We start from the raw sequence: 288358 nt of genomic DNA on the forward strand, positions 1-288358 counted from the left end.
GTGGACATGTACTAAGTGAGGGTAGGTCTACACTTACCCGGTAGTTCGGCGGCAAGCAAATCGAACTTCTGGGTTCGACTTATCGCGTCTTGTCTGGACGCAATAAGTCGAACCCGGAAGTGCTTGCCGTCGACTGCAGTACTCCAGCTCGGCGAGAGGAGTACGCGAAGTCGACGGGGGAGCCTGCCTGCCTGCCGCGTCTGGACTGAGGTAAGTTCGAACTAAGGTACTTCGAACTTCAGCTACGTTATTCACGTAGCTGAAGTTGCGTACCTTAGTTCGAATTGGGGGGTTAGTGTAGACCTGCCCTCAGAATGGAAACCCATCTCTATGCATATAACCCTAAGGCCCCAATGCTGCAAGCACTTACATGCTTTACTTTATTAGTGTGAATAGTCCCACTGAAACAAATGAGACTATTTACGGTATCATTGTTTGCAGGATCAGGAGGGAGAAAGGGAGAGGATACTTGAGTGTGCACACACTTTCAATTATTTTGAGGACTAATGTGACTGCAATAACTGCTTTCCCAATGCCAGGCTAATGCCCTGATAACATCTGATAACTACCTTAAAAACAAAACAAAACAAAACAAAAGCTTTCAGGGAGAACAACAGGGAGAACAACCTTTTAACTCCAATACTGGACTATGAGAGAAATTTGGAGGTACTGAGCTATTTTCAGGTTGTGAGGACAACTAGAAGGGAGAGGATTAAACACAATCCTGCTACTGAAACATTTTAAATAGTAATACTTTGCACTAATATGCACTTTTTATAGAGGATAACAGAGTGCTTTACATAAAGTATTGTATCTACTCTATTTTATATTATTATTTTATTGCTGTATAAGTGCAAAGTATTACAATTTGAAGTGTTCCTAAAGGAGGACTATTTTAAACCTATATATTATTATTTAATCCCAGGGCAAACTGAGGCACAGAAAAGGTTATGGGACTGATTCTCAGAAGTGCTGAAATCCACAAGTTAGGCACTGCAAATCCTCAGCACCTATGATAATCAGCCTCTAAATGACCCAATGTACAAAAGTAAATTAGTGGAGGGAGGGGGGGAAACAGGGGTCCCAACTCCCATTTCTTCCCCAATATTGTATACTATTTCCTTAGGAGTAACTTCTCCGTAAGTAACTCATAGTAAAATACTCCACTCTTAAAGACAGAAAATACAAAATAGTGTTATAATTCATCACCAAGAGACAGGTAGGGTTTCGGGGGAGGGGGGATGAAGTGGGGTGGCACATCACACCACTTCCCAGTGAATGAAACTGGGGCAGATGTCTTAATTTGCTTAACAAATAGCATCTCCTAAACAGGGGTCAGAGTCAGACCTTCCCCTCCCGACACAGTATAGGGAGCCTCCCTCTCCCGTCCCCACAAATCCCCTGTACAACAGCCCCCATATGGCAGCTCTCTCAAGTCTCAATAAAACAGGTGCTGACTCCTGCTCTCTTCCATCTCCTTCATAACAACCCCCCATATGGCAGTACCCCTCCCTGCTACCCCAAACCCCTACGTGCCAGGCTTGTCCCCACTGTCCCCAGATGGCAGGGCCCCTTCCCCCCACTCCCCGTGGCAGCCCTGCCCCTTCCTCCCACGCCCACATGGCTGCCCCTCCCCATAGGGCAGCTTCCCCCTCCCAAAAGGCAGGTGTCCCCCCAGGGCAGCCCCCCGCCGTCACCTGTAGGGGTTGGAGTCGGTCACCTCCGGGCTCATCCTCTCGATGCGAGCCCGCTGGCCCTGCCCGCCGCCCCGCTCCCTGGCCAGCGCCTCCTCCAGCTCCCGCACGCGGAGCTGCAGCTTCTCCACCAGACTGGCCGAGGCCATGCCAGCGGCTCGCGACAGCCGCACGCTCTGCCCGGCCGCGCAGAGACACGTCCCCACTCCCGGGAGGCTTCCGGCCGGGAGCCCCACAAGCAGGGTCCTCCCCGCTGCAACCCAGCCCGCGAGGAGAGTTCCGGGCACAAAAGAGCCCGAGCTGCAGGAGAGAATAGGGTGCGGGGGGCGAGTCTACTGCTGTCTGTGGTGTGTGCACGACGGATTATCATAATAATAACGATCAATAAATAGAAAATAAATGCTAGTGACTGCCCCGGTGAAGTCAGAGCCCAAAACTTTGCATCTGATAATAACAATGTGTAGAGACACTGCCTTAGAGGAACAGAGATACATTGCTCTGTACAGGAGACATACATAAGGCCATTCACGGTATTATAGACGATATATGCACTCCACTGTACAGGAGGCACAGACACTGCTTTTTACTTAGAAGATAGACACCTTATGGGGAATACACGGTTATTATAAACATTTATGGTCCATCTGTGGCATGTTTTGATTCAAAATATCCTGCATTACCAACCCTAAGCATTCAAAAAATCTTGAGTCAAGCCCCTAAAAATCAGGAACTTAGCTGAAAAATAAAGAGATTTTACAAAATAATACATTTTGGGTTCTTTATATTTGTCTTCTGGTTTTTGAGACTTTAAGGTTCAAATTTTCAATGCTTTCAGACCAACCATGAGGGCTAGAAACTTCCATTTTTAAGTGAAGGCCACAATTCCTATGCAACCACTTGACTCCGGAATTTGGAAGTTTAAGGAAAAACCCAAATATAGCAAGATTTGTGATAAAAATCAGGATAATGTCACAACATCATTTTCATTTAAACATCACACAGCAGGCTTAAAAGCTGATGTTTCAACATGGTTTTCACTCACTATTGTGAGATGGTTGTAGGTTAAACATCACAACATGATTGCTGTGATGCAGCTGTGAGTTAAAAGTCACCTTGTGGTTGTCTGTGATACATTGCAACCAGGTTGTCAATGTGATTGCACGTGAAATGCTCTGGCCAGAGCTAGGGTTGGAATTTTCTAAACCTGAATGAAAACAAACAAAAAGACCGACGTGTTCACATTTTATACTAAATCGTCACTTCTTCTTTTTTTTTTCTCCAAATCAGCTCTACAGTTGGTCGGAAAACTTGCAAATGTGGCTGTGACAACATTTGGCTGTGACATACACATAGGTGCCAGCACCTGTGTCTGCCTGTGTGTCTGTCAGCCACACTCCTGGCATCTCTGAGAAGTGGTGAAGGAGCTAATTTTGCTCTCACTGCCGCTTGCCGACCTACTCCCTCGCACTGCAGAACTGGCCAGACCCCTTCACCCTGCATCGCCGAACTTCAAGCAATTTACTCGAGCCTTGCCCACTGGGGAGGGTCCTCCAGGCAAGGGGACTGTCTACGCCAATAGCGTACGCCGGGCGAGGGGTGCCGCCTGGCGTAGGTCAGGGGAAGGGGGTGTGGTTACGCTGCTAGCGTACATGCGCTGGCTGGGCTTGGCAGCAGCGCTGAGAGGGACTGAAGATGGCAGCTGAGTCTGGCACTACCGCGGTGAGGGAGCAGCACAGGTTTGACCAGGGAGCCCTGGAGAAATACCTCTCCCGCCATTTGGCCGGGTTTCCTGTGCAGCTCCCCGAAGCGCTGACAGCCAGGCAGTACAGGTAACCCTGCAGGCGGGGACGGTCTCCCCACTACCGTGCTGCGGCTGCCTCTCCCCATTGCTCGCCCAGGACAAATCACAGCGGTCGCTGCTGGCCTGACGCTGGGGCAGCGAGTCATGACACCAGAACAGGGACAGTGAGAGCTGCCAAGGGAGCCTTGCTTGCACAATCTCTTCGAGAAAATTAGCCCTGGAAACCTGGGATGGGCAGGAGAGCTGGGCCGCCTGCCCCTAGATTGTGGCGTCTTCTGGTGGCACAAATGTCTGCGTCTCAGCGGTTGCCCGTGTAAGATTGCGAGGGCACCGCCACTGTGTGAAGCGAGCTATCATTTAGGTCAGTGGTTCTCAACCCTGGGGGTACTCAGAGGTCTTCCAGGGGGTACATCAACTTATCTAGGTATCTGCCTGGTTTTACAACAGGCTACATAAAAAGAACTAGCGAAGTCAGTACAAACTAACATTTCATACAGACAAATGAGAAAGTAAGCGATTTTTTCAGTAATAATTTTTGTATTTTTATGTCTGATATTTTAAGCAAGTAGTTTTTAAGTGAGGTGAAACTTGGGGTATGCAAGACAAATCAGACTCCTGAAAGGGGTACAGTAGTCTGGAAGGGTTGAGAACTACTGATTTAGGTAGCCCTAAGAATGACTTTGGCAGCCGTGAATGTTGTTTGTGGTAGATAGGGTCATCCTTCAAAAGATGCAATAAAGATAAAAATAATAATTATCCTAGAAATGCTGGGAAGGATGATCACCCGTAAAGAAGGCAAAGTGCCTAGTTTTTGGTATCTTACCTGTTTTTAGTGCATCCATCACCTTAGTGTCTATGATAGGCAGATTACAGATGTTGTCAAAGTTTATCAGTTAAATACATGTATTGAACAGAGCCAGAGGTGTGTGTTGTACTGCACTGAGCTCATTGTGCAGTTAAAGAGGGACAACAAGGAAAACCATGACTACATGTTACGGTAATGCAGAAACAAAATACTGTAACTTCTGTTATCAATGTGAAAGTTCACCAGTTACAAAACATGTTATTGAGTTCAAAGTTTATTTACTGTAAAACAGCAACCTATCCTGTTGGGCACAAGTTCAATGTGAATAAACAGTATTTGCTTTAAGGACAAATTCTTTGATGAACTCTTTTATGATTAACTTTATTGCTGTGTGTGTTAAAAGTAGACAAGGAACAGTGCATAGGCCCTTAACAATTCTGAGTGATGGGGCCTTTGGGGTTCTCTCATGTTCTATGGCTTGAAGAAAGGGACCAGATAAATTAGCACGTGTGATCTAAAACAAAATACTTGTAAAAAGTGAGTTAAGTCTTCTTAATTGGATCTCAAAAAAGTGAGAGGTGACAATATACCAAAAAATTGGAAATACTGGTAATCTCATTATAAAACCGCTAGTGGCTTTTTCCTCCCCAAGAACATGACATCACAAGACCATAAGTCTAAGAATGTGACATTAAAATATAATTTTTTATAATACTGAAGACTGTATGATTACATCTACCATAGCAGAATAGACAAAATAGATTTATGTCCTTTGTAAATTTAAATGTCTTGCATCAACCTAACTCTGTAGTGTAGACCAGACCGTAGACACTTAGGAGAATAAATGTAATTGACTTGCAATGAGATGCAGTTTTCTAAGCACCTAAGTCATTTCTAAAAATGGAACAAGGGCTCCTAAGTCAATTAGGCACTTTTGAAAATGTTACTGTGACAGAATGCACCCCTGTGTTCACACCCCACACACTATTATAATAATCTTTGTACAAAATATGCCTTGTAAGGTATCATTTGAAAACTAATAACTTGCTGGTCAATAATATTATGGTGAAATGTGTGTAGCAACATTATATGTAAAGTTATGAGTATAAGATGAAATCATGACTGAAGTATGTTTGCCAGACAAGTCTGGTATGTGAGTAAGCCTGTTTTCCCAAGACAAAGGCAAGTTGAGGCCCCTAGTCAGGTGTCATCAAAGCTGATGGGCCATCACCTATCAGATGGCCATTATTTGGCAAGGGAAGAGGGCAGGAACAAAGAGATCTACATTTTCGCCAACAACAGCATACACAAGTGAAAAGAAACAGCATGAAGCCTCCTTCCTCCATCAGACTCCATGTCTCCATGCTCTCAGCGAGAAAGAATTTTAACTAGGGGTCACACTCAGGAAAGTGCTTTTCAAAGGGTGACTCAACTATAAAAGTGAGGGGCAAAACCACCCCAAGTTATCTTTTCCTGTCCCTCGGTCTCTTGCATCTAAGAGGACCTTGGGAGCAGATTCTTACCTGAAACTTTGTCAGCAATGCCACTGAAAACCTGTGGTAAGAATGTCACCTTGAATAAAGTCTAGTTTGTTAAGTTTAGTACTAGAAAACATAATATCTTTATTTTTCTTGTAAACATTTTTTATTTGATGCCTTAATACTTGTACTCACTTAACACCTATCTCTTTGTAATTAAATAAACTTTTTATTGTTTAATCAAAACTAATCCAGTGTTGTGAACTGTGTGGACAATTCCATTGAAAGTGGCAAACTGTTGTATATTGACTCCTTAGAAAGGCAATGGACCTAATATATCTGGACTATGCATTAGAGGGCTTGACAGTGCAGAGCAGACAGGTTTTGGGAAAATCTGGGAGTGGGTTGGGGTAATTCTGCATATGGTAACCAAGGCTGGTGGAAGCCAGAGTGTAACTGGTGTGTACTGACAGGTTGTAGGTGTCAGAGCTGCTGAACCAAGGCAGTAGCTGTAGACAAAACTCCAGGTGTGATCTGCTTGCTGGCAGGCTGTTTCTGAGTGACCCCAGTTGGAAGCTACCTCCGCAAAGCATTATGAGACACCCATGGTTGCAGGGCAGTGGTGAAACAGCCCCTCAATAGTACTGGATTGCAACCCGGAATGTCATAGTTACCCATGACATAATAAAGAGGGTAGCAAGATAGTAGGCGGAGGGTTTAGGGAAGAAGAAGAAGGGTAACCAGAATGATGACATGGTTATTTGGCAAGCATAGCATGGAGGAGCAAATATATTTATTTTAAACAAAATAAATGGATGTTTTAGTCATCTAATATCTCATAGAGGTTGGTGCAGAGTGAATCTTAAGGAGGAACTTGAATGAGGAGAAGGTAGTGGATCAATCCAGGGCATTGAAGGTGAGGACTAGAAGTTGGAACCTGATATGGTGGAGAAAGAGGAGTCCCTGAAGGGATTTAAAGAGGGAGGGACCCTCTGGTTACATTGCTTGGTAATAAATATGATATTAAGATTGGAGGTGTGACTTAATAGCATACTTCCCAATTTCAATATTCATCTTTAAAAAACTCTCCAGTTGCCTCAGGCAGTGCCTTAGGGGACAGATCATGCACTGGATGAGTATGAGCAGACCTTTGTGCCCATATAGAGCAACATGGGCTTCACTGGGGCTCAGTGCTAATGCAAAAGTCCACCTGCTTGTATTCCATCACAGGACTGGGGCCTTGATTAGAGAACTATCTCAATGTGTGCTGTATTCAAGATATGACCTATTGTCACAGATGTACAGGATCTGTGCTGTGTCTTGGCCTTTAGGCAGTCTTCTGGGAGTATCCCTTTATATGCCAGATTGCCAATGGATCACACTTTTCCACAAGGGTTGGTCACTTGGCCTCAACTCCTCTGATACCTGGCCTCTGGGCTCTAACACTTCTCTTTCTCATCATGAGCACTGAACAGTGAGTCCCAACTGAGGGAGATTCCTGTTCAGAAACTTTTACCCCTAAATATACATCTGCAGCAAGACTAGGCAGCCTTTTCAAAACAGAGTAGGGTTTATTAATCAACTGGAATATAGCATCGGGAACTCCTTAGGTTAGTGTAGAGAAGCAAAGGTTAAGATGGTTCAGACTGGCCACAGTTAGGGCTTGTACACACTAGCGCTTACTTTGAAACAGTTTGTCGCTCAGGGTTGTGAAAAAGCTGCCCCTCTGAGCAACATAAGTTACACTGACCTAAGCACTGATGTGGACAGCGCTATGTCCGTGGGAGACGCTCTCCCACTGACATAACTACTGCCACTCAGGGAGGTGGAGTAATTATGCTGATGGGAGAGCTCTCTCTGGTCGGCATAAAGCGTCTGCACTAGCAGCGCTACAGCAGTACAGCCGCACCACTGTAGTGATTGTAGTGTAGACTAGCCCTTAAAATTCCACCAAGCCAGGTTGCTCTAGTGCCCATCTTGGCTTTCTCTGTCTATCAATCCCAAGTGAGAATTGCGGTGTCTCTGTCAGCCCAGTTTTTACTGCAGATTCCTGTCACCTCCAGGACTTCCACTTGAAAACCATGCTGAGTTTCCATGTCCAGCCTGCCTGAGCATCCTGCTGTTAAGTGTCAATCATTTAGTCACTGGGGTTCCCATTGTTTTTTGTGGATCTTCCATTGATATGTGTTGATTCCAGCCAGCACTTGATGGCTCATTCAAATCACCCCAGACAGTTATCTGGCACCAGGGCCGTCCCTAGCTATTATGGGGCCCTATGCTGCCCCCCTGTGGGGGGGGAGCAGGCTTCTGTGGGGGGGGGGCTGGCTTGGGGGCAGGGGGGAACCACCCCCCAGCACTCACCGGCAGCATAGCTGGGGCCGGGTCCCTGCACTTCCCGCTGCCGGTGAGTGCAGGCCCGGCCCTGCTGCAGTCCTCAGGGGTGGGAAGAGGTGGGGCGGTGGCGGAGCAGGGCGGGGGCTTTGGGGAAGGGGTGGAATGGGGGCGGGGCTGGGGCACAGCAGGGGTGGGAAACGCAGGGGTGGGGGGCCTGGGGAAGAGGTGGGGTAGGGGCTGGAGCAGTACACAGCTGCGCAGGGCACCAGGAAATTTGGTGCCCCAAGTTTCCTGGTGCCTTACGCAGCTGCGTACTTTGCGTATGGGTAAGGACGGCCCTGCCTGGCACAAATATCTTATACCTTTTCTCTGTTCCAAGGGAAGCATTTTACCCCTTCTGCACCCACAAAGTAACAATACTAAGCCAAAGGGTCAACTGCCATAAGTATCATTCATAAAGTGTTACAGAAAATTCCCATTTCTGTCACATCTATTGTAAGTCAAAGGAAGTTTATGCACTACTGTAAAAAATATTAATCTATTTTTCTTAATCCAGATTGGTAAATTTTCAAGGCTACTACTTTTTATCCAAGAATCTAAGTGAGCTTTGAAAACATTAACTGATCTTCACAACATCTTTGTGGGTGTTACCTCCTTTCTACAGAAGAGCAAACAGAGGCATAGAATAACTGTGACTTTTCCAAAGTCAAACAGGAAACATGTGGCAGAGTTGGGAATAGAGCCCATGACTACCGACTTTCTGAACTGTCCTCTGCTGATTTGTAAGATTGTATGTTTAAAAGAACACCCTTGAGATGAATTCCCTAATTGTACCTGGACATCCTCTTCAGCCCAAACAATGATGTGCACTTTTCCAATTTGGAGTTGCTGTTATTCTTGCTATTAAATGTTTGCAACTTTGTTTCTTAGTAATTCATTTCTTGTTTCTCTGTAGCTCAGGCCAGTCCAATCCAACCTTTTACTTGCAGAAGGGTTTTAAGACATATGTGCTTAGAAAGAAGCCTCATGGCGCTCTTCTGCCTAGAGCTCACAAGGTGAGTAACAAATTCCTTGGCAAACTATAAATGCATTTCATAGTTCATGTGCTAAAATTACATAACTGTGAGGAACAAATGTTTTAATTTAAGGACAGAGCCAAATGGCTCACAAATACCTTGGCTAAATTATCTTCATTCTAAAGGTTTCTGACCCAGTTGCAAATATGAAAGAAAAACTGGCTTTGTATACTTTTTATGGATTTTATTACACATTAATAAATAAGCAAATTTAAAGTTAATCAAACTTATCACCAAGCTAACTACTATAAACTACTATAAACACTTACTATACTAAGAATTAGACAGTACAATTATCAAATCAAGCTCACAATTAGAATTAATAATGATACGAACTGAGTCACCAATTAATCAAGTCATCAAAGTAATACAATAATCAAATCATAAGTAAGGCTCAGATTTTGTCAGGGATATTTTTAGTAAAAATCAGGGACAGGTCATGGGCAACAAACAAAAATTCACGAACACCCATCACCTGTCCCTGATTTTTACTAAAAATATCCCTGACAAAATGCGGAGGGAGGAGGGTCTAGCACCTACAGCAGCTGGGGGCTCTGGGGTCCCCTTGCCCCCCACAGCAGCTGGGGGCTCTGGGGTCCCCCCTGCCACAGCTGAGCCCATGTGGGGTCCCCTTGCTGCCCACTGTGGCTGGGCAGCCTCGAGGTTTTCCCCCCACTGCAGTTGGGTAGCTACTGGGGGCCCACTGCCAGCCGTGGCTGAGAGCTGCGGGCAGAAAATGTCACGGAGGTCTCTGGAAGTCACAGATTCTGTGACCTCCATGACATAATCGTAACCTTAATCATAAAACTACTACAGCACATGATCAATTTTTACAAATACAGAAACTTGAGGAGGCAGCCACCTGCTTAGCTCTGACCACCAGTTACGGGGTCTTGCTCATGGCAAGGTAATCTATTGAACTGGTTGAATGTTTCAGAATCAGAACCAAACTTGTTTACCTCTCAGCCCTTGAAGCAATGTTTAGACTCCTTCCAAAGTTCCTGTGTGCTTAGTGACTATACTGATCACTCCCTCTCTGGTTTAATTACCCAGTCTTTGATACAACAGCAGTTGACAGCTCTTACTTCTCCTGTAGAGTAGCGTGGTGTTGCTGACACCCCTCACTATTCAGGGCAACAGTCTAAGTTTAAAGCAGGACTGCCTAGAACTTGAATTAGGAAATGATTAATGTTGCTTACTACAAATGAACTCACATATGCATGCAATCATTTAAACACACATGTGCACACCTCAAAAGTGTTAGAGAATAATAATAATGGGGGCATCACCACCCAATAACAACACAAGAAAAAGGGGGAAATACTTAAGGAAAAAGATGCATTCTTCGGCTTGTGTGGTCTTTGGCGTCACATTGCATCAGTCAGGACTGCAGATCAGGGGATTGGGTGATGTCATGTCTGGTCAGTAACTCGGTGCTGGCAAAGTCTTCTGGGCACTTAGGCCAGCATACTCTGTAGTGGTCTTTGTCTTTAGTTGGCTGGTACAGATGGCACCAATTCATTAGAAGGCCTTGATATGTTGATGGCTATAACTTCCCTTGCCCACACTTATACATCTCACACATCTCCATATTTCCTCTTTTCGCATTTCTTAAAACAAATGTATAGGCCGCTTTGCAACTGTCACATGACCCCTATACTGACAAGGAACTGGGGAACTAACAGTTAGTTGCTTTAACTGGCTGAAGGGTTGTCTTGCTCTTAGCAACTTTAACCCAGAGACAGAGCTGCTCTAGATGTTGTTAATATAAATCTGATTTAAGATAAAGAAAATTAAAGGTTATACCAGGCCCAACTCTCAAGTGGGCTATTTCCCTCGCGTAACTATTGGCATAAAAGTTTAAGTGACTGTTGAATGTTAGAAATGTTAGAAAATGCAATTAATTATTCAAATGCACACACCAGTAGCAGTGTTCTGTACTGCATACATAATCCAGCGCTTGGTGTTTAGTAGGGCAAAGTGTTATATTCTGTATATATGTACAATAAATTTAATTAAATGTGTTTGAAGAATTTGAACATTATTCTGTACCTACCATACTATATCCTTCTTAGGTTGATAGAGAATATCATGTGCAGAAAGCATTATTTGCAGCTGGATTTCCAGTCCCTGAGCCCCTACTGTATTGCAGTGATGTTTCTGTGATTGGAACTGAATTTTATGTGATGGAACATGTACAGGTTAGTCAATACCTGTTGTAGTTTTTTGTTTTGTTTTCTTTTTGGTTTTATTTCCATTGCAAGCTGCTTTAAAATAGCTAACATTTGCTATGTTGAAATAAGAACCTTGATAAAATTTTTCAATCTTGGGTGCCTAGAATAGGACTCCTAAGCCCCGTTTTAGGCACCTAAATAAAAATGCTTGGTTTTTTTCAGAGGTGCTGATCACCAATAGCCCCAATTTACTTCAGTTTTTTTAGGACTTATTCCTCGCTCGCAGGGTCATGTGTTTGGCTCACCATTCAACATGATCTTCTCAGGTTGGTTGTCAGGCAGGATCACTGGTGTGAAAACCCTAGACTTATTAGGGGGAGCTGGTCCGGCTTTAAGGTTGGGTAACTGTTCTCCATCCCAGGCCCTCGAAGTTTCTGGGTCCACAGTGTTTTTTTGAAAGAACTGATGAAGGCATTAGCCAACTGTTTTTCAAAAGCTAACAGAGTTCTAGTTCAGGCAGCAATTATAGGAATATAGGGCCGGTCTATGGACCACCTCTCGATAGGTCACAGAGGTGCCTCTTATTTACTCTGGGGACTCCTCAGATTCAGAACACTAATGTCTGTGAAGGAAACCTCCAAACCACGTGCTTCCAGTGTTCTATATTTTATTAACTAATCTAAATAAGCAAAAGCATAAACTATCTGTAAACAAATAAAATGACAAGAAAGTGGGTTAATATCAAATCATCAGGTTGTGTGTTCAGTTTAGGAGACAGATGAGTTGGGTGTTTGTTTGTTTTGTTAACCATGTTCTAATACTGCTTCCAACTAGATTAACTTTGAAAAACTTACTTCCATCTTTGCTTTGGCACATTTATAAAGTTGGAATTTTCTCTGTCTTGTCTCGAGCAAGAAGTTTCTTTTTAATAAATCTAGTTCCCTTAGCACAGGGGTCGGCAATGTTCGGCACGCGGCTCGCCAGGGTAAGCACCCTGGCGGGCCGGGCCAGTTTTATTTACCTGCTGACGCGGCAGGTTCGGCCGATCGCGGCCCCCACTGGCCGCGGTTTGCCGTCCCGGGCCAATGGGGGCGGCGAGAAGCGGCGCGGGCGAGCGATGTGCTGGCCGCGGCTTCTCGCCGCCCCCATTGGCCCGGGACGGTGAACCACGGCCAGTGGGGGCCGCGATCGGCCGAACCTGCCGCGTCAGCAGGTAAACAAAACTGGCGCGGCCCGCCAGGGTGCTTGCCCGGCCCGCCAGGGTGCTTACCCTGGCGAGCCGCGTGCCGAACGTTGCCGACCCCTGCCTTAGCATTTATTTTTTCCCCAAGCATGTAAGTTCACACTTGACTAAATTGGATAGCTCAGTTGCTTTTCTTTTTTTTTTTTCTCATTACTACAGTCCAAGGTTTTAGAAAGTAGAACAGAACTTGATGAAACATGTATGTTGACTAAACTGTATCATGTAATGCTGCAATAAATTCTATTCTTTCACAATTAATTGGCAAAAATTAACCTAGTCAGTGCATTAGCTGTGTACATTTATTTAAACCATAAACTAGCTGGAAGTGAGTGGGTTTAGAGGAAAAATTTGTCTAGTCTTTCCTTTTTCCCACATCAAACGGTCCACAACAGAGGCAAATGATAGCCCCTCCTTCTCTCCCCCCCCCCCCAAAAGTAAGTGGATTACTTTAAACTGTTTTTGAAATGTGAAAAATCCTTATTAAACTAGAGCTTATCATTTCGTTTTTCAATTTATACACTGAATTATTTTGATTCAGAATATTTGAGATGGACCCAAGAATAACAATCTGGATTTCACACACCTCAGAGTTTGAGGGTGTCTAGTTCTGGAGTTCTAGTTCAGGATCTACAAGATATATATATATATATATATATATATATATATATATATATATATATATATATTAAATTCACTGCTCAGGGAGATCCTGTGAGATTGGTAGTTTTTGGATTTCAGTGAGCAAGAGTGCCTTGACCGTCCTGGACAAGAAACAAATGGGCGAGGAAGAGATTACTGACGCAGTGACTGTTAATACGTCATACGCATCTTGTGCTGTTGAGCTGTGTGACCTTTCCCTCCCCTCCTCCTTCCATCCAACCAAATATCTGATTTATGATGTCTTTAGGGTCGCATATTCCGAGACCTCACACTACCTGAAGTCAGTCCAGCAGAGCGATCTGCTTTGTATGTTGCTATGATAGAAACCCTGGCCCGGTTGCACTCATTCAGTTTGCATTCATTGGGTCTCCAAGGATATGGCAGAGGACCAGGATACTGTAGGAGGCAGGTAATGGTCTCAAAAGCCACTTACTTTGTAATACCCTTGAATGTTTCATTTGTATTCATTTGGTTACAACACTTTATATCAATGTCTTTAAAAATAACGAACATCTTTAAACTATTCAAGATTTTGGCTTTACCTAGTATCTTATAATTAGTTCAATTACTCTATATGTTATTGTGTTGATAAACACATTGATAAAGTCTATGGTCCTATTATCATACTGTAGTATCCATTCACCTGTGTCACATCTCCAGATTTGGAATTACACGTGCAGTGGGATTTATATTTGAAATACAACAAAGATCAGGTCTATCTTTCAGTGTCCTTTCCCCTTCCCAGAGATATTTAGTACAGATTTAAAGCTAATGAGCTACTAAGGGTATAACAACACTGTCAAAATCCAGAAGCAGGAATAGCACTCCCAAGATTAATTTTCATGAATTTGAATCACCTGTGCCAGTTGATATAGGGACTTGCTTTGTCCCTTTTAGAACAAGCTGGAAAGGATCTTAATCATGTATTCCCAGTGGGTCAGAATCTGATATGTTACACCAGTATAAATCAAGAATAACTTCAGGGGAGTTGCTGCAGATCTATAGTGGTGCAGCCTAGGTCAGAATCTGGTCCTAAGTTGTTTTTTAGAGAAAGTGTCCTGAGCTTCAGAAATTGAATCTGTATGTCACTATTTCTTTTTGTTTTAGTGTGAAGATGTGGAAGTATTAAAGCTTATTCAACAGTATTTCTGAGGAGTTGATCCATGGTGTTTGATTTTCTGTTGTGCTTACTTTTGTAGCATATAGCAAGGTTATGAAACAAAATATGCACTCAGCCTTCCACTGGTGATAGAAACAAAGGCCAGAGATTGAGAGGTGCAATTTTCTGCTATTTATTAAACCTTCTTGAATTCTCTTCTGTACCTTATTGGATCTCTAAGATAATCTAAAGGCCAAGAGCAATGAACAGAGATCAAAATAGCTTAGCTGGTATCAGAGGGGTTAAGGAAGCAGAAGTCCTTTGGGTGGCTGTAATCAGAGTGAGTCATTGGAAGTGACTGAGCTCCGAGGGCTTGAAAAAACAGAGACCCACGAGCAAAGGTGAAATAGAAGCTTAGAGCAGCTAAGCAACAGACAGAAAAGTGCAGTGGGATGTGGTTTGTTAACTAAGAGCAAGTGATGCATTGGTGCAGGTGCACTGATGCAGCTGTGCCACTCTAGCGCTTTAATGAAGACACTCTAAGCCAACAGGAGAGAGCTCTCCCATCGGCATAGTTAATCCACCTCCCTGAGAGGCAGTACCTATGTCGGTAGGAAAAGCTCTTCAGCCTACATAGCACTATCTACATAGAGGATTAGGTCGGTATAACTACGTTGCTCAAGGGTGTGGATTTTTCACACCCCTGAGCGATGTAGTTATACCAATATAGGTCTGTAGTGTAGACCAGGCCTAAAACCATAACAGTGGACATTCAAAAGGGAACATAGAGGGCAGACTGAATGGGCTGGAGCAGCTGACCATAGTGGGCTGAAGAGCTAGAGAAAACATGATAGGAATGCATATGTACAAATTATAGTAAGTGCAAATCCTTTAGATCTAGCCAGTATTTGTCTTCATTTATGGCATTTTAAATGCAATAGGGCAATAACAGAATCAAGCATATTCCTGCCAGTTACATTTCTTCACCTTAGAGTTCTAATTCCCAGGCCCACAACTAGCTGCATGTGAGTGTGTCCCTACACCTGTGCATAGTTATGACTGGAACATAATGTATTATTGTCTTTTAAATAAAATCAATTGGCTGTGTCAGCCTAGAGTTCCAAGAAGAGACAGAGGAAAAAAATGAGTGCCAAGAAGTTTACTGGTGAATAGAAAATCTCAACAATGGCCTTTGTCTCTATTTCCAGTGGAAAAATTGACTGTGCATCATGTTTCATAACCATCTTAGCTACATATTCATAGCCATAATTATAAAAGTGAAGAGTAAGACCATCACAGAAAAGGGATGGTATATGGTGACAAATATTTTTTTCAACACTTTTGAATTATAACAAGTAAAAAGGAAGTTTGAATGGCTCGCTCCCTCAACTGTATAATGTTCTGCTTTAAAATAGCTGATGTTTGATTTCCCAGTTGTTTTACTTGTTCTTTATATTTTCAGGTTACAACTTGGAAAAAACAGTATGATGCATCTGCTCATGTAGACATTCCTGCTATGAACCAGCTGGCTGAGTGGTTAATGAACAACTTGCCAGCTGGTGATAATGAAGAAAATCTGATTCATGGAGATTTTAGAATAGATAACATCATTTTCCATCCAAGAGAGGTACCCCAAACATATACATACATATTTAATCATACTTCTTAGTTCTTGTTGTACTGTTTCTCTACCTTCCTACCTTCATAATAGACATTGACAGGTGTTGCAGAGCACAATTTTCTTGAGATAAATTTAAGGACTGCTTAAAACAAATTCACTAACCTAACTCTGATTCATTAGACCTTCTTTTCCCTCTTCCCATTTTCACATCCCCCAGTGCAAACAATCCTGCTCCATTATTGTACTTGGAATATACAGCTCAAAAAGGGAACCATAAAATACACTTAAGAGTCAAGCATGTGCTCAAGTATCATTGATTTGCTCAAGTGCCTGATCCAAAGCCTGCTGAAGTCAATGGAAAGACTTCCACATTAACTTCAGGTGGTTTGGGATCAGGACCTATTATTAGTATTATCATAGGGCCTGGTAGTCCTCCTCATAGACTCTGTGCAAACACAGAGCTAAAAGGTCTAAATATATAATATGCAATCTCAGTAAAAACAAGGGAGAAGAAGAAAAAAAAACTGTGAAAGTAAGGCAGGCCCATTGACAGCAATTCCAGGCCCCAGGGCAGAACAGTCAGTGGGCCCCCGCTGGTGCCCAGCGAACTGCTGGGTGTGCTCTTCAGGCATGGCCAGGGCTTGCACATGCCTGCCTGGTCAGTGCCTTTGCTGCCGCTGGTACCACCCAGCATGCGCCTAGGAGCATAGGTGCCGACTTCCAGATTTCCCAGGAGATGCTCGACCCCCCACTCCATCCTAGGCCCCTTCCCCTAATGCTCCATCCCCGCCCCACCTCTTCCCACCCCTGTTCCGCCCCCTCCCCCGAGGGTGCCCCATATACAACTGGTGCCTCCCCATAGTAGGGGGGCACGCTCCAAAGGGCAGGTCACGTGTCTTCTAAATGGGAAGGCATGTGTGGATGTAGTTAATTTAACTTGCTTGCCTTTATCATTCATCTGATAATTTTTTTTATTTATTTAGGCTCGTGTTGTGGCAGTCCTGGACTGGGAACTTTCAACCACTGGGCATCCTTTAGCAGATTTAGCTTATACTGCTGCATTTTACTTCTGGCCTAACACAATTAAACAGTTAGGCCAAGGGGGTACCTTGAGTTTTAGAGATACTGTAGGTAATTGTAATTTTGTTGAAATTAGTTTTTTAAAAATTGATTTCTATTTAGTTTTTTATCTTTATAAACAGTTGATAGACAACTATTAACCATACCATACTAAACTTGTAAATAACTTCCATAGTTTACTAACAACATGTTTATTACATTCTAGAAAACTATAGATAGGAAATGTATATTTCAATATACTTATGTGGTTATTAATAGTATTCCTTTAAGTGAAAAGATATTTTGAATGCTATTTTTCTTAGAGACACTGCCAGAAAACTTAAGCCTAAAATTTAATCTTCATGTTAAAAGACAAGACAACAATATTATTTTTTTTACTGACCCAAAAAATGTTCTGTTTATATTTGGTTGAAATATGAACAGTCCCCATTTGTGTTTGGCTCCCAAATATAACAGCATTATATTAGTGCATGAGAACCAGTATGTGACACTTACTAGTTTATTTTTTTGTATTTGTAAATTGAATATAGTTTGTAAGACTAAACAAGCAGCATAACTGGTAAAACATTAATTAGAATTTAAAAACCAAGAAAGAGAAAAGTTTTGGACATGCTAAATATTCTGTATGGTTTTCCTAGGAATTCCATCACTTGAAGAATTGATTTCAGTTTACTGCCGCTGCAGGGGTATTAGCACAGATTTACCCAACTTGAATTTCTTTCTTGCTCTTTCATATTTTAAAATAGCTGGAATATGCCAGGTAACGTTTTCATTGATACCTAATATATGTTCTTATAGTTTTATTACGAATATTTGTAGTTTGGTAATGTAGATTTAAAATGTAAATATTGAAATGTTATAAAGTTGAAAAGCTTTTGTAATTTTATTTATTCTTTTAAAAGCTGTCGTGCGTTTTCTGCCTGTCACTAGTAGCTGTTTGGGCTATTGTTCCCTTTATAAAACTACTGATCAGATGATGGCTAACTTGAGAATTTTTAAAACAGACATTAGCCTTCTTTAGATTTGTTCATTTTGGATATGATCACCATGGATGCTAGATGATGGGGGGGGCCCTCAGGAAAAATCACATACACTGTCCTTTAAACTCTGAGCATTGTGGGCCCCATCCAGTGCCTATTGAAATCAACAGATGGGAATCCATTGACATCAGCCGGCACTAGATCAGGCCCCACATGAACTTGTTTTTAAACTTTTATAATTATGTATATGACATTTGCACAGTAAATACTTGTCACTTGTGCTGTTGATTTTGTTGGTTGTCCTTCGGACTTGGACCATTAGTCTGTCTACAATGGAGTGAGTATTTTCTTTTTGTGTCTCAGTATCACTACTGATTGGAAAAGGATCAATGGCAATAGTAATGTATTCAAGTAAAATGCGACCAACTTTTATATTGGAACACTGACTACTTCTTTTTATTGGGAATATATGCATTTAATTTTGCCCACCACTTCACACAGATTATCTGTCATATGGGACTCCAGTTTTAAGCAGATAATTAAATCATACATGTCTATTTCATTTGGTTTTAGGGTGTATATGCTAGATATCTCCTTGGAAATTCTTCTGCAGAGAATAGTTATGAGTTCGCTGAGATGGTGAAACCCTTGGCAGAAACGGGATTACTGCTCTCAAAAAGGTAAGAGCACTTGTTGGATATGTCTATGCAGAAATAAAAATAAAACCCAGCTGGCCTGGGTCAACTGATTTGGGCTCACAGAGCTCGGGCTCCGTAGCCGAAAAATTGCTGTGTAGACATTTGTGCTCAGGCTGTAGTCCAAGCTGTGGGACCCTCAATCCTTGCAACCCGAATGACTACATAGCAGTTTTTCAGCCCTACAGCCCAAGCCCTACGAGCCTGAGTCAGCTGACCTGGGTCTTTTATCCCTGTGTTGATATGTCCTAAAAGGCTTGGCTAACTCAGGTCAAACCTTTCACAGCTTTCTTATATATTTCTTTACATAGTTATATATTCGTGTAAGGAAGTTTGTATTAACATCAGGAGAACCTGACCTTATTTATTTATTTTAATTTTGTTCCCTAGAACTTCTTTCACCAGTGATGCACAACCCAGCGGTACAGGAGAGCTGTTCCAGCAGACTAAAAAAGGCCAGGAGGTTCTGCTGAAGGTGAAGCGGTTCATGAAGCAGCACGTGTTTCCAGCTGAAAAGGTAGAAGCTTTTTCTTCAGGAAGTAGAGTGTGTTTGTGCAGAAATGCAGAGCTTACTTCACAGCTCACATCTTCACTTTGTTTAGGAACAGAGACAGAGCTTAATTTTGTCCAGTCAGTGATGATTGCAGATTATGACTCATTATAAATCAGTATAGCCTTGGCAACAAAATCTATCCAAAGTACAGTCTATGAATTAGTGAATGCTAAAGGAAGAATATTGAATGGAGGAAAATACTAATAACACATACAATAGTATCTTTCACAGTAGAAAAAAGACAGAACTCTGTTGTAGTGAGTGAGTGCAAAGGGGGTTCCTGATGTTGGAATAGATAAGCACTATTGCGCTCTGACTAGCTCACAAACTGGAAGATGTTGACGGTCCACACAGTGTTACCATACAGGGTCTGCCTGAATCCTGGCCCAGATTGTTTCTCCTTTAGCTTTTTGAGGTTCATGGTTCTTCAGTTCCAAGGGAGTGTTGAAAGCAGGAGATTAGGGTTGATACTTGAGTTCCCAATGTTGCTGCTGACTTAAGTGTGATCCTAGGGATGTTGCTCAGCCTCACTCTGTATCTATTTTTTTTTCTCTTCTTACAAAGTTGTTTATGATAATTAATTGTTTGTAAAGTGCTTTGAGATCCTTAGCTGAAGGTAACTATGGTATAATCATTGCCAACTATCCTTGTTTAATGTGTTGTCATGACTAATCATTGCATTACAGTATGCACTGTGACTAACTCCCTTACAACATCTCTGACCCTCAGGACAATCTGCTTGTTGGGATTAAGTCTGAAGATCCAAGCCTTCTGAAAGAAGCAGTTTTTTGACTAATACTCTACTTGAATATGCATTTTGTCCCTGTGATTGTTCTTTGCCTGCATCGCTAGGTTGTTTACTTTCTCTAGACTGGTCTCTTGTTTGGTGTGTGGGAGGTAACATGCCTTGCAACCAGGTTAATTTGATAAAAACTTTGGTGTCCTGCTTTAGTGATATTGTTAGAAGTTAATATAATATTCAGTAAAGTATTTGACTGTAAGTTCCCAGGACTATAGGATGTTGCTTCTTGAGGAGTCATAATATGCTGCTATGAATGCTAGAGGCTTGATTGTGTCCCAGAGGGAAGAATTGCATTGGAGGATTGTTTGTCATCCAGGAAGAAGGCTGCTGTTCTTACCCCCCCATCCTGGGTGGAATGTTAACCTTGCCCTTGTTAGAAAGGGCTATGGGAAAGGTAAAGTGCTGTTTATATCTGATATTAAGTACACTTCTGTAATATATCAACATGCCCTCAGTTCCTAGATGTGTCTGACATTAATGTAGGCTTGAAAGCTGATAGTGGAAATGGCCAGAGAGGTCCATAATTATGAAAAACAAGATGATTTCTTAATGTACCTGCTCCAGATGAAAGATACCTCTTGTTTCTGAAAGATTTTGTCAAAGGTCAAGCAGCCATCTTTTGGTCACAACTAGTTTTGTTTCTCTTCAGGAAAAAACATGTTCTAAGGAATGTGTGTTTAACTAACAAAAAACAATATTGAAAGTTTCCTACATAATCCTTTAAAGGAAATGTATGTTTGTTTTTGATTGTTTGCTACAGCTGGGGTTGGGAAGTCAGGACTCCTGAATTCTGTTCCTGAACCTGATTCACTGTGTGGCTTTAGATAGGCCATTTAACCTTTCAGTATAATGAGTCATTTAACCTCCCAAAAGTTGTTTGAAAAGTGCTTTGAGATCCCTGAATAAAAAGCACTAAAAACTGTGGAATATAATCAGTGCATAAAAAAATTAGTCTTCAAAATGTCCCCTAGAGAGCAACTTTTAGCATTAGGATTGCTATGAAGGGCACAGCCGTATACAGTGCTAATATCTAGTGCTCCAGATGACTGAGTACACAATGAAAAGATCATCTGTTATTTAGAGAAACAGCTGTATTCTTCATGTTTCCACTTGTTGCATACTAAAATTGGATAACTAGCTTGCATGTTGCAATATTGCACTGTTAGTACTGTATGTGCTGTGTCATCATACATCAAGTTTTATATAGTAGTGATTATTTCATCATGGTGTCATTAATTTCATATACAATTACCCTTCAAGAATACTAGTCATGACAGGTGCTTACTCATATCTTCAGAAAATGTTGAACTTCAAACACCGTCAGGTAAGTGTTTTAAATAGTATTGAGTCACTTTTATATCTGAAGTGAGGTGCTGTTTTGGCTAAATTTCATGAGGAGTCTTAAACCTGTTTCATATGTGTGAGACATAATCAGATTGCAATTAGGGTTTTAATTTTTTTGTTTTTAATTATTTAACATATGCTCTTGTACAATAAAGATGCACTTCTAGTATTTAATAGGAATTCATTGTGGTTTGTGGAGACTGGGAAAGAGGTAGTAGAAGACACCATATATTATTACTTTTTATTGTGTGTTTGTTTGTTTGTTTTTAAGGAAGTGGTTGAGTACTATGCCAGGGATGAAAATTCACTGGACAGATGGACGAAACCTTCAGTGATTGAGAAACTGAAGGTACTACAAAGTGAATGTTTGCCTGAGTATTGCAGTGATGATGGAAATGAGGGAGTTGCTGCAATTGCCTAAGCAAATATTACCTAGAGTAGTTTACCTTTTAGATAATCATGTTTCTCTTATGCATATAAAATACAATAAGCTTTTAAAAAGGAAATGCAGTTTAAAAATACACGTGGTAATACAGTATTTCCCAAGCTTTTGAAAGCTCAGGAAAATAAAACCATTTGTGCCCCCTTACAATCCTGCCATATGGTGATGCTGTGATAATTGGGCCTACAGATTTACCCTAATTGTGAACTCAACTCCAAGAAGTGAGCATAATTTCATAAGATGTCACAATAACCCATAACAACAAATGCTGATGGGGAAAGATGCAAAAGCGAGACAGATTGAATTAGTCCAAACAAAAAAGCCTACTGATATAACTCAAGGACTGACATCAAGAGATGAGGGGAACCAGAAATCATTGAACCAAAATGATGTGTCAGAAAATAGGCCTAATTGGTGAACAAAATGAGAGGTCAGGCTGTTCCACCCATCACTCCTTTTTGGAAGAGACTTTGGGAGGAAAATTTGGCTGCTGAAGTGAGATTCACCATCATAGCTGTCACCCCCGCCGTCTCATGGGTCCCTGGACCCTCTTCATCCTAATCCCTGAGAAATGTCCTAACCAGAGCAGGCCAGAGAGAGGGAGTCAGATGACATTGCCATCTCCGCTGGCTCTAGCTAAATCCCATTCGTCACTTGCAGTGTGAGACTTTGTCTTGCCCCATCCCCCCCAAGTCCTTTTCCTTCCTTGCCTTATTTCATCTCTTTCTTAACTCTCTCCTTTTTCCTTCTGTCTGATAAGAGTCTGGCTTAGCTGGCCAAGACTGCATATTTGCCATACGTCTGAAAGCCTGTGACAGTGGCTGATAACACTGTGTGCTGTACCTGTATTTTTCCAGCAGTGAGGTTGCAAGTGACTCAACATCAGAGACAGAAGATGCATTTTCTATCTTTGCTATTTCTTTTCTATGTGTCTGGCTTGTTTAACTTCTTAGGAAATGGGATCAGACTTTAATAACCGCAATGCCAGCTCCAGCTTGTCTCAACTAACTTCTCTTTTCCACAAAAAAGAAGAGTTATTACTATCTTAAAAACGGTCAAACAAAGGTTATTTTTTCTTTTAAAGACACTCTCCAGCGAAAGAGAAAGGGAATAAGGATTGTTCTTGAAATGAAAGCCTTACTTTACATTCCAAATGCTTTAACTGTTTGTCCTGCTTTTCTATATCTTTTTAATAAAAGCTTAAAAGGATTTTAATGGTGTGTTTGCCAGGGTACTAAGCAGGCTGAGGTCTCTGTATATCTAACCCTAAACCTTGTTTAAGGTTTGTTTAGCCCAGGTACTCCATCTAGACTTTTTTACAGTATGAGCGGAGTCTCAGAGCAGATTGTCTTCATATTGGTTCTTCATCTCCTTTCTTACATGCTTTGAGCAGTGAAATAGTTAACAACACTGACATTTAAAGTGTGATCATTTCAGAAGTTAGCACATACCGAAATGAATGGGGATGTTCACACCTCTCAGAGCTGCTATTTCAGGCTCTCTGCAGTCTCAGGCAGATGTGATTACATCAGTTACAGCTGGGTCACATTTTCAAGTCTTTATTCATAACCAGAGCAGCTAGAAACTTTAAAAAAGAGAAGTGAGACTGGAGAAAAAGTGGGAGACCTGTCTGAGGGCTTGTCTACACTGCAAAGTTGACAAAACTTTTGTCTTTCACGGGTACTTAAAGCCCCCCCCCCCCAACCCCCCCCCAAGACAAAAGTTTTGCGGATGCAAGTGGCAGTGTGAACGCGGCTTTGTCCGCAGGAATGCTCTGCTGCCCGCGGGGCTGGAAATATTTTGTCGGCAAAAGTGCCGACAAAGTACCGAAAAAGAGCATTTACACACTCTGACTTTTAGCGACAAGGCTGTGTCGACACAGCCTTGTCGCTAAAAGCTGCATAGTGTTGACAAGCCCTTAGCCTTTCCCTTCCTTCCTTCCCTCTCCCACCCCAGCACATATGCAGGCACGAGCGTGTGCGCGCGCACACACACACACACACACACTTTAGAAAATGCTGTGCTTATACTTGAAACTGTTTTAATTGTTATGTTGACATGAATAGAATTCACCTCACACATTGCTAATCTATATTCCAATTCTCTATTTTTAATAAAGCTTAAATAAAGTATTCACAGTGTCTTTAGGGGGCACCCTGATCCCATGATAAGGGAGGCCCTGCAGCACTGTGGAGAGAGAGGGAGAGCTCCTTTCTTTCCTTGTCCTGGGATTGGAGCATACCATCACAAAACAGCATAGTCTTGTACAGGGGTGATGTGTGCCGAAACAGTTAGCCATCTCCTCATTCAAATAGCATAGATTCCAAAAGCACAATAGGAAAACAATATACTGCCACGCAAACCAGAACACATGCATGCATGTGCACACAGTGAGTTATCGCCATTCTAGCCAGAATACTTCATGGAGCAGGCAGATTTTTTAACAGTTGTTCTTTTGAAGGAGCGTGTGGAAGCTTGGCATATGCCACCTGGGTGGTTATTCTGGGCTTATGTGGCTATGTGGTAGAAGCCCTGGAGTTCAGGAGTAGGTGAAGGAAACAAAGAAAGGGAGAGAGTGTGTGAGAGAGGTTGAGAGAGATGTATACATGGAAAAAGTTAGGGAGAGCTTGAGTGTGAGGCGGAAGCCTCAACGTTATGCCAAAAAATGGAATATAGAGACTCAGGAAAGGAGAACTGTAGTTGGGACAGCAAGATTGACTGGAGGGAGGTGAGATGGTTACTGAATCAGAATGTAATCTCAGAATAAAGATTCATTGTGTGTTGGTCTTATGTCTTCTGACAGGAAATGGCCAAAGCAGAGGGTCTGTGGAACCTTTTCCTGCCAGCCATCAGTGGTCTGAGTCAGGTTGACTATGCATTAATTGCAGAGGAGACAGGAAAATGCTTCTTTGCCCCAGAAATTTTCAATTGTCATGCACCAGGTTAGCAAACCTTCCCCGCATCCCATTCCTTAGCCACCATTTTGTGAACATTTTATGCTGTATGAACTATGTATTGCAAAAAGAAACATTCTGATTTCTCCAAGATACTGGAAACATGGAGGTCCTGCATTTGTATGGGTCTGAAGAGCAAAAGAAACAGTGGCTTGAGCCTCTTCTTCAAGGGAAAATTAGTTCTTGCTTCTGCATGACAGGTAAATGTTTCTGCAGTTGAAAACTGCCTCCCCCCCCCCCCCCCCCCGTTGCATGTTTCACATCAGTGCAGAGAGGTGCAGAAACACAAGCTATTATGTGTTAATACCTTTTGCAATCCACCATTGCTTTGAACCTCTCTATGTGCTATCGACAGCCAGAGGGTCTAATTCTGCAAGATGCTAAGATCCTTAGTCCCCATAGTCACAGTAGTTGCCATTTCCCGTAGTTAAGATTAATAATAATCTATTTGCTATAAGAATATCTTCACTCTTGCTTTTTTATTAATAGCCAAACAAAATTACTATGCAAACAGGACATACAGTAAACTTACCCTCCTTTGTAAAGTGCGTTGAGATCACTGATGAAACACACTGTAAATATGCTAAATATGATACCACTTTAGCAGCTAATAATGCTTATGTAATATTTCAAATATCAATGACAGTCCATCTGCAAATCTTTCATATGTTTGTGAAGTGTAATCTAGAAAATCACCACCATAACATGATGCACTTCCTGTATAGCAATTGCTTATCATTCCTTTTGGGTTTACATTGTCCATTATGGCCAAAATTTTCAAACCCGGGTGCCTGAAATTATCCTCTCAGTGAAAATTGCTGGTGGTCAGCACACCTCTGGAAAAACTGGCACTTTTGATATAGGAGAGTATCTTTAGGCACCCAAGTTTGAAAATTTTGGTCCACAGGTTTAGGGCCAAATCCTGAAAAGTGTTAAGTGCCTCCTGCAAGTCAGCAGGAGTTTAGATAACAGGATAGGATATAATCCCTCTTATTGCTGAGTTCCCAAAGGAGAAGAGGTGTTTTCACCTAAGATTTGGAAGGAAATAGAATATTGATGAAGCAAACTGAAGGGAGGTTGTTTCAAACAGCAGGAGCTGCAAAGGAAAGGCTGTCACTCTATCAGTGATAACATTCTGTGAAGATCTCCAAGGTCACTAGCTTTAGGAGGATGTAGAGAACGAGAAGGACCCAGATTTTCTCCCCTGCTCTGCTCTCTTGTAGTGCAAAGGGTACAGAAAGAATCTGTCTCACCAGGTGAGAATTCCTTTGTCATGAGGGTGTTCTCAGATGGCATAGAGTTTATACAATCCCGCCCTGTCCTAAAATAGGGTTTGCCTGTATCTGGCACTTACCAATTAATCCTGGGACCAGCTTGAGAATTAAGGCACCTTAACTGGCTCCCTGACTGTACCCTGCCTCCAGCAATGACTGGGATGAGCAGAAAACCTGAGCCAAGGTCTGTGAGATAAACCAGAACAAGTCCACGCAGGGTTTTAAAAACAACAAATTTGACTGGCTCTTGAAATTAATAATTATTTATCCAGGGCCCTTACAATTTATCCAGTCTTACAATTAAATAGACAAATGTTATAATTAAAGCTCTAATAACTTTTTAACCCATATTTTCATAGTGAACATTACAATTGTGTTGTTTTCAAAGCAAACAGTAGCTTTCCAATGAAGACACAACAGTTTCCACATGGCCCTAATTATGACTGCATTTTGAAATGCTTGGTCCAGAAGTGTTGAGAGGTTATTAGAGAGCATAGTGTCCGTGTTTTCTGCTTTAGCCTTGAATTACACTTTTTATCCCCACCTCTTTTACCTTCGCTCCAGTTTTTTATTGTATGACGTTTGTATAAGCAAAGCCAAAAGTAATTGTAATCCCCTCCCATAATATATGAATAATGGATCTAACTGCAAAACCATTGTACATGCTCATAAATGTGTTTTGTACAGAGCCTGATGTTGCTTCGAGTGATGCCACCAACATGGAATGCAGCATTCAGCGAGATGGAGATAGCTATATAATCAATGGCAAGAAATGGTGGAGCAGTGGTAAGTACAGAACAATGAATTTATGCTTGAATTCCTTCTGAACATGGTGAAACAAAAATAATTTGCATTCCAGTTCTGAGAAGTTCAAGTGTCTCTTCAGTGACCAGGGTGCTGGATTGTAAAATACACCTCTACCCTGATATAACGCGACCCGATATAACACGAATTCTGATATAACGCGGTAAAGAAGTGCTCCGGGGGGGCAGGGCTGCGCACTCCGGCGGATCAAAGCGAGTTCAATATAACGCGGTTTCACCAATAACGCGGTAAGATTTTTTGGCTCCCGAGGACAGCGTTATATCGAGGTAGAGGTGTAGTGGGGAAAGTGATATTCAGGCTTGGTTTTAATACATGAAGCCCAAACCTTAATTCTGTTAAGGATGTGTGCTGTTGTCTGTACCATTTTACTCTTTTAAACCCTTCCAGAAGCTACTTAGCTGACACATTGAGCTGCACTGTACTCCTCTAATGTATCTTTCCATCAGATGACCCATGTATTTTAAGCTTTGTCCTGAGGCTTTCTTCATATTTGGCAGCTCGTGCGTGGAATGGGGGTACTATGGAGAGCTATATGGGTTCTTATTTTAAGTCATGCTTCCCTGGCTGTTTCTTTAGACTAGGCTTTGGTGCTGATGCATTAGCCCTGGTCTGAATGCTTCCTGTCTCACTTCCTAGCTAGTTTTATAAGCTGGTGCATAAATGGTGAATATCCTTGAAGCTACAGTGCAAAAACTTTTTACCAAAGCATTTAAATGAGTAACAGACTATGAATCCCAGCCTTGAGTTTTGTTCCTGCCCCCAAGTATACAATATATATGAGCATCATTTGTTGCTGTATGTATTCCCTTAGAAAACAAGATATGGTAGTTAAATGTACCAGGATATAACACATTAATTCAACTACACTTTCAACATCACTGCAAAGGTCTCGAAACCAAGGCTTACTTTGAGCCCTCGCTCTTCCTGGAGGTAGAACAAGCTGGTTCTGCCTCCCTGGACCATGTACTCCAGGCCCTGTGCCCTGCAGCTATAACATGGATATTCTTATCTTGAGTCTCTCTATTCAGTGTTATGGGGCACAACTGCTTTCCTAGATCCTACCCTCTGAGCATCTGTATCTCCACTGGCTGGTCTGGAAGCAGTTAATTGGTGTGATTTTAAAATATTGTACGGGGGATCACAAGGTGAACCACACAGTGACAAAAATTATTCCTGTCCTTGATAGCTGGGGAGGGATAGAGGAATTCTGCTGTCCCTGCATTAGTCTTTCTAGCTTTAAATCAGCATAGACAACGTAATGTACTATAAGAACATTTTAACTCTCCCATTCAAAAAAAAAAAAAAAAAAAAACATGAATGTAAAATGTATCCCAAATTACTGCAAAGTAACTGAAGCAATGACAGTGCTATGATTTACTATGATTTAAAGTAGCAGTTCCAAGCTCATAGGGAAAAAAAGATCATTTTCTTTTTGCAGACTTTCCAGAAATACATATGCTAAATACTATATTCTAATATAGCGTAATGCAATTCTAGTTTACATAAATCATTTATATTGTAGGCTTCACTGTTGTATTTTGTAAAGTTAGCATCTAATCCCAGGAGATTCTGATAATGAATTCCCAATAAAATCAACTAAATTGCATTTAAATAACTGTTACTATATTTCTAGAAAATCTGCAAACAGAAAACCATCAGTCGATGGGACCTGAGGGCACTCAGCATCTTCCAGGGCAGGGCCACAAATATAGTGTAGTGAGATCTATACTAACACTAATTGGAATGGAGCTTGAGTGTTACCTACGTGTGTGTGTGTGGGGGAGCTACATAGTGAGATGCATCCACAGAGTTTGCAAATAGCTCTAATAATTTACTAATACAGTTTGACCTGCAATATCTAGAATCACCAGTAGATGGAGGGCTCTGTGTAGGCCTAATACTTCAGGGACTGAAGTGGAAAGGAAGCTTGGCATATTTGTCACCTTCCAAAATGGGAGTATCGCTAGTTGATAGCTGCTGTTATCTCAACATAAAGAAGAAGCTTGTCTCTTGTCTTCTATTTAATCTTACACAGGTTTCTTACAGTCCATAAGCTTAAACCTACAAAGCATGCCTGATGATTTCTTGTATACCTATTGTTAGTCTGAACATGTAACTTGCACTTCTCAAAATAGAGAGACCGGGTGGGGGAGGTAATATCTTTAACTGGACCAACTTCTCTTGGTGAGAGAGACAGACAAGCTTTCACAGAGCTCTTCTTCAGGTCAAAATAGAGTGCATTTGGGGCCTATCCAAAGCCCATTGTAATCAATGGAAAGACTCCCATTAACTTCAGTGGGCTTTAAATGAGGCCCTATATTGGAGCCCAGTGATTACTTGAAGTGTTCGTTTTTGGAACACCTTTTGAAATGCAGGTTGCTTGAAAGTTTAATTTTTCAACTGATCACAAATACAAAAAGTGTGGCAGACATTTTTACTTCTCTATATATAATAAATCTAATAAAAAGCAAGGATATAATTAAAACCAGAAGTGAATACATCGGGGCCACCATTTTACAGTATCACCGTATTTATTTATTTATAGGTAGTAATTACCATAGCATCTACTTCACGTGAACATGCCAGGCCCCTTGTGTGGAGGTTGCCTTAGAGCGCTTTCTTCTGTATAGACTTAAATTCTTGTTAATATATCTATTACACTGCTTTTAAAATACACAGGGCCAGATCCTCTGTAAATCATGGAGGTATGCCAGTATACGCCAGTCGAGAGTCTAGCCCACAATACATGCATATTACAGATGAAGAACAATAGATATATCAATGCCTGTTAGTTTCACTAGAGTGAGGCTTTATCAGTATAAATAAAGGTTGTTTTATTTATATATTTTAAAAAAACTCTCAACATTAGCTACTGGGCACAACACTGATTAATTTCATAATACCAACACTTCCGTTTTAGCATATCACCAGTAAAACTGACTGGCAAAACTGTCTTGCAGCAGCACAGGCAATGATCTGTTGAATAATGGTTTAGTTTCCCTACACTGGGGGCCACAAAGCCGGCCTTTCATCTTTCGCCTATGTACATATCTATCTTCCTCCTCTCGTGAGCCCAATCTGTTTCCTGCTCTAGCCTCCTCATTTTTTGTGTTTTCCCTTCTTCCTAGGACAGGGAGCTTATGTTGTAACCAAATGACCACCTACCTTGCCCTGTGCTCACAGGGATGAAGTCACAGGATTTGCTGACTGATTAGCCACCTTCCTTAATTCAGTGGGCCTGCATTCATTACCTTATTTTCTGCATCAAATACATATGAATGTCTTGAGACTGTTGTAATGTGGGGTGTGTAGCCAATTAGATCCACCTTTGTTACCAAAATCTTCCTCGCAGTGAAACTCATGTAAACAGATTGCAGAGAGTAGAAGGAAACTGAGTATTCTTTAAACACTTAAATGTAACAATTACACTGGTCTACAATTTTTGAGAAGTCGTCTGCTTCAGAGATAAAATGTGCTATTTATTATGTATTTTGATGTGCTGAATTCAAATATGACAATTAAAACAACTGATTGGCTACTGTTTCTAAGATATTTAAGTTTTTACATTTTATGTCTGTGTATATTGTGTAGATAGTAGAGTTTTAATCATAAATTGTAAACCTAGGTCTTTTCATGTGTTTATGGTTGCTTTACATGATAATATTTCACCTGTCCTGTTTATGTAACACTTTAAAAATCAGCAAAAGGGTTATATAAATAAAATTTATTATGAAACAAAAGGCAAAAAACTATTATGTACATAGTTTAGTCCTATTCAGTGTCTACTCGGCGCTTCTTGGCTTGTCTCTTGTATTCATTAAATGGAGCATCTCTTGTCACTGTCCAGCAATAGTCTGCAAGCATTGATGGGCTCCATTTGCCCTGATAGCGTTTCTCCATTGTTGCAATGTCCTGGTGAAATCGCTCGCCATGCTCGTCGCTCACTGCTCCGCAGTTCGGTGGGAAAAAATCTAGATGAGAGTGCAAAAAATGTATCTTTAGTGACATGTTGCAACCAAGGCTTTTGTATGCCTTGAGGAGGTTTTCCACCAACAACCTGTAGTTGTCTGCCTTGTTGTTTCCGAGAAAATTTATTGCCACTAACTGGAAGGCTTTCCATGCCGTCTTTTCCTTGCCACGCAGTGCATGGTCAAATGCATCATCTCGAAGAAGTTCACGAATCTGAGGACCAACAAAGACACCTTCCTTTATCTTAGCTTCACTTAACCTTGGAAATTTTCCACTGAGGTACTTGAAAGCTGCTTGTGTTTTGTCAATGGCCTTGACAAAGTTCTTCATCAGACCCAGCTTGATGTGTAAGGGTGGTAACAAAATCTTCCTTGATTCAACAAGTCGTGGATGCTGAACACTTTTCCTCCCAGGCTCCAATGACTGTCGGAGTGGCCAATCTTTCTTGATGTAGTGGGAATCTCTTGCACGACTATCCCATTCGCAGAGAAAACAGCAGTACTTTGTGTATCCAATCTGCAGACCAAGCAAGAGAGCAACAACCTTCAAATCGCCACAAAGCTACCACTGATGTTGGTCATAGTTTATGCACCTCAAAAGTTGTTTCATGTTGTCATAGGTTTCCTTCCTATGGACTGCATGACCAACTGGAATTGATGGCAAAACATTGCCATTATGCAGTAAAACAGCTTTAAGACTCGTCTTCGATGAATCAATGAACAGTCTCCACTCATCTGGATCGTGAACGATGTTGAGGGCTGCCATCACACCATCGATGTTGTTGCAGGCTACAAGATCACCTTCCATGAAGAAGAATGGGACAAGATCCTTTTGACGGTCACGGAACATGGACATCCTAACATCACCTGCCAGGAGATTCCACTGCTGTAGTCTGGAGCCCAACAGCTCTGCCTTACTCTTGGGTAGTTCCAAATCCCTGACAAGGTCATTCAGTTCACCTTGTGTTATGAGGTGTGGTTCAGAGGAGGAGGATGGGAGAAAATGTGGGTCCTTTGACATTGATGGTTCAGGACCAGAAGTTTCATCCTCTTCCTCTTCCTCGTCTGACTCAAGTGAGAATGATTCTGGTGCATGAGGAACCGGCAGTCCTTCTCCGTGGGGTACTGGGCGTATAGCTGATGGAATGTTTGGATAATGCACAGTCCACTTTTTCTTCTTTGACACACCTTTCCCAACTGGAGGCACCATGCAGAAGTAACAATTGCTGGTATGATCTGTTGGCTCTCTCCAAATCATTGGCACTGCAAAAGGCATAGATTTCCTTTTCCTGTTCAACCACTGGCGAAGATTTGTTGCACAAGTGTTGCAGCATATGTGTGGGGCCCACCTCTTGTCCTGATCTCCAATTTTGCAGCCAAAATAAAGGTGATAGGCTTTCTTAACCATAGTGGTTATACTGCGCTTTTGTGATGCAAAAGTCACTTCACCACAAACATAGCAGAAGTTATCTGCACTGTTCACACAAGTACGAGGCATCTCTGCTCACTTTGGCTAAACAGAAATGTGTCCCTTTACAAAATCAAACACTGACAAATAAGAGAGCGCGACACTCTATGATTTCTAGAGCTGATATAGGGCAATTTGTTCAGCAGAGTGATGTAAGCTTCGTTATGATTGCATCATCCATGACTTCTAGGAATAACATGATGCAATTCATATCATGTATGACGCAATACCAGCTTCAGATTGCATCATTCATTGTTTTGCCTAAAAAGCAAGTACTGTCCAAACCCAGTCATAGATTTATTCATAGATCCAGTCAAAGATGTATTTTAGTCATTTCTGGTTTAAATTGAGATCCCTTCCCTTTATAACTCACTTATCCTCCGCCATTCCCAAGTCAAGGGTCGTATATACTGACCCAATAGCATATCTTGAAAACTAGAGCCAATCAACAATTTTAAGCATCATTTTCGTTCTCAGTGACCCAGAATTAGTAAAGTTTGACTACATTTATTTCAGAAGCATTTTGGCTGTAGAGCAGTGTTATATGGACAATTAAAAAAATTGTCTACCTTCTAGCTATCACAGGCCAGTACTTTTAATCTCACTAATTCCTTCCTTAAGGACCATGACTGTATCCACTCATGAACTATTGAGTATAAATATGCTCTCTTGCTTCAGCCAGTTATTTATATTCTGTGTGCTAAAGCTACAGAGATTGGTGCCTGAAGTGCACCTGCAAAATATCCATAAAGGCATACAATACATTTACAAATCAAAGCTAATTTTCTATAACACAGTATAGGGCTACATGTTCAAAATTAGGTCATAAGTGTCATCTGCAAAATGTAAGACATTTTCATTGCTGGTTGTTACATCAGTTCCCAAAGCATTTTATAGAGGTCACAGGAAATGTGAATTGCCTTCCAGGAAACGACCAAAATGAGGCTCTGAGTAATCTCATATGAATATGGATTTAAAACCAAAGATTTGGCATGTGCCTATAATAGGAAATAGGTCTCATTGCAATCTAGTGCAAGCAGAATATAATTAAAAGGCATTCTGTGTTGTTACAGAAAAGGAACTCTTTTAAACATGCCACATATATTTGGAATCATAAAACACTGGACCATAGCTTGCTGTTTACTGCTGCCTCTGTGAAATACCAGAGATGAACTATTTCCTCAGCTCAAGCCTCACAGGCCATTTGTGAAGTGAAAGCTGAGGAAAAACGGAGTTGCAATTTCAGACAAATATTTTAAATCAATAGGAAGACCTGAAACAGTTTTGAGAAGCAACTCTGGAGTGTTACATTTTAAAGGACTGAAGATTATTAACTCTGGGGTACAAAATTCAGTGCCATCATATTTTTTTTTCCTTTTTACATATTAAGTATATATTTGTTGTGATTAGCATACCGGTATGTAGTCCATTCACTCTTCGTCTAATTAATGGCGTAGCACTGTGACCCTTTAAATCCCACTTTTTTCAAGCGTTCAAGCTGAACTCTGTTTCTGTTGTTTCCATTACCTTTAGTATATGGTTTTTGGTCTTATTCCATTTTGAACTGCTTTGCAACATCTTGGCTGGTTCATGTGTCAGAACATCACTTCAGATTTGATTTGCAGAGTAACATGGATGTTTAAGTTTAATCAAGGAGGAAATAGCTCTCAGATGCATTATAATTGTTCCCTTCTGGTTACACTGGTTAGAGAGGGTGCTACAGCTGCTATATAGTAAAGCTACTTATTTCTTCTGTGTGGCCGTCACAATTCATAGAAATCTCTTCGGTTGGTATATTGCGACTTCTCCTCCAATATCCAAAATTTTTGGCTATTTTCGTAATGTGCATTTTAAAAGAGTCTCCCATAAAGACGTACAAGATTGGGTTCAGGCAGCTGTGAAACAAGGCTATACTCTTAGTTATTTGGAGGGCAACATCTATGGTTTTACTCATGTCACAGTCTGTAATCAGCAAGTAGATGACGTCTATGGCTCGCCAGAACTTGACAATATTGTAGGGCAGCTGAGTGATAATGAAAACAGCCACTACTGTCAGCAGAACTTTGAGGGGCCTAGATTTTTGAACGTTTGGAGACCTAACGAGTGCTCTGGCAATAGCTGAGTAGCAGGTCAGCATGACGAGGAAGGGTAACACAAACACTAGCGTAACTTCCAGGATTTGAATGGTTGCTTTAAGGAGTGTTCCCAGGTCCATTGGAAATACAGGAAAGCATCCATACCGGTCACTGTTTTTCTTGACTGTGTTAAAAATCAGTTCAGGAATGCTCAACAAAATGGCAGCCAACCAGACACAGATACAAGTTACGCTGCATTGCTTTCCACCTCTTTGGTGACTTTGGGGTTTGGAAATGGCGTTATATCTATCCACACTGATACAAGCCAGAAACTGCATGCTAGAGCTGAAGTTCATGGTGTATAAAGCAGAAGTGACCTTGCACATGATGTTTCCAAGCCCCCATCCATGGACTGCATTTGCAGCCCAGAAAGGGAGGGTGAATAGCAGTAACAGATCAGCAATTGCCAAATTGATGATATAAACATCTGTCTTAGTCTTTAGTTTCTTGCAGTAGGCATAGATTGCCACCACTAATGAATTTCCTGCAATTCCCACAATGAAAGCCAGTGAATAAAACACAGGTAGGAACAATTTAGTGAAATTTCTCACCTCCTCTTTTTCACAAAGCATTTCAAACTGAGTGTAGTCAAAAGTGAAGTTTGATTCACTGTTGTCTTCATAATAGTCCATTGAGGTATTTTCACCCCACCCCATGGCAAAAGCTACAAGACAAAAAACAAATCTAAGTTGATTGCATGTTTAAAGATTGTCAGTGGGCCCTAGAACACATGTTAGGGTTTGTATAAAGATCTAAGCTAAATACAAATAAAAATTAATACTATGTATACATTTGAGAATAGTAAGATACTACCCCAAACAAACAATACATCTACAGCTCCTTGGGGGAGGGGACTGTGTCTTCCTATCTGTTTATACAGCACCTAGTACATCTGAGCAAAACAATCCTGGCTGGAGATTTAGGGTGCTACCACAATACATACACTGAGAAGGAGAGCTAACTGTTTGAAACTGAGAGGCAGACATTGCTAAGGGGTGCCTGCAGTTGTATATTTCAGCAGGGTGTGTGTGTGTGAGATTTGTCAGATGCAAGTCAGCTGCTTATGGGAGGCGTCTGCTTAAAAACAATAGAGCAGAATTGGCCCCAGTTCTGGCCATACTGAGTTCACTGGTGCTCTGCATGAGTGCAGGGTCCACCTACATGGATCTGTTTGCAGGATTGATAGTCTGGGAATGTCTCCACAGCAAAAGCTACCCTACCTAAGCTAGCTTGAATCCAGCTAATGCACATAACAATAACAGTGAGGACAGTGCAATGCAGGCTTCAGAACTGGCTCGCAAACAGAGTACATATGCCGGGCTGCACTGTCTTTACTACTCTCGTTACCTGCGCCTGATGTATTCAAGGTTGCTTGGGTAGGCTAGCCGTTGCACAGCTTTTGCTGTGGAGACATACCCTCTGAGGCAGTCTCAGTCCTGAGGGAAGAAAGGAAGCCACCTATTAGTTTTCCCAGTATACTATGCACAGACAATTTTGTGTCTAGTGAGAATTTTTAAAGGTCAGCGAAATAGTTCAAAACCAAAAACTTCAGTAATTTCCAAGAGTTATGCTGACAGATTTTCTTAATGATTAAGTACAAGTACATGTTATAAATAGTCTCATCATGAGACTTTTATTGCCCTTTAATCCTGAAGTTTAGGAGATCCCATCTCCAGTCTGCATCTTGTAGACAAATCACTTATTACAGTACACTTTTCCCTGTATCCTATTCCCAGTTCCTATAACTATGTAGAATTACTCATTTGCTGAAATTCCATCTAATGTAAAAAGAGACTGCGAGATCCTGTAATGGCCTATTATCTGGAAATAAATTGGACTAATGCTAGCCAAGAGCAGAAATCTGCTGAATAGAGAAAACACATTTTCTCTGTTACAATGTTTCAGAATATTACTGTGTTAAAGTTATTGAAAACAGATGCTAAACTGATATCTGGCACTGCCAGTGGGCTTTTTGAAACTTGAAAAAACACATACAACTTTGGCTGTCTTTAAAGAAAACATCTGCCAAAACCTTACTCAGAATATTTATCTGAAAATCTTTTTAAAATGGCTTTTTTCTACAAATAAAAGTTAAATTGTTATTAATGTCATGTGCAAGGTATGAGTGTGTGGTTAATCAAGTTGGAAACTTGAATTTTAAAAAAATTGAGACACGTTAACATTTTCATTTGATACTTGTATCCAAAAATTGTTTCCTCGCCTGGTCATGAAACTGCTCTCAAATTAATAAATGCTGGTTATTTAATATTGATGTTTTGGTTAGTTGGTTTTGTTTTTAATCCTTAACCTCTGTGGAATTTTTCAACCAACATTTAAACGGATATCCTATTCTGGACTTTACATGATAATTAGTTTTTCTTCATATAAGTCTGACATCTGGTATTACTGCATAGTGAAGTATACAGTATAGAAGATAAAGGGATTCTATTCATTTTTATTTTGTTTGGCAAGGGATACTTTGGGATACTACTATATATATTCTACCACTGGTAGTTTCTATCAATCAGCTGTTTCAACAACAATAATATTTTTGCAGTTACATAGCGCGTTCATTGGAAGAATTCAAAGGTAGGAATTAGTATTCCCATTTTACCAAAAAGGAAATGGAGGTCCAGGAGATTAAGGCACTTGCCTAAGATTAGACAGCAAATTAGAAATATAATCTAGGTCTCCTGACTAAGTGCTCTAAACATTAGAGCTCATCTGGAAATGATTAATCTAAGAGAATTATTAGCAGATTTTCTTAAGGGCTAATAAAAAGGGAATTTAAACAGTTCCAGGAAAACTAACTCTGACATTTTTGTTAATGCATCATAAAGCAGGGAAGCTTGTAGGGTGAGGCATGTTCAGATAGCTGATATAGTTTCGGCTGAGCTGAATTCTGTATTAAATAATTGCCTGATGCTGCACAGTGGCTATTTGTCCCTAAAACTAATATTTCTTATTCTTGAGCAACATTTTTATTCATAGACATGCATTGTATCTAGTATGAATATTAATATACATATTTACACATCTTATAAAAATGATTACAGAATTTTGGTATGAATTCAATATTACTCTGCGTGTGTGGGTAGGCAGCATGTGTGAACACCACTACGATTAAATATGCATAGTGAGAAATGTACAGATTTTTTCCTTCCCCTTCTCCCCCCGGATTTGACTTTACTGTACCACATGAGCACAAATCTATCACTAATTAATTAATTAATTAATTAACGTGACTTTCAGAATTGGAAGTGATTACTTGGTTCAATGAAATCCTTAACTCTGTAAAACAAACTTCAATAACATTCACAAAGAGCAAAATCTCCAGTCCTTCTAGCTACAAAGAGGCTCAGTATTACACTTAGTGTACAGCTAAGTAAATAATAAAATTTTAAAAAGAGAGAACTGACCTGTTTTTTTGTCAGCAGTCTGGTAGCAGAAGCTGATGTTTGGAACTTCCACAGTGGAATGTTCAGTTCTTGTGTGACTCACCCTAATCTTCGTCCTCTTTCCTGCACCACGCCCTTAAAGTGAACCCAACTGTACTTTCATTTTAATTTTCCTGTAAAAATCCTGCTTTCCTGGAAGTCAGTTATCACTTGTGCGCTTGAGTCACAGGTTTGCTACTTATGTGCGTGTTTAAACCAGAACAGCGGAGTTCACTGGAAAATCAGCTAGTAGCATTCAACTTGTTTAGGTATGATTATCTAAAAGGGATAGGTAAACATTTGAATCTTTACTACAATACACTAGAATAGCAATTTTATTTTTGAAGCATCCCCTCTGTGATGCATTGTGTACAAAATTAAAAACAAACGTAACAACTCACCTCTTAAAATATGAAAGAAATAAAAACGGGTTCGTAACAGGGGGAACCTTTTGGGGAGGTTAACAGTGGCGGTGCTGCACCTTTTTCGGCTGTCTACAATATTTGACATACAAAGGTGAATGTTTCCAGTGGGTCCCCACTTCTACAATTTATTAAGGGATAGTAGGGGATGCTTTATTGGTTCTTTCAGTTTGGCCATGTGCAAGATCTAATAAAGCCAGAAGGCTGGTATGCAAATACAGGGGAGTCGCATCTTACGCGGGGGTTAGGTTCTGAAGTCAGCGTGTAAGGTGAAAATCGCGTATAGTCAAACGCTCATTGAGTGGAATGGCGGGCGGAATCGCCTGCACTACAGTTACAGTGTTTAAATTGTTATTTTTCTCTTTTTTGTTTTGCCGATCGCGTATAGTTAAAATCGCGCAAGTTAAATGCGCCTGTGATGCGACTCCACTGTAGTGGAAAAGCCAGTGATATGTTATCTGCCAGGACTGAGGATCAGATCTAATGCCCAAAGGAAGAATTCTCAGGCCCTGATGGGCAATGGATGAGGCCCTGAATGAGGCTGGAGCATTATTATTATTTAATTATTTCTACAGGATCTGAGATGACGTGGCACTTTCCAGAAACATAAGCTGACAATGTCCTTGCCCAGAAATGTTTATAATCTAATTTAATCATGACCCCACAAATAATGTATCAGTTAACAATAGTGAGAAAGACAGATATATTCAGCTAGGAGGTCGTGTGCAGTGTTTTGATTGTCGTCATTATGGCAGATTGTGTATTCTGAAGAGTTTACAAAACAAGAGGGTCTTGCCCAGATTAGTTTATCTGGCCAACCTCACGACAGTGACGCTGCTCTTCTGTGTATATACAACATCAGCAGCTTCTCACACACTTTTTGACCGATTTTATTCTGCCCTGTCATTTTGTATCCTGTAGCTGTTCAGTATTTTACAGTAAATGGCATACAGGATGCCAGACAGAGAAAGCAATAAGCAGGCCAGGGCTTTGCTTTTTGGTACAATGGATAATTAGTAGCACCTGCCATGTTCTGCCTGTGCTGAAATCAGTGTAATGTGTATAGGTTCCATTTTGCAAAATGGAAGGCTAGAGCCAGGTGTACCAAACACTGTTTCAAGTCCTTTTGGTCTGATTTGTATAGCATAGAAAGAAAAATAGGAGGGGAGTGGAATTTCCAACTTTCAGAGAGAGTCCTGCTATAACAACATGTTGCTTATCTATAGCGCCTTTCACCTGAGACATCAAAGCACTTGACTCACATTGTCTAAGAAGGAGGAGATTTTTTTAAAGGCACTTATGTGCCTAACTCCAGTTGACTTTCAGCACAAACACTTCAGACAAGGAATGCCGTTGCTTAAGGGCCTGATCCAAATCCCCTTGAAATCACTGGGAGTTTCTTGGATCAGAGCCTAAGGCCTGCTCTACACTACGATTTTAGGTCGAATTTAGCAGCATTACCTCGATTTAACCCTGGACCCATCCACACGACGAGCCCTTTTTTTTACTTAAAGGGCTCTTAAAATTGATTTCTTTACTCCACCTCCGACGAGGGGATTAGCACTGAAATCAGCCTTGCCAGGTCGAATTTGGGGTAGTGTGGACGCAATTGGACAGTATTGGCCTCCGTGAGCTATTCCAGAGTGCTCCATTGTGACCGCTCTGGACAGCGCTCTCAACTCAGATGCACTGGCCAGGTAGACAGGAAAAGGCCCGCAAACTTTTGAATTTCATTTCCTGTTTGGCCAGCATTGTGAGCTGATCAGCACAGGTGACCGTGCAGAGCTCATCAGTAGAGGTGACCATGGAGACCCAGAATTGCAAAAGAGCTCCAGCATGGACCGAACAGGAGGTACGGGATCTGATCGCTGTATGGGGAGACGAATCCGTGCTAGCTGAACTCCGTTCCAGTAAACGAAATGCCAAAACATTTGAAAAAATCTCCAAGGGCATGAAGGACAGAGGCTATAACAGGGACTCGCGGCAGTGCCGCGTGAAAATTAAGGAGCTCAGGCAAGCCTATCAAAAAAACAGAGAGGCAAATGGCTGCTCCGGGTCACAGCCCCAAACATGCCGCTTCTATGATGAGCAGCATGCCATTCTAGGGGGTGCAGCCACCAGTACCCCAACCCTGTGCTTTGACTCCGTTAATGGAGTAGGACTCAACACGGAAGTGGGTTTTGGGGACAAGGAAGATAGCTCACAGCAAGGAAGTGGAGAAACCGGTTTCCCCAACAGCCAGGATCTGTTTCTCACCCTGGACCTGGAGCCAGTAACCCCTGAACCCACCCAAGGTGGGCTCCTGGACCCTGAAGGAGGAGAAGGGACCTCTGGTGAGTGTACCTTTTGTAAATATTAGACATGGTTTAAAAGCAAGCGTGTTTAATGATTAATTTGCCCTGGCATTCGCGGCCAGTACAGCTACTGGAAAAGTCTGTTAACATGTCTGGGGATGGAGCGGAAATCCTCCAGGGACATCTCCATAAAGCTCTCCTGGATGTACTCCCAAAGCCTTTGCAAAAGGTTTCTGGGGAGGGCAGCCTTATTCCATCCTCCATGCTAGGACACTTTACCACGCTAAGCCAGTAGCACGTAGTCTGGAATCATTGCATAACACAGCGTATGGTCCTGGTGTTTGCTGGCATTCAAACAACATCCGTTCCTTATCTCTCTGTGTCATCCTCAGGAGAGTGATATCATTCATGGTCACCTGGTTGAAATAGGGTGATTTTATTAAGGGGACATTCAGAGGTGCCCGTTCCTGCTGGGCTGTTTGCCTGTGGCTGAACAGAAATGTTCCCCGCTGTTAGCCACGCGCTGGGGGGAGGGGTGAAGCGACCATCCCAGAGAATTGTGTGTGTGTGGGGGGGGTTAATTGGGTTTGTGTTGCACGCTAACCCAGTTCCAGTCCTCCTCCTATATTGGCAATATCTCCCAACTTTTGGTCATCCTCAAATTTTATTAGCACATTCCCACTTCTTGTGCCAAGCTCATTAATGGAAATGTTAAATAAGATTGGTCCCAAGACTGGTCCTTGTGGAGCTGCCTTAATAACCTCCCTCTAACCTGACAGTTCACCTTTCAGTATGACCGTTGTAGTTTCCTCTTTAACCAGTTCCTTACCCACCTTTCAATTCTCATATTAATCCCCAGCTTCTCCAATTTAACTAATAATTTCCCATGTGGAACTGTATCAAATGCCTTACTGAAATCCAGATAGATTAGATCTAATTGCCTTTCCTTTGTCTAGAAAACCAGTTATCTTCTCAAAGGAGAACAGATTGGTCTGCCACCATCTACTTTTTGTAAAACCATGTTGTATTTTATCCCAAATACCATTTACCTCTATGTCCGTAACTACTTTCTCTTTCAAAATGTGTTCCAAGACCCTGCACAAACTTGAGGTCAAATGAACCTGTAGTTTCCCGGATCACTTTATTTCCCTTTCTGAAAAATACGTACTATATTAGTAATGCACAATACCACTAGACAACCAGTTTAGGACTGGGAAAGAAAACTGCCATGTCCAGATGGCAATGAGAGTTGACATTTAGCTAAAATGGTGTTGTTAGCAATGTTACTGGCCAGTAGGCAGACTCTGGAAAAATCTTAATTTGACAAACTATGCGTCTGACTTCCCAAAAGGTGGAAGCTGGAGTTCCACCGTGCTTAAACTCTTCAGACTCAGCTTTGGAAGACGTGGGGTAGGGCCCCTTTCCCAGACAGGGGAGGGAAAGTATAATACAACCTTTAGGGTTTAAAAAGCAGTAGGGCACTTGAAATAAATAAGAGGGGGGGGGCTTTTAAGGAGTGGAGTAAACTTTAAAATGATACTGAACTTTGTTTAGCTTAGCGAGTGTGACAGGATGTTTTTGACTCAGTATCATTTATTCATGTTTCAAGATACATAAGCAGTGCCCACGCAGAGCTCTTGTTGCCTTTGCTAAAATGCTGAATGTGCAGCTACATCAAAAATAAAGCCAGCAGCCACTCCTTGCCTCCAAAACATAACCAACCACAATAAATCAAGCCCAATCGGCGCTTCATCCCCCATATATGCTAGCCCTTGTTATGCTCCATGCTTCCTAAAAACCTGGGGAAATAGTTCAGCCTTGCAGCATGACCTAAAGATTAACAAATTTGGGCTATTTTGAAGCAGAGGTGAGAGGAGCAGGTTCCAGCGTTCAGGACCCCTCAATGAGAACAACTTGAGAACAGCTCGCTCTCTTACTCTGACAGGCCTGCAGCTCAGATGCCTCCGCTGACTCCTCACAGCAGGGTGGCACAGGGAAGGAGGTACTCTCTCAAACATGCCAATCACACGGCAGGATAAATCAAAACCAACACCTTAAGTCTACCTGAAAATCAGTAGACAGCCAGGGCAGTTCACAGAGCACTGATGGCATCTGTTTGGGGCAGCAAACTCTGTTTAATAACGGAGCTGCCCCATTCTGCACCAATTTCAGTTTCGGGGCTGAATTCAGCCATGCCAAACCCGTGGAAAAAAATGCAGAAATTGGGCTTGTTTTTGGCTTAATTGGCTTGTGAGTTGCTTTTTGGCTTTTAGTTTGTTGCTTGTTGTATCTTGTTGCCTTTTTTTTTTTTTTTTTTTTTGATCGGCTCCTGGCAAGCAGGGGTAAGGGTGGGGGAGAGAGTCAGGGCTGCACAGGAGGCCCATCACAGTCCCACCACACCGGGTGGAATCTAATCACATAGAGTGTTGGGGTTCTTAAGGATTGGCTTGTTTTGGCCTTGTTTTGAAATGGGATTAGGTTGATTTTTGGCTTATTGTGAAAGTCGGGGTGCTTATTTACTGCATGAAAGTTGGCAACTGTGGTTGAATTACAGCTGATCCAAGTTTTTTTTACCCTAACACTGGGGTAGTGCACCACTTTTTTGTTTGTTTTCTTTATGATAGAAGAAGATAACACCACCTCCTCTCTGGGGCTTTTCTGTTGTTAATTTTATCCCTCTTGATTTACTTTACCTTCAGAAAGATCAGAAATGCCTGCTCTCTCCTGGTTTTGCTGGGGGGCCACTGGGACATGTTTAGTGTGAGCTCTATCACCTTAACAGTGTGGGGAAAAAAACCAAGTAGGTTGTTCTTTTGTTAGTTTAAAAAAAAAACCAAACATTCTGGCCTTCTTTATATATCATGAAGAAGCAAAAGAAGGCACAAGCCCAATGTGTTTGTTCCTTTGCAGACCTCCCACAAAAGGTAGGACCAGATCCAGTATATTGCAATAATCTACTCTTGAGATGATGTAGGCACAGATCACAGTAGCAAGGCCCATAACTGAAGGAAACTATCACAAATTCATAGCCAGATCAGGGGGAAGGGGTGGAACCTTTCCTGAAACTAACAGCACTTGGGGCTCCACCACCTCCCAGATTGTGAGCTCTAGCTACATATAATTGGCAACCACCCTCAGGAACAACAGAATAATTCTCACTGTGACTTCTGATTGCTTCTCTTTCACACACCCCCACGCTCCTCCCCCCCATACAACCTATTCAGCATTACCTTGTACTTATCTGGATTGAGCTTCAAGCGGTTAGCTCTCATCCATGCTCCAATCTCCCCCAAACACTGAATAAGGCATTCATCAGCAGTGCCTGGGTGGGATGAGATAAAAATATAGAGTTGGGTGTCAACAACATATCGAAAGCACCATGCTTCCTGACTCACCCTCTTAGTCGCCGGTCCTGGGTACATATTGAACAAGAGGGGACATAGGATGGAACCCAGTGGAACTCCACATGACAGCACTTTTAGGAGAAAGAGCTATCGCTCAACACCACCCTCTCAGCCTGTTACCCAAAAGCAGCTCTGCCCACTGTAGCTACTGCCTACAGGACTGTCAATAACACCTTCTCATCAATGGCCTTGAAGGTAGCCAATCGATCAATAGATATCAGCATGGACACACAATCTTTGTTAGCAGGAGAAGGTAATCTAGGAAGTCCACAGTGCAGTCTGTGGCATATTCGGGTCTGTACCCAGAGCAACAGGGGTCAAGGATATTCTGGGCATCTAAGTACTCAGAGTTGGCTTGCCATGACCTTCTCTATAATCTGAACCCAGAAGGAAAAAGTAGATGCTGGACAATACATAACCAGATTGTAAGTATCAAGCTTTGGCTTCTTGAGCAAGGATCTCACAGCTGCTTCCTTAAGAGAAGCTGACACATACCCTCTCTTAAGGGAAGAGTTGATACTCTTCATCAGAAATGGACTCATTTTATCTCTGTTTTAACTGCAATTGAGTAAAAGTAGGTAATTATGAACATGCATTTCTTTAGTCTGGAACCACACACAGGGAATTGAGCGTAGGATCACAGAAAACATAGGGTTGACCATGATCAGCTACCTTTTTTTTATACCTTTTTTTAAAATGTTTTTAAATACCTTTAGCTCTGTTCTACATAAGGTGCCACATAGTGTTTAAAAACATGTTTGTTAACATGTGGCTAACCACACCTCATTTTCCAAGTCTAGACAGAGTTATAGTCTAAACATTCTGGCCAACTTCTGAAGAAATAAAAATAAGGACAGCTAATTAGAATTTGGCCAATATACATATTGAAATGTACTTGCAGTCAGCATTGAAAGTCTGCTGTTCCCATTTGTTGAAAATTGGGTTTCCTGCACTCTTATTATTAATTCCTGCCAAAATGGCAATCCCAGCTTCTTTGAGTCTGTTTTTGTTTAATAAAATGTAATAAATACCAAATTGGCTTGTAAACAAGATTGAATTCCGGACTTGCAGAAGCACAGGAGTCTTCTTTTAATCTCACCCTGGAGCAGAGATCTCTCTCTTATTCTCACAGTTCTTTTCTAGGATGGAAAAAATCATATGGTTATCAGATCTTCGGACTTTTGAGGGTGGGGAAAAAATGGGAAGCAGTTTTCCCCTCTTTCCATGAGGAATGGAAAACTCTGCTTATGTTGAAAACTCTGGCTTCCTGTGCACCGCAGGCCACAGAACCTCACCCACCCACTCCTGTGATAAACACACAATCTCTGGCTGAGTAACTGAAGTCCTCAAATCATGATTTACAGACTTCAAAAGTTAAAGAAAATCCACTATTTATTCTAGTTCAAGCCAGCAAGTGATCCATGCCCCATGCTGCAGAGGAAAGTGAAAAAGGCCCAGGGTCTCTGCCAGTCTGACCTGGGCTAAAGTTCCATCCTGACCCCAAATACGGTGATCAGTTAGACCCTGAGCCTATCAGCAAGATTCCTCAGCCAGACATGTGATAAAGAATTCACTGTAGTAACTCAGAGCTCTCCCCATCTAGTGTCCCATCACCGGCCACTGGAGATATTTTCTACAAGCTGTTGCAGATGGGCCACATGCCACTGTAGGCAATCCCTTCATACTGTCCCCTCCATAAATTTACCAAGCTCAATCTTGAAGCCAGTTAGGTTTTTTGCCCCCATTGCTCCCCTTGGAAGGCTGTTCCAGAACTTCACTCCTGTGATGGTTAGAAACGTTTGTTTAATTTCATGCCTAAATTTGTTGATGGCCAGTTTATAGCCATTTGTTCTTGTGCCACCATTGGCTCTTAACTTAAATGACTCCTCTCCCTTCTCATAGACCTCCTGTGATTGACCAATACACTCAGGTCTTTCTCCTACTCAGTTGCTTCCAACTGATATGTCCCTAGCTTACAGCAAAGATTCTTGTCCCTAAGTGAAAATAACACTTTGCAATATTTAATTTCATGCCATTTCTATTGCTCTAGGTTTCAAGGTCATCCAAATCTTCTTGTATGATGTTCCAGTCCTCCTCCTATATTGGCAATATCTCCCAACTTTTGGTCATCCTCAAATTTTATTAGCACATTCCCACTTCTTGTGCAAAGCTCATTAATGGAAATGTTAAATAAGACTGGTCCCAAGACTGGTCCTTGAAGAGCTGCCTTAATAACCTCCCTCTAGCCTGACAGTTCACCTTTCAGTATGACCTGTTGTAGTTTCCTCTTTAACCAGTTCCTTACCCACCTTTCAATTCTCATATTAATTCCCATCTTCTCCAATTTAACTAATAATTTCCCATGTGGAACTGTATCAAATGCCTTACTGAAATCCAGATAGATTAGATCTATTGCATTTCCTTTGTCTAGAAAACCAGTTATCTTCTCAAAGAAGGAGAACAGATTGGTCTGCCACCATCTACTTTTTGTAAAACCATGTTGTATTTTATCCCAAATACCATTTACCTCTATGTCCGTAACTACTTTCTCTTTCAAAATGTGTTCCAAGACCCTGCACACAATTGAGGTCAAATGAACCTGTAGTTTCCCAGATTACTTTATTTCCCTTTCTGAAAAATACGTACTATATTAGTAATTCTCCAGTCATAGGATATGACCACCGAGTTTACGGATTCATTAAAAATCCTTGCTGATGGGCTTGCAACTTCATGTGCCAGTTCCTTTAATATTCTTGGATGGCGAATATCTGCCCCACCTCACTCCCCCCGAGTTGGTCCCATTAAACTGTTTGAGTTTGATTTCCACTTCGGATGTGGTAATTTCTGCTTCCAAATCCGCATTTCCATTAACCACCCTGCCACTACCCCTAAGCTCCTCATTACGCTTATTTAAAACTGAGGCAAAGTATTTGTTTAGGTGCTGGGCCATGCCTAGATAACCTTTAATCTCCACCCCATCCTCAGTGTTTAACAGTCACACTTCTTCTTTTCTTTACGTTTATATGGCTAAAGAATCTTTTACTATTGGTTTTAATTTCCTATTCCTAGGTCTAAGTCTGCTTGGCTTTTGGCACTTCTCAATTTATCCTTACACTTTCTGACCTCCAAGAAGTAGCTTTCCTTGCTGATCCATCCCATCTTCTATTCTTTGTAAGCTTTCTGATTTCTCTTAATAACCTGTTTGAGATGCTTGTTCACCCAGTTTGGTCTGCAACCCTTCCCTATGAATTTCCCCCCCTTGCTTGGGATGCAGGCTCCAGATAATTTCTGCAACTTTGACTTAAACTAATTCCAAGCCTCCTCCACATTCAGATTCTTGAGTTCTTCAGTCTAGTCCACTTTTCCAGCTACTTCTCTTAATTTTTTAAAGTTTGCCCTTTTGAAATCAAGGACCTTAGTTGCCGACCAATTTTTGTCTATCCTTCTATTTAGTTTAAACTGAATTAGCTCATGATCACCCAAACCAAGGCTGCCCTCTACAACCAGTTCTTCTATGAGGTCCTTGGTACTTACCAATACTAAATCTAAAATGGCGTCGTATTTTGTTGGTTCGGTTGACCATTTGGTGAAGAAATCTGTCAGCTTTCACATCTAGGAATATAGTAGCACTTGTCCTGCGGTCTATATCTGGGAAATTAAAGTTTTCCATAATTACACAATTCCTGGTAGTATTGATTTCTTAAAAAATATGAAATAGGTCTCTCTCCATGTTCAGATCAGATTCTGGGGGGGTCTGTAGCATACTCCAAGCACTATCCTCATAGAGCCTCTTTCTTCTCCAAAGTGATTTTGACCCAAACAGATTGTTTTATCTGTTCTATCACTTTTAATTTCTTTACAGTCTATCTTGTCATTAATATACAATGCTACTCCACTACCTTTATCTTTATTTCTGTCTATCTTTAGCAGCACATACCCTTCAATACCTGTACTCTAGTCATGATAATTATTCCACCATGTTTCTGTTATTGCTATAATATCTGTTTTCACTTCCTGCACCGGTAATTCTAGTTTCTCCATTTTGTTATCCAGAGTTCTTACATTGGTGTACATATATCTTAGTTGTTGTTGCTTGGCTTTGCCCAGATTCCTCTCCCTATTAGGTATGGTCATTCTACTGCCAGTATTGCCTACTTGACTGTTAGTGCCAATACCAGTGACTTTCCTCTTGATGTCTTCAACCCTCTATTGTTCCATTCTCCATTGCTGTATTCTCTCTTACTTGATTTTCCTCCTGCTCAGCATTAGAATCAGGCATGGAGATTACATGAGCATCTCCCAACTCTCTACCCCGAATTCCTAGTTGAAAGCTGTTTTAATCAGTTGTGCCAACCTCCATCCCAGCAGTCTATTTCCCTCTCTATTCAAGAGGAGTCCATCCCATGAAAACAGTCCTCTATTTGTGAATTCCGCCCAGTGGTCAAACACCCCAAAGCCCTTCTTATAGCTCCATTGCCTGAGCCATCTGTTGATCATCATAATCTTGTCTCACCTTCACTCTCCTCCTCTAAGGACAGAGAGAATACCACTAAAGGTCACCTGAACCTCCATTTCTTTAAATGTCTTCCCCAGCCAGGCATAGTCTCCCTTGATGCATTCCAGTGAGAATCCAGCAGTATCATTGTCTTTCATGGGGGAACAAATCAGTGGGTTCTTTCCTCATCCCATTAGGATCCTTTTAAGTCTCAGGTTCACATCCTATATCTTAGCTCCTGGCAAACAGCATACTCATCCGTTTGCTGGATCAGCTCTGGTGACAGGCCTGTCTGTTCCTCTTAGTAGGGCGTCCCCAGTCACGTAGACCTGCCTCTTCCCGGAGAATGCACGCAAGCATTCTCCCCTTACAATCTCTCACCTCAGACTTCCCCGTTTTCAGCACTGTTTGCTGGCTCCTGTGCGCTGCGCCCGAGATTGAGATATTTCCTTTTCTCCATGCCATTGTTTGTGCTATTGATTTATAAGATCTGACCGGATGTCTTGTCTCAGTGCTGAACTATGCACTAACTTAAAAATGAAATGTTTTTCTAGTTGTTGGACTATATGATTATTCAGTCATGGAAACTTTTTTCCTGGGTTTTTTTTATGTGACAGTTTAAAATGATTTTCAGTTGTTTAAATAATAATTCCAGAAGGTCACATTTGTCCTGAGACAGGTTTTATGATGAAAACTGCATTACTCAAGGGTTAGGAAAATAACACCAGTACTCATGGATTACAAACTACAACTATAAGCTAAACATTGTTGAGTGGAAGGGGTGATATATTTTTCCTGGGTATCTCTGTAGCACTGACAGTCTGATACTGTGATTGTTTTCATCTGCACCCTTTACTTTACACATGCTAAATTAAAATAGCTTTAGATAAATACTCCCCAGTGCACTATACAGTGCTATTCCCCATATCTGTTACTAGTTATATCACCTCTATTCATGACCAATTCCCAGAGTCTATAGACCATGAGTCCTTAGGGGCATGAGACACAGGCGATCACATTAGCTGTTCCTCCACAAAAATGCTACCTAGAAACCTACCCCATGGATGTGCTGGAGACGGGGGAGGGGAGAAGAGACTCCCACCCCTCTCCTCAGTACATTGTAATGTACAAACTTGATCTGTTTTACAGCTGAGTGGGACATCTGTATTTTACTTTGGGAACACTTTGCTGTATAATCTAGACTAATCCAGAATTTTGTGAATTGTTCCAGACTTTTTTCAGAGATTTTTCTATCAATATGGTATTTCAGTTTGCAAACTTTACATCTCCAGCTTATGTTTCACAAAGTGCTGCTAATTCCGCTCCTAAAGAAAAGCTAATGTTGTGTCAAGAAAGAGGGAAGTAAACAGCCAGCACTCTTGCCCTCCAAGCAAAAACAGCCTTTAGCAGAAGAAAGTAAATATCTCTCCCACCCTTGTCACTCTTAGGACATGCAACTATAGATTGCTCCTGTGTCAAGGTGGCTGTGCTCTTGTGGTGGTAGCTCTCTTCAAAGGCAGGCTGGTTATGCTCCCCAGGCCGTAGTTATCTTCAAGGCTCCTATGGCAGCTTGACTCTGGTCATCGTCACTCCATTTCCAGCTACTTCCCCATACAGTAGAGACCCCCCCAAGCACTGCTGGGGCAGCATTTTCACATGTTTTCAAAGCTGCTATTCAAACGAGAATGGTTTAAATGTCAGTTGATATCAAATGGGCACCGTTGTACTGAATTAGTGAAAAACGGCTTGGTGTATGGAAAAGATGTTCCATTAGCGTGAGGTACTACCCTGAAGTGTGACTTGAAAAGTGTCATCGTGGGGTTACCGTGTTATTGTGTCTCAGTGATCTCCGTATAACCACTTCACTTTACACCATAAACAGGATGGATTTACTAACTACCAGCTCAGCAAACTCAAGGCTATGTCTACACTACCGCGGGATCGACGCTGCTGCGATCGATGCACCAGGGGTCGATTTAGCGGGTCTAGTGAAGACCCACTAAATCGATGGCAGAGCGCTCACCGGTGGACTCCGGTACTCCACCGGGAACGAGAGGAGTAAAGTAAGTTGACGGGAGAGCATCTCCCGTCGACCCAGCGCAGTGTAAACACCGCAGTAAATCGATCTAAGCTATGTTGACTACAGCTATGTTACTCACAGAGCTGGAGTAGCGTAATTTAGGTCAATTTACCACGGTAATGTAGACATAGCCTCAGCTTGGGATCTGACAGTCAAATTGTGCTTCTGGTTCATTACCACCAGTAATAAAGATCCTGCAGGTCAAATCCTGTCCTCAGTGACACGATCTGTGTACATGTGATGTCTTCATTTGGCGTTGCCGTGGCAATTTAACAATTCCGCTGATAGTTGTGCAAGGTTAAATAGAATCCAGCTCACTCTCCTATAGCTATGGTGTTCCTGTAGGATGTAAAAAGGACCAATGCTATGTGATGGTACTAAAGCAAGGAGATGGGTCTCTGAATAGATCATAGTGGGGGAGCAGATCTGTTGACAAGTCATGTTTTAGTCTCTATTGTAATCTAGATCCATATAATCCATCCTAGAATAATCTTTTGGATTATCCATTAAATTTTTGGTTTTCTGTCACACAAACATATATCAGATAATGCTGTGGCTGGTTCAAAAGACTACTTATGTATTTTCAGATAAGAATTCCTATTGAGTTTATTTTTGTCTTGAAACCAGAACAAAGCACTTCGAATGGGAAAAAAGAATGCTTAAAAAACTGGCTGTACTTGAAGAGGGCAGCATCTGGCTTGAGTGAGGGAGTGCTTGCCTTTGTTATTTGCTCAGCTGCAAGGGTGATGGAATTAATTTAGACCCCCTCTTCAAGCACCTTGTTTGATCTTTTTCCTAGGAAAATAAAAATGAATGATGGAACTGGATCCAGGGCATTTTCTGTTTGATTTTTTTTTCTCATGTTAAATAGGTGGTTGTACTTCCTTTTCTACTCAATAGCCCAGAAACAGCATAGATAATAGATTACTCACCTTTGCCATGGTTACACTAAAGAAACATTGTAAGAAGTTGTTCTGTGAAACTTCATTAAATTACTTCCCTAGAGAGATTTTTATGTGAAAAGCGATTTCTTGTGTTTTTAGGGGCTGGGAATACAAATTGCAAAGTCGCAATTGTGATGGCCAAAAATAAAAATCTTTCTGCATCCAGGTAAGAATTAAATGGTCACTGAGACATTTGTTCAGGATCCAAGCAATGAGACCCAATCAAAACCCCATTTATTGAACCACCCATTGCTCACAAAACCTTTACATGGAACAATTGTAATTGCATGGTCAGTTAGAGTTGAGTATGGTTTAGAAATGGAACCTTAGGCCATGTACGTACCCTCAGAAATCTAACTGACCAAACTTCAGAATTTCTCCGATAGAGTCCAAGTCATAAGGTACTCTTGATCTGTGTGGGTTGGATCAAGGACAACATATGGCCTTAATGTCTTTAGTTCTCCCTTAAGCCTTTTGAAAATGTATCCTTTAAAATCAACATCACAAATACTCACTTTTCTAAAACTAAAATCTACCACCAGACCTGGTTTACATTTTTAATTCATTAAGTGTGTTATTAAAGCATAACTAGAGGAGGGAATGGTTCTATGAATATTAATAAAGGCAAAACTATACAGTTTGCCAGATCAGAAAAAGTAAGTGCAAGAATCAAATCAAAGGCCTGAATCCTGCTCCTACTGAAGTTAATGCCAAAACTCCCATGAACTTAAATGGGGCAAGATCGCAATGCCAGTATATATGGAAAAGTTAATTGGATCAGGGGGTCTAACAGTTCGTTCATACTACACGTTCTGAAAACAGGGACCTTAGTATTTCCTCAGTCTTCTCAACCCAACTATTCCTGACATGATGTATTGTATTTACACATACATCAAGCAGAGAGAAAAATATGAAGGCATCTATTTTGATGCTTACTATAAAACCTTAGGCTCACACTCAGGGCGCACACCTTCTATCTGGCACCCCTCTCTAAGTGTTGGAACCCGATGTCCAGCTGCCCAGCCCTCCGGGCGCAGAATTTTACCTTCATTTCTCCCCCGTCACCCCATTCTTAAACACATCTCTCTCCTACATCTCCACCCACATGTGTAGCACAGGAGAGTACAGATCATACAAAACTTTTTAAAAGTTGTACTTTAAAAAAAAAATCTAAAATAGCTATTGAGATTTCTCCTGTTACTTTTGTCTTGATCAGGTACAGACAGCACAGTATGATCATAGTTCCACTGGACATACCAGGCTTGAAGCTTATAAGACCTCTTTCCGTGTTTGGCTACCTGGGTAAGGAGGAAATCGTAATTATCAGCCACGTTTGCATTTGTATTAGCCTACTCGGGATCTCAGGAGTAATAATTATACTATAAACATAAAGTACTAAAGACACTCTTCGAATGCATATCTAATAGGCACATCAGTACTGAGCACCTGTAATTTGTGAGTGAATATTGGATAGAACCAATTTTATACATGGATATTTTGCTTTTTCTTTGTGTAATTAGATCAGCCCCACGGTGGACATTTTGAAATACATTTTAATGAAGTGCGAGTACCTGCCTCCAATTTAATACTAGGTGAGCTTCACTGTTAACTGTTCTTTGAAAGTCACTGCAATGACACTAACTTAAAGTAATTATGTCCTTTTAAAATCTGATGAAAGCTCTGATGAATAACCTTACTATGTAAGGAATATGCCATTAAGCTTTTGTTCTTCCTTTATATGTTTAGATGTAAAGACAGTTTTTCCAGGAGCTGCCTCTTGGAGAGAGGAGTTCATTCTTGACAGTAGTGTCAACAGGGGTTGAATTGGGCCAGCACACAGTCCCTTAGCTGTACTTTTCTGCCTCCAAACATTTCTTACTAGTCTGCAGCATCTGAGTTGTCTCCTCTTCATAGCAGAAAAGTATCCACTAATTGTGCTTAATCTGTTTCCAACCTATTGACCTTTTGCTCAGCCAGGAAAAGGGTTTGGAATGTTATCTTTCCCCCCTCCTCCAATAACCTAACACTGCAGAATACTCTGTTTTTATCTTTTTGGTTTTTAAGTAGATATGGTTGCTGCACCAGCAGTGCCAAAATTCCTCCTGCACTGTGGCAGGCCAAAGCAAAAGCTATGGAGTTCTTATCCAAGAACAAACAAACCTCTTAGAGGCTTCCCTTCCTTCCTGATTCCTTCTGAATACAGCCCAGGCCTCTCAACAGACAGGTCTGCCTCAAAGTCTTTCAAAACAGAATTCTGATGTTGCCTACGGCTATACTATCCTGAACAAGCCTGATCTCGTCAGAATTCTGCATAGGCAACAATAGGTATTACTTGCCCCTTCTTGTAGGAGGAACGTTTTGACCTCTCTGACTTACGCCAAGTCTCATCTGGGGAGAAGCTAGGATTTATATAGCTTCTTTGCCCACCATGTAAGTGCTTTGCTGAATCAGAGTTTTATTGAATCACCCTTGGAACTGATCTTTCAGTTGGACATTCATCAGTTACGCTCTGGAAACCACAAATTAAAAGACCTCAAATCCCATAAAGTTGATAAAAATGTAAGAAATAATTAGGTAATTCAAACCCAACTGGAAACCAGAATAATAACCCCTTAGGCACAAATACTATTGACAGAACCTGAACAGAGAGTGGGAGTTAGTGTGTGTTGCTTTATGTGAATACATATAGGTATTAAACAATTAAAATGGCTACAGTGCTGCAAAATAATCTTTGTAAAGAAGCTCCTCTCTAGGATAGCATCAGACAATGCCTGCAGTATGGCCACTGATTTTCTTCAGAGCAGAGGTGCGCGGTTATTTGAAGCATTGAAATGAGTTCCACGTGGCCATTTTGTTTCCCACCTCTCTTTTTTTGTTCCCCACCACACAGGTGAAGGAAGGGGTTTTGAGATCGCTCAAGGTCGGCTTGGGCCAGGCCGTATTCACCACTGCATGAGATCCATAGGTGCAGCTGAATCTGCTCTACAGATAATGTGTGAGCGTGCAGCTCAGAGGGTGACCTTTGGGAAGAAACTGTACCAGCATGTAAGCACACTACCTCTTTGCCTAGTTTGCTATGAATACCCCTTTGCTTAGCTCATGTGGAAGCTTGGGATTCTAACATCCACAGTAACAATCACTCTAGAAAAGGTTGAGATGTCAGGCAGCATTACACATAATCGCCAATTCCCATCAACTCTGGAGATACTGTAGGTTAAATATCTGTCTCAGATAGGAAAGAAAATACTAAGGCTGGGAGAGTCTCAGTTTTGATTGTGCCAAGATCTGCAATCTGAGTGAATTCCTATAGTTGTTTTCCTAACAAGTACTAAAGCCCCATTCACTGTATTTAAATACACATTTTGTAGCAGAGTTTTGGCTGGTTTTCTCTGATCAGCATGGACCAGGACTCCAGAGGCAGGGCTGGTCTGCAAACCCTGGACTTGTTTCCGCAGGCACAATTTGCATTCACCATTATTGGGCACTTGGCTGTCTAGCCTTGACTTGTGGGCCCAGTCAGAGACTGGGCACTGTGTGATCATAGCCAGAAAATAACTTCATTTTTGCCAGTGCAAATCAATGTTAAGGCCAGGCTGAGTATTTGGCCTGATCTGCCAGGCATTCCTTCCTGACAGCATTTGCCTGTTTTGCTATGTCTGTAAATTGATGTGCTGAAGACTTCCTTTGGTTGGCAGACATCAAGTATTTCTGGGTCTCGGCCAAGCAGACACAAATGTTTGTTTGTCTTTTTTCCACAAAGTAAAGGCTTGGGAAGAAGGAAGTGATTGCAGCAGATTCTAGAAAATGGTTATACAGAACTGATATCATTAGAAATAGCTGTATAAGCGTCTCAGCACATCACATGGAACAATTAAACACAAAACTAAAGTACTACCGTTAGCATGTCCAACAGTGGAATCACCAAGTGCACACGTGGTCAGAGTCCCTTTCAAATAAACAAAGGAAGTTAGGCTTTGTCTCCAGTGGCAAGTGACGACGGTGTGAACAGCGCGTTGGTATCAGGAGCGCTCTCCTGCCCACAACACTAACATAGGCTTAGAAACAAGAATGTGGGGTAAAATTATTGGGCCAGATCCTCAGCTACATTGACTTACACTAACTGAGGCTGTGGCCGGCTGTGTTCACAAAAGGTGCAAAATGGAATTTTTATCATTTGTGAATAGCCCAGATGCTGTTCCCCCTGAAGGGCAGCCTCAGACAGGAAAGACTTAGCACAGAAGGGCTGTTATCAAGGTCTTAAATTACTGCAAACAAGCTGAGCTTGTGCAATTGACTATAGTGGGACTAGTAATACATTGGCAAAAATAGTAAAGGGCAAATGCACTAAGAACCACAGCACAACTGTTTCCCTAGGTTGCCCTCCCCCCCCAGATTTGGACATTTGCGATAACTAATTGAACTTAGTCCCTGACACTTTTTTTTTGGCGTGTCATGGAAGGACTTTGCAGGGAGGTGGGTTTGAACAGGTAGTAATAGCAACGAGAGGAGGTGCAAGTAGGGGAGAAGTAGGCAACACTACTAGAGCATGAGGGGAGTGGGGAGTCTGAGTAGCAAGCAGGCAGGTGCACAGAGCCAGAGCAATGGGAAGAGCCAAACAAGTGAGGAGGGGCAGTTGGGTGGTTCTTTTCTCTAGGGTTACCATATTTCAGCAAGCAAAAAAGAGGACGGGAGGAGCCCTGCCCTAGCCCCGCCCCTGCCCCTCCCACTTCCCGCCCCCCTCAGAACCCCCAACCCTCCCCCCGTTCCTTGTCCCCTGACTGCCCCCTCCTGGGACCCCTGCCCCTAACTGCCCCCCAGGACTCCACCCCCTACCTAAGCCTCCCTGCCTCTTGTCCCCTGACTGCCCCCTCCTGAGACCCTCCCCCCATCCTAACTGGCCCCCTAGGACCCTACCCCCTACCTGTACCCTGATTGCCCCAACCCTTATCCACACCCCCACCCCCAGACAGACCCCCGGGACTCCCACGCCCCATCCAACCACTCCCCACGCCCTGACAGCCCCCCCCAGAACTCCCGACCCATCTAAACCCCTCTGCTCCCTGTCCCCTGACTGCTCCGATCCCTCTCCCCACCCCTGCCCCCTGACAGCCCCCTCCGCTCCTTGTCCCCTGACTACCCCTCCTGGGACCCCTGCTCCTAACTGCCCTCCAGAACCCCACCCCCTACCTAAGCCTCCCTGTTCCTTGTCCCCTAACTGCCCCCTCCTAAGACTCTCCCCCACCCTAACTGCCCCCCAGGACCCTACCCCCTACCTGTACCCTGACTGCCCAAAACCTTCTCCACCCCCCCCAAAAGCCCCCCCCGAACTCCCGACCCCCCCCCCCGTCTCTTGACTGCCTCCTCCAAAATCTCCCTGCCCCTTCTCCTGCCCCCTGGCCCCCTTACCCTGCCGCTCAGAACATGGTGTTGGGCTCTGTGCGGAGCCGGACACGTGGCTGCGCTCCCCAGCGCAACACACAACCCGGTCCCTGCCCCCGCACAGTGCTGCCGGAGCGGGGGAGAAGGAGAAGTGGGGGGAGGAGGAGCTGCCGAGGCCCGATGCAAACGGCCCGGCCGGCCGGCCGGCTCAGAGTGCGGGGGCGGGGAGGAGGAGCTCTACAGCTGCTCCGGAGTCCAGCCCGGCAAGCTGCGGGGGAAGGGCTCTGGCTGCCAGAGCCCCATGCGAGCGGCTGACTTTCCTGGAGCCCTCCCAGCCGCGCCTCGCTCTGCCTGGGGGGGAAAATCCCAGACATTTTTAGTGATTTGCAAATTCCCCCCCATGCTATTTTTAACACAAAAAGGAGGACATGTCCGGGTAAATCCAGATGAATGGTAACCCTATTTTCTCTCTCTTTTTAGATTCTAGTGTAAGAGCAGAACCACAGCAACTCTGAGGCTGGATATTGCCCGTCACATCCACGAAGACACACTGCCATCTCTCTGTCCACTTAGGCCTTGGGCTTAAGGGGTCGGTAGTTGGATGAGAAAAGCTTTTATTAGTTGACTGTGTGTCTAGTTAGTTTTAATTTATGGTTCTCTCATATGTAGAAGAAGTGGGCTGATTTTCAGAAGTGCTGAGTACACATGATCAGCCCGCTTCTATCCAGGAGCCTTATTTAAACATCCAGCATTGAAAACTTTGCAAGTGTATAGCTAAGAGAGGCAAAGGGTTGTTCTGGAAACCCGGATGATGTTGGTCTGTTTCATGCCCCCAGTTTTCTCTTTATGTCTCTACAGGAGGTTGTTGCCCATTGGATTGCTGAAAGCCGCATTGCTATTGAGCAGGCCCGATTGCTTACACTGAAAGCAGCCAGCAGCATTGATACCAAGGGCAGTGCACAAGCAAGGAAAGAGGTAAGCAGGGTTGGGGTTGGTTTTTTTTTTGGTCATTGAGGGGAAAAAATTAAAGTAATAAAGGACCCACTTTCAGGATTCGCTCCTATCTTAATAGAGCTGGTGGAAATTTTTTGACAAACCCCAGCCTGTTTATGGAAGAGCACACTTTCACAGAAAATTCAATTTTCCATTTATTTTTTAACAAGATATTTTTTCCAGTTGTCAAAAAAAAATGGCGAACTTGCTGTGTTTTGAAAAATAGAACTTGGGTGTTTTGTTTTTTAATTTCCTGGCACCTCCTTGCCCTTTTCCAATCAGTTCTGCTTAATAGATTTATCCCAGTGAATCCAGCAAAAGAAATACCAGGGGAAATTCTGAAATCAGAGTCACTTCATTGTCTTAAATCTGTGCTCTCTTGCCCCTCCTGTGCAAAAGCTTGATATTTTTGGTCACTACTGTTTATTAGCCACTTAGAACAGGTTAAAGATGCCCAGTCATTGATGGATATTGGTAATCTTTTACCGGATATATTTATTTATGTTCCAGGTGAAATCATTACTTGTTACTCTAAGCCTAAAGGTGTAAATGGGGTGGAGTGCATTTGGATGGCCTAGAGGATAGGTACAGAACCTTACTCTCTAATGGCACAATCCTGCATGGTGCGAAGTACCCCACCTTTCTTTGGGAGCTAGCACCTTGCAACAATTATTTGAATATAGCCCAAATTTGATATGACATGTTAGTCCAATTTCTAGAAGTGTCCCCATCATAGGACAAAGCAGTTGGCAGTCTTTGAGAGACCAAGAATTGAGTGTGTCCAAAGACTGAATAACCTTTTGTAGCCACTCAGGTCATTCCTGAAGGTCAGGGTATAGTCACATTAAAGGTGGAGTGGAAGCTTGCAATCCCAAATCCTTGAGTTGTGGCAAATGCACAGCTTGTTGCAATCCAGCTCTTGGAACTGGGCCTGTGGAAAAAACAGGACCAGAGCTGTGTGAAATTCCCATTTCCTACACCCCTTATGGTGGAAAACTCCTACATTCAGGTTTGTTTGTTTTGTTAAAATACAGATAGCTATGATCAAGGTGGTTGCACCCAGAGCTGTCCTTAAAGTGGTGGACTATGCAATCCAAGTTTGTGGAGGAGCTGGAGTTTCTCAGGATTTTCCTTTGGCTCGTATGTGAGTAGGAGGGATATCTATCCCATGTTTCTCAAACACTAGCAGTATTTCCCCTTTCTTGTCAAACTGGTTAAAAGGCTCTGCATTTCAGGTCGGATTGAGCCAAATTCTGCTGGGACTGGAGCTGGGCAGTTTCTTTTTGGCAAGTAATTTGATTTAAAAAAAAAATGCAGTTTCAACAGACCCAAAACTATGTGACTTTTCATCAAGTTTGTCAGATAGTTTTGACTACCCCAAAATACTCTAAATGGTTTAGTAATTTCAAAAACATGAAATTTTGACCCAACCTCAAAATTTTGTTTCAACCTCAGGCATTTTCAGAAAAGCAAATGACTAGATTTTTAAAGGTTGAGGAGTGGGGGAGATAGCCAGCTCCCTGATCACCTTTAGCCCAGGGGTTAGGACAATCTCATGGGATATCGGAGACCCAAGTTCAATTCCTCCCTCTGCCTACTGAGGGATTTGAACTTTAGTCTCACATTGCAGCAGCATGTCTTAGCCACTGGGCTCTGGGTCATTCTGTCAAAACTGTTTCACTTATTTATAAACAGTAACTAGAGTAGGGACTTGAATGTGGGTCTCCAATATCCTAGGTAAGCCCTAAATTCAAGTCCCTACTCTAGTTACTGTTTATAAATAAGTGAAACAGTTTTGACAGAATGACCCAGAGCCCAGTGGCTAAGACATGCTGCTGCTCTTTTGATTTTTGACAAACTTAGGCTTGGTCTACACTCACCCCCCAAATCGAACTAAGGTACGCAACTTCAGCTACGTGAATAACGTAGCTGAAGTTCGAAGTACCTTAGTTCGATCTTACCTCCGTCCACACGCGGCAGGCAGGCTCCCCCGTCGACTCCGCGGTACTCCTCTCGTCTAGCTGGAGTACCGCAGTCGACGGCGAGCACTTCCTGGTTCGACTTATCGCGTCTTGTCTGGACGCGATAAGTCGAACCCAGAACTTCGATTGCCAGCCGCCGAACTAGCGGCTGGGTGTAGACATACCCTTAGAATTCCATTTTCAGTTTGATCCAAAATGATTTTTTTTTTTTTTTGGTGCAACTGCCAGTGAATGGAACAATCCATTATCTGCCCAGCTCTAACCCTGCTGTACTCTTGCACCTCCATTGAAATCAGTGGGGCTGCATCTGAAAGCAGAATTTTGTCTCCTGTACTCAAAGGCATTATGCCACTTCAGAGTAGAGGTGAAATACAAAATAAAATTTATTCAGTTAAGACAGAAGGGACTATTGTAATCTACTCGCACTTCCTGCATAATATGCACTGGAATTTCACCCAGTGATTCTTGCATTGATCTCTATAACTTGGGGTTGAACTAGTGTGTCTTACCAAGACTGGATCTTCTGATGACTCAGTGATGGAGAATCTACATTTTACACAATATTTTTCTAAAACCAACTCCAGCTAATCTGTCACGTGAGGGGGCTCAGTCCAGAAGAGGAGCTTTGAAGAGAGTGATATATTCATCCTTTCCCCCTTACAAAGTTAATCTATCAATCTGAGCAGAATCTGCCCTAGAGCTAGAGTAAAGTTTACTTCCAAAGCTGGGTCTTCAGGGTCAGTTCAGAGTGCTTTTGCCAACCTTATTTAAGGACTTAACATGTAACCCTTTGTCTCTGCAATAGAGCACCGTACTGTTGACAATGAAAATATCCCTTATACCTGCTGCACTTATGATCCCAGCAGCTAAGTAGAAGTTTGAAAAATAGATAGTGTGTCCTGAAGCTTGTCAGTACCAGGTTCTGTTATCAGAGCACTAAGTCACAGTTTAGAGGCCAGCAATAGCTGCCAAGGCAGCTATACCATGCCATCCTTTGGCAATCAAGGAGCAGTGATGGACTCACTCCACTACAAGACATGGGCACAGGCTACTCCTGTTTCAATATTGCTTCTCTCATAGCTGGCTTAGATGTGTCAGTTTGCTCTCATCTATGGGCCAAAATACAATTCTGATTTCAGAGGCACACACGCCCTACTGATGGCAATAGCACATTGTTTGAGAATAGACCAGTGCAATGGAATGGGGATTCCTGGTTCACGTCCCAGCTTTCCCTGTGATCTTGGGCAAGGCACTTTGTTTCCACTCTCATCCTCTTAATAAGACAGCACCTGCTTCAAGACCTGTTTGTATAATACCCATCACCATGGGAGGGAGCCTAGTCCCCATGGGTCATCCAGGTAGTACTGTAATATAACAGTGCATTTCCAGAGTTAGAAGTGAGACTTAAGTGTAGTTCTCCCCCTCTAGGGGCCAGACATGAGGTTGCATGGCCAGAGTGTGATGTACTCTGCACTGCAATTAGGGGGGCCCATCCCAGCTGGCTTCCACTAAGGGGCTGTTTAACTACAGTGTAAGATGCTGGAGGGTCCCAGACCACAGGCTGCAGCCCAAGCCTGAACAGCTACACTGCAGTCAAATAGCCCCTTAGCCTGAGTCCAAGTCAGCTGACAGGGGCCAGCCCACAGTGGTTAATGGCAATGTACACATACACACCTTTCACCTTGGTGCTGGTTCCATCCCCCTAAAGGTTACTACTTCCCCCCCCCAAAAAAACCACCCATGATTGAGGACCTCTCTCTGACAACATAACATCTACTGCTTGCGGTGAAAGGACAGATCCAGTTGCTCAGAGGCAGTAGCAGACAAGTCTATAGCTGACCTACATGGGGACTAAAAACAGCAGCTAGCATGACTACAGTTGATACCCAAGGGAACTGTAGCAGCTTGGGTGTAGTGAAAAGGAAATGGTACTTAAGAGTTGTAGAAGGATAAATGGCTCTATTCCCAACATAGCACCAGTTAACTTGTGGTGGGAGGGATAGTTCAGTGGTTTGAGCATTGGCCTGCTAAACCCAGGGTTGTAAATTCAATCCTTGAGGGGGCCATTTGGGGATTGGTCCTGCTTTGAGTAGGGGGTTGGAATAGATGACATCCTAAGGTCCCTTCCAACCCTGATATTCTAACTTCAGGGCTCTGTGTATCTGAAATCTCTAAACAGGCTGCTTACATTACAGTAAAAACTGATTCATCATCTGGCAGTGCAAATAGGATAGGCTCTTCCCCCAGGCAATTGCCAGCAGACGTGGAAGGGCTTGCTTCCTAAATCAGTTTGACGCTGGCTTTTCCAAGTGCTCCGATCCTGTAAATGCATAAAAAAAGCTCCTGGCTTCCTAGCTGGATTTAGTCTTGAAGAATTTCCAGCTTGGATTGACTCCTGTTTCTTCTAGGCTACTGCTACTCATTAAGAGTGGCTCCTTCCCTATAACCAGTTCTGTTCAAACAATTCTAGCAACACAAGTTTCTTTATTTCATGTATTAAGGAAACAGCCTACTTTAGGTTTTTACTGAGAAGACATGTAACTATAAAAGAAAATCTTGGGGTGCATTTTTTTGCTGTCACATACCAAGCCACACTATTAGGTGCTGGCACTGCAGGCTCTAAAATACACACTAATTTCAGAACATCATCTTACACAGGTTTGCCTTTATTCGGACCCTACGAATAGCTGATGGGCCTGATGAAGTTCACCTCTCAGCAATTGCAAAACTGGAACTACGGGACAAAGCCAAGCAACTGACCTCAAAAATGTAATAAAGTTTAGTCGAGTTGTACAATAGCATTACTTCTGTTTTATAAGGAATATCTCCGAATGATTTAGAGGGGGGGCAACACTGAGGGTATTTGAACTAAAATTACCTATATTTTTAATATTTACCAAAATGTTAATTTTCTACATTCTACACTGATAAGTTTAATAGTTCAAGGGTAACTTGAATTTGTTTTGCTTAGAGGTACCTGAGTCCTAAGCTGCTAAATAACATTTTTCCAGTTAATCTTCCAGCTAGTGACCTGAAAGGTTACTTTATCAAGCCCTTAGTTGTTCTTATGTTGTACTGATGTTCTCTCAATCAAGGCCTCTATGAAGCTGTCTGTCGAATGTTATGTTTGTGAAATGGTTTCACTTAAGGCACTGCATCCAGCTAAAGCTTGCAGTTTACGGTTTGAGATTTAAAGTGTCACTAATGCATTGAATAAGTCTGAATAAAAGATTTCTCCCACAACAGTCCAATGCTGCTGCTTTGCTCAAGGATCAACAACAGTGTTTAGGGAGACTCCATTTCTTTTAGTATCAGAGGGGTAGCTGTGTTAGTCTGGATCTGTAAAAGCAGCAAAGAGTCCTGTGGCACCTTCTAGACTAACAGAAGTATAGGAACATGAGCTTTCGTGGGTGAATGCCCACTTCTTCGGATGCACTCACGAAAGCTCATGCTCCTATACGTCTGTTAGTCTAGAAGGTGCCACAGGACTCTTTGCTGCTTTTACATTTCTTTTAGGTCATTCCTAAAGGCAAAAATCTTAGATAAGGGTTGCTCGTAGCACAAGCCAAAAATGCCTTAAATCTACCGAACGATCCAGCCTACCACTGACAAGTAATAACGGTCTATACCTTGTGTAAAGTCAAGTCTGTAGGAGTTGGGGAGGGGGAGGGGGGGGGAGAGAGAGAGAGAGAGAGAGAATTAAGGAAACAAGAGAAAGCTCTTGCTTGCTCTCAGATTCTAGCCTTGTTCTGGCTGGTTGTAAAGAAACACTTTCTGCAGCTCTTCAGCAGTGTAGTGACAGACAGGCATCATATAGGACATTGAATATTGATTTTACTATGCATCACTTATTAACATATCAAGTTTTAGAAGGAACTATTAGTTAGGGAGCAAGTGTTGCAGGCCACACAAACTCAGTCCAGAATGTGGGTATTCATTCAGCAAAGCCTCCATTGCTGCTACTCATGCTATTAAGTGTACACTGCTACTTATACTCTGCTAGCTTGATGAGAGTCTATACACAGGCAGAGGGATCATACTCAAGCTTGTAGCGTAGAGGTAGCCATCCCCTATGCCAATGGCATGTGTTCAGTAGACCAGACTGTGACCTCAGCAAAACCATACCACTGAATATTAAAGGACAGATTCTTTCCTCATGTGCACATATTTACAGACAAAGGTAAAATTTCATCCATTTTTTAGTTATGGCCATAATAATGGCACTTTACCCAGCTGAACTTAACAATGAATATGGAAGGTCAATGTTGCTAACATTGCTAATAACTGAGGTTATGCATAGTTTTTAGCTGTGTATTGGACTGCATCTCCACAGCTCCAGGCTGTGGTGACCCAGTACTTTTTTGTATAATTAAAAGATCAAAGGGGCAATATAATTTTGACTTGTGCTGCATTTATCCGAATTGCTCTAATAGACACCTGCTTAATATTTTCTGGACTCTTTCCTTGGGGATTGGCTGATTATTGCATTCCACCAGCACCCACTAGAAATATTTGTTCTGTTAAATACCAGAAATGGAAGAATATGGTCAGTTTTTACACCTCTACCTGCATTTATAAGTTAGAGTATGTTACTATCTGAGTTTTTACACATTACTCTGGAATTTGCTCTAGTTTTAGTGTCCAGGGTATAGGACTTTCTCCTTTGTCAGACATTTTCTGGGTGATAAAATACTTAGAATACACAAATTCCTTCAATACATTTTTTCCAGTCACTCAAGAACAACCCTCTCTCAGAAGTACGGTCTAGCTGGCTGCTCTAGAATTCTAACCATTTCCAAGAAGGAAGAAACATTCCATTAATAGAAAAGCTTTGTCTCATTAACAAGGCTCAATTCCCTTTATTTTTAAAATTTTATGTACATATGAGTGATCTGTATAATGTACATTCAATATAGAAAGCTTTTATATATTGGATAATGTATAGAACATTTCACAATTACACTAGGTTCTTACATACCAGGTTGACTTTTTTTTTTTTTTTTTTTTGCTGAAGTGTTTTCAATTTGGTAAAGCCAGTTATACATACAAGTGTCTAATGTGGTTTGATCTCAGGAAGATAATGTTAATGATTAAGGACATCAGTGAACCGGTGCAGGGACAAACCTCTAGTAAGTCATTGTTCAATGAGAATGATCATGTCAGGACTTGGAGCAGAGGAGGAAAATGCCCTGTTAGTGGGGATGGTGGGGGTCAAGTGACTTAGTCCAATTCTTCTAGACTGTAGTTCAACTCCAGTCATGCTAATTCATAAAATATAAAAACTAGGAAAAAGTTGTTTGATTCACAGTCTTGTAAACAAATAGAAAGGAACAAAATGTGCTTACGTACAACAAGAAAAAAAATTCTTGTGTACCCATTTGGGCTGATCCTTAGAGTGCTTTCTTATGTTACAATGTGACAGACTCACTGACTTTTTTCCCCTAAAAAAAATATATTCATAGAAAAAGGAATAACACTGTCAGGAAACAATTGGAAAGGCAGTAAGAGTTCATTTCAAAGCATCAGACGGAGGAAAGTGCTGTTCCTCATCACTGGCCAGTCTGCCTTTAAAAGTCTTTCATGGGTATTTCAAATCCCTTAGCTGGTATCTCCCAATTCATTGTCTACAGGGGGTGGTACACTGGGCATTACAGAGGATGTCGTTCCTGCAGTAAGGTAGCCAGCAACTCCAGGGCCTGGGGGGGAGGAGAGGAAAGAGAGAAAGAAAAAAATATTGATAATTAGTTTTAATATAATGAAATGGCTGTTCTCTATACTTATTACTCAGAATCACCCTTGTTAAAATTGTCATCTTTGAAAATACTGAGACACACAGTTTGATTGACCTTATAGTTTTGTTAACCTTAATAAGGAGGCCATCTGTTTTATGGTTTTTATTTTTAAGCCTTGCCATTAGGAATGGAGGATAAATCTCATTTATAGCTGTAGTCTGAGAGCCTAGGAAATTCCTAGGATTTGTGCTTAAGGAAACAGAGATGGCATGTTCATATATTTGAGAGTCTGAAGTTTAATAAATCTAATGCGCTAAGTACCACTAGACAACAAGGAACAAACCAAAAAAACCCAGAAAAATCAATTCCAGCCAAATGGAAGAGAAACTGACAAAATAAAGTGACCTAATGATAACTATCAGAGGGGTAGTCGTGTTAGTCCTGTGGCATCCAACGAAGTGGGTATTCACCCACGAAAGCTTATGCTCCAATACGTCTGTTAGTCTATAAGGTGCCACAGGAGTCTTTGCTGCTAATGATAACTAGTATTCAGATATTTTATAACCCGGGGTCGGCAACCTTTCAGAAGTGGTGTGCCGAGTCTTCATTTATTCACTCTAATTTAAGGTTTCGCGTGCCAGTAATACATTTTAACGTTTTTAGAAGGTCTCTATGTCTATATTAAAGAACTAAACTATTGTTGTATGTAAAGTAAACAAGGTTTTTAAAATGTTTCAGAAGCTTCATTTAAAATTAAATTAAAATGCAGATCTTATCAGTTTAGTGCAGTGGTTCTTAACCTGGGGTGCACACCCCCCTTAGGGGTGCGAGATGCCCTTTCTGGGGGTGCGAGACATGCAAGATTTTTTTAGAAGGTAAATCATCGAAAACACAAATTAAGCACAGGCACATAAGTACAACTACTTTGTTTCATCAAGACTATGTATTTATTAACATTATACATTTTTTAACCATTACTGTAATATACAAAGTTTTTAAGCTAACTGTAGTGTAATTTTTGAGAAGTGCTGCAGAGCGCTGGGACCAGGCCAGGAGCAGAGCCCTGGGCTGACTGCCGGTATCCCAGGAGGGCTGAGCAGGGCCGGAGGCCTGGACCCCGGCTGGCAGGGAGACGGGCAGCTGGAACCCCAGACCAGCAGCGAGGTGAGTGGGTCCGGCGACTGGTATCCCACACCAGCAGCAGGCTGAGCGGGGCCGATGGCTGGGACCCCAGACTGGCAGCAGGCTGAGCGGCTCAGCCCACTGCTGGTCTGGGGTTCCGTCCCCCGGCTCCTGCCAACTGGGGTCCTGGCTGCCTGCCCTGCTCAGCCTGCTGCCGGCCAGGGGTTCTGTTCACCCAGGCTGCCAGTGGGCTGAGCGGGGCAGGCGGCCGGGACCCCAGCTGGCAGCAGCATGCCAGTAAAAATCGGCACGCGTGCCGCAGGTTGCCAACCCCTGTTATAACCAGATACCCTCACTCTGGCGTTTATGCTTTCAGATACGACTAGCAGGAACTTCCATTCTTTGGAGGGATAAAGCCATTAAACTGTCTCACTAGCTGGCAATATTTCTATCCCTGTTGAGATGGCATAGCACAACTCCTAGTGCTTCTTTTTCACTTAAAAGGCAGAAAGCATTCAGAATACAAAACAGCACTGCCAAGCCTGAAGAAAGTGAATATTAATGTTCCATCTCCTCAGAAGAAAAGGAAGGTCCCTGTAATTCTTGTTTGGATCAGAGTTTAACAGATCTGCACTCCCTTCCCTTTTAAACAGTAACCTTAGTCTACAGTGGATTTGTCACTAGAGCTTGAAGCTAAAGTCACTGCCACAAAGACTAAATTTTTCCATATGAGAAACCTGGACTCATAGATAGGATCTGGGTGACTCAAGAACAGTAGCCAAGTAAGGACATTACATTTTTATGACACCTCTTGTGTCTTGAGATGATCCAAATGCATCACACCCTTCATGAATCTTGTGAGTAAACAGAGGTAGAAAGTAGTCCACTTTCATGTTCATGAAAAGTTGATATAAAAGCAAAATCAACTGGAGGATGAAGTGTGCAGAGCACAGATTGGTGAAAAGAAGCTGGTTGAGGGCAGGGGAAGTGCAAGGATCCATAGGGCTTTTTCAAAACAAAAAAATCCTACAAAACCCCTTTGTTTTAGAAGTTATAGGGCTTTTTGTTACCCTATATTCAAGGAGTTAGAACTTGTCACACTTAAATCATCAATGAATGTATCCATTTAATTTCCCATCACCTACATAAATACTGAAATCTAAAGTTCTATTCTCAAAACGCAATAGTGTTTCCTTACAGCACACTGACAGCCATGCTGTTTTACATTTCAGAAGAAAAAGGCAAACGTGTGCCATGAGGAAACCAAAATGCACACCACCTTTCAAGAAGAGCCATGAAAAAACCACTTGGCCGTGAAGAAAAGTAAATTTTTGGCAACCTGCTACTTAGGGATTTCTGAATAAAGCTTAACTCCATTACTGTATATATGCAAGGTATACTTGTTTCACAAACCAATTGGTGGATATATACCTTAGCCTACTGGCATAAAAGCAGTGGACTGGACTCAAAATCATGTGTGAACCCTAACAGATTCAACATACTAATCCAATTCACTTGTTCCACAAATCTTTTCCCCCAGAAAGAATATTCCAATAAATTCCTTCAGGAATGGTTTAGTCTATAGGTTTACATCATCATTCAGCAAGGTACCTTCTAGGAGGAGCAAGTTACTGTTCCAAAAGTTGTAAGTACAACTGCAGCAGTTTAATAGTCTGTATAGTATTTTGCACCCCTGTGCAATATTTTGAGGAGACTACACGCTTGCTTCTATTGTATAGCATGCATCTAAAAGAGCGTATAAGTCAGTTACTAGGAATGCAGTGAATGGAACATGCATTTAGCAAAATGATATCTACCTGCATTAGAGAGCTACACAGACGTTAGCAAGCTGCCTGGCAGAGCACATCTAAAGCCCACTTCTGAGGTGAAGGGGACTGCTACCAGTTAGAAGGGAAGGAGAAGAGACACCTGAGAGAAAAAGAAATAAGCAAGGGAAGTTGTAAGGGAAGGGCAGACAGCGAAGCAGTTTGAAGCAAAGATAGGGCAGAATACTGTCAGCCCTGGTCTACACTACAGATTTACAGGACTGTAACTACGTCGCTCAGAGGTGTGGAAAATCCACACCTGTGAGCAATGCAGTTAATCTGACCAAGCTCCCAGTGTAGACGATGCTATGTCGACGGGAGGGTTTCTCCTGTCGACATAGTTACTGCCTCTTGGAGAGGTGGAGTATCTATACCAATGGGAGCAGCTCTCCCGTGTCAGCATAGGTAGCATCTTCACAAAGTGCTACAGCAATCTAAGTGTAGACAAGCGCTGAGTATAGAGAAATGCTCAGAGTTTATGGTTAGATTATCATTTCTACAGCGTCTTCCCTCCTATGATCAGAAAGCACTTTACAAGCATAAGGAATTTAGCCTCACCCCTGTCATTTAAGAATCGCCCAATGCTACAAACAAGAAACGCATAGAGAGGTTACTTGACTTGTCCAGAAAGAATATAAATTGTTTGGGTCCCTCCCTCACCCCCCACCCCCCACCCCCAAAACAGCTGAAGTCAGCTAACACTTTTACTATAGGATTTCTTTGGTATAAAATACTATAGGACTCTATTCAGCAAAAATTAGCAAAAGAGCAATGAATCCATCAGCAGGAAGTCTACCAATGCATGGAACGAACCACATTGGCTCTGATGTCTCGCTGATAGCCGAAAGAAAGCAGAGACTATTTACCAAAAGAAATGGAGTAGGAAACAACTAGACCAGAGGTGGGCAAACTACGGCCCGCAGGCCCATCCTGTCCGGCCCCATAGCTCCTGGCCCGGGAGGCTAGCCCCCAGCCCTTCCCCCGCAGCCTCAGCTCACTGTGCTGCCGGCACAATGCTCTGGGCAGTGGAGGAGCGAGCTCCTGGGGCAGCGCAGCTGCAGAGCCGGGGCCTGACCCGGTGCTCTCTGCTGCGCGGCGCAGCTGCCCGTCCTGGTGCAGCCACACCGCCAGCCACCAGTGCTCTAGGCAGAGCCGTAAGGGAGCAGGGGGTGGTTGGATAGAGGGCAGGGGAGTCTGGGGAGTGGTCAGGGGCCGGGGGTGTGGATAGGGGTCGGGGCGGTCAGAGGGTGGGGGCAGTCAAGGAGGAGAGGAGGGTTTGGATGGGACGGGGGGAGATGATTGGGGGAGGTCCGGGGGCAGTCAGGGAGAAGGGGTGGTTGGATGGGGCAGGGGGCCTGGGGGCTGGCAGGGGACAGAGAGCAGGGGGGGTGGATGGGACAGGGGTCCCGGGGGGGCTGTCAGGGAACGGGGAGGTTGGATGGGGCAGGAGTCCCATGGGGGGGGCCATCAGGAGGCGAGAAGCAGGCGGGGGGGTCGGATAGGGGCAGGGGCCGGGCCACGCCTGGCTGTTTGGGGAGGTACAGCCTCCCCGAACCGGCTCTCCATACAATTTCAGAAACCTGATGCGGCCCTCAGGCCAAAAAAAGTTTGCCCACCCCTGAGCTAGACAGTCTTGAACATCCCGTGTGACTAAGAAGTGCTTTGCCCTTTTCACGTAGGGCAAACAAACCACAAATTAGTGTTCTCCTGTTCAAATAATGGTATACTCCTACAGCCCAACAAATGCTAAGAATCTGCTCCTAGGCCAGTGGCTCTCAAACCTTTTTTTACTGGTGACCCTTTCACATAGCAAACCTCTGAGTGCGACCCCCCCCCCCCTTATAAATTAAGAACACTTTTTAATATATTTTACACCATTATAAATGCTGGAGGCAAAGTGGGGCTTGGGGTGGAGGTTGACAGCTCGTGACCCCCATGTAATAACCTCGTGACCCCCTGAGGGGTCCTGACCCCCAGTTTGAGAACCCCTGTCCTAGGCCGTAACATTCTGAACCTCAATTAGCCAAAAGGGCTCAGTGAGATTTATCTGGAAATATAATCAGAAATATCAGAGCCTTTCCTTTCTATGCATTTGTCTTAATGTGTGAATAATCTAGTCAGTATTAATTCACAAGTGAGGGTTGATGACCACATGCAGGTAGAGAGAAGGTGTGACTAAATCTGTGCTTATTTGGGGAGAGGCATGCAAGTTCCCTGGACTGTGAGGAAAAGCTTAGTCATATTTGACTTAAGGAGAAAAGGCTTAATGAAGTCCTTCAAAATCAGAAGTCTTAAAAATTAAAATCTCACATCAACCCTTTGGCCTTTCCCTCAGTTTTGAATAATTTATTTTAGTGGAGAAATTCCATAACAGTGTTCTAGGTTGCTTTTATCAGCAATCAAAGAGAAGAGAAGAAACCTGTTCCAGCTTGTGGACAGTTTGTAGGTTATGTAGAAATGTTAAACATCAACTAAAACTGAACTAACTCATTGTTTGTTAAATAAAATAAGTTTAGCTTTGGACTCCATGAAGGAAACCACAGTATAATACAGTATGCCTTATCAAAATGAAAAATCTAGCCATGCAAGTTTCTCAAAGTTTGAACTCTTCCTACCACAAAGTTACAGGTCTCAGAATACAAGTATGCTGCTTCAGTATAATTTTGAGCTTTCAGGAGTCAATAAATTAATCAAATATTTGCACAGTGTGAACAGGTAACATTGTGCTTCTTGATAAATCCAAGTCACAAAAAGGCGAAATTTGCTTTTGAACAAAAATTATGCCATTTGAAAAATGGAGACTAGAACCCACACAACTAGAAGTGATGAAGCCATAATGAACTATGCTCTTAGGCACTTATGAGAACTTTGCCTGTGATATTTAAGTACAACAGCCAGCGGGAGCTGGAACAACTTTAGCTGTATCACCACAGAGCACTGTGAGGACTATTTGCTATGAAAATCTGCAAGCATAAGAAGTCTTACAAAGCCCAGTACACTTTTATTTTTAAACACTAAAAACCATAGTAATAGATTCCTCAGAAATATATGTTCAGGTATGCGCCAGCCATGGGCTAACAACAACAGATATGGCCTACCCATGTTAGCAGAAGAGATCAAACAGTATAAAATGAAAAACAACAGTACTTCATAGTGTTAGCATAGTGCAACGAAATGGCCACACGATGGCAGCAAAACTTTGGAGGATAGAGGATGTACCCACCACACCCTTAAACAATGAGTCAAGTATCTCAGCTCTATTCAGGCATACTTCAAGGTTCATTTGAAACAGTAGCAGTGAAGTGAAGGTTACAACTCTGATCTGAAATAAGTGTTGCTGACCTGTGAGGTATCCTACTGTTTGTGTCTCAGAAATGAACAAGTCATGTTTCTGATCTTTGAAGGCACTCCACACAGAGGAACGAGACAGGATTTCATTTACCTATAACATAAAGAGCTGGTAAGTGTCTACATTTAACAACTGCTTACAATAGCTGGATGGAAACATTCTACTCTTTACTAATGGTGGTAAGGTCAGTTTTTAGAAATTGACTAGATCTATACAAATGAACACTTAAGTATCCAAATAGGCATACACAATCCTAACCCAAAACCACAACTATTACACAGGGTAAACAGTTGGTCGCCGTTCGGGTGGGGGTTGAATATACAAGCATGGATATCCCAAGAAGATTTAGTGCTATTGAACAGCTTGAATTTCTCCCTAGTGCTTCTCTTCCCTCACCCATTCAGTTGGTCAACAAGGAGAGCAGAAGCAATGGTAGCAGCCTCCTGCCTCATATGCCAGATAGCCTGAGAAGCAGAACTGTTGCCTTGCGGCAGAATCAGGACATCAATCTGAATAGTACTTGACAGTCTTGAACGAGGATGGAAGAAGGACCCAGGACTAACTGAACCAGAGGGATGTATGAACAAGATTCTGATTTTAGTATTGCTGTGGGAGTGGGAACGTACACACTGTCTCAACTGGTCAGAGGAATCTGTGTTACTTGGACAATTTATTTTTTAGGTCTCAACTCTAAAGCATGCTCTGTGCAGAGGAATTTTCAAGAATCCAATTTCAAGCTGAAGTTCTCCAGATACTTTACTCTTTACCCACTGCAGTACAGGCTCCGAGAACACCTGTGCATCAGTCTTGCCTATCTACTTTCAGATGTCATCAGCCTTCCCTGGCACTCTAGGCCTCAGACGCTATTTCTATAGCTTTGTCTGGTGGCCTACAAATCTCATCCTCTGCTCCTGATCTTCCCTTCATAGGAAGATATGGATTGACTGACTCATTAAAAGCTGTGAATCTGGGATACTCTGCCACTTAACATAGACCACTAGTTGACACAGCTTAAGCACGTCAATAAAGGTTAGGCTGGGAGACATGCTCTCAGGTGTACTGGCTCAAAACTGTATCTGTGTATATAACGATTAAGCTTTCTCAAGCCCAGCGATTCAGAACATTGTTAGTTAGGGCGACCAGACAGCAAGTGGGAAAAATCGGGATGGGGGTGAGGGGTTATTAGGTGCCTATATAAGAAAAAGCCCCAAAAATCGGGACTGTCCCTATAAAATTGGGACATCTGGTCACCCTATTGTTAGTAAGTACTTACCTGTTCTCCATACTGTAGGCTGCGAGTCATAGACTTCAAGGTTTTAACTATCTGAGCCTTCGTGGCAGATGGGCTTTCCAAATTTTCTAGGCCAACGCCTTCAAGCAATTTTAGGAGATACGGAACCAAATCTGCTTTCAAAGCCTACAAAGCAAAATTATTGGAGATACTTAATACTGTGGACTTTGAGAACATTTGAATTGAATGGACTTTTACCAGCGTTTGATTGCTCACTTCACTCTGCTTTAGAACAGTTGTTGCACTAAAGTTTTTTTTTTTTTGTCTTTTTGAAATAACAGGATCTCTCTTTTGAAGATCCACAATACCCTGAACTGCTCCATTACACCTACTTCTGAAGACAGGTCAGTACATGTATGCAAACAGTTAAGCTCATGCTGCTGCAGACAAGATAAAAATGCCAGGAAAAAAAGAAAATGCAATGATGTCAATGAAACTCTGAAGACACTAAGCTACTCGGTGACAATTATGAAGTGAGTTGGCAGTTCTGCTCCTGGTCCACATCCTTGAAGCAAGCCCTACGGACACCTTTTTTTTCTACTGTTAGAAGTTAGAGAATGCAAGTGGTGAGCTACCTGCTCACCTTAGAAGCTTTACAATAAAGTCTAAGTATGTTGTCCAAAGAGCCTGGGGAAGCCTGTACTGCAGTTCTGAGCTATGGGTGAGGGACTTCAGATTCTAGCTTTATCAAACCAGGACTTTCAATAGTACTAGACCAACAATGGGAATATAGACAAGTTAATAGGCAAGACAGAAGTGAGCACCATCTAGCACTCTAAAGTAGTCAGTAATCACAGGACACAGTTCTTGCACACCTGCTGAACTAATGCACACCTGACTGTGAGAAGTATTAGTAAGTACTTATACCATTTCTTTAGAACAGCTTGCTTACTTGAGCTACTAAATCATTCTGCTCCTTTTGAAACATTCGATTAAGTGCTTCACAGACTAGACCAATCGTATCCAATCGCTTTTTCATTCCATTCATCAAAGGTCCAATGGTCTCAAGTGATGCCATTGCTCGAACACAAAGCTGTACGTAGAGAAGGAAAAACGTTTGTGCTGTATTGATTGTATTTTTAATCTAAAATTCAAATCATGAGTACTATTGTAACTTCTACATCTACTGTGATGGTAAACTGCAGATATCCGACTGTCCCCTTCATATTTTCCTGGAGTTTTACATGTTTCACAATAGTAGCAGCAGGCCTCAACTGTTGCAGCAGATGTTTGCTGGACGCTTTTATCCATAATTAGGATGAATTAAAACCACTTACTAACCAATCAACCACAGTAATACAGCAAACACAGAAGAAAAACCCACCTATCGTTAGAAGCTATGTTGGCTTAGTTTTAAGAATGTGGTGGTGTAATACCACGTAGGTAACCAGTATGGCTATTAGGAGAGTTCTCCGAAGATTTATTCGCCACAAAAGTAATTAAGGGCCTGTCTACAGGTCGTGGTAAAGCGCTCCAACATGTTGTGCTCCAATTACCCGTGTAGACCTTGCTGGCACACTCCAAAGGTACCTGGCTTGCATTAACACTACATTACCGCAAACTAGTACGTTTTAGAGTGTGTCAGCCAGGTCTAAGTGTGACAGTTAGAGCGCTCTACAAATCGCATCCCTCTAGAGTGCTTTGTTGGGCCAGGTAAACAAGCCCTAAGTTGGTATGAACGTACATGCCATATACACTTAGTATATACATTCCATCTAAAAGAAAACCTTAAATGTGGTACCTCATTATCAGACAGTGTGTGTATGACACGAACAGCACTTTTAGGAATAGCATTGTTCTTGTGATTTAGAGCCTGGAGAATCTTGGGGAGATGACCAAGTGGTGGGACTTGATCTGCTAGCTGAGGCTGAGTGCTGAAGAGGCACACGGTTGCCGTTGTTACAGTTTCTAATGTTTCCCCCTGTGAAAGCATACAAGTCTTTGCATTAAATTATTAATTTTCCAGGTCAAAATTAGCTAGTACATTAAAGAAACCCAGTGCAAGTACTTGCTGTTTCAGATCTGTGGAAAGTCAGAAGTTACGAAGTATTACAGATACGTATTGATTTCTAAAATGATTTAAAGCCAGTACGTTTTGGGGGGGGGAGAAGAATGCATCTCTATTAACAAAAAACACAAGTTTGCATAAACTCACTGAATACATTGCTTCATTTAAAAAAAAGTAGAATGAGTAGAGTAGAAGTAACTGAGCCAGCATGGGCTTCAGCCTACCTGAGTTCCTCCAGACAGTGTCCAGGGAATTATTAAAAAAGTCAAATTTGATGCCACTGAACCATTGCCTTCCCTCACAGAGTTTCAAGCACAATTAAGGATTTTGCTCATCCTATGGATAAGCTAAAAATGGATAATTCTTTTTACACTGAGCTGAGTGCTGGGGGAGGCAACCTTGCTCAGCAGTGATGTAACAGGGTCAACAGCAGTATGGGAAGCCAGTGGCACAAACTGAACGTCTATTTCTAACCTGCTCTTAGGCCTGGTCCACACTAACCCCCCACTTCGGACTAAGGTACGCAAATTCAGCTACGTTAATAACGTAGCTGAATTCGAAGCACCTTAGTCCGAACTTACCGCGGGTCCAGACGCGGCAGGCAGGCTCCCCCGTCGATGCCGCGTACTCCTCTCGCCGAGCTGGAGTACCGGCGTCGACGGTGAGCACTTCCGGGATCGATCCGGGATCTAGACAAGACGCGATAAATCGATTCCAGAAGATCGATTGCCTGCCGCCGAACCAGGAAGTAAGTGTAGACGTACCCTTAATGTGGCAGTTTATGTTGGCAAGTGCTTCTTTTCCTGTGATTTTTTGTACTGTTAGGTTGAGCTAGACAGGTGCAGTTTTCCTCCAAGCAAGCCATGAAGTTACAGAATGTTTGCGGAACTATCTTGGATTTGCATTCCCCAGTCAATACCCTGAGCTAAAACTCCAATAGGACTTAAAGGAGCAATCAAAAGACAGGGACTCTTGATTGAAGGCATTCAAATTCTAATTGTTTGCTTATTTAGTATTTTTAAAGCGCTTCATCATATCTAAGTGCTTTTGCACAAAATCAGAAATAAGATTTAAAGCTATTTCTATGTTGGAAAGGAAACTGCTACCACCACTGCAAGCAGAAATACAAGCAGCAAGACAGAAGCAAAGTTAACCAAATGCTAATTAGCATCTTACGTTATTGCTCTGAAACTTGCCCAACTTTGCCCTTACTATATGTTGAACACAATTTTGAAAGCATAGCTACAAAGGTTTCTTACATGGGGGTTATTTTTCTCCAGCAGTTCAGTGAATTTTTCCAACAGTGCAATAAGAAATTCTCTAGGTTTTCGTAGAACCCAGGCCGGCTGGGCAATAAAGATTCTTAAGAAGACTCCCCCTACAGAAAGTTCACCTTCTGCTTCACCATACACCACAGCAAAGTCTTCAGGCAGCTATATAAAATTGGAGAGGAACAGAAGTTACCATATAACTCAGCAACAAGTCACCCCTCTTATCAGGAAAGAGGCAAACCAGTAAAACCTTGCAACCAATTACAGCCATGATTTCACTAAAGTTTTTTCATTAAAGGAGACTCACATAACACCAGCTTTCTGTTCCCTAAAACACATCCAACACGGAATTGTTCAGCAAAGTTAGCAATACCATAATTTCTTTACAGTAACTTACTGTAGAAACACTAGGTACCTGATTCTTCCCTATATAACAAGATTCTGAACTTGGAAGTACTGTATGGTGAGTGGGCATTTTCAAGTAAATCCATGGGTTCAGCTAGTTGCAGTGAATGCAAACATACTAGTGATGGACACTAATCACAAAAGAAATTAAACAACATGGCTGATGAAGACTGAGTTCTATGTATAGAATTAACTGAGGATAATTTAACAAGCCTGATTTCTTAGTAAATTATCTCAACTTTTATGAAAGACATTCAAATATTTGAAGCTTTACACCAGAACTGGTAGAAAAGTTCCAGTTCAGATTTTTATTGGAACCAACAATTGCATTTTTCCTTCTTGTGTGTTTGACAGTTTAAAGTGTGAAACCATACAGCACGTACTCTACAGGGCACGGTGTGTTGTTTATGTTAAGCTATTTCCTAACACTACTCAATTGTCTCCCCTCAGAAAACGCAGTTCTGACAAATTACTAGAATTGCAGTGGCAGTGGAAGAGATTCTAATGTGTTCGTCTGTATCCACAAAAACAATGAGGAGTACAGTGGCACTTTAAAGACTAAGATTTATTTGGGCAAAGGCTTTCGTGGGTAAAAACCCACTTTTTCAGATGCAGGGAGTGAAAATTACAGATACAGGCATAAATATACTGGCACATGAAGAGAAGGGAGTTACCTTACAAGTGGAGAACCAGTATTTCTTGGAATTGACACCTCCTCCTCAATTATTGGGAGTGGACCACATCCACCCTGACTGAATTGACCTTGTCAACACTGGTTCTCCTTTGTAAGGTAACTCCCTTCTCTTCATGTGCCAGTATACTTATGCCTGTATCGGTAAGTTTCACTACATGCACCTGAAGTGGGTTTTTTATGAAATGCCCAAATAAATCTGTCAGTCTTTAAGGTGCCACTGTACTCATTTTTAGGACAGATTTACAAATACTTTACCATACATTTAACAATTCAGACTAGTGAGGTGGCATTTACTATACAACCAATTCAGTTGGCCCAGACAGACATTTTTATGTGATGAAAACCTTAATGGCTTACTAACAACTGGAAAACAGAGTAATTTGCTATGATCATGTAACAGAAGATTTGATTGTTTAGAAAGTCAGCATACTGGGGACCAGTTAAGGTTCTCTGATCACAATTTAGTTCTGAACGTCACTGTTAAGTTTATCTCTTATATACATTTGTAGCCCACCTATGTTTAAATGCTTCTAGCAAGAGACCAAATTTGTGGGGTTATTTGGAGGATAGATTCAGTAATTCTACAGTGTAACTTGTTTTTTAGATGTTAACTCTAGACTACAGTAATATGAGAGAGCAGGTGGTTTTTGCTAGAAGCGTGTCGCTGGCATTTTCTACGCCACTGCAGAGAAAAGGAATGCATGTGAAAACAAAGCATGAGCACTTATTACCAATTTCCCTACTGTTTCTCTTGGGGCCCCGAAATATGAACTTTTTGCTTTTACCTTCCAGTTAGTGTCAGGGTTGTCCCTCTGAAGTTTAAAGTGCCTATTATATATTAAAAAAAAAAAAAAAAAAAAAAAAAAGGGAATTAGGTGAATTAAAAGACTATCGATCCTAGATACAACAAAACTTTGGCTCCCATTCAAAATCCCAACCTTCACTCTCCTTATTGGCTCCCCCACTCCCTGTCATGTGTAATGGTTAAGCAAGGGTCACATTCCAAAACTCTACCTTCTTTCCCCCTCACTTTCAATTCTCCCTTCTCAAGTTTGAAACAATGTGACCTGTTGGGCTGAGAGAGCACACAGAACTAAGTGCCTTCCTTTCCTCTGGATCTTCATAGGCAGTGGGTGGCCATCAGGTGGCAGTTACATGCACTGCATTGCTTGGTACTTATTATTCACAGTTGTGCTGAGGCTCTACTCAACCCACGTGCTCCACTGGAAGGCATTGCCTTAATCCTTCTCTACTTTTTAATCAATCAGAACTCAAATTTTGTCACAAATGGATATTTCTGTTAATTAATGAGAATGAACTTAAGGAATCAAACTGCTAAACAAGTGTGTCACTTAGCAAACACAGTAAGTCTACATACTCTAGCATCATTTCTCGAACTGTTGTTGATACTCTCTCCCTGGAGAGATCATTCCAGATTAACTCAGGATTTTCATGTGTTCCTTCAAATATATGAACAGCAGCTTCAGAGTTATCTCTCATGGCATCCATAAAGACTCCAGGCAGAAACTTCATTAGTGTAATTCTAACCTGCAAAAGAAAAGAAAAGCAATCCCCACCATCATGTAATATCAAACACCATACCAGTTAAACTCAATGGCATCATAAAAGGTCTTCCTATGTAAAAGTTTTTTTTTTAAATTATGTATTTGTACATGACTATGCCAAAATACTTCTGTCTGATAAGAGAAAGCATCATACAAACTCAATTTCATGTCTATTTCAGTTAATAAGCTATCTGGTATAAAAACCCAACCATTAATTTCATAATGAGAAATGGCATCTCAAATGCAGGCATCTAATGACTAAAAGTCCATTAGAAATCATAAATCTGAGATCACATCTTTGTTATGCTGGTTACTGGTGCTTTTGAGATTTTATACTGAAATCTCACAATTAGAAAGTTATAAAATGACACTAATTCATTTCAGTTAAATAAATACAAATTATATATTTTCTCTTTACATAAACATGGAAAAAATAGCTGACATTTTTGATATGCAAGTTTGATTTTCAATCTCATCCGCTATTGAGCATCTACCCTTTAGTCTCCTTCCTGAAAAGATGCCTTTTGTCCCTATCAATGACTTTACATGCTGGAAAACAGTATTTCCTAAATCCATACCCCTCTAGATCTACCAATGTGATCTATATCTTACCAAGTACTCTTGCCAACACATGAAACATATCTATTCCATGGAAGCTTCCATGGAACATTGCAATCTAATCACATTACAAAAAGTAAAATGTTTTCAGACAAATAATACCTAATGTTACTATAACTGAAAGATTAGAGAAACATTCAGTTTTTCTAGCCAGTTTCCCTGTTGTTGTACAATCAGTTTCCCGTGTTTGAGTCTTTCGCAAGCAACAGAGGAGAAAAGCTTAAGAAAACCTTGTGAGTCCACAAAAGCTGTTGGGAGGGGGAGGGGAACTCACACGTAGGTGTAGTAAACTACATTTAACTCTTCAAAGTTGACTGAATTTTGAGTTGTTCAGTACCTCTTCTTTGATTTCAGGGACACCAAGTCCTTTGTGTGAAAAATAACCTAGCAACTTTTTAAATTCACTCTTGCTCACCTTTGGACCCACTAGCTTATCTGCAGTCATTTTGGCAAAAAGCTCTGCTGTCTGGGTTCGGACCTGTGGATGTGTTGAATTGCAGAACATATCTAATAAGTAGATTAAAGCACCTGTTTGGAAAAACAGGGGGGAAAAGTTTAGGTTTTTCCAAATCACAGCAGCCACTAGTTATACACTGCTCTCAGTATCAGAGCTATATCTCACACCACCATGTCTGCAACAGTTTTTATCTTCATTTTGTACAAGTCTATTTTATCAGCCATTCAGAGAATACTGTACCTTTTGCCATGGCCTCTTTAATTATTTTTGTACTAGATGTCAAGGCATAGAGCGTTTCAAGAACAAGCTGCCGACCTGTCAAGATTAAACAGAAATATGAGAGAAACTATGACTGCTGTTATGATCAGTTCTTCCATACAAGATTTATTGGACTGAGCACTATGAAGAACAGAACACTTCAGTTCTGGTGTTAAGCCAACCAAGGAGTTTTTCCTCCCAAAGAACTGGTTCCTGGAAAGCATAATAATGAGTAAAAAATGAAGCCTACCTAATGAGAATTTGAAAGAAAGGATTTGAAACTAAGTACAAGTTAGAGATAGCAGGCTTAGAGTCCTGACTAAATTCCAGTTAGGCAAGTATGTTCCATCTATCTAAAATTTACTTTATAAAGTTCATAGCAAAGGTGTCATTCAGGTGAAGACCAACAAGTTGAAACTACAAAAATTGAGATTTGCACAATTTATAGATTTTAGAATTGTAGAGATAAGTATTCAATTTATAAAGTGAATGTCAAAGAGGTGTTAATTGTACGTTTCCCAAAATGAAAAGCTGGAAATCTAAGTGCTTAAGAGGTGTGTTTGAGCTGAACCAAAGGTTAAGTGCATAAAATGGGTATCCAGGTCATGCATATTACAACATTAAGGATCCTCTCAGGATCAGGTTACAAGTTCAGCTACTTGCATTCCAAATCATTAACTTTTCCCAAGTTTGTTTTTTTACACAAAAAACTCTTTCTACAAGCAACTGCCCAGTACATACTTGAAGGCAGAGAATGCAGGAGGGCCAGTAAGTTGGAAAGAACCATTGCCTCGGCAATATTGTTAACACATTCCTGGTTACAAGTCACTATGTTCACCACCTGCAAAATATCAAAAGCATGAATCATTAGAAAAAAGTAAATTTTCTGGCAAATGGCTAGATCAGTGGTTTCCAAACTTGTTCCACCTCTTATGCAGGGAATGCCGCTGGCGGGCCAGGCCGGTTTGTTTACCTGCCGCATCCGCAGGTTCGGCCGATCGTGGCTCCCACTGGCCGCGGTTCGCTGCTCCAGGCCAATGGGAGCTGCTGGAAGCGGCGTGGGCCGAGGGACGAACAGGCCAATGGGAGCCGCGATCGGCCGAACCTGTGGACGCGGCAGGTAAACAAACCGGTCCGGCCCGCCAGGGGCTTTCCCTGCACAAGCAGCGGAACAAAGTTTGGGAACCACTGGGCTAGATTATACATTTAAGCCACTTTTGGCTAAGAAATGCAGTATTGTATCAGGTAAATTCTCTTGAGGCAGTATGGTCCAGTCCATGGGGCACTGGATTAGGACTCAAGAATTATAGCTCTGCAACTGACGTGCTGTATGACCTTGGTCAAATAACTTCGCTTCTGTACCAGTTTCCCTTCCCATACTTTGTCAGGAGTATTTAGCTTACCCTTCAAGGCAGGGACTATCCTACTATGTGTATGCACAACATCTAGCACAATGGGACCACCCCACCCCCGTGTCTCGGTCAGCACTTCTAAGCACTACTGTAGCACAGTAGTCTCCAGAGTGTGCAATAAACTAGATTCAAAACCCAATGTTGAAATTTTACAAGGACATGTACAATGTCCTTGTAAAATTTCAACATTGGGTTTTGAATCTAGTTTATTGCACACAGGGGGGAGGGATAGCTCAGTGGTTTGAGCATTGGCCTGCTAAACCCAGGGTTGTGAGTTCAATCCTTGAGGGGGCCATTTAGGGATTTGGGGCAAAAATCTGTCTGGGGATTGGTCCTGCTTTGAGCAGGGGTTGGACTAGATGACCTCCTGAGGTCCCTTCCAACCCTGATATTCTATGAAGGTGTTAATTCCTAAAAATACATATGTTAAAGTTTTTGGCTATGGTTAAACTAGCATGCATGCATGCATGCATGCATAAATAAATAAATATACATATACATATACATATACACACACACACACACACACGCTAAAACCATTGAGAAAACAGATTCAAGAGCTATTTGGTAGCTGTTTGATAAACAAATGTTAGAAACGGATAATTTTTTCTAGTATATCCTAAAACAGTCAGCATTCAAATATACACCCAATGTTCAGGAACTACTGTATGAAGCGGTAAGCTTGGAATGAGGTCAAGATTTTAAAATAGGAGCAAGTTATGACTGATATTTGACAGATTTTAACAGAACAGTTTCTATCTGCAAATTAAAAAATTGCAATTTCTTAACCTAGCCTGGTGTACCTGGCTCATCTATGCAACAAACTACATTCAGCATCCATGTGATTGGATACTGTGGGTTGGGAACACAAAAATATTACTTAAGCAATGTTTTTACCTCTAAAGCCAACTGCTGCACTTGACCAGCTCCATGGACACGCAGAAGAGAGAATATCAGCTTAAAGTGACCTATGCATTCACACTCAGAACCTATAATGGAGGAATAAGTTATTTTACCATTGGAAAGAACACTTACTGGAGAGCTTCCCAATCAATGTTATACACAGTATGAATTACTTTAAAAGACCGTCCTTGTGTTTGTAAAATGGAGTCCTGGTCCATAACCAGGACTCCTATCTACTGCAATACAAATAAGTAACCACGCATAAAATATCTGAAAAAGCTGCCTGCAAGTCCAACTGTGAAAGCACCAAGCCAACTGAAAAATAGCTATATCAAAGAAAGGGGATCAGTATAGGTTTTGCCCCATTAGAATGGCACTATTGGAAAACCAAGTACTGAGTAGATTAAAAAAAATAGGATGTACAGTTTCAAGTTTGCAGGAATTGGCGAGCACCTGCCAAACACGATAAGTCAGTTAAAATCAAATACATTTTAACTGATAGATAGTTCGAACTGTTTTCCAGACATTTAGCTATTTCTGCTCTTTTGCTGTTACAAAGTTAGTCCATTTTTACAGCGTTAACATACATTTGACACTAATGTTCAGTCTCTATTTCAAACACTTTCATGCCAATCCTACCCCGTGGTCTTCTCTGCAAGGATTTGCTGCCTGTCAACTGCAGAACTGCTAACATGACGACCTTCAGTGTTGTAAGAATTAAATTTAGAGAGCACTTAGTTCTAATCTTTTCCAAAGTGAGCTTTCACTACTTGTAGGGACATGACCAACATTATAGTCACATTTCTGCTTCCAGTGTTACTTGTAATCTATGAGATTACTACTTTCAGTTACAGTAGTTTCCTGTATTCTTCCTGTTTATTTTGTGCATTTGACAGCTCTTCAGTTTTGGAACTGCCCACTCTTCCTTAAAGAAAAGGCCCTTAAAGTCAGCAACAGAAGAGCCAAAAAAACCCACCTTTGTTTTTAAAATAGATACTTTTAAATATTTTTAAATTCCTTTAGCAAAATTTTTTCTTTAAGTTAGCATTGACAGTAACCCCCCTTTGAAGGAACACAGAGAAACAGTTTAACTTTAGACACATTAATTTTTATCTTCAGTTTCAGTCTGCAATTGTCAGAGAACCTGATTAGAACCCAGGTTGTTCTGGAAAGACTTAAAAAAAACCCATCACACAACCTTTAAATGAAAGCTCAGCTTGATTACACAGAACGTAGTATGTAGTAGTTCACCAAAACTCCCATCCCCTCTTTGGCCCCTTCAGAATAGCCTATTCTGCGGATAGAACTTTACTAACAAAAGCAGTCATTTTTCTCTACTTCTGAATAGGTCTAGGCTGCATCCCCACCACTCCAAGAAAACTTCAGTGTTGTAGTATTATTGCACATCCAAAGACATGAATTAAGAATTTCTAATAAGTTTTCCTCTAGGAATAGTTTCCATAAAACTAAATTAAAAATTTAGCAATCCAGTGTGTTTGAAGAGTGTCTTCCCTCAAAATACTAAAACATTTTCTACCATCCCTGGGGTTCCATCCTTTAAACAGAGCTATGCTAGGACACATTTTTTATTTTGTTGTTGTTTTTTTAAAGTGGGTTGGTTTTCAATAAACCTTTGAACACAGTACAATAACTCTGCAAAATGATCCTGATATTTCATGAGACTAGGCACGTGTATTCACACCCCTTTTTACCATAGTGACTAAAAAAAACTGAAGAGACTTTACTCAGTTGGCAAAAAAATTGCTCTCCTTGGAGAAGTGGTTAAGTAGATTTCTGCAGGACTGATGTACCAACAAAACACCTTCTCAATGAAATTCACTATTTTCCTAGCAAAGAATTCTATCAATGCTGCTGTTAAATAGTTTAAAGATCTGTTAAAAGTATTCCAGAAATACTCCTTTTAAGACAACTAGCTAGCCAGCAGCATGAATCTCTACAGCTTGGCAACAAGTGCAGGTTTAGTGCTAGAGTCATATCTAAAATAAATCTATAATAAGGTCATTTTCAAGGTGCTGCTTATGGATTAATTCAACGTGTTTAAGTTTACCTGGGTTGTGTTTTATGACATTTCTCAGAGCCTCCAATGCCATTTCAACCCTCCGTAACCGGTCTCCATGTTGATCAGACTCTACTTTCCCAGTCTGTGTGATAGCCATTAACGTGTGAAGGTACTGTGCCTGTGAGCCAATGTAATCCAAAAGGCTTGCAGCAAAAGCTTTTGGAAACTTGAAATAATGAAGAGATCAGTAAGTGTACATAAGAATCTTTATAAATTATTTCAAAAACATGTACAAAGCATTCTGCACTAGAAGTATTGAACTGCATTGTACAGCAAGCTCATACCTAAGGAATATATGGTCAAAAGCCATTTTCAAATTCAGTAAAGTGGTGATTCTCAGCTTTTCCATACCAGAACCTCCCCTTCCACCAATGCATGATCTAGCTAGGATTCCTTTCCAATTTAGCAGAAGGTTCTGACCCTCAGTGGATAACTATTGTATATTCACACCAGTCTTATTGTAATGCCTATTTTCCCTCTTCTGACATGATAGTTCTACAGTTTAACTACAGGTAAAAGCTGTTAAGAGTTTGATGATGTGACCAAGCATCACCATCTTTGTTGAGAAAGCATAAAACTAATAGCTTAAGAGAGAAGAGTGTGGACTACTCAAGCTCTTCTAAGGAAGTATTTAGCCATTTAAAATGGTGTCAAAATGCCCGTGCGCCAAATTCTGACCAAACCCATGCTTTTCTTTGCCAGTGAGAATTTCAATTTGATTCTTGTCTCTCCTTTTAATTGGGAGATAAACAAGATGATACATCCTAAGCAAATGGAAATGCTTAGGATCATAGTCTACACTAGAACGTTGAGATACCCTGAGAAGTTAACAGGAGCTACAGATGCCCCAATTTTAGAGGCATATTTCTAATACAACTGCTGAAGCTTGTGTGTAAAATTTCCTGGGCAGTGTTAATTCTTGATACCCTTCAGAATGCTATTTGGAATGGGAGTTTGGCTTAAATTCACAAAGTAAGTACCATTTGAAAGACCAGCTTGAGGTTTCTCCACAAATAGCAAAATTAACAATCTCACCTCTAGCTGAAAAGTAGGAACTTCATTGTAAACTCTAACAAAAATCTCTCCCACAATAAGTTCTTTTGCATGGTCACTGAAGACAAATTCAGATCCAAAGCTTTTGTCACAATCACCCTTTAAGAAAAAAAAAATTATGCTTTGTTAAATATATTTACAAAATGACCTACCATATACAGAAAAACATTTTAGAGGGGTATGGAAAAGAGTTAACTGCTGAGACTCCATTATTTCCAATGGAAACACAAACAAGGCAAAAGCAACAGCGCAAGACTTCATACAAATGTGTTTTAAGTTTGTAAAATAAAGCAGTGAGAGCAAAAGTATCTGAGAAGTTGGCCAATGTAAGGTTTCCCTCAATGGCTGGATAATTAAAACTGCATGAGTAGATTTTTCCTGAGCTTTAAAAAGCTTCCTATAATGTGAGCATACCAGATTATTTAAGGCAACCTAGAGAAAGGCCTCTATCAAATGTTTTTTTTTTTTTTTTTTTTTTTAAAAAGAAGTGCCTCACTCTTTTTATCATGCTTTCTTGTTCAGATTCCAGGAATTCAAGAAGTTCAGCTCTTGTCCCATTGTTCCAGATCAAGTAGGGGCTCTCTGTGTTGCTGTTGAGCATCTTCAGAATCTAGGAGACAGCATAAAGAGTTTAGGCAAATAAGTGGGTTTAACAATTCTACACAAAAAAGCAAATTCAGAGTTTTAACACTGTTCCAAGAAGAGAGATCATATGGGGGTGGGGTGGGGGGGGGAGGAGGACTATGGCCTTTGTGAAGATCTGGTTCAGATTACGTGGCCCATTGGCTAGATCTTGGATTTCAGGAGTAGGCTTAAGGCCAAATTTTTCAGATATGATTTTTTTTTGGCTGGTTTTGCATGCATAGTTTTTCCATCCCTTCTTCCTACTCCACACATGCCAGAAACTAAACAGCAGCAGCTCCCACATGCAGCCACAATTGGAAGCAGGACACCTTCATAGCCTATGCTGTAGCTCCTTCCCTTGGACCTGTGTTTGGGCTTCAGTATTACTCCCTAGCCTGCAAATGCTTCCTTTCCCTTTCATACTGCTGTTTGAAGTCACCCTCCTCCCCTCCCCTTCTTCATCCCTATGCTCTCCTCTTCATGCTCTTTGCTCTTTTCCAACCCCGTCCCCACACACACACACACACACACACTTCAGGAGATGACCCCGACAACCTCATAATTGTACTTTACACTGCCCACTGTCCTCTGCCTGTTCCAGCTCCAAATAAGCTTACCTTGAACCACCACCTTTACTTCCTTGTACTCCCTGAAACCCAGCTGAGGACTCAGCCACTGTCCTCTCCTTTGTTCTCCCCACTCTCCCAATCATCAGAGCAAAGGCATTGAACAGTAAATGGTATGAGGGGCTAAATGGAGAGTCTTTCCTTACTTCCTTTGTGGAGCATTCCATCTGGCTCTTCTCCCTTTCTTGCTCCAAATGGTTATATAGTCTCCACCATACACATACTGCAAGGCCTGGTTTGCCATCTTCCTCATCTCAGCTCCCCACCCACACATAAGTGACATCCATTTCAGAACACTTGGAAGGCACATTTAAGTGAGAGGACTCAAGAATCCACCTGCATCTTTGGTATTACTCCACACTCATATTGGTCACTTTTTTTTTTTTTTAAATAAAACATTGTTTGCTTTGTCACTTACCTCTAACTACAAACTCATCTCCTGGTTCTTCCCATGCTCCCACCAACCACCCCATAATTTACTCTGATAATTTTATTTACTTCCACCTTCTCTGCTGCTTTTATCCTTCTGTACATTGTTGTTCCCTTCTTTTAAACACTGTAGTCTTTAAATTCTACCCTTGCATTGGCTTTTGTTTCCCAATACCATGCTGTCTACCCCAAACTTTGGCATCTGCAACCCCTGAATTTGCTTTCTGTTCCTATCTTTTTTTTAATTTTAATAATGGAGATATCCTATCTCCTAGAACTGGAAGGGACCCTGAAAGGTCATCGAGTCCAGCCCCCTGCCTTCACTAGCAGGACCAAGTACTGATTTTGCCCCAGATCCCTAAGTGGCCCCCTCAAGGATTGAACTCACAACCCTGGGTTTAAGCAGGCCAATGCTCAAACCACTGAGCTATCCCTTTGTGCTGCAAAGTGCTGTACCTGTCATACATTTTGGGGTAAGGGTGTTCAATTCAATTCAAGACTTCAATTTTTATTAAGTTTAAAAAAAATTGACTAGATAGCCACTGTTACCTAGGTACTGTTCTAAAAACATTCATAAAAAAAAAATCAGTAGAGTTCAGTTCTGAAGATCAGAAGTTTTCAAGTCATTTCACTGGGAAATGGTTATCAAATTGCACTTCATTTCTCAGTAGTCAGGCTGCTCTGGTTTATTTGTTACTGTGGCTAACAAGTAAGGTTTTAATAAACAAAAATCATTTCTTGTACGTTATTTGTTTTACATAACGTCAACACTTTGGTTGCCTTAGACATTCTTGTACCTCAATAGGAGCAGCCACAGCAAGTTTCCTTGCAACATATGGTGTCAGCATTCCAGCCAAGCTTTTCCTGATTGTTGGATTTTCAGGTGTAACTTGTTCTTCACACAAATACCCTCCAAGACGACTCAAAGCAAGAAGACTGAGTTTGGCGAGACTATTGGCTACTTCCTGTAAATGAAAAATACATACATTTTAAAAAGATCAATCCTATTATTGAACTTGAACAGAAACCTGAAGCTGGCTAAAGAGAAATATCAACTACCTTTTTAAAAACCACCTCTTGAAAATAAGTTGTCCAATGCTTGTTTTTTGTTTTTTTAATGCCTTGCATGATCATAAGCAAATTCAGTTCCCTTTAGTTTACTTCTTGTTTATGCACCAACCTTGACAGACAGAAATATGCATACATCTGGGCACAGCACTAGGTGTTGCAGAACCGCAAGAGATACTAACAGTTTTTGACATGTTACACCAATATAGTTTGTCTGCATCTACCTGTGTAAAGCCCATGAAGAAAACTAGATGAATTTGGGGCTTTAAACTGACATGAACATTTCTTAATTCATAATTTAAGGGGATATTTGACCAAAGAATGGCCATTTCTAGAACAAAGACATATTTGTATCAGATATGTAAACCTTTGTAGAATGATTCAACAGTGCACTAAAAGACGGTATTTTTTGCATCCTGGCAAGGCTCCTCATTGAGCTGATCCCGACCCACAGGTTTTACAACCAGTTGAAGTTCTACAATTCTGCTATGAAGGAGCCTGTTATGGTGCTAATATTAATCGAAGAGGGTTTTTTTTTAGATAAAAGTAGCGTTTCTGACAACTAACAAGCTACTTCTTCAGTTCTGGACTATCTGCATCTAGTATTTTCCTGCTTATTTTTCTACTGGGAAAATCTGTACTATAGGTGGATAATAATGTTTATGGCCTATCTTGATCACATCATTTTATCTATTCCCATAAAAAAATTAACGCCATCAATAATATATTGATTTACTGTAATATACATTACAGGGATGTTGTAATTATCCCAAAACCAAGCACTGTAAGCTAGAAAATTCAGAGTTAACATGGTTATGCTTAAGAAATTTTAACATAAGATATGGAAGTGCACATTTAGGGCACCCAAACCATATTCACTCTGCCCTGTATGACACCATACAATTATCATATTGTTACAGTTAAAGCATTTTAGCATTTATGGTTCCAGATTAGATGGAAGTAATTTTTAACTCAGTCATGTAATTTGGGGAAATGTTGTATTTTTCATACCTAACAGTTTGAATCTGTGCTATACAAGCTAAAAACTGAACCTCAACTAATGAGTCTCAACTGGCACTTCCATAATCTATTCCCAACAAATTCAATTACAAGAGAAACTTGTATGTACAGTCAACAGAAACAAATTCACTTAACAAGTTTAAGCATTATTATTCAGGAAATACATTACCACCTCCCAAGAGACGGTAACCAACATCCATCTTAAAGTCTGAAATAGAGTCAATTATAGGTTGCTCATAAATATTACCTGCTGATTAGAATCTTCACTCTTCTGAATGCCACTCTCTTCTAGTGTATAATCATAGTTAAAGAGGTAACCGAGTAAATACCACAAAATTCCAGCTTGAAACAAATGTGTTTGTAGCCAGTAATCGACAGCAAATGAACTGACACATTCCACTCCCAAGGAAGCCACTCGTGGAATGTTCTGAGGAATGAAGGAGAACTGGTATTCAGTATTTTTGGTGACTGAGGAAAATTTTAACCTAAAGGAAAAAGTTAAATAGCATACCAGCAAATTCATCAACAGGAACAATGTTTAAGATTTTGAATCTCTTAGCTAAATATAATGGGCGAGATACTAAGGATCTGAATAAACTGACGAAATCTGAAGTCTACGGGGGGAGAAAAAAAGGCTTACGGTGTTCACAACTTCAGCATAAGCATCTACATAAAGCTTCAGGGGACATATGAATAGAGCTGGTTGAAAAATTTCCAACAGAACAGTTTTCTGTCAGAAAATCCTGATTTAATGGAAGCCAGGCAGTTGGGCTGTCTGCCTGCTCAGTTATGTCAGCCAGCTCCCAAGATCCTCTGCAGCCTTCCTGCCCAGCTGCTGGGGAGCAGTGCCTCTCCAGAGCCCAGTCTCCTGTGCAGCTGGCCAGCAGCTGGAGTGACTGGTGTCAAGCTGTCCTTGTGTGGGAACTAGGGAGGCAAGGAGCCAGTCAGGCATCTGGAAATTAGGGTTCTTCCAAAAATCTGTTCTGTGGGGAAATTTTTCATTTTTGACTTTGTTCCACTTCAGAACAAAAACATTTTGAAGTTTTCAGCAGAATGGATATTCTGGTTACCTCTCAGCTCCACATGTGACCTTCAGATAATTGAGTTTTGGTTAACCAGGGTTTTGATAAAGGTTTCACTGTATTCAGAAGCAAAAAACACAGCAGGGTCAGACTTTTTGCATTTAATATCCTGCTTTCCCTCACGCAGTCAGGGGCAGCTCCAGGCACCAGCGCAGCAGGCACGTGCCTGGGGCGGCCTGCCGGTCGCTGTAAGGGCAGCAGTCAGGCGGCCTTCGGCGGCGTGCCTGCGGGAGGTCCACTGGTCCCGCGGTTTTGGCGGCGGGTACGCTGAAGCCGCGGGAGCGGCAGATCACCCGCAGAAACACCGCCGAATCCGCTGGACCGCCCACAGGCACACCACCGAAGGCCGCCTGACTGCCGTGCTTGGGGCAGCAAAAAACAGAGCCGCCCCTGCACGCAGTGCAATCAAGATGGACTACTTCTGCTACAAGTTGCTTTAATAGGCTCCAGTCTGCAATTCTTCCACACTGCTCAGCATGGACATATTTGTTGATTTGTATTACATTTTGAACAAAATGTATTCTATACTTCCTTTTAGAAATCAAATTTTGAAGAGCTCATCTAAAATAGCTCTTTAAAAAGAGAATAGTTATATACATTTACTTCTACAGTGATGTTCTGTAGGAGCAGTCTAATAGTTGACTAGCTCAAGCACTTCACATGAAGTTCTTAATTGATAGACTGCACTAAGTATTGCAAAGATCTGTTTAATGGAAAGTAAAAATCTTTAAGTTCTACTGTGTTTTGGAAGAGCTTTCAAATGGATGTCACTCAAAATACTTTTACTACATTCTCAGCTGATCACGTTTCTTTTCAATATTCAAAGTAAGGTAGAAGTAACCTCAAGTAATTATACCAGCTTTGGATTTCGTAGGCCAGTTTTTGAAGGTTTACCATTGAGTTCTTTTTATGTTTTAAGTCAGAGCTTTAGATTCTGTTCTTTAGATCAGATGTGCCACTTTCTTCCTAGTGCAGCAATGCTATTTTAAATCACCAGCTAAAGGAATTTAGACTTGAGATTTTTTTTCTACTTATAGAAGACAGAGTAAAAATAAAGACAGTTAGTCTGCCTAGGTCATTGAATAAGTAGTTACTGGTGAAATTCTGCTTTGTTACATAACTTTAAATTCAGAGTAATACCATTAAAACCCATGGAGTTACTGGTTTTTAGAGCTGTGAAACAGAACAGAATTTGGCCCACGTGTGGAAGGTAAGCCAGGATGGTGACCCACTACTCCCTTCTCATCAATTTGAGAAATATTCTGACAGGTAGCATTTTCCTCTACTGTAACTGGTAGATAGGGAAGTACAAGAACAGTAGAACCAAAGACTAGGATTTAAATTTAAGTGGAAATACTTGGAGTCAGAATGTATGGATTTGTCTCCACACAAGTTGCACTGGTTTTCAAACCAATCTGATTAAACTAATGCAAAACCCGCTGTAGATGATCTGATCTGTTTAAACCAGACTTGTCTGGGTATAGCTTGCATCTTGTAATTTATAGACAGAATTTAAAGGTGAAAAAAAGCAATATAAGCTAGATATAAAACTTATAGGTGCAAGCTAAATGTATATAAGAATCTACACAGGGAATTTGCACCATTTAATTAAGCCTGTTTAAAAAAAAATTACACCTTTAGTTAAATCAGTGCAAGTTTGTGCCTTATATTTGTGTCAGACAGACTGCAAGTATCTGTACTATTGGGAAATTAACAAAACAGTTTTTATAAAACTTATTTTGAGAATTAGTCTCATATAGTGGCTCATTTTTTGTACTGTATTTACAACACCACTTAAATATAAAACAAGAAACTACAACAGCTTAGGTAGTAAGTCAGGAGATCTTACCTTGCCATAATATAGCACTCTACAGAGATCCTTGATGATATTAGGCATTTCAGTGATCTTTTCTCTGCACTCCTCAAACTGAGCTGCCACACTGTAACACTTGCTTATATGCCCACATACCTACAAACAGAAACACTTTCCTAAGCCACACAATTAATGTAATATACTGCATATCCCTTGAACAGGAGAAGGACATGCAAATTTCAAAAAAACCTTTGTATTAGCTGCACAAAGCCTCTTAAGAAAATGGTACAAAAGGTATGGCCCAACATACTGTTAAGTACTGTTTTACAATTTCTGTATTACTTACCTGTACAGACATGTCATCTGGTTTACTGGAGCGAGTCAAGACTGCCACACAACGATTAAATGCTTCTTGCAACACCTTTAGGGATTAAAAAGCTGTAAGGGTTAGAATTCATCATAAGCCTAAAGAAAGTATCTTTCTGCAAAAAGTGTAGCTTTACAAGCTTTGTTTCAATAAAGCCTGCACAGGTCTGTAAATCTATTAACTCCTGTTATGGTTTAACAGCTGTCCTATGCAGCAAAACGATTTTGCTTTCGCTGTTTGGGCTTCATAAGGACATTTTACATCCATAAAGGGAGATTTACGCTACTTCACATGAATTATCCATCATGTAAAGATGATCTCCCTTGAAATATCTAGCCATTTCACACTGCTATCATAGCTTAAGGGAGTTTTTAGAAGATTCTTAATACAAGCACTTATAATTATAGTGGTGTCCTCTTCTCCCAGATGTGCTATTGAGGAGTATTCATTTGGAATAACCAAACCATGCTCAAATGGTTTGCTCCCACCCTTTAAGGCAAGTCACTATTTATTTTTTATGGGTTTTTTTTTTTTTTTTTTTTTTTGCACAAAACAAGCACAACACAGAAGCCCACTACAGACAGTGCCGTTCCATGCAACAGCCACTAGAACTTGTTCTGGAAGACGAATGTTATGTAAATCAATTCAAAGCCACTTTGTGGAGGGATGAATTAGTTTGCTCCATAAGGAGATCCCTACTGCCCTCCACCCCTCCCATTTCAGAAGAAACAATGAAAATGTTTCTTGCAGGAAGGAAGTGGGCAAATGTGCGGCTAACACTACACCATCAATTTTGTTCTCCTCCCCCCCCCTCCTTCCTCAGTTGTTTATCCAAGAAGTAGTGACCATCAACAAACAAGCTGTGAAAACAGATGTGCTTATGAGTTTCTTTGGGTTTACCTCTATTCCATTCTCTCTCCGCAGTTCTTCTGCATTAAGTGCTGAACAATTGACTGTGTGGAAAGCCAGCTCTGCAGCAGCAGGCAACAAAGGAGATTCCTTGGAAAACAGAAGATCATCTGAAGTTTCTAGGGTAATGGTCTTAATCAGCATGGGATAGCCTGCATATTTGTAAGGTTTCAAATCTGAAGGATAAACAGAAACTGAAATGTAGCAAATCTGATACACATTTAGACACTGCTAGTTAATGGCTGAGGATTTTATCTTGATCTGCTTCAGATTACTAAATTACTCTTTCACAAAATGTTTTCTCCCCCTTCAGAGCCAAGCTATGTGTGAACACAAGGTTGGCTCATCTGACAAGTAGGATTATTTCTGTAGCCCTTGAGATATTCTAGTAATGCACAAACCAGTCTGCCGTCTTTCACAGCATATGTCTAGCCTACTTCAAGAAATTACGTGAAAAACTTAAACTAACTGTTAACGTTATCGAGTCAGTTTTAGTAAGGGAACACTAAATTGGGAAGGTTGGGAAGTTCTTTATATTTAATGTTACAGAATGACTGCTGAAACTTGAGTCTATCACCTTCTCACATAAGGCATCAAACCCTCTGAATGGGTTTCAGATGGGCTTAAGTGCAATTCTAAACAAAACTTTTAATTTGCTATAGAACATGACAATCTATATGTTAATGTAGTATTTGGCTTAATACATCTAATTGAATATTATGGGTGACCTTTTCCACACAAGTCAAGAGATACAGCTGTAGTACCCTAAGCAACATGCCATATTGCATACAAAGTATTTTATACAACTAAGATGTTTGTGGTTTAAGTTACCATACATGGTAATGCAATGGGTTCCCAGGATCGTTAGTCAATTATTAGACCACATTAGTCATCTCTCCTCCCTGCTAGAGACTGCAGAGGAGGAGGGTGGCGTTGGAGCTGGTACATGCAGAGTCTACCCGTCCCGGGGACTATGCAACAGCAGGGGGAGCCCTGACCAGAAGGATGCAGTCAGTTTTCAACTCCCTTTGGACTATTTGAGTAAACAGTAAAACAGGACAGAGAATCTTAGTACATTTAAGAATGAGAAAGTCACACTGCACATGTGCAGCATGCACTCCTTTTATGTTTAGAACTATTTAAGGGACATTTTGTAAGTACTAAAAAGTTTTCTTTGAGAACTCAACTTTCAGTCTTGCCAGAGAAGAAGAGACCTTTGAGTGCAAGAGTCAGACATTTAACTGATGAAAAAAAGTCTCTTTTCTTCATTAGTGATTTTCAAAAACAGGCAAACACGTAACAAATTGTATTGCTAAATGTTCACCTTCAGCCTTGTTGCCATCTCCTGCTATTTCAAAGCACCTGAAAATGTTAATTGAATAAAATGACTTTTCAGTCACAATTACAATACTACCAATTATTATTTGACTAGAGAGTTTCCAGCACAGTGAAAGTGAGTCTTGGTCCACCACTGACAAGATATGACACAGAAGTTACTATATTTCCTGTTATCAGATTTTTACTAGATATCTGGGTATCTTTACTGGGTATCAACAGGAAAGCATGATAGTTAGGGCCCTACCAAATTCATGGTCCATTATGGTCAATTTCACAGCCATAGGATTTGAAAATTGGTAAATTTCATGTTTTCAGATGTTAAAATCTGAAATTTTTCACAGTGTTGTAACTGTGGGGGTCCCAACAAAAGGGAATTGTGGATGGGGGTTGCAAACCTGTTGTAGGGGGGTCATGAGATTGCCACCCTCACTTCTGTGCTGCCTTCAGAGCTGGACAGAGTGGGGAAGAGGGGGTGCGGAACTATCTGCAGCTGGGAGAGAGACCCAAGAGCAGCCCTGCAGGGACAAAGCAAGTCCTATCCTGCCCCAGCTCTGCCCAGATTAGCAGCTAGGAGCCTCCTTTTCTGGGGCACTCTTAGGAAGAAGGGAAGATTGGACCCACGTCCACAAGCCTCCTCCAGCTGCAGGAACCTCTGGGGCTGTTGCACAGTCCAAGAGCACCCTGCAGCAAGGGGAGGCACCCGAAGGTGGATCTGGTCTCCCCCCCTACACCTGAGCAGCTGTGCAGAGGATGGACAAGTCCTGTCCCTCCCCAGCCCAGCCGGAACTAGGAGCCCTCTTTGCTGGGGCATTCCTAGGAACAAGGGGACATCGGATTTCATGGGAAAAGGCTTATTTCATGATCCTATTTCACGGCCCGTGTCATGTTTTTCACGGCCATGAAATTGGTAGGGCCCTAATGATAGTGTAGAGAGGAAGATGAAACTAGATAAAAAGCCCTTCTATTTAACTTTTACTATGTTAAATATGAAGCTTCCACATTTCATGAATTTTTTGTATTTTCACTATTTCATGAAAAGAAATTTCAAAATTAATGCATTAATAACTCAAAGCAGCTTCAAAAAGCTGCTCTGAGAAATACAGTGGAAGTGATATTTCTGAGTCAGTATGCCCACCTTCTTTGTGTCTGTTGAAGAGGATGCTTTGAGCTTTCAGAATCAAGATGATATTCTCTGGATCTGGGCCATCCACCACTTTGGCAGATTTTGTGCATAAGAACTCATATGCTTTGTTCACTTTTTCAAACATATCCTGCAGATAACAATATGGACAACGTCAAGCTGTTAGTAAATACTCAGCTTTTGTTAGGTAAGTCTCAAAACTCACTTGCAGCTTCAACCTATTTTGATTTTGAATTGGTAAATGACGACATTAGCTATATTATACCATTGCAAATGAAATTTCAAGGGAGTGTCACATCGGAGAAAACTCTGAAAAATAGTATCTGCGTATGCTGCTATAGTAATATTTTTCTGGTTCACAGATCAGTTTTTTTCTATTAAGTCTTTCAATTAAGGTGTAATCCTGCACTTAGCCTTATCAATGAAAAAACGGTGATATTTCAAATTTAGCATTATGGCTTCACCGTAGAATCAAGTGAGTGGAAAAGTGGGCTGTAAGAGTGCAGTTTTTTCAGACAGATAGGTCTGGTAGTTCTTGTAAAGAAAGTTACACATTATCTTTACTTAAATGCCTCATCCTTTAAAAACCCACAAGATTATATGCAGTGCATGTCATTTCCTGGCATGATGGAATGAGATTATTTGTTATTTCCGAGTCCCTCTGAAGAAAATGTTTTTAATAAGTGTGTAGTATTCCAGTTAAAATGCTATGAACCTCTAGAGTTTGTGCAAGTGTATTCTGGAAGAAAGTGACTTGCTCTGAAAACTCTACCAATGTAAATATTCATTAAAAATCAGACAAACCCATTAAACCATAATCTCAAAAAAGTCTCAGTGTAAACTAAAGTCATATAGTACAATACATACCCTCCCTTCTGGGTTCTTATCAGGGTGATATTTTTGTGCCAACCTGAAGTAGGCTTTTCTGACCTTGCTCTCATCATGCCTGTCAGATGCAGATAGAGAATTTCATGTTATATATAGAACATGTCAATAAGATAATAAATTCTCATACCAAAAGTGAATAAGAACAAATTTACATTTTCAAAACTACCGACCTCTAGAAATCAAAAATTATGAGTCAGACCCTCCCCCCAAATCTTTAGATTTTTTAAAAAGCTATTACATTTAAAAAGATATCACATTTTAGTCTATCTAAGTAAGTGTGATAATTTCAGGTTGAAAAGTCAACCTTTAATGCACATCTCTCCCTCGCTGTTCAGGAGACTTGCCCTTACACCCCAAGAGGTGGAAACTGCCATCCACTTCCTGTTGCTGTCTGAATTCTCCCCACCTAATTTCCCCTCCTCCCCCGCCCATATTTCCCTTCTGTGCAAGGGCTATAAAAGAGAGCTAGAAAATTAACAGTGAGCATCCAAGAAATATCAGACACTCTCTCTTTGTACCAAGTTTTCCAATTATTTTTTCACCACCATTTTTTGTAAGCTGCAAAGATTGTTCCATGTGAGAATGTTTTTACAGCCACCACCTTACTAGCTGCAGGAAAAACCCTAACCCAGGTAGAACCTTCTATAACCGAGTTCAGTAATTATGTTTATAATCCTTAAATAGTTTAATTCTCACATTCAAAGCATTTAAAAAGTTAGATCATTCTTTGAATAATTTTGATCAACCACATAACTATCAAATAATTACAATTTAGTCTAAAATCTCACCACAATTGTTCAAATAGCTAAAATAATTTTATTTTAATTATCCTGCTCTCCTGCTGTCCTAGGACCCAGGCCACAGAACTTCCATGACTCCCACTGCCCCGACTCCCACTGCCCCAGGACTCCCTCTCTGCTACTACAGATAGAGAGTCAGACATGAAGGCATGGTTCAATGGCAATGGCAGGTCTGTGTCCTCAGCTCCAAGACTCTTGCAGAGCTCTGCCCATGTGTACAGCTCTGAGGGGGGGGAAAAAGTCAAAAACGGAGGAGCTTCGTGTCTTCATGAGAGCTCCTCCCAAAGACACAGAAGTCCTGTGAATCTCAATTAGTTCTGATTGCTATGAATAAGATTACAAAACAGTTATTACTGCACTATTCACTTTAAAAGTATTCTCCAATGACTGAATTTGAGGTGGCAAAATAGCCACAGCCTGGCAACAAGGCTCTCTACATCAGACTACCATCTCCACTAAGGCCTGGTCTACACTAGGCTTTTATGTCGAATTTAGCGCTGTTACATCGAATTAACCCTGCACCCGTCCACACCACGAAGCTATTTAGTTCGACATAGAGCTCTCTTAAATTCGACTTCTGTACTCCTCCAAAACGAGAGGAGTAGCGCTAAATTCGAAATGGCCATATCGAATTAGGCTAGATGTGGATGGAAATCGACGGTAATAGCTCCGGGAGCTATCCCACAGTGCACCACTCTGTTGACGCTCTGGACAGCAGTCCGAGCTCGGATGCTCTGATCAGCCACACAGGAAAAGCCCCGGGAAAATTTGAATTCCTTTTCCTGTCTGAGCAGTTTGAATCTCATTCCCTGTTTGGACAGCGTGGCGAGCTCAGCAGCACTGGCAACGATGCAGAGCTCTCCAGCAGAGATGGCCGTGCAATCTAATAGAAGGAGGGCCCCAACATGGACTGATCGGGAAGTCTTGGATCTCATCGCTGTGTGGGGCGATGAGTCCGTGCTTTCAGAGCTGCGCTCCAAAAGACGGAATGCAAAGATCTACGAGAAGATCTCTAAAGCCATGGCAGAGAGAGGATACAGCCGGGATGCAACGCAGTGCCGCGTGAAAATCAAGGAGCTGAGACAAGGCTACCAAAAAACCAAAGAGGCAAACGGACGCTCCGGATCCCATCCCCACACATCCCGTTTCTACGAGGCACTGCATTCCATCCTAGGTGCGGCCGCCACCACTACCCCACCGACCGTGGACTCTGAGGATGGGATATTGTCCGCGGCAGGTTCCTCGTCGGACATGTTAGCGGACGGGGAAGATGAAGAAGGAGATGAGGAGGACGAGGCAGTCGACAGCGCTGGCACCGCTGATTTCCCCGACAGCCAGGAGCTCTTCATCACCCTTACCGAGATCCCCTACCAACCGTCCCCATCCCTTACCCCGGAGACAGAATCAGGGGAAGGATCAAGCAGTGAGTGCTTTAAATATCTAAACATTTATTTTTACAAGAACTGGAATATTTATAATATTAACAATGGCTGTTTATTAAAGTGCTTAAACATGTAAACAATTATCTGCAAAAAAACTGGAATATTTACAATAGTAACAAAGGGTTTTTCATGATTTGTCTGCCTTAGGCTCTTCACAATTTAGTCCCAAGGATTTAAAATTTTTTTTACAATGTCCGGTAAGTCATGATTATGCTGCCCAAGACGCTCCACTCTTTAGTCCCAGTGCACCTACGCGAAAATCCGGTCAATATGGCCGGGGATGGAGGCGAAATCCTCATAGGAGAACTCCTCGTAGGTCTCATGAAGGTACATTTCCAGCCTGTTCATCAGGTTCCTGGGTAGGGCGATCTTAGTGGGCCCTCCGTGGTAGGACACGTTACCGCGCCACGACACCATCAGATACTCTGGTATCATCGCCCTGCAGAGCATAGCGGCAAACGGCCCTGGTTTCTGAAGGCTTTCTCGAAACATCCTTTCCCTCTGGGACTCCGAGATCCTCAGCAGGGTGATGTCGCTCATTACGCCCTGCTTTGAATTAGGGAGGGGAATGTTAGTATTGGGACTGCTTTACAGCCACGCAGTGGAGGGAGAGGGGCAGCATACAGGGATCTTTCCCTGGAACAGCCACGAGGGGGTGGGACAGGGGCAGAGTTCATGCTGTCCTGATTGCTGGCAGCAGAGACTGGCATTGCTTTCAATGTGAAAGGAGGCCAGTGCTACTAGTACAGTTTTAAGCAGCCAGAAGTCTACGGCTTACCATGATTGCACACTACAGAAGTTCAGGTGTCCTGCCACGCTTCTCAGATAACTGCAAGACCACTGCAGGACCCCAGGCACTGAAGGCGATGGCCGAAAATTCGACCTTGTCCTGAGTGCGCATGTGAGAGGTGCAGTGCATGGTCTTGTTCACAGAGAAAGACTAGGTTCTTTGTACACAACTTCATTTATCTGTCTCAGGAATTCACTCCATTTTTCCCATTCACACAGACACATCTGCGACTGTCTCCCAACCCAGCCTGTCAGCACACTTCAAGAGGCTAGCGCAGATTAGGAGGAGGAAGAAGAAGACGCGGGAGGACATGTTCTCAGAACTAATGAGCTGCTCCCGAGCCCAGGCAGCCCAGCAGACACAGTGGAGGGAGAACTTGTCCCAAATGCACCGAGCAGTCATGGAACGGGAGGAGAGGTGGCGTCAGGAGGACCAGCAGGCTACTGAAAAGCTGCTTGGACTAATGAGGGAGCAAACGGACACGCTCCGGCGCCTTGTGGATGTTCTGCAAGACCGGAGGCAGGAGGACAGAGCCCCGCTGCAGTCTCTCTCTAACCGCCTTCCCCCGCCACCAAGTCCCACACCCCCCTCACCCAAAGTACAAAGAAGAAGGGGCGGCAAGGGCCGTTAAAACTTTCAGTCAACCCCTGCAGACTGCTCTAGCACTAGAAGGCTCTCATTCCCCAAAATTTTAAAAGTCCTTTCCTACACACCTCACAGAAGCCCCCGTGCAAGTTTCAACCCCCACGTTTCATGTCTGGTTCATAATAAAATATTCGTTTCTGTTAATTACTGTTTCCATGATTTTATTTTGGAGGAGAGTCTGTCTGAACGAGGGGAAGGGGCATGGTAATTGGACAGGACAGTCACCTTTACCAGGGTACAGAGGCGGGGTCAGGTCCAGGATCAGGACACATACCCAGTGCAGTGACTAGTGACCCTGTTCAATCTGGGAGGTGGTTTTCATGTTCTGGGGGGGGGGGGGGGGGGGGTTGCTCTGTGACTTTGTGGCGGGGGAGGGCAGTTACAGATCTAATGCATCACAGAGCCCCGCAGCAGGGGAGCTGTAACCCTCCTCCCCCTGCCAGACAGTCACATAGCCGACACATACACGCTGTCCCGCCCAGGAGGGCTGGCAGGCTCTGTTGAAACAACCAGTCCACCACTGCGGAACCCGTCATTCCTGGAGTTTAGAAGCATCATTTGCATCACAACACTAAACCCGCACCCCGCCACAGTCTGCGTCCCAGGTTTAAAACATTCCCGCGAAAACAGTAATAAAGACAACGGTGTTCATTAACAAAACAGAACAGATTTTATTTTTTGGGAAGGGGGTGAAGGGGGTATGTAACTGGAGAGGATAGTCAACGGTAACTGGGTAAAGAAACGGTGGCAAGTTCAGGTTCTGAGTCCACAAACTTAAAATTCACTGGTGACCCTGCTCAGTCTGGAAACTGTCTTTCAAAGCCTCCCGGATGCACAGTGCGTCCCGCTGGGCTCTTCTAATCTCCCGGCTGTCTGGCTGGGCGTAATCAGCAGCGAGGCTATTTGCCTCAACCTCCCACCCCGCCATAAAGGTCTCCCCCTTGCTCTCACAGAGATTGTGGAGCACACAGCAAGCTGCAATAACAATGGGGATATTGGTTTCGCTGAGATCACAGCGAGTCAGTAAGCTTCTCCATCTCCCCTTGAGACGGCCAAAAGCACACTCCACCACCATTCTGCACTTGCTGAGCCGGTAGTTGAACAGTTCTTTTTCTGTGTCCAGGGCGCCAGTATAGGGCTTCATGAGCCAGGGCATTAGCGGGTATGCTGGGTCCCCGAGGATCACTGTAGGCATCTCCACATCCCCAAGAGTTATTTTGTGGTCCGGGAAGTAAATACCTTCCTGCAGCCTTCTAAACAGACCAGAGTTCCTGAACACGCGAGCGTCATGAACCTTGCCCGGCCATCCAACGTTGATGTTAGTAAAACGTCCCTTATGGTCCACCAGTGCTTGCAGCACCATTGAAAAGTAGCCCTTTCGGTTGATGTACTGGCTGGCCTGGTGGTCCGGTCCCAGGATAGGGATGTGAGTCCCATCTATAGCCCCACCGCAGTTTGGGAATCCCATCGCGGCGAAGCCATCTATGATGGCCTGCGCGTTTCCCAGGGTCACTACCTTTGACAGCAGTACCTTCACGATTGCCTTGGCTACTTGCATGACAACAACCCCCACGGTAGACTTGCCCACGCCAAACTGGTTCGCGACTGACCGGTAGCTGTCCGGCGTTGCAAGCTTCCAGAGGGCTATGGCCACTCGCTTCTGGACAGTCAGGGCTGCTCGCATCCGGGTGTCCTTGCGCTTCAGGGCAGGGGACAGCAACTCACAAAGTTCGAGGAAAGTCCCCTTCCGCATGCGAAAGTTTCGCAGCCACTGGGATTCATCCCAGACCTGAAGCACTATGCGGTCCCACCAGTCCGTGCTTGTTTCACGGGCCCAGAATCGCCGTTCCACAGTATCCACAAGACCCATTGCCACCGTGATGTCCTCGGCACTGGGTGTCGTGGTTTCAGACAGGCGTGTGCTACTCTCGGAGTTCAGGTCCTGACCCCGGTGCCGTAGCCTCCTCGCCTGATTTCTCTCTATCTGCCTCAGTGAAAGGTCGATGATGAGCTGCGATGCGTTGACAACGGCCACAACTGCAGCGATGGTCACAGCGGGATCCATGCTCGCAGTGCTGTGGCGTCCGCGCTGTCACTGACCAGAAAAGTGCGCGAACTGATTTCCCGCCGGCGCTTTCAGGGAGGGAGGGCGGGAGTGACGGTTGGATGACGACAGTTACCCAAAAGCACCCTCGACACATTTTTTTACCCAGAAGGCAATGGCGGCTCGACCCAGAATTCCAATGGGCAGCGGGGACTGCGGGAACTGTGGGATAGCTGCCCACAGTGCACCGCTTCCAATGTCGACGCTTGCCCCGTTAGTGTGGACTGACAAAGTCGAATTACTGTCCTTAGTGTGGACACACACGTTCGACTTTGTAATATCGATTCCACATATTCGATTTAACTAAAATCGAACTACTCTCGTAGTGTAGACATACCCTTAGTTGTGAGCACCATTTCATTGCAAGACTACTGTGCCTTCCCTGTAGTCTGTCTCCACCCTGGACTGAAAATTTCCAAATGGCATTGACAGACGCTGAATAAAACAAATCAAGGCTCATTATCCTAGTGGGTCTCCTATTCAAATACAAGTACTTATGGACTATGAGCTAGCTACCACCCACAGAAGCCAGTCCTTCCAGGTGAGCTGGTAACCTTGCAAGCCATCACTGACAGTCTGAGGCTGATTAGGAGGGTCACAAGAAAGCAAGAGTGGGCAGGAGGAAGGAAAAGAGAGGAGGGTCTTGGGACCCTGGAAGGACTGACCAAAGCCCAAAGAGCTTTCAGAGCAGTGAGGAAACGAAAGGAAGGATTTTGCTTGCAGATACTTATTTTTGAATGGATCTGTAAATCTTACGATTTCTCTCGGAGTAAAGGATGTGCGTTTAGAAAACTTTGCAGGTTGTATATACTTGCTTATAGTCATGTAGTCCCAAAAGAGGGAAACAATAAACCAGCAGGTCCACAGCTTTGATAGGACTCAATGTGCAACAGCTACTGTGAGGCTTGTGGGAGCTGGCGCCAACTTCAGGGTCTATGCAATAGGACTGCAGGGTCCCCACTGGCAACAGGAATGTCAGACATGGAGGCTGTATCGGGAGTGTATGCCTACACGCTCAGAGAGAAAGTTAAACTCTGCCCAGCCCAGAAAGCAAAGAGCACGTGGGACCCAAAGTTTGGATCCAGTACAGCAACTTGGCATGAGCTCAAGACTGAAACAGACATTTTTTCCAAATTAATGGAAGCACCACTTTTTAGATACAGAGATTAGCCTAATATCAAATCAAAGAGTTTTGGATTTTTTCAGCATTTATTCCTTGCTGAATAAAGGTTGCTTCCGTCATTAGTATAATTTAAATGCCTGAAATACAATGCCATCTGACAGCTGGTTTTCAGAGGTCTCCAGCTTTGGGTACCATACGCTGAGTATGGTATGGTATCAAAATTTCAATTTATCTGGAGTAACTTATGATATAAAACAATGTAGCAGTTACATATCAGCTTTAGTTTTGTTTTAGTAAGTTTTATGGCAACTTACTGTCCTTGTCCTTTTGGAAGGTTAAGAACTTCATAAGCATCATCTGTTGACATTGTAGGTGGCTTCTTTTCTACCTCCTTCTTCCAAGCCTCCAGAGTATCTTTTAACAATTTAACCTGAAATTAATTAAAATCCATTAAGGATATTATGGCCAGTGTCAAACATACTTGTCAGCACTTGATACTGAAGCAGTACTATCAAGGAATTCAGATATCGTGAAGCTCTTGGTTATGGGGCTAACTATTTTAATCTAATCTTTCCCCCAACAATCACTGGAAATTTGTAAATTAGTTGATTTGAATGCAGGCAATGTTGCCTATTTGAGTTGCTCGCAAATAAAGCTGTTTTCCAGTTTGTGGCTAAATGCTAATATATATAGGTAGCTACACTTAATGCAGAGGTGAAATTTTTTTAATGTTAGCATGTAACATCACTTAGATACTCCTATTTTAAATGCTTTCTAAGGTAGCTTTTATCCTTAACTGAGGCACCCTGGGATTCTGATTTTGCTCCACGCTGCCGTCTTCCGTTCTTAAAAATGTGTTACATTTAAATTTGGAGTGGACAGAGCTCTAGAAAGTGTACTATACCTGAAAAACCTGGTAGGTCTTCATTTTTGTTTGGGGAATTCCATTTAGATATTTTGTACATGAGTAAGTTAAGGTTAGCCTCAGAGTTCTAGCACTAAAGTGATATTTTTAGATTAATGCTAGTAATCAAATGCTAGGAATCAGCTACCAGATATATTAGACTGAACTCTGCCAAGTAGCTTTGTTGCAACTTAAGTTAAAATTATGAAAACATTTACATATTGTAAGTTTCAGTGAGTAATTTAAGACAACCAAACATTCCTCTGCATATGAGGAATAAGTGACTATACAAGATCTTTAGTTTCATTGTCCAAGTGAGGTGAACTGCAAAGACTAAGAGAATATCATATCTATACTGCACTGTAGCCTTAACCCCACTACCATTCACAAATGAAAAACCTCTGACCTGGCTTTTTAGAGGCACTTTAAGCACAGGGTTAGTAAAACTCAGTTAGCCTACCCTGGGTTTGTTAACCTGGGGCTGAGTGTCTACACCCATTTGTAACCACAGGTTAGGAACTGTTGAACCCTGTGTCCCATCCTGGGGCTCCAGTGTCTACACTGTTTTATGTGAGCAGACTAAGTCCAACCTTCCATATCCCAGACTTCCTAGCATCCTCCCAAAATTTGGCTGCTCTAGTCCTTTGTTTGTAGTGTACTGTGGGAAAACTTGACTGTCCACCAGACTCGACTGCCCAGAGGACAAAGATACCTGGCCTATGGGATCATGGAGTATTTCTGGTGGAGTCCCAGAGCACGAACCCAGTGGGTCTGTCTCTACAAACTGCAAAGCGATATGGCTTAAACCTGGGTCCCAGCTTGACTCAGGCTCAGACCCTCCACCCCCTGGGACTGAGCCCTGATTAGTAAGGTTTATGTGTAGATGGAAGGGGTAGGGGCCTTGAACCTAAATTCAAACCCCAGACTCACACTGCAGTGTAGACATCCCAAGAGTTGCTGAAACAAAGGGAAGTATGAGCAATCATATCTGATTGTTACAGCAGCAGAATAGTTTTTTCATGCCATAATCAAGAATTCAGAGGACAATTCAATTATATTCCCGTTTACCCAATACTGATTTTTGGTTCATCATGCAGAAGTTGTTACAGCAGGTCCACAGCTTTGATAGAACTCAATGTGCAACAGCTACTGTGAGGCTTGCGGGAGCTGGCGCTAACTTCAGGGTCTATGCAATAGGACTGCAGGGTCCCCACTGGCAACAGGAATGTCAGACATGGAGGCTGTATGGGGAGTGTATGCCTACACGCTCAGAGAGAAAGTTAAACTCTGCCCAGCCCAGAAAGCAAAGAGCACGTGGGACCCAAAGTTTGGATCCAGTACAGCAGCTTGGCATGAGCTCAAGACTTGCAGATGTAAACCAAAAAGTATATTGAGGTTTATGGAGGAAACAAGGTTTGAAGCCAACTATTAAGACAATTTATCACTCCTGTTTTTTTGGATTTTAGAAATGTTTGAGTTTTGTTAGGTTTGTGCATATGTGCTATGGATATACAAGCGTAGAAAGATTTCTGACTTACAGGATCTTTAATTGGCCAATCTGGAAATAGGAGTGTATCACACAGATGTTTGAGGTAATAAATATTACAGAACAGCTCATTCTCTAGTTGTGGATAGTTGATAACTGGTATGGGGCAGTACTGATAGAGTGCTCTTGTATTACTTTGAAGACGAGGGGTGAAGTCAGCAAGGTGAGCAGCAATCTTCTCGATCATAAGGCGCCTGTGAATTGCAAACATCAAGAATTATACAAATACAAGCTTTTGGTCAGGTACTTTTCATAAGTACACTAAGCAGCGTTTTTGACAAGGGTTTAATATCCCATAATTAGCCATATTTTCTTGAACAGATTAAAAGTCTTATGAAATTTGGGATACTACAGTGCTATAATCTCATGTGACTGGTTTTAATTTTAAGACACCGAAACAAAAAAAATTAAGCAGTAATACAGAAGATGTGTACACAGTTCTACCTACTTATTCGCCTATTTGAGAGCAGTCTCAAATTTGTTTTAACACTGAAGATTTAGATTTATATAAAAAAGGTATATAATTAGAAAGATTTTCCATGCTTTATATGGGAAATACCCTAGCAACCTGAGAGGTATGATATCCAGACAGGAATTATATGATTTGCAACACCATGTAGTTTACAGAGGAAACTGTGAAGAATGGTCACACTCTAGAGACAGATAACATTTGTTGACACTAACTGATCATGACGTAGGCAGGCATGAAGCAAACTGTTGGAGAATTTAAAGTGAAATGGCGTAAACTGTTCTATGACACTGATATTTGTACCATGGGCTTCTTTTGAAGAGAGACTTTGTTGTGCCATGTTGTTTCCTGGCTTTATGATGTGAACAGAGGGCTAAAGAAAGACTTAATTGGGACAACTAAATCCATTTCACTGGAGAGAGTTTCTACAGGCAACTGCTACTATAGCTAAGTGAAGTGAACCACTGAGCCCTCTTTGCCCAAGATGTAAAATATACTATACCAACTAATCCTGGTCAAAACACATGGTATGCACTTAATACAAGTTTAATCAAAAGACTGGAACCTCTATTTAATGGGAAATAGATACAAATAGTTACCTCATTTCATTGCTCCAAATTGCTTCTGGAGTGTCAAATTCCCCAAGAAAAATTTCAGAAAATTTTTCTGGCTCATAGTTTTCTAAATAACACACCATTGCTTCAGGAAGGATGTGTCCGAGTATACTTCTTTGAACTATATCTTGCCCTTTTGTCTAAAATGAAAGAATTTCACAGGTATTGAGGTATTTGCAAGTTAAGTTGTAGTTTGATCACACTCATTGCATGATTAACATACACTGGGATACGGCTTTCCTATTTTACAGTGGAATTCAATGAAATGGATTAGGATCTTAAATGTTTTTGTATAAATTTTCTTTACATAGCTTCGAGTATGCAAAAATTTGCTAGTCATTAACAGCTACTTAAATTTAAGGAGGCTGATTTTTTAAAGGATGCTGACCATGAGTCATCTTCTCATCACTTGTAAAGGAGTGAAACACAGCTAAGTAAGCAACTGTGACTTACAGTATATAACCCAGAACAGTCATAGCACTTGAAAAAGTATACCAGTTTTACACCCAGAGATATAAAGCCGTGGACTATAAGAGACACTAATCTTAAGGTCATTGTAGTTATGTCCAACAGCAGTATGTTTCAGCTCATCAATGGAAGGCATTCATAAGACACTGAAGTTTGCTGCAGAATATTGATTTTGCAGCCAATGGCAAGACTAGAACAAGTAGCAAGTATCTCTCCAGAACTCAAATTCGTCACTAGGTCTTCTAACTGTATGAGCCAAAAATCCTATCTAAAATTCCTAAAAGCTATCCAGACAGATTTTAATTATATCATTTACTGATCAAATTGTTTGCTACATCACTGATCTAGTTTAAGTTTAAAGATTTTAACAAGCAACGATATTGTAAATCCTTTTTGATATCATGAATTTAAAAAAAGATCTGATGTGAGCTAGCACCCCTTAGATCTTGAATAAAGTACATCAGTACATGGAAAGTTATGCTGGTTTACAGAACAAGTTCTTGGATCCTGCTTACTATAAGAATGCTAATAGGAAGTATGTTTAATTCAGACGCACAGTACTACAGGCAGACAGACGCACATACTATAGTAGCAATAGAAGTTCAGCTCTAAAAATTTTTTGTAAAAATTATTCAATTTTTATATGGTTTAAAATTTGACTTTAGGGTGACCATAAAGGGTAAAGATACTGCTAAATATTTCAGACAAAACAATGTATTGCAGGCCTTCTGTATCAAAAAAAGGAAAAAACAATCCTTGGGAAAACACCACCAGACTAACATGATAAGCAACTTCTGGATACTATCTCCTCCCTTGGTTCAGCTTTGTAGATTTAACGCTCTGACATACGTAGAGTGGGTGAATTAAGATGCACTTTCTGCAAGGGCAATTTATCCTCTTTAAAAAGGTGACTGAGTATTAACACCCACAAGCACTACTTCCCACAGTTTATTAAGCTGCAACCAAGTTTCCATTAAAAATCCTATTTGGCTGTCTCTCTACTAAAATTCACAAAATTCAAATTCATCTCAAAATTGTAATGTTAAATTCTACTTTGGCCAGGAACCTTCCTGCAAAGTTTAAAAGGAGTTGGACAAGGAGTTCCTAATATATAACAACCTAAAAATAATGGTTAGAGTTCCAAGTTCTTCATTTTTGCCACTTCACACCAAAAAACAAAGAGAAATAGACTTAGTTCACTGGATTCCTTTAGCTTGATCATTTACTAGGCATTGTGTTCCTCCAAATGGAATAGCTGTGTGTGCACACAACTGAGATCAGAGATTTATGGTCCACAAACTATAAAGAGTTTAAAGGATCATTGTACTGGCCAAGCCAGAAGGTGCTATAAACTCATCTTAGCTTGAAGCTGCTTCCACTTAAGTTATGAAGAGTAAACAGAGCTCTTTTGAAATGCCAATTGTAGTCATCCTAGCTGCAAGTTCGGAAGATAGAGGCCACACAAGCTGTAAAAATCCATATGATTTTACTCCTGTACAAGATGTTGGATGGGGAAGGTAATGAAGTCCACCAGATTGTGTGTCTCTCTGCCATTGAATATAGAGAATGTGCTTCCCCCTATTATTTCCATGGGGTTCTAGTGAAGGTTTTTCTTTAAACACATTACAAGCCAATGTCCCATTTTGAAGCTTCCTAGGACAAAAAATTCAGTCTCAGAAAACAGACTTCTCTGGTCATCTTAAAGTGTTCACTCACCTCACTTTAAGACCCAAGTTAGATCTTTTGTGTGCATCTAGGCATGCAGCAAGAGACATGCAAATAGGCAGTGTCTAGTGAAATCCCACTGTTCTCCAGGCAACATTCCCATTGGTTATCTGCTGGAGAGGTGGTAAGCAGTGAGATCTAGGTGTCTCAAAGGGTCTAATTGTAAGAGGAACGAGTAGTTGCTTGGATTGGTACTCCAATGACTATTTGTAGCACTACTAAAATAAAAACTTTGTCACATCTTAGTTGCAAATGCTTGGTTTGAATTTAGGAAAGAAGAGTATGTTTAATGCACTGACTAGGCCGGATTGAATGAGTAGCAGGAAAAGCTACTTGGCTGTGCAAATGGCATTTCTTCATGGTCTTCTCTAGAAGACAGAGAGCAGATATTACAAACAGGATGCTTTCTAAAGGAGATTCAAAGCAGACTTGACTGACAGAAGTCAAGAATACAGGAGTCTATGCCCTGTATTTGGTAATGAATTACTGCCATAGGGGTGCACACGGGGTGTGCCCAGGCACACCCTAATGCCCACGGGCTAGATCCGGCCCGTGGGATTTGCCCCCTGTTGTGCCGCAGGCCTCGCGCCGCTCTCAGAAGCGGCCGGCACAGCACCACGTCCCTGGGGCCCCGACGGGGTGGGGTGGGGGGGCAGAGGGCTCCATGCGTTGCTCCAGGCACCCCCCCCCCCCGCAGCTCCCATTGGCCGAGAATGGGGAACCGCGGCCAATGGGCGCTTCGGGGGAGGTACCTGGAACGTGGCAAGGGCAGCACGCGGAGCCCTGTGCGCCCCCCCCCCCCCCCCCCCAGGGGCCATGCAGGGATGTGGTGAGCGGCGCAGCGTGGGGCAGGGCAGGCAGGCAGCATGCCGCTGCAGGTAAGCGGCGCCGGGACAGAGCCCGAACCCCTCCTGTACCCCGCCCCCCAACTCCCTGCTCTGAGCCCCCTGCCTGCACCCCGTACCACTCCTGCACCCCAACTCCCTGTCCTAAGCCCCCGCCGCACCCCAACTCCCTGTCCTGAGCTCCCTGTTGCACCCCTCCTGCACCTCAACTCCCTGCCCTAACCCCCCTGCCTGCACCTCACACCCCAATCCCAAGCTCCCTCCTGCACCCCGCCCCCCCCACTCCTTGCCATGAGCCCCCTGCACCCCAACTCCCTGCCCTAAGCCCCCTGCCTGCACCCCGCACCCCAACCCCCTGCCCTGAGCCCCTTCCTGCACACTGCACCCCCTCCCACACCCCCACTCCCTCCCACACCCCAACCTTTATGATGTTCACCTTTAAAAAAAATAAATAAAATTCCCTGGGTGCACACCCTAATGAAATGTGCTGCGCACGCCTATGATTACTGCCAATGCACGACAGTCACAAGCAACACAGCCAAGAGAATTAGGTAGTTGTCTGCTCAAGCTGATTTAAAAAAAAAAAAAAAAAAAGAAGAGGACTTTAAACATGAATACAAGGAGGGAAAAGAATGTTAACAAAATAAAAAGCGAGAGTGTCCCTTTATGATGAGGATGTAAAAGCACAAGGTAGAAAGATTGAAAACTGAAGGAGTACTACAGAAAACATTTAATATAGAATTCACTAGTTAACTTAGCTTACGAGAGCAAAAATAAATGTTTTTATACTAGTAATTTTTACTCACCTCTTCAGACTTGAAAGCTTGTTTTGTATGAGTGTACTTCAAAAACCTAGGAGAAAAGGAATGTTTTTCAGTTCAATGGTATTCTCAATGCGGCTCTGCAGATAAGAGAGCAGTATAGATGCTGATTCAAAAATGCATTTGCTTTTTCATTTTAGTCCTATCTTCACATCAAATTTATAGCTTAACCCTAGATTTTTTGCCTCCTCATAAGCTTTATGGAAAGCTTTGAATTTTTTACTGTTTAGATATCAAGATATCAGTGACACATATTTACAACAGAGAACTTACTTCTGATATTCTGTTGTATAAGAGGACGTATACTTTGAATTCTTAATGTATGGGAAGAAGAATTCAATACATGCAGCAAAATTGCTTTAAAACTCAAATTCATGAGCTTAATAGAAAGCCATTTACATACGCTTGAAGATACAAGTCTGATAAACGTGAATGTTTACATTAAGTGTTTTAGGCATTGATCCTGCAAGGAGTTTTATGGACCCTTATATGAATCTCATTGTTGAACCCCAACTATTATAAAAATAAAAGCTCAAATAGTACACATCAAAAGCCTACAATATTTCTTCTAATTCTGGTATTATGTACTCATGTACTTGCTCTCATGGCTTTAAGTCAATGGAAGCCTTGACCAGATGCATGATTTTAGCTGTACCGCTGGGCACGCTATAGGCACACACTCCCCCAAACTCCCAAACACTACTTCAGTTCAACAAAACTGTAAATGTATGCACATTACCAAAGTGGACATGTGAAGTTTTGTATAGCTTAATCACTTGTACAGAATCAAACAAGCAAGCCACTATAAAAACCTTGCTGTTCACTGCTTAATAGAAGTAACAAGTTCCCCTATCTAGTTAGGAGTATTAATATGCAGAGGCAGTTCCAAGCATAAATACCTAAAATTGTTATTTTCACCTTTCCTCTTGTCCTTACCTTGCAACAGGAAGTACATTGGAACCTGTGTACATCATGATAAAGAAGAATACTCCGCTTAGATAAAAACGAGATAATTGTGGGTTATCTTGCATGATGTGGAACAGCAATATGGCAACTTTCTCAACAAGGATAGGGTCAAACGTCAACAGCAGCTGAAATGAAGACAAACAGCATTTACATGGAGCATCTACAAATTTTAGATGAGCAGCAGCCATAAAACAAACTAACTTTAACCAGCAAATCAAAATTGAATGATTAAAACCAAAAAAGTGTTAGTGCAATATACCAGAAAGAATAAAGAAGCACAACAGCCCAGAACACAATGACTGTTAATATAATTTAAGTTAGCTGGAATCATTTCTCGATATTTACACATTTCTCAAGAACAGACAAAACAAGCAACTTACCTGAGTAATATGGGGAAGGCAAGTACTGTCTGAAAGCAGCCTCTTTACTCTGGGCAAAGGTCTTATAATGGCATTATCTTGATCCCTAAAAATATGTATTTTCCCAATCAATGTTTTTAGTGTATAATACATAAATATAAATACAGTATTTGTGCTTTTATTTTAAATGTTTAACTGATTTCTCAGGCAGATTTTAGATTTTGATCCAATGGACTGGGTTGATATCAAGATCCTGAATATACATTCCAACAAGTTTTACTATCCCCATTTCTTAAATATTCATCAAACTTTCACCTGGTCTTAGCTTTGATATAGAGTATATCAGCGAGGTTTAGTAAAATTCACATTAAGTATTCACTCATGGAAAGAGAGAGATTAACTATCTGTTTAAGAAGAGTTATAAAAAGTTTGATTATATTTCTAATGCTATCAAAGTAACCTGAGACATTCACTTCTGTTATATTTTTAAGACAATGTTAAATTATTGTAATTTCAGTTTGAGAAGGAGCAGTCAATGCAGCAGTTACCATGAAGTTTTATGGCACTTCTATTAAATGGATTTATCTTTGTCCCATCATAAAACTGCATTAGTTCATCTCTGCTTTCGTGGTAGAAAGATTAAAACTTTCATGTTCACTAACCAAATGCAATTCGCTACGAGATGGTAGATGCAGGTCCTGTTTAAAGAGTTTCTCCCATTTAACCCAGGAAGTAGATCAATAAAAACTGGGATAGCAATTATGCACATTTGCTACCACCATGGAAAGTTACAGCCATTTTCTCCTCTTGGAACTAAAAAGACTCATTTACCTGCTGGGAAAATAGCCACACATTGTGATCAACATATTGAGGATAAGTGTGGCAAGGTCAGTCTCATTCAGCACAGCCTGTCCATTGGCTAGCAAGCACCATTTAAGCTGAGGGATAAACTGCAATGGTCTCCAGCCATCCATACCCTGAGCCCAGCAACGTGTTTTTGCAGTCAGCTTTCCCTTGGTCCATAATTCCTGCATCTTTTTTAAAATCAAAGGTACACGTTAGATGCTTCACACTATGAGCAGTAAGGTTTTCTGGTATTTTTCATTACTTGTCTTGGTAGCTCATAATGCATATAAAATCAGATGCCCTCCAAGTATGAAAAAGATTTTTTGCTATGAAAAACCAATACAGCCTAAATATTCCTGTTCCCTTTAGGAGCTCTAAAAATCTACCCTTTGTATGACAGGAAAAAAGGGCCCAGAAAAGCAAAAGAAAACCAACTTGGAAGACATTTTCAACTGATTTAAAAAAAAAAAAAAAAAAAAAAAAAAAAAAAAGTCAAGTCATTATAGTAAATTGGATTATTGATCTAATTTGGAGACTACACAGAATTAGAACTCAAAGCTTTGATTCTTGCACTCTTAAAAATACTAATTTTTTATACCATTTGGTAGTTTGTGTTAGGAAGATAAAATGCACGAACACCATTTCCAAAATGATCAGATCACTGATTTCCTTTGAGAATGTAATCTTTCCTTAGCACAACAAAATTAGAAGTTTATGAATCAAAACTACATTAAATGTGCCATACCCACATTTTTCAGAGATTGGTACCCAATAAGCTTAATGTACACATCAGAACAATACTAAATATATATTGGATGCGGATTAAGTGTAAGACAATTCATTATAACAGTAATTTGGTACGCCAGTGCACATCTTTACATTTTAAAACCATTTTCATGTTAAATAAGATTTATTTTTTATGATGGCGCTCCTACTGGCTCAGAGAGCAGTAAACTAGAAGACTAATTCATTCCACCATACAGCAGGTACAAGCAGTAGCTTGTGGAACTCCACCATGCTTTTAGAATGCCAGTTACAGTCAGAGAGGTGGTGACAGTATCACTCCCCTTTATTACCTAGGACTCCATGAATTCTCTAACTGGGGTGGGGGAGGATTATCTAGCTGTACCCAATGTCTGATAAGTTATGCTAACCAACGTGCACTTATTGGAGCAGTGTAGACTCTTTCCTCTTATATTCAGCTCTTTTATAAAGACACAATATCCTGGCCTCTTGAAAAAGCAACACTGATTCCAAAGTAATGCACATTGGAAATCCCAACTAGACATACAAAATGATGGGGTCTAAATTAGCTGTCACCGCTCAAGAGAGAGATCTTGGGGTCATTGTGGATAGTTCTCTGAAAACATCTGCTCAATGTGCAGCTGCAGCTGTCAAAAAAAAACAAAAACAAAAACAAACAAAACAAAAAAACCACCAACCACACCTTACAATGTTAGGGATCATTAGGAAAGTTATAGACAATATCATAATGCCACTACATATCTCCATGGTATGCCCAGGCCCCATCTCAAAAAAGATACATTAGAATTGGAAGTACAGAGGGCAACAAAAATTACTAAGGGTATGGAACAGCATCCGTATGAGGAGCGATTAAGATGACTTGGATTGATCATTTTAGAAGAGAGACTACCGGGTGTGTGAGAGATAGGTCTATCAAAATCAGGAACGGTGTGGAGGAAGTGAATAAGGAAATGTTATTTACCCCTTCATATAAACACAAGAACCAGGGATTACCCAATGAAATTAATAGGCAACAGGTTTAAAACAAACATAAGGAAATACTTCTTCACACAATGCATAGTCAACCTGTGGAATTCATTGCCAGGGACGTTGTGAAGTCCAAAAGTACAACAGGGATCAAAAAAGAACTAGATAAGTTCATGAAGGATAGGTCCATCAATGGCTATTCCAAGATGGTCAGGGACACAACCTCATGTTCTGGGTGTCCCTAAACCTCTGCCTGACAGAAGCTGGAACTGGATGACAGGGGATGGATCACTCAGTTACCCTGTTCTGTTCATTCCTGCACTGGCCACTGTGGGAAGACAGGATATTGGGTCAGACTAACCCAGTATGGCCGTTAAGTTTAATTATTTTATGAATCAGCAACGGAAGAGTACGATACCTCTGTAAAGCTGTAAGGACCGCTCCTCTCTTTATCTGCATTGCCAAAGTACCACTCTTTCTCACTTTCTCTCTTCATATCAGGTGCTGCTTCAATCACATTGCTCTAAAAGAGAAAATATTTATATTTAAATGATGTAACCAACTTAATGCAAGATCCAGTCTTAATCCCATATGACTTTAGCAATTTGGAAGCTAGCTGTTTATGGAGGGGATTTTACAAGGCTGTGTTTTTGCCTGATGTGCATTAGGAGGGGGTATGAGAGTTGGGTGGTGCTAAAGAAGGCTTAGACTGTAAATGGTATGTGCAGGGAAACAACGACGAAGTTATGGTTGGTAGAGAAACTTCAGCCTGTTTCCTTACTTTTGTGAGTTTTTCAATATGGTTATAAGTGAAAGATATCAGCCTTAAAAGATTGAATTTAATAAAATCCTAGTTTCTGACCAAGCACTCTTTAAAAACAGTGTCCCATTTTAAAAATTCCCTTAAAAAGGCATAGTGTGAATAAACCAAAAGACCTCATACTTGCAATGGTACTGTAGCCCTGCTTGTGTGGAGATGTGCCATGGTAAGCAGATCCACAAGGATTCTAATGCCATTTGAATCCATGAGGTCCTTAACATTTTTCTGTAAACAAGAGAGAAAACCTTCACATGAAATAAATGTGAGCATTATATAAGTGTGTTATGGGTAAGTAAAAAGCACTGTAAGAGCCATCTATGTATAGTATTTTAATGGGATTCAAAAGTGAGATTTCAACTCTCCTCCTCACACTCAACCATATTCTTTAGAAATCTAGCACAGAACATTTATACTTCCTTATCCCCTCATTACCCATTCAAAAAACCCTAAATCATGCCTATAGATATAGCATCTGTGCCAGAAAGGGAGAGAGAGTTGTACCCTTAACATTTGAATCTAATAAGAGATCTTTCTTTCCATTAAGTAAACACAAGATTAGAGATTCAGTTACAGTTTTTAAAATCAACTCAAAGCATTAGTTTCAAACTGGAGAACATTTTAACAGTTTAAGAAATGTATCCATGCTTCATGAATTTTCTTTTAAGTACTGGAAGAATAAAATCTCCTACCTTATTTAGAATGAGCTTGTTAAGGAATAGTATCAATCTGTCCCGCTCAAGTCTATCAGTGCACTTTTGGGGTTTAAAGAAAAGAAAAAAAAAAAAAAAAGGAAGAACAAGTCAAACATGTCCAACAGGAAATACAAATTAATCAAGCCTCAAAAAGTTAGCATGTTGCATTAACCATAGAGTAAAATCCAATTCTCAAATATCTTGGGACAAACATAAAAACTGTGCAAAAATAGATAAGGTTACTAATAACAGTAAGATTTCAGAAAAACGTATATATAAAATGGTATTGGAAAACATGTTACAAAATTCTCAAATATTTTCACAAATATCTTGCAAGTCACTATAAAACAGTCTCACTAATTTTGGTAGTATTATTGGATTTGTTTTCATACTAAAAACAGCTCTTGAATAATTTCTACAGTTTACTGTGAAGTCTGTTTGTGCAAAGTAATTTCAAGCATGCAACTTTCTTCTGAACCACACCTAATCCACGTTAATTGTTCATGTTATGAAAAAGGTAAAAATACCACTTCCAAAGTCATGCTATAGAATTCACTGTGAAATGGCGTTTTAAAGGTTAACTGATTTTTAATATTACCTTATATCCTATTGCTGATTTGGTATTAAAGCATGTATGAGTTTATAATTTAAATTCACTTAAATGAAAGATGAGCTCCCATTTAAGGCTTGAGTTAACATTTCTTCAGAAAGAACTGCCAGACTACTAAGACAAGAGCATTGTAAAAAAAAGCAGCTCTCTAAAGCTTAAAATGTTAATTTCAGTTGCTGCTAGAGAAGTGCAACCATGAACTACCCTGCTGATAGGCCAAACCTCTTCAAATTCACCTTCAAAGATTAAACAGGCATAAGAATTAGAACCTATTAAGTCAACTGTACTTAAACATGGTTTGTGTCTGCCTTTACCATTAAAGGGTTTCCAAGTTTTATGGTTACAAACAATTCCAACCCATCATCCTTAAGTATACCAGTACACCCACAGTTTTGGAGAAAACACCCTGCCTAAAAGACCACTGCCAATGCACTTTGAACCAGCCATTCTGAAGGTAAAGCGTCTCCCTTAGTGGAAGACTACTCTCCACAGGGGAGCAAAAATTCCAAGTTTGCTGTTAAACTGATGTGCTTCAGGAATAAGCAGAAGACTAAAATACTGCATTCAATGCAGTGTATATTGTTTTCATTTATATTTTACTCTTAAGGCAGAGCTTCTATTGGCCTCATTTCATTCTTGCATATTAAAGTAACATGACTAAAAATGCCACCATCATAGACTTCCATCAGCAGAATGTATCAATTAAGACTGAGTTAGAAGCAGGGCTGGCTCCGGCGTTTTTGCTGCCCCAAGCGGGGGCAAAACTCACCCTTTCCAACATCCCAACAATATATTTAGTGTCACCAAATTGTCCTATTTCTTCATGACATCTTCCATAAACAATGGCCAGTGCTTGTAGACATAAACATTTCATGTTCACTTTAGGAGTGAGCAAGAACCGGTGATAAAGTTCATTGAAAAATTCATACCTGCAAAAACAGAAGAAAGTTCACAGTGGAGAAAACATGCATTAAACCTCAGAAAAAAATAAGGAAGACAAGCTGAACTGTGGCTTACGATTTTTTGATTGCTCCACTCTCTTCAGTTTCATCTTCCTCCAACAATAATCTCAGGTAATAATCCCCTATTTTTATTTCCTCTGAAAGGCACTCATACTTAACCTATAAATGAAACATACGTATACAAACCAGGTGTTATTTCAGATTATACACTTAAAATTGAGTTTTTAGCAAGCTGCCACATGCAATCTATATTTTACTTGATTTCGTGGCTTAACAATGTGCTCAGTAAAGATTTTTTTCCCCCCCCTTTTCTTTTTGGAGGAGACTCTCTCCTGCAATAAGCAGTAAGGTTTAATAAGCAACATTAATGAAATATGATTTGTATTAATTGCTATTCTAAATGACAGTTCAGTTTTCATTTTACTAACCTAGACATTTAAGGCTGAAAAAATTGCTTCTTTACACATGGATGAAGACTAGAAACTGACATTCTAAAGAACAGTTGATATCCAACTTGTTCCCAGACAGCCACAATACTCTAAGTGGCACAAAGCCCCTGGAAATCCATAGGGAATTCTAATACACTATGTATTTTAAAACAAAGCGTTTACCTAAAACTGAAGCATTATACAACACACCTTTTAAGCCATAGTTTAAACAATCTAGCATAGGGATCTCACCAATAATGGATACAATACAGCATTGTAACAGCTAACATTTAAAATCAAATAGGTGTTGCAAAGCCTAGAGGCAACAGTTCAATAGCAGGCGTACAAATAAAATCACATAATTACATGAGTTAATGGGGTTCCAAGATGAAGTTAACTCTGTACCCTTCACCCATCCTCAATTAAAAACCACTAATATAAGAATGCTTGCATGTAAAGATACCTGCAAGAATACAAAAGTAAATTAAAATGTTTTAAGTGTGGAATTACACACCAACATCTGTTTCTTGCAGGTTATGAGGAGTTCACTGACAGAATGCCAACAGCCCTCAAACCAGACTTGGACCAATCTGAAGCGTAGTACGTTGCCTCTGTTTAGTCACATTGTGCCTGTAGATTTCCTCATGTGACATATACTGCGGTGATACATTCAGGTTTTGTAGATTTGGGAGGGGATCTCAGAATATAGGCTTTTTCTAAAGCTATATATGTACGTTACAAGTTTTCTGTAAGCTTTTCATATGTGACCAAAATATCAATCGGTGAACAACTGCAGAAAGTGTTTATGATGTACTGTCCAGAGTTTGAGGTTGTTTTATTGCATTTATTGGAGACTTACGTAAAAGTTGGATTTAGTTACTTCTAGTGGACTCTTCCTACTGAATAGATGGTGGTTTGCCCTCTTCAATAGCACTCAAGTTCTGCTTCCTATACACCTCTACCCCGATATAACGCGACCCGATATAACACGAATTCTGATATAACGCAGTAAAGCAGTGCTCCGGGGGGGGGAGGGGGGGGGAGGGGAGGGGGCGCTGTGCACTCCGGCAGATCAAAGCAAGTTCGATATAATGCGGTTTCACCTATAACGCAGTAAGATTTTTTGGCTCTCGAGGACAGCGTTATATCGAGGTAGAGGTGTATTTGTTTTCTATTCAATCCATTCTGTTGTGGAGACAATGTCAAAATTGGAAATATACAATCTGCTATCTGAAGGCTTTATTATTGAATGATTTAAAACCCCAAAAAACAAAACAAAAACAAAAACAAAAACCACACCACACCTGAAATCTGAAATAGATCTAGGCAAGTCAGTTTATTCTGTTCCCACCTAGTTATGGCCTCTTGGCTTATGCGACACCTTAGAGAAATACTACCTATTTCCAAAGTAAGTTAATTCCATATATTGAAACTATTTTACCCTGGGGGTGTCACAGGTTATTGTTTCAATTACATGTTTTGAAAGGCTTATTCTTCCCAGAAGCATCAATGTTCTGCATGCGATTTGATATCCAATCTATTTAGGACTTTAGATGGGCTGCCAAATATTTAGTAAGCTTTCTGAAAGCCAGCCCCTCCAAGTGTTTTGGTACCATACTGATTTTTGCACTTGTTAACTATTATTCACTTTTAAATTGAACATGGGAACGTACAATAAATTATCAGGACAAGTATGTTGATACATACTGTAAAAAGAAAGGAATACTGCATGGACCTTACATTTTAATGGCTCTCAGTGCTAACCTTGCTAGAATTAATGCTTGAAATGAACATAACAGTTGTTCTATTGGGAATTTATACATAGGTGCTTTCTTCCAATGTATCAGAAGCCCTCTTTGTTATGTTTATGGGACTTTGGCCCAGATTCCCAACTTTGGTTGTCATAATGACAACTTCTCTAAGATGAATTCATCTTTGAATCCATGTGTTGAAGTACTGCAGACAAGTATATTTATTTGTATATTTTGCCATATCTAAAGATCTCTGCCACTTTCACTGTTAAGACAAATGGCTATTTATATAGTTTGTGTTTTTAGTGAATATATTTAGAATCCCTCTTGGCTGATCAGAGATTTGTCTTGCCTGTACAAGGCCATTTAATCTGGGTGTATGAGGTAGTTCGTAGCGATTTCTTTGAAAAAGGACTATGCATCCTGCCGGGAGGGGACTAGTCTGCATGGCCTGCATACAGTCAAATTAAAAAAAAAAAAAAAAAAGTACCATACAGAGGAGATGCCTGCTTTCTCCTTCATAGCTTTGAGTTTATATACTCTGCCCAATCATTTATTGACAAAGGTTGTATACAACACTCATTTAGAATGTTACAGAAAAAAGCTGATGCGTAAGGACACTAGGACTACAATATATTAGTGCCTTAAGTAAAATGTATTAGAAAAGGTTTACCTCAAACTCATGATGATTCCATGAGATAACATTAGCACTGCCAAGTTCTCTGTCAATATTGAATGCCCGCATTTCGGATTCAAGGGTATCTCTCAACTCTTCCCGTGTTTTGAAGTTCCAAATCAAATTTGACCTAGCATGATCTTGAAGAAATCTAGGAGAAAGCATGGCTAGTAAAAAAGTTTTCTATTCTTTTAATGTTGATAAAGATAGTTTAAAATGCATATAACCTGCCATGCACATCAGAGCATACTGTACTTCAATGAATTAGTACAGAAGGGAATATGCCTTGCCATTTTATTCTTGATTTGTACAATACAAAGTCTCACTTGTGTTTAAATCATTTTGATATTACAGTAGTGACTTGCTCAATATGCCTACTTTGTTATTAGTCTAAGGATCTGTCTACACACAGCAAAGAAAAACCTGCAGCTGGACCGTGCCAGCTGACTCAGGTTCGCAAGGCTCAGGCTGTGGGGCTGTTTCATTGCTGGGTAGACTTCCAGGCTTGGGATAGAGCCTGAGCTCTGGAATCCTCCCACCCTGCAGGGACCAGCCATGGTTTTTTCTCTGCTGTGTACCCATAGCTTTAGTGTCTATGAGCATCAGACAAGACATCCACTCTACCTTAAAATAAAGCCAGAAGCCACTTTATCAACAAAAATAAGGTTCTTGAAATAGCAATACCCTACTTTTCAAAAGGATTAACCCTATTAGTTCTCTGAAATGCAACCTACCTCCTGGGACTTGGTTGTACAACTTACAGCATAAATGGTAAAAGGGAAACAGGCTACAGTTGTGTCTTACAAAAAACTCAATACAGCCTTGTTAAATGTATCTGAGTATGCAAGGTCAAAAGCAAGAGAATGAGGTTAGGGCTAGCCATGTGCATTCCAAAAGCAGATCAAAAAATACTCAAATGCTCTAGGTAAATTCTTTACTCTATACATTATATTTGTTAAAGTTCATGTCAAATATTTCAGGTTGCACTGTTTAAACTCTATCTTTATACCTGTAGCTTTGAGTTAGGGCTTCTGTATCTGTCAAGTGAACAGCCGTGATTTATCAATCAAAACAGATGAATTAAAGTTAACAAATGGCTATTTTAAAAAGCATAGTACATTTATTCTAGATATTTACCTGTAATAGAAGAGATCCCAGTTTGCTTCTATTTTTATTCTTTGCCTTCGTTTCCTTAGTATTACTGGCTTTTGATTAACGTTCTGCAAATAGAAAAAGATGCCAAATTTAGGACTAGGACAATTAGCAATAGCAGATACCTGAATAATTTCACTTCAGCGCATGTTCTTATAAAAGTGGGTTTCTAGTGTTACTTTAAACATGAAAATTAAGCTTAGTTTTCACTGGCTGTTCCTGAGAGATCTCTGCTTTCCAAAAGAACACTTATTACTAGTGATGCAGTTTTCTAATCAGTGATTTCGAAGGCAGTGACAATTGAACACCACAACTGAAATCTTTAGTTAGTGACTTGCACCATATTAATACTAAATTACCAACAAAGGTCATCAAATCATGCCAGAGAAACTTGCAGCGATGTACTTTTATCATACAGTTACCCCTTATCTTGTATAAAAAACCCAAATCCCATCACCATATGCACACTAAAATAGAGAATAAGCAAAAACTGCTGGGTAATCCTGTATTTAAATATACTGTATTACATGCATACATTAACCATGCAGGAAAAAACTCTTTTCCACCAAGTCAAAGAGTGACTGGGGAGCAGAACCAGATCCATCTTTCAGAAGACAATACCCACAGTAAGACTAGCAGCCAAAGCTGGAGAACACAAAAGGCTACTTTGTTGTTCAGAAGTAAAGAATCTATGAGCAGCACAAAGTCACAGACCCAACTTGGAAATTGAAAGATTGTTTGATCAACAGCATCTAAAATGCACTGCTAGACAAGACACCACATGCCAGGCAGAGTTTAATGAAACATAAGCCATGAAAGTAGTACACAAACTCACCATATTGTTTCTGTCCTGATTGTGATTGGAAAGTAGAAAGAAAAAAGGAATATTTAAACAAAGTAAGATACAGCCACTAAAAATATTTTATATGGTAACATGGAGTTATAAAATGTTACCACAACAAATACTTTCAATGTAATTTGATTGATAAGAATCACAATCTCCTTTTATTAATTTGATCATCAAAAGTGAAGACAGCTCAGAATTTTGTTTTGCAGAGCCATGTCTATTGCCTATTGTGCATTAATGGTTTATCCTTCCCAAGTAAATAGGACATCAAGGAAAAGCTGTAAGTGTTCATACTTGGAGAGTTTATAATATGCAGCTCATGGACATAGATTTTTACTGAGAAATTCAGCTAAAATAAAAAACAAAACTAGCCATACATCTCTGATTTATTTTGGACTGAATTTTCACTCTATCCCATGAAGAACGTTTGGCCTATTTCTCGATGTAAAATTTGTTAAAGTTAAATAAGAGTAAACCTGCCTCAGGACCCACATAATTTCTTACTTTTCTAAGTTGTGTCATTTGTGTTTTACTTTAAGACTTTATTTAGATCAGAAATCAGGAGAAAGTGTTGAAAATCAGATAATATTTTGCATTTCCCCTACTTTTCCATCTTTCCTATGTATGGGCAGCAAACTGAAAGTGACAAACTTCTAAATGAAGAACTGAAACTTCAGAGATCAGGCAATTTACGTTTCACTTAGAGGAAGCTAATTGACTAGAATGCCAAGCTTAGTATTGAGAAAACCAAAAGAGTCAGCAAGAAAGGACTAGGGACAAAAAAGTTGGAATTATAAGAGCAAGAAAAAAAGGGGTAAGTCATATCAGTTGACCTTTATAAATCACAAAAGAACCACCATACAGAAGGGATAGGGGAGAGGAGGAGGAATGACAGAGCATAAAATAAATGCAAAGAAAAGTCAGGAAGGAGTCTCACGGCACCCTCCAGTTTCCTCAACAAGGAAAATAGAGTGGCCTCTTGGATATTAAGAGAATATAGCTGCTGAGCACACAGACCTACACCATCTTAAAATAATTTAAGTACTGAGGAGGAGGCACAGACTGAACAACAAGAGCCAGGTGACCTTAAGGTAAAAAGCTGCCATTACTATCAAGAAATTCCAATATCGAAAGTTTAAGTCTATTCATTCAAAGCAATGTTCTATTCTTCCAAACAGATAAAGTCGGATGAAGTACAGTGATACTAATGAATAAATATACCAAATGAATGTACACCTCAAATACACATTGAAAATCCTTGAATATTTTCCTACCACATTATTGTTTAAAAGACTGTTTCTGCAGCAGCCTCTTAAGGATTTCTGCTGCTCTAACTTCTGTAAGATGCTCATAACCAGAAGGGTGCAAAAGAATCCAGTTGCAGTCTAGTTTCCTAGGTAATTAGTTTAAGCAAAAAAGAGGTGGTTATGCAAGTTGGAAATGTGTGCATGACAAATTACATGTCTGCAAGTTACTAATATGCCCCTCTCCCACCTCAACTGATTCACTACAATCACTCACATTTTTAGCTAAAAATGAAAAAAGGGAAGAGGCAAAAATTTGTAAACCTGGAAACAAAGAACTAATGTTTTGTAACAGTATTTTAAATAGCAGATTCACAGTTAAAGCCAAGAATAAAGTATTTCCACCATAGTCCTTGAAATCAACCATGGCTAAAACCTACCAGTTATACTGCATTAGTCATGGAAAAAGCCCAGTGTTTACACAGCATGGTAACTAGTGACTTAAGAGAAATTTGAGATGAAAAAAGGCATAAACTTGTCTGTGTTTTTACCTCTTTTTGAGCAATGCCCATTCTGTCCCTCCAGTGCATCAAAACCAGATCTACTTTCTCTTTGGCAAATTTTTCTACTTCTTTAGCAGCTTTTCCAGCCAGTCTCTGCCACTCTGGCACTTTACTAAGCTTGCCATATTGGTCCTGTGGAACAAAAGCCTATCAGTAACTTAACAGAAATTTATTCACAAGTGTATTTTGGAGACAATGAGCATCAACATTTTACAACAGTTTCTTCCCTCCCTCCCCCATTTAGATAGCAGGTACAGTACATGGAACAAGTTACACAGCTAAATAGAGAATTAGTCATTTTAAGCTCACCATTCTTTTTAGATAAATACAATTTTTCTACTTACAGCTGCAATTTTTAAATTATCCCTAATATGCATCCGGTCAGCATCTTTCTCAGGAACAGGATCAGCGCTGTCCAGGTATGCCAGCAAACCTGATGGCTAAAGCCACAAAATAAATAATTTGTATTCCATAACAGATCTCTGGATTCAAGAGTAAGTTATACTGGTGTAAGTGCCTAGTGTAGGTAAGTAGTCTATCATATACAAAAACCCTACATTAAAAGAATGGAAATATTGCCACATACTTGTCAAACACTTGCAAGTTAGGAAATACTAGCATTAAGGTTGCACAGGCAACGTTAATCTGGCCCCCCTTGTGCATATATATTCAGATAGTACATCTCTACCCCGATATAACACGACCCCGTATATAATGTGGTAAAGCAGTGCTCTGGGGGAGCGGGGCTGTGCACTCTGCCGGATCAAAGCAAGTTCAATATAATGCAGTTTCACCTATAACGCGGTAAGATTTTTTGGCTCCCGAGGAAGCGTTATATCGGGGTAGACGTGTATGTAATTAAAGACTATTTTCCCCCCACAGGACCCTGCTTCACTCAGTACACAGGATGGACTGTACTCAAGAAGTTAATCAGGGTTGCATAGTGAACAGAATTTTGTATGTAGGACCACTGCCCCATTTGTTGAAGAAGCTGGAAGTTGTGTAGTGAATGAAGCAGGGGACTGCAGGAAGAGACAGGATGGTCTTATGTTTAATGCAGTTAATCTGGGGTACCTGGCATTCGCTTCTGTCTGAAGATAGGATACTGGGCTAGATGGATCTTTGGTCTGACCCAGTATGCCCATTCTGATGTAAAAGCCAATCTGGAGCACTGGATTCTCTATCTGTGCCACAGAGTTCCAATGAGATTTTTCCTGGGGTTTAACACCGCCAAATTTGCTGTCTCCATGAAAATTGGCACACGGGACATCCCTGATACCAGGGCAATCCCCATGCCCAATTTGAGCCCCTTCCCAGAAGTATGGAGATGCTAGAACTTGCCAGTGATTGTTGAAAGTATTTAACAGTTCCCCCCCCCCCCCCCTGTATTTCTTTGCCTTGTTTAACTGAATTTTGTTTGATTTTTAAAAGAAAGTTCAGCCTGAAACAGAGACCCAGCATGGCAAATATCAGCCAGAATGGTTGAAGTTTAACAAAATTACAAGCAACGGAAAACTGAGTTCAATAATGGAAAGGGTAAGGCAACCTTAAACTATTTTATAGAAGTTCTTAGATACTACACTGCTAAGGGATTATAAGTGCCTTCCAGCAGTTCTTTAAGCTATGGGTAACAGCATAGCTATAGGCATAGCTACTAGATCCACCTAGAATCCAAGATTTTGGCAAGTTTCCCTTGGACTAGGATACTAGCCAAATGAACAATGAGTGCATCACAACTTTCCCTCAACCCAAAAGCCAAGCTCTTCAATGTAAAGCAATGAAGTTAGCTGTTTGGCAATGCTTTCATCAAAACTTACTTAATCTTTTAAAAAGCATCACTTACTATATCTCTTGTGCCATCCGAAGAGCTTGCCCCCTTACTGGCTTCACTCCACTCTTTCCTTTTCTAGTTCACGGCCTTTTTCCAACTTGTTTCGTGTGCTTTTATTCTCTCCATCTACTCCTTATCTCTACTGTGTTCCATTTTCTATCTCAACCCGTTTTTAAAACAATAGTTTTATCTACAGAGAGTCTTTGCCCCATCCACACAGCTAGAGTCTCATTTCTGCCTTCCACACTCTTTAGTTAAGATAGCTACAGTGACTAGGTTGCTCTGATCTCTGATTTGTCCCCTTACCTCAAGAGAAGGAGCCAGCAGCTCCAGTTAGCTCATCTGCCAGTTCAAGTTACTTCTTCCCCCAAGTGACTGTGTTTCCCATTCCCCTACCCTGGCAAAATCTTTACTTGTGTATTAATGACAATAGGTGTTACAGGCTTTAAAATTGTATGTTCTATAAAGTTATACCATCTTTCCCACCCTCCAACCTAATCTCCTGCATTGCATGTCAAACTTAACATTGACACTAAACAAAAGGTGCCCAGGTATTAAAAAACCCTAAGCTACTCAGGTATATTTAGTTGAAATTTTTTACAACTAAAAAAATACCAACATGTGATGACCAAAAAAAAAAAAAAAAAAAAAAAAAAAAAAAAAAGAGTACACTTACCAAAATACGTTTCAACAAGCTCATAGCAGTTGCATTTTCAGCTGTCCAAAGGCCCACTAAATGTCTACTTAGCTGTCTGAAAAATGAAGACATTGAGAAATTTTTACTGTTGTCTTGGCTAGAACAGTAGTTTTTTAATCATTACTGCCTTATAAAAGAGTTTTACATTGTCAGCACATCCAACGCTCAGATGCCCTTTGTTCAGAAGAGCAAGAATAAAAGAAGATAGGTTAATGTGAACTAGGTACCTTTTTGTACAGCGCTTCAGTATGCTGCTCTGTAACTTCCTCATGCAGATCCTGCCGGCGTGCTCTAAAAAGGTACGTTAATATGAACTAGGTACCTTTTAAAGCGTGCTAGCAGAGTCTACACGGCGCAGTTAAAGAGCAACACACTGGAAAGCTTTACAAATTACACCTCTCTGGTGCATTTTGCCAGTGCCATGTAGATAAGCCTAAAGTTATGCTTTGTGAAAATTATACTTTTATCATTGTCTCAAACAGATCATGTATCTGAACAAATAGAGGAAGGCACTCCAAAAGCAGAGTACTAGGGAAATATTAGCCTTCCTCCATACATTCCCATAAGAAAGTTTAAGTATCTAGCTTGCATAGTAAGCAAAGAAATGTATGCCATCTTGATCATTAAAGCCGCATTAAAACTGGACTGTATGAGGAACTCAAGAGAAGTGAGTTGTGAAATCTTGTTTACGAAATTGTACTGTCACACTTAAAGTGCTACTAGGCAAAGCAGTTAAAATGCAAAGAAAATGTCTAAAACTACACCCAGTCATAACAGAGTACTTCATTTGTAGCATTTAAATATGAAAATTAAGCTTAAAATGAAGAATGAGTCTTCTAAAACAAGAATGGAAGCTTCCCATGTTTCAGCTTTCCCATATATGAATAATGCAAATATTAATCATCCTATTAATATCAAATAAAACTTGACACACCTATTTGTAAGCATCCTTTGATCTGCGCTTATTGTAAACATAGCGGTACGTAAATGACGAGGTAAGGCACCTTCACTGAGGGCAAGATCTTGCATTTTGGTAGCAATCTCTTTATCTCCTTCCTTTGGAAACAGGACAAGATGATTACTATGGAGAGAATCTTAATTGAGCTGTTCTATCTTTAGTTTACAATATTCATTACAAACTATTTTGACTATTTGACTAGTTTAGGTATATGCATTTTGGGTAATTCTGAATGGTTAATTTTGCACTTCTATTCAGGGCACCTCCTACGTAGCTTTAAAAAATAAATTCTCAGCAGCAGCAGGGATCAGAGGTTCTAACTGAAGGGAAGTCACAAGAACAGAAGCTTTCCAATTTGCTTTAAGACATTAGTTTAAATAGCCATTACAACCTAAAAAAAATTGGCATGTTTACAGTAACACCAAATTTGCTCATTTTAGAATTCGTGATGTTTTGCTCCCCAGCAACCAGCCCCACAAATTCAACCTGGGATCTGAAAGACAAGCTGGATTCTTTTACTTGTGTACTACCATCAGTTAGAGAGTCTGGGCAACTTGAACTTAATTAACAGTGCTGTGTTTCACAGTTCAGGACAACTGCACTCGTATTTTCCACAGTGGTCCAGTGAGGGTACCTACTCTCAGGCTTCCACCAACTCTCTGACTTACAGCTCCCCAGCAATTGCCTTTCTTGGGTGAAGACCTGCATCTCACTCCCTTCTGACTGGGCTATTTCCAGGCTACACAGGTTCCTGCCTTCACTGTGTTATTCCCAGCAGAGGAAGGCTTCCCAAGAACACCTGCTTACTTTCAGAGACTAACAGAGTGAGTGATTGTCAATGGTTATAAGTTATTGAAGGGCTCTTCTTATGCAAGCCTATTTTATTCCTAAGGTAAAAGCACCACAGAACACAAAAATAAAAGAACCTACTCACATGCTAATAAGCTTACCAGGGATTACCCCAACCCTAACATGGGCTCTGACTGGAGCAGTCCCTCAAACAGCTGACCCAAAGGGTTTCCCTTTTAGTTTTAAATACATCACAGCTTCAGCTCAGAACAAAACACCCAGTCTTATAGGTCTCAGTAGGCCCAGTCCTTCCTTCCAACCCTTGTCTAAGGACTTTGGCAGGACCTCTGTCGAGGGCCCATTTGCTGGATCAGAAAGAAGGCCTTCAGCCAGTTTAAAGCCAGTCTATTTATCCAAAAAATCCTTTGTCTAGGAGCCCATAGAGAATTCAGTTTTGAACTAGTATATGCATACCTCTCCCCGGGGGCAGCTTCAATGGGCTGATAATGGAGAAAGTATATTAGCATCCCTCTCCTACTAGAGAAGGTATATCCAACAGCTCAACACAACACAATTGCATTTTTACTACAATGGACCTCAAAGGTATTAAATATAATTCAATTCAAGAAAATTCAGTCCGTCACATTATATATGTGCAAGCCAGAATAGACTGTCTCATTCTGCTATAGTCTGAGGATATTTACCACTGAAAAGTTGGAACTGGTTTTTACTACTGACAAGCTGCAGATTCCAATTTCCTATTCAGAAAAGAAATAAAGCCACATTCAACACTTCTCAGCATGTTATCCCAAAGTAATTGTTATTTAAAAAATAATCTCACCTCTATTATTGCCTTCATAACCAAACCAGCTCCTTTTACAATTGCCATTGAAGGGTGCTGAAAAGAGTTAGTTACAATTTAGCAACAGCACAAACTAACTTACATTTTTATGGGGAAAATGAACAGTTCAAGGGACAGGAAACTGAACTTCATCTAGGATGCAGTTCTGAATTCAGTTCTGGTCAAAAATTACCAAATTTTTATAGTTCTTGGGGAGCATAGGCTCAGGGCCCCTGAAATAAATTAAGAGTTCTGACCTGTTCCTATGAACAAGAGTCCATATTACAGTCATGCAAATAGCACTACTGAAAGTTTTCAGGGTACTCTCAAAGACTGAAATGATCAAATGGACATGGAAACAATTCTTCTCGGCCTGGTCCACACTACAAAGTTTTACAGGCAAAACTTTGCATTTGCTAGAACAGCCTTAAATGCATCCACGCTCAATTTTAAATCTTGCTGACAAAACCCTGAGCTTCTGTTGGTCAAATTAAACCAGTTCCCAGAGCAGCACAAACCCTCTACCAGCACTCTTCTACTGGCAAAATGCCTGTGTGGACGCTGAATTACTTATACCGGTACAGAGAGAGTCCTCCAGCAACAATCCCACAATGCTATTGTCCCCACAGACTTTTTGAATTCTGCAATCGGAGATCACAGTGACTGGAAGCCCATGCCCTTTTGAAATGCCTCTCTTCCTGCTAGCACATAGGTATGGCTTGAAATAGTAAGAGAACAAAAAGGTCTCACCTGAAAGAGCTTAAAGAGGGTTCTCCCATTAGATGCTACCATCTCTAACAACATATCAAACTGCTGCCCTTCAGTTGTCTCACTATACGGAGCACAGAGGGCAAATGTAAGGAAGTCCAGAAGTGAACTAATAACAAGGGCACCTGTCCCATGATCCTGAAATTTAAATGAAGTGTGTAAGAATTTTAATCATAGCAGCTGCTTTTAAAATCTTTACTTAGGATTCTTCAGTATTGTCCTTGAGCTACAAAAAGGAGTACAGTCATTTCCCCCACCACTCTTACCTGCATCCCACTTGTAGCTAATAATTAGCAGTATTTCAAATACAGAAAGATAAAAACCATTGCCATCATTTTAGTGTGGCAAAACAAAAGTTTCCAGAGCATCCCACAAGGGATTCATTATATCATGCTTCACAGCAGCTGTGAGTCCTCTGAACGGAGTTGAAAGTTTTTTTGAAAAACCAAAAGAGCTCAAATAAATCAGAGCGCTACAGATCAGAGGAGCTACAGTTTCTAAGTAGTCCTTTTAGAGTCCTTGCATGAGTTTGTTCTGTTGGAAAGGATTGGTTTAACGGGGATGCTTTTCTGACTATATTAGGCTGAACACATTATTAAAAAAACCTAATGAGAGCCCTCTTATGGCATGTCTACACTGCCCTGCATTTTGCACAAGGGGGGTTTGAATAGCACCAAAGTGCTGCACTATGACTCCTCTGCGTGGATGCTGCAGGCACAAACTTAAAGGTTCCGAGTTATCAATAATTTAGTCCTCTTTGGTAACTCAGGACCTGTAAATTCACACCTTCAGCATCCACACAGGGGAGTTACAGCATAGCACTTTGGTGCACACTGCTATTCATATGCCCTTAGCCCAAACGGCAGGGTAGTGTAGACTTGCTCTTAGGGTCTGTGGAGAGAGCAGTTTCACTCTGATTTCCCCAGATACAAACTGACTGAACACAGTCTCAATATCAATTAGATATATTTTTGCATGTGAGCAATGAGTGCAAACTTCTCTTATGGCAAAGATATGCACAAGCTTACTTTAAAGGACTTGCTATATATGACCTGTCAAACCCTCAACCTTGAATATTTCAGTACTTTTTCATGAACTATGCCTTAATCTATTACTTACCACATGAGAATTAAATTTCTCCAATAAGTTTTCCAGAAACTTCTTTGAAGAAAGAAGGGAAGCTTTGTTCAGCTGCTCTTGCCTCAAGTCGTAATCATCATGCATAGGCTATGTGATAAAGAAAGCATTCATAAATGCAGTCATATTTCAGCCTTCGAACTAAACTTAAAGATCTGCACAAGTCTTTTGATGTAGCTGAATGAAGCTACAGTCCAAAATTTAATACTAACAGTGGATTCGTGACAAAGGAAAACAAGCTAGTTATGAGCGTGAATCCTGTTTCTACTTCTAAACCATGACAACTGAGTCTACTCATGTGATACTATTGGATATCCTACGTACACTGCAAGATACACATGCACTACACTTTCCACACAAACTCCCATTTTCAGCACCTTGCAATTCACATATTTAATCATTTCAAAATAGGAAATATCCTATTCTGTAACATAGTTGAGAATTAAACACTTACACACATGAGAGCACATAGCATGTCAATAGAAGCATGGGTTACTCCATCATTGTTTCTTTTAAGAGCTTTTACCACCTTTACTCCTAGACGTTCCCGAAATCTGTCACGAGAAAAAAGGTAATTTAAAACGGATATTGCAAGTGCACTTACCTAAAAAGTAAGTATCAAGATATTTTTTCAAAAAGCTTTTGATATCAAGAGCCTTTGAACAGCTAACTCAGAATTTAGGGCTTGTCTATATGAATTGTTAGTATGTGGCAAGCTGGGGTATAAGTCTCTCTCACACTAGCCTGTTGCATACTAATGGCTCGTTTTCACTACCGCGCGACATTGGTGCTGTTGCATCGCGTCAGGTGAAGACGCATTGCGCCAATGGGAGAGCGTTCTCCCGTCGACATAATTACTCCACCTCAATGAGAGACAGAAGCTATGTCGGCAGGACATCATCTCCACCAACAAAGTGGTGTCTACACCACGCTAAATTGATGCAACTTATGTTGCTCAGGGTGTGGTTTTCACACCCCTGAGAAATGTCACTTACACTGACTTAAGCCGTACTGTATACAAGGCCTAAGCGTCTGCATGGAACCTTCTGCTGCGCACTAAAGATTCTGTAGTGCACTTTGATCTACTCCCATTTCAAAGCAGAGTAGATCAAAGTGCACTACAGAATCTTTAGAGTGCGACAGCAGGATCTACACCAGGGGTCTCAAACGACCATGAGGGCCACATGAGGACTAGTGCATTGAACCGAGGGCTGCATCACTGACACCCCCCCTCGCTGCCTCTGGCCGCGCCCCCACTCCACCCCTTCAATTAGGCCCCGCCCCATTCCAACCCCTTCCCCGAAGTCCCCACCCCAACGATGCCCCCAAGGGGTGCAGAAAGCGTGCAGGGTGTGGCAGGGGGCTCAGGACAGGGGGTTGGGGTGCTCCCTGCCTGCCTGCCCTGGCCCCGCGCCGCTCCAGGAAGCGGCTGGAACTGTGTCCCTGCAGCCCCTGGAAGGGCGGGGGGGGGCGCTCAGGGTTCCGTGCGTGCGCTGCTCTTGCCACTCCTCTAGGTACCTCCCACAAAGCTCCCATTGGGCGTGGTTCCCTGTTCCCAGCCAATGGGAGCTGCGGGGGGCGGTGCCTGGAAGGAGGCAATACAGGAGCCTTCTGCCTCCTTCCCCCTCCCCCCCGGCCCGAAGGGGCGTGCTGCCAGCTGCTTCAGAGCGTGGCGCGGGGCTCGCAACGCCACAGGGGGCAATCCCGCAGGTAGGCAGAGGGGCGCGGGGAGCTTGGCGGGCCACACACCGCATGCGGCCCATGGGCCACGTGTTTGAGACCCCGATCTACACAGACAGACAGGATATGTCTACACAGCAAAGAGATAACTGCAACTGGCCCGTGCCAGCCGACTCTGGCTCGTGCTGCAGGGCTGTTTCACTGCTGTGTAGACTTCCGGGCTCTGGCTGGAGTCCAAGCTCTGGGACCCTCCCATGCCGCAGGGTCCTAGTGCCCAGGCGCCAGCGCAAGCCCAGAAGTCTACACAGCAGTGAAACAGCACTGATGCCTGAGCCCGAGCCAGCTAACACCAGCCAGCCGTGGGTGACCAGTTGCTGTGTAGACATACCCTTAGAGCCCAAAAGGATGGTGTGGGGTAAACTTAGTGTGGAGCAAGCTGGGGTGTAACTGCTCATATATACACACACAAGTCTTTAGAGGACCTCTCCCTACATATTTTCATTACAACTAAACAACGTACATTAAGGCCAAAAGACAGCTGAGTCCAAAAGCCCAAAAAGTCAGAGTTCAAAGTCTGACATAATGGTAGTTATAGTAAGGACATGGACTTACTAAACACACAACAAAAGAAATTATCACTTTACATGACCAGTGAAAAGTTTACAATAGTTTAATGCCCAAAAATCAGAGAATTCAAGTTCAAGAAATTAAAGTATAGCTAGAAGATTTTTTTTTTTAATTTAATTTGCCCAATTTTTTTCTATTTATAAAATTTCTTCGCAATAATCTTTTAAAAGCCACATACATACTCTTAACACATATAATGAAGGCTGAACGGACTTCATTTTCACAAAGTAGCCTAACTGTGAAAGTGAACAAGACATGCACAATTTCTTCAGAAAGTCAGTCAAAAGGTTTCCAGATTGCATCTTTAAGCCAATTAAGAGTATGTACCATGAGTTCTACGAAGTGGCAATGAGCAACATCGCAAAACCTACTTCCTTCACATCTTACTTTTTGCTCCTCTAATGCATGTAATCCAAGGTGTAACTTACTTTACACTAAACTTGGTGCTCACTGCACCTTTTATCCCCTGTGGAATGTATGGAATTTGTAATTGCAGCTGATGTGTCACCAGAAAGATTAAACCAGAGGTAGTCTATTTTTTGGTCATGGTCCAAATTTCTTGGTGAAGGTATAGTCAAGGTCCAGACTCCAAAGAAACAACAATAATGAAAAATAGTAAATAAAGATTTTGGGGTTCATTCAAAAGCATCTGGCGGTCCATCTATTGACTACCCCTGGATTAAACCATTGCATTTGTTCTTTCAAGGAAAAAAAGATCAGTTTTGAGTGTTCTACCAGTAAATATCTAACATACACTATAACTTAAAAGCAGAACCATAGCTGGCAATGCTAAAGATTAAATCTTAGAGTGCTGAGAACCCCTAATTCAGAAACCGTGAGCAAGATGCAGTTTACACAATCAGGTGATCCAGTATCATCAACCTTATAGTTTTACATACATGAAACTGCTACTTTATAAAAGTTTTTCCCTGAAGCCTCAGCAATTATGGATGATCCCAACCTCAACTCAGACTCAAAGTTTCAAGGAGACTGGTGAGTACAAGCCTTTAGAACAGTTTCCCGCTATCAGCTTAAATACTTACTTAGGAAGCTGAGTAAAGGCAAGGAAGCCAGCTTTTGAAGCAACTAGTCGTCTCACAGCTTGGAACTGGCTTTCAAGTTCTGCATTAGATGCTACAATGTCCCCCTCTTGAGACAGTAATGCTGTTATGGCATTATTAATCAGTTTCTCCTTGTTTTCAGAGAACAGACCCTGGTTAAGGAGGAAGAACCATTAATACTTGTATAAAGTAACAAAACTGTAAGAGATTGGGCAGAGAATTAATTCTTACATCTTGTGTTACTGCATGCAGAACTCCACTGTATGAGATGTTAGCATTGAACCTGAACACAGCATCTGCAAAATTACCATCTGCAATGAAAAACAAAACGTAGTTGGGAGTTACAGGATTTTAAATGGCTTAGAGATATGTTGTGCTATTAAAAAAAAAAAAAAAAAAAAAAAAAGGACACCATGTACTTTGAACTGCAGTAAAAGCTGAACTTACTTGGAGGAGCAGCTAAAAACCGGAGGTGAAGGCTCTCTACTTCCTCATCTACAGGCATGCTCAGCAATCCCCAGCGCTGGCCTTTGTGTGTTGGGGTCATTTTCACACACACATCTCTATTGCCAGAGGCTCTTACTCCATCCAGCAAGCTAGCTAACAGGGAATCTCTGAGAAGACAGAAACATTTTAGACACTTCCTACCCTGTGAATTTATTTAGGTACTTAGCTGGAAAATTATGATTGTTATAAGAAAAAAGTTGAGCACACTGACTGAACCGTAAGTACGTGTGCCCAAGATTCCTACTGGAATTTACATAGATCAGTGTTTTCCACTCTTTAAAGTTTGTAATGCTACCAAATACAAACTGTATAAGCCAATGACATGCCAAACTATAGTGGAACTCTTCCACTAACAATAAGGAGATATGTAAAGGGATAGTAGATGGTGTAGTATGGTAGGGAAAGTAGTATTTCAGCTAGACAAGATTTTTCTGGCTTTTTTTCTTCCTTACATGTGCTACTTTCGTTTTTATTTTCTGCACACAAGCACCTTGCTCTACAATCAGAGGTGCCCAGCTTATGGCCCATTCACAGCCCAACAGAGCATTTCATAAGGCCCACAGCCTGCTTCCACACAATATACTAGCAACTCATTCATTAGCATTCTGCTGTCATGTTTACATCATTTTAGTTTACACAAGAGTGAAAATAGGCTGTTTCTATGTACAAGTATTGTCTAAATACATACAAAATAAGTTGAACTTAAAATATAAATCAATACAGGTGACTTTAAATCTTAATATGTAGAATCTGTTTGGCCCACATAAGGATGTACTTAGGTTTATATGGCCCTCCTGTGTAATAATAAGGTTGAGCACCACTACTCTACAGGATATAGGATATCCTCAGCCACATTTAATCCATACAGGTGTGATGGACAGACGGGGGGGGGGGGGGAGTGGGGGGAGAAAGGAGGAGGAGAGAGAAGAGGAAAGATTAACTCAGTCCAGACATTAAACAAACAGTTAAGCACATGGATACCAGCTAAATATCTAGATTTAATATATTAGCTTTCAATCAATAGTAGTTTCTCAAGATAGAGCTTGTTAATATTGTCTCTCTCCTCTAAATCGACCTTACTTCCTAACACTCCAGTTTGTTTAATCAGCATGTCTAACTACAAAACTTTTCAAAAACTTGTCAATTACCTTGACACCAAGTTGACAAAATGTCTATTTCTAATTGACCCTCTACGACTATTCACCTGTATGGGATAATATACGTGTAGGAGAAATTTTTTTTTTTTTTTTTTTAAGTTTCTTCCACGATCCCGTTTACTGAAAGCAGATAGATATGGAACACCAAGGAGTTCACAAATTTAAGTGAGAAGCAGATGACACATGGGGAGATGTCACGTGGTATCTGTTTGAGGTAGTACAGGCATCTTCAGGGATGTACCTTCAACAAGTCACAGAGAGTTGAAGGCAGGCTTTGAATGAAGGGAGTCTGAATTTGGTCCTTGAAGGTGTTATTTTTAACTTCACACAGCTTACATAATATTTTTGTCATTCAACTGATTTCCCATTTACATTTCTCTGTAATCAAACTTTTAAAATACCTCTCTGTTGAAGAATATTTTCGGATTTGTCCCTTGATAAATTCAATGGTAAAAAGCTGTGGATTTTCACAATCACATACCAGTGCAAATACCTAAAAAGAAGAAGCCATGTAATAAGAGACCACCACACTTATAGGAAGCATTTAATGCACTTCTCATGTACTCAAGGAGGTGAATTGTTGAACCAATGCTCAATGTTACAATATATACTCAAGTTTCAAGGAAATGACAAAAAATAAATAAATAAATAAATAAAATAATGAGAACTGCAAGTGTAATCAGAACTTCCTAGAATTTGTTTTGTCAGCTTTTTTTTTGGTTTGTGTTTTTTCAAAATGAATCCCAAGAATGGTTTCTGTATCTTTAGAAAAGGGGGTCAGACAGAATGAACACAGTAAATAGAACCAATGAGTGAACCTCAGTTTTAATTGTCATGTTGCAGTAGTACTATAGAATAATAAATTTGACTATTAAAATGCAATATTGTAAACAGGATTGTCACCTACCTCTCCTAGAGGTTTCAGTGTCACAATATTATAAGTAGCAGGATCCCGCTCTACTAAGCAAGTTTCTGTAAGGGCTAATACTCTTTTCACAGGTTCCTTAAAGAAAGAACATGTTAGAAAAGGGGACCTCTATTTTAGCCACCTAATAAATCAAACCAATAAGATGTAGTCTAAATTTGTAGACCTTACCGAATGTCTAGGTGTTATTTTTTGAACAACAAATTCTGCTAAAGATGTGATAGACTCATCATTGCTGTATTTCCCAAAGCGAAGGCTCAAGTATTGCTCAAATTCTAAAGGTTCTTTCCTTATTCGGAGGGAGATGCCTATATAATTGCCAGCATGTTCTATTGCACTTTTGATAATTTCTTCCCTTTGCTCAGATGCAAACATGTGCTGCAAATTTTAGGAAGAGATATTTAGGTAAGTTTAACACAAAAAATAAGAAACTGAACATCAGGTATAATCAGCTCACAGACTTAAAGTTTCTTAATAGTTATAAAAAAAGTCGACTTATTTATATTGCATGGCAGTCTGATTTTTTTTATTAGTATCATTTACTAGTAAATGTTGTTAACTTGACAAATGGCATACTTCCCCCCCCACACACACACACAACCAGAAATACTATGACAATAAAGAATTAACATTTCTCCACAGCAGTTTGTAACTTGACTTCACTAGTTAAAATGGTTATAAAATTTTTTAAGTAAAGACATTTTCCTAAAATAATCAGAAATAAAGTATTATATAGAAGTTGTTAATCAACAATACCCATTGTAAGTTTTTTGTAAACAAGAAATAAGACACGAAGTGTGTCTTGAATAGCTTAACTCATGTTTCCCTCTTTAATAAATAGAAAATTAAAATACTTAATAGTGGCAGCACTGATGTAGAGGTATCTACGTTTAAGGTAATTCCTACTGCAGAGCTATCTTGTTTTGCTGCAGACCATTCAGTTGCTTGCAATGTTGTTCACAATAAGTAGCTTAGGATTTTTATTTTAATTCTGCATGGGTTCTCTGCTCCCTCATTTTAACTTGTTCCACTCAAGTTTATACACAGGCAGATAATAACCAGTCTCCCAGTTAGTACTTAAGGGGACTTGGGCAGAATTCCATATTAAATGTTTTATTGAACCAACTTCTGTTGATGAAAGAAGCTTTCAAGGTCTGTGGAGATCAAAAGCTTATCTCTTTCACCAACAGAAGTTGGCCCAATGTCGCTCTCATATCCTGGGACCAACGTGGCTACAACACGACCAATATTAAACGTTGTATAATTGGCCCTGTTGAACTTACTAAATGGCTTGTAGATTGAGTAGTTTGATATCTGCCATGGTAGTGATTTGAACTTTCAGGCAAGAGAATGAGACAGCCTCACACTTATTATTCTGTTTATGTAAAACTTCTCATGACTTGATATGCATAAAATGTTATAATACTCACCAATCTACTAAATCCTCCATAAAGTATAGCGAAACCTCCCTGATAGTCAGAGAGATCAGCAAAGCCTTCGATATTTCTGTAGTCATAGGAACACAGGACTTTATTAGTTGCAGGATTAATTTGATCAAACCCTCCAGGAGTCACTTCCAGAATCACAGGTTTTCTCATGTCACTCCAGTGATGCTTATAGCAGTTGTATCTCTATGAAAGAAGAAACTGCTGTTAAGTTCAGAGACAACCAAAAAGACTTCTTCACCTTCTGAGGACTACATCTACACATAACAGTTCTTTAATTTGAGATTGTTTCATATGATCAAGCAAGTTTCCCCAATAAATCTGAAAGCCTGACAGCACAGCATGGTTTGACCTAACTTTACCTCCTGACCTTCACGTTTATTTATTACATTGTAATTGATATAAGCTTAACCCAGTCTTCACTTACGGGATATTCACACTGCAACATGAGCCCGGGCTCAAGCCTATCCGTCACCCCTCGCATTTACACTGAAATAGTGCTAACCCAGTGCTCGGCCCCAGTGTCCCAGGATCCTGCAGGGTAGGACCACCCAAGGTAGAGTCCGATGGAACCCAGGGTCCAAGCCCTATTGCTTTGCATTGTAGCTGCAGCCCCGCTTGACTCAAGGCCTGGGAGTCATCCAGAAGTATGACAATTATCCTAACAATCTGCAAGCCACTCGGAGAACTGAAGTTACCCCCCTTGGTGTTAACCTATTCTCTTCTGATCACCGCTCTGCAAGCACACTATCAGAGAGCCTCCTGGGTTGGGTTATCTGTTCGAGCTTCCTGTAAAGTGCAGGATAGGCAGTAAAGTTTTCTCACAGTGCACCATGGTCGTAGGGCTAGAGAGGCCACATTCTGCAGGGGACACTAGGGACTCTGGCATATGGTTACCTTGACTTGGGTCTGCACACTGCCAGACGCCAGAGCCCTAGGTTTAGCACGGGTTAGAAGAGTCTTAAAGGCAGGGTTTAAATACCATGTAGACACTCAAGCCCAGGGTCCCCCATCATGGGTCAGTTGACTCAAGTCCCACAAACCCTGGGCTTACATTGCAATGTAGACATAGCCTTAGACAGGGAATCCCCAACAAATTTCAGTCATTAGAATCTTGATTGTTCTAGAACAGTGCTATGGAATACTTGTTTAGTAAAGTATCACTTCAAAAAAGTCCTACATGGTGTCGCCCTAGAATGGTAATAGGCTTCTAGACACTCAAAAGGATATAAATGAACAAAGCCATCAAAACAGAAGACCTATTAAGATGCATTCCAGGGAGACGAGTGGATGTGAAACCAAGTGTCAAGGTATGGGTGTTAAATGCATAAATCTCATAAGCTGACTTACTACAGAGATTCATTAGCTAGTTTCCAGTAAGCTCTTTCATGCTCTCTCCAGAAGTCTTCTTTGAGAAGATATGTTTGGAAGTTTTCCTCTACTCCCACTATACATCAAGAATTTGCATTCCCCCCCCCCCGCCCCTTCACAGCAGCTAGCAATGAGGTGATGAAGTCCTCCCAAAGTACATAAGTGCTACTACACATTTACTTTCAAACACAAGTCTTTGCTGACCAGTGTTCTGATAACTTCACTTTAATTTCAACTATTTCTAATTAATAATATTCAATCTCCTTTCAAAAGAGATTTTTGAAATAGATCCACAGTTCTGTAGTCTGTTTACTATAGCTACACCACATAAGTGTACCTTGATAGCAACCCTTGAAGTGACAGAGAAGTATATTTTTTCCAGTTTGTTTGTGCAGTTATACATGTTACCTCTTTGCTCTATATGGAGAGTTCTCCCATATTGTTCATCTCACAACATTTAAAAAAAAAGAAGAAAAAAGAAAAAAAAATTGCAAAGCCACAAAATTGGCAGGAAATTCAGATTTAGGTGTAGCCATAACTATTTAAAATATAAAGGGACATGGTCAACTCGAAATTAAAGTCTGTTTTTACAGTATTTGTAAATATGAAATGACTGGATTTGTAGTCCAATACAGACAGGCCTGATACTTGCCCTTCCTGTGATTTTTCCTTCTGAAAAGTCTGTTCTGAATCTCTGTAAAAAGGAGAATGGAAACAAGTTGTTACTGTGATTTCAGTGAGAAAATAATTCATTGTTTTAATTATTCCCGAGGGACTCCGATGTGAATCCTTTTGGGATAGTCTAAAACTTAAAGATTTAAAAGTTGTATATTTAAAGTGCACCATTTGTTTTATATAAAAACATACGTTCACTGGTAGCGAACAACGCAGTGATACTCAGACGGAGGCTCACAAGCCGCAAGTACCTCTTTATGCATCTCCCGCAGCACGTGATATTAAAACACTGTGCAGTTTAATTATGAATCACTCCAAATACTTTTACTGTGTTATTAACAGAGGTGAAAGTAAGCTGGTACCGCGTACTGGTAAGAAAGCGGCTGCTGGTACAGGCTGGTATAAAGCCGACGTTAAAGCGCTGCTGCTGCGGCGGGGGCAAAAGGGGCATCTGCCCTGGGGCCAGGCGATTTAAAAGGGCCCAGGGTTCCCAGCCACTGTGGCAGTGGCCAGAGCCCCAGGCAGCGTAGGGCGGGCAACGCTGAAGGGCTGGCTGGGGTAGGCTGGCACCCAGCCCTGCCCATAGGCGCGGGAAGTATAGGTGCAGGGGGTGCTGCATCACCCCCCCAGGCTTTGCACCCAGCGTGGCCCCTCGCCCGGGGTGCCAGCTCCTCACCCACCACTGGCCCCTCTGCTGCCATCCAGGGTCCCAGCTGCCGGCCTGGGGCTCCGCAACCGGCCCCAGCTATGATCCCAGCCTGGGGTGGAGAGGGGCGTGACCGGTTGAAGGAGCAGACGCAGCTCAGCACTCCCACCCTAAAAATTGTTCCAGCTCCACTGGCCCTGCCCCTTCCACCTGAGGCCCCGCCCCTTCGGGGGCCCAGAGCCAGGCCTCCCCCACCGTGCCCAGGGACCTGGCAGCATTGCGTCCCAGTAAGAGATTTAAGTTAATTGGTTAATAACCAGGGGTGAAAGTAAGTTACCAACTTGCATTAAGTTATTCACTTATATGCTATAAGAATATTAAATATTTAGTACCATAGTAAATGAAACATTCACACTACTGTGGCTCTTTTGGGTAATATTGGTCATTAATTTGGCTACTAAACCACTGAGGTCTGAGTATCACTGGTCTAACACATTGAGTAAATTGGAGTCTTAGATACAAGTTATTTCAATGAACACTGTAGGCCAAGTATACAAATATCTACTTTAATATATAAGCACAGCAGCTTTCCTTCTCATCACATAAAATACAAAGTGAACATTCTTATTACATCTAATAGTGTAACAATACAGTAACATATCTTAAATTGGTTGAATAGCCAAATAACTAGTTCTTACCAGTGCTTCTGTAATGAGTTCTGTTCTATGGTCTGTAGAAAACTTAAGAGTTTCAGACTTCTTTCCACTCCCCTTACGAAAGGTGAGGCTGAATTCTGTTCCTTGCCCCTTTCCAACAGGACCGATACTACAAATATCTCCATAAGGCCACTAAGGTAAACAAATTAAGGTAATTTGATAAGTTTCTATTAATGTAAGAAATAGAATCTTTTATATCCAAATGTAGTGAAACAGGTATTTAAGGGTGTATTTGTACTTTAGGTCTCTTTATAAAAGAGGTCTTAATTGTTAAAAACAATTAAGGTTATAACAAAACCCAACACTCTAGTTTGTGACTAATATAAAGGTATACAGTAACTAAATATGGGAGTTATCAACAAGCAGCATATACATCTGTTTTATGATTAAGTATTCAAATTTGATGAAGAAGCTCAATGTATTCACTCTCTGCTGAAAGTGATAGCTAGGATTTAAAAAAAGCTAACATTTCGACTAATGAGAAAGCACAAGGATCCAAGCAAAGAAGGATAAAATTTGTGACCCTGCAGTTCTCTGCTCTGCAGTGATTCCTTTCAGGGACACAGGAACTGTCAAGTAGTCCTGAGATAGGACACAAAAAAAGGGAAGTTGAAAGAGATTGTTTTACTAAGTAACTATTTTAGTTCTGTTGTGTAACAGAACAAAGGACTATACAAGCTTCTAAAGCCACCAAATCACAGTTTAAACTATTAGCTATTGCATCAACTACTTTTCTTTAGCGTATAAAAAGGACAATCTGACTGAGCAAGCCTAGGCACTGCAGTGCCTAATCATGAAATTAGTGCAACTGATACCCCTTTTGGTTATGCTTAGTGTTTACACCAGAGAGAAACCTCTAAAACATAGCTGACCACACTCAATATTAAGGAGGGGACAAGAAAAGTCAGAAAAGTATTAACATGAAATCAGATTGCATTAGGATATCTTAAGGTATCCAAGAAGGCTATAATTACATTTATCATTACCTGATTTGTGACTTCTAGTGTGTTCGGATTGTATGTAGTGATGGCATGGGTTCCAACTGAGAAGACTCTCTTATACCTAAAACATAACAAAAAAAGTATTTAGTTTAAAAGTATTTTCCTGAAATCTCATAAAAACAATATGTACAGATATTCTACTATAAATACACTATCCCCCATTAGGAGAGAACCAACATAAGCCTAATCATAGTCACTAACCATTACAATGAATATGGCCAGACTTAAGTGAGTATGCAATTATTTCTCAATATAAAGGATTAAGTTTGCTAGAGTACCCTTTTATCCCTTCATCTTTGCCTCTTAACAATGTGCCTGGTGAACAGAAGAGAAAGGAAAGGTTTAAGAATATTTAAATTGTTGCAGCATTCTCTCCCTCCCTGCCAAACACAGGAAGATCTAAGCCCAAAAACTTAAATAATGTGCATTGACATGTTAGGATAATATTCAGAAGTACAAAATACCAATGGGAAACTTGCAATGGGTATTTGAACCAACATGACTATATGCAGAAAGGCAAAAAAATGAGGGAGAAAACTGATAGTTACAAATTCAAAATAGCATAAATTGAGACAATTCTGAATGGAGAACACAGCTTCCAAATAAAAGTAACTACTTCAATACTTTTCTCCAAGGAACTATATTGACCTAATTCAACAACAATAAAAAATTAGACAAAAGCCGCACCAGAAGTTTGATGGTTTGTGTGGTTCAAAGAAAGGCCAACTGGTCCAAATCTACCAACTGCTAGTTTGCAGCAAGCACCTGAGTATATAGGATCTATACAAATCTTATTTAAAAATAACTTAAGACCTCTAACTTCAAGATCAATGTGTGTGTGTAAATCAGCATTTTAACATTTATGCAAATACAAGAGCTAGAAATCTGGAATTAGAGTTCTACAAACATCTTTAAATCACACCCTGATTCCCTGCCCCTGTATAATTCATCAAAACTATTAGTAATTAGAGTAACTAGGTATATTTTACATACAGACTTCACACATATTGAAAACATACACATTCCTCAGCATGTTTCAGCTATCAAGAGCCCTCTACTCAACGTGGCTAAAAATGGTATGGCAGGAGCGTATCTCATGGCTGATCGTTAACTATGGATAAGGTAGACATAGTGGGATTTTTCGTCAACAAAGGAGGTATTAAGGAGACACTTTTCTCTGGATCATGGTGGAAGGGTAAACAGTAAAGTTTTCCTTTGAATCGCAAAGGCAAGCAGGTAGATACATTTTTCAGTGAATGGACAAGCGAACTGGAGGAGGGTCCCAAAGTGAAGTTGTTCTTTACATCATATGTATTCTGTGTGATACAACGATCTTTAGTCTCTATTCAAGTGGTGAGGTGCCTGGAAGTAAGAGGCTTTGGGTGGACAGAAAGTTAAATGACTAAGTGAAAGAGGTAGTTTCCAGAAGCACCTTCAATTAATATTTTACACACAAGTCAGTTTAAGATTTCTAAAAGGTGACAAGTCAATAAGCAGTAAGGGTCTGGCAGCAGTCAGTTTTACTACTTGAGAGATATTCCTCAATTAGTTATGAGTATCTTCAGAAACAAGCAACCCTAGGAGGAGAAATTATAGACAGTTACCTTCATTCAAGGTTTCATTTCAATATTGCCTAACGTTTAGTTTAGGCATCTGAAGAAGTGAGGTTCTTACCCACGAAAGCTTATGCTCCCAATACTTCTGTTAGTCTTAAAGGTGCCACAGGACCCTCTGTTGCATGTTAGAAATAACCTAGAAGCTTCTGGACAGATGGGCAAAGCATTTGATAACATGGTTCCATATCAGTCTGATTTAGCTCATTTGTTTTTATTGTTCAAGGTGTTCATTCACTTTGTGGTTTCTTGTTCTAACAGTAGAAAGTAGGAAAAACTGAACCAATACTACTAACAGGTGAATAGTAAAGATTACCAAGAGTTAATATGAAATTCTGACTCATTATGCCTTAGAATCAAGGTGGAATGATTTAATTCAGCAAGCAGAACCCCAATTTAATTTTGTTTTGCATCTGTACTTTATTCACTACTTAGAAGAAGAAGAACTTTTTCAATATCAAGTGTCCCACTGAATTAAATGGCATATTGTATGTCACAACACAAATGATCCTGCAGGCAGGACATTTTATATGTTGACCACAACAATGGAATAAGGTCCCTGTTCTAGGCTTTTCAGCAGCATTTCAATATACACTTAAATTCAGAAAGAGTCCATTAGTATTATATAGCAAAAGATGGTGTAGATGAACTTGTGATTATTCCACAAAATAAAAAAAGCAGAGTAAGGAAGTTTTAACTTTTTATAGGCTAGCATGACCTTTGTTGCAGCAGTCTGTTCACCTGTAGAATTGTAAAAGGGTGCTGGCTTCAATCTCTGAGTCTGTCATGCATTTTATGGATTGTGAGCAAGTGTTTTACGAATTACAGTTGGAGAACTACTATCTCATATTGCTTAGGTCAGGGGTCGGCAACTTTCGGCACGCGGCTCGCCAGGGTAAGCACCCTGGCTGGCCGGGCCAGTTTTATTTACCTGCTGACGCGGCAGGTTCAGCCGATCGCGGCCCCCACTGGCCGCGGTTCGCCGTCCCGGGCCAATGGGGGCGGCGAGAAGCGGCGCAGCTTCTCGCCGCCCCCATTGGCCCGGGACGGCGAACCGCGGCCAGTGGGGGCCGCGATCGGCCGAACCTGCCGCGTCAGCAGGTAAATAAAACTGGCCCAGCCCGCCAGGGTGCTTACCCTGGCGAGCCACGTGCCGAACGTTGCCGACCCCTGGCTTAGGTTCTAGTTACCAGCAAGACCACTTCTCACCAAGCAGATTATGGCAGTCAAGGTTCAACACCAGTTGGCAGTATTGGAACCTTGGTAGACGGCGGGAGGGTATTTTCAATGGAGAGATCTTGATTCTGGATTTCACTTGCCCCATTGGTCAGAAACAACCAGAGTCTGTTGGCATTTAGGGCACGGAACAAAACCTCTGTTCACTCAAACTTTTTAACCTTATGAGGCTGGTGGAGAAGAGGATTTTGTATTTAAAGATAGCTTTTGTTTCCTTCTCTCACCCCCCGCCCCCCCAAAATGTTGCCACAGAATTTAAAATGTAATAGTTGTAAAGTTCAGGAGTGTCCTTTCATGCAGACAATTTGCAAAATGTTAATCAAGATTAACTGTTTTAGTTATTGAAGATGTCCCCAGAGGTTTAGGAACAGGATGTGTGTTTTGTAATTTAAATATAAAAATGCAGAATACATCACAGCCTCTTTAAATCCAATTTTCTTTCTTGAGGCTGTTCAAACTTGAATCCCAACAGTGTTCTATTGTCAGGGATGCAAGACAGAATTTTGGCTATCCAAAAGTCTCTTCACTGCACTCCAGGAGAAAAGCCTGGAGCACAGTCTTTTCTGAACTGCCATGTTTGTATCTCACCCCTTCATTCAGGAAGCTGAAACCCTATTTACCACAGAAATTCAGGTGTCTGAGATCTTCAGATAGATTTCTACTGCTGCCACATCTGCACATACAGTATGAGAAGAGGCTGGTGTGTACCAGTTTTAGATTCTGGTGATTTTATAAAGTTATTTTTCATATTTATTATCTAGTATGTAACAGCACTGTAGGATAAACTCCAGTACCAGTTAAAGCCAGCACTTTTTCAGTTATAGCCTGTACCATAAAACTGCCTATAAAAAAGTTTAAGTAGACATGTAGCTAAATTGCTATATGAAAACAGCTTTTTATAGAAGATTTTAATTCTGCTGCTCAGATCTTCACACTGACATAAAGCAAAAAATAAAAACTACATTTTTAAAAGCTACCACTTTGTCAGAATGGCTTTAACTGACCCATTGCTAATTAATGGATATTCTCTGGCTGAAGTTTAAAGTGCCTCTTACAGGAAATCAAGAACTTTTGTTTATTCATTCAAAATTTTGAATATTTGTTTTTCTGCTAAGAAAATTCACCTCTCTTTTTTCTTGAGCACATTGATCTGGGGACATTTTTAGAACTAAAAGTCTGGATCAATGCACATCTGGCCCTGTGCAGCAAAATCTTTAACCATCCAGACTGCTCCCTTTTCACATTACACATTCCATACATTTTTTTTTTTTTTAGGCTTCCAAACAGAAGGTCAACTAAGTTTAAGTAGGTACCATTTTCCCTTGAACACCAATGGAAAACAATCCAATTTGGTGTTCATATATTTTAAGAATACAGTGGCTCACATTCATAAGTTGTGCTGCCTGTAAACTTTGATATGATATGCTCTAGACAGACACACTTATTTGTAAGCAAAGATTCAAGTTAAGAACAGTTAGCAATTGTCAGGATTTTGTGATAACAGTCAAAAATGTTTGCACTACAATAATAGTACCCTGAACAAGACAAACTGATTGTAATGAGTGATGCTTTAGAAAAAAAAAATATTGCCTTTAGTAAAAGTTTAAACACAATTTGGGGCCTAGTATAGATTTAGTGACACATATGACTAGGTTTTAATTTAAGTGAAGCATATATATTTCTCCTTTACACTTATACACACAGAAGAGCTTATATTAAAAGAGCATTAAAGTTGCAAACTCAAGAGTTAGAAAATGTCAGAATGAAGGTCTCCTGTGCAACCTTAATTCATATGTGCACATCCCATATGATACAGTCTAATTACACTGGTCTACAATTTTTGAGAAGTCGTCTGCTTCAGAGATAAAATGTGCTATTTATTATGTATTTTGATGTGCTGAATTCAAATATGACAATTAAAACAACTGATTGGCTACTGTTTAAGACATTTAAGTTTTTACATTTTATGTCTATGTATATTGTGTAGATAGTAGAGTTTTAATCTCAAATTGTAAACCTAGGTCTTTTCATGTGTTTATGGTTGCTTTACATGATAATATTTCACCTGTCCTGTTTATGTAACACTTTAAAAATCAGCAAAAGGGTTATATAAATAAAAATTATGAAACGAAAGGCAAAAAACTATTATGTACATAGTTTAGTCCTATTCAGTGTCTACTCGGCGCTTCTTGGCTTGTCTCTTGTATTCGTTAAATGGAGCATCTCTTGTCACTGTCCAGCAATAGTCTGCAAGCATTGATGGGCTCCATTTGCCCTGATTGCAACAATGGAGAAACGCTATGTCCTGGTGAAATCGCTCACCATGCTCATCGCTCACTGCTCCGCAGTTCGGTGGAAAAAAATCTAGATGAGAGTGCAAAAAATGTATCTTTAGTGACATGTTGCAACCAAGGCTTTTGTATGCCTTGAGGAGGTTTTCCGCCAACAACCTGTAGTTGTCTGCCTTGTTGTTTCCGAGAAAATTTATTGCCACTAACTGGAAGGCTTTCCAGGCCGTCTTTTCCTTGCCACGCAGTGCATGGTCAAATGCATCATCTCGAAGAAGTTCACGAATCTGAGGACCAACGAAGACATCTTCCTTTATCTTAGCTTCACTTAACCTTGGAAATTTTCCACAGAGGTACTTGAAAGCTGCTTGTGTTTTGTCAATGGCCTTGACAAAGTTCTTCATCAGACCCAGCTTGATGTGTAAGGGTGGTAACAAAATCTTCCTTGATTCAACAAGTGGTGGATGCTGAACACTTTTCCTCCCAGGTTCCAATGACTGTCGGAGTGGCCAATCTTTCTTGATGTAGTGGGAATCTCTTGCACGACTATCCCATTGGCAGAGAAAACAGCAGTACTTTGTGTATCCAGTCTGCAGACCAAGCAAGAGAGCAACAACCTTCAAATCGCCACAAAGCTGCCACTGATGTTGGTCATAGTTTATGCACCTCAAAAGTTGTTTCATGTTGTCATAGGTTTCCTTCCTATGGACTGCATGACCAACTGGAATTGATGGCAAAACATTGCCATTATGCAGTAAAACAGCTTTAAGACTCGTCTTCGATGAATCAATGAACAGTCTCCACTCATCTGGATCGTGAACGATGTTGAGGGCTGCCATCACACCATCGATGTTGTGTGGCTACAAGATCACCTTCCATGAAGAAGAATGGGACAAGATCCTTTTGACGGTCACGGAACATGGAAACCCTAACATCACCTGCCAGGAGATTCCACTGCTGTAGTCTGGGGCACAACAGCTCTGCCTTACTCTTGGGTAGTTCCAAATCCCTGACAAGGTCATTCAGTTCACCTTGTGTTATGAGGTGTGGTTCAGAGGAGGAGGATGGGAGAAAATGTGGGTCCTGTGACATTGATGGTTCAGGACCAGAAGTTTCATCCTCTTCCTCGTCTGACTCAAGTGAGAATGATTCTGGTGCATCAGGAACCGGCAGTCCTTCTCCGTGGGGTACTGGGCGTATAGCTGATGGAATGTTTGGATAATGCACAGTCCACTTTTTCTTCTTTGACACACCTTTCCCAACTGGAGGCACCATGCAGAAGTAACAATTGCTGGTATGATCTGTTGGCTCTCTCCAAATCATTGGCACCGCAAAAGGCATAGATTTCCTTTTCCTGTTCAACCACTGGTGAAGATTTGTTGCACAAGTGTTGCAGCATATGTGTGGGGCCCACCTCTTGTCCTGATCTCCAATTTTGCAGCCAAAATAAAGGTGATAGGCTTTCTTAACCATAGTGGTTATACTGCACTTTTGTGATGCAAAAGTCACTTCACCACAAACATAGCAGAAGTTATCTGCACTGTTCACACAAGTACGAGGCATCTCTGCTCACTTTGGCTAAACAGAAATGTGTCCCTTTGCAAAATCAAACACTGACAAATAAGAGAGCACGACACTGTATGATTTCTAGAGCTGATATAGGGCAATTTGTTCAGCAGAGTGATGTAAGCTTAGTTATGATTGCATCATCCATGACTTCTAGGAATAACATGATGCAATTCATATCATGTATGATGCAATACCAGCTTCAGATTGCATCATTCATTGTTTTGCCTAAAAAGCAAGTACTGTCCAAACCCAGTCAGATTTATTCATAGATCCAGTCAACGATGTATTTTAGTCATTTCTGGTTTAAATTGAGATCCCTTCCCTTTATAACTTACTTATCCTCTGCCATTCCCAAGTCAAGGGTCGTATATACTGACCCAATAGCATATCTTGAAAACTAGAGCCAATCAACAATTTTAAGCATCATTTTCATTCTCAGTGACCCGAATTAGTAAAGTTTGACTACATTTATTTCAGAAGCATTTTGGCTGTAGAGCAGTGTTACCGGTACATTATTGCATGCCATTTTCCTAATATTTGAATGCTTGACTCTGCAACCCTATTGTTCTTTTAATTGCAGGTTTTGGATTTAAATGCAGCTTCCTGATATGAAAAAAAATTCTATCCACCCACAGTTTGGGTCAGCAGCAACAGGACCTTTAGCAAAGACCTGTACCGCTTGAGTTAACAGAGTAACATGCAGCAGTAGTAGGCTGTTTTTCTCTGTGACCAGTCACTAACAGAGTGAGACACACTTTGCCAGAGTGCTTCATAGCTATTTGCTGTCAGCAGAGGAACTTAGACTCAGTACTCCTGGGTTCAATTTCAGGTTCTATAGGGGAGTGAGCTCTACAGTGTTTATAGACTCTTCTGCACGGTACCCCAGCTCCTAACCAAGCACAAGCCCACAATGCCCCAGCACCTGCCACTTTCCTACTAAATACACCCAGCCCCTATACCCTCTGGCTCCTGCAACACCCCTGACTTTGCCCAAATTCCTCACTCCTCTGCATTCAAGTCAGGTGGCTCTTCATTTTCTGCATGGCCTGGAGGCCAGCAGTAGAGCACCGAAGGTAAGGGAGAGATTCCTTGATCTCAGTTCTGGTACACGGCACCACAGCAGCCCCTAGCAGTGACAGGAGCAGTTAGCAAAAATCCTGCTCAGTCCCTTCAGCCCTGAGATGAATTATGTTCAGTGCAGGCAGAAACTTTAGAGACTTCAGCTGCCAAACTCTTACAAGTGTGCCGAGCATGGGCACACGTGTTCCGAGGCTCATGACTTGGCCAGATTTGGGTGATTTTTCCACAGAGGCACAGCAAAAGGCACATCTCTGGCACTAGTGTGCTTTCCCCCTCCCACCGTTGCCAAACTTCAAATCCCTGCTTCAAAGCATAGGGTGCTAGGGTTTCTCAGTGCAGCAGCTAGAAGAATTTTTAAACATGAACAAGACAATGTATTTGCATGTCCTGGTTCTTGGAACCAGCTGAACCATTTTTGCTGAAAACTTAAAAAGAAAAAAAAAAGGAAAAGAAGTCAACCTGACACACCCACCCACCATGGAAAATTTTAACCCCAACTTAAAACTTTGGCAAAGGTATTCAACTGAAAGCCAAGTATTATGGGAAATGTTGGGCAACCTTAGCTATAGGCAGCACTACCAGCTCTTTATATTGTATAGGGTTACCATATGTCCGGTTTTTCCCGACATGTCCGGCTTTTTGGTAATCAAACCCCCGTCCGGGGGGGAATTGCCAAAAAGCCGAACATGTCCGGGAAAAATACCGCCGGCCGGGCACTTCCCCTCCCGCGGCTGCTGTGCTCCTCCCCTGACTCTTAGGCTCTGTTTAAGAGCCGAGCTGCCCGAGCGCTACCGGCTTCGGGCAGCCCCCATGCCTCCGGACCCTGAGCTGCCGGCCGGGCACTTCCCCTCCTGGGGCGCAGGGTCCAGAGGCATGGGGGCTGCCTGAAGCCAGTAGCGCTCGGGCAGCTCGGCTCTTAAACAGAGCCTAAGAGTCAGGGGAGGAGCACAGCCGCCGGAGCCCGGGAGGGGAAGTGCCCGGCTGGGGGCGCAGGGTCCGGAGGCATGGGGGCTGTCCAAAGCCCGAGCGCTACCGGCTTCACAGTTTGCCGGGCAGCCTCCAGACCCTGCGCCCCCGGCTGGGCGCTTCCCCTCCCGGGCTTCAGCTGCGCTGGGGAAGCGCCGGCTCGGGGCACAGGGTCTGGGGGCTGCCTGGCAAACCGTGAAGCCAGTAGCACTGGGGCAGCCCTTTTCGCGTGGCTGGGAGGGAGGAGGGGGGAGTTAGGGTGGGGACTTTGGGGAAGGGGCAGGGCCAGGGCCCCGTGGAGTGTCCTCTTTATTTTTTAAATATGGTAACCCTAATATAGTAAGTGGCATGATTTGCAAAGGTGTTGAGCACCTGCAGTTCTCATTTGTGTCCTTGATGTCAATGACATCAACAGGAACTACAAATGTTCAGCACCTTTGGAAAAAAGGGTCAGGCCAAAAAATTTCTCTTTTTTTTTTTTTTTTTTTTTTTTAAATAAATATTCTTGTCCACACAAGACATCGCAGCAATCCATACTTATTTACAGGTAAATTTGTTGTCGCAACAGCATGTATGTCCATTTGACCATTTAATTGCAGATTTGTTTTAATAGTGTGTTTTTAATTAAGCTCAGCATTTTTTTTGTTCTTATTACCCTGAGGCAACATATGTACTTTTTAAAAGATGTCTGAGTAATTTGTCCATGATGATTTTAATTGAGAGTTTACCTCCTAACAATAATCATGATTTCAGAGACAAGTCACCACTGTAAAGAGGCCTAAAGGCAGAGCCTTGTTCCTGCATCAAGGCAGTAATAATGTAGCCCAGAGCAGATTGAGTGGAACTGCCAGGCTTTAGAGTTTTATTGTTGTTGGACAGAGAACTCTGTCCAATATTGACAAGTTTTATTTCAAGGTTTCTTGGTTGTCAGTCCTTCCTTTGGCCTCTTCCAAGAATTCATAATGCTATTTCAGTTAAGCAGTGGTGGGTCACTTTTGTCCCAGTGCTCCTAGCCTTTGCTGAGGAATGAGCCGACACTGATCCTGAATTCTGGAGTATTACCCAAAATGATCAGGTTTCAACCCCAATTCATTGTTCAAGCATGTGTCTACAGGCTAACCCTGTATCTGTCCCCAACAAGGAGGAGTACACTGTACTCCAAGAATTCAGAAAGCAGGTGCATGAAAGAGATGCTATCCTACAGTTCTACAGTGAATGCTACTACATGTAAGAGTTGAATGCTGGATCAATTCAAACAGTCCCCACACAAACACACTAAAGAACTTCTATCGCACTATGAAACAGTCAAACTGTGCAGGAAGATTTGCTGCCGGTAAGAATGCTGTTTAACAGAGCGGAGTTTCATTCCCATTCTAAGATCAGGTAGAGCAGAATTTCAGAAATATTTATACTCCAAACATTGGATTGAAAAATATGCCAGCAATATTGCAGATGATGTCAGGAAATACCAAGGGAGGTAACTTCACTATACGTTCTACTTCACAGTACTGCCAAGTTGAAAGTCAATCATCATAGTAGGAGGTAACCCAGGATTTGAGTTTTATTTTTGTGTGTAAGCCTCCAAATTTAAGTTTATCGTGCCAGGCGATAGATGGGGCAATGAATAAATAAAAGCTATTTTCATGTTTTTTCCCCCCTACACTTCAATTGTATGCTCTAAATGCATCATGTCACCTCGGTTGAGGTTTGGGTTGAAAGTTGAAAAAAAGCACTTGCCTGAGGCTTATGTCCCTCTCCTTCATGTCACCACTGAAGTGATACTTCTGGATGCCACAGTTTCTCAGATAATATGTAACCATCGTACGTTCAATACAAGTGACAGCTTGGCCCCGTAGTCTTATAGCATTTTTAGAATGATAATCTTAAAAAGCTTTAGCTCAGCGTATGGTTGTTTGTTTTTAGGTTGAAGTACCAGAAAGCAAACACTTACAACAAAGTCCCTCTGTAGCATTCTAAGCAGCACACTTAAGTGGATAATTATTTGCTTTTAAAACTAGACAAGGCAACTTATATGCCAAAGACTGAATTAAAGTAAAGTTAGGTTTGATTTTAAAACCAGAATCAGTAAACAAAGTTAGTGACTATTATACTTTGAATTGTGACTTCTATTTGCAAAACCTCAAATACAACATTACATTTTGCTTTAGTATCCAAACAGTCAGAGCATGATGGCACGTGGAAATTATACACTGAAAATTTGCCATGTCTCTGCTTGGCTAATGAATAGTAAGCCTTGTCTACACTAGGGAATTTTTACAAAGATTTGCTACTATTGCCAACACTACTTTAGCTGCAGCAGTGCCTAAAACACAGATATGCTGCTCTCGAGCTCTGGCAACAGTATCCAACTCAGACTTACTTATATTTAACTTATGGTATTGAAGACAAATGCTGGAGCAACATGTATGGTAAGTCTCCCACCTTCACTAAGACCAGTTCAGATCCACTATTGTGTCAGCAGTAGTGGAAGGTTTTTTACATTACCTAGTGAAAAAGATTTAAGATTGTCTACAATGCATCAGAACAGGTGTTCCCAAAATAATCTCCATTAGTAGTTCAGCAGTTAACGCAGAACAATACAGTCCAAGAAGAAGTACAGACTAGTGATCTCGTCCATTAAAAGGGAAACGAGAAAAAAAAAACGACACTCATGAAAAAGCAGTTTCTAAATATTCAGGTACTAGTTTGAAAATGTATTACATCTCCATTTATGTAACTTAAAATACTTTGACTAGTCACTTTTTTAATCTCACTAGTGCAACAGAAACCAAGACAATCAGACAGCATAGCCCAGAGGTGTTTTCTTGAAAACTGGGAAACCTACAGTAGAGAGAAGAGAATTGGAACAGAAGTGGATGAAGGCAGGCTGAGCAGATGGTTGAACAGTAGTAGTTCTGGCTTCTGAAGAGGCAGTCAGAGTAAAGTGACCAGATGTCCCGTTTTTAAAGGGACAGTCCCATTTTTGGGGACTTTTTCTTATATTGGTGCCTATTACTCTCCACCCCCTGTCCCATTTTTTCCACAGTTGCTATCTGGTCACCCTAAGTCAGAGCAGAGACTTTATAGTAACATGAGCCTTCAGCTCCACAACATTTTTAAAGACTTGAGAGTATACAATTCGAGATCAGAAACAGGATAAGATAGCTATTTTGACTACACATGACAGTATTTTGTATGGACATGAGACAAAGTAATAGATTTAAAACTACTTACTTTCCCCTCCACGAATGTTTTGTTGTGTAGAAACAAGCAAGATCTTTATTTTCCCTAATTATATTCATTTTGTGCCCAGACCTGAAACAAAATAGATCTCATGTTAATACTTATGATCTTAATTAAGACCAAATACAACCACTAATCACCAATATGCTCTAAAATACATGTGATATAAGGATTAAATTCATTTATCTTTCACTCGGGTCTGTTTGCAATTTAAGACCTCCTGAGATACTTGAGCACTGCTCAGATTTAGCTACTTGAAGGAATATGGTTTTCAACTATTCACTGGGTGCAGAGTACTAAGTATTCATTTCTTCTCCTCCCTATTACCAGCATGCAATGATCTAAGAGCAGCCAATATTGCGTTACTCCTATCTGCTTAAAAGACACTAGTATTACTGTACGCACACTGACAGTGCACAAAACAATCCCCACTTTAATAACTTCCCAACGACGGAAGCAAATTTAGTTTTATTGTCTGATATGATTCAGAGTACACAAAATCAAGTATGTTAGGTAAAGATGACATCTGTTTTCTTAACTGGCTAAGGTAATTTCACTCTGGTTACCTTTGCACAATATAGCTATGAGAGTGTAAGCAGCTCCTGCTCATCAATACAATTTAGCCAAGTTCCAGAATATTATTAGTAAGGCTGTCTATTAATCGCAGTTAACTCATGCGATTAACTCAAAAAAATTAATCGTGATTAATTGCTTTTTTAATCACTTAATAGTATACCAATTGAAATTCATTAAATATTTTTGGAAGTTGTTCTACGTTTTCAGATATATTAATTTTAATTACAACACAGAATACAAAGTGTACATTGCTCACGTTATATTTTTATTACAAATATTTGCACGGTAAAAATTAAAATAAGTAGTATTTTTCAATTCACCTCATACAAGTACAGCACTGCAATCGCTATCGTGAAAATGCAACTTACAAATGTAGATTTTTTGTTACATAACCGCACTTAAAAACAAAACAATGCAAACCTTTAGAGCCTACAAGTTCCCTCAGTCCTACTTCTTGTTCAGCCAGTCGCTAAAACAAGTTTGTTAGCATTTACAGGAGAAAATGCTGCCCGCTTTTTATTTACAATGTCACCAGAAAGCAGGGCTGACGAGAGGGGGGGGAAGCCAGTACAAATTACCGGGGCCCGGCAGTCCAGAAGGGGGCCCGGCTTCCCCCCACTCTCGTCGGCCCTGTTTAGCTGGTCCGCCCTTGCTAGGGGGCCCGAAAAAAAATTTTCACCGGGTCCTGAACCCGCTCTCAGCAGCCCTGCCAGGAAGTGAGAATGGACGTTCACATGGCACTTTTGTAGCCGGCACTGCAAGGTATTTACATGCCAGATATGCTAAACATTCATATGCCCCTTCATGCTTTGGCCACCATTCCAGAGGACATGCTTCTGGAGCTGATGATGCTCGTTTAAAAAAAAGTGTTAATTAAATTTGTGACTCCTTGGGGGAGAATTGTATGTCTCCGGCTCTGTTTTACCAGCAGTCTGCCATATATTTCATGTTATAGTAGTCTCGGATGACTACTCAGCACGTTGTTCATTTTAAGAACACTTTCACTGCAGATTTGACAAAATGCAAAGATACCAATGTGAGATTTCTAAAGATAGCTAACAGCACTCGACTCAAGGTTTAAGAATCTGAGGTGCCTTCCAAAATCTGAGAGGGATGAGGTGTGGAGCATGCTTTCAGAAGTCTTAAAAGAGCAACACTCGGATGCGGAAACTATAGAACCTGAACCACCAAAAAAAGAAAATCAACCTTCTGCTGGTGGCATCTGACTCAGATGATGAAAATGAACGTGTCGGTCCTCACTGCTTTGGAGGAGAGCCCATCATCAGCATGGACGCGTGTTCTCTGGAATGGTGGTTGAAGTATGAAGGGACATATGAATCTTTAGCGCATCTGGCATGTAAATATCTTGCGACACCAGCTACAACAGTGCCATGAGAACGCCTGTTCTCACTTTCAGGTGACATTGTGAACAAGAAGTGGGCAGCATTATTGCCTGCAAATGTAAACAAACAAACTTGTTTGTCTGAGCGACTGGTTGAACAAGAAATAGGACTGAATGGACTGGTAGGCTTTAAAGTTTTACATTGTTTTATTCTTGAATGCTGGGGTTTTTTGTACATAATTTTACATTTGCAAGTTCAACTTTCATGATAAAGAGATTGCACTATAGTGCTCGTATTAGGTGAATTGGAAAATACTATTTCTTTTGTTTTTTATAGTGCAAATATTTGTAATAAAAATATAAAATGAGCACTGTACACTTTGTATGCTGTGTTGTAATTGAAATCAATATATTTGAAAATGTAGAAAACATCCAAAACTATTTAAATAAATGATATTCTATTATTTACATTGCAATTAATTGCACGATTAATCACAATTTTTTTTTTAATTGCTTGACAGCCCTGACAGAACTAAAGGGGAGGAAACAGCTTTATTTTCCTATTCTAGGATGAGTCTGGATCAAAGATGACAGCATTTTTACTTGTTAACTGAGCATATTTGATGGAAAAAACTGAGGAAGGAAGAATCTCTCAAGATCACTGACCTATCTAATTACATAGTATTTACAACAACATTTAGTTTATATTGAGTATTTAAAACTAAGTTTTAAAGTAGGTTACCACAACTAACTAGACTTTGGGTTTCCTATGCCATCTATCATAGCAGTTAAACACTAGAAGATACTAGAGACACTAAGGCCATGTCTTCACTGCGGAAAGAGGTATATTTTACCTGGAAGATACTAACATGCACGAGCTATGCCAAACTAAAAATACAATGAAGACAAGGCACTTTAGTTTTACTGCAAGGTAAACTAGGTGAAGTCAGCACAACAATCCCCCAATCATAAATGGCATTAGAAGACAACTAAAAAGTTTAATATCAGGAAAGAATTTATTTTCTGAGGAAGCAATTATTACAGGGATGTTACACAATCACGAATGGAAGGACAAGTCATCCTGAATTAAACAAGGTATCTCTGCATAAGTGTGGTCCACACTGGGAAATTTTTAGAACTCCTGAATGGAAAAAAAGGCATATCGTTACTAGGTATGCAGACCCAAACCTGATGAGGAATTTGGGGTACTGTCCTTAAAAAAGCACTTAAATGACTCAGAAGCCTAAATTCCATTTTCAAGTGACTTCAGATCTTAATTCATCGAAAGTCAATGGGACTTAGGAGCCTAGGTCACTTTTGAAAATGTTACACCTTACAAAAAGAGAATTTACAGAGTCATGAAAAGTAATACATGCCCTATTTATGGGTAAGCATAGGAAAATAAATGCACCTGAATTGAAGTGCCAGTATAATGAGGCCTGATTTGCCTGTATTTTTTATGCATGTATATCTTAGTATGAAATAGTGTTAAGATTAAGCACTGCAGATCTGTGAATTTCTTGCAATTCTTAGGGCCACTTTTCAGAGAACTAGGCATTCTCTATTCTATCCATTTGGATAGAGTCAAGATATTAGCCTTCACATTTCCCTTCCCACACCTTCACAATTTTCTTGCCATCACTCAGTGTTATTGATCATTTAGGTTGTAAGCTCCTCAGGGCAGGGGCAAGGCAGGCAAAGTCCTATTCCTATAAGCCTACATGCATACCTATGAACATGTATCTATATACTTGATATGTTTCAGAGTAGCAGCCGTGTTAGTCTGTATCCGCAAAAATAACAGGAGTACTTGTGGCACCTTAGAGACTAACAAATTTATTAGAGCATAAGCTTTCGTGGGCTACAACCCACTTCTTCGGATGCATATACTTGATATGTTATTTACATTTCTAATTTACCTTAGACAAGCAAGTACTTAAAATCAAGAGCAGAATCAAGACTAAACTGTGGGAAATATTTCACTAAATCTGAGATGCAACGCCATGAAGTAGTCCAATATCAGCTCTATCAAACAGTATCCAAGGGCTGAACAGTATCTATGCTGGAATATTAGTTTAGGGAACAAATCTCAAATCTATGGAGTTCTTCACGGATCCCACTGATATTAAAGCAGTTCAGTGACATTCATCAAATTGATATATTCCTAATCATGAATTAGCTCAAGAGAAGATGAACCATTTGTTTAATACACCTCTGGCTACATACATCCATTCTTTCAATCTTACCAAACAGCACATTTTAAGAGAAATATTCAGGTTACATGGCCCATGGGCAATTTACTCCAGAAGTATTAAGTTATTTATTCAAGCATCTATTGACACAAGCCAATAAAAGTTAGGATAATGAGAATTGAGTTAGTGAATTGAAGACTGAGTTATATATCATTTTGATTTTCTTGGCTTTTGTTTCAGCATGTTACAACTTTGATGTGATTCTTTTTTATTATTTTAATGAAAATATCGAACACAGCTATAAACTGCTCTCACAAATGTTTGCTACTGGGATACTTAGCGGTTTTACTAAGGTTTTCTGCACATAAATACTAGAACAGTCTTTTGGAGCCATCCAATAGCCATCCACAGCAACTGTTTTCTGAACGTAAAAAGGTATATGTACTTCAGGAAAAAAACCTCCAACATAAGTTTATTTGGCCTTGATATGGACTGTTTGCTTGCCAGTAGTCTGCAGCAAGGAGATTTAGAAGCAGTTAATTTTTCCTAATATCTAAGCTACGGATAGTTAAGCACTTGAGCAGGTTTCCAAGATGGTTGTGGAATCCCCGCCACTGGAGGTTTTGAACACTTGCCAGGGATGGTCTAAATATACCTGTCACTGCCTCAGCAGAAGGGGATGGATTAGATGACCACTCCAGGTCCCTTCCAGCTCTACTTTTCTATGATTCTTTGACAAGACCAGAATTCATTTTCCAATTTTAAGCTTCCTACCAACTCAGCAAGAACTGAAAGGGGAACTGTAACTCCTGTCACTAGACAAAGTTCTCTGGAAAGCAGACTCTCCGTGCCCCTCAGATCTCATCAAGTGAGAATATGGAATAATTGTAGCTGTACCTTCCCTACCTGAAAGGCTAAGGTACTCTAAAGATTGCGAGTTGCTCAGATACTTATGGCTAAATCTGAGAGGCGGACGGTAAGTCGGCGGGAGAGTGCCTCCCCTTAACACAGCACGGTGTAGACTTCAGTTTTGTAACGTACGTAACTGAAGTAGCGTAACTTAGGTCAACTTACAGCTTTAGTGTAGACCAGTCCTATAATAATGGGGGCAATATAAGTACATGACAGACAAATTTACCAAAGCATAAGTGATAACAGCTAAGTAGGGGTGCACTATATCGCATACACAGTCACTGCAAGATCATGCTCATCTTATCCACACTCCCCTGCATCCAGTAGTTAAGATGCAACAGGTGAATGTGTCAGTTACAAAAAAGGTTTTAATCTGACAAGAGATTCTCTTAATACCAGAAATGTTCAGACTTTTTGTCTAAAAGCAAAGCTTCATTGTTGCCAGTCTTTAACACTTTCTTTCAGTAGGTTTCTACAGTGCCTAAAGCACAACTGGGATCTGATCGGAACAGGTGCTTTCAGGGACCACTGTAATCCATACAATTATCCACCACAGTTTAAGTGTTGGAGGCCTGAAAACTACTGAAACCCAGCTCAGTTGCATGTAATAGTAGTGCTATCACCTACACCATCTTCAACTTGGCATCTAACAAAAATAAAACAACTAAAGTGAAGTATGGAATACTCCACTTGTTTCCACAGGCATTTTCTAAAGCACTCTCCAGGTTTTATAAACTACTGTATGGAAGTTACACAAGCTTCCCACAAGACCAAGTTTATTTAGCAATATTTTGCAGTTACAGTATTGTAAGAATGAATGAAATATTGGGAAAAGGGAGATTTGCATTTTCCTTGCACTACATACAGTACTGAGTTAATAAGATACTAGTGTCATATATCTATTACAAAGGGTCTAATAGAGTTTAAAAGTTGCGTGTTCCCTGCCTTAAGATTTTTACATAAAACACTCACCAGTGGGTTGCACCTATACAAACCATCACTAATTTTAACCCTTCTGTTCCATTTTAATTTTGCAACACTGGACACCATCAGGTGTTGGCCAAGACTGGAAAGGGAACTTTGTTTAGGTTTTTATTTTAGAAAGGGAAGTCTGCTGATAACTCATTTCTCCAATACCATGGTTAGAAACTAAGACCCTGATCCTCCAAACACTCAAATATAAGTACTTCGCATTCACGAGTAGTTCCATTGAATTCAATGGAAGAGTTCTCAAGCATAAGTTACTCATGTGCTTGAACTGGAGCCTAAATTTGAACCACCAGTGAAACCAATTTTTTTTTTTTAACTCCCAAAAAGCCTATTTCTATGCTATTTCAATCTTTTGTATCTCAAAGTGACATGTTTAGTATTTACATTACAGTAGCAAGTAGGGGCCTACTAAGATTGTAGAGTGCCTACCACTGCAGGACCCCAAAGAGTAAGATGGTGCTCTTCAAAAAGAGTATACAATCTAAATACACAAGCCAGACACAAGGTGGGGAAAGGGCAACATACAAGCAAAGCCAACGGTGATGGTTTGCAGGTATCATACTTGTGTAACAATTTTTTATTATGTAATATTGGGGTGAAATTAATAAAGTGTACTGTAAGGCATCAGTGGGAGACAAGGGAAGATAGGAAGGGATTACCTAAAAGGAGTAACAAAAGAAGGGAGCAAAACTGAGCAGAGGATGGAGTAGACAATGGAGACCAGCTGGAAAGAGGCTTAAGTGAAGAGACTGAGGGAGGGGATAGGAATAGGCTTTCTAAAACGATCTGCATACTTGATCCTTGACTCAGTTTTAAATTAGGAGAGTCAAAATACAGATAGACTATACGTTCATTCCAGGTAAACAGATGTTTGTCAACAGACATGGGCTGGAACCTCTTAAGTCTATCCTCTACCCTGCAAGGATCATTAACGATCAAAATCCAAACAAACAGTTTATGGCACCTTTCGAAGATACTGCTTAAGTCATATAAACAAAGTGCTTTTTGTACTGAGCATTCTGCTTTTTAATGGTGTTGGTTCCCTCTATACAATTATAAGAGACAAGACTTTGAAAAGTAACAATTTCCTTTTCACAGAGTCTCTTAAGAAATACCAGAAAATTTCAACCGTTTTGTCTAAAAGCAAGCTTCATTTCAGCCAAGACTCTTAAGTATCATCCTAGCTACCACTCCCCTTTGTGCAACACTCCTTTCTCCCACTACTGTGCTGAATTATTTACTTTCAAAAGTAAAACAAACCTATACTTCCACTGCACCTCTCAGGCAAGCCTTTACCACTTCATGTTTTTAAAAACAGCAGCCTGTTTCATTCATGAGTTGATGTTTAAAAAGAAATAAACCCAACTATTTGAAAATCCAATATTGCTTGTCTTACTGTATACCAGGTCAGCAACCTTTCACAAGTGGTGTGCCGAATCTTCATTTATTCACTCGAATTTAAGGTTTCGTGTGCAATACATTTTAACGTTTTAGAAGGTCTCTTTCTACAAGTCTATAATATATAACTAAACTATTGTTGTATGTAAAGTAAATAAGGTTTTTAAAATGTTTAAGAAGCTTCATTTAAAATTAAATTAAAATGCAGAGCTTCCCTGGACCGGTGGCCAGGACCCAGGCAGTGTGAGTGCCACTGAAAATCAGCTTGCATGCCACCTTTGGCACGCGTGCCATAGGTTGCCTACCCCTGCTATATACTGTGGATTTTAAAAGTTACTGGTGCAGCCCAAAATTCTTTCACGAAAAATTCGTGAAACAAGATCAAAATATTTTGGGGTATAATTCATGTGTGGAAAAAGGAAAACTAGATACAAAATGGCGAGACTATCAAAATATGATCTTAAATAGATATTTTTCAATAATTAATATTACAAATTTAGTTGCCTGGGGAAGGATGAAGACTAGTGTGGATTTTTTTATTTTTATTTAAAAAGGAGGTATAGAGTTGCAAACTTTCCATTATTAATTTAAGTTGTAGTGATACGTTCCAAAATTTGTTTAAATGTTGTTTCAGATCTTTTAACTAACATCTATGTAGGCCACATAAATTAAGCCTTTGTTACTATGAAGTTATTCATTTGTACATATTTGAAGTTATTAAGATTTATAGATGAGTATTGATTAAAATTTATGAATGAAGTTACTAAAGTAAGATCTGAATTTTTTTTGAAGTGATACTCATCAGATCTCCTTAGTTTGATATCACTTAAGTCAAATCTGAAATTTTGACCATTAAGAAGAACTGTTCCTGAAATGCCAAGAGTTTGAACATTCAGAAGATACTCAATGATTCAATCCCTGAGACAAGTAAGTACATGGAAAGTATAATCCTAGACCATTCAAAGGGAATAGTCAAACACACATACAGGATTTATTGTTTTTTAAAACTAAGCTGCTTTATGGAGATAAGGAGAATGAGAGCAGCAGCAAAGAGAACAAAGAAAATAATTTGGAAAAAATGTTCATAGGTTATGTAGAAAAATTGTTTAGTTTATGAATCTTTAAGCATTATCTTTCCATTTGCAGCAAGTTGAATATGATTTATCAAAGAAGTTTAAATGTTCACCCGAATGTATTACTGATGTTATGGTTTAGCATTTGGCCCCCTACAACAAACACAGATTAGACCAAGCTTCAAGTTAATGAACTCATCTGGGCTAAAACCCAGTATAATTTAGCATTTAAATAGCCTATTTTTTTTATTTTTAGAAATGAGCACTGGCAAAATGCTGCTACTAAATTAAGTAGTGGTTTAAAAGATAGTGAGAGGAGTAGCTCCTCACATCCCCTCGACTTGAAATTCATGGATGAAATCAGAATCACTCATGCTCCCACCCCCTAGATTTCATATTGAACATGGATACCACCACCAACAGAAACAAATAATTCATCCCCAAAACTTAAATCTTTCCTAAAAATAAACTGAAGCAGAGGCTCACGATTTACAAGACTGAAGAAGGGAAACAGGAAAAGAGACTTCCTGAGATAATCATTAACACCAAGAAATGAGACTAAATAACGGTAAGAAGAGAAACATTTACTCAATTTTATCTTCTCAGCCTTTCTGGCAAAAGTCTAACTTGTGTGCAAGGAAGAGGAGAGGGGCACAATGGAGATGTCTTTCAGATTAATCTTCAAGCAGTGTTTTCAGTTCCCTCAAATGGTGGAGGATTTAGTTGTGTATGAAAATTTTATTTAGTCTCAATTACCATCATTTCACATCCCCTAGCTCAAATCTTTCCCCAAAGTTGAGAGCAACAGTTCCTAAGAGCAAGAGCAGGTTCTCCCCCTCCAACATCATCTACAGTTCACAGTGGAAAAGCTGAACAAACTTTCAAATGACCTGGAACATTTGATGTAGGAAGGGATGCAAACTCATCAGGATTGAAGGGAGAATGCACATTTCTGGGTAGATCATATGAACTAAAATACATTTCTCTAGCCTGTCCTCTTCAGAGCTACTGCTGAAGCCTGTTGAGAACAGAGACCCCCTCACCAATAAGTCACCCACCCTCAAGTTATTTCTAGAGTGCACCATGGTGTCCAAAGACTTTGATCTTGCAGTGGTGGGAGGGGGAAAAAGAGGTGAAGGGTAAAAATAAGCACTAAGAGTGGTTATTAGTCTCCCCCAAAGAAGAAGATGCAGATTTTGCCAAGCATCCACTAACTCCTCTTCTCAGGGATAAAACTGATTCAGTCAACACAGGGAGGAGCAGATTCTGCTGTGTGTTACCGTCTCCGGGAAAAGGAAAGTTGGGGAGGAGTTTTTGGCAAGTGTCACAGCCTCTTTCAGAAGGGGGGGAGGGAAGGAGGAAGAAAGAGAGGATTTCGCTAGGTGTATGACAGCCCCCACAGTGCCATCCTCCTCCAGGTGAGGCAGGAGGTGTATATGAGCCTCCTCTATTCCACCCCCCTCCAAATGGGGCAGGAGGGGTGAGATGCTGGGGCAAGGATGGGGTATGACAGCCGTCCCGGGACAGGAAGGGGTGGATGGCCGGTGAGTGTGTGACAAGCGGGAGTCACACACGCTCCGAGCGAGCCAGGCGCGGGCCGGACACCCCGGGATCCCGCTGCTCCACGCAGGCGCTGAGCCCCGAGGGATTTACCTGGCCGAAGAGCTGCGCTGCCCGGACTCCCCCAGCCTGGCTGCCACCCGGCCGCAGCCGGCGCTGAAGATAACGGCGGCGGGCAGACCCAGAAGCTGCTGCCGTCGCCGAGCGCAGCGCCTAGGCTGCAGCTGCTGCGCCCCGTTTCTCTAAAGCCTCTCAGAGTCTCGCGCTGGAGGCCGCCATTTTCACTCCGGCAGCGAAACGCCTTCTACGCGCAAGCACAGTCGGTTCCCACACTGTCACGAGACCCTGTCAGCTGACTCTCCCCGTCGCGAAACCGCCCCTCCCTTACACAGCAGCAGCCTACATGCGCATGCGCAAATCGGGGAGCAGCAGTGAGTGGGCAGGGCACAGAGGGGAGGGGCTGGAGGAGGGCTCAGTGAGTGGGCGGGGCACAGAGGGGAGGGGCTGGGGAGGGCTCAGTGCGCGGGCAGGGCACAGAGCGGAGGAGCTGGGAGAGGGCTCAGTGAGTGGGTGGGGCATAGTGGGCGGGGCTGGGGAGGGCTCAGTGATTGGGCAGGGCACAGAGGGGAGGGGCTGGAGGAGGGCTCAGTGAGAGGGCGGGGCACAGAGGGGAGGGACTGGGGAGGGCTCAGTGATTGGGCGGGGCACAGAAGGGAGGGGCTGCGAGAGGGCTCAGTGAGTGGGCGGGGCACAGAAGGGAGGGGCTGCGAGAGGGCTCAGTGAGTGGGCGGGGCACAGAGGGGAGGAGCTGGAGGAGGGCTCAGTGAGAGGGCAGGGCACAAGGGGTGCTTGGGAGGGCTCAGTGAGTGGGCAGGGCACAGAGGGGCGGGACTGGGGAGGGCTCAGTGAGTGGGCGGGGCACAGAGGAGAGGGGCTGGAGGAGGGCTCAGTGAGGGGGCGGGGCACGGAGGGGAGGGCTCAGTGATTGGGCAGGGCACAGAGGGGAGGAGCTGGAGAGGGCTCAGTGATTGGGCGGGACACAGAGGGGAGTGGCTGGGGATGGCTCAGTGAGTGGGTGGTGCACAGGGCGGGGCTGGGGGGGCTCACTGATTGGGCAGGGCACAGAGGGGAGGAGCTGGAGGAGGGCTCAGTGAGTGGGTGGGGCACAAGGGGTGGAGCTGGGGAGGGCTCAGTGAGAGGGCGGGGCACAGAGTGGAGGGGCTGGAGGAGGGCTCAGTGAGTGGGCGGGGCACAGAGGGGAGTAGGGAGGGCTCAGTGAGTGGGCGGGGCACAGAGGGGAGGGACTGGGGAGGGCTCAGTGAGTGGGCGGGGCACAGAGGGGCGGGACTGGGGAGGGCTCAGTGATTGGGCGAGGCACAGAGGGGAGGGACTGGGGAGGGCTCAGTGAGAGGGTGGGGCACAGAGGGGAGGGGCTGGAGAGGGCTCAGTGAGAGGGCGGGGCACAGGGGAAGGGTTTGAGAAGGGGGAGTTTCTGTGGCAGGGAGCAGAGCTGGGCAGGGTCAAAGAAGGAGGGTCTGAGAACTGGAAGGGTATACGGTTATTAGGGTGACCAGACAGCAAACGTGAAAAATCGGGATGGGGTGGGGGGCAATAGGGGCCTATATAAGAAAAAGACCCAAAAATCGGGACTGTCCCTATAAAATCGGGACAGCTGGTCACCCTAATGGTTATGGGTGGACTGGGAAGGACCTTTGGGGGTGAGGATGGTGTGGGCAGGTGGAAGGTGGGTCGGGCCTGTAAGATCAGTTCATAGTTACACAGAAGCTAAATGGAAGATGTCCACATGCATTATTTCTTAGATCTCCATGCGTTTTACTCCAACCTTATGATTTTGGGAGTGTGATTGTTGATCTGTGACTACTTGGGGTAAGGCCTCAAACACTGACATGCCCACAATAATCATGGCTCCCTCCATTTTTCACACCCTGTCCTCTACCACATTTCAGTCTATGGGCCTGACCTGGCAATCTGTATTTCTGTTGAGTTCAGTTTATGTTTTTCATAAATAAGAGCTGCAGGGTTGTGTCATAGTTACATACAGCACCATCAAAATGCAGACACCTGAGAAGTGGTGGATTGCACCCAACCCATGCAAGGCACGCTGCATAATCAACAGTCTGTCATACAGAAGCAACTTTTTAATGATGTCAGTTTTTTTAGGAAGATGGAGTAGAAAGTAATAAAAATATGAATATAGTTAACCCTAAAATTAATGTTAATCAACCCTGAAGGCTCATTTAAATTATGCAGGCTGCCAGCTGAGGTTGGAGGGTGGGTATAGACGCTGAGGATGGTTGTGGTATAAGGATGCAACAGACATGCCCTCCTTCCAACATCTGCTTTCCGCATGCTGTCCCTGGAATACAGTGGTGCTGGAACAGTTTTAGAGTGGGGGTGCTGAGCTGCACCCGCCCTTACCCCATCCACATCCCTCAGCGGCCCCTACAGCTGAGGCCAGGAGCATGGCCATGGCTTCGGGGCGGGGGGGGAGGGGAGGGGGGAAAACACGGACAGGGATAAGGGGTCCAAGGCTGGGGCCACAGCTAGGGGTGGGTGTGGAACCCTGGGTGCGGGGCCAGAAGCGGAGCCCCGGATATGGGGCCGACAACCAGCACCCCGCATGCAGGCCGGGAGCTGAGTCCCAGGCACAGAGCTGGTAGCCGAGTCCCAGAACTGGCAGCCGGGACCCTGACCACGGGGCCAACAGCCGGGACCCCGGGTGTAGGGCTGGCAGCTGGGACCCTGGGCAGCAGCCAGGCACAGGGCTGGCAGCCGGGACCCCGCGCAAAACCTGGGGATGCTGCAGTATCCCCCGCACCCCTACTTCCCACGCCTAAACTGGAATATGATGTAGGAGCTCTGTGGAGCCTGCTGTATGAATCGGAGCATTCCTCTGTGATGAGATGATTTTCCCATAGTCATCTACAGTAGCTTTAGGGCAGCATTGCAGTAGTGTCCCTAATATAACTGAGGACAGAGGTAAATGTTTTTGAAAAAACTGTGAATTGGAGTGTTTGTCCTTATATTGCTTTCCATAGTAACATTGTTTTTTTAAAGCAGCTGATGAAAAGTGCTATATAAGAGCTGGGTTTATTTATTTATTGAATGTTCTCAAGTAGGCTTTGGATGTATTAGTCTAGTTAACATTGACAAACCTCCCTAAGGCCTGGTCTACACTAGGAGCTTATATCGAATTTAGCGCCGTTACATCGAATTAACCCTGCACCCGTCCACACCAGGAAGCTACTTAGTTCGAAATAGAGCTCTTTTAAATTCGACTTCTGTAATCCTCGAAAACGAGAGGAGTAGCGCTAAATTCGAAATGGCAATATCGAATTAGGCTAGGTGTGGATGGAAATCGACGGTAATAGCTCCGGGAGCTATCCCACAGTGCACCACTCTGTTGACGCTCTGGACAGCAGTCTGAGCTCGGATGCTCTGACCAGCCACACAGGAAAAGCCCCGGGAAAATTTGAATTCCTTTTCCTGTCTGGCCACTTTGAATCTCATTTTCTGTTTGGACAGCGTGGAGAGCTCAGCAGCACTAGCAACGATGCAGAGCTCTCCAGCAGAGTTGGCCGTGCAATCTAATAGAAAGAGGGCCCCAGCATGGACTGATCGGGAGGTCTTGGATCTCATCGCTGTGTGGGGCGATGAGTCCGTGCTTTCAGAGCTGCGCTCCAAAAGAAGGAATGCAAAGATCTATGAGAAGATCTCTAAAGCCATGGCAGAGAGAGGATACAGCCGGGATGCAACGCAGTGCCGCGTGAAAATCAAGGAGCTGAGACAAGGCTACCAAAAAACCAAAGAGGCAAACCGACGCTCCGGATCCCAGCCCCACACATCACGTTTCTACGAGGCACTGCATTCCATCCTAGGTGCGACCGCCACCACTACCCCACCAGTGACCGTGGACTCCGAGGATGGGATATTGTCCACGGCCGGTTCCTCCTCGGAAATGTTAGGTGACGGGGAAGATGAGGAAGGAGATGAGGAGGACGAGGCAGTCGACAGCGCTTGCACCGCTGATTTCAACGACAGCCAGGAGCTCTTCATCACCCTTACCGAGATCCCCTACCAACCGTCCACAGCCCTTACCCCGGACACCGAATCAGGGGAAGGATCAAGCAGTGAGTGCTTTAAACATCTAAACATTTCATTTTAACATAAGTGGAATATTTATATTGTTAAGAATGGGCTTTTCAGTCACTCAGTTAAACATAGAAACTTTTATTAATAACAAAACAGGAATAATAACTATATCAGTAATTTGTTGTTCATGATTTAGTTGGCTTAGTAAACTTTTTTCTACTAACTATGTATAGAAAATCAAGTACTGTCCGGATATTCATGATTAGTCCACAACACGGCCCCTCCACTCTGTAGTCCGTTATGCTCAACTTAAAGGAAAAGGCGGTCAATGTGCCCGGGAATGGACAGACAGTCCTCCTGTGATAGCTCCGCATAGCTCTCCTGGAGGTACCGCTCCAGCATGCGCACGAGGTTCAACGGCAGGGCAATCTTGTTTGGTCCCCCGTGGTAGCACACGTTCCCACGCCATGAGTCCATGAGGTAGTCGGGGATCAGTGCGCGGCACAGCATGGCGGCATATGGCCCAGGCCTCTGCATGCATTCACGCAGCATCCTTCCCCTCTCGGTCTCCGAGATCCTCATGAGGGTTATGTCACACATGACGCCCTGCTTTAAATTAGGGAGGGGAATGTTAGTATTTGGACTGCTTTACAGCCACGCGGTGGAGGCGGCAGAGGGGCAGCATACAGGGATCTTTCCCGGGGACAGCCGCGAGGTGGTGGGACAGGGGCAGAGCTCATGCTTCCCTGATTGCTGCCAGCAGAGAGTGGCCTTGCATTCAGTGCGAAAGGAGCCCAGTGCTACTATTACATGTTTAAGCTGCCACAAGTCTACGGCTTACCATGTTTTCCCGCAGCAGAAGTAGAGGTGTCCTGCAACGCTTCTCTGATCGCAACTGCAGGACCCCAGACACATAAGGCGAGGGCCGAAAATTCGACCTTGTCCTGAGTGCGCATGTGAAAGGTGCAGTGCATGGTGTTGTTCACAGAGAAAGACTATGCTCTTTGTTAGCAACTTCATTTATCTGTCTCAGGAATTTACTCCCTTTTTCCCATTCCAACAGACACATCTGCGACTGTCTCCCAACCCAGCCTGGCATCACACTCCCAGAGGCTAGCGCAGATTAGAAGAAGGAAGAGAAAAACTCGTGAAGACATGTTTTATGAACTTATGGAGTGCTCACGAGAGCAGGCAGCCCAGACGACACAGTGGAGGGAGAACTTGTCACAAATGCACAGAGCAGTCATGGAACGGGAGGAGAGGTGGCGCCAGGAGGACCAGCAGGCTACTCAAACCCTGCTTGGACTAATGAGGGAGCAAACGGAGACGCTCCGGCGCCTAGTGGATGTTCTGCAAGACCGGAGGCAGGAGGACAGAGCACTGCTGCTGTCTATCTCTAACCGCCCTCCCCCGCCACCAAGTCCCACACCCCCCTCACCAAAAGTACAAAGAAGGAGGGGCGGCAAGGGCCGTTAAAACTTTCAGTCGGCCCCTGCACACTGCTGCAGCACTGGAAGGCTCTCGTTCCACAAAGTTTGAAAAGTCCTTTCCTACCCATCTCACACTAGCCCATGTCCAAGTTTCCTTCCCCCCCCCCCCCCCTTTTCATGTGCGGTTCGCAATAAAACATCGGTTTCTGTTAAGTACTGTTTCCGAGAGTGTCTTTTGGAGGGGATTCTGTCTGAAGGGGGGGAAGGGGTTTGTTACTTGGACAGGACAGTCACCTGTAGCAGGCTACAGAGGCGGGGGCAGGTCCAGCATCAGGACACATACACAGCACAGTCACCAGTTACCCTGGTCAGTCTGGGAGGCGGTTTTCTTGTTCTAGGGTGCGAGGGGGATTGATCTGTGACTTTGTGTCGGGGGAGGGCAGTTAGAGATCCTATGCCGCGGTCCTTATCCTGGATCACAGAGCCACGCAGCAGGGGATCTGTTACCCTCCGCCCCCTGCCAGAAAGTCACTTGGCCGACACATACATCCAGTCCCGCCCAGGACTGCTGGCAGGCTGCGTTGAAACAACCAATGCAGCACTGCGGAGCCTGTCATTCCCGGACTTTAGAAGCATCATTTGCATCAAAACAGTAAGCCCGCCCCCCGCCACAGTCTGCGTCCCCGGTTTAAAACATTCCCGCGAAAACAGTAAAAAAGAGAACCTTCTTCATTAACAGAACAGAACAGATTTTATTTGTTGGGAAGGTGGGGAAGGGGGTATGTAACTTGGAAGGATAGTCAACAGTAACTGGGTAAAGAAACGGGGGCAGGTTCAGCATCTCTGTCCACAAAGTAAAAAGTCACTGGAGACCCTGTTCAGTCAGGAACCTGGCTTTCAAAGCCTCCCTGATGCACAGTGCGTCCCGCTGTGATCTTCTAATCGCCCTGCTGTCTGGCTGGACGTAATCAGAAGCCAGGCTATTTGCCTCAACCTCCCACCCCGACATATAGGTCTCCCCCTTGCTCTCACACAAATTGTGGAGCACACAGCAAGCAGCTATCACAATGGGGATATTGGTCTCGCTGAGATCACAGCGAGTGAGTAGGCTTCTCCATCTGCCCTTGAGACGGCCAAAAGCACACTCCACCACCATTCTGCACTTGCTGAGCCGGTAGTTGAATAGTTCTTTCCCTGAGTCCAGTGCGCCAGTGTAGGGCTTCATGAGCCAGGGCATTAGCGGGTATGCAGGGTCCCCGAGGATGACTGTAGGCATCTCCACATCCCCAACAGTTACTTTGTGGTCCGGGAAGTAAATACCTTCCTGCAGCCGTCTACACAGACCAGAGTTCCTGAACACCCTAGCGTCATGAACCTTGCCAGGCCATCCAACGTAGATATTGGTAAAACGTCCCCGATGGTCCACCAGTGCTTGCAGCACCATGGAAAAGTAGCCCTTCCGGTTGATGTACTGGCTAGCCTGGTGGTCCGGTGCCAGGATAGGGATGTGAGTCCCATCTATAGCCCCACCGCAGTTTGGGAATCCCATCTCGGCAAAGCCATCTCTGATGAGCTCCACGTTTCCCAGGGTCACTACCTTAGATAGCAGTAGCTTGACGATTGCCCTGGCTACTTGCATAACAGCAACCCCCACGGTAGACTTGCCCACGCCAAACTGGTTAGCGACGGACCGGTAGCTGTCTGGCGTTGCGAGCTTCCAGAGGGCTATGGCCACTCGCTTCTGGACAGTCAGGGCTGCCCGCATCCGGGTGTCCTTTCGCTTCAGGGCAGGGGACAGCAACTCACACAGTTCGAGGAAAGTCCCCTTCCGCATGCGAAAGTTGCGCAGCCACTGGGATTCATCCCAGACCTGCAGCACTATGCGGTCCCACCATTCCGTGCTGGTTTCACGGGCCCAGAATCGCCGTTCAACAGTATCAACAAGACCCAGTGACAGCGAGATGTCCTGGGCGCTGGGTCTCATGTTCTCAGAGAGGTCGGAGCTAGTGTCCGACTTCATGCCGTCACGGTAGTGCCGTAGCCTCCTCTCATGATTGATCTGCAGCTGCCTCTGGTACAGGTGGAGGAGAAGCTGCGAGGCGTTGAGAACTGCCACAACTGCAGCGATGGTCGCAGCGGGATCCATGCTCGCACTGCTGTGGCGTCCGCGCTGTCAGTAATCAGAAAAGCGCGCGAACTGATTTCCCGCCGGCGCTTTCAGGGAGGGAGGGAGGGAGGGCTTGAGTGACGGACGGATGACGACAGGCGCCCAAAAGCACCCTCGACACATTTTTTTACCCAGAAGGCATTTGGGGCTCGACCCAGAATTCCAATGGGCAGGGGGGGACTGCGGGAACTGTGGGATAGCTGCCCACAGTGCACCGCTTCCAATGTCGACGCTTGCCCCGTTAGTGTGGACTCACAAAGTCTCACAAAGTCGAATTACTGTCCTTAGTGTGGACACACACGTTCGACTTAGTAATATCGATTCCACATAGTCGAATTAACTAAAATCGAAGTACTCTCGTAGTGTAGACAAGGCCTAAAATAATGGGATCTAGTTTCCATTTTCTACTATCCTTGTCCTATACAGTATTCATCATGTCCCATAATTCATAGAATATCAGGGTTGGAAGGGACCTCAGGAGGTCATCTACTAGTCCAACCCCCTGCTCAAAGCAGGACCAATCCCCAGATAGATTTTTGCCCCAGATCCCTAAATGGCCCCCTCAAGGAGTGAACTCACAACCTTGGGTTTAGCAGGCCCTCAAACCACTGAGCTATCCCTCCCCACTTTGGGTAAAACATTTTAAATGACTGAGTATTCTTATTATTCAGAGTAGTAGTCAGAAGAATGTGGACCACCATTATAAAATAGTGTTAATGGGAAGATAGTATCACTTTGGTGAAATTGATGTATAACCTGTAGTCACAGAAGTTTGAAAAAGTTAAAATAAGACTCACTGTTCTATTATTACATTAGGAATTCCAGGGGTCTAATTGCAGGAGGAAATGGTGAGGACCGGAAAAGTTGTACATTCTAATACATATTACTCATATATTACTCATGACACACCAGACTTTTGGTTCCCCCCCCCACCCCCCCAGTATTTGCTGTTTATGTATAGAAGGTGAAAACACAGTAGATGAGGAGTTCTTTTGTAAAATGTTTATTGCTGGACACCAAAGACTGACTAATAAGTAATACAATTACATTAATAAATTGTTGTAAACATTCAAACTAGGAGCTAATTCCAGAAACCAAGTTTTTGTTTCCTACAGGTTTTATCAAGCGGGATTGATAAACATATCTATTCAGATCAAACTAATATTTCAGTATTAAAAAGCTAGGTGACTTTCCCATATTAAAGTTTGTGGTTTAAGAAATTAAAAATAAGCCAGTAAAGAAAACATCAGGGTTAATTCCTGGTTCCACTGAAGTCAATGAGAGTTTTGCTCTTGACTTCAGTGTGGCCAGATTTTCCTGGAGTCAGAAACAGTATGAAACAATTTTTAATTTATGCAAAAATTGGAATTTTAAAGCAGTAAAATGTCTTTTGGTGTCTTTTTCAAGGCTAAAATTCTTAGTGACCTCAATCTGCTTCGGAGAAATGCACCTGTCTTCATTACTTCCAGATCTTTCATCTGAAGAATTATTTCAAATGTCAATCTGACCTTGTCAGATCAAATACTATCATTTGCACAAGAGTCAGGCTATCTCCAGTCTAGCAAACAAGGTCTCTCCTTACCATCCCATTACTGGAATCCGGAAGGAATGAAGATCTCCAATCTACTACTAAATAATTAACACTACATCAAACTATTTCTGTGATCAGCGCCTAATCTAAAGTGTTGTGCGTTTTTTTTTTAGTATGGCTAAATTCTTCAGATATGTTACAGTACCTTGATACAACAGAGAACCAATGCACTGTATATATGCAACAAGAACAATAAGGTATCTTGACCATTTAAATACAATCCGCAATAGCAGGGTTCCGTATTTGTAAAGCACATTTACTGAGATTCACAGCAATCACAAAGGACCAGATTCTGCCTAGCATGGGTACAAGTGTTCAGGGTGAAGTGGGCAAAAAGATGTAATGTAAGCTTCTAGCCCTTGCACTATCTGTGAAGGTTGGGCAGAATTACACTCCAGAACTGTGGGGTGGCAGAGTCTCCTCTGTCTTGTTTAGTTTATTGATATATTGGTTGCCTTTGATCGTGCTCAGAGTGAGAGTACTATGTGCCTTGCAAGGATTATTGCACGGAGCTAAAAAAAAAAAAAAGAAAACTGCATGCAATATGAGGTTTTTACTTAAAATAAAATGTTTTAATGCATCACTCTTTCTGGCCTCTTCTGAAGTCATGATCCAGTCAATATAGTACTCCAGAATGTATTCAGTCTTACCAATCCTCATATTTATACCAAATTGGCTCAAATTACTTATATACCATCTAGGCTGAACTATATAAGAAACCTTTTTAGTACGATTAGCTATCTATCCATCATATATTGAGGGCATATTCTAGAAGTACTCCATCCATATTACAGAACAAATGTTTTATTAGCCCTCTTACAGTATACAAGTGTTTTCCTTCAATTTTTCCTAATGTTAGTAATATTCATATGCTCGTGTTCTCCTGATTTCTATATATAAATTTGTTATCAGTTTAAAACGTTGCCAGCTTTTCAGTTTAGTATTTGGTAGCAAGTTTGCTTTGTTGCCATGACTGAGAAGTTTTCACAGATTGTATCCAGTGCAAGTGCTGCTGCTAAACTTATTTCATTATGTGCTCTTTCCTTTTTTGTTCTATTTGAGCCATGCTGTTAGCACGCAAAGAACGAGCGAGCAGCTTCTGACTAGAAATGGAGACTGACTTATGGTCTAAGCCCCAGAGGTAGTTCTTCCAACAAGGGTTGAGTCACCGGTGTGGGAAGCTAGAAAAGCATCCACTGTGGCTGTGTATACTAATCTCGTTCTGTGTATAAGCAGAGGACCTCACTAACCATTACTGTCAGACGGGCACCTTCCCTGGCTGTTAAATTAACACACAACATTAACTTAAAATACTAAAACAATAAATTAAATCCCTTTGCCTTAGATTTTCATAATGGCATTTGCTGAACAATAGCTGCTATGAGTGTCATTAGCTCTGATCCTACAAGTGGACCATTGCAGGTGCAATGGATGAAAGCCATAGGGCTCCATGCAGGGGTAAAAGTTCACCCACACTGATATGACTTTATAATTATAGCCTTAGTTTGCAATATTCAGAATCCATGTGCCAAATTCTTCCTTCATGTAAACCTAGTGTCTTAGATCCAAATTTGGCCTATCTGGATGGTAGAATTTGGTGGTACAATGGTCTGGGTTTTCTGGAAGGATCACAGAGTGCTTTATGGCTAGGAAAGGAGCCATTAGCACTGTGTGATCTGGTAATCTGAGTGAACAGTACAAAAGCCTGAAAGTTTGATTGGAAGTCATTAAACTGATAGCTAACTTTAACAGTTTTGAGGGAAGGAGAAAAAGCACAAAGAGGAGACTTAATGACCCTCAGGGGGTTTGAGAAATGCTTAAATCAACCACAAAGGGTATGTCTACACTGCAGTAAAACACCCATGGGTGGCTCACAGGGCTCAGGCTGCAGGGGTATAAAACTTTAGTGTAGATATTTGGGCTTGGGAACCCTCTCTCCTTGTGGGGTCCCAGAGTCCAGGCTCCAGCCCAACCATCTACATTGCAAATGTATAGTCCCCACAGCCTGAATCCTGCAAACCTGAGTCAGCTGACATGGGCCTGCCACCAGTGTTTTATTGCAATGTAGACCTATCCAAACTGGCCAGTAAGGTGGTTATGAGTCACCCTGTGGACACAGGGGTCCATTGCTATGGATACTAGGGAAGCCATGAGACTTTCTACTGAGTAGGACCAAGCAGATTCAGTCCTGAGAATGAAACAGGGACATTGCTAATGCCTCAGGATGAAAGAGTCTTTGATTTTTACTTAATCTGTATTTTAAGAGCCTTACTACCTACCCTGTGGTGTTTGTTTTAATGTTAGATATTAAACTCCATGCTTTAATTTTATTTCCATTGATTCTCTGACTGTCTTCCCTATTTTTTTAAGTTAAATCGGTATTGGTCTGTTCTGGAGTTATTGAGGTGATCTGGCCCATGGAGGGTGTGGTGGGGTGTTCACCCCCCCACTAGCACTGAAGAAGTTAATGTAGGCTGAGAAGGGGGCTAATTAACCAGACAGGTCAGCTTAAGTAATCACCTGGCTGAATAATGAAGGAGCCCAGATGAGGAGGCACAGCTGGGCTGAGTTTATAAAGACAGGAAGTTGGCTGCAGGGAAGTAGTCTGCTGTTACTTGGTGGGAGAAGGGAGGTTTGATTGGGGTTCTTGGGACAAAGTAGCCTACAGTTACTCCCTGGGAGGAGAGAGTTTTGGGGCTAGCAAACCCAGAAAAGTAGGGGAGCTTGCTGATCAGTAAGGCAGCTAAGGTCTAGAATGCAAAAGACCTTGGCTGCTGATTTAGAGGGTCCCTGGGTAGAGGGTAGGCCCAGGTTCCCTTACTAGCCAGTGGGGAAGTGGCACTAGCTGGGCAGTGACTAGGAAGACTGCCTGAGCCCATTTGTAAGAAGATATTTGATACCCTGAAAGGGAAGGACACATGTGACTTGGCAGGAGGGCTAAGACATGAACACAAAGCAGCTTGCCTTGCTCAGAGCCAGGAAGAGGAAACAGGGCAGATGGCGAGAGGCGGAAAAGAGGTGTCTGACCTGGAATCAGCTAATCCGCAGGGCGACCAGGAGAAGGCACACTAGAGGTGAGCAGACCCCATGACAGAAGGATGGTCTAAGCTTAGGTTCTTGGTCAACAACATAAAGTAGGCTATCAGCATTCTGGCTGTGGTACAGTGATTAGAGCAAGGGAAAAGACCAAGGAAGAGCGCTGAGTTCTGAGCAGCAAAGGCGATCAGTTATTTGGGTCAGTTTGGGCAGCATACCTTCTGATCCCTGTATCTAAATGATCAGTGTGCCCAAATTGACAAAGACCTCAAATGACATGTGATGTCAATTTTATCCAGTTTCATACTTTATTAAACTTTCAGATGCAACTGAAGAGGCTACATGTAAATAGTTAAACCCTATATAATTCTGTTCACAATTACATCATAAACCCCAGAGCTGTATAGCATTTACGTTATTAGTTACAAAAACACATTCTAATTAAAAGTACTGTACTTTACACAGTTGTAACCAGCCTACCTCTCTACTAGCAGATGGAACAAGTGTATAATGTCATACTGTACAACATTCACCCCCCTTCCCCTACTACAAGTTACTGGCACAAAGAAGAAAATAGCTTTCTTTTGCTGTCCAGGGGTATTTACAGAATGCAGAAGCAGACAGTACAAATTATAAAATGAGCACCAGTGAGTATCATTTAGAGACTTCCCCCTTTCAATAACAAGAGGACGTACAGCTACACACACTTCTATATTCTTGCAGTTTGGTGTAGCAAAGATCCCTTCCTTGTTCTCTATAGCCTCACCTCCATTCTCCTCCCGCTGTATTTCTGCAGCCCATGCTCTAGGATCCTGTGAGGTAGGAGGGTCTACATTGCAATTAAACAGCCCCCTAGCCTGAGCCAGAGTCAGCTGGCACAGGCCAGCTGTGGGTGTCTAATTACAATGTAGACATGTCTGAATTTTATGTCTGAATCTTTGAGCTCTTCCTGGTCAATTTCACGGTGTTGCAGATATGCAAGCATATTAAACTCTTATGTATCCACCCTGTTGGAAGAATTTCTTCATCTCAATTGTTTTTATCAAGTGACTGGCCCATGAACTCACATTTCATGGAAATAGTTTGCAATGCATGACTGTGAAAGACCACAACCGGCAGTAATAATCATGTGAAATGCACTAAGTAAGCTAACCTTGCATCCAGCATCCATTTCAGGCAGTGGATATCCATGTTTATCCCCCCACTCACTTTGCTTTGCAAAAAGTGAACAGAGAGGTTTAAGGATGCTTGCACTAAACCCCAGTGTAAGGAATGTTCCTGGCTTTTTTCCATATGTGGAAAGAAGCAACGTTTTTGACTGGCAAATAATAGGCACAACACTTTTGTCTTTCAAGACTGAAATCTGTGTTACATCTTAAGCCAGTAAAACCCAGCTGCAGCCATCCAGACATTTCCATTGCCTTTGTTTTCAACGGGTACAGTAGGTTATGAATTCCATGAAAACAATGGAGGTAATGGAGATTTTCCCATAGCAAAAATATGTCTTTTTCACTGTAGTCTGGCAATTTTCTTTCTTTCTTTCTTCCATCACCACCTCAGGTCAGGAAAGTCTTTTAAAGTTAGCATCCCCTTTCTGATACAGCCCAGTCCCATCATCACTCTAGGTGTGTTCTTTGTTATGCTCCCACAGAGGGAGAGGTAAAAATCTGAGTTTTGCAGGCCCTGAATGCACTGAAGTCTGCATCCTTTTCCTTGTCATTAAGTTGTTTGGTTGCTCTGCAGACTAATTTACCCCTTTCTGCTACAGGATTACTAGCTCCCTGGATCAGCAGCAGACCACATAGAGATATAGCTGCTCAATTTAATACCATCTGATCTTCTTCCATCTCCTTATCTTGTTTCTGCTTGTAGTCTAAATTCCAACAGGACAACTTGTCACTCAGTATTTTTCTTCCTTTTCAGGAGGTTTGAGAGTATACCCTGAGGAACTTTGAACTATTCACTCAGTTGTCCTGGCTTCTTGTTAGCATTTTTTCCAATACACTGCAAGATCTCTACCTTGTTGCACTGAACATAGTCGAGCTGAATATTTTAGCATGAGAAGAGAGAGTGAGAGAACCAGGTTGGCCTTTCTGACTTAGCTACTTAGAGCGTAATCCTTATGACCTGAGGCCAGCTGATCCTTAACAGCAAAGCCTTATATGCATAAGCACCAGGATTGGATTTGCAGAAATGTATTTGCAAACTGTGATGACTGAATCTGAATTTCATTGTAGATGTATAAAATTAAATATTTTGATACATCTTGTAAAGAAATTGCAGAGCCTTGTACTTATTTTCCCTCTTCTCTTATATAGAGATTGATATCTATTAGATTTCTGAATATACTTTCTTTTTCCTGCGGCCAGCTCTGGAACATTGGGGGAGGGATAGCTCAGTGGTTTGAGCATTGGCCTGCTAAACCCAGGGTTGTGAGTTCAATCCTTGAGGGGGCCACTTAGGGATCTGGGGCAAAATCAGTACTTGGTCCTGCTAGTGAAGGCAGGGGGCTGGACTCGATGACCTTTCAAGGTCCCTTCCAGGTCTAGGAGATAGGAACACTAATGGATGTTACAGAAGCTTAGAGTGATGATTCAGCACCTGGCAGGAGAATACCAAATTGTTCAGTCATAGCTCTAAACTTCTTTCAGTTCAACCAGCAAAGAATGGCAAAATGCAGCTGCTGCTGATGAACAGCAAAACTAAAAAAACTGAAGCTGGTGGTCCAGTTTCCAACCAGCTGATCACATGTAGTCCCATTTTCTCTTACAGTCAGCTTCTGGTGACAGTCTACTTCAGGCAGCCCAATGTAGAATATCGTCAATCTTTCTATTTCAGAAGAAATTCTTGTTCTTTACTCTTCTCTCCACTGTGGCTGTCCATGTAGCATCTTCAGCATCAGGCTGCTGTTAGTAACATTCTGTCTTTTAAAGAGCCAGAGGTAATAGCAAATATTCAACTTGGCCAAAATTAGGCACACTACATACGTGTTATAGGTTGTCTTTGTTTCCCTGTTTATGCTGCTCTGCGTCTTCACTAGCCAGAAAGCCTGTAACAAGGGCCTGATCTTGCAAATCTTTACTTATGCAAATACTCTTATTAAAGTCATCCAAGTCAATGAGAATATTTGCATAGGTGAGGATGACTCAGTGAGTGAAGATTTGCTGGACAAGGCTTCAATTTTGTTCTGTAGCTAGATGTCCCACAGACTATTTTTATCTAATCTGCATTATAATGCTCTTTTCACTACAGTATCTGAATGCATGCTAAACAGCATTGTCCTGTGCCACAAAAAATTACTGGAAATCAGTAAACAATTCCTGAATATTAGCGTCAGCTAGTTATCAGTTTCCCCAAGAAATGCTCCCTTTGCTACTGTAATTTGCTAAACAAAAAATAAATGTACTGTGGCAGTCTACTTGTTTGTGTGTTGTCATTCTTCTGCAACTCTGAACAATAATTTGATTGTACAACAGGATTAAGGGAATCATTAAGACACATCGCTCCCTGTTTACATCAATAGAGAAAAGGTCGAACTATTCTTGTTTACATTTTATATACATACAAATACACAGACTACCTTCTTTCCAGATTGTTACACTGGCATATTTTAATGGAAGAAGCTATTGTGCTACAAGCTGCTTTAGAGCTTATGCTTCATTCTTAGGGTTTGTAGTAAAATTGATTTGGATCTAAAATCAAATAGTTAATAGTAAGGGACAATTCTAAAGAATAAAAACTAATTTTTGAACCATTGTTTGTGTTCGTTAAAATCAAAATTATTAGTTTTGGCCTAACCTCATGATTGGGCTTCAGTAGGGGAAGAATTGGTGTCTCATGAGCTCATTTTCCAAGGTTACACTTACACTTACAGATCTCACTGGATCCAGCATGAGGGTGTAGGCTCTTTGAGGGGAACCCTGGAGATGGGGCTGCTTTATCCCTGGACACTCCTCTGCCACCGCCACATGCTTATTCATTAACAGCCTGGCTTTTAGAAAAGGGAGATTCTCTTTTACATTTCTAGCCCACTCCCACCCACAAAATTGGAGGCTTTTTGGGCCTTCAGTGCCCAGCATGGTTTGCAAGACGCACACAATTTCCATCGACTTCAGGACAGAAAGTCAGGGCCATCATGTGACAAAAGCATGTTACATCAGCAGACAAAAAGGTCGAAGAGTGCTTTCCAGACAAGCCCCACTTGAAAAGGCCCCATTGAAATGCCAATTGACAGAATCAGTAGCCAGGTGCCATGGCATGGATTTATGGCTATGAAAAGGAAAAAAAGTAAGCATGTGCTGGGAGAAAATTTGTGGAACAGCATGCACATTGAATGTGTGTAACACATCTAAGCTTGTGATCAATGGGCTCTGAGCAAGGAGATTCTATTCATATTCTTCCGTTTCTGGCTTTTGTTTTGTTTCATTAGTTTTCCGTCAGTAAAGAGTTGTGTAACTCAAGGCATTTAGTTTGTTTCGCTAGCACACAAATTAGTGTGAAATGAACAATGCTGACTAGAAATCTTGCAGTGGCCCAAACACTGGAACTGCCGGACATGCTCTCTTATTGTGTTTAATAAATAACACAACTAGCCAATTGCTGGTGCCATTGGTTTCAGTGGAAACAATATTGGGCCTAATACTTGTAATGTCGTTGAACAGAAATATTATAAGATTTTAAGAGATGCGAGCACAAGGTACAGTATAGTACAGCTGCTAGGGAGAGGGAGTCAGAAGTAAGGAAGATCACTTAGAAGAAACGTGGGAACCATTAGAGAAATACTGACAGACCTCATTATTCCCTTCCCTCTGAGAGGGTCACACACAGATCAAATGAAGCTCAGAAGGCCTAGTCAACACAAAGCTCTAACCTTTGAATGTGATTGAGTAGTAGTTTCCATCTATCCCAAAGTGTACTGATTAATCCTGAATAAGTACAGCTTTTTTTTTTTTTTTTTTTTTAAACCTGAATGTGTGGTTATTTTTTCTGTAATGTGAAAGACAGAAGGATTCCTTCATTTGGCACTAATATCTCTAAAACCTCCTGGCACTCTCTCTCAGAGGAAAAATAATATCCTGTTAATAATCCATTCTCTTCAACACCAAAAAGAGAGCCTGCTGTGGTAAGGGAAATCAGTGTTGTTACTCCCAAGATGAATTTTACCCAAAATCTTGAAACCTCAAAGATGACATATAATGCATTTAAAACTAAGTTTCCAAACACACTAGGCAGAAATCTGAAAGCACAGGCAATATTTATGGTCAGTAGATGGCAGACGCCTCACACTAATCAGTAGGAAATGGAAGGAGAGGACACTATACGCCGTGAGCCTGCAGGTGAAGGGGATGGAGGGAGAATGGTTCTGCTGCTTTCAGAACTTTGGCATATGGGCTACACTCATTGATGGAACATCAAAACAGTCTTATTGGAAGAGTCAGTCATGCTATGCCTATGTCAAGAAATGTGCCCAAACCATTGCAAATTGTGTAATGTAAAAAGCAATCCAAACCAGAGTGGCTGTGGCAAGAAAAAATGTTTGTCAAATGAAACGTTTTGGTTGACCCAAGGTGAAATGTCTCCTTTCATTTGAGCTTTTTTTACACAAAATGTAATTTCAAATAAAAAAACTAAAATATTCGGTTCTGAAAATGTCAACGTTTTGATATTTTGTAATTTTTATTTCTTTTCCCTCAAGCAAAACAATTTGACGTGAATTTGCAAAATGTTTTGGTCAACTGAAAAAAGTTTTGGCTGAACAATTTTACCCATTTCTAGTAGTCAAACCTTTGCTGTATAACCTCTATCTCTAATTGCCAATGCATCTCCCTCTGTGATAGACTCCTATGTAAAGGTATTACTGTGCCTTTACACTAATTTATCTTAAAATCCCTCTACTGTTTCTTTCTACAATATTAACTTTGCAACTGTCTGGTGAATAGGTGAGGCTGAATTCATGTGGGTAGCTTCTGTTGCAAGTTCCATTTCCTAATGGCTCTCAGCTTTGCTAGGGATTGATTCATACTCTACTGCTTCCCTTTTCCATATCTCAATTTCCTTGCTCTCTGAAATATAGAGAGATGAGTATTGAATAAACACAGAGACTACATGACCTTCCTTCCGCTAGGAGAGGGAGATCGCTTCTGGTCAGTATTAGGGAAGCAGAATTGGAGTAGAGGAGCTCCAGCCCCAGAGCGAAAAGTCATGCAGGCTCAACTTCCCTATTCAGTTTAATCTTATCTAGCACTAATCTAATTGATGCTTCATCCTAATTTATCCAGATTTATTTCTATTAAAAATCAAATCTCTATTCCATTTGTATCTAGTTATATTAGTCTTTATCCCAAGGAATCTAAAATCTTAGATTTATTCAGAAATACTTGGTCTTGAGCAGGTATTAAGATTGGTGATGAGATGCTAATCTAGATACTTGCCTCTCCATGTCAGGGCTAACACTTACCAGGGGATCAATGAGCGAAGGAATCCTATACTGGTAATTAATTTTGAGCACTTTAGCAGAAAGGAAGTCACTTCCATGCATCACAGCTGGATTGATTATTTTTGGAGGTATTTAGCCTATAAAAAACTCATGCAATGCTTAGCACCTATGGTATGCTTTTCAATTTAGATTTGTTTTGTGCCCAATGACTTTTTATTTTCACAAATTAGGAGGCAAAGACAATGTTGTTTCAATTCTACTCTGTCCTGTACGACTCTTATCTCACTGATTGTGTACTTTCCAAGTTGTATGATCACATGTTTGTTTTTATTTGACTGTTTTCTGACTTGGACAGTCAAGGTCTGTCATCTCCAGGAATAAGTGTTTCCTCTGATAACGGGTAAGTTTAGAATTGCACTTTAAGACCGTGCTGTTTGCAGTAAGATAAATTGTCACACAGAATACATGCTCAAGGATAGTCAGCCTTTGAATCCCTTAAGGCGGCAATTACTTCATTCCAAGGTTAAAAAGATCTTGGCATTACAGTCCTTTGGCTGTTTTGAATAACATACACATTGCAGTTATGAATGTCTCATGGCATTTTTCACTAACAATAGGTGTTAAACCCAGTGGCTTGAAGGGCTGGGAAATAACATACCAAGTACTCTGCTGTTTTAGTAAATGGGATTCTCCTTAAATTCTCATCCCAGATTGGGCATATGTTCTTGGTCATTCACAACTACATTTTATGGTGGAAGTGAATCATCAATTAGGCTTGTAAAGCAGTTGTCACACAGGCTACTGTAATTCAACCCACAGCTTGCTCTAAGGCCAGAAGTACTGCTGGGCTCTGCCCTTGCAGGAAAATGGAGGCCCTAATTACTTTTTCACAGATAAGAGCATGCTGAAGTGCACAGGCTTCATTAGAATTGTGGTTAGAACAGGGAAACTGTTAGTCAGTAGTGCTGGGCTGATTTCTGGCTCTGAACTGGAATGCAGCCTTATGGCTAGAATCAGGGCTTAAATTCTTATAGAGTATTTCCTGGAGCCCGCCATGTGCCCCACCAGTATGCTATAAAAACTCCAGGGGGGGGTTGAAAATATTTACCAGAGCTCAGCTCCGGCTGAATTTAAGCTCTGGCTAGAATGAAGGGTTTAGAGCAGGGGTTCTCAAACTGGGGGCCGGGACCCCTTATTACATGGGGGGTCGCGAGCTGTCAGTCTCCACCCGAAGCCCCGCTTTGCCTCCAGCATTTATAATGGTGTTAAATATATAAAAAAGTGTTTTTAATGTATAAGGGGGGGTCGCACTCAGAGGCTTGCTATGTGAAAGGTGTCACCAGTAAAAAAAGTTTGAGAGCCACTGGTTTAGAGCAGTGGTGGGCAACCTGCAGCCCATCAGGATAATCTGCTGGCAGGCAGCGACACAGTTTGTTTACATTTGCACAGCCACTTCCTGCAGCTCCCAGTGGCTGTGGTTCGCCGTTCCAGGCCAGTGGGAGCTGCGGGCGGCCGTGCAAATGTAAACAAACTGTCTGGTGGCCCGCCAGAGGATTACCCTGACAGGCTGCAGGTTGCCCGCCACCGGTTTAGAGAAATAGGACTCCTGTTATATTTCGAGCTACAATGAAGTTTGGTTCAGTGATATGAGCAAGCAGGGTGGGAAGAAAAACAACTCAATAGCTATGCTATAGATTGTGTGGTTTCAGGCCACTCGCTACAGCTTCATCCATTCTCTCTTCTCCATGAAGTGAGAATAAAGCTTGCCTATATGTCAGGGTGAGTGTGTTGCTATTTGGGGGGAAAAAATCAGAAGAGCCCTTATTTGGAGGGTATAAAGTTGCACAGCATCCTTAGTAAAAGGGTATTTTTTAGCTCACATCTTCCTTTAGTAAGAGAAAAGGTCCTCACTTTTGTTTACTGTGCACAAAGGGATTGCCACAGCAGTTTCTTACATGGATATTAGAGATGTCTCATATGATTCAGATGAAGGGCTGCTTGTGTGTTTGTGGCTAATGTTTTCTCTTCTTGCACTAGAATGCAGCATTGTGTGCTTGATTTATTCACTTAGCTGCTACCTTATACTCCAGAGGAGGTAGCTTTTCCACAGGCCATGTATTAATTCCACAAATGAAAAAATGGCTGTAGTACATGTAGCTTTTCTGAGGCACTGGCACATGATGGTTCAAAACTGCACCAGAAATTGAGGCGCTCCCAGAATTTAGGATATATTTATGGGGAGAGACGGAGGTGTCAGAGGTTGTGATATTTTGACTCTCTTAATTTAAGTAAAGCCTTGAGCAAGAAGAGCCCCAGTTGCAACCCTATTACTCTCCCAAGAAGTACAGTACAAACCCCTTTCTGCTGATGGATAAATAGCATTGGCCAGATTAACCCATCACTGGCCTGGAATAGCAGGGTCAATACCAAGGTGCATTGGCAGCTCTGCGTTGTCTGTTCCAGGCAGTAGCCATTATTTTTAATGCTTCATTTTCATGAGCAACATGGGAATACAAATAAATAATTGCAAATATCAACCAGATATTGAGGGAAGTATCCAAGGTTCTCTTTCCCACTGTAGTTTGTTGATGGATGTGAGGTCCTGCTGCATGAACTAACCATATTCACCTCTCCTGTGAGAGTACATAAAAAGGAACACACTGGCCTCTAGTGGCTGTTCCATTTCTCACAGTCATCTCATCAGACAGTGTAACATTACGCAGCTACTATTGTTCGTGTTTCTGTCCACATAGTGTTGATAGTCCAGCCAAGTGTAGAATTTTATTGCTGTCCATTTGCATGTAAAATCCCAACGAGTGGACCTTCCCTCTGTGCCTGATTTTCTGGCTTATTTTCATGATTATTATTATTAACTGTGTTGCTCACTCTCACAATTTAATTATCTCATGATACTTGTTTTCTTAAAGCCCCAGTTTCTGAAGCCAAGTGATCACATTAGAATCTGTTTTCTATTTCTTTTCATCTTTCTTTTTGTTAAAGAAGTAAGGTATTAGTTCTCTTGGTTGTGGGGAAAACCTTGAAAATGTGATTGTAGTGTACACCAAGAAGTCAGAAACCAGAAAACACATAAAAAGGAACCAAAATGTGTATTAAAAAAAATCTCATGGTTTTTAAACCAGTATTATGATTTTTGAGGCCTGATTCCTGTTTTTTGAATACTTGGGGTTGGCAATACTGTTTGCGTTAAATAAATTTTATAAAAATAGCACCTACAGGCTCCAACAAACATTGGGGCCCCACTGAGTTAGGTGTGGTACAAACCCATAGACAGTCTACCAAAAGATTATAATGTAAATAGATGAGACAGACACAACAGGTATGAGGGGAAACTGAGGCACATAAAGGTGAAGTTGTTATACCAATGTTATACCAATAGAATAAAAACCAGCAGGATCTTATTAAGAGGGATAAGGCAAAGATGCCACATTTATTGTAAATATAATGATAAAGCAAAAGATAAAAGTAAACAACGTTGTTTGACTACTTATTCCTATTACTACTTATTCCTTATACACACACACACACACGTATATATAGATAGATAGATAGATTTATTCACACAATCATTCATTCAAGTTCTGTATAGGTGTTATAGTTACCAGCCTAGAAGTTGCTCATGCCAAGTTACTGGCCGGGTAGCTTGGTCATGAGGATGGAACAGAGTCTGTGTCATATTCACACAATCATTCATTCAAGTTCTGTATAGGTGTTATAGTTACCAGCCTAGAAGTTGCTCATGCCAAGTTACTGGCCGGGTAGCTTGGTCATGAGGATGGAGCAGAGTCTGTGTCAGATGCATCTGATGCTCCTGGAGGTTGGCAGCAGAACCAGAGAGACTCAAAGGGTATGTCTACACTACGGGATTAATCCGAATTTATATAATTCGAATTTAGGAAACCGATTTTATAAATTCGAATGTATTCGGCCACACTAGGCACATTAATTCGGTGGTGTGCATCCAAGCTACCGTACTAGCATCGATTTCCAGAGCGTTGCATTGTGGGTAGCTTTCCCATAGCTATCCCATAGTTCCCGCAGTCTCCACCCCCCTTGGAATTCTGGGTTGAGACCCCAGTGCATGATGGGGCAAAAAACATTGTCGCAGGTGGTTCTGGGTACAGCCTCCCCCTCCCTCCCTGAAAGCAATGGCAGACAACCATTTCGCGCCTTTTTTCCTGAGTGAACTCTGCAGACTCCATACCGCAGCAAGCATGGATCCCGCTCAGCTCCAGAACGCAGTCATGAACATTGTAAACACCTCGTGCGTTCTTGTGGAGTTTATGCTTACCCAGGACCAGAAAAAAGAGGCTAGGAGGAGGAGGCAGCGACTGCAGCGCAGCGACAAGCGTGATGAGGACATGGACATGGACCGTGAATTCTCTCAGACCGCGGGCCCCGGTGCTTTGGAGATTATGATGTTAATGGGCCAGGTTATAGGCTTGGAACGCTGATTCTGGGCCCGGGAAACAAGCACAGACTGGTGGGACCGCATAGTGTTGCAGGTGTGGGACGATTCCCAGTGGCTGAGAAACTTTCGCATGCGTAAGGGCACTTTCATGGAACTTTGTGACTTGCTTTCCCCTGCCCTGAAGCACCAGAATACCAGGATGAGAGCAGCCCTCATAGTTGAGAAGCGAGTGGCGATAGCCCTGTGGAAGCTTGCAACGCCAGACAGCTACCGGTCAGTCGGTAATCAGTTTGGAGTGGGCAAATCTACTGTGGGGGCTGCTGTGATGCAAGTAGCCAAAGCAATCACGGAGGTGCTGCTACGAAAGGTAGTGACTCTGGGAAATGTGCAGGTCCTAGTGGATGGCTTTGCTGCAATGGGATTCCCTAACTGTGGTGGGGCGATAGATGGAACCCATATCCCTATCTTGGCACCGGAGCACCAGGGTACCCAGTACATAAACCACAAGGGGTATTTTTCAATGGTGCTGCAAGCACTTGTGGATCACAAGGGACATTTCACCAACATCAACGTGGGCTGGCCGGGAAGGGTTCATGACGCTCGCATCTTCAGGAACACCAATCTGTTTAAACGGCTGCAGCAAGGGACTTACTTTCCGGACCAGAAAATAACCGTTGGGGATGTTGAAATGCCAATTGTTATTCTTGGGGACCCAGCCTACCCCTTAATGCCATGGCTCATGAAGCCATACACAGGCAGCCTGGACAGGAGTCAGGAGTTGTTCAACTACAGGCTGAGCAAGTGCAGAATGGTGGTAGAATGTGCATTTGGCCGTTTAAAAGGTCGCTGGCGATCCTTACTGACTCGCTCAGACCTCAGCCAAACCAATATCCCCATTGTTATTACTGCTTGCTGTGTGCTTCACAATCTCTGTGAGAGCAAGGGGGAGACCTTTATGGCAGGGTGGGAGGCTGAGGCAAATCGCCTGGCTGCTGATTACGCGCAGCCAGACACCAGGGCGATTAGAAGAGCACACCAGGAAGTGCTGCGCATTAGGGAAGCTTTGAAAACCAGTTTCATGACTGGCCAGGCTACAGTGTGAAATTTCTGTTTGTTTATCCTTCATGAAAACCCGCCCCCTTTATTGACTCATTCTCTGTAAGGAACCCACCCTCCCCTTTCCCCCAGCTTGCTTTCAAAGGAAATAAAGTCACTATTGTTTAAAAATCATTTATTCTTTATTAATTGATTATAAAAAGAGGGAGAGAACCTGAGTGGGGTTTGGGAGGAGGATCAGCGGGAAGGAAAAGCCCACTAAAAAAAGGTTAAAAAAATGGCAGCCTTTTGCTTGGGCTGTCCACTGGGGTGGAATGGGAGGGTGTACGGAGCCTCCCCCCGTGTTCTTACACGTCTGGGTGAGGAGGCTATGGAACATGGTGAGGAGGTAGGGGGGTTATACAGGGGCTGTAGCAGCACTCTGTTCTCCAGCAGCCGTTCCTGAAGCTCCACCAGACGCCGGAGCATGTCTGTTTGCTCACGCAGCAGCCCCAGCGTTGCATCCTGCCTCCTCTGATCTTCCTGACGCCACCTCTCATCTCGAGCGTCTCTTCTGTCCTCACGTTGGTCCCTCCTGTCCTCACGTTGGTCCCTCATGTCCTCACGTTCACTGGCTTCTTTCCTATACTTGCAAACCGTGTCCTTCCACTCATTCAGATGAGCTCTTTCACTCCTGGTGGATTGCATGATTTCTGCAAACATCTCGTCTCGCGTCTTCTTTTTCCGACGCCTTATCTGGGATAGCCTTCGGGAAGGAGGAGGGAGGCTTGAAACATTTGCAGCTGCTGGAGGGAGTGAAAAAAGGAGAGAATTTTTTTAAAAGATACATTTTTCAGAACAATGCTTATACTCTTTCACGGTGACAAATACTATTCACATTACATAGCACATGTGATTTCTGTGCAAGGTCGCATTTTGCTTCTTAATATTGAGTGCCTGTGGCTTTGCTGCTAGAGATCACAGACGCAGGTCCGGGCAACAGAATTCAGCTTGCATGCTGCCATGGTAAGCCACTGTCTTTAGGCTTCTGCGCCCTGCTTTCCCACATACCAAGCAAAGCCCGTTGTGCTGCAGTTTTCCTGTTAACCTTCAGCAGCAGAAAACAAGCTAACACCCCCCCACCATCCAATTGTCTGGGATGAGTGCTCTCTCCCTTCCACCCATCGCGTGGCTGGTATCAGGGAAGATCCCTGCAGGAAACAAACTAACACCCCCCCCAACCTGCCATGAATTCTCTGGGATGAGTGCTTTATCCCTCCCCCCACCGCGTGGCTGGTATCAGGGAAGATCCCTGCAGGAACCAAACTAACACCCCCCCCAACCCGCCATGAATTCTCTGGGATGAGTGCTTTATCCCTCCCCCCACCGCGTGGCTGGTATCAGGGAAGATCCCTGCTAGCAAAATGTGAAAAGCTCTGGGCCAATCCTCCCCCACCCCCTTTGCACTTGGCTAAATGCAGGGAAGGATTTCTTTTCAGCCACAGGCAAACAGCCCAGTAGGAACGGCCACCTCTGTCCCCTTAATTAAATTCCCGTATTTCAACCAGGTTACCCTAAGCGATATCACTCTCCTGAGGATTACACAGCAAGATAAAGAACGGATGTTGCTTGAATGCCAGCAAACACCGGGACCATACGCTGCCAGGCTTTGTCATGCAATGATACCAGATTACTTGCTACTAGCATGGCGTGGTCAAGTGTCCTACCATGGAGGACGGAATAAGGCTGCACTGCCCAGAAACCTTGTGGCAAGGCTTTTAGAGTACCTCCAGGAGAGCTTCATGGAGATGTCCCTGGAGGATTTCCGCTCCATCCCCAGACATGTTAACAGACTTTTCCAGTAGCTGTACTGGCTGCGAATGCATCCCAAGTGCTCAGGGCAAATTAATCATTAAAAATGCTTGCTTTTAAACCATGTTTTATATTTTAAAAGGTAAACTGACCTGAGGTCCCTTCCATGGGGTCATGGTCTTGGGTACTGGCTTGGGAGGGTACTTCAGTCAGGGTGAGAAACAGATCCTGGCTGTTGGGGAGAACGGAGAGCTGGGTGCTCTCTGCCAGCTCGTCCTCCTCCTCCTCCTCTTCCCCTTCCGCGGAATCATCAGGTGTACCTGATGAGATTATCCCCATCTCGGAATCCACAGTCAGAGGTGGGGTAGTGGTGGCGGCCCCCCCTAGAAATGCATTTAGCTCGGCGTAGAAGCGGCATGTCCGCGGCTCTGACCCGGAGCGACCGTTTGCCTCCTTTGCTTTTTGATAGGCTTGTCTGAGCTCCTTGACTTTCACGCGGCACTGATCTGAGTCCCTATTGTGGCCTCTCTCCATCATGCCCTTGGAAATTTTTTCAAAAGTTTTGGCATTTCGTCTTTTCGAACGAAGTTCTGCTAGCACTGAATCCTCTCCCCATATAGCGATCAAATCCAGTACCTCCTGTACGGTCCATGCTGGTGCTCTTTTTCGATTATCAGCCTGCATGGTTACCTGTGCTGATGAGCTCTCTGTGGTCACCTGTGCTCTCCACGCTGTGCAAACAGGAAATGAAATTCAAATGTTCCCGGGGCTTTTCCTGTCCACCTGGCCAGCGCATCCGAGTTCAGATTGCTGCCCAGAGCGGTCACAATGGTGCACTGTGGGATAGCTCCTGGAGGCCAATAAAATCGAATTGCGGCCACACTAACCTTAATTCGGATTGACAATACCGATTTTGACGCTACTCCTCTCGTCGAGGAGGAGTACAGAAATCGAATTAAAGGGCTCTTTAATTCGAATTAAATGGCTTCGTTGTGTGGACGGGTCCAGCGTTAATTCGATTTAAAGCAGCTAAATCCGAATTAAAGTCGTAGTGTAGACCAGGCCAAAAAGTCATCAGTCTTTAGAGTCCATTTTTATAGGAATTAATTCCTATGTTAGTCTATGGGAGCTGTTTCATCCTGCTGTTGCTGACTCAGTCAGCAGATGGCACACATTCCTGTCCAAAGTGGCACATTCCTGGTGGCTCCACATTGTCCGAAGTTTGTGTTTCTCATCCTTCCAGGTGATGGGGTGGATCCCAGTTTACCCTCCGGGGGTTTTCTGGTCATCCACTTGACACATTCTTCCGCCGATGGATACTTTCTTTCTAGGCTGGCACCTCCCTAACCATCCATGTATATCAAGCATTCATCAGCATACATTCCATACCTTAACCATATTTTAATTTACTGTTTCCACCACTTTCAGGGTGTGTGCTAATTCATTTGAGACTCCCAGCCCTTTAATCACAGAGGGTGGGGGGTCTGTCCTAGGAGTCCTTGAATGAAGTGAAAGTTACTTAACAGCTTACAGTGTTTGTTTACATTGTATCAATTACTTCAAGAACAAAGTCAGTTAACTTGTTTGTAAGTTTTACATAGTAGTAAAGTATCTTTCACAGGATAGATATAATCAATGATTTCTACAGACAGTAGCTTACAAGTTTTAACAGAAGACCCAAGAGATTTTTGTACTTGGTGAAACTGGATTTTAAAGTGTGGGGGACAAATTATGAGGGGGTCACTGTCACTTGGGGGAATCACTGTTAGTACCTTCTTTAATATCCCTACAAAGTGACTAGCCCAACGTGTCACAATAAATCAGCGGCTGAACTGGGAATAGAACCCAACTTGCCTGAGTCCCAGGGGTCCGATCCACTACCCTATATTGTTCCAGCAGATTTAATTGTCAATGTGTGCCAAGGTTTCTCCTGAAAATTACAGCTGTAAATCATATTTACAGAGCCTTCCACTTGTGATAATCAAGTATGTTCTTACCCAGTGCAGCTACGTAGTAAATTATGCCTGTGTTGTGGCCTCTGTCTGAAATGAATTTGGGATTTTCAGTCCATTCCTAATGAGACAAGTATTCACATCTCATCAAACCCTATCTTCTGTCTAATCTCTCTATCAGATAAGAGAAGGAGACAGAGATTAGATATAAATAGATGAGAGAGAGGTTACATGATAAATAGATCAGCTATTTTAGATCTACTGCAAATTATGCCTGGTATAGATGCACCATACAACTCTGTTCTGTTCATAATAAATTGATGATTCAGTGTAGTTTTATAAGAGAGACAAGGTAGGTGAGGCAATATCTTTTATTGGACCAACTTTTATGGATGGAAGGGACAAACATTGGAGCTTCGCTGAGCTCTTTTTCAGGGCTGGCTAGGGAAGGTAACCAGAGCCTCTGAGCTAAATACAAATTGGGACAGATTGTTAAGCATATGAGTTTCACACATACTGTAAGACAGCGTGTCTCAACCTTTCCAGACTACTGTACCCCTTTCAGGAGTCTGATTTGTCTTGCATACCCCAAGTTTCACCTCACTTAAAAACTACTTGCCTACACAATCAGACATCAAAATACAAAAGTGTCACAGCACGCTATTACGGAAAAATTGCTACTTTCTCATTTTTACCATATGATTATAAAAAATCATTTGGAATATAAATAGTGTACGTATATTTCAGTGTATAGTATATAGAGCAGTATAAACAAGTCATTGTATGAAATTTTAGTTTGTACTGACTCCGCTAGTGCTTTTTATGTAGCCTGTTGTAAAACTAGGCAAATATCTAGAAGATTTGATGTACCCTCCTGGAAGACTTCTGTGTATCCTCAGGGGTACGTACCCCTGGTTGAGAACCACTGCTTTAAGAGATGACTTAAAATGAAGTGTGCAGTTAAGGGTTAGCAAGCAGTGAGGTGTGTTTATAATGAGCATAAAACCACTTTGTTTTTTAGTATTTAGCAGAGTTATGAATTTGAGTTCCTGGCTTGCCTTTTGAAGGTGTTGTGCAGGTTTCCTTTGAGGACGAGGACTGAGAGATCAGATATGGAGTAATCATTTTGTGAAGAGTTTTTGCCCACAGCTGATGGGGTGTTTGTTTTTTACCATTTTTCTGTGAGAGTTCTTTGGAGAACATAGTGATTGTCTGGTTTCACCCACATAGTTGTTGTTGGGACATTAGATGCACTGGATTAGGTATCAGGGGGTAGCCGTGTTAGTCTGTATCTACAAAAACAACAAGGAGTCTGGTGGCACCTTAAAGACTAACAGATTTATTTGGGCATAAGCTTTCGTGAGTAAAAACCTCACTTCTTCGGATGCATAGAGTGAAAGTTACAGATGCAGGCATTATATACTGACACATGGAGAGCAGGGAGTTACTTCGCAAGTGGAGAACCAGTGTTGACAGGGCCAATTCAGTCAGGGTGGATGTAGTCCACTCCCAATAATAGATGAGGAGGTGTCAATTCCAGGAGAGGAAAAGCTGCTTCTGTAATGAGCCAGCCACTCCCAGTCCCTATTCAAGCCCAGATTAATGGTGTTAAATTTGCAAATGAATTTTAGTTCTGCTGTTTCTCTTTGAAGTCTGTTTCTGAAGTTTTTTTGTTCAATGATAGTGACTTTTAAATCTGTAATAAAATGACCAGGGAGATTGAAGTGTTCACTTACTGGCTTATGTATGTTACCATTCCTGATGTCCGATTTGTGTCCATTTATTCTTTTGCGGAGGGACTGTCCGGTTTGGCCAATGTACATGGCAGAGGGGCATTGCTGGCACATGATGGCATATATAACATTAGTGGATGTGCAGGTGAATGAGCCCTTGATGGTGTGGCTGATGTAGTTGGGTCCTCTGATGGTGTCGCCAGAGTAGATATGGGAACAGAGTAGGCAACGAGGTTTGCTACAGGGATTGGTTCCTGGGTTGGTGTTTCTGTGGTGTGGTGTGTAGTTAGGTATACCACATGTTGTGATAGGCATGTATAGGACCCATTAATCTTGAAAGGTGTGTTGTGGAGGGTATTGATCATCATAAACAGTGGAGTTATGTCTTTAGGTTTTGCATCTATTCTGATAGGGTCTGGTGTCGCTTTGAGTTAGTGTCCTAGTCTGTGGGAAGCTTGCTTCTTGGTCAGGGTGTGGGGTTGTTTGAAGGGCAGACGAGTGGAGGTTGGGAAAGATTTCTTTCAGAATGGGTCCCCATCAAATCTGTGCTAAAGTTGTATGATCATTACAGCAGATGCTTGTACCAGGGCTTGCAAGACACAGGAAATCTGAATCGAGTTGGTTGTTTTTACTTTTTATTAGAGATAACAATAATGCCACAGAACTCCATGACAGAAACAGAACATAAAATACATCAGAATTAGAGGTGGGCCAGAACCAAATCCATAGATCTGAACATTGCCCAAAGTCTGGTATGTTCTGAATATCACAACCGGGGTCCATCTGTGTTCAGACTCCTCCAGCACTGGGAATTAACTGTGAATGTGTGTGTTTTGAATAGTAACATTTCATGTTTTTAAAATGGCACCAGATCTACATATTACATACAGATCAAATTGTACTCTCAACTAAACCTGTGGAAGATCCTTTAATTATAAAGGAAATTTTTGGTATTTTTCTGAGAACAGGTTGCACCTGATAACTTGATACAAGAATAAAGTTTAGACCTTTGAGTAAGGAATGTTCCTGCCGTGCTCTAAAACACAACCAACACATGGGACTTTATTCCTCATTGCCTTGTATCTTTGTGACATTACCCAGGGTACAATCTGGACTGTTGAACAGCTGTGTCCCCTTAATTCTCTAGCCTGGGGTGCTTTTTACATTGCTTTGTTATCAAAACATTCACTTTGGGCCTGCTCACAGAGCCCCCAGCATGCAAATTCACTCCAAACTAAATATATGAGCACTCTGACCAGTCACTCATGAATTACATAGAGGGTGACACCTGCAAATTCTTAGTCCCAGCCTTGTCCCCAGAAATGTGCATCTTGTACTGCTCAGTACCTTTCTGAATAGTAAAGTCCCATAGGAAGTCTGTCATTTCATCAAAGGAAAATTATAATGCATCAGCCTTGTTATCCTAAATGGAGTTTCTCACGCACTTCAATCCATACACAATGGTTAAGATAAAACAATAAAATAAGTTTATTAATTACAAAAAGATAGTTTTAAGTGATGATGCATAAAAAGCCAGGATTGGTTACAAAAAGAAAATAAGAGTAAAATGCAAACTAATACCTAACTTAACAAGCCAAGTGAATTTAAAAGCAAAATGTTTTCTCTCACCATAAGCTGCAGTAAATTTCACAGGCTGAGTCTCCTTTCAGCCTGGGATCCCTCCCCCTTAGTTTAGTTCTTTGAAAGTCATTGATGTCATGAGCAGGGATGGAGGCCACTGTCTCTCATTCTTATACCACCCTCCCCTTTTTGAGGATTGCCTCCAACTGAGGGGCAGGCGACAAATAATCTCCTGTGGATGTGAGGTCTGACTAGGGTTGCCAACCCTCCTAGTTTGGCCGGGAGGCTCCCAGAATTGGGCTCAATCTCCCGGAGGCTACTGAAGCCAATCCAGGAGATTTTAGGAGTTAAAAGTCCGGCGGCGCAGCAGGGCTAAGGCAGCTCCCTGGCTCCGTGTCACTTCCAGAAGCATTCGGCAGAGGGGTCTCTGCGTGTTGCCCTCACCCCGAGTGCCAACTGCACAGCTCTCATTGGCCGGGAACGGGAAACCGTGGCCAATGGGAGTTGCGGGGGTGGTGCCTATGGGCGGGGGCAGCGTGCAGTGCTGCCACGCCATCCCTGAGCTAGAAGCTGCTGCTGGACATGCTGCCATTTCCAGGAGCCACCCGAGGTAAGCACCTCCCGGCCAGAGCTTGCAGCCCGAGCCCGTCCTGCACCCGAGCCCTCATCCCCCCCCCACATCCAAACTCCCTCCCAGAGCCTGCACCCCCTCCTGCACCCCTACCCCAGGTCAGCCTGGAGCCTCCTCCCACACTCCGAACCCCTCGACTCCACCCCCCCAGCCCAGAGCCTGCTCCCCTACCCCCTGACCCAGCCCGGTGAAAGTGAGTGAGGGTGGGGGGCTGGAATGAGCAAGCACATGGCCTCAGAGAAGGGGTGGGATAGGGGCGTAGCCATGGGGATGAGGAAGGGGTGGGGCAGGATGTTTGGGTTTGTGCCATTACAGTTGACAACCCTAGGTCTGACCCATCCTGTGATGGAATATAAATTTCTTATTCACACTTTCCTGTTGCTGGAGAATGGCTGCTTAAGCAGGTGACAGCTGTTTAACACCTGGCTGGGGTGTCAATGTGTTGTTGTCTCTGAAAAACTGGTTTGAGCCTGCTTTTCTTAACCTTGGAGCATGTTATAACAATGTTATACACCAGAATCTTTTAAATTCACACAGTGTTGATACACATATTTTACCAGGACAATAATGTTCAGCAGCTTATGAGTTTTTGAATGATACCTCACAAGGCATACTTGGTACAAAATTTATCCTAGTCTTATAAAAGTGGTGACCATAATAATATAGACCAGGGGCGGGCAAACTTTTTGGCTGGAGGGCCGGTTAGCGGAGGCTGTGCCTCCCCAAACAGCCAGGCACAGCCCAGCCCTGCCTCCTATCCGACCCCTCCTGCTTCTTGCCCCCTGACGGCCCCCCCAGGACTCCTGCCCCATCCAACCCCCCCCCCCGTTCCCTGACCGCCCCCGGAACACTTGCCCCTGACTGACCCCCGCCGCCCCATCCAACCCCTCCTCTCCTGCCCGACTGCCCCCAGAACCCCTGCCCCCATTCAGCCCCCCTGTTCCCTTCCCTCTGACTGCCCCGCCCCATATCCACACCCCTGCCCCTGACCACCACCCCGAACTCCCCTGCCCTCTATCCAACCCCCCCTGCTCCCTGCCCCCCTGACCGCACTGCCTGGAGCACCGGTGGCTGGTGGTGCTACAGCTGTGCCGCCCAGAGAACCAGGACAGGCAGCCACACCGCCCAGCTGGAGGCAGCCATGCCACCGCACAGCACAGAGCACCGGGTCAGGCCCCGGCTCTGCAGCTGCGCTGCCCCAGGAGCTTGCAGCCCCGCCACCCAGAGCATTGCGCTGGCGGGGAAGTGAGCTGAGGCTGTGGGGGAGGGGCCAGGGGCTAGCCTTCTGGAGCAAGAGCTCAGGGGCTGGGCAGGAGGGTCCTGCGGGCCGTAGTTTGTCCACCTCTGATATAGACCATCACAATCTTACATTGTCATTTATGTCAGTGCAAAGTGGGTATAAAACTCTATTATTCCTGCCTATATAAGTGCATGGCTATCTGTTCCTTAGCTTTGCCCCCCTCTTGCCCTTGTTATTCCTCTCATGAAATGTTGGCAGAGGGGAATCTGTGAGTTGCCAGGGAGCAAGCATGCAGTGGGGTTGCTGCTACATATCTTTGACTCTCCCTGGCCTTTTTTTGCTTGCTTTTGCTTTCTCCGCCTGCATAGGTGAAGGAAGCATTGGGCCATACGTTTAAAATATTGTACACAACTAAAGTTGTGGGCCAGATCCCTGGTTGGTGGAAATCAGTGCAGCTCCACTGAAGTCAGTGAAGCTATGCCAATTAACACCAGCTGAGGATTTGGCCCAGAATTTTAAAAAGTAACCTTGAAATGAAAGAAGGCTCAGTTTGGTTTTCTAACTCTGAGCACCTTTACATATGTAAAACAGCAATGGAAGAATCTAACAGATTATCTTTAATGCATGAAATGGTGATTTTGTTTCTCATAAATAATGAATACTGATCCAGTGCTTTATGTGAAGTAAGGTGAGAAGTTTTCTCTCTAGGGATGGAACGAATATGCAATTGAAATTGGATTTGTACATGAATCAGTTGATCGCTTGGAAAGTTTTAAACATAGTGGATAGACTTGTGATATCATCATGATGATGTGTCACCTTATGTATCAAGTCTGATGATTGCTCATTCATATTTACAGCAGCCAATCAGGTAGGCTGTGGTACTTGTTTCCACTTTGACTTTGGGACCTAACAAGTGACGTGATGTGCACTATGATCTGGGAGATTTTCTCTTTGGCTCTTGTCCTGCAAAAGCTGACTGTAAAGTGTGCAAAGCCTCAGCCACTCAGATTCAGTGCAACACGTTCTCAGGCTGTTCTCCATCATCTGTGTGTAAACATGCAGACATCGAGTTAGTATGACAGGAGCCAGGGTTCAGTCAGCTCTGGGTGTTACAGCCATCAAACCTCAGCCAGGTGCAGTTCAGAGAACTGTAGAAGAATGTGCAGCTCAGAAGAGACTGTAGAAAATCAAATCTGTAGAGACAATTTACACTGTGATGTTGTCAAGCAATAGTAGGATGGTATGTGACTAAAGGCATCCAACAGGAATGGAGACTCGGACTCTTTCAGGAAGTGAAAAGGCAAAGTCAAGAGAACCACATAGGATAGCACATAGGTCTGTCTCCATGTAATACACCTCTACCTCGATATAACGCTGTCCTCAGAAGCCAAAAAATCTTACCTCATTATAGGTGAAACCGTGTTATATCGAACTTGCTTTGATCCATCAGAGTGCGCAGCCCCACCCGCCCGGAGCACTGCTTTACCGCATTATATCCGAATTCGTGTTATATAGGGTCGCGTTATATAGGGGTAGAGGTGTAGTTCCACCTTAAAAATACAGTAGAACAGCAGAAATCCTAACATGCATAAATGTGGCTGGAGCCCCAGTGTGTATGAGGATTAGTGAGCACTGGAGTGGAGGCAATGTGTATGAGCGTTCTCCTAGTGAGCCAGTGTGAGAATACCTTGTCACCTCTGCTGGCTCCTGGGTGCACCGGCAAGCCCTGCAATAGAGCTGTATACCCAACTGCTGTCACTGCTTCCATGACTGTACTGTGGGCAGACCCACAGGGTCATGTGGAGCTCTTCCGTTTGTCCTTGGGGACTAAGCTGCCATCAGCATTGGCCCTACCCTTGCGAATGCATTAGTGTTTTGCTGTTCCCTGCTTCAGTGAACAGGAAACTAGAAAATTCAATTTTGTTGTGGATTTACTGATCACTAAGTGCACATTAGAGGGTTCTACTGTAGTTCATTCAAATATAAATGCACACACTTTTTTCTTTAGTATTTTTTATTGCAGTTTTACAAAATTGTGGGCAGTATAGTTTTTGTCTCAAATGATCTAACGAGTCACCAGTGAGAAAAATGTTAACTTTTTAAAGGCTTTTGGGTTTTTCATTTAGCTTTTAAAAGCCAACAAGCCTGATTCTCATTTACACTAAGGTCGCTTTATATTGCTTTGGCATTGTAAAGGGACCTTAAAGTGGGTGTGACTTTAATTTAATTTGTCAGAGCAGTGTAAAGGGGCCTTGGTATAACTGAGAATCAGTCCCTACATTGCTACTTGATCATGGCTTCCTCCCCCAACATCACAGTGAGAATTTTGAATTTGCAGATTTGGATCAATCCATTATATTCTATTATGTGTTTGCTGTATCCTTATTAAGGGCACTTGGATTTTCTCAAGTATCATTTGTAATAATTTTATGCCATTAACAGAAATGAATCCCAGAAATAAAACTGCTTCATGCCAGCACTCAATACAGTTAGGATGGCCACCCATCCTGAAATTGTGAGTAACGGCATCAGCTTTAGAAATGTAATCCATACAAAGGTTTCCAAATGCCCTCAAAACCCCTCTATTTCCCTATCTGAATATAATCTTTTGTAGAAAGCCATCTTGGATAAGCACGCTCCATTCTGCCTCGGTTGGAATGCCATTGTCTTTCCAGTGCTGCAAAATGGCTGTCTTCACTGCCACTTATCTACCAAGCCATTTTCTTTGCAGGTAGCTACTCTATATCAGAAGTACCAAATCTATTAAGCTGGTGCAGCCAAAACATCTGATTTAAGAATACATTTATTCTTTTCAACAGCATTTCCCCAAAGTATTGTACAATACAGCATCCTCAACACTGATGAATTAAATCCATCATTTGATCGTGACATCCCCAACATAAATATGGCAGTCTTAATATCAGGGATGTAAATGAGGTTTTATCACTGATTGAAAAGCATCACTTCAAAAGCTGGTGACCTGACTGGCTGAAGTTACTGTAGGCAAAAAAGAGAGATACTTGGGAAGCTTCTTATTCCCATAAGTCTGTGCTATCCCACTCCTCTGTTTATGCCATTCAATATCTGTCTCATCTGTGTCTCACATTTCTAATGTGTGCATAGTTGTAGCATCTAGGTACTACATCTATATCATTTTGTACTATTAGGGACAGATTGTGCACAACTCATCTGTGGCTGTGGAAGGGTGTTGTGTTATCCCTTTAGAAGGAATATATGGGTCCAAAGAGTTAAAGATGTTAACTTGACCATGAAACTGTCCAACATTAAACAGTTTTAAGCAAGGTTTAGGGTTTGGTATTGTGATACAGGAAGGCCAGGGAGCAGTGGCAGAGTGGTAGAGAGAAAAATATATAAGCCCTAGGCTAATTAAGGCATGGTTCCCTGTAGACTAGGAGGGTGGCTACAGGTTAATTGGAGCACCTGCAGTCAATTAAGGCCCTGTCAGGAACCTAATAAAATCCTCTGCCTCAGGCAGTCAGGGAGGAGGAGGAAGGACTGGCACTTGGAGGGGCATTGTGAGATTTGAAAGACCAAAGAACTGAAGTAAGGGAGAACCTGCCCCAGCAGGGGAGGGAGACTCCCTCCCCCACCAGGGCCAGCTCTAGGCACCAGCAAACCAAGCACGTGCTTGGGGCAGCACAATTGCAGGGGTGGCATTCTGGGGGCGGCAGTTGTGCTTTCAGAGGCTTTTTTTTTTTTTTTGCTTGGGGTGGCAAAAAACCTAGAGCCGGCCCTGTCCCCCACAGTGGTTGAGAGGGGCTGAGGCTCAGAGTGAGGAGCAAACCCAGACCCCTCCCCTGCTTCCCTTCTCTACCACCTTCCGGGGCCACTAGCAGGGCCCGCAGGGCCCTCAGCACCCCAAGGGCAGGGGCAAGGGGTGGCATCTTAGCCCCCCCCCCCACCAAGAAAAGCGCAGGACCCACCATACTAACATTGGCCATCTTGTCACAGTATACAGAGACCTCAGCCTGCTTAGTACCATGGCTAAGGTACACCATTAACAATCCTTTTAACCTGTTATTAAAGATACATTTAAAACATAAAATTAAAGCTTTTATTTTAACAAGGTTTCATATTCATTTCACAAAAGGGGAAAGAAAAGAATAGCAAAGATTAAAAAATGGAGTATCTGTCTCTGGCATTGACTTTCACTTGCAACCTCACTGCTGGAAAAACACAGGCACAGCACAGTCTTATCTACCACTCCAAGACCTGGCAACCTTGTACTAGTATTGGGCTGGATTGGATGTTGCATTTAGCTGCCTTTCTGGTCACAGGCTTACAGCAGTGTTGCAAAATATGCAGTGTTGTGCAGCTAAGCCAGACTCTTACTAGACAGAAGGAAAAGGAGAGAGATAGGAAAGAGAAGAAATAAGGTGAGGGAGGAAAAGGACACGTGGCAGAGACAAAATTTCACATCACAGGAGTTCAGGATTCAGCCAGAGCCGGTAGAAGTGGTGGTGTCATCTGGGTTCCTCTCTCTGGACTGGTCAGGACATCTCTCAGGATTAGAATGATGGTGGTCTGGGGTCCCAGGAGATGGTGAGGTGACAGCCATGATGGTAAAGTTTGCTCCTTCCTCTTCTCTTGTCTTCTTCAACTGGCATCATGGTAGCCAGCTTTGCACCCCAAAGTGTGTGTGTGTTTGTTTTTAAGGATTCCAAAAGGGAGGGAGAAGTAGAATAGCTCATCTCCTCATTATTTTGTCCACCAATTAGGCCTATTTCCAATATACCAATGTTGGTTAATTGATTTTCACTGTCTCACTGTTCTTGTTTACCAGTCATGATCTTAACACAACCCTTGAATTATATCCATAAGCCTTTTTGTTTGGACTAGTTCAGTCATTGTCTGGGTTTTTTTGTACCTTTTCCATTCAGCATTTTTTGTTTAAAGGTGGTTATGACATTTTATAAACTTTCACTCACATTTCACAGTTGAGTTCACAATTAGGGTTAATCTTTAGGCCCAGTTATTACAACAGGGAACACCAAGAAATTTCTCCTCAGAGTGTGTCAGCACAAGGGTGATAGAGGGAATGCTTGCTCACCGCCGGATAACAGGAGTCTGAAAATGAGGCACAGCCAAGGGCCACCTCCTCTCCACACCCATGGAGTGGGGCTGTTGCACTGAGGGGAGCAATTTCCTCCATTCTAATTGTTCATCTTCCCAGGGCAATGATGGCGATTGTGCATGGAGCAGCACTGAGAGAAATTGATTCATGATGTTTCTGCTGGGGCAATGTGGCTCACATCACCCCCTACAGAGCTGTGGCAGAAAAGGTACAAACTGCCCCTTAAATTATTATTAATAATCATATCTTATATGACACCATCATTATGTATGACATGTTACAGACATGAAAGGAGACAAGTTCTCTGCCCAAAGGATTAACAATCTAAATAGATTAAATGCAGTTCAGGAAAGAGATGCAACATAAAAAACAAAGCAACTGATTATTTTCTTTCAATACATGTCTTGTTAGTTCCAAGGATTTTTAGAGAGGCCAGGGAGCAGAGCTGGCGCTAGGCGAAAGCAGACCAAGCAATTGCTTAGGGCTCCGAGCAGCTCAAGGGAGCCCCTTATTTGCTTTTTATTATTATTATTATTATTATAAATGTGGACTTTTATTAGTATGAGGGGGAGGCAAAATATTCCTGCTTAGCAACCCCAATGGCTAGCGCTGCTTCTGCCACGGAGTTGAACATGCAATGTGAATTCAAATAAAAGATAAGGTGAGGCCTGAGATCAGGTATATGGAGGGTTAGTGCCTAAAAGCTGACTGAAAGGAGTGATGTTTATGGAGGGACTTGAAGGAAGAGTGGGAAGTGGGTAGTGTACTGAAGGAGGTAGGCTACTCTAGGTATAGCAGTGGGACCAGGGGCAGAGAAAACAAAGGCGAGTGGAGAGCCATGGCTTGGGGGAGGTCCAAGGGTGAGGAGAGTGATGAGAGAGGGGAGTGAAATAGTAGATGATAAACACAATATTGGCTTCTGGCCTGATTTTCAGATGTGCTAGTGAGCGCCCACAGTTCCAGCTGAATTCAATGACAGTGTGAGAATATAGCACCTTTGCAAGTCAGGTCACCCATTTTTGCAGGTGGAAGCTGAGGTCAGCACTTAGGCATGGTTTGCATGAATAAATGTGGTAATTGTGGACGCAAATGCTGGTACAAACATTCTTCGCACAGTAATTGCAGATTCCATCTGCTGAATATATGTTCCTCTATGTTGACAGAATAACCACACGTAAGAAGTAAGGAAAACAGTATAGACACTGATTTTCAACAAAGATTATTTTGGTGGAGGTGAGAGAGGGACAGATGGTAATAACTTCTATCAAGCTGGACAATATATCACTGCTTGCTCTGGTGGTTGTATTAATAATTGGTATAAACACCACAGATAAAGATCTGAGTGAACAACATAAATGATGCTCAGCTGTAAAAGCTGTCAGTCATATGTAGTAAAGAGATGGCTTAGATCATTTTAAGCACTGTATTCCTCAACAAAATTACAAAGGTAAGTTCTAAACATGAGCTTATTTCAGTGATATTCCAGTGATTTATGAATTAGGTTGCAGATTCTCATCATTCAATGTACTTTGTAGAAATATTTGATCAGAGATAATCGTAGATTGTAAAACTTTGAGGGCAACTTAACAAAACAACAGACATCTAGCTGGTCTTGAAGTTTTGCAGTTTCTACCTATTCATTCTTTTACCTTTAAAAGTTTTGATAAGTGTTTTTACACCTGCAGCTTCCATTTTCATAGAGGAGGTACAACAGCAGAGCATCAAAGACGAACAACAGGCCAACAGCAAAGTCAAATCCTAGGAATGTATCTTTGGGGAAAAATAGTAAAGGAAAAATATGCATGTTAGGAAGAGGTATCAATATATGTCAGCTTAGAGTTCCAGACCATAGTCTGAACTTTTAATATTTTGCATTAAAATATTTTGTAGCCGAATTTTGTTTATTTTTCTGGTAAGTTTATATATGTGTCAGTACATTAATACAGATGCTACATCTATATAAATACATATACCCCAATCCTGCAAACACGGATATACATGACATCATGCATGTGAGTAGTTCTTGTTCATGGCCATAAGTGTTCACAAGGTCAGAGCTATGTACCACATATGTGGTGGTGCCAGTAGGAGGTGTGTGGGGGGGATCAGCAAAACCCAATAAGGGTGGGAAGGGGGGATGGCCAGGAGTGTTGGAAGATGCTTTGATTCAGTTAATCTCCCTTAGGAGTCTCAACTGCAAACTTATATGGGCCTTATAAAGTTGTGGCTATGTACTAAAGCTGCTGCCCCACATCAGAAACACTGGAGAAAAGTGCTGGGAGTAACACTGCCTTCACTCCTTTTGGGTGAATTTCCCCTTTGCATGCAAGGGAGCTCACTTGCACAAGGTAATGTAATTTATACCTCCCTTCCCCATCAGTGATGAATGTGGCCCATAGCCTTTAGCTGAAGGTCAGTCTACTATTTTAAAGAATCATGGCACATAGAAAGTTTGAAGCCATTCCTGCAGTTACTGCTTAAATGCTATGTGCAGACAATACACAATACTATTACATTGCCTTTCGTTTTTTCTCTTTTGTGGGCTTGGGTAAAGAGCCTCTTCCACTCCCCCCAACCCCCACGACTCTGCACAAAACTGATTGGCTGGAGGTGGGGAGTGCCACTCCAAAACAAGGACACAGAATTAACTACAGACCACTTGGAAGGGTTTAAGTCAATGGAGGTTAGGGAAGGGAATAAGATTTGGAGAGAGAATAAAGAAAGAGCAGAAGCAGCAGCAGCCCTGAGCTGGGGCAGAGACCGAGTCTGAACCAGGAAGCTGCTTGGAGGAGAGCCAGCTGCTGCACTGGTGCTTTCAAAAGGGAATTCTTACTGGTGCCAACAGGACAGCTAAGACCACCCAGCAAGGCCCACCAGTTTGTGCTCACAGTGCATGCCAGCACCTAATGAACAGGCAGGTTGGGTCTGCACCAGCAGAAGGAACCCTGGAATGGGGGACAGAGGCCATTGTGCCCTTGGCGTTGGTAGCACCGAACCACTTGAAAGTAGAGCCAAGCCAGAGTGGTGCATCCTACAGCCTGACTATGGTGGATCACTGCACCAAATTCCTGGTTGCCGCACCCCTCAGGGAGATCATGGCCAGAGCAGCCGCAGAAGCTTTCTGGTGCTACTTTGTCCAGCCCTATGACTACCCCACTAAGCTGCTCACAGAGCAAGGCATACCCTTTGAATCACAGATGTTCAAGAAATTGTGCTTCCTATATGGCAGCCACAAGCTAAGGACAACAGCCTACCCCCAACAAGGCAGTGGCCTCTGTGAGTGAGTCAACTAGATGCTCCTAGCAGGGATGTGGCGGAGACACTGGACTTCCTGCCTGCCAGAGCTGACCTATCTGTATAACAATATGCTGCACACATCCATGGAGTACCCTCCCTACTTCCTGATGTTCGGCAGGAATGGGCAGCTGCCAATACACATGACCTTGGGCATCCAACCAGGGGCCCCAGAATGAGCATCACCAACACCCCTGTGAGGCAGGTTGGCTTGTAGCCACTAACCTGGACCAAGCTTGAAACTGACAGAAATGGAGCTGTAACAAACATGTTGCTGCCGGACCATTGTCAGGTCCCACAAGCAGCAAAGGCTCTCCAAACTGGATGCAGCCTGGTGCCCCAAACTGTGCATCATCTGTGGGATCCCATACTCCAAATGGCCCCAGTATAGAAGATCCAAGCAGTCTGCAGAGAGACTGGAGAAGGTGGTCCACTGGAATATGCTCAGGCCTTGACACTTTTAGCCCAAGCCACCAAACAGAGTAGGGGGAGCAGATCTTAGTCCTAGTAGCCAAGAGGCAGGGATGGAAGGAGTCACTGTGTTCCCATTAGTAGGGTGGCTCACATGGGGGGATCCCCAGTGGAAGCACCCAACCCTTCTCCTGGCTCTGAGGCAGGGGAAAGTGGAATTAGATTGGGTGTCCCAGGGAAGAGCCCAGTGGTGCTGGAACAATTTTTACAGTGGGGGTGCTGAAGGCACCATGTATTTGAGTTATTTACTACTTCAAGCACCCCTAGTTCCAGCACCTATGGAAGAGGCACCCAAATCTGGCCCCATCACAGGTGAGGAGCAGAACAGGGAGGTGGGAGTATTGTGACGCTCTGACATTCTCAAAGATTGAATGGGAGGTTCAACCTCCTACCCAACTGATACAGTAATGCCGAGGGTGGCCAAGCCACGGGGCATGCCTGGTACCTGGGGACAGGTGTGTTTATGTGGTGACTGGTGTGGGACTGGGTAAAGAGCCCTTTCCCCTTCCTTTATCCCCTCTTTCCCCCCTCCCTGCTACTCTGCACAAACCTGTGTGGCTTGGGGAGTGGGGAGGGGAATGCCACTCCAAAACAAGGACACTACAGACCACCTGGGAGGGCTTAAACTAATGGGTTGATGGTGGGGGGATGGGGAGAAATCAGCCGGGGAAGATTTGCGGAGAGAACAAAGAAAGAGCAGCAGCCAGCAGAAGCAGCAAGCCTGAGCTGGGGCAGAGACAGAGTCTGAACTAGGGAGCTCCTTGGAGGACAGTCAGTACAGCTGCATTGGTGCTTGCACAGGGGGACTCTTACAGACACAGCCTGGAGCTGACAGGTCAGCTGAGACCACACAGCAACACCCACCAGTTTGAGCTCACAACGCAGACCAGCACCAGCATGCAGAGAGGTTGTACTGACCGGGGGTGGGGGTTGCATGGGCGTGGGGCAGAGTCTGTGTGTGTCTAGCCAGATATGGGGACAGGGGCTCTGTGCTGTATCGAGGTGAGGAGGTCTGTTATCTCAAACCAGACATCTTGCCTTGGGTCTACTCCTGGCTTTGCCTGGGTTAGATAAGTGTTGTTCTGTTGTTAAGCATGGTGCTTGATCCAGACATGAACTCTGACCCCCTAGGGGGCAGGGGATTGGTGTTTGTGCAGAGGTGTGTGGCTGGGATCTGCTTCCTCAACTCTGGGAATCCCTCACCTGACACTTTCCACATTCTTTTGACCAGTCTTCCACTATGATAGGAGAGACCAACTTAGCAAACTTCTCAAGTGGACAAGGATGCGTGCAGCCTGGCAGCCTGAGTGGATAAGGATCCGTCGAGGAGTCATTCCGAAAGTACATTTCAATGCTGTAGTGCCTGATTTGCAGCGCCCGGAAGAAAAAGAAAGATTAGATCTTTATATCTGAGATTTCCTCTTCAGAGACACAGCCTTTGTTAATGGAAATTATTGTAGAACAAATTCTTCAGGAATAGAGACCTTGGCAAAGACACCCAAAGCTCAGTGCTCCTTAGAACAGTCATGTCACTGCTAAAGTCACAGGTCATGTCAGCAGGCCCTTTTGAAATATTTAATTAAATGAAAACAGAACCAGACCCTATGTAAGGATGTTTGACTGTGATAAGCTTTAAGGGGTAGCTTGAAAACTACCACTACCATTTAGGGAAGCAGTCACATTTATCCATTCACTTAATTCCCACCACTAATCTTAAGTGTGTTTTCTCTCTCTCTCTCTCTCTCTCTCTCTCTCTCATATTTCAGTCAATTATTAGTTTTGAATGCATTTAATGCAACATTGTGAATAGGACTGCTCAGTAAAATTCATTTAAAATATAATTATATTTCATGAGGATGCTTTTCTCTCAAAAGTAATCTAAGGCATTAATGAATTGGTATCTGAAAGCAAAACACATTTGCTTGCTGCAGATGTGTCAAGATACTTGCCCACTGTTTTCTTGGTAGAGTTCAAAAAACTGGCAAGCACTGTACGATGGCAGTTTTCCATTGAAAATATTGAGCGCCATCTGAAGGGCACCAATTGTGGTGTCATGCTATAAAAAAGAAAAATAATGCTCACATGTAATACAGTAGTTGCTTTTAAGTGGGGTTTTGCTGCCCCTTCCTCCAACAACCTTTTTTAGTTATAGGAAGGGATATTAAAGTAAAACCCCAGTTATAGTCTTTGTTTTTTATTTTTGAAAAACCCATTGCCCCTTTTGCAGGAAAACCCATGGCAGGGTGTTGAAGGGGGGAGGAAGGAATCCAAATCTTTCCCTAGAGTATGTCTCTTGTTTGTATGTTTACTGAGCTTGTTTATATACCACTCTAATTGTTGTATTTTAATCACTATACAGGGTCTAGAACCATAGATACTTTATAAATTGCAACAGATAAATAAATTGAGTTACACCAAGCATGAATTTGGTTACAATATGTTAAAATGAAAAATATAGATCTCATAAAGCCCATTTGCACCAAGCCAGCAGCACAAAGTGGCTGTAAAGATGACTTAAACTAGGGGAATCTCCAGGTGGCATATAACTGGCATAGCCAGCAGAACTATAGATTACGTGTGTGAGATGTGGTTGAAGTGCAGCTATATTCCAGTGATCCCCTGCTAGTAGAACAGCACCTTGGTGGTTTGTTGCATCAGGATACCTCTTAGAGAAGCCCTGACGTTGCTCTATGTTGCACTGGGGGCCAAGTCTTAGAATTGGGATTAGTGGAGAGTAAAGCTGCCTTTGCCAAGCACAGGTTGGCTGAAGATGAGGAGTAAATCCTATGTTTTTGTTTGTTGCACATGTTGCAAAAATACAAAGTTCCATTCAGTGTGTTGAGTCCAATTGTATCATATCATTGCTTTTCTTAACTTGTAGCAGGAATGTAACCTTTTTGTTTTAACACTGGAAAGTTGTTGCATCAAAATACATTGGTAACATTGCTTATAATTTCTTCCCTGCATTTGCTCCTAGTACAAGTCAAATGAAGCCCATTCTGTTGAATTCCCACTAGTAAACATATCAATCCAACATTTAGGAAAAATAAAGTTACTCACTGCAGAAAAGATCAGAAATTTTCTCTTGTTTGATGGTTGAGTTGCGTTTTTGATGCTTTTTAGAATAGCATTCACCAGGACACCTTAAAGAAGATGGAGAAGAGCAATGAGGATGTTGATGAATAAGGTGTATTCAGCTGGAAGCCCAAACGCAAAGATCCCAGGTATTAAACAGGAAGATCTGTAATTCATTTTTAGTTCACATGGAATTTAGAGCTTGACAGTGGACATTACAGAAATGAAAAAAAAAATGTTTAACCCAGGGTAGTTTGAGAAACAGGAGCATTAGAACTTAGGCTAGAATACGCTGAGAATCAGGGTTACAAGGCCTGCCCCTTAAGTTAGGCTGCGCTGCCTTTTTCTCGATGACATTTCCTTCTATTAACAGCTGCGTGTAAGAGAAATATTTCAACTATTCACTTGCCATAAATTCTGACTGTTGCCTTTTCCCTCAAGGCTTGGTTCTTGAGTCTTTTTAGCCTAGGGCACTTTTGTGCTGTTCTCCCAGAACAAAAGTGTCCTAAAGCCAGCAGAACCAGCCAATGGAGGAATCCTTCTAGTGGCACCTACACCATTCCCTTTCCTGCTCCCAGCATAGGGGCTTGGCCAGGGAGAAGGGATGTGGCTGAGGTGTCCCTGCAGTTTGTCAATCCCTGCCTGCTAGAGCCTTGGGGGCCAGCTGTCAGGCAGTGGAGTTTAGAGCTGGCTTGAGGCTCTTCTAATTTACTCTATGGTGGGAACCAATGTAGAACCAGACCCAAGATGAGAGGGCTACCAAGGACTCTGAATCCCCTATCATCAGCTGTGCCCGGAGCTGCTTGGGGGCAGGTTTATATCTGGGCCTCAGTGAGGTCACCATGAAGGTGTTTCCAAGGTTAACATTAAATGAGAGAAAACAAATCAAAGCTCAATAAACAATTAGATTTAATGTTGGACAAATAGAACCTAAACCTGGACTAGGCTGCTGTCATTCATTTAAATACTAGTAAATAAATACAACTATGACATAGTTGGCATCACAGAAACCTGGTGGGCTAATACACATGACTGGAATATTGGTATAAAAGGGTACAGCTTGCTCAGGAAGGACAGGCAGGGGAAAAAAGGGAAAAGGTGCTACCTTATATATTAAAAAAGGATACACTTGGACTGAGGTTGAGCTGGAAATAGGAGACAGACTTGTTGAAAGTCTCTGGGTAAGTATAAAAGGGGTAAAAAACAAGGTGATGGCATGGTAGGGGTCTACTACAGACCACCTAACCAGGAAGAAGAGGTGGATGAGGCTTTTTTAAACAACTAACAAAATAATCCAAAGCACAGAATTTGGTGGTGATGGGGGATTTCAATTACTCAGACATTTGTTGGGAAAATAACACAGCAGGGCACAGATTATCCAATAAATTCTTGGAATGTATTGGACACAATTTTTTATTTCAGATGGTGGAGAAAGCTACTAGGGGAAAGGCTGTTCCAGATGTGATTTTGACAAATAGGGAGGAACTGGTTGAGAATTTGAAAGTGGAAGGCAGCTTGGGTGAAAGTGATCATGAAATGATAGAGTTCAGATTCTAAGGAATGGTAGGAGGGAGAACAGCAAAATAAAGACAATGGATTTCAAGAAGGCCGAATTTAGCAAACTCAGGGAGTTGGTAGGTAAGATCCCATGGGAAGAAAGTCTAAGGGGAAAAACAATTGAAGATAGTTGGCAGTTTTTCAAAGAGCCACCATTAAGGACACCAGAGCAAAAGACTACCCTGGCTTACCCAGGAGACCTTCAATGATCTAAAAATCAAAAAAGAGTCCTACAAAAAGTGAAAACTAGGTCAAATTACAGAGGATGAATATAAACAAATAACACAAGTATGTAGGGACAAAATTAGAAAGGCCAAAGCACAAAACGAGATCTAACTAGCTAGAGACATAAAGGGTAACAAGAAAACATTCTACAAATACATTAGAAGCAAGAGGAAGACCAAGGACAGTGTTGGCCCATTACTCAATGAGAGAGGGAAAATAACAGAAAATGTGGAAATGGCAACGGTGCTTAATGACTTCTTTGTTTCAGTTTTCACCGAGAAGGTTGGTAGTGATTGGATGTCTAACATGGTGAATACCAGTGAAAAATGAGGTAGGATCAGAAGAGGCTAAAATAGGGAAAGAGCAAGTTAAAAATTAGACAAATTAGATGTCTTCAAGTCGCCAGGGCCTGATGAAATGCATCCTAGAATACTCAAGGAGCTGACTGAGGAGATATCGGAGCCATTAGCAATTATCTTTGAAAAATGATGGAAGATGGGAAAGATTCCAGAAGACTGGAAAAGGGCAAATGTAGTGCCAATCTATAAAAAGGGAAATAAGGAGACCTTGGGGAATTAAAGACCAGTCAGCTTAACTTCTGTACCCTGAAAGATAATGGAGCAAATAATTAAGCTATCAAATTGAAAACATCTAGAAGATAATAAGGTGATCAGTAACAATCAGCATGGATTTGTCAAGAACAAATGCTGTCAAACCAACCTGATAGCTTTCTTTGACAGAGTAACAAGCCTTGTGGATAGGGGGGAAAGTGGTAGACATGGTATATCTTGACTTTAGTAAAGCTTTTGATACTGTCTCACATGACCTTCTCATAAACAAACTAGGGAAATGCAACCTTGATGGAGCTACTATAAGGTGGGTGAAAAACTGGTTTGAAAACCGTTCCCAGAGAGTAGTTATCAGTGGTTCACAGTCATGCTGGAAGGGCATAACAAGTGGGGTCCCACAGGGATCAGTTCTGGGTCTAGTTCTGTTCAATATCTTCATCAATGATTTAGATAATGGCATAGAGAGTACACTTATAATGTTTGCGGATGATACCAAGCTGGGAGGGGTTGCAAGTGCTTTGGAGGATAGGATTAAAATTCAGAGTGAACTGGAGAAATGGTCTGAAGTAAATAAGATGAAATTCAATAAGGACAAATGCAAAGTACTCCATTTAGGAAAGAACAATCAATTGCACGCATAAAAAATGGGAAATGACTGCCTAGGAAGGAGTACTGTGGAAAAGGATCTGGGGGTCATAGTGGACCAGAAGCTAAATATGAGTCAACAGTGTAACCCTGTTGCAAAAAAAGTGAACATTATTCTGGGATGTATTAGCAGGAGTGTTGTAAGCAAGACACGAGAAGTAATTCTTCTGCTCTGTGCTGATTAGGAGTCAACTGGCATATTGTGTCCAGTTCTGAGTGTCACATTTCAGCAAAGATGTGGATAAATTGGAGAAAGTCAAGAGAAGAGTGACAAAAATGATTAAAGGTCTAGAAAACATGACCTATGAGGGAAGATTGAAAAAATTGGGTTTGTTTAGTTTGGAAAAGAGAAGGCTGAGGGGGAACATAACAATTACGTAAAAGGTGGTTACAAGGAGGAGGGAGAAAAATGTTTTTCTTAACCTCTGAGTATAGGAGAAGAAGCAATGGGCTTAAATTGCATCAAGGGAGGTTTAGGTTGGACATCAGGAAAAACTTCCTAACTGTCAGGGTGGTTAAGCACTGGAATAAATTGTCTAGGAAGGTTGTGGAATCTCCATCATTGGGGATTTTTAAGAGCTGTTTAGACAAACAGCTGTCAGGGATGGTCTAGATAATACTTAGTCCTGCCATGAGGCAGAGGGACTGGATTAGATGACCTCTCAAGGTTCCTTCCAGTCCTATGATTCTATGTCAGGCTCAGGTCAGAATGGCCTTGAATCTTATCCTAGGATTTCTGCAACCATCTCTTAAATTTGGACTAGGGTAACTAAAGGCATTTCTACATTCAGGAAATGTACATTTAGGACATCCCAGGGATCATGCAAATACCAGTGTTCAAAATACATTTTAAAATGTTTATTACTGTGTCCAGGTATATTTAGAAACACATCGTAGTGCCATTTTAACAAGGAGCTTTGCATGAGTAAGGAGACTTGATTTGACATATAGTATCAGCTTCTTCCTTTTCAGTGCTGTGTAATATTTTATTTACCTCCCTGTAGTCGTGATTTGTCTTTTGTTTTGTATATCCCAAAGAGTGACTGTAAGGACAATGCTGCCAGCTCCTTCATCTTCTTCATTATATCTGGAGAAGCCCATTTAGGGAGAGTATAATTGTGAATACTCTATAGTAAAAAAGGAAAATGAACATTATTTTTCTCCCATTCATTTTCTTTTCCCCCAGCCCACCCTTACACTGTTGCCTTTGGACTCCCTGTGGCTTTCTCCCAGTTCCTTCATCGTGTGGCTTCATTTCCTGGCATCTCCCCCGATACACCCTTTTAGGGAAGTTCCATTGGGGCCCCAATGGAAATGTAATTCTTTCTCTTACTGCAGTCGCTTTCCATCTTGGTTTCTGCTAGTGTGCGGGTTTGGCATGTCCCGCCTGGCCAACTCACTCCTGCCCCTTCTCTACCACTGGATCTGCAAGGCATAATCTAGCTCATAGTGGGGAACTCTCATTTCCTGACTCCCAGTTCCCTGTTCTAACCACTAGACAATGCTGCTACCGCTTATTTTCAGCTTCCAGCTAAGTATTTCTATAGTTATAAGGAGTTGTTCTAAAGAAAATACTTTTTTTCTATTAGCAAAAATCATGATGAGCTTCTCAGCATGCTTGAGTAACTACAGTAACTCACTGGGTTGTACAGAAAGGGAAATAATATGGGGAGATGGATTTTAGTGTCCTGTTTTAAAGGGATGATAAATAACAGGGATGAATGAAGATTAGTTTTCTAAATTGTAAACTATGCTTTGAGAATGTCCTTTTCTAATGCACTAAATTATGCTTCATTATCATTCACCATTCTTCAAATGGTGCTGAAAAGAAACCAAGCTCAGGACAGAACAGAAGATCAGTCATTACTGTTTGGTTGAAACCAAATTGCTGTGTTTAGCTGAATCAGATCTTCTGGATTAGTCTCCCTCTCGCTTTCTCTTTTAAATACCTCACAAAGCAGAGTATCGTATGTATTCCAGGCTTTGAACTTATTCAGTTGTTTGAGTGTGTCCAGGTCATATCCTGTGTTAGCTGCCATAGTTTTTAAAACACCCTGAAAGACAAAAACAAAAGGAAGCATACACAATGAATGCCTCAATACACTCAGATACATGTTCATGTGGACTCATAGGCCCTGATCCTGCAAACTCTTACACGCGTGCTTAACTTTACACATGTGAATAGTCCCAATGAGGGTTTTTTGTTGTTGCAGTTCTCACTCGTGGCCCCTAGATGCTACTGCTCTTTCGGTTTCTGTGACTGCCTTTTGCTCATCCTTGCTATTCTTCATTGGAAGCCTTCACTTGCTGCTTCTTCTCTCCCTGCCTTGAGTACTTCACCCCAAGGAGAGGGTGCAACCTCACTCACCTCTTCAAGTGAACCTTCCAAAATGGGAGCTCCCTTGGGGAAGTGAATAAAGAGAGAGAAGGCACTGGGGGAAGGGGAAGCGGAAGAGAGGAACAAGGGAAAAAGGAAATGGAAACCCCAAGGCAGGAGGGAGGTGGAGAACCTACGGGATGGAATGGGAACAAAGACCAGAGGAAGAATTCAGGAAAGAAGGAAGAGAGAAAAACAAATTATGTAGGGACAGGAAGAGGGAAACTGCCTGGATGACTGGAAAAGGGCAATGTTGGGATGGGAGAGATGTTTCACAAAGATGCCAGAAAGGGAACCAGGCTTGCCAGCTGCCCCATGAAGATGGTGGTGAGGAGAGGAGACAAGACCTGCTATTTGCTCCGAGTCACTCTGGTGAGTATAGCAGACCACCAGCCTTCTCTCTCCCACAGAAGACAACAGTTTGCGGGGGCTGAGGCCTCTTAATGGGGGAGGGTTGTTTGTGTATGAGCAGTTGAGCAGTTTGGTGGGGTTGGATAAGCATCCAAAGTTTAAGTTGCTTCTTGAAAACTCTAGGATTCTCCCATCACTGTTTAATATGTGTATTTTACAATATTGGTTCATGCATTTGCAGCTTCTGTCCTTGTGACAAAACATCATTACATATTGCTGTAAGGTTGCAATGTATGGGGCAAAGAATGTAGCGAATGTGGGATTTTCAATCCAGGAAGAGGATCAGTTCTTTGAAACAGCCTGAAAAACTATATCAGCTTTGGGGTTCTGATAATTAAATGAATCATACGAGACGCCATCTAAATGTCACCAGAATGTGTACACTCTAGCTGGCAGCCAGGTGACCTCTAGCACTGACTTTGGAAAAATCTTTCAAAAACTGAGCAATCCTGCACCTTGCCTCTGGACTACCAGAATGGCAGCCAGTTTGAGAACCACAGTCCTTGACTACCAGTCCTGTGAAAATTAAGCAGAATTACATTGGAGTGAAATGAATGTGAAATATGGAAGCCCCACTATGTCCTTCGCTCCTTGTGAATGATTTATATCAATTTGACTTTATAAAAAAAAAAAAAGGTACCCGCAATGTAATGTTTGTGAGAGTTGTCTTTCCTTCTAACCCCGAGGGGCCTGAAACTGCCTGAGGTTATGCAGGGCTCTGCCTTCCTTATCTTTTTTGCAATAACCTATTTATGCACCATTTCCAGAGACCATTTGTGAAGCCCTGCTCATGGTAGGCCTGGTCTATATGTCTCTCAGGCATGTGAAAAATCCAACCCCCCAGAGATCTAGCTATACTGATCTAACCCTTGGTATAGACCAGCACGAGGTCGATGGAAGAATTCTATAGTAATTATATAGTTGGTATAGCTGAGTGGGTGTGTGTGTGTGGGGGGGGGGGGGGGGGAGGGGCAGGCTTTGTCTCATCCATGAGAGATGTAGCCATATGAAAGTAAATTCCTATTTTAGACCAGGCCTTACTGTGCACTTATTCGTGTGAGTAAGGGTTTCACAACTGGTTCCCTTGCTCTGTGCTCCTGCAGAGGGTGGCTGTGGGAATGGGTGAAGCTGGCCAGCACAGCAGTTGGTGCAGAGTGGGAAGTAAGCTGCACAAGGTAAAAGTCGGGCACAGCTTGCTTTCCCCCATAAAACAAGGAAGAAGCAGGAACTGCCTAGTGACACTGAGGCAGCACAACTAGGCACTGCTTCAGCAGGCTACCCAATGTAGCAGTGGCTACTCCATAGACTGTGCTGTTGTTCAAGGCCTGTTCACCCTATTTACTTATTGCTAGGCTTACAGAGGCTGTAGCAGGAAAAGTTGGGGGGTATTTGGGTGAAGATGTGTGTCAAGGCCAAAGCAGAAACACTGCTCAACTTTGGGTGAGAGGATGCAAATAAATAGCATTGTAATGAAACTTGCACAAGGAGAAATGCTTGAGATGTTTTTACATTGGTTTTGCATTGCAACAGTCACATCCTGAGGTCTTTATTTCTCCTCAGTTTCAGCAGAGTAATCACATCTGTATGATTGGTTCTGTGCTACACTGTAGTGCAGGAAATTGCTGCCTCCGGAATATTTTCAGTCTCATTAGACTATTTAGCACAAATTAAATATAACTCAAAATAGCCTGAGCTAGTTAGTGATACATTCACATCTAAAAATTAAAATTAAAATAAAACTCAAGTTTAAATATATATTTGAGACTTTTCAGTGTACAAGTATATTAATATTTTTATAGTAATATTAGCCTGTCTTGTGGTAATTTTATTTTAAGAGGCTGTTGTTCCTCAGGAGACAATAACAGCATTTCAGTAAATGGAAACAATCCAATGTTACAATCCCTTAAGTTTACAGTCTTTCCTTTTTGTTTTACCATATAGGGTTGCAACTTGTTTTGAAATTGCCATGATGTCAGGGTTTCATTCTGAAGTTCATCAAAACATGGACAGTTAGAAGAAGGAAAGTGCAGAATCTGAAATAAAAAAAAGTTAAACTTGTCATGTGGTCAGGCACTTTGAATGGGATCCACACAGGAACTTAGGTGTTGCAAAGTTGGGCATCACAGCGCCTAACTTTTAGGTGCCTAGGAAATAACAGGAACAACACTGGGATCCACAAAGCCTAAGAAAGGGGTCTAAGCTCCCTATCCAATGAAGGGGAGAGGTAGGCTCCTTAGACTGTGATCCACAAAAGCCAGCATGGCTAGGTGGGGAGCTGCCCAAGCTAGCCAATGGCAGTTGCTGATGCCAGGGATGTGTGCTAAGCACTGGCCGTCTCTCTCAGAGTTAGGTACCTAAGTCCAGGCTGAAGGGAGGCGCGTATCTTTGCTTAGCAATCCATGAATAGGAATCAGCCACATGGAGTCAGGCAGCTGAAGTACTTAAGCTACTTCTTGAGACATTGAGTTAGGCGCCTGCCTTGCTCCACACACAACAGCCAGAGGAGGGGGTGCCCACCTTATAGCTTTTTGTCCAGTGGTTAGAGCACTCACCTGGGATCTGTGAGACCCAGGTTCAACTTCCCCCTCTCTGCCAGAGAGGGAGAAAAGATATGATCTGGGGTCTCCACCCTCCAACCCCTGAGCTATGGGATATTCTGATTTAGGGCTTCTTCAGTTTCTCCTGTGGAAGCTGTTGCTAAATAACTATGGCTAAATAATGAAAGAGTGATTGGAGCATGGGGACTGGACCTGGAATTTCTCACCTCCTAGGTGGTGCCCTAACCACTGACCTACAGCATCTCTCTCTCTTTCTCTCTCTCTCTCTCTCTCTCTTTTGTCCAGTGAGTGTTCCATTGTGGATAAGTACTTAAACAGTCTGGGGTTTAGGCACCTAAATACCTTGGTGGATCTGGACCATTGTGACTATCTATTTAACCCAACTTAGCTTCATCTATCATTGGGGTGTCTAACCGTTGTGGATCAGATTCATGGGCATGCTGCAGCTGCTTTGTGCCAATCCATTGGTGCAAGTTGTTCATATACTTGGTGAATTTGGGCAGTGGAAGATTTTGCTGGCATGTCCAGGAAGCTGTTAATCTAGCTGATCTCTAGCTGTCAGAATGACCCTCTTAAGCCGCTGTGTATATCTTAGAACTGCTCTGAGAACTGGCCCATTTCCCAGGATCCAGTGTGTAAAGGTGGTTGAAACTACTTTTTCCCCACTTCTCAACTCCTGAGTCACACCAAATACAGCCCAGCACTGGAACCTGCATATTACACTGCTGAAAGTTTGATTTCTTTGTCCAAATCCTGCTCTCAGATTCGTGTGTAAAATATGGCATTGTTTCAGTGGAACCACAATAACATGGTACCTGTTTTACCGTTAAGTATTCTTGGGAATAAACAAGAGACAGAAGTGAATTGTGCTCCTAAATATAGAAAGGGTGCCTATGTAATAGCTTCATTACTGCTTAATTCACCATGTGTGAAATTCATCCTTATTCAGAGAATCTGCACAACGCATGTATCACTTAATTCCTGCTTAAGCCCAGCTTTGATGGCTTAAGAGGGACTTAAGTGTTGCATGTCTTGTATTGGCCTTCTCTGACCTAATGTGAATTTCACTCTGGGTAAATTGGGCAGAATGCACCTCCAGTGCTTCCCCCTGTAATGGTCCTTCCTCACTGAAGTGTCAATACAGAGGCTGGAGCAGATGCTAGCAGAGAGGAGTTAACATTTTAAATTGGAAATATTGCATGACCTCCAGAGTGCGTGTTCTTCTGTAATAGCGGCACACCTTGGAGGTTCAAGGCTACGTTGGGAGGCTTTGGAATTGCACAATAACAAACATTCCTTTTGCTTAATTACCACCCTTTGGGTGTTATTACTTAAGCCATTCTCTTTGGTTTCATTAAGTAGTACACAGTGCTGCTAACTGTCAGTTCTTAATGGATCACAATAGGCCAAGAAAATAATCTGTGATCAGGTTTATTACTATATGATACTTTGCCTTGATTTCCCAGTCTGTGTTGTTTGGGGCTTGAAAATACCCACAGACATCTAGACATGGAAGGCTCGGGAAGACAGAGTTCCTGGCTTACAGGTGGTTGGCCTATTCAGCAGAAACTTCAAGTTGCTCCAGGAAGTCATTGTAATTAAACTTTAATTCCCACACCTGGGAAAGTTGCAGACCTGACAGGGAAGAAGAGCACTCATGCAAATGACCTTGTCTCCTCCCACAGCTCCCTTTCCCTTTAAAGTGGTGACTCAGAGAGTTTGGAGGTTTTGGTTTGGATAAACATCTGACAGGTCTGATGCTTATCAAAACCTCTTTCAAGCCCTTCCCACCTGCAAACCTCCCTTCCTCTTGCTTCATTGGAGGACAGAGTGAAGGTTCAAGCTGGGTCTCATCCAGTTTCCTTGACGCACATCTCACTTTCACACATGGCTTTAGAATGGAGTAGTGCTCATGAACATCTCTGGAGCAGACAGGCATGGTGGCCTAATGACAGTGGCCCATCCTCTGATGACGTGGTGTGTGGTGGTTTTATTGTTTCTTGTTTCTATTTCCTCAAAGTACTGTAGATAGCATGAGGAATGAAGCCCTTTCTGTCCCTGCTCTCCGCAGCTTTTGTTCTTGTTAAATCTTTGGCCTGCACAGTGCCTCGTTGCAGCAGCCCCCTCGGCTGACAGATCTGTACCTGAGTCAGTCAGGAAGAGTTGTTTATGCCATAGCTTCTACCTGCCCTGTCATTTGTTAGATACGTTCACTTGGGCTGTATGCTTCTCAGGGTTGGGTCTGTCTTTCAATTATGTGTTTATACAGCACCTAGCACAATGGGGCTCCAATCTATAACTGAGGCCCCTGGGTGCTACTGCAATATAAATTAGTAATAACCACAGAGAGATCGTTTCAGTTTTGATGTAAACGTCTCTCCTTGGCTGACCTCAGGAGCAAACCTGTCAGGCAGGGAAGAGTACAAAGCACATTTAAACTTGAAACCACCTTAAAGGTCTGTCTGTCTGTCTGAAAGAAAGAACCTGCCCCCATGAAAAGATTTTAGTGGAACTTCCTCAGCTTCACTCCTGACAGGATAACATCAGAGCTTCCCTGTGGAGGAGATGGTGATGAGGAATGCATGTCAGCTGTTCAGCCCCTGTAGACTTTCATGCAACAGTTATGGTTGGGCCTGCATGACTGCATGTATTTATAGACCACCAGCTATCGAAGGTGTTGGATTGAACATGTTGAGAGGAATGATATTTTCTCATCTCCTAATTTGTGTTCCTACTGAAAAATCTGATCAGAGGTGGAAAGTTCCCAATTGGTACTCACATGGTCTTTTGATAGTGGCACAGTGCGAAATGGGATGGGTTGCCAAAGGATCTGGGGATTCCAGATCTGGTTGCCCACTGGGGGAAAGAGTCCGGCGAGATATACCTGAGCGCTCATAATGGTTCGATCGTAATCTGTGCTTTGAATGAAAATCTGAAAGTAAAATGACAAATATTTTTTTCCTAATAATTAACAAGAGGGCAATTTTATCCAAATTCCCATTCCATGCTTCCCTCTTTTCCTTTCTCCTGTTTTGCATAAATCACAAAAGGTGAAATTCACCCTTGTGCAGAGGGCTAGCAGTAGATTTGTGCACCACTTAAGTCACACTTAAGTCCTGTTTCTAGGAATCTACTTCATCAGTCTAAATGGAATTTCTCTACGGCACCTTTTACCTTGGAATCTAAACACTGAAAAAATTATGAATAAGCATTAAAATCTAGATTAAAAAATCATTTATCCGTTCCTCTGAGATTCAAGCATGTATCGGCATAGGAGCTGGAACTAAAGGCGCGGGAGGTACTGCAGCACCCCCTGGCTTGAAGTGGTTTCTATTATATACAGGGTATACAGTTTGGTTCAATGGATCTCAGCACCCCCACTAGAAAAATTGTTCCAGCACCCCTGTGTATAGGTTTGTATGTTTAAGATGTGTTTTAAATTACTTGTGTGTGCCATTTCTGGGGCAAGGTTGACAGTTTACACATGGTGTTTGCTGGTGCTGCCTTCATTCCCCTGCCCATCATAGTTCACAGTATACCCTATTACTTCCATTATATACATTTTTCGCAATAAGAGTTTTCTCAGCTAACAGGCCCCTGATTAGGATATCATCCGAGTATCAGCCTTTTCAGCCATGCTTAGAGCATTTCTCATCTTCAGCCTCATCCATTAGCCCAGTGGGGCAGGATTTTAGGGAAATGTGGGACTGTAATGCAGTTTCCCTCCCTCTCTTGTGACTTTCTGAAATTCTGTTAACCCTTTATATGATGTGCTCTATGGCCAGAATTTTCAAATTTAGGTGCTTAACGTTAGGTTCCTTAATTTATATTTATGCATCTAATTAAGTGGCCTTATTTTCAAAAATGCTGAAATGTTGTTAACCTTATCTCTTGCTTTAATATGGTGGGGTTTTTTTTGACCCAGTAGTACAAATCTCACAGTCCAATGTTGCAAGAGAACTTTCCTTCACACAAATTCTGATGCTTACCTCATGCCGGTTATATGTGGCATTCAAGAAGTTTGAGTATCTTTTCCGCATGTACTGTCCAAGCTCATATTCCTGCTGCATTCCAATCTGTGTGGACAGCAGTACAGGTGAGTGTCAGTTTAAGGTGGTTGTGAACTTTAATACAGCTTTTCTTTCCACTCTTCCTTCTGTCTTCAGTGAATTTTTCAAGAGATCATTAACCATTTTTATGCCATATTGTATGCTTTGTGCATGTTTACATCTTGTTTTTCAACGGGAACGTTCACTTATATCCATAAACTAGTATCAGTACACTAGGACACTATACTTTCTAAGATATTGAGGGTGTTAATAGTTAAGTCATAGTTTATGTGAGAGACATTGTGTCTGTGAGAGACATTGGGCCTGTGAGAGACATTGGGCCTGATTCTACTCTCACTTAGAGCTTTCATACTGATGTAACTCCACTGACTTCAGCAGAGTTATTCCTGATTTACACTGTAGGGTGTGTGTGAGGAGAATCATGCCCAGTAAGTTGAGTGGTCAGTTAGTGCCAAATGAGTGTGTTTGTTTATTTGATTCAAATACTTATGAAGAAAATGATTGGCTTATTCATAGTAACTCACTGTTACTAAATTATTGATCTGACTCCTGAGTTTGTAGCTTGACTCTCATCCCTTTAATTACATTCTGCCATCTTGTTTTGGTGTAACAGCAGCATGTTTTGGAGTGGTATTCTATCTGTTCTATTAGATCTCTCCAAGACTGTGGGTAGGATCCCTTAACCTTTAGCAGCCAAACAAGCACTTTTATTGAACTGGAGTCTCAGAGATCCACAAAAGAATTTCACATACTTAGAATAAAAAATAATGAATGGAACATTTCAAAATTATTAATGAAAATAAATTAGAGCAGCTTTCTACATGCTAAGACAAAGAAGTTTTTTCTTATCTTAAATGGATTGCCAACACAAATACAGGTCTAATCAGCATGATTATGTATTTTTTTTTAATTTAAATTGCCTCTTATCTGAATACAGCCACATCATCAGGAAGGTGTGCAATACCTTCCCCCCAGGCTGAGTCACATCTCTACCTATAAAGAGCCAGATGGAATTTAACACCTACTGGTGAAATATCACTGCACTAAAGGTTTAATTTATGAATTACACCTACCTGGTTAGTTGCTAATATTTTGTCAGTCACAGATCAGAAACCTGCATAATTTTTATTGCATTAATGTTCTCATTTCTGTGAAAAGCCAACAAACCTTGGTAAGCTGTCCAAATCCCTGTGGCCATTCGCTTTCATTGTGTAGACCAGTTGGAAAGTTTTCAATTGGGGTTCGGTCACCATGTCGAAAAATCTAGTGAGATGAATCAAAGACTGAATTAATTCCCTTTGAGTTTCCTTTTTACTTGTCTGGAAGACAAGCATATCATTTTAGTCCTAGCACCTCTTGGGCAATCCAAAGAACTGGAGAGTCTGCAGAAACACCGGTCAACCCATCAAGTCTGATTGAAGTATATATTAAGATATTGAGGTATCATTGTGGTACCCACTGAACTGTGAATGGGAACAGTCTGATGATTTTTCCCACATAGGACATAAAAGTATATTGGCCAAAATTTTGAAACCTGAATGCAAGAGGTAGGCGTCCAAAGCCATATTTAGGCACCTAAACAAGTGGCCTGATTGACTTGAGAATACTCACATCTGAAAACCAGACCACTGATTCAGGGGCCTAAATATGGATTTAGGTTCTTAGCTTTGGCTAAGTAAATAGTAAATACCTACTGATATTAGTAAATATCTACTGACTGCTATTCCCCCTCCCCCCCACACACACTCTTGCATAAGGGCAAGGCACAATCTGGCTCCATTGGATCTAGATACTAATATACGTTATCTCAATGTTACTTCCTGTTTTGGTCACCTCAGATGACAGGACTGTTCTTAAAAGTTTGAATTCAAGAATTTGTTTCCATTAACCCTGAAAACAGGGGGTATTGAATTTTTTGCCCTTACATATGTCTGAAATGACTGGTATGCCATGTAAATCTGATTGATTTAAGAAGGTACCTACCTAGATTTTGGGTGGACTTGGAGTGAAATCCTGGCCCTTTGAAGTCATTGGGAGTTTTGCTATTAACTTCAATGGGACCAGGATTTTACCCTGAGAGTTTGGTCCCTCTGATAAGCAGAACACATGAGCTACTGTGCATGCACATGCAAGGCAAGTGGTGACATGAGTCATGCATCAGAGGGCATATATGATTGCTTTTGTGGTCTTTTTATTCCAGTGTACAAAGAAAGTGCCAGCCCTACATATTCTGTTCTAAATAGCTCTGAATAACTCTGAATTTCCTTTGCCAACTTGCTCATACTGTAGGGTCACAAAAATGCCCTCCACCAACCCCCCCCCCCATTTTATCCTGTACCCCATTTAAAATAATCTCAGACTCATTCCCTGACTTTGCCTTTGCAGTACTATGGACTGGATGCTTCTTTGAGAATAAATGCATCACACTTCCACAAAGCAATTTGATTTTGCAAACAGCTTCATTATAAATAATACTTTCCACTGCTACTGCACCTTTCATCCCAGAAACTCACAAAAATTTACAAATATTAAGTAAGTCCCCCAGTACCTGCTGTGAGGTGTATTATTATTATTTATATTCACTTTACAGATGGTAACCTAAAGCATGCAGCTTTTAATCACTCCCCTAAAAGTGCCAATTACCATGCCCACCCTTCCTGGTAGCCCTCTAGACCAATATCCACAAACACCAGGTGGTAAGGTGAGTGTTAAAAATAAAGAAAAGCTGCCAATCCTTTAAGGTGAATGTAATTGTATTTTTACCAATTCAGAGTTCATCTTGCTAGAGTAGATGTCCCGACTAATACCTAAAGCAGTATAAGGAAGCTTTCTGTAAGGTGCTAATGTTGTGAATAAATGTTGCAGAAGAAACACAGAACCCTAAATTCCTGAACTCTGGTGTTGGGATGTAAGCAAAGGAGAATCTGATTTTCAATATAATGTTTCATATCTATATGTAATTTTTAATTCCACACTTTTTTGTTACTGATTTAAAATCTTAAAACAGTGTTTTTAATCCCTTCTCAGGGTACCTCTAATGATCAAGATAATTAAGTAAAGAGCTGTGTTCCCTGATGATTGAATCAAGTGGACAGGGTGGGAAGGAATGTGGGACACTTGCATTTCTGCTGGGGGGATGGGGAAGAAAAGTCGTTTGTTTCTTTGGCCAAGTATTTGTCATGTTGACATACCACAGGTCTCTTGTGGGATTAATTTGCTCTTTTGGAGAAGCTGATGGCTTTGCTAAGAATGAAGATTAAATTCCCAATTAAAAGGCAGCTATGTAATTTGCATGCAACTGAAAATATAACTTCATAGCAAGACATTTTTTTCCTAATTTTAAGCCCAGACCAACTCCCATTGAAGTCAGTAGAAAGACTTCCATAGACTTCAATGACTGTTGACTCGAGCCCTTGATACAGAAGCGTGCCTTATTTGTTAACTAGTAGCAAGTCACTAAAATCATGGTAGATTTGTAATAGTAGCACTCAGCATCCTGAACTCTGTATGCAACATAACTTCTTGCACACTCTTCAGTTCAAAGTTCTCTCCTTCAAGAACATTTATGGTGCTGAGTAAAACAGCATTGTAGCTCTGTCTGGGTGGGTAAAGAGCGGGAATGTGCGGTGGAGTTTTTAAGATGAAAACATATAAACCAGTGTCCTTTCTGTTCGGTGTAGATTAAAGAAACCTTTTTCAGAAGAGGAGGGATTTACCCTCGTCTGAAAAGTTCCGTGGCTTCTTTAAGTCCACACAAAGCAGAAAAGACCTTGGTTTGTATGTCTTCATCTAAAGATCACTGCATAGCATAAACTTTATGTAACTCCATTTTGCCTGTGTGCCACACCCCTCTGCCTCTTCTCCAATGCTGTCTATCCTGTGTTACAACTGCGAGGATTTGGTGCAACTTCAGCTTCTCAGAAATGACTCACCTTTTGGGCGAGTGACTTCTTTCCTAGATCCATGGGTGGGGACTATATGGTTCTATGAATCTGTGATTTATAGATGCAATGTCTTAGAAGTTCATTTCTAGCTAATGGGATTCTGCTAGATATTTCCCATTTTTTCTACCAGATCGCATTTGACATTCAGCATCAGGGCCCTGCACAACAGCTCCAGTGGAGGTTAAAGTTTACACATCAGAAAGAAAGTCAAAATAGCATTTTGATAAAATGGCTTAAATTATTCCTGTTCAGTGAAAAGAACTAGTGGTCTGTAAAGCACAAAGTGCAGAGTCAGCGCAAAGGTGAAAGTCAGCTGGAGAAAGCTTGGCAGCTTTTCAGAAAGTGGCAAAGTCTTGAAAGTAAGAAAGGGAAACATTTGTCTTGTTTACCACTGCAGGGGTGCTTTATGCTGTGAGTTGCTGCTAGGAGGGAAAAGTAATAAGAAAAAGAAAGGGGTGAAAATGGTTTCCATTTCGGCACATCATTTCAGTACATCATTCAAACTCAAATCAGTGAGCCCAGGAGACAACACTTAAAAGATAAGAATTCCATCCAGTGAAGCTGTGCCAGGGAAGGGGAAATATACTCTGGTGGTAAGACCCAGATCTATAGAAATTGTATAGCTGATTGCTCAACCAGCTAAAGAGTAACTGAAATACTAGAATAATTTAGCCTTTATCTGAAAAGGAGGAGAATTTACATGAAAATTCTCTGGAATAGCAATTATTGTAAGTAAGGAAATAAATAAATAAAATGGTGTATGCTATCCTAGAAATAAATGGAGTACTATGTTCTTTTTTAGTGGGTGGGAGAAAGTGAATGGAATAGAGGTAAAGAGGTGGTTCTTAGATATTAAGGACTTGATTCTCCAAGAAAGTGAGCACCTCCTATGAATGGCTCTGCAGAACTCTCAGTTAATAAATTGGGCCAGGACATCAATTTGTAGAACATAGTTACACCTATTCAGCTCAAGCTTAAGTTGCTTTAGAGTAGTGGTCCTCAAACTATGGGGCGGGCCTCCCAAGGCATGAGAAAGTGTCAAGGGAGGTGCGAGCTGTATCCTTTTCTTGGGGGTGTGTGGGGGGGAAGAGCTCTGGCTGTCAGTCACGATTAGCTGGGGCTCATGCAGAAGGGCCATGCACATCCAGGAGGTGGGGATAAAGGGAACAGCTGGAGTCCTGGCAGCCTGGGGCTGACAGCTGGAGCCCCAGCCTCTTCTTCCCCACCCCACGCCTCAATCCCTCACCGAAGGCAGCCTTGGGATCTTCTTCCCCCCCATCCATCACATGGAGGTGGTGGGGCTCCAGCTGCCAGCGTTGTGGTAGCAGCAGCAGCGCAAAAATAAGGGTGGCAACGGGACTCTATGGCCAGGTCTACACTACCGCGGTAGTTTGACAGCTGGCAATCGAACTTCCGGGTTCGATTTATCGCGTCTGGTCTGGACGCGATAAATCGATCCCGGAAGCGCTCGCCGTCGACTGCGGTACTCCAGCTCGGCGAGAGGAGTACCGCGGAGTCGACGGGGAGCCTGCCTGCCGCGTGTGGACCGCGTCTGAACCGCGGTAAGTTCGAACTAAGGTATGTCGACTTCAGCTACGTTATTCACGTAGCTGAAGTTGCGTACCTTAGTTCGAATTTGGGGGTTAGTGTAGACCAGACCTAAGTCTGCTGTGAAAAGTGATATTGATGAATATCACTTTTCACATTGCCACCCAGTGGCTCTGGAACAGTTTTTAGAGTGGGGGCAGGGCCAATCAGAGGGGGGGCCAGGAGGGCCATTTGGCCTGGGCCTCAAGCTTAAAGGGCGCCTCAAAGGAATTGCTTCAAGAAATACTCAAACTTGGACTCTGGGGTGTTTCCTAATATCACAATTGCATTGTGTATTTTTGTCAGTTTGCCTGCATCAGTGGCTTCAGGTGAAAGCACCTTCAACGTGTTGAAGCAGGTAAAGAACTAGCACCGTTCAACTATGGGACAAGAGCATTTGAATGGGCTTGCCATGCTTAATATCAATTGTGATATTGCATGAAAGATAGATTTTTTCCTCAATAATTAGTGCATTTGCACAGACAAAGGCTAGAAAAGCATTTGTTAAATAAAAAATATTCAAATTATGTCTCACTCTTTTTTTGGTGCCTTATTTTATTTTCATGTGTCGTCATTTTTTATATTTATTATGGGTAGCGGCCTCAAAAGCTGGAAGTGGCCCGGGCCTCTCTGGACCTCTGAGAGGGCCTGAGTGGGAGTGCTGAGCTGTGCCCCCCTTACCCCTGTCCACACTCCTCAGCCACCCCTACAGCTGGGGTTGGGAGCAGGGCCATGGCTTTGGGAGGGGGGACACGGACGGGGTAAGGGGGCCAAGGCTGAGGCCACAGCTGGGGTTGGGTGCGGAGGTCGGGGCCAGGAGAGGAGTCCTGGGTACAAGGCCAGAAGCAGAGCCCCAGACACGGGGCCGACAGCCAGGACCCTGCATATGCAAAACCTAGGGGTGCTGCAGCACCCCCACACCTCTACTTCCCACACCTATGTTGCCACCCTTCTGTGTTGCTGCTGGTGTGCACTGCCTTCAGAGCTGGATGCCTGGCCAGCAGCCGCTGCTCTCTGCTCTGCCTTCAGAGCTGGGTGGTGCTATATGTACTTGGGGGGGTGGGGTGCAGGGACATAAACGACTACAGACACAAAGAAGGGGGGCCTGATCAATACGTTTGAGAACCACTGCTTTGGAGAGTTCCATTCTCCAGATATGCCATCTGCCTGATGCCACCTATGCATTCAGTGCCCTTTCACTCACTTTCATACTCTTAAGATATTCCTATATACATGCACTAATGAATGGGACAGATTTTGAACATGTTGCTGAAAATAGAACTTGGATCTCTTCTTTGCCTGGTGCCTGATCCATCTCCCTTTGAGATTCCCACTGAAGTCAATGGGAGTAGAATAAGACGTTCTGGCCCATGAGCCAAATGGTTCTCCTACTAACGTCAGCCAATAGAGACATAAGAAATATCACAGATTTTCTTTCTTTGGCAAAGACAGTAGAGTAAGCACACAATAGGTCATACTGTTTTCTCTACATGGATCAGTAAGTGCTCATTGGGAACTGTGGAAGGTATAAGAATGTTTGGATAACAGAGTTTCTTGTTACAAACAATAATTCCAATGCCTAGGATTCAATATTGGAAACAACACTTTAAACTGAATCTTCTTTATCACTGCCACCCGTATATATATCTAAAAAGAAAGATATAAAGGGCCAGCTTCAAAACATACTATTGAAATTCCAGATCCATTGGGGGAAAGCCTCCCCAAATCTGTTGAGGGGAAATGGATATTATATTGTCATTCTATAGACTTTAAAACTAGAAATAAGCCATGAAAAATTGTTGCAGCCAGTTTCCAAATTCATCCTAGTTAATGCAGCATGTACACCACAACACTGTATAAATGAAGCTTCATATGCCTCTGCATGCTGCTAGGCCAATTCAGCTGTCATAAGAAATAAAATACATGCATTTCTAGCATGCCTTCCATTTGAATTTACCTTTGAAACACCTATGAGCTAAGCAAGTATCCTCAATTCTACAGATGGGAAAACTGAGGCACATAGAGATTGACATGGGCACACAAAGGATGGGAGGGACAGACAAGGATAGAACCCCAATCTCTTGACTGCCGTTCATGTGCTTTAACCATACATCTTGGGGGTTCTTTTATCTTGTAAAAAAATCTTTACAATTTGACTTATTTTATCTTCGTTAAGATGAGCCTTTAAGCCAGGGGTCAGCAACGTTCGGCACGCGGCTCGCCAGGGTAAGCACCCTGGCGGGCCGGGCCAGTTTTATCTACCTGCTGACGCGGCAGGTTCGGCCGATCGCGGCCCCCACTGGCCGCGGTTCGCCGTCCTGGGCCAGTGGGGGCGGCGGGAAGCCACGGCCAGCACATCGCTCACCCGCGCCACTTCTCGCCGCCCCCATTGGCCCGGGACGGTGAACCGCGGCCAGTGGGGGCCGCGATCAGCTGAACCTGCCGCGTCAGCAGGTAAATAAAACTGGCCCGGCCCGCCAGGGTGCTTACCCTAGCGAGCCGCGTGCCGAACGTTGCCGACCCCTGCTTTAAGGTTTGATTGTAGGTACATAGAAATGCCTACAATATTTCTTTCCTTGTGGAATCTGTACAAAGAGGGGTTGAAATCTTACATTTTTATCAATTCAAGGAACACCATACTAAAATCATTACCAGCGATTAAATGAAAAGGCCATCTACTTACGGCAACCACACATTTCAGCGTTCTTTCTGCAGCAGTTTGGTGAAGCAGAATGAGGAAAAGACTAAAAGCGAAGCAAAAACTCCTGGACCTGCATGGAAGCCGTGTCGTTCCCATCCTGGCAGCAGCTGGAAAAGCTTTGTAGCTACAGTAGCTCTTCAGGTTTATCAACCTGAAGTGAAGCTGTACTTTCAAAAGGACAAAAGGGGTGGATCTGCTTCCTGTGCATTTCAAATGCAGGAGAAACTTGGGGGTGATTATGTAACACATCTATCCTTTTAAATCATTTTCTTTCCAGGTTGCTGTTTACATTCTTTTTAACCTAATTCAGTGTTGCCAGAAGGCAAGTAAAAAGAATGCCAAATCTATTATTTTTACTAACTCTCATGATTTTAAGACCAATCTCATGATTTTTGGTGAGCCTGCCTCATGAGTTTTGAACATTTGGGGTTGACAATAGTGTGGTTTTGTTTTTTCCCAGGTGATTTGGGGGGAGGGGTTAAAAATAAGGGGGTCATCATTCCATAAATAACCAGATTTCCATATTTTTGCATCTCTGCTTTGTCTATATTTTTCAGTTCTTGGACACTTTACAGGAGGCAGTACGGCCTGGAGGAATAAGCATTGGACTAGGAGAAGGGCAATCCTTAGTTTCCCTTTGCTCCCTCCCAGTCACCTCTCCTCCCCCTTCACCACTATTTTAAGCCCTTCTTCCATTCCTGCACCATTCTCCTCCTACACTCTAACTCAACTTCCCACGACCATGTCAAGCTACGTTTTAAAAATAATATAAACAAAAACTAAAATATATTAAAACTACCCTGTTCCCAACAACTGTACAATAACCTCCTAGATGCATGTGCAGCTCTCTGAGCAACAGTACAGTAGAACCTCAGAGTTACGAACACCAGAGTTACGAACTGACCGGTCAACTACACACCTCATTTGGAACTGGAAGTACACAATCAGTCAGCAGCAGAGACAAAAAACCAAACCAAAACAGAAACAAAATACAGCGTTAAATGTAAACTACTAAAAAAATAAAGGGAAAGTTTAAAAAAGATTTGCCAAGGTAAGGAAACTGTTTCTGTGCTTGTTTTATTTAAATCAAGATGGTTAAAAGCAGCATTTTTCTTCTGCATAGTAAAGTTTCAAAGCTGTATAATGTCAATGCCCAGCTGGGAACTTTTGAAAGAACAACCATAATGTTTTGTTCAGAGTTATGAACGTTTCAGAGTTACGAACAACCTTCATTCCCGAGGTGTCCCTAACTCTGAGGTTCTACTGTATGATTTTGTACTTGTAAGTACTGGCCTCACTTTCTGCTGCAAGCCTATTCTACCCTTTGAATCTGTTTGTGTTCTGTCTTATTTAGGCCCCAATCCTGCAATGAACGCTGTGTGGGTGGATCCCTGAGCTCACACTGAGCCCACTGCAGAATCGGGGCTATAGATTGTGATCGATTGGATGCAGACTGTGCCTGTAAAGTGCCAAGTACATTTTAGACACGATACAAACAACAAACAATAATTATAGTTCTGGTTCTGAAATTGAATCACTGGCTGTGAGCAGGTTGCGTAACCTTCCTGCCGCGGCTTTCCCCTCTATAAAATAGGGACAATGATGCTTTCACACTCACCTCCCAAGGGCTGTGTGCAGACTAATTAGTTAGTGCTGGCAAAGTGCTAAAAAAGCACTAAGTATTATTATCGGTAATGATTTCTTGGGAATTGTCCAAAGTGCCCCATTCCTATCACTCCCAAACATGCCTCAGTGTCCTCCATTGAGCTCCTGCAGTAGTGATCTGAGGACGGGGTACAAAGCACACCTTACCGTTTTAATTTTAGTTTAAAATGTATCAAGAGGCTATATGTATCCTATAAGTCACAAGGCCTTCAGAGCTCCATCTGGTGATGGGGAGCGGGAGGGGTTTCAGGGTGCAGGCTCTGGGCAGCGCTTACCTCAGTTGGTCCCGGGAAGCAGCGACATCTCCCTCTGGCTCCTAAGCGGAGGCCTGACCATGTGGCTCTGCGCGCTGCCTGCGCCTACAGGCACTGTCCCCTCAGCTCCCATTTGCCACGGTTCCTGGCCAATGGGAGCTGCTGAGCTGGCGCTGGGGGCAGCGTGCATAGCCCCTTTTGCTGTCCCTCTGCCTAGGAGTCAGAGGGAGATGCTGGCAGCTTCCCAGGAATCACACAGAGCCGGGTAGGGTGCCTACCTGTGCCGCCAATCAGCGGTGATGAGCGGAGCCACCAGGGTCTCTTTTCGACCAGGTGTTCCAGTTGAAAACCAGACACCTGGCAACCCTATGCAGGGCAGACCTAGTGTTATTCCCATGTTATATACTGACCTAGTCTTATGTAAAATTCCTTCCAAATTTAACATAAGCGGATCATCTTCCTCTAGTTTTTTAAATCAGCCAGTAGAATGTAATAGAGAATAATATTGCGGCTTTAGAATTCTGTTGAATGGTTCTAAAGTCAGTAGAGAGGATACTATTCTCTATTAAAGCTACACGCACACTGTGAACGAGGGGTGTGATTCTCTTGCTCCTGTACACGTACTCGCACTACCCTCATCAAGCTAGGGTGAATATAAATAGCAGTGTATCCAGGGCAGCACAACACCGCTTAGCCAGGCCAAGTACAAACCCACCTGAACGCGGCTGTTTTCTTGGCAGCTACCATCTCCAGTCACCATATTTGACAACCTAAGACCATATCCATATTAGGAATGTTGCTCCAGTGTAGTGAAATCAATTTAAAGTGAATCTAGTTACACCGGTGCAAACCCCATGGTATAGATGGACTTAAACCATTGCAAATCACCTTTAAACCCACTTAGTTTAATGAGATACGTTATGGTTAGTAAATTGCTGCATTAAGCTAAAATCGTTGTAAACACAATTTAAGCCAGTTTAAATGCATCTGTCTATATTAGTGGGTTTGCACCAACGTAACTAGAGTGGTTTTAAATTGATCTAGTTTCACGGTGCCTGTTCTCTAATGTACGTAAGACATACTTAGTTGTGTGGCTGCTGGTGCAGGGATATTCACATAACATGGAAGGGGAGGGGTGGGTATGTCTATTGCAGCTGGAAATGTAAATGCTGATGTTTGTTTGCTCTCATAGAAACAGTCTGCTTGTGAGGCAATAACCCAAAAAGCCTGTTTGATCTGCACATGTCCTCCAGACAACTTTGTGCCCCATCCTGAGGACATACAGAGCTGCATGAGTGAACCACCCTCAGTTCCTTCTCAACCACCCTATAACCTGAGGCACAGCACCTTGTGCGCCTGCTTTCAGTTTAGCTGTAGCCGTTCTACTCTAGTTCTGGTATAGTTCACTTTACTTACTTAACCTTCTATCTGGAGAAGAACCAAAGCCAAACTGTTTGGAAAGTCTCCCAGACTGATTGTTTTCATTTGCAGACAGAGCCAAAGGACCCACAATTTCCACTCAAAGACTCGGCACTGTGGGTACGTTCTCTCTTGTTATGATGCCACCAGTGTTTAGCTACTGCAAGATGTTCCAAGTTGTTGAAAGTTGCAGAGCTGCAACCTGGGCCTCAGTTTTCACGCTTCCAGATCAGAGGCTGTGGTTGGCAATGCAGTTCTGTCTTCAGTGTTAGATCCGACTTAGAAGCCCTCTTCTCCTTCTGGGGACACTGCTTGGGAGTCACCTGAAGTGGAGCACCCTGACGGACACTGCTTGAAGGAGGAGGAGAGATTACTCAATTGTGTAGTAGCTGGTGTTTTTCAATATATGTGTCCCTATGGGTGTTGCACTACCCACCCTCCTTCGCCTTTGCTTCAGAGTTTTGTCTCACAGGACTTCATGGTAGAGAAGGAACTGAGGGTGGTTCAGCTGCACAGTCCTATATATCCTCACTATGGGGCATGAGGATGTCTGGAGCGCATGCGTGGGCAGAATAGGCACTCCTACTGAAAATCTCCGATCAAAGGTGCCATGGGGTGTCCGCACACCTGAAATGGAGCATCCATAGGGATACCACTCAAAGAACCATAGTTACTTCACATGGTGATTAATCTCTCCTGCTATAAATCTTCATTAAAATACTTTTCTTGATGAAATCTGGGTTTAGATTTATTAGGAACTGGGGAAACTTTTGGGAAAGGAGGACCCTATACAGGAAGGATGGGCTCCACCTAAACCAAAATGTAACTAGATTGCTGGCACTTAACATTAAAAAGGTTGTACAGCAGTTTTTAAACTAAGGGCTGGGGGAAAGCCAAAAGGTGTGGAGGAGCACATGGTTCGGACATCCCTTAGGGGAGGATCTATTAATAGAGAATCTCTATGTCCTAGTGAGGACGAGAGGATGGAAAATGATAAAATACAGGCAGGGTCCGATCAGAAACAATCAAATAAAAAAGAGTCTCTTTCAATTACATTGTGTAATGGCAGACAGCTAAAAGGAGACAAGTTTTTAAAGTGCTTATATACCAATGCTAGAAGACTAAATAATAAAATGGGTGAACTAGAGTGCCTCGTATTAAATGAGAATATTGATATAATAGGCATCACAGAAACTTGGTGGAATGAGGATAATCAATGGGATACAGTAATACCAGGGTACAAAATATATCGGAAGGACAGAACAGGTCGTGCTGGTGGGGGAGTGGCATTATATGTGAAAGAAAGCGTAGAATCAAATTAAGTAAAAATCGTAAATGAATCAAACTGTACCATAGAATCTCTATGCAGGGCCGGCTTTAGGCCGATTCAGCCGATTTGGCTGAATTGGGCCCCGCGCCAAGAGGGCCCCGCGCTGCAGCTCTCCACCCCGCCCTCAGCTCACTTCCCCCTCCTCCCCTCCCCTGAACGCTCCGCCCCCTCCCCTGAAAAGAAGCAGGGGCGGGCCGGCAGCACCAGGTAAGCTGGGGTGGTGGGGGCGCAAGAAGGGCTCCGGGGAGGCGCGGCCCGTTCCCGCCGAGCACGCAGGCCCCAGCGGCTCTGGCCCGGCTCCAGCTCGGCCCGGCCCCCGCGGCGCGGCCCGGCTCCGGCTCAGCGCGGCCCGGCTCCGGCCCGGCCCGGCCCCCGTGGCGCGGCTCCGGGTCGGACCCAAGCCCGGCAACCCCGGCCGGAGCGCGGCTCGATTCCTGGGGGCGGGGTTTGCAGCAAGCCCCGCCCCCAGGAATCGGGCCCTGCTCTTGCTAAAGCCGGCTCTGTCTCTATGGATAGAAATTCCATGCTCTAATAAGAATATAGCGGTATGGATATATTACCGACCACCTGACCAGGATGGTGATAGTGACTGTGAAATGCTCAGGGAGATTAGAAGGGCTATTAAAATAAAAAACTCAATAATAATAATGGGGGATTTCAATTATCCCCATATTGACTGGGTACATGTCACCTCGGGACGGGATGCAGAGATAAAGTTTCTTGACACCTTAAATTATTGCTTCTTGGAGCAGCTGGTCCTGAAACCCACCAGAGGAGAGGCAATTCTTGATTTAGTCCTAAGTGGAGCATGGGATCTGGTTCAAGAGGTGAATATAGCTAGACCGCTTGGTAATAGTGACCATAATATAATTAATTTTAATATCTCCATGGCAGGAAAAACACCACGGTGGCCCAACACTGTAGCATTTAATTTCAGAAAGGGGAACTACATAAAAATGAGGAGGTTAGTTAAACAGAAATTAAAGGGTACAGTGCCAAAAGTGAAATCTCCGCAAGCTGCGTGGAAATTTTTTAAAGACACCGTAATAGAGGCTCAACTTAAATGTATCCCCCAAATTTAAAAACATAATAAGAGAACCAAAAAAGAGATACCACGGCTAAACAATAAAGTAAAAGAAGCAGTGAGAGGCAAAAAGGCATCCTTTAAAAAGTGGAAGTTAAATCCTAGCGAGGAAAATAGAAAGGAGCATAAACACTGACAAATGAAATGTCAAAATACAATTAGGAAGGCCAAAAAAGAATTTGAGGAACAATTAGCCAAAGACTCAAAAAGTAATAGCAATTTTTTTTTAAGTACGTCAGGGAGGAGGGATAGCTCAGTGGTTTGAGCATTGGCCTACTACCCCTAGAGTTGTGAGTTTAATCCTTGAGGGGGTCAGTTGGGGATTGGTTTTCCTTTAAGCAGGGGGTTGGACTAGATGACCTCCCAACCCTGATATTCTATGAAAAGCAGGAAGCCTGCTAGACGGCCAGTGAACAATTGAGATGCTAAAGGAGCACTCAAGAATGATAAGGCCATTGCAGAGAAACTACATGAATTCTTTGCATCAGTCTTCACAGCTGAGGATGTGAGGGAGATTCCCAAACCTGAGCGATTGTTTTTAGGTGACAGATCTGAGGAGCTGTCCCAAATTGTGGTATCATTAGAGGAGGTTTTGGAACAAATTGATAAATTAAACAGCAATTAGTCACCAGGACCAGATGGTATTTACCCAAGAGTTCAGAAGGAACTCAAATGTGAAATTACAGAACTACTAACGTAGTCTGTAACCTATCATTTAAATCAGCTTCTGTGCCAGATGACTGGAGGATAGCTAATGTGACACCAATTTTTAAAAAGGGCTCCAGAGGTGATCCTGGCAATTACAGGCCTGTAAGCCTGACTTCAGTACCGGGCAAACTGGTTGAAACTATAATAAAGAACAATATTGTCAGACATATAGATGAACATAATTTGTTGAGGAAGAGTCAACATGGTTTTAGTAAGGGGAAATCATGCCTATCAATCTACTAGAATTCTTTGAGGAGGTCAACAGGCATGTGGACCAAGGTGATCCAGTGGATATAGTGTACTTAGATTTTCAGAAAGCCTTTGACAAGGTCTCTCACCAAAGGCTCTTATGCAAAGTAAGCTGCCACGGGATAAGAGGGAAGGTGCTCTCATGGACTGGTAACTGGTTGAAAGATAGGAAACAAAGGGTAGGTATAAATGGTCAGTTTTCAGAATGGAGAGAGGTAAATAGTGGTATGCCCCAGATGTCTGTTCTGGGACCGGTCCTATTCAACATGTTCATAAATAATCTAGAAAAAAGTGTAACTAGTGAGGTGGCAAAATTTGCAGATGATACAAAATTACTAAAGATAGTTAAAACTCAGACAGACTGCGAAGAGCTACAAAAGGATCTCTCAAAACTGGGTGACTGGGCAACAAAATGGCAGATGAAATTTAATGTTGATAAATGCAAAGTAATGCACATTGGAAAGCATAATCCCAACTATACATATAAAATGATGGGGGTCTAAATTAGCTGTTACCACTCAAGAAAGAGATTTTGGAGTCATTGTGGATAGTTCTGGGAAAACATCTACTCAGTGTGCAGTGGCAGTCAAAAAAGCGAACAGAATCCTGGGAATAATTAAGAAGGGGATAGAAAATAGGACAGAAAATATCTTGTTGCCTCTATATAAATCCATGGTACGTCCACATCTTGAATATTGTGTGCAGATGTGGTCGCCCCATCTCAAAAAAGATATATTGGAATTGGAAAAGGTTCAGAAAAGAGCAACAAAAATGATTAGGGGTATGGAACGGCTTCCATATGAGGAGAGATTAATAAGACTAGGACTTTTCAGCTTGGAAAAAAGACGGCTAAGGGGAGATATGATAGAGGTCTATAAAATCATGACTGGTGTTGAGAAAGTAGATAAGGAAGTGTTGTTTACTGCTTCTCATAACACAAGAACTAGGGGTCACCAAATTAAATTAATAGGCAGCAGGTTTAAAACAAATAAAAGGAAATATTTCTTCACACAACACACAGTCAACCTGTGGAACTCCTTGCCAGAGGATGTTGTGAACGCCAAGACCATAACTGGGTTCAAAAAAGAACTAGATAAATTCATGGAGGATAGATCCATCAATGGCTATTAGCCAGGATGGGCAGGAATGGTGTCCTAAGCCTCTGTTTGCCAGAAGCTGGGAATGAGTGACAGGAGATGGATCACTTGATGATTACCTGTTCTGTTCATTCCCTCTGGGGCACCTGGCACTGGCCACTGTCGGAAGACAGGATACTGGGCTAGATGGACCTTTGGTCTGACCCAGTAGGGTCATTCTTATGTTCTTAAACATGTTTTGTTTGTACGTTTTGTGAAAGATGAGGGTCCCATGTGTCATTGTGATACAGGTATTATTACATGATCCATTGCACCATTGTTTCTATGCAGTTGTAAATACCTAAATAGCACTAATGCTGAGCTGTAATTGTTTGAGGGTTTTTTTTTTAAAAGAAAAGACCAAATCCACATTCATTTCCATTTTAAATTTCCAGTTATAAACAAGAGCTGAAGATCTGGATCCTGTGTTTCAGCTTTCACAAAAGCTGATATTAATATTCTCTAAAACAGAGCAGGATGTATGCAAAGTATTTCCTGATGTGCTTCTGCAGTTTTGCTGGTAGAAGGGAAAAGTGCCTGATGGGTTGTGGTTAGACAGAGAAGAAGTTAAAAGTAAGATTTGCTTTTTACTTGTTTTTTTGTGTGCAAAAAAATAAATTTCTCCCAGGAAAAGGAGACATGATTGACTGACTCTGTGCTTTTTGTGCTTGAACAGCTTCACTGGCTTACACTGTAAAGCAGGGGTGGGCAAACTATGGCTTGTGGGCTGGATCCAGCCCATGGGATTGCCACCACCATGGGCCCCACGCCACTCCCATAAGTGGCTGGCACAATGTCCCTGCAGCCAGCAGAGGGCTCCAAGTGCTGCCCTCACCTACCACCCCCTGCAGCTCCCATTGGCCAGAATGGGGAACGGCAGTCAATGGGAGCTTTGGGGGAGGTACCTGCAGGCGAGGGCAGCACAGAGCCCTCTGCCCCGCCGCCCCCAGGGACGTGGTGCTGGCCACTTCTGGGAGCGGCGTGGGGCCAGGGCAGGCAGGGAGCCTGTCTTAGTCCCACTGCGTGCTGCTGTCACCCTGGAGCTGCTCCAGGTAGATGGCGCTGAGCAAGAGCCTGTACCCCTCCTCCAACCCTCCCCCCCACCACACCCCTCCTGTGCCCCAACCCATTGTTCTGAGCCCCCTCATGCATCCCACACCCCTCCTGCACCCCAACCCCTTGAGCCCCCTCATACTACTCCTCCACCCCAACCCTTGGCCCCCTTCCTGGGCACTGCACCCCAGCCCTACATTCATAGAATATCAGGGTTGGAAGGGACCTCAGGAGGTCATCTAGTCCAACCCCCTGCTCAAAGCAGGACCAATCCCCAGACAGATATTTACCCCAGTACCCTAAATGGCCCCCCTCAAGGATTGAACTCACAACCCTGGGTTTAGCAGGCCAATGCTCAAACCCCTGAGCTATCCCTCCCACCCCCATTCATGGCCCTGCATGCAATTTCCACACCCAGATGTGGCCCAAAAAGTTTGCCCACCCCTGCTGTAAAGGCTGCATGCACAGCCAGGCCTGGAAAGGCCTTTAGCTGTAGCTTATTAAAAGGATTAGGGTTATACTGGAAAGAAAGATTTGTGGGAGGGAGAAGCTACTCTCTTGATTAGGAACGACCTGGAGTTGGCTGCCCTTAAGCTAAGGAGAAAAGACATTTTTTATCTTTGTTTTGCTGCTATGCCAAAGTGGGAAGGTTTTTTGGCTATATATGCTACCAAGAGGGAATCCTTTGTTTATTTTTTTCACTCCTCTTTGCCACAAAGCAGACCCAGGGCTGTTCTTTCTTGATCATGCCATTTGGGAGCCTCTTTGTAACTCCCTACCAGTATTGAGGAAAGAGAAGTGGCTATTTGGCCCCAGCTGAGGAGAGAATGGGCCTGCCTGCTAAGAGGAGAATCCCGAACCTGTGTTACCTGCCTGAAGGAAGTAAAGAATCTGTATGTTCTAAACACGTTTATTTTTGGTATTTTATTTTTCTTCAATGGTGTAGGGAACCCTTATTCCAGGTGTGTGGCGGTGACCCAGTCACACCTTGGCTGATGGAGACAGACAGATACATTAAAAGGCTGTATCTCCTGTGATGCACCTCATTCTTCAAAACAGTGGAAAGGAAGCCAGAATGTCAAAAAGGCCCCCTTTCTCACATAGAACCACAGTTTCTCTACTTAAGGACTTGATTCTGCACCCATTGAGGGCAATGGCAGCAGTATGAGGCCCCTCATAAAAGAAGAGTCTATTTTGGGTGTCAAGAAACCCCCTCTGTTTCCAGAGGTTAGCAATCTCAGTCTGAGTCAACTTCCATGGGAGCTACAGAAATTACATTTGGAAGAGGGAGATTAGAAAAACAAAGTGGGAAAAATCACTGAATTCCTCCTTTCTTTAATAAGAATTTGTTTGACATGCAAAAAAGCAATTTCCCTGTTTTCTTTATTTTCTGCTGGGGAAGGTGGGTGGGTATAGATTGAGCATGGGGCAGAATTTGCAAAGGCACAAAGGACCATTAGGTGCCCAGGTCCCATTTAAATTCAAGTTCACTTAAGCTGCTTTGAAAATTCCAGCCAAAATTCTTTTCTTGGTTTAAAGCAAAATAGGACTATCAATACCCTGTATACATGGAAATCAGACATGACTGAAGTGGAGAGGATTATTATAAATATATAGAGTTATACATAAATTCAGAAATTCCATCAGGTGGAACTGTAGTGACACTCATATTGTTCATCAGCAGGGCTGGAACCTTTAGATCCACAATACAGATCTCTGCCACTTGAGCAATAGTATATTGTCATCCTTTGTGAAGCCCAGCCACTAGAGGATGTTGATACACTTTGCCTGTTGACTTCACAGCGATTTGCTTAGGAAAGTTGAGACCCAGGAATCTTGGATTCCATTCCCAGTTCTGGAAAGGAGTGTTCTCTAATGGTCATAGGCTTTTCTGCCACTGTTCCCCCACATCTGACCCCTCCTACTCCTGTTTCCTCCAGCCTAACCTGTCCCTTCCTAGTCCTAGCCTTGTCTGTAACTCCTCCTTCCCCCAGCTCCTCATACAGATGTCTTCATCTATCCAGTCCCCACTTTTGGGTTCCCCATCTGAGTCTCAGCTTTCCCCCAAAGACTCTTAGTTCCAGTCTCTTCCTCTGGCTTCTTGCTCAGCCACCTTGGTTCCCAATCCCAGATTCCCTCCTGGGGTTCCTCATCCCAGTCTCCCACAACCCAAGGTTCCTCTTCTGATCCCACTCTTCCCTCTCAACTCCCAGTGTCCATCCCCCGTCTTCTTGCTCAGCCAGTCCTAGTATAAAGGTTATACATCACTAACACTCAGGTCTGAAGAGGTGCTGAAGCCTTGCATGGGTTCCCTGTACAGGGGTGAATTCCTCTCATATATGCAAATTGGTATGTTGTAATTTCCTAGGGTTAGGTTGCTGAAATGGTGGTAATTGCATGTGAAAATGACCAGATATGTGTTTGATTTGCCAACTGCATGCAGTCATGGTAGTTGCTTCCACAAATTATACTCACAGTTGTGCACTTGCAGACTTCTCAAGTTCTAGCTCTGTAAGTCAACTAGCCCATTTTCCAATTAATGGAGGATTGCTCCCTACAGTGTATTCTGCTGTGTTTTATCTAGCACTTAAGAGCTTGTGGCTTTTTTCTCCACTTTTTGGAAGACCTTCATTTTTTGTTGTTAGACTCAGACTTTGCACTGACCCATTGATTTTTCTGACGCAGGGACTTTACTGTGATCAGAGTAATGACAATTATATCCAAAAGCAAGGTACATTTTCTATGTGAAAGGATGACATACAAAGCAACAAGTGATTTCTCTTTCACCCATGACAACCGAGATTTGCAGCCTCCTCAAAAAGAGGGGAATGGCTTGATGCCCCTTTCCCTTGTCACTTCAGCTCACTGTCTACACTGCTTTTACAGCAGATGTGCTGGCTGGGAATTTTTTTTTTTTTCAGTTGCAGGCCAGCAGTCCATTTTGCCCCACCCCTCTTGTCTTTTTCCCTGCTCGTATGTTGGTTTTTCTGTGTCTCACCCCTTCACTTAGTAAACAACAATTTTCCTTGTTTCTTGGGATTTCTGGATCTTTGTACAAAATGTTTAACTGTTCCTGGAATAGATGGAAGTGGGAGCAGACTGGATTGACTCTTCTATTTGCATGCATCTTTCCTTCTGATTTTGCTTTCCATACCTGACCATTGATCTCAAGGATCTTGTTGTTTCCTAAAGAGGCAGCAGGACTCAATGGACAATATCACATCTTTTCTGAAAATTAAACTTATAACCCCCCCAAAAAGTTAGTATCAAAAGTATACCCATAAAGTTTAAAGTAATCTCACTGAACTAAGGTCAATCAACTAAACAGTCATAAATCTTGGTAAATTACTCGGGCTTTGTAAAGTCAATATTTCGTTTAAGGTACATGATTTGATTAAAGCAGAAGTAACATTCGTTAAGAAAAGTCACAGCCATGTACAGTTTTCACAGTCCACTGCAATACTAAGATGTATTTTCTCTTGACAGGTACAATGCTGGCTCTGGTCACACTGATGGAAGTTACCGCTGAAATATCTGAAAGGTTGATGTCACTTTGTTGTGTGGGGGGAGTTGCTTCACAAAGCTAGTCTCCTGAAGATCTTAGAGCATGCATCTGAAGGTAAATGAATTACAGCTTTTAGCAAGCGGCTTGTTCTCACAAAACATGATGAACGTGAAGCAGAGGAGTAGGGGACAGTTTTAGCTACTCGCTGAATTGACAGTATCTGAATATGGGGACTGGTGTAATTAGACACAGAAGAGGCTGACACATGCCCCTGCTGTCTTCATCAGAATGAGAGAATGAAGATTATTTAGAAAGAAGGGGGGTGGGTGATTAAAAGCTTGTAGCAGTGGTGACTCAGCCCATTTTGAAAGGCATGATGCTCCCTGAGCATCAAGGAGAGTGTGAGGAAGGGGTTCTCTTCCTACATGCATGTAAAGTGACCCCTCCGCCCTAGGGTGACCAGATGTCCTGATTTTATAGGGACAGTCCCGATTTTGGGGTGTTTTTCTTATATAGGCTTCTATAACCCCTCACCCCCTGTCCCGATTTTTCACATTTGCTGTCTGGTCACCCTACTCTGCCCCTCAGCATAGTTGTCCTAATGTTCAGGTGAAAAGACATGGCCCTTGCCTAGAAACACCCCTCTGGCTCTCTAGGGTTGCCAGGAGTGTTAATGGTTTCCTAATGCTATACATTCTCCTGTGTGGTGGACATGACTCATCCCCAATAAGCTTATGGTGATGAGGGGAAGGGCCCCCTGCACCTTCTCCCCATGTAGCATACTCATGCAGAGGGACACATAATTTAGTCCTAATGATATTTCTACATTTTACTTGAGATAAACATGTTATGGGTTTCTATCCAATGGATGCTCACTCATAAATACATTATTATTCAAAGTATCAACACAAAGTACATATGCAGCACCAGGGGACAATGTTAAAGATGATTTTGACAAAGTTGGAGGTGAAATTAAATAGAATTGCAACCATTTACACTAGGACTGAAGTTGGCCCAGAATCTGTGTGTGGTTCTTGTGAATTTGCTTCAGCTTCAGGATCGGTTGTTCCCTTCTGTCCTGATTCACAGTGACTTGGTAATCTTTGGGGCAGCAGTTGAAATTATAATTTAGCAGAAAGTGGAAAAATGGTCTGAAAATACTAATTCAGATTTGAAAGTCAACCAGGTTTGTGACCTCTTGTGTTTGGTTTTCCATGTATATTTGAGTGTTCAAGGTTTACTAAGACAACAGTCCTGAAGGGTGAAATTTGTGTCAGTGCAAAGGGCCGGTAAGAGGTCTAGGCACCACCTAAACCTGACTTGCCCCGGTTTGAGAATTTAAGCAGTGCAGAGACCTTATGCTGGCCCTCTTAACAGAGGTGTACTTTAAGTCTGAATAATCAAATTGTTACCAAAAGCAAATTTCAATTATGTATTTGGTAGTAATTTTTCACTTGTTTCGTTGTTGGTTAGTTACATAATTTATCCAATCAGGGAGCAGATTGGACATGACTTAGGTAGCTAAACAGCACAGTGCAGGTGTTGGATATTTACAACACACTCTTCTTGATCATGTTTGTCAAAAACTACAGGAATCACATTCAATAGTGAATAATTTTGATGATTTCTTGATCTGCTTACTGACAGTCTGTGAAATTCCCTGAGTAAATTATTCATTGCTGATTATTCACTCACTCCAGCGAAAACATCTTCCTTCTGTTCATGGATTTGAAAGAGTGTAGTAAGAAAATACTTACAGCCAAGTGAATTGGTTCATTATGCTCATCTAATATCTGCAGGTCCAAATTCCTCTTGAGACCAGTGATTCAGAAAGCCATATGGGATTTCCAAGCATGACATACAACAGTTGTAACTTGAAAATTTTGACAGTTTTCTGTGTGTACTTGTGTTCTGGGCAGTTTTGTTTTTGGACTCTATATTAAGGAATGTAAAGCCAGATATAGGAAGGAAAGTGTGATTTTCCACCTGCCCCTCCCAAATATGGATATCTCTGAAAAATCAAAGAGATTGCATGGACTTGCCAATCAGCTGGGAGGTATACTTCCATGTAGAGAAGATTGGGAGATTTGAAATAGCTCAGTTGCTTTCCAACTCCTGTTGTCTCGTTTTAATAACTTAAATGTCTTTTTGACTATGCTAAAATAAAATAAAAAAATAGTATCCTACAATGTTTCAGCCATGTAATAATCCTTGATTTCATTCTGAGGCAACATCTACAGTGCAACTGGGGATGCAATTTGGGGCTCATTTAGATGTACATATGGTAGTTTTAATCTAGCTAGCTCACTAAAAATAACAGTGAGGACACGGCTTCGGCACAGTCTGTACAAGTTTATCTAGCCCCCATCAGGTATGTACTCATGTTGCTAGCTCACACTGAAGCCTATGCTGTCATGTCCTCACTGCTATTTTTAGCAAACTAGCTATACTAAAGCTAGCGCAGGTATGTCTACACAAGCTGCAAGTTATACCCTTGGTTGCAAGGTAGATGTAACCTGAATTTTTCTTCCACCAGAAGAGCAGTTTAGATTTGGGGTTGTCTGGGCATATGCATCAATAGAGAGTTAGGAGGAAAATTATCTTAATGGAGCTGGATTGCTATTCATTTCAGATCAAACCTGTACAAAAATATTCCTGTTTCAAAGGTATGTCTACTCAGGGTTTTATCTGCTCTTGCCACACATTTAGGATGACACTTGCACACACAATATTTAACAGCACCATATTTACCTTGTTTATGCCCTACATCCTGCATTCTTTTGTCCAGTGGTGCACTATGATTGACGAAAGTAGCTGATTAAATTGCTCGAGTGGACAGCGAAATTTGCAGCCTGGCAGAGTGAGCGGGTGGGGATCTTTCAAAGAGTGATTCCGATAGTACATTTCAATGGTGTATTGCCTGAGTCACAGCACACAAATAAAAGTAAAATTAGGCACACCTTCTTTGAAGTTGCAGTGTTTGGACCCTATTAAATGCAGTTACACCAAGGACAAGTTTGACACACTTTTTCTAACTCTTTATAAAAAGTGCCAAATGGAATGAATTATTAAGAGAAACAGTGCTTTATTATCCGAGACAGGGACTTGCAGTCCATGTGCCCTCCTGTTAGTAAGGGTGTCATGGGTAGACTAGAGAGGTATATTTGGTCTAATATATATACAAGGTCTAAATGAAATATTGATACATAAATGTCTGTAAAACATTATGGATCAACTTCACCTCTGCTGTAACACAGAATGAGTGAATTTGGTCCTATACGTTAACATTTAAATTTGCCTTTATATGTAGATATTGAGAATCAAAAAGATTTACTGGCATTAGTTCATCTAAGCTGATTTTCCTGCGCTGACATGACTGGTTTTCCTGTACATTCTCAAGGTGTTTTGTTCAGTCTAATTTTAACAACTTATTTTGAAACATCACCGTCTTTCCTTGGAACATTTGTATGTTCTCTACTTGAACTTATTGTAAGGGCATTTTTCATGGGGGTGGGATTTTCAAAGGACCCAAGGGAGTTAGACGCCCAACTCCTATTGACTTTCAGTAGGACTTGTGCTTCTAAGTCCTGTTAGATGCATTTGACAATCCCACCTGGTATCCAGCCATTTTGTATGGCATCTAGTATCCCTGAACTAGCACTAGTCATGTGTCTGGAAAAAGCTGTTCCTTCAGCCATGATTCTAGAGGGCCCTGAGGCACCAGAATTGTGTGATTTCACAGTGGAAAGGGTTTTGTGAGTCAGGGGAGGGTGTTATGTTGCTCTGCTCCACAAGGGTTCCCTGTGTCCCCAGCATGGAGGGGGAATTTGGGAGCTGAAGGGACCTGGGGATCCTCAGCTCTACAGATCCACTCTCAGTGGAGAGTCAGAGGACTGAGTAGCAGTGGGAGCTGAGTAAAACCTCTCACCACTGGAGGTGGTCCTAGAACAGGGTTGAAATTCACTGGTGGGGAAGCTTACACTGTAGGGAGAGACTTCAGGCTCCAGGGCTGTGAACCTGGTGCCTTTCACAAGCACTAAAGTCACTCAGATTATAATAATTAAGCTAATACCATGATCCCTATTATTATTTAAGGCCCCATGTGTCCAGGCAGCTCAATATTGGCCACCCAAAACAGTTTTATTTATAAAATACTCTGGGGCTTCAGTAAATTGGTTTTTAAAAAGTACATTTCAGTAATACAGCTTTATCCAGATACTTACCCATCCTTTTCCTGGTAAAGTTCAAAAAAATGGCAGGCACTGTATGGAGGGAGTTTTCCATTGAAAACATTGAGTGCCATCTGTAAGGCAACAATGGTAGCAGCGTGCTGTAAACAGAAGGAACATTCCCATTAAAGAATTCCTGAGAATGATGTGGTCACTACTGAGCAAACATTCAATAATTTCTCCACCAGTTAAGCTGCACAGTTCACTTTACTTGCACAACTCTGTGAATAAGTACTTGGTCTCTGATCTCTGTATCCTTGATTATTCTTATTTTAAGAAAGCTTTGAAAAAAGTTCGCTTTTTTTCCTGGTGTGGAGATACCTATGTGATAAAATGCATTTATATCAGCCTTCCGGGACTACTACTCATATTCCAAATCTCAGAGCGGGTTCAAACAGTTGCCATTAAAAATAACAATATCAACCTGCCAGAGAAATGTTTCCTTCTTTTCATCCCAAATATATATTAATTTACCCAGAATCATGCTGGCCTGAGGCCCAGGACGGGCAATTATCAGTTCCAGTCCAATGGTAGACTTAGGCCTAAATTTTAAAAGTGGCCTTCAATTTTGAGTACCTCAGTTGTTAGGCCAAACCCTTTCAAATGTGACCTCTAATTTTGGATGCCCAACCTGAGACATCTCGCGTCTGATTTTCAGAAGACCTGAGCACTTGCAACTCTAGTGAAAGTGCATGGGAGTTGGGAGTATTCCGTTCTTCTTACAGTCAGGTCCAAGCTTTCTCCAGTTGGGCATCCAGAATTAGAGGTCAGATTTGAAAGAATTTGGCCCTAAGGTCCAACATCTCCCAACCTAACTGGGCTATAAATAGTTTTTGCCAAGTAATCCAGGACTCTCCCTGCCCACTGGGAGAAGGTGCATGTTCTGTGCAAAAATAGAAAACCTTAGTATCTAAGACAGCCAGTCCAGCACCTTTTAAAATCACTAAATTTAATTAAAAAAAAAAAGCAGCAGTAGGCTGGTTTCTAGACCAAGGATGTCCTATTGGATCAGTTCAAGACCTTGGACCAAGCCTTTTGATTTCTTTACTAAACAATCAAAGCAGCTTAAGAATGAAGTAAGCCACTAGGTTGGACTGGGAAATGCGATGCTGTATGTATCTGAGCTAAATTTTCCAAAGTAAATCATGATGAAATGGTTAAAGCTAGACACAAAAGAAAGAAAACCCAGTGTAACTGTTGTTAGATGCAGGAAATGAAGTCCCATGTCTTTTACTATAGTTGACAACTTCAAAAATCCAACATAAAAGAAAAAGATGACTCACTCCAGAATAGATAATTATCTTTCGCCGGTTGGAAGGCTTTCTGGCAGTCGAGAGATGTTTGAGAATATCTTTTAAAAGAACACCTGGAAGAAAATTGGAAAATAGTGACAATAATGGTATAGGGAGTTTGTATTAATGTTGATATTCTTAACACAAGGAAGTGCTTAAACACATGGTAGATTAGTTAACATGTGTTTATAGCTACTTTTTGAAGTTTACTGATGAATCTGACCCAATCTTTGTATAAATAATGGGCCTGATTGTGTTCCCACGTGCACCAATTTTAGGGCCAGATTCATTGGTAGATCCCAGTGGCTGAAAGCAGCCATAAACTGGTTTAACGGGCTGGTTCACAAGGGTAGTGTAAAGAAGCCAGAGTGTATTGGTGAGTCTGGCCCTTTCTTTAGTAAAAAGAACAGGATTTGTTAGTCTCTAAGGTGCCACAAGTACTCCTGTTCTTTTTGCAGATACAGATTAACATGGCTGCTACTCTGAAACCTCTCTTTAGTGTAACTCTATTGTAACTTCCTGATTTCAAGTAAGAATAGACGGTGATCACCTTGTAATATGTGTATATAGCAGCTTCCATAGTTCTAAATATGATATGAATTCCAGTGTTGACTGTACACCCTTTCCACTCTGTTTCCCATCACACTCTCACCCCACTTAGAATTATGTATTTTTGCTTACCTCCCTGGAGTCGGGACTTCTGTTTTTGTTTGTGGAGCCCAAATTCTGCCCGTAGCAGCAGTTCTGTGAGCTTTAGAAGCTTGGTCCTGACACCATGAGTGGCCCATGATGGTAAAGTGTAATTGTTGATCTCCTACAGCAAAGAAGGAAAACAATGATTTTCTCTCTGATTTCTACCAGATTGTGTTGCTTCCTTTTGTATTGTTACCAACAGCAATGCTCTGGTACATTCAGGTACAAATCCTGAATGTTTTGACCAAATTAAAGATTTCTCTTTATTTTATATTAAACTAAGGACCAGACACTGCACTTGGGTGGTGGTGGAACTCTCATTTATATCAATATATTGCTCAAAGACAGCAACTTTTAAAGGATGAGAAGAGATGACAGTATTCATGAAGACCAGGAGGTGGCGCAGCACTAATAGGGAGGGATATGCAAAAATGGCTGCATGTATAGTGGATGATCATCATCAAATTATTAAGGATGAATCTTGTGTCTTAGTGAAAATTCTCTATTGTCAGCAAGTTCTTGGGCCACATCCAGAAGCCCTTATTCAAGCAAAACTTACATGGCAGTCAAGACTTTTTGGCTTGGCAGCTCTGAGAAATCAGTGAGCTAGAGAATGGCTCAAACTGCCACATTTATATCTGCATTTTGAACAACCTGACGTCTGGTGAGGGTTGGGGATCTGGAGATGAGTTCTGGCCCATTTTACACCAACTCTTACAGATGTTGCCTCAATTCCCAAAACAAAGTAGAATGAGGCTATGTTTGCCTCTGGGACTGGATATGTTAAAGGCTACCACAGTGAAGAGGTAGGAAATGCACACAATGCTCCAGATTTGTACTGAACTGAATTCCTGTTTAACAAAACCAGTCTATTTTGTCATAACATAGTGTACCCTTATCAAAGTGTGACAATTTAAGTGAGCTAAACAGTGTTCTCAGAACTACCTGCTTCCATTCTACCTGTTATGTCCTGACAAGGACTTGCTAATTAATGACAGGATTTGTTTAAATAGGGGAAACAATGGATCATGTCAGGTTAAATCAGCTCAGGTCACAATGTATTATTTGTTTCTTTAACAAACATGATTTGTTTCGAAAGAAGAGGACATACTAAGTGAATACTGTTTCATACCATTGCTGCAGGCAAACAAGTACTTGTGCCTTTGGAGTTACCTAGAAGTGAAATGGCATGTGACCATAATAAATAATATGGTGAGGTGACTTCTACCATGGCTGCATGAAAACAGCTAACAACAAGACTCTTTTTGCACAGCTGGTAGAGTTGTTACTTTTGTGGCAGGAGCCCCAACTAGAGTCCCAGTTGAGCAACGTGAAGGACCCATACTCAGAGTCCAACACTGAAGGAAGTACTCTCCTAATTAGTTAAATTCTCTCTGGCATAAGGGCCCCTGATGACAGACAAGGATGGGCAATTTTGTAAGTTTACCTGATGGAATAAACTCCTGCCTCAGAACACCAGGACGTTTGCAATACAGCATTGTGGCCTTGCATTGGCACATCAGTGTCTGGTATGTGGTGATGACTTGCTGCAACATGCTCAAGTTGCAGTTTCCCATTACGTTGACATTTCATGGGTCATTGAACTAATGTAGAGATCTGGGAAATGTCCCAGGTGGGATTGCCTTGGCAAAATTGGGACTATCGTGGAAAATACAGGACAGATGGCAACTTATTGCATAATGTGATACAACTGGGTAGTTTGCATCCACAATGTAATCTACTTTAAAACTGCTTTAGTCTTCTAGGTAATATGCCAAACAGTTATTTAAATAAAAGAAAACAAACAAACAAAACAACAACCAACAACTTACATTGCAAGACCTTGCAATTTTTGTTTGCTCCTGCACTGGAAGACACAGTCCCTCTGCTTAGAACAGCCTCCCAAACAATATTCACCAATAGCCTTCTGCCTCCTTCAAATTACTGCTATAATCCCACTTGTTCAATGAATCTTACAGGTGTTTCCATTCACACATTGCTCCATTTGCTACTACCTAATTATTACTGTACCTGCTTGCACCATTTGACTCTAAAAATCTTTGAAGAGGAAGATTATATTTTCTGGGCCAATCCATGTATTTTTACTAATATAAACGCTATGCATCTTTATGGTGCTGTATAAATAATACAGCAAGCAGGGGGGGTCTAAAAGTTACCTCATCCTTTCCCTTCCAGAACTGTGGTGATAATATGATTGATAGACTTTCTCAGTGGTGCTTAGGGCAACAAGGAAGTTAACACACAAAAAAAGCTATGTTGGCATAGAACTGAATGAAGGATTGTATGTCAATTATTTGAGGCAACTGGTCTGGTAAGAATCCCTAGCTCTGGACATTCTAAAACACCTATCCTTGCAAACGTATAGCTTTTTTCTAACCACTAAGGAGCAGAGGATGAAGTTTGTAAATCAATCCTCCTTGTACTGTAGCATGTCTGAATTGGATCTTAGGGGAATTTTCTTATATACTTTTACCTCACATAGTAAGGTGTCATATATTTTTATAATTCTTTCAGTGTTCAGCCTCTTCAATGGGTATCCCGTGTGAACTGCTAAAAATCTCAGAAATGGCTGGAAGACAAAAACAACAAACATGTAAATATGATGAAAGGCTTTTGTTTTGCCCATTTATGACATTCCTATATAACGCCTTAGTGGTATATGCTATTGTTATAGAAAGAATAAAGACAGACCCTGTCCCAGTGAACCTACAGATCAGGGAGAGATGACAACAGGCAAGAGGAAAGGAAGTTTACACACAACATGGTTGAGGTTGCTTGTCCCATAGGTTATATACATCACTAGTTCCCCTTCTAAAAATACTGATTTTTTTCTTCTTCTTAGATTGTTGTGGGAACGTGGGACACAGTAGGAGGAGAAAGGGATTTTGAGATGGGATCTGAAGGAGCAGAGGGAGGCTGCATGACCTACTGTATCAGGGAGGAGATTGCAGACATCTGAGGAAACGTGGGGAAAAGCACCAAGGCACTTTGTGGGAAAGGGGTAAACAGGACCATATGGAGAAGCAGAACTAGTGCAAAGTATGTATCGAGCAGGAGAGTGGCAGGAGACAAAAGTGAACAGTAAGCAGAGGCAGAACTGTGTAAAATATGAGTAGATTGAATGTGGTGCCAAGTTGCAGAACTAGTGAAGAGCCTGAGAAGGGATGATGTGGTCAAAGCAGTGGAAGATGATAGTTTGGCAGCAATGTTTTGGATAAACTTGAGGGGTAGAAAGTGGAAGTCAGATAGGCCAGAGAGCAGGAGGTTGCAGTGGAGCTGACAGAAGATTACCCCAGTCACAGTAAGGATTTTGATAGTTGAGATGTGGAGGAAGGGAGAGGTATCTGAGATGTTGTGGTGAAAGAAGTGAAACACTTGAGCAACAACCTGAATGTGAGACGTGAAGGGGAGAGAGAGGTGTTTGAGACTGTAGTGAAGTTGTGGGAATTTTCTAACATGACAATGAGAAAAATTAGTGAGGAGATTTTTGTGTAGGAGGACTCATCTGAGCTAGCAGAGGAGCATGTGGGGAGAGATGTTAGAGGAGGTGTTGTGGATGTGAGACTGAGCAGAGAAAGAGAGGTGAGTTTGTAGCTGAGCTGAGTTTTGTTTTGTAGATTTCCACTAATCTGGTGGCCAAGAGATTATCTTCACTAAAATTGCACCTGTCATTTGGTGTGGACAGGCCAGCCTAGCAAGTTTTATAATTTCATAATCAGTTAGTGGGTATAATCTCCTTCCAATATGTGGTAGTTAGGCCTGTTAATGTTAGTAGGAATGAAATACCTGCATTAAAAGGAGAATATACAAATGCGATGTTCTGTGCCTCGTGGGAACACCCTACACCCCCATGTTCATCCTTATAATATGATTGTGTGGTATCCAATACAAAGTTTGTCATGTCGGCTGTCTTTGGAAGGCTTATGATGCACTGAGCATTGTTGTTACAATGATGTTACAGGTTGTAATTTCATGTATATAGTTATGAGGCTGAAAATGTGTCCTCATGGCTTAAAATAAGCCCAGGCAAAAACTCCCCAAGAGCAGAGGGGCAGTTCACACCTCATCAGGGCATGGATGGGACAAACCCAGCCCAGCCTCACAGGAACAAAGGACACTAGCCTAGGCAACAACAAAGGATCTGTTGGACTCTCGAGTGAGTCACCCCCCTTCCTTTGGTCAGTTTGGGACTGCGATGAGGTAATGCTTACCTGACTCTGAAGGGGGGGGGGCAAAGCCAAGAGGGAAGAAAGGACATGATAAAAGGGAGAGACATTTGCCATGCTCTTCCTCTCTCTTCCACCTACATCTACAGACACCACACCAAGCGAGTGAAGCGCTGATCAAAGGGAGACCCTGCCTGAAGAGCAACCAGCCAGCCTGTGGTGAGAAGCATCTAAGTTTGTGAGGGCACTGAAAGTGTTAAGGTCAGCTTAGAATGCGTTTTGCTTTTATTTCATATGACCAAATATGATGTGTTATGCTTTGACTTATAATCACTTAAAATCTATCTTTATAGTTAATAAATTTGTTTGTTTATTCTACCTGAAGCAGTGTGTTTGGTTTGAAGTGTGTCAGAGGCTCTCCTTGGGATAACAAGCCTGATACATATCAATTTCTTTGTTAAATTGATAAACTCATATAAGCTTGCAGCATCCAGCGGGCATAACTGGACACTGCAAGACGGAGGTTCCTAGGGTTGTGTCTGGGACCGGAGATATTGGCTAGTGTCATTCGGTTGCACAATCCAAGGAGCAGCTTACATGTCAGAGGCTGTGCGTGAACAGCCCAGGAGTGGGAGATTCTCACAGCAGAGCAGGGTAAGGCTGGCTCTCAGAGTCAGGGATTGGAGCGACCTAGCAGATCACCGGTCCAGATAACACCAGAGGGGAACATCACAATGGTGCAGCGAGCAGGGCGCATGTGCAGCTTGTTACTCCAAGTGAAGTTCACACTTTAAGCACTGATAGTTGTGATTTTTAGTGAGTCTTAAGTGCAGTGGGTAAGAACAGTCAGGAGGAGGTCACAGTTTTGTTATTTTCTTTTTGCTTATTTCGGGAAAGGGAAGTAGAAACAGAAAAACAGGAAAATGAATGAAAGCAGTGAAGCAATTGCAAAGTTGGAGCTTTTTAGGCTGCAGTCTGCAGAAAAGGAGAGGGAGCACCAGAGATTATTGCAACAGAAAGAACTGGAGATAAAAAGAGAGAGAGAGAGAGAGAGAGAGAAAGAAAAAGAGGCAGCCAGAGAGGAGGCTGCACACAGAAGGGCTATGGAGGCAGAGGCCACCAAGGAGGAGGCTGCACACAGAAGGGTCATGGAAGTAAAAAGAGAGAGAGAAGAAAGAGAAGGAGAGAGAAAACACCAGTTGGACCTGCTAGAGAAGCAGAACCAGAACCTCCCGACCCCAACAACTCCCATCACTCCAAAAATCCACAAATGGGAACACTTATGTCCTGCATACAGTGGGATGGGAGGATGAGGATGATATTGCTGAATATATGACTACCTTTGAAAGGTTGTGTGTAATACATGAAATCCCTGATGATAAGGGGGTTCCCACCCTGATTGCGAAATTAACTGGTAAAGCTCAAAATGTATTCAATGGAATGCCTATTGAAGATGCTTTAGACTATTGTAAATTTGAAGATACTGTTTTACGAAGTTTTCAGATTACCCCTGAAACATATAGAGTTAAATATGGGAATCTTAAGAAGGATATTGGTATGAGTAAAGGGGAATATGTAAACAAAATGAAAGATTTGTTGGGAAAATGGGTGAGGTGTAAAGAGGTAGCAAGTTTTGAGGGAATGTTGGATCTTGTTGCTCAAGAGCATTTCCTAAGCATATTTAAGGCTGATGTAAAGCAGTGTCTATGGGACAAAGATGTAAAGTCTGTGGATGAGATGGCTTTTTTAGCTGATGCCTTCTAACAGAATCAGGCGTCTATTGAGGGCAGGTCATAGAAAGAGGAGTTTAAAACTGGTGGGAAGGGAGGATCCCATTTTGCCCCTGGGAAGAGAGAAGGGGTTTGGGAGCCTAAACATTCTTTTACCCAAAACCATTCCTCTAACCCTCATCACAAATCTCCTGTAAAAGCAGAAGAGCCCAAAAGGTGCTATCAGTGTAATGCAACTGATCACCTGAGGGATAAATGCCCTGTGCTAAGAGGAAGCAGGCAACCAATAGCTCATGTTAGTTCTGCTGTCTTCAACACAGAACCCCCCCAAGCAATTGAAACCTATCATATTGTTTTTGTGAGGTTAGCCTCTGCAGAACCAGATATGGAGCATATTAAGGCTGTCCAAATTGGTGGCAGGGAATACTTGGGGCAGAGGAATACAGGGGCCCAGATCTCTCTGGTTAAGCAGAGTGTGGTCCCAAAGGCCAGTATGTTGCCTGGCCAAATGGCAGAGATTGTGGGCGAAAGCAGATTCCTCGTACCACTAGCTAAAATCCATGTGGTTTGGGAAAGTTTGGAAAGTGTTTTGACTGTGGGGGTGATGGAACACCTCCTAGTCAACCTGCTTCTTGGTAATGATTTTTTCCGTGTAGCTCAGGTTAAAGCATTTGCCTGCAGCAGGAGGGAATTTTATGCTCGGACCCCCAAGGGAAAGAGTAAGGTCTCAGGAACTGTTGAGAGAATGGGAGAGAATCTCCTTGATTCTGCAGCTGGGGGAAGCCACATGCGTCCAGGTGGGAGGGTGGTTAAGACCAACTCCTGCACGGCAGCTGGAGGCAACACCACATCAGGAAGGGATGGGGGTGTAATGCCTGCCAGGGAGAGAACTGTCCAGGTTGTTAGCTGCCAGTAGGTTGCAGCTGAACCAGAGGCAAAACCAGCTCAAGGGAGCATAGAGCAATGTGTCCCAGAGGAGAGCCCAGAGAAGGGGCAGTGGATCTCAGAAACCACTAAAGTGGGTGAGGATTTCTGTGACTCTGTAACACAAGGAAGCAGTGTGCTTCCAAGTATGGGAGGGGTTGAGACTAGCTCCTTTCCAGCAGAAGGCAACATGCCCTCAGGCACAGGGGCAGGAGAGATGTTGTCAGCGATTAAGGAAACGTTCCCAGTTGTTAGCTGGCAGAGTTCTGCAGATGAACAAGAGACAGAACCCTTCCTGGGGAGCACAGAGAAATGTGTCTTAGGAGGGGGCCCAGAGGAGGAAACTGGGGATGGAATAGTGGGGGTACAGGAGTGTCTCCTCACTGGTCACTTGGGGCAGGATGCCCAGGACACTAGGAGGATGGCTGGGTCAGCATCTCTGCACCCAGGCACTCAGCCTGTGACCCTTGTTTTGAGAAGGAACTGTGTAACTGACCTCCTGGAGGGGAGCTGTCACACAGCTGACTTCTCAGGGACAGAGAAAGTGGTGGCAGAGGGTACCCCAATCCCCGTTCCAGTTTTTCAGGATGCTATGTCTGATATGTTTTTGGAAAGTAACTGTCTCTCTTTACATCAAGATGCAGCTCCAAGGCCTGTGATAACAGAGGAGTTGAGACCAGGAAATTGCCAGGTGGTAGTTTGTGAGAACACAAACGACCGACCTGACAGGGTGTGTGTGTTTTCCCCCAGGCTTGTGAGAGACAGGGAGCAGTTATGGGAAAGCTGCTGGGAAAAGGTGCATCTGATCAAAGGATAAACACACCTAGCCCAGAGAGCACAGATCACAGCCCTATAGGGGGCAGGGAAGGACTCAGTGCTGGGAGTGGGAAACACAGGGTAACCCCAAAAGAGGAGCTGGACTTTCTACATATGTACAGTCCTGGGGTTGGGAGACCGCTCCCCAAAGGGCCAGCCAATGTGAAGGATCCCCCTGGACCCTTATCTGGCCAGACCCTGAGATATCAAAATGCTAGAAACATGATTAAATTAAGAGCCCACACAGAAGGAAACACTGGAGGGAAAGAAAAGCCAGTGACTGATTACATGGGAGAAAGTCAAAGGACACCATGGATAATGAACAAACTAACCTCAAACTACACTATCTGAACAGAGGGCGTGGTATCATAAAGATACTTGTAAACGCACATCTGTGATAAAAATTTTGATATTAATGTTAAGTTTTGGGGATAAGAATTTTGACACGGATGTTGAACTGTATGATAATGCTATTTTTCAATTAATACCTGTAAACAGGTTTAAAGCTTATCACAGCAGAGAAACCATAAAAAAGCTGGTTTGCTGTGTGTGATTGGGAAAACAGGCATGCTGCCTCATGGTCTTAATGGCTGGATGCCAAGAGAGCTATAACACAAACTGTCTTTGAGCTAGTCAGTGACTAACCCTCTTGCAGTAAACTAAGAGAGGAGGTGTGATGCTCTGTACCTCAGGGGAACACCCCCATGTTCATCCTTGTAAAATGATTGTGTGGTATCCAATGCAAAGTTTGTCATGTCGGGTGTCTTTGGAAGGCTCATGATGCACTGAGCATTGTTGTTATAGTAATGTTACAGTAATGTTATAGGTTATAATTTCATGTATATAGTTATGAGGCTGAAAATGTGTCTTCATGGCTTAAAATAAGCCCAGGCAAAAACTCTCCAAGAGCAGAGAGGCAGTTCACACTTCATTAGGGCATGGATGGGACAAACCCAGCCCAGTCTCACAGGAACAAAGGATGGTGGCCTAGGCAGCAACAAAGGATCTGTTGGACTCTCGAGTGAGTCACCCCCCTTCCTTTGGTCAGTTTGGGACTGCAATGAGGTAATGCTCACCTGACTCTGAAGGGGGGAGCAAAGCCAAGTGGGAAGAAAGGACATGATAAAAGGGAGAGACATTTGCCATGCTCTTCCTCTCTCTTCCACCTACATCTACAGACACCACACCAAGCTACTGAAGCACTGATAAAAGGGGAGAGCCCGGCTGAAGAGCAACCAGACAGCCTGTGGTGGGCAGCATCTAAGTTTGTAAGGGCATTGAAAGTGTTAAGGTCAGCTTAGAATGCGTTTTGCTTTTATTTCATTTGACCAAATCTGACACATGTTTTGACTTATAATCACTTAAAATCTATCTTTATAGTTAATAAATTTGTTTGTTTATTCTACCTGAAGCAGTGCGTTTGGTTTGAAGTGTGTCAGAGGCTCCTCTTGGGATAACAAGCATGGTACATATCAATTTCTTTGTTAAATTGACAAACTCATATAAGCTTGCAGCATCCAGTGGGCATAACTGGACACTGCAAGATGGAGGTTCCTAGGGTTGTGTCTGGGACCGGAGATATTGGCTAGTGTCATTCGGTTGCACAATCCCAGGAGCAGCTTACATGCTAGAGGCTTTGTGTGAACAGCCCAGGAGTGGGGGTTCTCACAGCAGAGCAGGGTAAGGCTGGCTCCCAGAGTCAAGGATTGGAGTCACCTAGCGGATCACCTGTCCAGCTAACACCAGAGGGGAATGTCACAACGAGGTCTCTTGATTTCCATTCTGGTGACCCACCATTGGCTAATGCGGTCATGAGTGACAGAGTGATGGAATGTACCCCGCAAACTGGCCCTGCAAGAGCTGAATTGGGACAGGTGGGGCCAATAAGTTAATTAGGCTGCAAATAGGGGAGTTTTAGGCTGGAGGCAGCTAATTAGAGAGGAGCTCACCTGTGAGGGACATGTAGGGCTTCTACAAAAGACAGGAAATTGGAAGCAGAGGGGTCTGCTGGGAAAGTGTTTGCAGTTATTCCCAGGGAGAAGGGAGGTGTGTTTGAGGGGGCGGCAGGGATGAGTTTGCCTAAAATTACTCCCTGGGATGAGGGAGTGAAGAGACTGGCAAACCCAGAGAAGTGGGGAAGGCCAGGAGATATGGAAGCAGCTCAGCGAAAGGGGCAGAGGATGGACCTTGGCTGCTGTGTAGAGGGTCCCTGAGTTGGAACCCAGAGTAGAGGGTGGGCCTGGGTTCCCCTGCCTGCCATTGCAGAAGTGGCACTGTGAAGCAGTGAAGTGGAAGACTGCCTGAGACTGCTTGATACATTTCCCTCGGAAGGGCAAACCACGTTAGTGACCTAGCCAGGCGGCTGAGTAACAAAGAGGATGCTGTGGTTTCTGGAGTGAGACAAGGGCTGCCTAGGAGAAACTGACTGGGTGTTACCACAGGAAGAGGCATCAGCCTGACTGAGCTAAAACCCAGAACCACCAAGAGGCTTCCCTGTCCAGTGGTGAGTTGAGCAACCCCTTACCAACAGTTTTTAATTAGACTTTTTCTACAATTGAAAACGTGTTCTTTACCCTGTAGTGCTTCAAATGTCTTCGAAATGTCCTTGTTGCAAAGGTTTCTTTCTGAAGTTCGTTGTATCGTGGGCAGTTTGGATAAGGTAAGTGTAGCAACTAAAACAACAAATACAATGGATTAATTAGGCAAGGTGTTTCCCATTTGGCTATTTAATGTTCTTTCATGAGATTCCATTTTTTATGTGTGTGTTAGTTGAGCCAAACTGTACCGGGGGGTTGGTTTGTTTTCCAGTGGCTTTTGCCCTAGGTTAAGTATAATAGCCCTATGGACTCACTTCTGTAATAGAACTATTAAACCTTTATGGAAGTCCCTGCTTAAAATTAGAACATAATCAGTCAAAGTGAAATCCACACCTGTGCAGAAGGTTGTTGCAAGCTCATGTTCTGCTTAAGCCTTCAAAATAGGGCTTAAGTGGGGCATATGCCTTTTGCTGGCCTTCTACATGGGTGATTTCACCCATAATGTTCGGTTTTAGAGATTTTTGAAAACTTTGTTTACTCTCACCACAAGCTAAAGCCTGTTTAGATTATATGGTCTAAGAATTTGTATTTGTGTAAGCTGAGAATTTTTATTTGAAATTATCTGCATTAAATTTAAATAGTAAAAAACAAAATTACAGCCAATTTGAAATGAAGTGGCATGTATCTGTCCTACTGACATGTGTTTTGTCCTCTCTCACAAAATAATTAATAAAACTGTTTGTAGCCACACAATTAAAACAAGAGCTTTAAATAAAACCTTGGAGAATTGAAGAGCTAATTAGCCTGGAAATATGCACACCTACGTTTTTGCTGCTTTAAAAATCTACTTGTTTGAGCCATGTCATTCTGAAATCTAACCACATGTTCATGAATAGGTATGATTTTTCTTGATGTAATTGGACACTAGCTTTGAATAGAAAGACACTTGTGGAGTCAAGTCTGCTGTATATTCATACTCATGTAAAATGTAATAAATAATGCGGGGAGGGGAAATCACATCTACATTTGTTTTCCTATTCATGAGAATTTTTTATTAACTTAGTTTCTAGTGACTGTAGTACAGTACTTACAATGCGCATCAGACCAGGGCAGCATTCAGTGGTCAAGATAAATAAGGGCTACAGCAATGTTTTACAGTAATTTGATTCACTTGTGTATGCTATATGGCCCAGGGTATGGCTCTCTGATCACTTGGATAAAAATGTGAGAGACATTTTGCTGAATTTGATACCAGTGCTCTAGGCCACCTATTCTCAACCAGTGGGGTACACCTCCACTGAGAGCTGCAAAATTCCTAGGTGTGTAGGATTCAGTGGGAGCCTGAGAAAGGGAAGGAAGGAACAGCTCACTCGCTTCTCCCTACTCCTGCTGCCATCCGTGCCTTGCTCCCTTCCAGGCATATCTTCCCCTTCCCTGCCCAAGTCCCAGCTCTGGGGCAGGGGAAGCAGCACTTCAAGTGGCTGTGTAGCTGGCTTGATCACATTCCCTTGGAAAAGTGTTCCCCACTCCTCAGAGCAGAGTACTGTGTGGGTCCAGAGGAGAAGAGAGGGAAAGGAGTAATCTATTTACCTCACAAGCCTCACCCTCAGCAGCACCAACCCCAACTTTTTTTTTAAAACTAGCAATTGACAAAATAGCTAAAACATTATCCCACAATCCAAATATCACTGTGGGATATGGAGAGACATGGGACCATTCTTTTGTCATGGGCCAGAAAAGATTGAAGACCACAGCCCTAAAGAGTTGTGGGGGGAAAAAAGTACTTTCCTCTCAGCTCTCAAATGGAGCAAGCTATTTTTAGTCTCTGTGTGAGCCAAGAGAGTGGGTTAATCTGTTACCAACTCTGAGTTGTGTTCTCATACAGTGTGGGCAAACTCACTTCCTTAGATTTTAGACTTAAATCTTTCTATTTTCATTAAGCACAAGGCTGTGTAGTGGAATTCTCTTCTTGAGGAATCTCAACATAACAGTGCTGCCCACACTATCAGTTCTTAGTGCATGATGCCTTAGCTTAGTGTCACTTTCATCCACTTCATTCACTCTTCATCACATATTTTGGCTTTCTGATAAAGCCAAATGGGAAGCAGAAAGTCCCCAATTTGTACTCACCTTGTCATGTGACACTGGCACAGTGTGAACTGGGATTGGCTGCCAAAGGATTTTGGGGTTCCAGACCTGATTACCAGCCAGTGGATACAGTCCAGCAAGACTTGCCTGGGCACTCATAAGAGTTGGATCAGCATCTGTGCTTTGAACATAAATCTGGAGCAAGGATAGAAAGAATTATTTCTTAGCGTTCACTAACAGAACCCTGCTCCTGTTAATTGTCTGACTTTTAGTGGGAAAGGAGGGAACTGGAAATGGGAAAGGAGGGTTGGCATCCAAAGGGACTGAGGCCAAAAAGGAAACCTGGAATAGAGAGGAAGCAGTGAGTTGGAGCAGGAGCAAGCATTGGAGGGGATAGTGAGCTGGAATGTGATAGCAACCCCATTAGAAATTCTAGTGGAAAAAATTCAACTGGCTCTAGTTGGCCAGCTAGCTTTTGGGATCCAGCAATGGATATGATGAGCTACTGGACCCCCAAATGAAACAGACTAAGATATCAAATAGTGAGCGGCCAAGAGATTCTAATAGCGTCTTATGAAATTTCCAGTTGAGGTTCTCATGAGCACGAGAGAGGTGGACACGCATTGTTAGTGGCTGAGGTCCACAGTAAGGAGGATGTGGGGTCTACACAGGAGGGCTTATTGCATCACTGAAGAGAGGCTACTATTAGTGAGGCCCTAAGGCAATGATCTCTGTATTCATGGGAATCCAAATACAACACCAATATTTTTCAGGTGTTTTCAGGCTCACCCAAATACCACAACTTTCTGTGTAATTTGATTTCTTGCCAAACCTGATATACCGCTGAAGTGAAGATCTCTCTGCACTAACTCTTCAGTTATCTTTCTATAATGAGTAAACTTGAACAAAATTTGGGCCACAACCTCAGGGAGTCTGAGAACTCTGAGAACTGCTGTTGACTTCAGTGCAAGTTAAGGTGCTCGGCACTGGGCAGGATCAGACCCCTCATGTCTTAAGGAAGTCCCATTAGTATGTAGAAAAAAATGTCCTTCATGCTAATTCTGATACTTGCCTCAAACTGGTTATATACGGTACTCAGGAAATGTTTATATCTCTTCCGCATGTATTGCCCAAGCTCATATTGCCGCTGTATTCCAAGCTGTGGAAGCAACGATATTGATGAGTGTCATTGTAAGGTAGCTGTGGATGAGTAATTCAGGTTTAGCTGATTTTTAAAAAGAGGAGGGAGCAATAGATAAAATAAATCCTATAGGTTATTTTCCTTCTTTTTGAGCTGGCCAAACAGGATGCCCTGGGATATTTTTAAAATAAAACCAAGCAAACCCAACCCGAAACATCACATCTCTGATTGCTGTATGTACAAGAACCTTAGCTAGGCACTCATGCTCCCCCTATCCATGTCTCTTTCTATCTGATTTATTTTAAATCTTTCTCCATTAGGTATCTCAACATTTATGCTGCATAGAATCCGAGCTATCCAAGAGAAGCAATGTTTCCCCCATATATGGTAATATATAATGAAATACAGTACATCTATAGTCCTACAATTTGAAGATACATAGTCATAAGCACAAAAATCAGGAAAGGCAACAGTTTTTAACCTCAGCATGGTATTATACATTTTAATAATATTGAAATTAGTGGATGAAAGCAGCTAAATAAATCCATTATTATTTTATTTATTATTATTACCTTGTGTCATGCAACCAGGCAACTCACATGAGTAAGCACTATTCACATCCTAATTAAGAAAATATATTAAAATATTTGTATGGGGGGGGTGGGCCTGGAGGAAGAGGGAAATACTGCAAAGTTAACATTGATGTTACAACCTTAGCTTTTGCATTTCCTCACTCTGACTGTAATTGTGAAACATTAGTGTTGCATGAACATAGTCCTTTCAACATTTAATTTCTTTGCCATTTAAAAAATGGGGGGGGGGCAGGATTGTTTGGGATTAAGCTACGTTGCATACAAATACAATTTACATTATTGTAGTTAGCCTTTGAAATTTATATCTTATTGAACTGAGCAGGATGGGGTAGGGATGAGTTCCCATATTTCTTGTTATTTAGTTAGATCAGGGGTTCTCAAACTGGGGGTCGGGACCCCTTAGGAGGTCTCAAGGTTATTACATAGGGGGTCACGAGCTGTCCGCTTCCACCCCAAGCCCCGCTTTGCCTCCAGCATTTATAATGGTGTTAAATATATTAAGAAGTGTTTCTAGTTTATAAGGGGGGTCGCACTCAGAGGCTTGCTTTGTGAAAGGGGTCACCAGTACAAAAGCTTGAGAACCCCTGAGTTAGATGCAGTTTTCTGTAAATTGGATTAAAAAGGCAGCAGTGCATCCGTTTGTAGTGTGATGTTTGCATTGTCATAATAGACAAAGATAGAAATTCAAGACCTGATCCTGGAAGGTGCTGAGCCCTTGAACATCTATTCCATGACTGGAGGCTGAGGATGCTCAGTACCCAGTTGGGTAGAGCGCTTCCTTTGTTTCAAATGAAATATTAGCACCTGTAGATATCCGAGACCATCTGCACAAAAGACTGTACTGCAAATGTGACCCCAACTTTCATAGATTTTAAGGGCAGAAGGCACCATTATGATCCAGTCTGACCTGTATAACACAGGCCGTAGAATTTCACCCCATGGTTCCTGAATTAAGTGCATATCTTCTGGCTGAGCTAAAGCATCTGTTTTAAGAAGACATGCACTCCTGATTAAGACTTTAGGTGAGGAAGAATCTGCCACATCTGTATGTAAGATATCGCAATGGCTTGTTTACCCTCAGTATAAACAGCTCACTCCTGATTTCTTGTCTGAAGTTGTCTAGCATCAGTTTCCAACCACTGGGTCTTGTTATGCTTTTGTCTCCTAGATTAAAAAGCCCCATGCCATCAGAAATGTTCTCCTTTGATCAAGGCACTTCTTAACCTCCTCTTTAAGCTAACTAGCCTGAACTTCTTTAGTTTGTCACTGGAAGACCGTTTTTTCAGGTGTTGAGCCATTCTTGTAGCTCTTTTCTGAACCCTATCAAATTTATGAACAGCCTTTTAAAATGTGGATACCAGAACTGCACACAATATTCAAGTAATGGTCTCACTAATGCTGTGTACCATGTTAATACAACGTCTTTATTTCTACTTAATATTCCCCTGCTCATATATTCAAGTATTGCATTTGCTCTCTTACCACTGAATCAAACTGGGAGCTCATGTTCAGTTGGTTATTCACCATGACCTCTAAATCCTTTTCTGAGTCATTGCTTGCCAAAATACAGTTCCACCACCTTAAAACTTTACCACGTGAAAGACAACTTCTGTTTCAATATGGGCCCCTGTAAAGCCAACAAACCTTGGTAAGTTGTCCAAATCCCTGTGGCCATGCATTTTTCTTGTGTTTATCATTTGGAAAAGATTCACACGGGGTATGGTCACCATGGCGAAACACCTGACAAAATAGATTGAATTCCATTCACATAATTTGTTTCTTTTTATTAGAAGTAATTATTGCAATTCCAGCAGTGTCTTCATTAACAGTTAGTGCTGCATATGCTGTGTACTAATACACAGGGCCAGCGCAACCCATTAGGCGACCTAGGTGGTCGCCTAGGGTGCTACAATTTGGGGGGTGGCGACCGCGGCGGTATTTCGGCGACGGGACCTTCCGCTGCCTCTGTGGGGGGTGGCATTTTGGGGCGGGACCTTCCGCCACCTAGGGCAGCAGAAAAGCTGGCGGCGCTCCTGCTAATACATCTATCGTGTGTTTATTGTCTATAATATCTACTACTAATAAATAATTATTTGTATTACGATTGTGCCTAAGAGCCCTAGTCCTAGACCTACAGTAACTTATTTTTTTAGATTGTAAACTTTACATGGCCTAGGGACTCTATTCTTCTGCATTTGAAAAGTAGCTAGCTCAGGGTTTTGTTTGCAATCTGTATACGTTTGTATAATAGCCTTATATATCATATGCCAGATCTATTTTGGAGAGGTTAGGATAAAATAGGAGGTATAGGTCACACTACATTAAGCGGCCAGGACAATAGTATGGAAAAAAAACTACCAGTCACATTTTTCTTGATAAAACTTACTCTAAGACAGTAGTGTGTAGGCAGGCAGATATCAAATATTGCAAGTATCATCATCTAAAATCTAAACTCAGGGAAGATGGTTGTGAAAACTCTGAATCTATCCTTAAGTCCCTTTTAATTCCATTCCATGTTATAATCCTGTATAATTCACTTGACTACTCATACCTATTAGTCATATCACTTTAAAACTATATATTACACATTAATTCTTTCCCTGAATCATCGAAGTAGAAATACAATTTAAGAATACATCTAAAAAAATAGTTAGTGATTTAAATGGATGTGCTATGTCCAGCATAGACCATATTCAGACCTCCTGTAACCAGGGCAACTTGCAAATCAATGCAAGTTGTGTCAACTTGCAACAGGCCTGCATCTGGGCTGTTTGAATGAATAAATAAACAATGCAGCACACATCTGTTTTTGATTACACATAAGGGCGACATTGCTTTCCCTTGAGCCAATAAATCAGTTCCAAGGCAAAGAGGAATTCTCAACTAAGTGAACATTAGTTATGGCATCTCATCTATTTCACAACTTTAAGTGATCATTGCAGAATGCCTCTTTGGATGTCACCAATAAGGCACTCGCTGTAAATCTTCAGTATCACCTGAGATTGCAAAAAGGAAGCAAAGTTACAAAATGTTCTTTAAAGTTTGGGACTTGGTTTATTTTTCTGTGGGAAGCGATAATACAGCTTGACTATTCAGGAAATATTGAAATGTCTACAAAACATTTCCCCCCTGGGGAACACTTTCTAACTCAAGAAGAACAATAAACCACAGGTGCTGTAAGAAATTACTTCCATTCACATAGTGAAATTAACACTGCCATCTACTTACTACAGACACAAACTTCAGTTTTCTTTTTGCAGTGGTTTGGTGAAGCAAAATGAAGAAAAGACTCAACAAGAAGCATAAACTCCAGACTCCACATAGCAGCCGTCTCACTCTCATCCTTGCAATAGCGTAAGAATGTTTTGTACACCAAGTGCTTGGGCTGGACAGAGCCCTACTGCAGGTTTGACATACAGTTAGATGAATAAGGGGGGAGGAGTAAGTCTTATGCATTATGAATTCTAGAAATGGACCATAGCCCTGCCTCCTGCTCACCTTATTCCCCTTTTGGGTTACTTGCACCCCAGGGGACTTGTGATGGGAGCAGGGCACTCTGCTGGTATCCAGGATGCATGTGATAGGGGGGCTCCTTTGGCCCCATGCACCCTGACAGTGCAGCTGGATACAAGCTGACCATGAGTGCTTATACTGTTTAAACTAAAGCCTAGTAACACCATCATAGATCTATTTATGAGTGTTGCATCTTTATAAATGAAAACATTGCAAGTATACTGGTGTAGTTTTAATATGCTGTATACAAAAGTCTCTCCCAAGATAACTCCCACCACCCAACAACTGAGAAGGAAACCCATTTTGTCTCAGTACTTTGTATTGAAATGTATGTAGCAGCGGCGCCGGCAATACCCAGTCTTCCATTATTGGATCCCTTTGGGCATTTCTAGATTTGGCTGTGGGCATTAGGAGAAATAAAATAGCAGGTATTTTTATTTATTCGCTCTAAATTAACTGGCAAGAATAAAAATGTGTCCAACAACTTCCCACCTCACGCAATGGATTGATAATATCTCCAATGGCAATGGTTACTAATTTCTTCTAAAGAACTTTTCCCTAAAATGCCATCAATCTTGGTAAATCTTTCTTTGCTTGTTAACTTTTCTTGTAGCAGATGTACTTAGTGCCGCAACATATGTAAGTCAGAAGATGTTTCTTTAATCATCCTGCTATTTGTTAAATTTAAAGAAAAAGTATCTGGTTTACAACCAGGGTCAGCTGTGACACCACAGATCTGATCAATTTATTGGTCTTCCTCTGGTGCAATCACATCTTTGTCAGTGACTTTTGATCTTACTAAATTTTAACACATAAGTCTTGACATTTAATCAGTTGAAAGTTTGTCCTCATACATTATATAATACCTGTCTTCATAAGTAAGTTAAGACCCATTTAAAATGTAAAAATTGGGAGCAATTTGTTGGTGATGGAAAATTGCCAGCAAATAGTAGCGTTAAGGGAAATAGCTGACAAAATGTCATAGATGTCATGCTGCAGCCTAAAATAAGTGTATAAAATTCACAGGATATAGTTTAAAGCAAGAATTAATAAAAACTGCCTTAATAATTGTTAGATCTGGAGTTTGCTCACTTCTAATTCCTGGAATAAAAAAAATTCACATTGTGCACATTCATCAGAACTGAAGAGATGCCTCTCAGAAGCATTCAAATGGCAGGGGAAAAAATCCTGTTGTAAGATGGTTTTCCTACTGTTTCTGCTTTTATGAGCACTTGAGCCCAGTAATGGAACAACATTGGGAGCTGCCTCATCTGCTGGGAGGAAGACTTCTTTTTTAAATGGTAGACACTGGCACAGCAGGGTCAAGTGATGCAAGGCATTGATGCTCTGTGTAACTTGCCCTCTCCAGTGGCATACATTATACATTGCTTTGAGGAACATGTGCTATCTTCCATTTCTAAGGGGCACAATAAATACATCATATACACATAAGAACGGCCATACTGGTTCAGACCAAAGGTTCATCCAGCCCAGCATCCTGTCCTCCGACAGTGGCCAATGCCAGGTGCCCCAGAGGGAATGAATAGAACAGGCAATCATCAAGTGATCCATTCCCAGTTGCTCATTCCCAGCCTCTGGCAAACCTACACCTACCCTGTGTAGATCTAGCTGGAAAAACATATCCATACCAAGAGTGACAGCCCTCAAATGTTATTTTATTCCAAGCACTCTCTGTCTCCCGCTTTATTCTAGGAATCTAGCAATAGGGCTGAAAATATTCTGGCTTTGTAGGCCACCAAATGGCATTGTAAAAACTAACATTATTTTCTGTTTTGTCTTATGTATTTATGTTGCTAGCTCTAACGAGAGAGGCTCTAAGGGAGGAATTTCAAAATGTGTTCACCTAATGCTGCTCTGGTTGAAGGTAGCTGAGTTAGGAGAACATGAAGTGCTTTTGAAAATCCCACCCTACCCATGTAAGTGCCTTCCTTCCCTTGTGGGGGCATTCTCCCTCATCAGTTACGTTCCACAGAAGCCATCAACACGGAGGGTGACTCTCCTGAGAGCAGTGCTTTCTTGGCAGCCAGTCCAAATCTTGGAAACTCCTTTTTGACTTTAATGAGGATCATCAAAATGTAACCCATTGAGAGAAAAATGTCAACTTTGGTGCTTCAATTCAGTTTGCACACAGCCTCAGCCAAAGCCACTGACAAGAGGAGAAGACAACCAAAAACCCCCAAACAAATAAATGACATGACTCCCTTGGGAAAGTAGGAAGAAAATTAGATCATGTGATATCAGATTGTGATAAACATGGTAGGATTCTTATGAGCATGGTATAAATACTTAGATATAGGTATCTCTCTACAGCATATGCCATATGGTGGTATCTTAAAAAAAACCTCACAGGACATACAGTATTTATCATTTGTATTACTATAGTGCCTAGGAGCCCTTGTTGTGGACCAGGATCCCATGCTCCTAGGCACTGTACAGACACTGAATAAAAAGACAGTCCCTGCTGTGACGTTATTGATATAATCTGGGACCATATAAATCATTGTTGCAACCAAAGTCCTGTAGTGGCACCAAATCTTGTATAAAGGGGGTCAAATGAGGTGTCTAAGCCAAGGTTATGGTTTGCTGGTTATAATTATGCTGTCTGTATGTGTGTATCAATTTTGTAGTTGAAGTTATGAATATTGGCTCTATACTGTCTGTATTTCAAACTTATGCTATGCTTCTGAGAAACTTCCCAGACAAGTTGGTGTTAGCACTGCCTAGCTTGCTTGATGGCCCATTAAGGACCATCAGCTATACAATTGACCCATTGAGAGAAGGCAAATACGCCTTGCAACTCAGCAAAGTATGCAGGGACTGGCTCATGTGATTCCAGACTCCATTTTGCTGTAATTTTCCACAGTAAGGACAAAGGTGTTCTTACACCTGGAAAAGACTATAAAAGGCTGATGCCTCTCCTCCATCTCGTCTTCAGTCCTGCTTCATACCTCTGAAGGGACTTTGCTACAAATGGAAGCTCTACACAAAGGACTGATGACCCATCCCAGCTGTGGATGTACTCCAGAGACTTGATTTTAAACCTGCAGTTTATTCTATCACTGCTACAAGCCTGAACCAAGAACTTTGCCATTACTGTATGTAATTGATTCCATTTAACCAATTCTAACTCTCATCTATATCTTTTTCTTTTATGAATAAACCTTTAGATTTTAGATTCTAAGGAATTGGCAACAGCGTGATTTGTGGGTAAGATCTAATTTGTATATTGACCTGGGTCTGGGGCTTGATCCTTTGGGATCAGGAGAACCTTTTTTCTTTTACTGGGGTATTGGTTTTCATAACCATTTGTCCCCATAACGAGTGGCACTGGTGGTGATACTGGGAAACTGGAGTGTCTAAGGGAATTGCTTGTCTGACTTGTGGTTAGCCAGTGGGGTGAGACCAAAGTCCTCTTTGTCTGGCTGGTTTGGTTTGCCTTAGAGGTGGAAAAACCCTAGCCTTGGGCTGTAACTGCCCTGTTTAAGCAATTTGTCCTAAATTGGCACTCTCAGTTGGGTCCTGCCAGAACCAGCATCGTTACACCTGCCCCAAAGAGCTTGCAGTATAAGTATCAGACAACAGATGGGTACAGACAGCCTGACCGGGGAGGAGAAGGAAACCATATGAGAATATTGGTCAGCTGGATCTTTGTAGTAGCATCTAGGAAATTTAGGGTTTCTTTAGTATTTAGAGTGCACATGCCTAAAAGTGACACTATTGTGTCACTGCACATTTTTAAAATTCACCAGGCCAAATTGGATCAAATTGTGCTGTGAATGAAACCCGTTACAGTATTCAAGGGCAGCCAGCCTTCACACAGTCTTAGCTAATGCTTTCTAATACACACTAAAAGATCAGCTTCACGCCTGGAGGTGTAACTTCTTTCCCTTTGTGAAGTTATGCAACGGATGAATTTGATCTAGTCAAAGTTACACTGATAATTCTCACACACACCTATGAAAGAATAGACTTCTTCATGAGACTATATCCTTCTCATCCAAGCTGTGTGCCTGCCTCCCTTTTGCTTATGTATCATGGGGAGTGGAGAGAAGAAAAGAGAGATTGTCAGCTCAACTAACACTTCCAGCTGAAGTAATCAACTAATTGCAGTAAAAACACTTCTGCAATATTTAAATAGTTGGGCGTCGCTGAATCTGATAAAGGCTGGTGCTTACACTAGGTTTCTTCATCTGTTTTTGTCAGGAGAAAAACAATAGCATAGCTTGTCATAATGCCCATGTCACAGTGACACATTGTCCCCCACCTCCACAAAAATGGATTCTGCCCAAGCCAATGTACTGTTTTTATTAAAGATTTTTACACTGACATATAATATTTGTCAACCCTTTTCAGCACAGAGTTAAAGTATGTTTAAATAGATTTAAACTCTTCCTTGTAACATAAATCTGAAACTATTAAAAGTGCTTTTGTATTCAGTGGGTTAGACTTGTACTCTGTTAAACTGGTTTAAAGTTAGACCCAGAAGTGAATGTACTTACTTCAGATTTATCTATCATAAGGTTTGCATAGAATCCATCACTGCATCTAATTGTTACACAGGTGAATTAGATCCATGATCTGAAGGCCATTGTGCAATTCCTAGAACTTTCTGCTCATGTCCCTTTCCTGGATATAGGGAGCTGAGTGGGGGATATGTGTAAATATAGTGCCAGGTCCTCATTTTGATGTAGGATGGCAGAGCTCCATTAACTTTGATGGAGCTACGTCCATTTACAGCAGATGAGGATCATCTCTTACTCATGAGCACAGCTGACTTGGGTGAGGGGCAGGGGGCATGGACTGAGATGTAGTTGCTGATGTAGCTAGTCTGTTACTGATTTATGACTGTAAAATTAGGACCAAGGTCTTGAATTGGTAATGGAAGCAGAATGGTAGCCAATAGAGGTATACACACAATGGGGGGGGGGGGGGAGTCGCTGTGGCTTTGGTTCATAGAGGAGGCAGATTGATGAATTCTGCACAATATGGAGCCCCTCCTCTGCTTGCACCTTCAGCCTCAAATACAGCAAGTTCCAGTAACCTTATCTGGAGTTTGGATTACTGAGCCAGATTACCATCTGGGAGGAAGGAATTAGAGCAGGGATAGGCAACCTATGGCACGGGCGCCGAAGGCGGCACGCGAGCTGATTTTCAGTGGCACTCACACTGCCTGGGTCCTGGCCACCGGTCCAGGGGGCTCTGAATTTAATTTAATTTTAAATGAAGCTTCTTAAACATTTTAAAAACCTTATTTACTTTACATACAACAATAGTTTCGTTATATGTTATAGACTTATAGAAAGAGACCTTCTAAAAATGTTAAAATGTATTACTGGCACACGAAACCTTAAATTAGAGTTAATAAATGAAGACTCGGCACACCACTTCTGAAAGGCTGCCAACTCCTGAATTAGAGTCACAGAGTTTAAGGTCAGAGAGGACCCCCAGATCATCTAGTCTGAACTCCTGTGTTTCATCAGCCACCAGCACCATGTAGCACCCCACCCTAAACCCAACAACTAAAATTAGACAGAAGTATTACAGCCCACAGGGGACTAACCTATTACATGACACAGGCAGCGAATAGGAGGGACCAAGGTGCACCAATGCCTGAGGCCCCCGCAATGGTAGGGAAATAATTAAGTGAGAAATAACCAGATGATCCTGGCAAATGACCATCACCGCAGGATGCAGAGGAAGGAGACACCTCTCCAAGGTCACCGCCAATCTGGCCTGAGGGAAAATTCCTTCCCCACCCCACCTATGGTGATCAGTTAGATCCTGACATGTGAGCAAGAATCAGCCAGCTACACACATGAGGGAGTGAATGCTTAGTATCACCTCAGAGCCCTGGCCCACCCCGTCCCATGTCCCACCTCCTTTAAAGGCAAAACAATGGCATAGTATGTCAAAATGCCCATGTCACAGTGACACATTGTCCTCCACGCCAACCAAAATGATTATATGCTTTATATAGGTGCTATTTCCCTAGCAAACCTGATGTGGAAGAAGAGTATTTTCACTCCTTACTCTACCTGATCATTTAGACTAATTTATGAGTTGTGCAGGTCTCTGAGACTTCACATGATTTTGACAAAGAGGGTCAGATATCTTTGATGTAAGAAGAGGACATGGACAACATTTCTTTCATCCAACCATCATCACAGCAGTCTGCCTTAGCTTTAAGCCAGCAGTTTTTCCTCCAGGTGCTGGCATACAGGAGCCACAAAACAATTTGTGTGTGTAATCAGGCATCCAACTATTGTTCTTGTGCACCTTAGAATAATTTCTTTTGCATTTTAATAATTGTATTTAGCTTTGATGTGAACTACAATAACTGTGATTAAAGCAATTGTTCTATTCAGCTGGAATGCTTTCTGGTACTGTGCTAGCACAATGCAGCAATATTTAAAATGCAAACGCTATAGGGGGACGAATATTTGCTTTAAATAAAATTGTTTCCATTGGGATTAAAAAAACCAACAATTTTTACAAACATAAAATCTGGATAAAATTTGAGCCAGCAACTTTTCTTTAATGGACATGGATGATGATGATGAGTCCAGTAAGAACACCTATATGGATAGATAGCTCTCCATCTCCAGTGTTTATATTCTGAACCGGATGTGAAGGATTAGCAGATGCATAATATGTTTCAGAAATGCTATTTGTCTTCTATTACCATTTTATTCCATTTTTCTTATATTTTCTTGCTCTCTTCTGACTTTTCTCTTAATGTTTTTTTTTTTTTTTTTTTAAATCATATCATCATTTCATTTTGGGGCACACTTCTACTATAGTTACACAGTTGTATTTAGTAATGTATTTTTGATTCATTTTGGAGTGGGATGATTTCAATGCTTGCGTAGGCAGTTTCCATATTTTTTTCTATATTTTGAATATTCCCCTTTGACACCATTTTCATTTATGTCTGTTACAGGCCACATGCTGTTCCTGCCTTTTAGTATCACAGAAACCGCTCCAGCTCCACTGGTTGTGTATCCACACCATAATGCTTACTTATGTTCCCTGCACAAACATCTTTACAGTCCTGTGCAGCAATGCTGTTCACAGGGTCCCCTGTGGTTTCAGCCCTTCCCTAGGGCCCGAGAGGGGAAGAGGTTTCCCTTCTCTGTGAGACTGAGCTCAGTTAGCCCTGTTTTTCTATCTCAGTATTGCCTTCCTATGCCTCAGCTGATGAGCTAATTAGTCCTTTAGCTCACCCAGCCTCATTAGCTAATTCCATTCCATAGCCTAGTCACTCATGCTTCCCCATCTACGTCTCTTTCTATCTGATTTATTTTAAATCTTTGTCCACACCTCCTTTGCTCCCTAACCATGTTTGTGTCTGTGCCTTCTATGAAAATCTGGGCAGGCATCCCATAGTGCTTCATCAATGGCTAAAGCGATGAGCAGAGTGGCACCAGCGGCTCGTCTGCTGTTTCACTCAGGGATATCTTACCACATGGAGTTGGGAGCAAAGATGATTGGCAGGGTCCTCAGTCATGACCAAGAAGTCCTTTTTTTGCTGCAAAAAAAGTGTGCCAGCAACAAGTAGCCATGAAGCAGCACAGGGCACTGGCAAGGGCAAACTGCTGTGAGCTGCCACAGTTACTTAGTATGCATCATGCCACTAACTAGTTACAAACTCGGTTTAAAGTTATAATGTGGACAAGACCTTATACTGTTCTAGTGTGTAGTGGTTCTCACACGCTACATTGTGGTTTTGGGTGATGATGTACTTATTCCCAAGGCTTTTTAAAACACTACCTAAAAACAAATAAAAACAAAACAGGGCAAAATTTCTTTCTCCAGACTCTGCTGTGATCTTTGTTGTCTATTCTGTACTTTACACGCAGACTTCAGTTGGTGCCCTGTGCAGGGCATGAGAGCAAAATAGAGAACTAAGATCAGTATTGCAACTAAGAGATATCCAGTGCAGATCAGAGATGGGAATTTTACCCTCAAGACCCCAGTGGTACTCTAATTGAAGTCAATGGCTAAACTCCAAATGACATCAATAAGTGCAAGGTTGGGCCCCTCAAACCAGCTCTGTCTCGATGTACATTCCACTGACTTCAAATGAGTTGTTTATGGGGTGACATAGTAGAATTTGGCCTTTAAGGTTTTCCATGCACTACCACCAGTCTGTTCTTCCTAGAATGACCTTAAAAGGTAAGATACAAATCTACAAGAGGCATTATTTGCCCTTACCCAGGCAAAAATAGTGTAAACATCTTTAAAATCTAAGTATCAGAGGGGTAGCTGTGTTAGTCTGGATCTGTAAAAAGCAACAGAGAGTCCTGTGGCACCTTTAAGACTAACAGATGTATTGGAGCATAAGCTTTCGTGGGTGAATGCCCACTTCGTCGGACGAAGTGGGCATTCACCCACGAAAGCTTATGCTCCAATACATCTGTTAGTCTTAAAGGTGCCACAGGACTCTCTGTTTAAAATCTAAAGCTTTAATAATTTGGTCCTGACTACACCTGATACTGGAGCAATTGCAGCCCTCCTACGCTCATCAACTCAAAGCCCACTCCTAGTATAAAAAGAATGGGATGGTGGCAGGATATTTTTGATAATGGGTGGGTCCTTGGTTCTGGAATGCACTTCCTGCCCTGGTTCATCACATCCTAGATTTGATGACACCTGGGAAGAAAGACCTGGTTTCCCAGGCCTTATTTGGCAAGGGGGAGGGGGCAGCTGAGAAGGAACCACGATGGGGATGGAAAGGAGGGTGAATGTACTGTGCCTAGAGTGGAGCAAGTTGAATTGCTCATCCTGTATGGATTATCTAACAAATGTAGCACCCCTGTTTTCTTCACAAACCCTTTACAAGCCAACCCTGATATATACAAAAGTATTTGTCAAATAAAGTAGCATGTGTACAAATTTCAGCCCACTCTATTGGATCTCAGTGTACAGTTCACTTTGATTAGCTGCTATTCATTGTTTGTATGGTTGGTCACCTAAGTCACATTGTGTTGTTCCTGACTGAATGACTGAAACTTTTAAAACAGGAAACTGATAAATGATGAATAGTGGCTAACATACTTTGGATTAAAATTATAAATCACTTTTTCTATTTTGACCATCTTTAGACTAGAGCATGGGAAGGTGTAATTCTAAATTAGAAAGAAAGAAATGAAAAAACTAAGTTTATTTTCAAAAGACCCAGGTCAACATATATCTGTATCTACAGCAGTAAGTAGGTAGTATAATATTTAGCAAAATTAAATATGTAAATATCTGTGTCCTAGAAGAATTCTTTTACAAAGGTATATTGCCATCTAGTGCTAGCTTCTGTCCTAAGTCATTCTCTTTTTGTTTGGTCTAACTGTAACATATTCTTGATTGACAATTATTTCTCTTTCATGTTTGGAGTTCTAGTTGTATGCTGGGAAGTTTTGACTAGTAACTTTTCAGACAGAAATCAAGAATGCATGGTCCAAAGCCATTTTACAAACTTACATAAATGATGGAGTTCAGTTCAATAACTTTTACAAAGACAGGGGTTGTTGACAACATACAATAAATTTTAATTACTCTCCAGAGAGGACCTTTGCAGAGGTCAAAACAGAAGTCTGTTTTGAATAGCTGCAGTTGGCTGATACCCTTCTAGTCTTTAATCAATGCATCAATGAACTTTGTGTATATCAGGTTCTGTTAGTGAAACTTCAGGTTCAGGGGAACCGGGACAAGGTTTTCTTAAGTAGTTTTTCCCCCCTCTCTGGCTTATCTCTGGGGAATAGAGGTGGAAGGGAGGGTGTTAGATGTAGCACTTGAGTTTTACCTGTTTCATTGCCTCTCTTGAGAGGTTTCCTGTACGGGTTGGAGAAAAAGTACCAGTTCATTTTTATAGCAGTGTTGTACTGAGGCTGTGGCGGAAGTTAGGAAGCTGACAACCATGGAACTCTTCCAGAAGCAGACTTACGGGCGTTACTCGGGGGGGAGGGGGGGGAAATGGGTCCAGAAGGAGAGGAGGTATTTTGGTTTAGTTGGAGATTGGCCCCATGCTGAGACAATGTACTCCAATTTGCTATTAATTGGAAGGGTTTTGTGTGGGAAGAATTTGGGTGTCATGGGAAGTGGAGATCATAGAGGAGGATTTGTGCAATTGTAGGAGCCTTTTGGGTCTCCTTTCCTAGGGGAACAGGCCAGGGAAGAAACTGTTCAGGATTTAAACTGGGGGGAAAAAGTGGTGGCACATTTTCAGGATCTGCCCACAAAATAAGCTTCACCAAAATGAGATACAGCTCACAGTAGATTGTGCACATAACCAAAATATGATCATGTGTATTGCCTGGCTCTACTAGGCTTCTTGATCTTGGGTCTCCCCCATGGAGGGGCTTGAATGTGCCAAGGGACTCTGTTAGAATCCTTGGGCTTGGCTTCTAGATTGGTTAAAAAAAAAAGTGGTAATATCTGCCATGCACTACCCATGTGTTGCACCAAAATGAGATGTTACTGAGAATAAAATCTGCAGATCTGTGCCTTCCCCTCTTTTCTCACTTGAAGAATGAAATAATTAACTATGTTGACATTTAAATCATCATCACTGGGGCACCTGAGTTCAAACCTCCCAAAGTTTTTGTTCTATGCTCTCTGGAGACTCATGTCTGCACTGGTTACACTTTGTTCACATGGTTGGGCTTTCTTCTCAACTATAACATTTATTTTTGTCCTTAATTGAGATGAAAGGTTGAAATATCAAAACTTTTCATGGAATGAAACATTCTGAAAAATTTCAGTGCAGAAATATTGAAACATTCCATTTTGGACCGGTCCAAACTTAAATTGCATCTTTCTGGGCTACTGTGGTATCTCCTGGGAGTTGTAGTTCAGATGCTTGATGCCTCCATTCTTCCCTATGGGCTGAGCCATATTACATCTCTGATGATGCACCATGGTCATGGGACTCCCATAATGCATCATGCTGGCTCAGCTAGAGAGGAGATCATGGTGCAACATTGGACGATATAGCCCAGCCTATAGAGGAGAACGCGTATATGAAGCACCTAAACTACAACTCCCATGAGGCACCACAATAGGTCAGATGAATGCAGCTTAATGTTGAAACTGAAATGAAAAATCTAAACTTTTCAGCAAAATTGACATTTACCTGTAGAGAATTTTGTTTTTGCAGAAAACTCATTTTCTATAAACCCCCTTCCCACCACATTTTGATGGAAAATTCCTTGAGACTTATTTTATGATGATGATAATGATGAAAGCTGAAAATTCTGGAAAGACAGGTAATAGCTTCATAGAAGTGCCAGTATGGCATATGGGCATATACCAGCTGTTTCTGAGCCCTGAAACTCTTACTCCAGTAGTTTCTTTGTCAAACTTCTGGGAATTGGACACCAGGTAGTAGAGAACAATCAGTAGAGGGCGAGGTGGGGTGGGTGGCAGAGAACCCATTGAATGGAAAATGATCTTGTGTCCAGTAATTGTTTCTATAGTACTGGTTGGGGGGAGGGATAACTCAGTGGTTTGAGCATTGGCCTGTTAAACCAAGGGTTGTGAGTTCAATCCTTGAGGGGGCCACTTAGGGATCTGGGGCAAAAATCAGTACTTGGTCCTGCTAGTGAAGGCAGCGGGCTGGACTCAATGACCTTTCAGGGTCCCTTCCTGTTCTGTGCAATAGGTATATCTCCATATATTATATTTAGGTTAGATATTAGGAAAAACTTTTTCACTAGGAGGGTGGTGAAGCACTGGAATGGGTTACCTAGGGAGATGGTGGAATCTCCTTCCTTAGAGGTTTTTAAGGTCAGGCTTGACAAAGCCCTGGCTGGGATGATTTAGTTGGGAATTGGTCCTGCTTTGAGCAGGGGGTTGTACTAGATGACCTCCTGAGGTCCCTTCCAACCCTGATATTCTATGGTTCTATGATTCTGTGGTGAAAAGTTGTGTGAGTTTTCTTATCATAACCCCTTAGTTAGCTTTCTCCTTTGGACTCTCTCATTGTTGCTGGCATATGGATCCAGCACACTCACTGAGAAGACTAATATTTTGGATTCATTGTGCACAACATAGTCATTAAGATCAGGCTGGACCAACAACTTATTCTCTTCATCCTCTCACACGTTTTTCTTTGTCTTATTTCTACATGTCTTAAGCCTGACCTCCAGACTCACTTGTTCTTACAAAATTTCTCTGTCATCTCACATTATCTTTGGTAAAATGTATATTTTCACGAAAGAAAATCAGCATTTCCAGCTATTTTCATTTGTTCTGAAGGGAAAAAAAATAATTGTTTCAGTGCACTGATACTGCAATGTACATTTGTTTACATTACAAGTTGCTTCCACATGTAATGAGACTGTTTGAGCCATGTCATCCATGATCCAACATAATCACAGATTGATGCAGCATCATAGAACAGGCATGCCCCAAATAAATTCAGGATTCTTTAATTGCCCTACACGCTTATCTTAGCTGGTGGGATGTGAGAAAGACCTATGAAAAATTGATACGGTCCTATAGATTTTGAAGATGTGTGACAACTTTTATTTGAAAAGTTCAGGGTTTAAGCCAAATGACCTGTACATTTCCAGCAAGGAACAAATGTACCTAAAATTCATCTCCACCTCCATACAAAAAAATAATCAAGCGACTAATAATTATCAACAAATTTATGAATAGCTCTCAATTAACAGTTGCACCATGCAATTAAAGCATGAGTCTCATACCTCCCTCCTGTTAGAACATCTTCCTGCATTACCACCTAATTATGAATCAGATTGATCCAAATTTATGCTTTTTAAATGATAGAACACGGTACAATTTTTATATATTAGAGGCAGGGCTGGTAGCACCGCCTATTATGAAGGTTGCATGACACTCTCATTATAAAACTCTGTTTCAGTTGCTTATAACTTTGTTACATTTTGACAGTTCAGGATATATTTCCCATGCCACATATCTGCCTCAGGCTGAATTTTTGCAAAGATTCAGCCAAATGGTTCAACCATTTACAAGAATGAGGTTAGGGAATAATATGTTGTTTTGCCTGTGTTAAGCACTCTCAACTTCCCTAGTAAGCTTTCATGAAAGATGGGAGGCAACAGTTTTTTACCTCCCTGCCCCAAAGAATTTCCAGAGAGCATTTTCTCAAACTTAAGGCAGCATCATTGTCTTTACGTACATCAAAAGTTACACAAACTTTCTAAACATGTATAAGAAAAGGTTGATCAAATGTTGCATATGTATGGCAGGAGCACAGCTGGCTCCCAGCCTGGTTGTTAGGCAACCCAGCAAGCTCAGCTTGGGCCCAATGAACCCTCTGCAAAGGATGATGCCTCCTGATTGGGCAAGGGAGCAGGTGGCCTGCTACTTCAGCCTTGCTTTGGCAGTAGCATAGAGGCTGTTCAATATGTACCATGCCTATACTTGCAGTTGCCATGGTCCTACCTCCAGCCCCCTGCTCCAGCCTGGTTCCAGTCTTATTCCAGCCTTGACTCCTGTGAGTTCCAGTCTAGTCTTGCCTACCTGCCTTACTCCTAATTCTGACTTTGGTTCTGACCTTTGGTTTGGCTCCTCAACCCTGACTCCTACTTGACCCTTGGCTTGGTACTTGACTCCTGGGTCTGTGCTCACCATTACTCTGAAATGCCACCACAACCACCATGCTAAGTCCTGCTCCACCCACTAGGTAGGTCATCCATGCCCTGGGAGTTTACACTGTACCAAATATGGCCCCCATCTTTGTGACAAGAGAAGATTGTGGGTTAGGTTAGTGCATCTCCAGCATTTATCATAGTTAGCTAAACTTGCTTTATGAAGATGCTTTGGTGTCAGAAGCTGTATAAAATTTTGTTCCGGAAAATTATAGCTATAATAAATGGATACATTTCTGACACTCCTGCCATATTTCTTCCCAGACTACTTCTGTCACTGAGAAATGTAACTCAGCTTCCTGCTTCAAAAACCAGTTTTTGCTGGTCTCTTGAATTGTCATTTCAGACAGATTGCATTGTATTTTCTTCACCCTCTGTCAGCATTACTTAAAATAATGAATTTCAAGACATTGATTTTTTTTTGTTTTCATTATCACCTGGTGAGGAAAAGGGTATCTGAACACATAGAAGGGCACAGACATTTTAATTTCCTGCAAGCAATATTTCATGTTGATCTGGCAGGCTAAATGTTGTTTGCTCTTTTTTGAAACTTTTATTAATACACTGCTAGAACTCAATATCTAACTGCACTCATTCTATTAAGGAGCATATTGCTGTAATGACATATCTAGCCTGGGAGTTTCTGGGAATATTGCTTGTGTGGGTGAATGTGGTTGGGGCCGGGGGGAGGAATAGAGGGACAGGGAAGAAGGAAAAGGAGAAAACTTGCTGGCTAATGCGTATATAAATATCAAAATGTTATTCTGAAATGGTTAGCTGAGGCTTGCCCTCCATCTCCAAAATCCTGAGGCAGACCCAACTTTTGTATGCCTGCCCTGTGTCCCACAGAAGTCCCAGATTTATTTTTGAGGTTGCAATACTGTCAACACAGCATCACCCTGTGACAATGGCAGTGTTGTAATGTAGTGTCACAGCCTCACGATATGATTATTTTGTCACACTGGATGGTATTGCTTCTTCTGAACAGAATCATTGTTTCTTATTCCACAATCTGGAAAGATAAACAAAAAAAATCTTTTGACCATCCCTGTCAGATAAAAGCTATTGGCTATCATCCACTCACTCCTTCCAAAGAGCAGGAAGATGTGATTCAAATCATATCAGCACAAGAGATTGTGTGGTCAAGAGAGGTACTAGTCATAGCACAGCTGAAATCCAGATAACTATTCAGAAAGAATTTTAGCTAATGGACCAAAACCCATTATCCAGCTATTACTACCCCATCCCAATGGTGACATAGATGAAATGGAACCCAACCTGAATTCATCCTGGGTTTGTTTTTACAAAACTCCAGCTTCCATGGTCCATCTTTATAGGTTTCCTTTGCTCCTCTTCCATGTTGCATTTATATTATTCCTTAACCTTAAATACTTTTCTTTAAATCAATGTATTTAACAGAATACAGCATATGAAGCATGTTACATATATTTATATTGAGGATACCTTCACTTCTATCTTGTGGAGACATTAAATACCAAGAGATTCATGTTGTCTGATCTTATTTCAGGAGGTGCAGAGGGTTCCCCACTGTCTTGATGATCTTAAGTCTGAATCCCTAGAATATTGTTTAAGCCATACTGTGTACAGTAAGGCCTGGTCTACACTAGGAGGTTATGTCGAATTTAGCAGTGTTAAATCGAATTAACCCTGCACCCGTCCACACAACAAAGCTATTTAGTTCGACATAGAGGTCTCTTAAATTCGATTTCTGTACTGCTCCCCAACGAGGGGAGTAGCGCTAAATTCAACATGGCCATGTCGAATTAGGGTAGGTGTGGATGGAAATCGACGCTAATAGCTCCGGGAGCTATCCCACAGTGCACAACTCTGTTGACACTCTGGACAGCAGTCCGAGCTCGGATGCTCTGACCAGCCACACAGGAAAAGCCCCGGGAAAATTCGAATTCCTTTTCCTGTCTGGGCAGTTTGAATCTCATTTCCTGTTTGGACATCGTGGCGAGCTCATCAGCACTGGCAACGATGCAGTACAGTAAGGTGACCGTGCAATCCCAGAATAGAAAGAGGGCCCCAGCATGGACTGATCGGGAAGTCTTGGATCTGATCGCTGTGTGGGGCGATGAGTCCGTGCTTTCGGAGCTGCGCTCGAAAAGACGGAACGCAAAGATCTACGAGAAGATCCAGCAGAGGTGACCGTGCAATCCCAGAATAGAAAGGTCCAGCAGAGGTGACCGTGCAATCCCAGAATAGAAAGAGGGCCCCAGCATGGACTGATCGGGAAGTCTTGGATCTGATCGCTGTGTGGGGCGATGAGTCCGTGCTTTCGGAGCTGCGCTCGAAAAGACGGAACGCAAAGATCTACGAGAAGATCTCAAAAGCCATGACAGAGAGAGGATACAGCCGGGATGCAACGTAGTGCCACGTGAAAATCAAGGAGCTGAGACAAGGCTACCAGAAGACCAAAGAGGCAAACGGATGCTCCGGATCCCAGCCCCAGACATGCCGTTTCTACGAGGCACTACATTCCATTTTAGGTGCGGCCGCCACCACTACCCCACCACTGACCGTGGACTCTGAGGATGGGATATTGTCGACGGCCGGTTCCTCGGAGATGTTAGCGGACAGGGAAGATGAGGAAGGAGATGAGGAGGACGAGGCAGTCAACAGCGCTTACAACGCTGATTTCCCCAACAGCCAGGATCTCTTCATCACCCTCACAGAGATCCCCTACCAACCGTCCCCAGGTGTTAACCCGGAGCCAGAATCAGGGGAAGGATCAGTCGGTAAGTGTTTAAAACATGTAAACATTTATTTTGAACAGAACAGGAATATTAACAATATTAACAATGGGTTTTTCATGATTAGTTTGCCCTAGGCGCTTAATGTTTTAGTCCTTGACAGTGCAACTACTGCAAAAGAATCAAACAATGTCCGGTTTATGATGATTAGTTTGCCCTAGGCGCTCTACTTTTTAGTCCTTGCCAGTGCAGCTACTGGAAAAGAAGGTCTATATGTCCGGGGATAGAGCTAAAATCCTCATGGGACATCTCCACGAAGCTCTCCTGGAGGTAATTGGAAAGCCTTTGCATGAGGTTCCTGGGGAGAGCGGCCTTATTGGGTCCTCCGTGGTAGGAAACTTTTCCATGCCAGGCTATCATCAAGTACTCCGGGATCATTGCCTTGCAGAGCATGGCGGCATACAGCCCTGGTTTTTGCTGGCTTTCACGCAGCATGCGGTCTTTCTCTGTCCCAGAAATCCTCAGCAGAGTGATGTCGCTCATGGTGACCTGCTTTGAATTAGGGGAATGTTACTGTTGGGACTGCTTGCCTGTTCCTTTACAGAACTGTAACCGGCAGTTTACAGCCACGCGGTGGAGGCGGGAGAGGGGCAGCCTACAGGGATCTTTCCCAGGGACAGCCGTGAGGGGGTGGGACAGGGGCAGAGTTCATGCTTGCCGGATTGCCGGCAGCAGGAACTGGCCAACGCTAGGAGCATTGCTTTGAACGTGAAAGGAGGGCACTGCTATAATTTAAGTTTTAAGCAGCCAAAAGTCTACGGCTTACCATGTCAGCCTGCTACCCGAATTCCGCTGTCCTGCCCCGCTTGTCTGATCTCCAGTGCAAGACCCCAGGCACTGAATGCGAAGGCCGAAAATTCGACCTTGTCCTGAGTGCGCATGTGATAGGTGCTGTGCATGGTCTTCTTCACAGAGAAAGACTATGTTCATTGTTCACAAAAAATTATCTTTGTGAGGAATTCACTCCCTTTTTCCTATCCCACAGCTGCGACTGTCTCCCGACCTACCCTGGCATCCCCCTCCCAGAGGCTGGCGCAGATTAGGCGGAGAAAGAAAAGGACACGGGACGACATGTTCTCAGAACTTATGGGCTGCTCCCGAGCCGAGGCGGCCCAGCAGACACAGTGGAGGGAGAACATGTCCCAAATCCATCGATCACACATTGAACGGGAGGAGAGGTGGCGTCAGGAAGACCAGCAGGCGACTCAAACGCTGCTTGGACTAATGAGGGAGCAAACGGACACGCTCCGGCGCCTTGTGGATGTTCTGCAGGACCGGAGGCAGGAGGACAGAGCCCCGCTGCAGTCTCTCTCTAACCGCCCTCCCCCGCCACAAAGTCCCATACCCCCCTCACCCAAAGTCCCAAGAAGGAGGGGCGGCAGGGGCCGTGAACTCTGTCACTCCACCCCTGCAGACTGCTCAAGTAACAGAAGGCTCTCATTCCCCAAAATTTGATAAGTCCTTTCCTTCCCACCTCACCCAAACCCCCGGCCCAGTTTTATCCCCTAACTGTTTAGTTGCTAATAAAAAATACGTTTCTTTTAATTACTGTTTCCATCATGTTCTTTTAGAGGACAGTGTGTTTGAAGGGGGGGAAGAGGATTGGTAATTGGACAGGACAGTCACCTTTACCAGGGTACAGACAGGGGGGCATGTTCAGCAGCAGGTCACACACACATTGCAGTCACTAGGCACCCTGGTCAGTCTGGGAGGTGGTTTTTATGTTCTGTGTGTGTGGGGGCTATGTGAGTTTGTGTCGGGGGAGGGCGGTTAGAGATCTTATGCAGCGGCCCTTATCCTGGATCACAGAGTCACGCATCAGCGTCCTCCCCCGCCACAAAGTGACATAGGTCCCACACACAGAGTCCCGAAAAGTTGGGGTGGCAGGCTCCGTTGAAACAACCAGTCCAGCACTGCGGACCGCTCTAGGAGCAGGAGCCTGTCATTCCTCGAGTTTATAAGCGTTCTTTCCATCACTACGCCCGCTCCCCACCACAGTCTGCGTCCCAGTTTCAACCCTTTACCGCGAAACCCGTAATAAAGACAACGGTGTTCATTAACAAAGTTCCATGTATTTTATTTTTAAACGTGTGTTGGAAGGGGGGGGACGGGGTGAACGGGGTATGTAGCTGCAGAGGATAGTCAACATAAACTGGGTAAAGAAACGGGGGCAGGTTCAGCTTCTCTTTAAACAAAGTTAATAGTCACAGGTTACCCTGCTCACTGAGGAACCTAGCTTTCAAAGCCTCCCGGATGCACAGCGCGTCCCGCTGGGCTCTTCTAATCGCACGGCTGTCTGGCTGGGCGTAATCAGCGGCCAGGCTATTTGCCTCAACCTCCCACCCCGCCCTAAACGTCTCCCCCTTGCTCTCTCACAGATTGTGGAGCACACAGCAAGCTGCAATAACAATGGGGATATTGGTTTCGCTGAGATCACAGCGAGTCAGTAAGGTTCTCCATCTCCCCTTGAGACGTCCAAAAGCACACTCCACCACCATTCTGCACTTGCTCAACCGGTAGTTGAAGAGTTCTTTTTCAGTGTCCAGGGCGCCTGTATAGGGCTTCATGAGCCAGGGCATTAGCGGGTAGGCTGGGTCCCCGAGGATCACTATAGGCATCTCCACATCCCCAACAGTTATTTTGTGGTCCGGGAAGTAAATACCTTCCTGCAGCCATCTAAACAGACCAGAGTTCCTGAAAACACGAGCATCGTGAACCTTGCCCGGCCATCCGACGTTGATGTTTGTAAAACGTCCCCTATGGTCCACCAGTGCTTGCAGCACCATTGAAAAGTAGCCCTTTCGGTTAATGTACTGGCTGGCCTGGTGGTCCGGTCCCAGGATAGGGATGTGAGTTCCATCTATAGCCCCACCGCAGTTTGGGAATCCCATCGCGGCGAAGCCATCTATGATGACCTGCACGTTTCCAAGGGTCACTACCTTTGACAGCAGTAGCTCAACGATTGCGTTGGCTACTTGCATCACAGCAACCCCCACGGTAGATTTGCCCACGCCAAAGTGGTTCGCGACTGACCGGTAGCTGTCTGGCGTTGCAAGCTTCCAGAGGGCTATGGCCACTCGCTTCTGGACAGTCAGGGCTGCTCGCATCCGGGTGTCCTTGCGCTTCAGGGCAGGGGACAGCAGCTCACAAAGTTCAAGGAAAGTTCCCTTCCGCATGCGAAAGTTTCGCAGCCACTGTGATTCATCCCAGACCTGCAGCACTATGCGGTCCCACCAGTCCGTGCTTGTTTCCCGGGCCCAGAATCGCCGTTCCACAGCATCAACATGACCCATTGCCACCATGATGTTCACGGCGCGGGGTCCCGTGCTTTGCGAGAGGTCTGTGCCACTCTCAGACTTCATGTCCTCACCGCGATGCCGTAACCTCCTCGCCCGATTTCTCAGCATCTGCCTCTGGAAAAGGTGGACGATAAGGTGCGAGGTGTTGACAACGGCCAAAACTGCAGCGATGGTCGCAGCGGGCTCCATGCTCGCAGTGCTGTGGCGTCCGCGCTGTCACTCACCAGAAAAGTGCGCGAAATGAAATGCTTGCCCGCTGGCGCTTTCAGGGAGGGAGGGCGGGAGTGACGGTTGGATGATGACAGTTACCCAAAACCACCCTCGACACATTTTTTCCCCCAGCAGGCATTGGGGGCTCGACCCAGAATTCCAATGGGCAGCGGGGACTGTGGGAACTGTGGGATAGCTGCCCACAGTGCACCGCTTCCAATGTCGACGCTTGCCCCATTAGTGTGGACTCACAAAGTCGAATTACTGCCCTTAGTGTGGACACACACGTTCAACCACCACGAACTGATGACTTCAGATCCTGTTGCCTATCAACAGATGTTAACACAATCAAGGCCAGTACCATCCTGACTGAAGGACCCAGGCCACAAATACATATAAGTAGTAGAAGGGG

At 42.4% G+C, this 288358-nt stretch overlaps 5 protein-coding genes across 6 annotated transcripts; 1 reads left to right on the forward strand and 4 right to left on the reverse strand.

The window, feature by feature from the left end:
• The first annotated feature begins 3386 nt into the window (after nucleotides 1–3386).
• On the forward strand, nucleotides 3387–62708 carry ACAD11 (acyl-CoA dehydrogenase family member 11). The gene is made up of 20 exons (XM_065399243.1): nucleotides 3387–3523; nucleotides 9068–9167; nucleotides 11264–11389; nucleotides 13513–13674; nucleotides 15827–15991; nucleotides 16969–17116; nucleotides 17704–17825; nucleotides 18619–18725; nucleotides 19131–19257; nucleotides 21711–21788; nucleotides 24685–24823; nucleotides 24928–25035; nucleotides 26797–26895; nucleotides 51681–51747; nucleotides 52798–52883; nucleotides 53102–53173; nucleotides 54472–54626; nucleotides 57819–57935; nucleotides 58988–59097; nucleotides 62594–62708. The coding sequence occupies exons 1-20, from the start codon at nucleotides 3387–3389 to the stop codon at nucleotides 62706–62708; spliced, it is 2340 nt and encodes a 779-aa protein (XP_065255315.1).
• Nucleotides 29354–38002, reverse strand: ACKR4 (atypical chemokine receptor 4). 2 transcript variants are annotated; one of them, XM_065399244.1, is made up of 4 exons: nucleotides 37925–38002; nucleotides 35853–35941; nucleotides 32921–35169; nucleotides 29354–30362 (listed from the first exon to the last, which is right to left on the reverse strand). In XM_065399244.1, the coding sequence occupies exon 3, from the start codon at nucleotides 35159–35161 to the stop codon at nucleotides 34097–34099; it is 1065 nt and encodes a 354-aa protein (XP_065255316.1). In that variant the 5' UTR covers nucleotides 35162–35169; nucleotides 35853–35941; nucleotides 37925–38002; the 3' UTR covers nucleotides 29354–30362; nucleotides 32921–34096. The 2 variants fall into 2 exon arrangements, with proteins under 2 accessions (XP_065255316.1, XP_065255317.1); XM_065399245.1 differs by lacking the exon at nucleotides 35853–35941 and having other exon boundaries at nucleotides 37925–37993.
• A 2240-nt stretch (nucleotides 62709–64948) lies between the features above and the next one.
• Nucleotides 64949–166422, reverse strand: DNAJC13 (DnaJ heat shock protein family (Hsp40) member C13). Its single transcript, XM_065397728.1, has 57 exons — nucleotides 166191–166422; nucleotides 156046–156126; nucleotides 144045–144120; nucleotides 143041–143190; nucleotides 141674–141715; nucleotides 139636–139836; nucleotides 138377–138583; nucleotides 138188–138283; nucleotides 137682–137773; nucleotides 136064–136230; nucleotides 135848–135927; nucleotides 135599–135768; nucleotides 132703–132802; nucleotides 132231–132338; nucleotides 131094–131249; nucleotides 130344–130400; nucleotides 128690–128811; nucleotides 127735–127810; nucleotides 125572–125667; nucleotides 125216–125359; nucleotides 123409–123423; nucleotides 122559–122641; nucleotides 121419–121572; nucleotides 118622–118725; nucleotides 118374–118533; nucleotides 116992–117054; nucleotides 116426–116527; nucleotides 115901–116005; nucleotides 113737–113939; nucleotides 112927–113011; nucleotides 112517–112671; nucleotides 111566–111611; nucleotides 107707–107861; nucleotides 106631–106832; nucleotides 104503–104618; nucleotides 97264–97342; nucleotides 96391–96526; nucleotides 93909–94093; nucleotides 92988–93062; nucleotides 92678–92797; nucleotides 89994–90173; nucleotides 88456–88623; nucleotides 86476–86589; nucleotides 85962–86078; nucleotides 84915–85092; nucleotides 82841–82932; nucleotides 81273–81372; nucleotides 80514–80588; nucleotides 80232–80344; nucleotides 79012–79181; nucleotides 78419–78461; nucleotides 76523–76696; nucleotides 74997–75176; nucleotides 74148–74288; nucleotides 73238–73381; nucleotides 71958–72057; nucleotides 64949–65631 (listed from the first exon to the last, which is right to left on the reverse strand). Exons 2-57 carry the CDS (start codon nucleotides 156111–156113, stop codon nucleotides 65534–65536), a joined length of 6738 nt encoding a protein of 2245 aa, XP_065253800.1. The 5' UTR covers nucleotides 156114–156126; nucleotides 166191–166422; the 3' UTR covers nucleotides 64949–65533.
• Nucleotides 166423–209328: 42906 nt separating this feature from the next.
• LOC135873795 (prostatic acid phosphatase-like) lies at nucleotides 209329–231961 on the reverse strand. The gene is made up of 10 exons (XM_065398411.1): nucleotides 231848–231961; nucleotides 224801–224896; nucleotides 223553–223639; nucleotides 222343–222495; nucleotides 218940–219038; nucleotides 216167–216271; nucleotides 215212–215344; nucleotides 211207–211289; nucleotides 210096–210202; nucleotides 209329–209509 (listed from the first exon to the last, which is right to left on the reverse strand). Exons 1-10 carry the CDS (start codon nucleotides 231959–231961, stop codon nucleotides 209329–209331), a joined length of 1158 nt encoding a protein of 385 aa, XP_065254483.1.
• Nucleotides 231962–247031: 15070 nt separating this feature from the next.
• LOC135873796 (prostatic acid phosphatase-like) lies at nucleotides 247032–267840 on the reverse strand. Its single transcript, XM_065398412.1, has 10 exons — nucleotides 267727–267840; nucleotides 266143–266238; nucleotides 263837–263923; nucleotides 262807–262959; nucleotides 260713–260811; nucleotides 252977–253072; nucleotides 250471–250603; nucleotides 249781–249863; nucleotides 248492–248598; nucleotides 247032–247188 (listed from the first exon to the last, which is right to left on the reverse strand). Exons 1-10 carry the CDS (start codon nucleotides 267838–267840, stop codon nucleotides 247032–247034), a joined length of 1125 nt encoding a protein of 374 aa, XP_065254484.1.
• Nucleotides 267841–288358: the final 20518 nt, after the last annotated feature.

This window comes from Emys orbicularis, chromosome 2 (genome assembly GCF_028017835.1).
Source record: "Emys orbicularis isolate rEmyOrb1 chromosome 2, rEmyOrb1.hap1, whole genome shotgun sequence".
NCBI lineage: Eukaryota > Metazoa > Chordata > Testudines > Emydidae > Emys > Emys orbicularis.

Excerpts from the sequence above, each read along its gene's own strand:
- ACAD11 (XM_065399243.1), top strand. The coding sequence starts at position 3,387 with ATGGCAGCTGAGTCTGGCACTACCGCGGTGAGGGAGCAGCACAGGTTT. Across the intron at positions 53,174-54,471 it reads TGCCTCCAATTTAATACTAG|GTGAAGGAAGGGGTTTTGAG; the intron begins GTGAGCTTCACT and ends CCCACCACACAG. Across the intron at positions 59,098-62,593 it reads GATTTTCCTTTGGCTCGTAT|GTTTGCCTTTATTCGGACCC; the intron begins GTGAGTAGGAGG and ends CATCTTACACAG.
- ACKR4 (XM_065399244.1), bottom strand. The coding sequence starts at position 35,161 with ATGGGGTGGGGTGAAAATACCTCAATGGACTATTATGAAGACAACAGT.
- DNAJC13 (XM_065397728.1), bottom strand. The coding sequence starts at position 156,113 with ATGAATATAATTAGGGAAAATAAAGATCTTGCTTGTTTCTACACAACA. Across the intron at positions 127,811-128,689 it reads CAAAGGATGCTTACAAATAG|ACAGCTAAGTAGACATTTAG; the intron begins GTGTGTCAAGTT and ends TTCATTTTTCAG. Across the intron at positions 86,590-88,455 it reads CTGTGGCTGCTCCTATTGAG|ATTCTGAAGATGCTCAACAG; the intron begins GTACAAGAATGT and ends GCTGTCTCCTAG.
- LOC135873795 (XM_065398411.1), bottom strand. The coding sequence starts at position 231,961 with ATGGGAACGACACGGCTTCCATGCAGGTCCAGGAGTTTTTGCTTCGCT. Across the intron at positions 222,496-223,552 it reads CCACATATAACCGGCATGAG|ATTTTCATTCAAAGCACAGA; the intron begins GTAAGCATCAGA and ends TTTTACTTTCAG. Across the intron at positions 215,345-216,166 it reads ACGATACTCTGCTTTGTGAG|AGTATTCACAATTATACTCT; the intron begins GTATTTAAAAGA and ends TTTTTACTATAG.
- LOC135873796 (XM_065398412.1), bottom strand. The coding sequence starts at position 267,840 with ATGAGAGTGAGACGGCTGCTATGTGGAGTCTGGAGTTTATGCTTCTTG. Across the intron at positions 250,604-252,976 it reads ATGACACCTTACTATGTGAG|GAGATCAACAATTACACTTT; the intron begins GTAAAAGTATAT and ends TCTTTGCTGTAG. Across the intron at positions 249,864-250,470 it reads GAAGTCCCGACTCCAGGGAG|GTGTTCTTTTAAAAGATATT; the intron begins GTAAGCAAAAAT and ends ATTTTCTTCCAG.